Source organism: Xiphophorus maculatus, chromosome 15, assembly GCF_002775205.1.
Source record: "Xiphophorus maculatus strain JP 163 A chromosome 15, X_maculatus-5.0-male, whole genome shotgun sequence".
Classification (NCBI taxonomy): Eukaryota; Metazoa; Chordata; class Actinopteri; order Cyprinodontiformes; family Poeciliidae; genus Xiphophorus; species Xiphophorus maculatus.
The window spans coordinates 13972813-14232690 of record NC_036457.1 but is presented as its reverse complement, the minus strand read 5'-3'; the positions used below and the strand labels follow the sequence as shown (position 1 = coordinate 14232690).

General features: G+C 38.5%; 16 protein-coding genes, 1 non-coding gene and 1 pseudogene across 31 annotated transcripts; 6 read left to right on the top strand and 12 right to left on the bottom strand.

The window, feature by feature from the left end:
- Window positions 1-27897: 27897 nt before the first annotated feature.
- LOC102237490 (putative nucleotidyltransferase FAM46A) lies at window positions 27898-31617 on the bottom strand. Its single transcript, XM_005815067.3, has 2 exons — window positions 30558-31617; window positions 27898-29239 (listed from the first exon to the last, which is right to left on the bottom strand). Exons 1-2 carry the CDS (start codon window positions 30981-30983, stop codon window positions 28424-28426), a joined length of 1242 nt encoding a protein of 413 aa, XP_005815124.1. The 5' UTR covers window positions 30984-31617; the 3' UTR covers window positions 27898-28423.
- Window positions 31618-49547: 17930 nt separating this feature from the next.
- LOC106699896 (leukotriene B4 receptor 1-like) lies at window positions 49548-70511 on the bottom strand. 2 transcript variants are annotated; one of them, XM_023347209.1, is made up of 2 exons: window positions 69822-70511; window positions 49548-49901 (listed from the first exon to the last, which is right to left on the bottom strand). In XM_023347209.1, the coding sequence occupies exons 1-2, from the start codon at window positions 70509-70511 to the stop codon at window positions 49890-49892; spliced, it is 702 nt and encodes a 233-aa protein (XP_023202977.1). In that variant the 3' UTR covers window positions 49548-49889. The 2 variants fall into 2 exon arrangements, with proteins under 2 accessions (XP_023202977.1, XP_005815123.2); XM_005815066.2 differs by lacking the exon at window positions 69822-70511 and adding an exon at window positions 50059-51330.
- On the top strand, window positions 52513-55907 carry LOC102236970 (serine protease 23-like). The gene is made up of 2 exons (XM_014474938.2): window positions 52513-52703; window positions 53393-55907. Exons 1-2 carry the CDS (start codon window positions 52681-52683, stop codon window positions 54807-54809), a joined length of 1440 nt encoding a protein of 479 aa, XP_014330424.1. The 5' UTR covers window positions 52513-52680; the 3' UTR covers window positions 54810-55907.
- On the bottom strand, window positions 57065-58139 carry LOC102236708 (annotated as a pseudogene).
- LOC106700196 (leukotriene B4 receptor 1-like) lies at window positions 63730-65835 on the bottom strand. Its single transcript, XM_014474936.2, has one exon. The coding sequence runs from the start codon at window positions 65238-65240 to the stop codon at window positions 64299-64301; it is 942 nt and encodes a 313-aa protein (XP_014330422.1). The 5' UTR covers window positions 65241-65835; the 3' UTR covers window positions 63730-64298.
- Window positions 65969-67167, bottom strand: LOC102236459 (leukotriene B4 receptor 1-like). Its single transcript, XM_014474935.2, has one exon. It carries the CDS (start codon window positions 67145-67147, stop codon window positions 66191-66193), a length of 957 nt encoding a protein of 318 aa, XP_014330421.1. The 5' UTR covers window positions 67148-67167; the 3' UTR covers window positions 65969-66190.
- A 2492-nt stretch (window positions 70512-73003) lies between the features above and the next one.
- LOC106699895 (C-C chemokine receptor type 8-like) lies at window positions 73004-74002 on the bottom strand. The gene has a single exon (XM_014472224.1). The coding sequence runs from the start codon at window positions 73952-73954 to the stop codon at window positions 73004-73006; it is 951 nt and encodes a 316-aa protein (XP_014327710.1). The 5' UTR covers window positions 73955-74002.
- Window positions 74003-76947: 2945 nt separating this feature from the next.
- Window positions 76948-77853, bottom strand: LOC106699897 (leukotriene B4 receptor 1-like). The gene has a single exon (XM_014472241.1). It carries the CDS (start codon window positions 77851-77853, stop codon window positions 76948-76950), a length of 906 nt encoding a protein of 301 aa, XP_014327727.1.
- Window positions 77854-78523: 670 nt separating this feature from the next.
- LOC102217793 (clathrin coat assembly protein AP180-like) lies at window positions 78524-109699 on the bottom strand. 11 transcript variants are annotated; one of them, XM_014472237.2, is made up of 23 exons: window positions 109217-109698; window positions 108806-109090; window positions 100028-100170; window positions 99220-99295; window positions 97321-97423; window positions 96781-96874; window positions 96585-96696; window positions 96397-96503; window positions 96269-96310; window positions 95698-95771; window positions 95373-95378; window positions 94519-94531; window positions 94295-94419; window positions 93399-93472; window positions 93130-93144; window positions 92425-92595; window positions 89965-90066; window positions 86085-86189; window positions 83732-83818; window positions 81472-81533; window positions 80630-80707; window positions 80442-80552; window positions 78524-79967 (listed from the first exon to the last, which is right to left on the bottom strand). In XM_014472237.2, exons 2-22 carry the CDS (start codon window positions 108933-108935, stop codon window positions 80466-80468), a joined length of 1806 nt encoding a protein of 601 aa, XP_014327723.1. In that variant the 5' UTR covers window positions 108936-109090; window positions 109217-109698; the 3' UTR covers window positions 78524-79967; window positions 80442-80465. The 11 variants fall into 11 exon arrangements, with proteins under 11 accessions (XP_014327723.1, XP_014327725.1, XP_005808399.1 ...); XM_014472239.2 differs by having other exon boundaries at window positions 81502-81533; window positions 109217-109697; XM_005808342.2 differs by having other exon boundaries at window positions 83732-83803; window positions 109217-109697.
- A 771-nt stretch (window positions 109700-110470) lies between these two features.
- pgm3 (phosphoglucomutase 3) lies at window positions 110471-116136 on the top strand. Of its 2 annotated transcripts, none has more exons than XM_023348325.1 (13): window positions 110471-110555; window positions 111055-111271; window positions 111356-111540; window positions 111664-111731; window positions 111816-111949; window positions 112032-112227; window positions 113141-113298; window positions 113388-113471; window positions 113550-113648; window positions 114168-114287; window positions 114374-114496; window positions 115405-115578; window positions 115667-116136. In XM_023348325.1, exons 2-13 carry the CDS (start codon window positions 111065-111067, stop codon window positions 115754-115756), a joined length of 1638 nt encoding a protein of 545 aa, XP_023204093.1. In that variant the 5' UTR covers window positions 110471-110555; window positions 111055-111064; the 3' UTR covers window positions 115757-116136. The 2 variants fall into 2 exon arrangements, with proteins under 2 accessions (XP_023204093.1, XP_014327711.2); XM_014472225.2 differs by having other exon boundaries at window positions 110472-110559.
- LOC102222537 (glial fibrillary acidic protein-like) lies at window positions 115995-120020 on the bottom strand. Its single transcript, XM_005808362.2, has 11 exons — window positions 119747-120020; window positions 119346-119511; window positions 119064-119213; window positions 118818-118937; window positions 118619-118714; window positions 117976-118110; window positions 117753-117863; window positions 117283-117393; window positions 116956-117080; window positions 116581-116838; window positions 115995-116499 (listed from the first exon to the last, which is right to left on the bottom strand). The coding sequence occupies exons 1-11, from the start codon at window positions 119935-119937 to the stop codon at window positions 116406-116408; spliced, it is 1557 nt and encodes a 518-aa protein (XP_005808419.1). The 5' UTR covers window positions 119938-120020; the 3' UTR covers window positions 115995-116405.
- A 640-nt stretch (window positions 120021-120660) lies between these two features.
- Window positions 120661-127821, top strand: ccnc (cyclin C). Its single transcript, XM_005808349.3, has 12 exons — window positions 120661-120799; window positions 121087-121193; window positions 121295-121379; window positions 122236-122305; window positions 122495-122546; window positions 122626-122681; window positions 125491-125526; window positions 125881-125972; window positions 126061-126128; window positions 126236-126315; window positions 126518-126636; window positions 126752-127821. Exons 1-12 carry the CDS (start codon window positions 120702-120704, stop codon window positions 126804-126806), a joined length of 918 nt encoding a protein of 305 aa, XP_005808406.3. The 5' UTR covers window positions 120661-120701; the 3' UTR covers window positions 126807-127821.
- A 1471-nt stretch (window positions 127822-129292) lies between these two features.
- LOC102219415 (failed axon connections homolog) lies at window positions 129293-138659 on the top strand. Its single transcript, XM_005808350.2, has 6 exons — window positions 129293-129804; window positions 133020-133155; window positions 133328-133524; window positions 133759-133976; window positions 134329-134445; window positions 135423-138659. The coding sequence occupies exons 1-6, from the start codon at window positions 129563-129565 to the stop codon at window positions 135752-135754; spliced, it is 1242 nt and encodes a 413-aa protein (XP_005808407.1). The 5' UTR covers window positions 129293-129562; the 3' UTR covers window positions 135755-138659.
- A 6102-nt stretch (window positions 138660-144761) lies between these two features.
- On the bottom strand, window positions 144762-146880 carry LOC102235644 (POU domain, class 3, transcription factor 2-like). Its single transcript, XM_005800258.3, has one exon. It carries the CDS (start codon window positions 146562-146564, stop codon window positions 145392-145394), a length of 1173 nt encoding a protein of 390 aa, XP_005800315.1. The 5' UTR covers window positions 146565-146880; the 3' UTR covers window positions 144762-145391.
- A 43360-nt stretch (window positions 146881-190240) lies between these two features.
- On the top strand, window positions 190241-206696 carry LOC102224154 (CSC1-like protein 1). 3 transcript variants are annotated; one of them, XM_014469195.2, is made up of 23 exons: window positions 190241-190457; window positions 192141-192303; window positions 192531-192610; window positions 192763-192841; window positions 192932-192969; window positions 193070-193212; window positions 194097-194148; window positions 194241-194349; window positions 194440-194510; window positions 194615-194695; window positions 194922-195039; window positions 196478-196608; window positions 198012-198155; window positions 198447-198600; window positions 198695-198801; window positions 198895-198981; window positions 199070-199135; window positions 199344-199506; window positions 200205-200310; window positions 200406-200573; window positions 202762-202877; window positions 202970-203020; window positions 204399-206696. In XM_014469195.2, the coding sequence occupies exons 2-23, from the start codon at window positions 192166-192168 to the stop codon at window positions 204537-204539; spliced, it is 2343 nt and encodes a 780-aa protein (XP_014324681.1). In that variant the 5' UTR covers window positions 190241-190457; window positions 192141-192165; the 3' UTR covers window positions 204540-206696. The 3 variants fall into 3 exon arrangements, with proteins under 3 accessions (XP_014324681.1, XP_023203793.1, XP_023203794.1); XM_023348025.1 differs by lacking the exon at window positions 190241-190457 and adding an exon at window positions 191087-191158; XM_023348026.1 differs by lacking the exons at window positions 190241-190457; window positions 192141-192303; window positions 192531-192610; window positions 192763-192841; window positions 192932-192969 and having other exon boundaries at window positions 193190-193212; window positions 194219-194349.
- An 8290-nt stretch (window positions 206697-214986) lies between these two features.
- On the top strand, window positions 214987-219185 carry rsph9 (radial spoke head 9 homolog). The gene is made up of 5 exons (XM_005800257.3): window positions 214987-215330; window positions 215432-215594; window positions 216358-216487; window positions 216736-216882; window positions 218595-219185. The coding sequence occupies exons 1-5, from the start codon at window positions 215104-215106 to the stop codon at window positions 218753-218755; spliced, it is 828 nt and encodes a 275-aa protein (XP_005800314.1). The 5' UTR covers window positions 214987-215103; the 3' UTR covers window positions 218756-219185.
- Window positions 218893-222535, bottom strand: mrps18a (mitochondrial ribosomal protein S18A). Its single transcript, XM_005800256.3, is given in 6 exon segments — window positions 218893-219352; window positions 219463-219535; window positions 220131-220254; window positions 220347-220451; window positions 221019-221050; window positions 222352-222535. Coding segments are annotated over 6 exon segments (663 nt in total). The 3' UTR covers window positions 218893-219207.
- A 351-nt stretch (window positions 222536-222886) lies between these two features.
- On the bottom strand, window positions 222887-222999 carry LOC111611466. The gene has a single exon (XR_002754063.1). It is a non-coding gene; the product is annotated as a U5 spliceosomal RNA (small nuclear RNA).
- Between the last annotated feature and the right edge of the window lie 36879 nt (window positions 223000-259878).

Here is a 259878-nt window from a genome sequence, read left to right as displayed (position 1 = left end):
CATGTGGTTTTAATTTACCAGTCATATGAATCCAGCTTAGATTTCATTCAGTAGCAGACTCCTCTCTGCACACTAAATTATACCATTATGTCACACTTTGTGCCATTTTGTGGATAAATGTTTTTTTTTTCCTTTTTTTTTTTACAGCTTCCCATAAAAACAGGAACAGAGCGGCACATAGTGACCTACCCTGCACACCTACACACACAAACACGTTTGTTTCTCTATCTTTGCAGGGACTTTCCACTAATCTCTACAGCCTCACCCTAAACCTAACCATTACCTGTTTATAAGTAACATAACCAAAACTCAATTCACCCTTAACATAGTTTCACCTAGTGAGCACAAGGCTTTGGTTCCCACAAGGAGCAGTCGTTCCCCACAATGAAATATATTTTAGGAAAATGGTCCCTGCAAGGTATTAAATACAAAGACATACACACACACACACACACAAGCGCACACAGACACAAGGTTTGTCCTCGATTGGCCTCTGTGTAAAGGGAAACAGTGTGCAGCCATAAGTGCCAGAGCCCTGACACAGAAAGTCCCTCAGTGCTGATCATGGAGCAGCAGTTTTGTTATACCAGTTCCTTTTTTCCCCATTGCTCATTCACAGATAAGTCATCGTATTGTTTTACGCAGTTCTTCAATATTAATCTTCATCTTTTAAAACAGACTATAAAATAGATTATAGGAATCAGTTCCAGAAAGGTTATCTGCTTCAATTCAACTGAGTTCTGTTCAATTCAATTTAGCTAAGTTCAAATTAATTCCATTCAGTTTAGTTTAGCTTATCTTAGTTTAGTTCAGTTCTTTTCATTTCCATTCTATTCATTTTAAGAGTACTTTATTATTGTCATCAGGAAATAGAACATAAAGTTTTCTACTTCAATTTAATTTAGTTAAATTCAACTCCATTCAATTCCGTTCAGCTCTTTTCATTTCAATTCAATTCAATTCAATTACACTTTATTAATCCCAAAAGGAAATAAATAATTCTGATTCTGAATATACTGATATTATCCAAGGTTCTTCAAAGAGTTATTGTATATTCAGTCTATATTACAGCAGGTCTGAAGAATCCTCTGACTTAAGACACTATGTTGATGTATGATAGCTTCATAAAGTGGATGTTCAGGGTTGCCTGTAATGTTTTATATTTTATGAAGAATCACTCTTCCTGCTTGGGCTTAAAACTGGAACTAAATTACGTTTTACTTCCAGACTTTTTTTTTCTCTCTCTCTCTCTTTGGAATCTGTTGCCTTTTGTGCATTCCTGAAGAAGCCAGTATATTATCTAAGATGAAACACCTTTAAAGTAGTAGTAAAAACACCTATAAATTATCAAATGAGTCATTCAGGAAAGCAATGCCAGCCATATCATTTACTGTAGCCAGTCTAGTAATTAACTGCAGCACTGAATCCGAGAGTTAACAGATCTACCTTAAATGTAAAGGTAGAACTGCTTTAACAGCTCTCTTTCACTGAGAGAAGTTCCAGCACTCATATCATCCTTAGAAATCTCACCGGGGATCACATTAAGTTTATGCTAAAAGCTGTGAATGTTACTAACCCTTTGGAAATAGCTCTGCTGCCACACCAGTCGAGAAAAAGTCTAAAACAAACTATAAACTATGTAGAGAATGTGCACAATTGACTCAGCTCTTATCATATTATTGGTATTTTAACAACACGTCTTTGAGTGAGTTGTAAACACAGCACAGTATAACAGTCACTTAAACCTAACCAACGTTTAGCAACCAAAGTTATCTTTAACAAGCAGGACAAAGGCTGGAAAAAACCAGGGCGCATGGTCTACTGTGATATTTTCACTCCCTGTATTTTCAGTTGCAGCTGAATGAGAAGCCACAAGATTCATTCACAATAAAAGAACTCTATTGATGAAGTGCTGCTTGGTATGCTAGCCTAAGTTTTGGTGGGGTTTAGTCTGTATTACTTTTCCATTGCATTGTTACTCTACCACATTAGCTTTCGCAAGCTCCGCAGGCTACACATGGAAAAGTAATGTTAATAGACCGCGGACCTTATTATGCTAATAGGTTTCTGTTCAATAAGTAAACAGTTTTCTCTACATCTGCTAGTTGTTAAATAAACACTTGCTCTCATAAGTTTTTTGTTTTGTTTGACTGTTAAAGGCATACATTCAAAATGTTGTGTGACTATGTACAGTACAGACCAAAAGTTTGGACACACAGTTGTGGCCAAACCTTTGGTCTGTACTGTATGTGGCAGAAAATTAACAATACATGTCCCCCAGATTAGTTCCACAGTGAAACATGGAACTGGTCGTAGTTCATGTGGAAGATGGATACACGCACACATGGGGCAATCTTGGGGTGTCAAGATGTTGCAGCAAGTGTGTCCAAAGTGTGGCCCGTGGACCATTTGTTGCCCTTGGGGTGATTTTTTTTTATGACCTGTGACCACTGTCATATATGCCCTTTGAAAAACTGACACAGTCACAATTTTAAAAAAGGTGCAGATAAATTTAGATCCTCTTAATTTGGTTTCACACTGAATAAAGACATGCACAACAAGTGACTTTTGCTCCAAAGAAGCTTGGAAACAAGTTTTCCTTTCATTAACCTTTTCTAAGGAAAACAAGAGCTTTAATAGAAAGAGGGACATACATCCTTTTATTGTTGCTGAGAGTAGGGGGAAAAAAAAAGATAAATAAAATGCAATTTAAAATAGGTGTTAAAAAATACAAAAATGATCATGTGAAAAGTGCAGAGGAAATAAATGTGACTTTAGAAAGGAGTTGGAGGCAGATAGCACATTCTTATTAGGTTATCAACAAATATATCATCCACAATCTTATCAGTAAAGTGGCGCCAAAACGTTCCATGAACAAACTTTCAAATATCGACCGTAGATAAAAGTACCTGCAGAAAAAGAACATCCTTATGCAACAGCAAAATCACAGAAAAAGCTTCCTCAACCCACTTTATTTACTCTTACAAAGCAACACTTCACAAAGTGCTTCTGCTGTGTAAATACCATTGTGAACAGTCATTTGGTCACAGTATTTTTAGGGTAAATCTTTTTTCTTTCATCCAGTGCTTTTAGGCTAACTGGATGCAATTATATTTTATTCCAATGCCATGCAGTAGGAAATCTATTTTTTTTCTCCCCCTACTGGCACCAAGAGCAGCCGTGTTTTGACTGCACTGAGCAACCGCAGAGTGGATCGTGCGATGTTAACGCTGAAAAACAAACAGAAACACTAAAGGACACAGCTTGTACATTTGGGGTGAGTCTTCAGCACATTTTTAGGAAAAATTGGGTGCAACAGAAACTTCAAAGAAAGTCTGCTTCAAAATTACACAATTATTATAATTCTGGACCTGCTATGAGTATAAACTGACAACAGAGGCACAGTTATTAATAAAATGTATTATGGCTATGAAAGTCCTCATGGTAATATGGTTTAGTTCCTCATTACAGTGTGATGGAATGATTGTTTTTTTTTTAATAGGAACATAATTCTTATCATGTGATGTTCATGTTACTTTCTCTTTGAATGTACTGCTTGTATTTGAGTTTCTTTTTAATCCTAAAGTGTGCATTATGTTCTGGTTTAATGTGATTTAAAAACAGCTTTCTCCACTATCTGTTTTATTATTATTATTATTATTATTATTAATAAATAGAATAAATAGAAGAAGAAGAAAGTTGTGTTTGTGGGGTATGAAAGTTGTTTAGCATATTAATTTTGAAACAGCTGCGAAGATTGTTCTAATAAACCACTGAAAGCTGCAAAGAATACATGGATTTATACTGGATTATGTACATTTAGTGTCTATTTTTGTGTCGTGTTGAAGAAAGGGTTCAAGGCAAGCTTCTAACATCATCAAGGGCATTTTGTAATCTAGATACAGCACAGCTTCCTGAAAAACTAACGGATTAAAAAACGCGTATCTTTGTGCAATAACTAGCCACAGTTCCTGTGGTGCTGAGTTTGTACAAATAAAAAATGAAACAAAAACCTCCTCCAATAGGTCTAATCAACACAAAAAAATCCCTCAAGTTCAAAATGGTAGATAGATGTAAAAACATTGATCATCTACTCTCTAGGTTTTAAGGACTCAATAAAACTTTCAACTATAAACATTTACAGAGCAGATTGTTTACCACAGATTACATTTGAAGAATTTTTCGAGTTTGCCTGAAATCTCATTTCTGAGGCGACTTATACCTAACAAATCTTTGGGATGCCTTCAATAACGTTTCCAAGCTGAACAGATTCCATACATAAAACCTCCTCCTATTAACTTGTAGTACGTAATTGGGACGGCATTAGCTCAAGGTGCTGGAGGCGTTGCGAATATAGCAGTCTGATGTTAATCCTCTGCTCCACTGAGCTCAAAGTCTCTCGGCACTGTCACAATCCGTTAACGTCAATCTGAGTTGGATGCGCTCCTAAGGCCCTGACCCACTGCCTGTAACGCTGCTGAGGTCAGAGCCTGACGTCACTCACGGAGGCACGAGGAACCTTTGACAGCGCGCTGCCATCATTAAGCCAGCGTTTTAATCGCCTGTCACATGGTAGAGTCAAGAAGACGCCGTAAAGATTTCATTGGTGTTAGTAAGCAAAAATCTTTCTAAGAAAGTCTAGGAAGTTCATAGGTGTGTTCACGTGAAACTGCAAGCTAATCATTGCAATGTTTGGAATCTTTGCTCACTTATCTGAAAGATTCTGTGTGAAAACTAACACAAGTGTTAATGCTGTTGGAGGAATGTCTACCAGGTTTTCCTATTTTCTGTGGGTCCTTTAATTTGTTTACACCTCAACAAAACATTTTTTTTAAAAAGCTGTTTTGTTTTTCCAGAAAAAAACAGTGATCTCATCTGTTTGTCTCAGCTAAGAGAGTAGAACTGATTTCACAGATTCTAATGTGGAGGTGAGTAATGGGGGTTTTGTTGCATAAGGTACCATTGACATTCAGATGCTTTGGTTCAGTGTGGGTGGTTGCCCACGTCGCCCATATCAGAAACTATTACTGACTGATGCAATCAAAAAAGCTGCTGACTGAAACTGTAGTGAGGTCATAATTTTCTCAAAATGGTTCGTCAACTGATTACACACTAAAATTGAGGGTTTTTTTTTTTTATCTTTAATTGAAAGCGTTTTAAAAATTTCTCCTCATGAAATACAACAACTATAAGCATGTCAGGAAATATTGGAGAATTGAAGTTTGCGTTAATGTATTTTTATATTCCAAATAGTAAATCAAACTGTGTTATTTAATAATAATAATAATAATTAAAAGATATGGATACAAAAACAAACAACAACAAAAAAACCCACGTCTGACCTTCTGATGTGTGCTTGTCTAAAATCTGCCGTCGACCCATTAACTTTCACCAGAAACTATGCGGCACTATCTGAATGTGTTTTTTGTTCATTCTTTTCAATACATGCCAACCTAACTGAAAACAGAAAAGCTGTCTCTCTCTCCTGAGCATAGCTGGTGTTGCCTCCTAGGCATATGTCATATTCAAGGAATGTAAATCTTTGTTGTCTGTGCTCTTTAATGTACTTTGAGAAACGCTGGTATTTAAGCAGACATCACTGAGTCTGCAGCTAGGTGAAGATGACTTTTATTTACTTCAAAAAGAAAACTTTTTTGCTGTTTTCCCACAAACACGTGAAGTTCGTTTATTTCATGAGTCATCGTATGATGTTGTCGACTAACTTGTGGTAATAAATATGGCAACAAGAAATAACCACGTTGTCTCATGAGTGAAGACCCATCTGAGACGGTCGGATGGAGACAATGAGTGTCTGTGACCTTTTGTTCATATGTGTTTTGCATAGTTTCAAGGCCTGTCACAACTGTTTAACCAGTAAAACCTTGATGTAATAGAAAAAGAAATCTTTTCCATTTAATGAGAGACCAACTACCAAAAAATGTAGCCTCATTTTATTTAATCCAGATATGCCTTTTAGGTCTGACCAGTTCGCTGAAAAAACCAAAGAGCAGCTGTAGCTGATTTTATAATACATGATCAGCATTTGAGAATGAGATCAACATGGCAGAACAAGGAATGCAAAGAGATTCAAAGGTGTAATCCAACAGCTATAAATTTTTATCCTACTTGTTAAGTTTGTTATATTTATTTAGATAATGGAGAAATCATATGAAAATTAAGGATTATACTTACAGTCATCTTAGTGTATTCTACATTTCCTGGAAATTTTGTAAACGTGATTTGAAAAAGCACTTTAAAAGCTGATATGCTTAAGTACATTTAGACTGACAGAACTGCAAGAAAAATAATACTGTGGAAATTTACTGTAAAATTGTGTATTACAATGATCTATTTATAGGAACATCCCTCTATTTAGATGATGTTACCACAAATGGTAACAATGGGAAACTAAGGATCTCTGACATAGACAGACAGCTGGTTTGCATTTGCTTCTTGAAAGTTATGACTTTTGTTCTTTAGAGTTTGTGTTGTAAAAGCAACGCAAACAAAAATTTGATCCATTTTTAGAGTAAGTCACTGTCAGGGTGAGTTCCCATTAGATTTTCCTTCGGATCACAACGCTTTCTACATCAAAACAAGCCTTGCAGTACTTTTCTCCCACACCCACAGACACACATGCAGACCATCCAGACGCCCCCTTGAGCCACTGCTGGAATGACTCATGTGAGGACTGATGTGGCCATCGACGACCAGAGCTTCCTTGTTTGCCTGGATTCTGCCCTCACAACCACATAGGACTCTACTCATCAGATTTCTTTCATGCTAAGATATTTCCATTGGTTGGTGGTTCAATAAAATGCTTACCACAGCTGGAAAAAAAAGTGTCTGTTTTAAAACACAGAAGGCATCCTCGTCTAGATGATACCTCATATCTGATGTTTTGCAACAGCAGAGCTTTGGTGCAGTTAGCTGATACCAAACATATCCGACTTTTAAAGACTTTTGCTAAATTTCTCAGCTGCTATATTCCACACAAAATCTAAAATCTACATTTCCCCGATTTCTCTTGAGATGCTGCTAAACTTTGGCGTTTCTTATGTTTTGTGTGTGTGTGTGTGTGTGTGTGTTCAGGCAGCCTAGTGCAGAGACACCTGTCTTGTTTTCCATCATATCAATGATGGCGCCCCATAAAGGAATAAACCTCTCCTCAGCTGTAAATAAAGTCAATTATAGTGACAGACGACAGAACAGATTGCTACCATGTGCAAAAAAAAGGAGGAAAAGGCTTCAATTTGGAGAGAGGAGACAGTTACATTCATGACTCGTCACATCAGCGTAATTTATTACTCTTTCAGGAATGGGTTATAGGCTGGAGGGGTTGAGGTAGTTTGAAAAGGATGTAAAAATGAACTATGGAAGCTGGAATGGGATGAGCCGCTGTATTTCACCATCAGGAAGAGGCTGGATGGAATGCTGACAGATTTCAAGCACAAGACATACAGTCCTTTGCAAAAGTACTCTGACCCCTTGATCTATTCTGCCACACTACAACCACAAACTTCAACACATTTTATCGAGATTTTATATGATCCACCAAGGTTGTTCACAACTGGAAGTGGAAGGTAAGGATCTATGCCTTTTTTTTAATGCATTAAGATATCAGATATCTGAAAACTTTATTTCATGTACCCCTAAAGAAAATACGGTGCAAACAGTATGGCACGACTGCAAACCAGACAGGACATGACCAAAACAGACGGGATCATTAGTCAGGAAAGACGTTGTTGAAAGAAATGCCGTTAAAATTCCTGCAACGTGCAACGTAGACAACGTGCACAAAATAGATACTGTCACAAAAACAACAACAAAAAAGCACAAATAAGCACCAACATTACACCTCATTCTCATCCAATGTAGTGATGGCAGCATCATGATGTGGGGGTAATTTTCCACTACTTTGAGTTGGTCTCACATGACAGTTCCAATAAAATACACTCATGTGTGTGTTTTTGCTTTTACAAAATGTTCAGACTTTAACAGATAATAGTATTTTACATTAGTACATAGTACATTATCAGCTGTAAATGTTGAATTGTTTTCATGCTTCTGTAACAGATGTGGAAAGGATCACACAGGAATAGTCCTCTGCGTTGGTTTTTATTCCTATAAAACAGTGGGACACACTCAGCACCAGGTATGATACACGCAATCAGCTCAGTTAGGCAGCTTCTGCCTTCTTTTTTATATATATTAACAGCAAATGGACTGAAGAAAAGTAAAATCTTGTACAAATCAACATCAAACCACAAAAAAATCTGTGTATCCATTACATACCTATAAAACAGTGGGACACACTCAGCACCAGGTATGATACACGCAATCACCGTCACAGTTCTGCGGCCCAACAAACACATTTTGGAGGGAAACTTTAAACAAACTTAATAAACGTAACAAATTAACTTTAACCAACACCAAAGTTTGTTTTTTTTTTTTAAAAAAAAAACACTTGCACAGTTAACATTATATTTTTGCAGAACAAAAGCTGTGAAAACTATTTTTAACAACATAAACATTATTAAAAGTGAGAGGTAGCTTTAGCGCGCATCTTACCAGCAGCTCAGTTAGGCAGCTTCGTAGTGACGTAGCTGGCTGCTGCAGTTACGTCACTGAACGTCGCTTTGTGCAACACTAATAACGTTCCCCCCAAAAACAATATTTACATTAGGAACCAAAAATAAAAGCAGTTAAAACAGAAATAGCCATGTCAGCAGACATGTTAATTCGACAAAATAGAAATAAAATGTTTTGAGAAGGTTCATAAAATAATAAATAAATAAAATTCACTCAGCTACACTTCTGTTAGAGTCTCTTGCTTTTTCTTGACTGGTGAGAAAATGTCCATACTGTCATATTTGTATGTCAAAAAGTACTAACGATACCGGATGCTTAGAGTCATTTAATGGCAAGAATAGCAACCGGTTTTGCCCTTTGGCAAAACCAAAAGCTGGAACATCTGCTTAAGCTCTGTTGAAGTCTATAAAGGGAGCTTTACAGTTTTTGCACTCTGGCCAGAAAGTTTCAGGATGTTACTTTTCTGAGCTGATGTTTTAATAGCTGAAAGTGTGTAAGCATGGATGTTCAAGCCTGTGCCTCACAGCATGTGTTTGTTTTCACTGAACCTCTTTTCAAGTCCTGATTTTTGTTGCGATAAACAATGTCATTTCAGGGAGATGAGGTAGACGTGACTCCTCTTTCCCTGGTGCAGTGGGACATTAATCAGCTAAACCCAGAAACACGAGTTCATCTCTTTCTTTCCCTCCCCCCATTGTTTTCAATTCCAAGTTTTTTTTTATGGCAGCAGTGCATGTTGCAACCACAAATCCTCAAACAGATGCTTTCGACGGTGATATAATTTTCTTTCATTGATTGTCTTGTCATTGTCTGAGAATTACTGATGGGAATTTGTACTGCATGTATTTTTATAGATATTTTCATGTATAGCATGGGCATAAATTGAAACATCAGTGTGGGATAAATGCAGTGAGGAAATGAAAAGCGCAGTAAAAACAAGTGGAAAGTAATACCATCCAGAACACGTTAATGTAGGAAGTGAGTAGAATTCCATTTTTTTTAGCTGATTGAATATGAATTAATAAGGTGTAAAACTGCAAATATAAATGTTGGAAATGTTTCAACTGAAGAATTTTTTTCATTGATCTATTTATGACGGTGTTAACTTATTCTGTTTTTGTTGTGAATGTTCTGTAATCCCCGTCTGCCAGTCTTGGCCTGCATCTTTTGCAAAAGAGATTTTTTAAATCTCTGCGGGATTTTCCTGGTGAAATAAAAGGCTAAATAAATAACGATAACAATAAAAAAAAAACATATTAAGCTCAACAACTGGAACCAAACTTCAAAAACACAGCTTTCTCCATTTCCAGATGTGAGGGCTTTACTAGATATTACTAATTCATGATGTTTCTCCATATAAGGTCAGTCGGTCTTACCCCAAATTACCTTTGTTCCTGTAAATCAATCCCCATCTTGGTCTAATTCCCTCTCAGGCTTACTTTTCGCTCGCTGTCTCTCCAGCTATCTGGTCTCCAGCTGTGTTCAGATGGCTGGGAGGAGCAGATGGGATGGTTTTTATAAGGCGTCCATGCTCACAAACACCCACATGGATTCAGAGTCTTGCGGAGTGACCTGCTCCCACAGGGGACTTGGGACTTTTGTCCTAAAGTTTGAATTTTCTTTTTTTTTTTTCTTTTTTTACTGACCATGTCAATAAGAAACAGATGGCCCTCGCTCATAACTTGACTGCAGACACCCATGGATTCTGGTCAGAAAATATTCAGCAATTTGGTCTCTTAACTAGATTAGAATGTTTTTCTTATACTTCTTTCCTAATCCAATAGCTTTAAAAATTGTTTATTTATGATTTTTTTCCATCCAGAAATAATTAGATGTATATTAAAGCCTTAAGAAATTCTTTCTGAGCGGCAAGGGTGTTAGCAAAGGAAATGCAGTGCAGTACTCTGACTAGCAGTATTGTAGATCTAATGAGATCGGACAACGTAAGAGTACTTTACAGTACTCAGAAGTGGTTGGCCCTGACAACATCATAAAAGGCATTTTTTCAGTGTAAAAAGATAAGAAATGCAGGTGCTGATCCTGCCAGGGTAGTGTTAGAAACACATAATTCATTCTGACTTGAAGAGAAAAGCTTATATATTAGAGAACGATCATGTACGTATTTTTAACATACAAAATGCAAATTAGTTATAGCAGGCATTTCTAGATAGATGGATAGATAGATAAATCTTTATTGTCATTGTCACAAGGACAACGAAATTCAAAGGGTGTCATCAGTCGGTGCACATGCCCAAAAACAAAAAATAACTGTCTCACAATTCACACACAACGCAAGAATCAACAAACAACTGGCAAAAAAAAAGAGGCAGATAGAGGCAGATCTATCTGCCTCTTGTAAACAGATAGACCATTTTAAAACACAATTTTACAACCTGTTTCGTAAAAAGAGTCTTTGGCAGCATGCCTTCTCTAAACCCTAATAAGGTTGACGTAGCATATGTGAGCATGACTTCTAAATAGGGGTGCACCGATTTATCAACCAGTCGATTTCTTTAATTTTAGGAGATTTGTGATCACCTGATTCTTACATGTGAAGGTGATCTTATCCACATGTATTGTTTACTTCAGCAAAGGTCTAGAAATCATCCACTGTCCACATTTTGCTGTGCTGTGAGAGCGTTTGATTGACAGCCACCCTACTGCTTCCAACACAGCAACTTTCTTTCTATATTTACTAATATTTCAGACAAAAAAATCGGTACTGGCTAAAATTGTAAACGGCAAGTTGTTTGTTTTTTTTTAAAAAAATCAGTAGTCTGCAACCGGTAAGGAAACCCCTGCTTCTAAATAATCTAGACAGAAAATTGGTCGTATTTTTCACACATAAAAGTCTAATAATGTAATAAATAAATAAATAAATAAATAACCACTCTCTCCAGGTGTTTTGACTGCAAATTTACCTAAAATAACTAGCTACAGGAGCAACTTGATTTTTCTCAGAGTCTGAGCCAAATGTTTTACAGACTACATATCAGTATTTTCACTTTCTCTGATATTAGATCAATGAATCATTGCATAAATACAACAGTTCTTAGAAGCTAATGTGTAGCAATAGATTAAAAAGACTTGTTAAGACCAGAATCTTAAAATGTCAATTGATGTCAGTTGGTAAACGTGTATAATTTGACTGACGTGACAGGGTGTCTTCAGGGTAACGCTGTAAAAGAAACATTAGTGCGATTCAGGTACACTATCACTGATGGAACACAAACTGATCAAATGTAGGAAAGTGAGACTTTCAGCTGCTTCCATTCACTGCCTCTGAGTTTTGCAAAGCCCCTGCAGGACTCATTATTTAAAATAAGCTGGCTTCTAATGAAACACTTGTTGAGATAATAAACTTATTCTGTAAACACATTTGAAACAATTCTGATTAAAACAGGAACAGAAATTACAAGATGTAGTTGTGAAGCTACATGCCTGAACAGTCCAATAGCAAAACTAAAATAAAAAAAGATTCTTCCATAATGCTAGTTCTGCATCATGAAACTGACACTTCAGTTTATTTGTTTAACAACTTCCGTACTTGTGTTAAAAAACATAACTTGAAGAGGAACAACTATAACAAGTCTGAAATTATTCTTCACTGACTAAATCCCAAATTTTATTGCATTTGCTAGACATGCTTTGAAAAATTACAGCTGTGATAGATCTCACATTTAGTATTATACAGATCTGTGTATCCCATCTGGGTTGTTACCATGGAGAGCAGAAAGTATAGCCGTTTCCAGACCTTCTGACCTTAGGTAAGCTGTATGCAGCTTTTCAGCTCAGTTTGTCCCCTGATTGACCTGTGGGTGGTTATGCAACTTCTGGGGTCCTTTAGTTTTCAACCTACATAGGAGGTGTGCGTGTGGGGGTGGAAGTGTGTGTGTGTGTGTGTTTGAAAACTGTGATTTGGGAGAGGGATAGGGGCTAAACACAGTGAAAGGAAGTCACCAATGGGGTCATGGGACAGACAGACTGAACTGAGTTCGGAGGATGTGAAAGATAGAAGGCCTCATGTGTAAACATAGCTGCCCTGTGACATGACAGAGTACTTCTGAAACTTGCAAGTCTGCTTGAAGTTCGTTTTATGAAAAGGAAGGGTTTTCACAATGCAATTATCCCAGAGAGTTTTCCTATTTCTCTATAATTTTTTAATGAACTATATGCAATCAGTTAGTAAATTAAATTGTAGGTTTGGTCAAAATGACCCCATGTGTCTCTCTCATTCACGTCTCCTCTACATTCTCACCTTTACTCTTTGACCTCAGTAGGTGCTGGGCTCACTTGAGACTGTCTGATAGAAGACCATAAATCTGCTGTAAGAAAGACAAGAATCACACTAAGTTTAGCAGACAGACTTTCAGGCCTCCGACATGTTGCTTTTTAAGTTATGAAACATCACCTTCGTCTGATGGTGGAAACCAGACCAAAGCTACTCGATCAGAGGATGATTTAAAATGTGGAGTTCATTTTTGATGGAGTCCAGCTGTAAATTCACAGAGATGGATTTTCTTATTTTCTTTAAACCTTTGCCTCGTGTTCACTATCAGGGTGAATTGAGCCAAGGTAAATGAATACCAGTAAGCTGATTTTCAAAGCTGATTATAGAAATAGTGTTTCTATCTCCAGCTGTGCCAAACCTCTGGGATGTGGTGTGTGAGAAATAGGAGTAGGTGGGAATTTTACCAAGGACGTGATGAATATTTAAAATCAAAAAGCATTCCAACATATTATTTTTTTCTGAAACACAAGGCAAACAGTTGGCTTCAGGAGTTGCCATAAAAAGAAAAAAAGAAGATTTAATTGGGTATTTCATTACCCAATTTAATTAATTAAATCTGTGAATAAATGCAGCTGTTCTGTGAAGGCCTCAGAGGTTTTCTAGAAAACATTAGTGAGCAAAGCGAATCATTAAGATAAAGGACGTCAGATGGATCAGTGACACCGGTCTGGACAAGTTTAAATCAAGGTTGCTTATAAAACAACGGCCAAAGCTTTAAATTTCACAGAGCTGTACAACTCAGTGTTGTATAAAGTACTGAAATCTCAGAGTCAAGTAAAAGTACAAGTACCTCTCCAAAATATGACTTTGGTAAAAGTCGAAGTCACTGACTGAAATGTTACTTGAGTTAAAGTCTTAAAGTATCTGAAACTTCTTGTACTTAAGTATGGAAATTACTGTAAAAATGGATGTACTCAAGTAATGTAATGAAAAGTACAAGTAAAAAGTAAAACAAAGCAAATGCAGTTTGAATGATATTTTTTATATTTTGGTAAACTTGTCAAATACACTTAAAATAATGTACCCAACCAAGTGCAGGCAAAATTAAACCTGCTAATAGATATACCTGCAGGCATCATTTAGTTAAGAAAATTAGGTGCTTTACCTATAGCACAAGGTTAACTTAACCTGCTTTGCAACTGAACCAGCTTCTTAGTAAACCCTCCAGGACAGAAAATACAAAGTTTTTGTAAGCCTTAAGTTTTCCCTTCAAGTAAGGTCAGTGCTGAAAATGAGAAAAATAAATAGTACAGAAAATGCGGCCAACATGAAGAAAAAGAGCTGTTACGATTACTCTACTTCACAAATCAGTGAATCAGTCAATGCTACAGTCAGTAGGTGGTGCACACAACTGGTCATTATGCAAAAGAAAAAATAATTGGGAGGGAAATGCAGCTTATTGGCATCTGTAAACCTGGTTTTGAACTTGCATGCCTTTCCTATATTTGTTAAATTTAGTCTAAATTGCTATCGCTATGGCTTCTGCCCCCCCTTGAACAGAGGAGTCTAGGTAGCCTGCTACAGTCAACATTAGGCCTCAGCTAAATATACCACGTGTGGAACTGAAACAATGCCAAACAAAGTTCATTTATACAGGTAACGTTATGCTCAAGATTTCCCAATAGTGCCTAGTGACCAAGCTATAGTTACTGAAACAGGAGGATTATAACCATTTCATAAGAAGTTACCTTGATGTGTTTCTTCAAGTTGGACGGGGAGTTTTTGTAAGTTAGAATTTCCACATCTTCGGGCAGGAATAACATAAACTGCATGCGGTACGACGAATCTTTAACACCCACGACAGAGTATATTGTGTTTAAATAAGGCCATGGGCTCTCATCACCAGCTGGTGGTTCCCCTGGAGCCGTGTCCGACGTAGTTGCAGTCGTTGTGGTCTCCGTCTCCTCCTCCATGTGGCTGCTGCTGATTGCGAGACTTGCTTTGTGTTTAATGGGAGAAGCGAAACAGGTGTATCCTATTGGAGGTGATGAACAAGCCCAGGCAAGCAGGCTATGGACTTTGTTCGGTAGCCTGCTTGCTACTTGCTAATCAGTAGGTGGGATCAAAACACTTGCGTTTCTCTCTCTCGCTTTTTTGTAACGAGTAACTAAACCACACATTGAAAATGTATCGGAGTAAAAGTACGCAATTAAGTTCGGAAATGTAGTGAAGTAAAAGTGAAAGTCATCAAAAATTTTCATACTCGAGGAAAGTATGAAGTACTCAAAAATATACTTAAGTAAAGTAGTGAAGTATTTTTACTTCGTTACTATATAACACTGGTACAACTAATGCTCCATCTGAAAATGGAAGAGAACCACGTAACTGCAAAGCTACCAAGACATGGTGGTCCAGCTAAATGAGTTGATGTCAGTAGCAAAAGATGGTTCATCTTACAATTTAGGTAAAATATCAAACACAAGAGAACAAAAAAAAACACACAGGGAAGCTTTAAGCTCCAAGGCCAAAATAACAAACAAAAGAAGTTAAATTAAAAGGTACAAATGCTGAGCTCTCTGTCTATCCACAAAACAGGAGGAAAACGGTTTAGAATAATAATGGCATAAAACCCCTACCAGCTTCCACTGTAAATCACTTAATTAGTCATTCACTGAATTCACTTAATTGATATGAATTTCCTAAATGCACTCTTGAATGAGAATGAGTGGGATAATAAATATTGCAAAATACTTACTCAACAAATAAAAATTAAAAGAGCAAAACATATGTAGTTGTTTTTTTTTTTTTTTTGGTACATTGACAAGCCATATGTGTGCAACAACTAAACAAAAGTAGGCAACACCATCCTCACTAGATCCTTTAACCACAACTGATTTGCCACAATCACCCATTAAGGGACGAAGGAGAAAACAAGACAAAGAAGAAAAACAAAACAACAACAAAACAACAACCCTTAGAGGTTCTGGAACCTAAAGGGACAAAAGGAAAGTTTCCCTGTACAACTAAGTTTCCCTTTCAATTATATGAATGTAATAAATTGGTTAACTTGGTGGGGATGCCATGGTTGAAGGGAGATTGCAATAACAGTGCAGTTACACCTTTGATATGGTTTACAAAAATGTGTTTCCAATTAAACTTACATGTTAAATCTGGTTTCTGTTTGGGAGCTCTGGCTTTTTGTTACAAGCTCTCAAAACAACCAAAGGGACCCTGTTTTAGAAAACAGACTAGAAACAGCATGTAAACATCTGATACAACAATTGCGGAGAAAAATGTCAATGTTGTACATTTAGAAATGACTGAACTAGAACCACTGGGTTGTATGACAGATCAGACTGTGAATGTTGACTTGGGTGTCAAACAATTCTAGCTTAAAGCTTCTTGTCTTGGATGATGGTCAGGACCTCATGTATCATTCTTCAGCAAGTTTCCAACTAAAGCCTGACTGAAGAGAATGTTCCAGCACTTTGAACGGTCTATTGCCATGACATCCCAAATCCCAAAAGTCATCTGAAAAGGAGACAAAACTGCCAATCTAGCAAGATTTTACTCTTCCACCTTAACAAACACATATTCAAGGGGAGCTTAAATTAGAGAAGCAGCCGATGGACCTATGGCAACTCCGGAGAAGCTGTGAGATTCAGAGCTCTGGTGAAAGAATTTGCTAATAGAATTATTACTAGTTGTGTATTTCACCAATCTAACCTTTACGGAAGAGTGGCAAGCAGAAGGCCATTGTTGAGGTAAAACCACAGGAAGTCCAGCATTAATTTTGCCACAATCTATGTAGAGGATGATGTTGGATATACATATGAAAGAAGGTGATCTGGTCTGAACGTACATGACTGAAGTTAAACGTTTTTGCCGATATCAAAAGCTTCATACTTAATGGAAAATGATCACCATGGTTACTGTGCCCCGACCTTAGTCGAATTGACAATCTAAGCCAGGCGAGACTGAAAAGTTTACGTTCACTCTTGTTCTCCATTGAAGTTGCAATGAAACAAGCAAATAAAGACTCAAAGCTGGTAGAAACAGGATAAGTATCATTTTCAATTACTTTCATTTTACAATGTTGGTCATTCAAAAAAAGAATCCCAATTAAATGGGAAGTACATTTATGCTTGTTCTTGTGCTTTACCCTTTAACCTTTAAAAGGTGAAATGATTTTGCAAAGCACTGTATTTATAATCGCTTGGATGATGAAAGTAACTATTAAATGTAATTTACACTTGGAAATAATAAAGTAATCTTGGTCTGGACTGAACTGAACTCAAGTGAACTTTCACATAACTTGTTTGCTATGCAAACATCATGGTTATGGAGCCGGAGCTTGTTCAAATATAAAACTAAAGGTCACGCATGCTGCAACCCTGCATGTGTGTCATTGTGTGCCAAAGAACAGGAAATTATAACTTAACCAATGTTCCCAATCATCACTGCATCCCAGCTATGTGGGCTCTGGGTCATGTACTGTCATTTGTTGTGTGACTGAGGAAAATTAGTACAATTATTTTTTGGGGATGGGGGCCTGGCTTGAAATTACAAATTACACTTAGCTTTGATGCTCTTTCAGCTGGCACTTAAAGGGTGCTTTAGTTGAGGCTTCTCAGGCTGGGTGGTCTGTCCTGAACATTGCCAAGAGGTTTCTCTTTATCTTGTTTGATTGATTGTTACTTTTTTGTTTTGAACAAGAGCTACATAAAAGACATTCAGTTCAATATGACTAGGAGTTTTCAAAGTGTTTAACATGTTGCAAGGAACCACAGTTGTTTCCCCAGTTTTACCATGAGGAGATATTCGCCAAACTTAAACCACGTGGGTGGAAACTTCCCCCACAAAAAAGCACGGGACGAATGACTTGCCAAGCCAAACCATCACCATATGGCTGCAGGATTGCAACACATGCATATTTTCCAATAATCATGGGAGATATAAAAAAAAACAAATAAATAAAAAAAGACGTCATCCTTGTTCCTGTGCCATCTATACCAGATGCAGATGTTAAAATTTTGGGTTGGAAGCCAATAACTGATAAATGTATTATGTTACAAATGTTCAACTTGAATTGATTTTTAATTCAGTACATGAAAAATTAAACTACAAAGAACATCTGATCCAACAGTGTGTGTTTCACAGGTGACTCTTTTGTTACCTTTGAGGAGTTACCATAACTGTAGAAACAACAGTTATTATCTAACTTTTTAAGATATCTATTGATCTTATCCATTTATTTATTTATGGAGCAGGCAAAGCAAAAGAAAATTGTTAAGAATTAGATGCAAAAATATTTAAGGTCCATTTATTATGTAGGACATGTTTGAGGTCCAAATTCTGGTACCAGTAGAGGACTTAGATTATTTTATATAAAGGGTTCTTATAATTTGTTTTTTAGCATAGGTGAAGGCTGATTTATATTTTTCTTTCAACATCTTAAGGTAATTTTGTTAAGATCCTGAAATAGCAATAAAACTTTTGGGGAACTTTGTCAGGGATGGCTCCTAGAAGACAAAAACATAACTATCAAAATCAGAATGTATAATAAGAGTCCTGTGCAACTGCACAAAACAAATACCATCAGAAGTATCAAAGATGCTGCAGGAAGCGAGAGTACATAAACTATTGTCATACAGCTGATGATTTATGGTGAATTAAAGTGAGCCCTGAACGTGCCCACATGTCATTTCAAGAGGCTAGCTTTAACTTTCCGTTTCCTCATATAGTGGCAAAGCCATACTTAGCCACATGCAGGTGTGGTTTTGGCAGAAGTTTGGAGCTGACAGGTGTGTTTGCTGCTACAAAGTGATAATGACTATGATTATAGCCCAGGTGAAACAGGCATGCAGGAGGCCTGGGCGGAGACCGAAAGAACGTGGTAATCCTTTAACCAGGACGTGTGCAGGATGGGTTTTCTGCCCCCTGAACAGTTGTGGAGCCATAGACACACCAGCATTCACACATATGAACACACAAAGTGAAAAAGAGAGAGATACACAAATAGAAGCCCACAACATGTATCCTAGTAACCTCAGGTGGTATCTGTGTCGATTGGGATTTCTTAAATTCTTTCTATTTGTTAAATGCTAATGAGAGATATCTTTTAAATATTTCTTTTGTTACTTTTTTCTAGGAAGAGTTTGAAAAAGTCCAAATTATGGTATAATAACATCACAGTTTGAACATTAACCATGTGAGTTCAATTGATCTCAGATCTCTGGATGTATTTTAAGACAATAGTGTGACATGATTGGAAAGTCAGAAAACATCCGCTAATACATCTGGAACAGAACCGTGAAAATCCTCCGTTCTATTTGATTTATGGGTATAATTTGCCCCTCTTTCATACGCTGAGTTTTTGAGAAACAATTGTTTGCTGGAGGTCTGGACTCTGTTGAAGTACTAAATGATTGGATCTGATTTTACCCAATTGTTAATATTTAGCCGTGACGTTTGAAAGGTGACAGTTTGGTCGTGAAGGAATCTACGCTATGAAGCTTACCGAAAATTGTGTGAGCCATTAACAACCATGCTCCACTGCAAAGAGAGAAACTCCGACTTTAGCTGCTCAGTATTTGAGAGCGTGGCCAGCACTGACTGAATGGCTTTGATCACTTCCTTTGATGCTATTGCCAAACTACAACCACAGGCAGACTTCAATTCAAAAACAGCAGAGGTGTACAAGTGGGCTGCTACCAGGCTTGTCTTTGGGTGTCAATAGTTGCTGGATGACAAGGGTGAGGAGACAGACTTTTATTATGGTAAAATCCTACCCTCTCATCAGGCTCCTGCAAAGTGGTTCATTCCTTCCATCCCGTCCTTTATGAAGGAAATTAAGGATTTTTTGGGCAAGCCAGAGTGAGATTACTAGATTACCCCAGCTTGGAAAGAGAAAGCAATGATAATTTGGGGCTTTCTAACCACTAGGTGTTTGCGCTTTCAAAATTCTTGTGACCTCCAGCAGAGGTGCCGCTTCATTCTCGATGCGGCAGGAACAATACTTTGTGAGTAAAACGCAGCACTTCACAGCCTCCAATTACCAAAACGCTTACAGGTCTGTTACTCAATCTGTAAAGAATCTGAACCTTGTGACCCTCCTTTCAGCTTGCTAAGCAGAGCTGCTCCAGGAAACGGGACACCCTTTTGGGTAAAGGTACCTTGAATCCTGGCATCTGGGAATAGATTTGTGTCATTACCGATATCTCCAGAGGTGTGCTCCAAAGCTGTGGCTCACCATTTCAGCATGTGAACAGCTGTTTTGGTAGAAAACATCTCTGCCCTCATGTCTTCTATTATTACATGTGCAGCACATCTACTGTATTAGACAGTGGAAAGCCTTTTTCACCTGTAAAATATGTTCAACTGTAATTTTAGCATGCCATATACGCTTTGGTAAACCACAAATTGGACAACATTCTTTGATAAAGAGATTTATGAAAGACTTGTTGGATGCAGCGAGCAGTAAAGCCCCTTTTCCCTCTATAGGATGTACCTGTGGTGTTAGACGACCTCACTGGAATGCCCTTCAACCCATTGATTTAATTGATAGAGCACGCTCCATGAAAAGTATCCTGCTGCTGGCTCTGGGCTCAGGAAAAAATAAAAATAAAATAAAATGTCATGTTCTGTCTGTGTATGAATCATATTTACAGTTTTCTCAAGGTCACAGAAGAGCAATACTATTCCCTAAATGCCTCTTTTGTAAAAAAGGAACTGTTACAGATGTAGTTCACTTGGCATTTCACCTTCTTCCATCTGCCAATTATGCTGAGAAACAGTTCAGTTTTCTTTGTTCAGTGAAAATTTTTATGTAGATATTTAAAGAAAAATATACATTTAAAAAAATTATCAGAATTTTTGTCTTGAAGTCCTGGTTTGCATATCTCACTGGCTGGTGGAGGATATGTGTGCCATAGACTGCAGTCTCCTATAAGCAAGTGGACTCATTATACCAGAGGTATGTCTACCTCCGTGGCTCTGCAAAATAACTTGTGTGTGGGATGCTCAATTAGCGCTGCTACTAGTGATATCTGGGGATGCCCAACTAGCGCTGCTACTAGTGATATCTGGGGATGCCCAACTAGCGCTGCTATTTGGGCATCCCCAGATATCGACTGTCTGGATTTTAATGCATCTTCATTACTGCACTTAGTAGCCTCGTCTGTTCTTGTGGTGTCAAGCTTCCTGTCCTAGGAAGATATTTTTATAGACTACATTTCCAAAAGTCAGATGTCAAGCTAGCTTTGAAAAAGAGTTTGCTTAACATGATAACCTCGGTTCTTTGAAAAATGGGTGAATTATGCTAAAGTGCTGCTTTATTTGTCACTTGGGAAAAAAATGTGTGAAAATGTCAAGGGTTTTAAAGAGGGATGTTGCCCTCTGCCATCCACATTACTAGTTTGTCACTGATAGAATTAATCATATGCACTACCATGATTGACTAAGCCAGTGGGCGCTTTGCAATGAGACATCTCGCTCAATTTTCAAATAGACAGGGTGACCCTGGTAACCAAATGACATGTTCTGTCCTGATCCCTTTTATTTATTTTCTTATTTTTTTTGCTTCTTTACCATCTGGGAGGAATCCATTACAGATTACAACACCTCCTAGGGTGCTGTAATCAGAAACAGCAGATGTGTCCGCACGTGCGCACAAAAACAAACTTGAATTTTGTAATGCTTGCTCGGGCTGTTTCTAATCTTGCATGATCATTTGACCCATCACCCACAATCTTTTTTTTTTCTGAAATGTTACAACTCAAAAGCACATATATTCTAAATGTTGAAATTTTTATGTAGCTTTGGAAACATTAAGAATGATTTTACATGTTTGGAAACAAAAGTGCACTTAAAGACTCATATGGGGGTAAGTATTTGCTCAAACCTGTTGTTTTAAGCTGCTATGTTTCAGTGGCAAGCACAAATGAGGCCGCATGATAAGCAGAAACCGTACCAGCGATAAGCAATGAAATGTTTTTCCTATCACACATTTGGTAATGATGAAGATTGAAATGATTTGTACATAGACTACATAGATATTTGTCCTTTTTTTCTCTTTTCATTTTAGCAGCCTACTTTTTTGTTGTGTGTTTTTAGTCACTTTGCATTTGAACAAGAGTACATCTGGAGTGACTTTAACCATGCTCTTAGCTTTATTTTGTTTTCAGACAGATCAAAACACTTTCTCGCCCAGACTGACCTTTCTGTGCTTTTATTATTAGTCGTGATATAGCTTATGCTTGCAAACATTACTTTAAGTTGTTTGTGATGCAGTTACACTAGAACAAAACAAAACAGCTTTTTTTTTTTTTTGAATAAGGGATTTGGGTGGAGTGGTGGTGGAAATTGTAGTAAAATCTTTTCTTGTGAGATCTGCAATTGACATTTGGGCCTAAAGGTTGCTTTTCATTTTGCTTATTTCACCTTTGCAACGCAGCTCGAATTGTTTGTAAAACTGTTTTATTTTGCTTTATTTAGGTGCCAAAATTGTCTGGTTAAATATAGGAAAAAGTAAAGTTAGACTAGAATCCTGTGACCAGAAATAAAGTCACAGGATTTAACAAAATTGTCATTTTCTACCTCTGTTTGTGGCGTGAATTTGCTGAGAGTCTTAGAAATGATGAGATAGAGTCGGATTTTCAGCATTTTTTGAACGTGTTATGCTTTTCTACTTAACCTTTTTTAAAAACAAAATAGGTCAACAAGTGTAAACAATATCAAAAACATATAGTGTATATATCTTAATATAGTGTCTTGAGTATTGCATTTCGAGAAGATGACACTCAAAGCAAGAGATATGAATAAAATGTGGTTGATTAACATAGTACAAATCCTAGTATCAGCAAATACTGCAATCTATTCTTAGACACTAAATTCCTTTATTAAGAAATTAATGGAAAGACAAGTAGACAGAAAACACCTACTGAGACTGAAACTGGTGTTTAAAATATTTAGATATGAAGGCATTCCAACACACACTTTTAGACTGACATTTAACGCTAAGGTACAAAAAATAAAAAAAATGTCAAAAAAAATAAAAAATGTGTATCTACATACACATATATTTCCCACACACAAGTATGCGCTCACGAGTATACATGTCAAAGAGTTGCTGTTCATTTTGCATTGTGTAATTCTGTGATGTACAACAGGCTGCACTGCTTTCTATTATTCTCATGTGGCTGTTGGCATGTTTTTATGGTTACTGAATGAGTGAACCTGAACTTCATCTACACAAACAGACTAAGCTGAAACACTGTTGTTCTCATTCTGGCCAGTTAATAGATTTGTACCTCATGTTTTCATCTAAGACAAACAAGGAAACAACAAGCTATAAATTGCTTTGGATGTTGGTCAGGTTGCAATGTTTTTCTCTTGTTAGCGGCTGATATTTTCTTTTTGCATTGGAACAAACGAGTCTGTATTCCAGTGCTGGCCGGGGTCCAACTGGCCAAACAGTTTATACAACCAGACACAAACACTTAACATAATGGATGAATCTGATTTACTGTTCCAGCCAGTCAGTTGTTTGGCACTTGCTGTGATGGAAGATCTCTTGGAGGTGGGTTAGTTCTCCAAGTGTAAATTATTATTATTATTGTCTTGCCTAATAATCAAGAGGATCAAGTTTAGCATACGGCTCAGATTCATGTTTTCTAAAAGCAACATCATCTACGGATGTCTTAGGCCAACAGCTAGACTTAAGCCCCCAAGTAACACAAACACACAGTTGAGGATATCCATCCCACTCTTTATCTCTTGCTCTCAGTTCATGCAGAAGACACACGAATTGAAGTTTCTCACAGTCTCGTCTTGCTGTTGTTTGACTTACTCCATGGCTTCTGACCCCAGCTTGGCTGAGTTGGATGGACTGTTGGCCCCGGCTGCTGCTCCAACTGGTTCATCTCCAGCGTTACCCTGCCAAACCCCCAGTGCGTACATGTGTGTCTGAGTGTCTCGACACATAGAGTCGTTTGTTTCCAGTGTCCTAATAGTTTCACTACAAACATCTAAAATTCCCCTTGTTTTTGAATGTCTTGCTTGTCCCTTTTGGTGGTACTCGTTTCCTGTTTTTTTTTGTTTGTTTGTTTTTCCTGAAAACTGAATAATTAAATTGGCAGCCTGACTCGATTTGAGTTTTATCTGTGAAAACATCCAAACACATTCATGGCGTTTTATTATAACTGAAGTTATATTTATATCAATGAAAATATTTCAAACAGCAATACAGACACTTAAAGATCTGGTCTTGATAGTATTTTGTGTTAGTGGTTTCATAGTATATGCACACTTTTCTGATTTTCATTTGTGCAAATGTTTGATGGCATGGATGGTATTTATTACATTTCACAATTATGGTCTAGTTTGTGTTGGTCTATGAGATCCCAATAAAATACATTAGGTTTGAGATTGCGAAATTACAAGATGTGAGAACTTTTTTTTTTTCCCAAACCCTGCGCAAAGCACTTCCTCGCCAAAGTCCACACGTCAAGACTCAAAAAGTGTTAAAGGTTATGCAGTCTAAGTTAAACTGTGTTAATGAGTTAGCGTTTCTCATTGTGCAACTATCTGAAGGCCTCAGTCCCGCTCTGTCAGTTCCTCCTAAAGTGTTTGATAAGGAAGTAGACAGAGTTTCTTTTTTTGGATCTTTCTGCTGACCTTAGCCTGAAAGACGGCAGAAGGTGGGACAGGTATGCATTATAGCTAGAGCTGTGAGTCCATGCTTGTACGGGGAAGCTAATCAGCTTTTTGTAGATGGGCTAATATCCTGATACTAGCTGAGATGGGTGGGGCTATATTTAGAGACTCACTCCCTCTTAACAGGGATAACACTGGTTCTGTTCTCCTCCCAACTTCTCTGCTTAAACTCATCAAGAAACCTCTGTAAGGAACGATGAAACTGAAGCAAATCCAGAAATTATTTAAAACATTTTTTTGAGGTGAGCTCAGAGAAAGAAAAAAAAAATAGAATTACGGTGTAGGTCTAAAACACTAAGCAGAATTATTATTATTTAGAGATAAAGACAAAAAAAAATAGATCTTGATGATAAAAGAGGCTAAAAGACACATTGGTCTCAACGTCAGCAGGGAAAGTGACAGCTGGCGGTCAAGGCTTGCGAGCATTAGATGATGCAGACCTGGATCCGATCCACTCAGCAGGCCAACATGTGTTCTTGGAGGCCAAGGCTCTGCTGGTAGTAAGGTCTTAGCATAAACGTGCCATCCACCTGCTGTTTGAGATTCAGTCAAAGCCAAGGAAGTTGGCAAATGGCGTTATGACGCCTGCTGACGCTCGTTAATGACGTCTTCTGGAGGGGAAATCCTTCAGCTGTCAGTAGCTGGCAGTGAAAGTGGGGATTTTGTGGGCACCTGAGAGCGTTGACTTAATGTGCCCTTGTCTGTTTTCTATGAGCAACCAAGTCTACAAATAAGAGCAATTCAAAAGGGGGAAGGAAAAAAATACAGAAACCTTTAGATGAAACAAGTCATTTTTGATTTTATTGACCAAGTCAGTCAACTTGACACCTGAACAGCTGTCAGATCATCATTGTTTTGTCTGAACGGCACAAGTCCACAACACCTCAGAGCGCGCACACACGCACACACACCCCGATTCAGAAACACACACACACACACACCCCGATTCAGAAACACACACACACACACACATGAACACAACAAAACATGTACTTTAATTCAATAAAACCTCCATTCAGCTGTGCTGCTCTTCATCATCTGAAGTAAAACTTACACAAAAAAAAACATACATCACACGGCCTGCTACCCCAGCCCCGACACGTTCTGTACAAAAATTGAGATCACAACATATAAAAATAGGAGTTCTGACATGTTTTGGAAAATTTGCTGAGTGCTTTTTAAAATTTTGAATGTCTGCACCTGTGTTTTTTTCATGAGAGTCAGACAAATCCAGCACAGGACCAAAGCCAGTTGTTGCCGTTGAAATATCCTGAGCGTGCTACGCGCTTTTTCCACTCATCGAACGACCTCCTCATCAGCTAAAGCCCTCAAATCCTGACTCTTCTTTGTCTTTATGAGTGCATTCATATGTCATGGGGCCATTTTAATCTTTGTTTTACCTCAGTTCATAAGGTTAAGTCAGTGGAAAAACAAGCCAGGAGGCAAAAATGGTCTAAACATACACTTAAAAGGAAACAGGATTGTTCCTTAAATCGGGAATTTATTTTTATCTCTCTATTTAGCGGTGAAGTTTATGAAGTTGCTAGTTTACATATGCAGACCATTTCTTCAAATCCTGCTCTCGATCTTTTTAAGATCACATATGATCTCTGTCTGTCTGTCTGTCTGTCTATCTGTCTACGATTATGTTGGCAAACCCTATGACCAGGCAGAATCAAAAAGAATGTTACTGTTGCTTTTTGGACAGCTTTGTTCTACATTGGTTCTTTGATATTTAATGGTACCGGTATGCTTCAGTAACTATTGTGTGTTAGCAGCAGTACAACTGCAGCACCTTAATGTAACTACTGCACTGAATTTGCCTTTTTAGTAATGGGCAGGTTTTATTGAGAGAAGCATTTGTGCTTATGAGACTGCCGGTATTTGGTGGTAGCTGTATCTTCAAAAAGAGAGTGATGCATTATGAAATTTGTAACTGATTTTTCAAATATGAATTTGTAGTTGGTCTTTGAGACACCGTCTCAGTGAGATAGTGCCAGTTACAAAACACAATTCAGGTAAAGAATGACTTAAAGCGGGGGTGTCAAACTCCAGTCCTGAAGGGCCGCTATCATGCAGTTTTTAGATGTGCCACAAGTACAAAACACTGAATGAAATGGCTTAATTACCTCCTTCTTGTGTAGATCAGTTCTCCAGAGCCTTGCTAATGACCCAATTACTCTATTCAGGTGTGGTGCAGCAAAGGCACATCTAAAAGTTGCAGGGCGGTTGCCCTCCAGGACTGGAGTTTGACACCTGTGACGTAAAGGAATACATTGCATATGGCTGAATAAATGCAGTTCCTTGCACTTTGCTGTCTAGTGAGAAGCATTTTTGCCTCTGAACTTGTTCCACTGATTGATATGAAAAAAATATATATATATATATTTTGTATTTTCTGTTTGCAGATTGTTCCTGAGGGCCAAATGTATTGAGATGATCAAGTGCAACAAATGTCCCATGGTACAAAATTGTTAAATACTTGTAGTCCTTTACTGCTAAATATTGGGGGAAAAATGTTTTAAATAAGATTATATAAATTCACAATGTTTTCACAACTTTCCAGTGTCATTTTATATGGATCTGCCTCATTTGCTTTATCTCTTGTTAAATCATGAATGGAAAGTGTATTGTATTATTTAGTTTCTGATCTTTTGCTTGACTGCTTTTTATAAACATTTTGGTTACCCAGCTGTACCTTTACATATATGTAAACATTCATTGTTATTTACTTTTTGCATTGTAAAAATACCACCATGTTGACTTATTTAAATTGCATTCTCATTACAGAGCAAAAATAAGAGAAGTGCACTGATGAAACTTACACTAAATGGGCATGTGTTTCTTATTGTACCATTTTATGTCTCTTAGATAGCAATTAAATCATACCCCTTTTGTTTACATGCATTAATCCACTTTCATTTTAATTTAGATACTTATTATGTTGTCTCAATATTTGCTGTTTTGCATCCAAGCCTCTTTCTTTCGGCTATCATTTATTGAGATCTATTTTACTAAGATTTTGATCCAACCCACCCCCCATGCCCCCGTCAAGCGACTTCTGCGGAAAATGAGATCATGATGTTACTTCCTCTTTGGTAATCACAACACAATTGCACTGCAGTAGTGCTGATGAGCAGAGTCTTCAGAAACTCCTTGTTTAAAAAAGGGGGTTGCTCCAAAAGCTCCCTCAGTGTAAGAGACCTTGAGAATTTTTTTCAATTCCATAAATACATTCAGTATCATGTTAAGTTCAAAATACTTTTCTGTAATGATGAATCCTAAAAATGTTTTTTTTTTTATTTTTAATTTTATTTATTTTTTGGCTTGGTATAGGCACTTTAAAACAATTCCTGCACAGAAATAAAACATGCATTGTTTTGTTGGTTCTTTTTTTTTTTTTACTGCGTGATTTTTAGAAAACTTGAGCATTAAAGCAGATCTTTGGATTTGTAAACAGTACCCAGTTCCTCTTTTTTGCATTGCCTGCGTAAAGACTCTTACACACCCAAACAGACACACTCGCATGCACACACACACCAACACATGCACAGAGCAGAAGAAACCATGTGAATGAATCCATATTTTCACCAGGCTGCTCTGGTGCCTTTTGTTTCGATGAGATGAATATTCTGGGTTTTTAATGCTCAGATGTGCATGCAACTTCCTGTAAGCTGTGGAAAATTAACAAAGTTATCGTATCTTGAAGGGCTTCGTGGTTCAGCAGACATTTGATCTACCAAACCCACAAACCAATCAGTTTTAAGTCCTCTCTCTCTGTGCACCCTGACCCAGGGAACAGTTTCGTTTCACACTAAAGACAAGAAGATGCATTCTTGCCATGCAGACACGAGTTCCACAAAACTACATGGGCATCCAGGAAGTTTAGTTACAGGGCATCCAGGTGGCATACCAGGAATGTTGCAAAGGAGTAAAGTACTGCTGGGAAGGTGAAAGTGGACAAGAGTAGATCGGCTGAACCTGCGCTACATAGTAGTTGCTGAAGTTGCCATCTGACACATAAGGAGCCGGCTGGTAGAAGCAGGTTACATTGGCAGCGTTGAGAATGGCGTTCTGCTCAGCCAGGACTCGAAGTGCCAGCGACGAGATGAGGCTGAGCGTCTGGCGCCTCTCGTGTCCCATCAAGCACACCGTACTCTCCCTGACCACGTCATACAGCGTGGCCAAATAGTCATACTTCCTCTCCTCCAGGTCCACAAAGTGGTTCTGCAAGTAGGACTCCAGCTTCCTCCGCTGCTCACCCACATCGGGGAAATCTATGAAGAAGCGGGAGCACATGTACCGCTGCAGCAGTTTCATCTCCGCGTCGGACGCTGCGCGGAAACCTCGCACCAGCAGGTGGCAGTACTTGAGGAGACCGCCACCCCGGATCTCCTCGGGGCTCCGGGTGCAGATGAGCCGCTTCCGCAGGTGATCGAGTGCGGTGGGGAAATCTCCGTAGACGCTCTCGCCGATGATCGTCGGATGGAAGGTGGCGGCCATGGGGTGTTCGGAGCACTCGTAGAAGAGGAGGAGGGAGTCCAGGCGGATCTGGAAGGAGTCCACGCTGAACTCAAACTGCCGGCGGAGAGAGTCAACGAACTTCAGCTCCACGTTTTTGCCGTGGTTGTTGGAGAGCGAGATAAGACTCCAGCGGTCTGAGTCATTGCAAACCTTCACCATCTTCTGAACATAAGCTTCCTAGAAACAAAGAGATTGGGACTAATCAGCCATTGACACAGATGGAAAATATTGATCTGGGCACTTTTATGGGTCATTGAGGTCACAGTGGAAAAAAAGAAGAAGACAATTCAGTGTCTATAATCTTACTTAAATAACAATGAAAGTGTATATTAATGAAAATCCTCTTATGTTGGTAACTTAATATTAGGCTGCTTACCAATATTTTAAAGTTACGAGTTAAGGTTTCAACACACTGATATTATTTAAAGTCATTTTATGATCCTATGCAACATTGCCCCTTCTCCTTGCTGGGCACTGCTGGTCAGGTGACTGAAAAAAGGCTACTACTACTAATACTACACTTGTCTGACACTTAAAAATAAGACAAATTGAGCTGCTTAGAACTACTGTGGATTGTAAAAATCACTCTTTAAAGTAGAAAAATGTTAAAAGATATAATCGTGAAGCTACTGGAGATATAAATGGATTGTCTGACATTTGGCCCTGGATTGACAAAGAGCTTTAATGTTCTGCATGATTATTTGAAAACTACTATTAAATTTATAGCATGTTTTATGATCATGTTTGCTTAAATTTTATATATTACATTTTATTATTAAAACTGTAATAAATAATGCTACTTTTTTGGAGTATCCCTACCAAGTGTTCAAATCAATTCTCACGGTACACATTACAATTTTTTTTTGAAATATTTGAAAACCATCCACCTTCCTTTAATCCATCCCAGACCACTAACCCGTCTCCCTCTCTTGTACTCCCCTTCGCAGCTGCAATGCAGTTTCAGCCATTGCAGTAGTCCAAACGTTTCTCCCCAGCTGCTATTACACCCAATCTGACTCATAGGTTCATATTTATGTTTATGGTTTTATCAATCAGAAGTTTTGTAGGAAGGAGAAGAAATTGATGAACTTTTGGTTGTTGACAGCTGCAGCAACTCCACATTAGTTCTGTTTGTGCAGATAAAAATCTTAGTCATGATGTTTTGACATCACATCTGTTGGTGGGCCATTAGTAGTCAGGGTAGTCCTTGGTATCCAGGTAACTGAGGGCCGAATGATTAATGTAGCGCTGGCTCCAATTGGATTAGACAGAATCCTGTCTGAACTGGAAACCAACCCCGTTTTTAAATGTGCAGGCTTCTAGTTTAGGCCAAACTCAACCCTATACTTTGGTGAGGCCTACTCAAATACAATTTAGGGGTATTACGTTCAAAAGTTTATTATTATTATTATTATTTTCCAGGGTCTTTTTTTGAAAAGCTGAAAAGTTCTGGTTTTCCCCAAGTTCTGCTGGGCAAGAGCTGATGTGTAATTACCTTTAAGGTCAGAGGTGTGATCTTCTCTTTATTTACCCCTTCAGGCAGAAAGTCCAGAAGAGAGTCCAGGACCAATTCTTTTACTAACTGAAACTCCAACTCTCCCTTCAGGTCCGCGCAGAATATTAAGTCCAAATCTTTCCATCCCAGACCGCTATCCTCATGCAAGACGTAGCTGGCCGCGGATCCGTTCAGGCGCACCTCCCGGACGTGTATCCTCTTCTCTTCCATGCGGCTACGGACAACATTAACGATGTCCCGCGGCTTCACCTCCAGAGTGGGGAAGCTCCACCGGCCGTGGATGGGTATTGAGCCCGTCAGGATTGCGTCCAGCCGCTGCACTTGCTCCCAGTTGAGCACGCTGAGGCCGACGCTCTCCGCGTCCGCGCAGCTGTTGCCAGCTAAGTTCTCAACGCTTTCGTCCATGCCGATAGTGATGGTGAGAGGTAGACTGCTGGGTGTAAGCGGTAAAAGGTGACTCCAGACTCCGCTGGAGCTGTGGCATCAGAGAGCCTCAGAGCTGAGGTCGATCATAACAGATGCATGGCAGGAAAAAGTTGTAGAGCGGCGATGTCCTACTTTTTACCTCAAGTCTGCATAGCGGACAGATTCACAGAGCGTGTCCCTTTTAGCAGCTTTAACGCTCCACATCAGAGTAAATAACAACAACAACAATAATAATAATTCCTTCCTTCCTTCTCAGTCTTTCGTATCCATTTCGCTGAAAGAAATAAAAATCCCCCGCCGAAGTTTTACTTCTCTCCTCAGTGTCTCTCACTTTTACGCACAGATTACTGGACGTCCGTGGTGCGCAGCTGCAACTTTACGCATTGTTTCTTTTCTTTCTTTCTTTCTTTTTTAAGGCTTCCAAAGCACACATACTTTAAACAAGCGATGCAAAGCTGCTTAATCCTTCACATTTTTGGCCCTTTTTGTCGTTTGGTGGTCCTGCGTGAAGCCGCAGAGGTCCCACTGCACAGCTGCTGGGGGAGGCTGCGAAACACATAAGCGCTTCCCGTCTGCGGAGCACCTGGGCGGGCCGCGCTGATTGACAGCTCACAGCTACTAATAGCCTTCCACAGCTCGGATGTGTGTCCGAGAATCGGGGCGTGTCTGAGAACAAGGCACCGAGATGTAGGGACACAGAAACAGCAGGCCTCAGCAAAAAAAAAAAACAACAAAAAAACAAGTGAAATAAAATAAAAGTAAAAAATAAATACATAAAACAATATAATAATAAAAAATACAAAAATCAAACTTTAAAACTTTAAATTTTGTGCCACTTCCATCCTCTCACTTAACAAAAATTAATTAATGACAACTCTCACCCACTTGTTCTACATTGTGCGTCATAATTAAGGAAATGATAGTTTTATTTCTCATTTGTTGCATTGAGGACGAGAATGAGTCACGTTTTATGAGTCCAATTGTTCCAGTTGGCATCTTTTTTCATATAATATTCGAGGCGGATGAGTTACAAGCCCCATTAAAAGCAATTATCTTTTACACATTTATTTAAATTAATCTTTGAGTGGCCGAGTCAGCTCATACACGCGCTCTAGTGGTCATCAAAGCAGGGTTCCTCAAACGTTTTAGAAACTATCACCTCACTCAATACTGTACTTTTCAAGTATCTCAATGGTGGCTAAAACAGTAGAACAACAGAACTCGGACTTAAAAAAAAAAAACTGCGATAAGGCATAAACACAAAGGTGTTTCCTATCTATTGGCACTGCGGAATTTGCTTTAGATAAGTAGGACATTTTTACTCAAAAGCTGACACTTTCAAGGTTTAAGCTGCAAAAAGCTCCTCTGATAAACACTTAAGAGATTTCTTGCTCGCCTGGCCTTGAACTCAAAATGTAAAATGGCCACCTTGCATGTAGAATTCATCGATAGTCACAGTAAATAAACAAACAGACACACAAAAAAGGCAAAGAAGACAAATTAATAAATTTCTGCTCTGTGGCGATTCCGGGCTGAAAGGCATTCTGGGAGATTGCTTCTTTTGGCACAGACTCTAATATTTCTTAGTTGTTTGTGCTTTCACAGAGTAAGAATTTTATTGACTGTTTTGATGAATCTCTGTGCAGTGCAGTATGTGTTTGATCACGTATTTTATGGACTAAATATTCCTTTTAGAATGTGATTTTATTTAATCTTTCATGTTTATATGACCACAACTTCATATTGCTTCAGCTAATGCACAAAAGAGAAAAAAAACACCTTATTATTGCTTTGCATTACTAATTGTATTAGCTTGATCACTGAGTTAGCATAGTTCAATAGTTTAGACATCTAAGAAAGCCTTCACAATTAAGCTTTATTTGATGGTGTTCCATCATTTAAAGTTCGAAATGAAACACAAAATAACTAGCTACTAGCACGTGTTCCCGAATCATACCTGTCTGCTTTTTATTATACCAGAAATTTTTAAAAAATAAATAAAACTTAAAGTGCACTTCTTTTTTAGATAAAGCAAAGATGACACATTCAGTTTGCTGGTTTTTCCGATCAGTAGATTCATTTGCGTCTACCTTGCAACTAACTGTGCCATTTTCCCCCAGTGCCATTTAAATCTGCCCACTTGCCACCAAAGGACTTTAGAGTTAAACTGGTTGGTTTTTGGTAACCAGTTGACCAAAAACTTTTCTTTAAAAAAACAAAAACTTGCAGAAAAGCTGCTGTGTGCACGCACTCAAAGCTAACATTCTCCTGATGTAATAAATAAATCTAAATAACACATGAATAAAACGGTACACTTGCAATGAACTTCTCTGATGCTGCCGCTCCAAGCAGCTCATTGATATATAGACGTGTGGGCCAAAGTCTATGCAGGTTAGTTGTCATGCAGAATCCATCAGTGCAAAGCTTGGTGAGTATATTTGCGTCACTGCAGACGAGCCCATTAACCAGCTTATTGCGGATTACCCTCTATGTGCAGTGACACAAAGTTCATGCAGAAACAGATATGCGCAGAGACGCATGCATGCTCACGTTTAAAATTTAATGGGCTGCTGTTTGTGCCAAAACCTTGTTCAAAAATATTAACCAAAAAGTGTTAATATATCCAGACATGCATGTTTGTTAAATTATTAACTGAATGCAAGATCTGACAAAAGTTCACTCACTCAGCATAGAAGCCATAATGCCATGACTAAGATGTATAATCCATGGGTCTTGAAGCATGTAGGTCAGGCTCAATGCAGCTATTTTCTATTTCAGTTGTATTTATTTATTCGCTGAGGTGTATGGCAGCCGTTTTCACTTCTTTGTTGTACCTGTCAGTCTGGTCAGTGAGTTCCAATAAGCAGAAGCCGCATCAAAATAACACACTTTTGCACATCGCAAACTGTGAACATTAAGTTCTATGCATGCTCTGCTTCACTATTTCCAGAAAGCACACACAGTGCATCTCTTGGTCAGCAAAGAACAGCAGGCCAGTCACAAGTAACATGCTCCCCATTCACCTACTGGCTCAGTGTCAGGCTTAGTGCCTGGGTACTTACCATGAAGCAGATTCCTTCCTGACCTTTGACTCTCCAAGTGGATGACACCAGCTTGGTTCTTGATGTCTGACGACATCAGAGGATTGAAGGGGGATTTTCAGGCAGACCCCTTGTCAGGGTGCCAAAACAAGTACAGAGACACAAAGTGATGATATGTAAATGTCTTTGAGTGTGCAGAAAGGCAGACTAGGACTGCTTAGCTCTTGGCTTTCTCAATCTTAGATTTTCCTAGTTTTGCCAAAAAGCCCAGTTTCCTTCCGCCATCCTTTTCCGATGGGATGCTTTTTCATTGTCTGTCTATCCCTGTTTGTACTATCATTACACGTGGAAGTTCATTATAAGATTATAGTGAACTCATTAGACAAACATGCTTCAACTGTTTCCTCCCACCCTCACTCATCTCACTTCCTTAACACCTTCTACTTTTGTCTGGATTTAAATTACTGCGCTGTGCATATGTGCCAACATTTAATCGTGGTCTCCTTAAGTAGTGAAGAAATCTTAATCTCCAACTGAACAAAGTTGCAAACTTCTGACAGCTCTTTTTCTTCACTTCCCCTCAGAATTCTCCTGGTGCTACAAGCACGCAAAAGATGTAAAAATCAATATTGTGAAATTCTGTAGAGTGAAAATGCTGATAAGAACCATCGGCATCTCAGCGTAGCAAGATAACATTCAGAGCTGCAGTGTCTGATGAGCCTATCAGGAGCCAAATAGTTGAGGAAAAGTTTTTTTTTTTTTTTTACTGCTTGTACATCTAGTCTAAAAGAGATCACACATCAGAAGTGAAAACAAATTTGTTTAACTGTCACAGCTCCACACTGATCACAGTTCAGCATTCAGGGGCTTTGTGGTAGTTTATTCACGAAGCCCTCCAAGTCAGGTTTTATGTCTTCTGGCCGTCTCTGTGTGCTTTCTGGAAGAACTGAGGTGGCAATGTGAGTGTTGAAGTCAACACCGATTGTTGCATCTCTGAGTAGAGAAGTGAAGTAATCTTTCCCCTACAATAATTGACTTATAAAAAAGCTATTTTTGCAAGTAAGACGACCCACCACCACTGTGAAATGCACCAAGAGAGATCAGCTCTCTTAAACTTTACGGGTAGTTTGTTGATCAGCAGTGATGCTAGAAACAGACCAAACATTGATGTCATATTGATGTTTTTTACTCGTTGAAGTTTGAGCTGCTTGATCATTGAATTTCATCATTGTGCTTTTAATCAAACCTGTTGAATTTGTTGGAGCTGCACAGTGGCAAATTGGTAGCATTGTTGTCTTGCAGCAAGAATCCCAGTCTGGGGACTCTCTGCATGGAGTTTGACAGTAAATCATGAATGAGCTCTCTAAATTCTCCTTAGGTGTGTGTGTGTGTGTGTGTGTGTGTGTGTGTGTGTGTGTGTGTGTGTGTGTGTGTGTGTGTGTGTGTGTGTGTGTGTGTGTGTGTGTGTGTGTGTGTGTGTGTGTGTGTGTGTGTGTGTGCATAATTGTTTGTCCTATCTGTCTCTGTGTTGCCTTGCGATGGACTGACAACCTGTCCAGGGTGTACCCCGCCTTTGACCCGTTGACCGCTGATGTCTATCTCCCCAGAGGTGTCCACTTAGGGATAACGTGTAAGATAATGGATGGAGTCTTGTGTTTCTAAACCTCCGACTATATTTCTGATCAGTTGACTCATGACTTAAAAATATTTGGAGGCATCTCAGTGACTGAACTGTTTTGTCAAAGCAGGTAGCGGTAGCATCGGTTAGCGTCACATTTGGTAAAAGACATGATAGCATACCAACTAATTTTCATGATCTCTTTTAATATAAAAAGCAGTTTCCACATAAGATAGCGGAAATCCCTAACACTTTATTTGAAGAGGTGTGCATAGGACTGACATGAGACTGTCATAAACATGACATATAACACCTGCCATGAATATGAATGACTCTTTCCATTTGGTAAATAAGGACACCTTTAATGCAAAGTTGCACTAAAATTTAAATTAAACCTTACATTAAAAGTCGGTTGAAAGTGTCAATTTAGCATTATCATTATTTACCAAATGACACTTCATGACAACAGTTCTAAGCGGTCCTGAAGACTCCTTAATATTCATTACAGGTGTTGTCATGTTTATGAGAGTCTCGAGTCAGTCTTATGCATACCACTGCAAATAAAGTGTCACCAAACATTTTGGTGACTCCAGCACCATTACACAAGGACTGCATACTGTGTAATCATATGGAGACCATGCAGAGAGGAGCTAAAATGTAGATTTTTCATGAAGGTGTTGCTGACTTGTACAGGCAGCAAATTTACTCTTTGATTTAACACCATAATGATGTGCAACACAAGCTTGCCAGTTTAAAATAAAAATGTTATAAGATGTACTTATTCAGGATAGTGGATATTATCAGTTGACACATTTATGTCTATAAATAAACGGTGTAACTTGCTACTCTTTAACGCAACAGGCTGCATGTTGCAACAGGTGGTGCAGTGAAGCAAGATTTCCCACGACCGTTTATCAGTGAGCTATAGGGTCGGGGTGTTTGATACTTTCACTGGAAACCAGTCAGAATGACTGAGTTGTTAGAATAAGAAACACTTGGCTGGGAGATACGTTGATTTCATGGTTGAAGTTTTGGTTCCCGGGGCACAACACAGCAAATTTCAGTGCATGACATTGCACAATTTATCAGTTGTGGTGTTAAATGCACAGCTGCACACCCGTCTGGTGTAAGTTAGATCTCATAAGCAGGACCAGCGAAGAGAGAAAGAGGCAGTTTTATTTGAACTGAGAAAGGTTTAAACCACTGGGAAATGCTGTCTTGTTGCTACCCAACACCATGAGTGTCTATTTGGTTGGCTAGATTATTGGGTGTGTTTGCCTTGGCTCGGTGATGGGACAGATGGTTTTCAGGTTAGTCTGAGTGCAGGCCTGGGTTTTCTAGCTGCTGTGTGCAAGCAGCTAGATTTATGCACTCACTCAGAAGCAACGCCTAGCAAGATTTACCTCTTGTCATTTATCCCAAAATAACAATGTCATACCTATTTTTTTCCACTTGTTCCGATATTATCCACAGCACAATTTGCAAAATTCCTAATTGTTTCCTGTCTATATTTTCTTGTTAGCTATTTTTGTCTGTCTCTGATGAGCCACAGAAAGCCTGCTAAGAGGCATAATGAAAGCTGGATTTCAGACGGTTTATGTCAGTTTACTCACCACACTGGAGGAAATCTCTCTCATAAGGCATTTTATAAGAACAGTCTTAATCATTTTCTAAATGCCATCAGTGTTAGTTTATTGCTTATTGGCACATTTTGATGGAGAAAATTTATCTGCGAGAACAAGTGGTTGTTGGGAGCCTTTGAAATAAGTCACATGTATGGGAATATGTTCAAATTTGTCATGTTACACCCACAAATTTCAGGCCCTTGTACAGTATTTAATTTAAGCCAGCTCAAAAAATGTTGTGAAGTCAAAGAAAAGGATACAAGGCTCTCAAAAAAACAGAGTGTGACATGTATCTAAGTTAAGTATTCACAAACATAACGGTGGGATATTTTAAAAGTTAACAACTCATATTTGTCCTGTTAGCCGATTCTCGCACCTTGGCTGAAGGTCTCTACAACTTTTCACAAAGTACCATGGGCTTCCATGATTATTGCTGTCCTTTCCAAAGCTGCCAAATTTGGCCCATATAGATATTTCTTGTTGTGCTATATTGTCAAGCTTTTCATGAAATGCATAGTTTTTCATGCATATTTTTTTTCAATGCATCATTTTTGTGTTACTACACATTTATTCACTCTTTTGTGTTGACCTTTCATCTAAATCCAAATAAATTATACACTGTAGAAAAAAAAGACATCTCTAATTTATGGTAAAATACCAGCAGCTGTGGTTGCCAGAATCTTACCATTTATAGACGGTAACATTCTGGCAACCACAGCTGCTGGTATTTTACCTTAAACTACAAATGTTTACAAAAGTATATAATTTTTACACCAATTTCACAGTTGGAAGCTACAAGTCAGGTAACTTGATGGAGTTTTTTTCACCGTCCACAACTTCAACAAAGCATCTTTCAGTTGGTTTGTCATGTTTGTAAATGTAGCAAGTGCAGACACCGTCTCCAGACAAATATCCAGGTAGAGACAGACCTCAGCAGTATTTCCAATCAGTTTTAACCCGGCCTCAGCGAGTAACCTTTTTTGACCTCAGCCAACCTTGAAGAGCGCGCTCAGTAAGGTAAGCCCCCAATTAAACTCCTTCCATAGCTGCTAATGGGATTCACCAAGATGCACAGCCCTGTAAGCCTTGCTTTAGAGCTCCTGGAAAATGTATAGTACGCTAAAGATGCGATGTTGTAGGTGTAAAGAATTATTTTTGGAAAACAGCACGTACCACAGATGTCAAAATTTACTTATCAAACTGTCAGAATGACAAAGCTAAACTTATGCAAGATGTTGTCTCCAATTTGATCATTATTCAGCATAAGATAAAGGCCTGAACATGTCTTGCTCAAGCAGAGATCTTAACTTTTTAAAATGAACATGAAACATGTATATATGGATAATTTATTGTCACAGTTCATCTGGAGACAGTGTCTGTAAATGCAATAGTAGTTAAATTGAAGCTCCTCAGCTTTCCAACTCAGTATTTTCCCCTATTGTTCATAAACTCTTCTGCGTTCCTGTCTTGTCATGAGTGAGGATGACAAACTAAAGTGACAACATAAGCGATAAGTTCTTCTCTCTATCAGTGGCTAAGCTTCCTGTTTGATACTGTGGTTGGTTAATGTCAATACCACAGTGATGGTTGTCTCTCCCAGGTCAACAGAGTGCACACACAAGCTAAATGTAGGTCTTACAACACAAATAATACACTTCTGACCCTGAGGAGTGTGAGCCATTAATATAGATTCAAAAGCTTACAGATCTGTTTTCAGAGATCTAGGTAATGAGCATGGGTCAACAACAGCATAAAACTAGTAACTATTTTATTATCAGGGCACTGTAAGCCTCAAACAAAATTAGGCTTTTAAGAGGTTGTTCCAGCATTCCTTTAAAATTAATGGGTGTCGTATAAAAATACACAATTTACATCCATTTTAGTTTCTAAATTCAATACAGGAAGTTTTAAAAGTCAATAGTTGTGCAGTTTTTATATGGACAAAGATGATCAGGTGATTATGGTTAAAGCACATGAACCAGCTTTGGGAAGGGAAACCAAAGAGTGAGTGAGCATGGGCATTGGTTGAACTTAGATATGTTAGATATTTGAATAGACAGTTGGACAAGTCAAATTGTAAGCTTTACAGATAATGAATGCCTACAAACCTACATTTTGTAGGCCAAAGTATTTCCTTCTTTTGCAAATGTACTTCCTACCATTTGAAGTTTTTCCACATCTTTCATTGTACGAACACAAATTCCAATGCATTTTATTGGGGGCTGTATTTATTGATAAACCAATACAGCACCAACATGAGGTTCTGCACATAAGAAATGTGGTGCAATTCTATCCATCTTTTTTAGACTCCCCCTAAAAATACATCACAACCAGTTACCTGAGCAAGAAGTCACTAGTCATTAGTTAATACTAATTAGAAACAGGGTGGCAGCACCATCATGCTATGGGAATACTTTTTGACAGAAAGCTTGTCAAAGTTGATCAGAAGAGGGATGGAGCTAAATCCCATAAGAACATCTGTTGGAGTTCTTATGGGATTTTATGGAAGACTGGTTTAGACAAAGCATTTTCATATGTTCAAATGGTCTAGTCAAAGTCTGAGGGAAGACTTGAAAAGTGATATTCGCAGAGGATCTTCTGTTGGCTATTTTGTCTCAATATGAGTAAAAACCTTTTAAAACTATTAACTTACACTTTAAGATAATAGGCTACACTGTCACATGGTTGTAAAAACATGTGGAAAAGTTGGAAGAGTATACATGGATTCCAAATTTGAAAATGAGGGAGATAAAACAGTCATGTCTTTTCTCTTTAAAAAAAAAAGTCTACCCAGAAGTCTTTGCAGATTAATGTGGTCTTTGTACATAGACTCACCATGTTGCACACACTTTGCCATTGCCTGGTCATAGTACAGAGTTCCTCTTTTGTTCTGTTACTGGAACTCCCACAAAATCTGGTGTAGGGTCGCAATACCATCAGGTGCAGGTAGAAGTAATAATAAACTAAATCATGGCCCAATGATGCCTAATTAAGTCTTTCTAAGGAAAGTTTTGTTCCACATCAGTTAAATAGATTAAGGCCTCAGTCTAACAATGTTTTTCTTTTTCACCCAGAAATCCAAGAATCATATTCTGAGGCTGATTGATGGCTATGTCTTGGTTTGCGAGGAGTAAACACAAGTAGACCTAAATGTTGACCTCACAAGTGGAGCAATAATGTTACAGGCTGTGATCATAATCTGACCGCTGATTCATGGGAAGAGAGTTTTTAACCTTTGACCTTGAGTTAAATCAGTCAACGAAACTCGCCATACAAAAAGGATGTCTGTGAAATTCACTGGACAGCAACACCTGACATAGTTTGGTGAGTCAGCGAGATGGTGGGCGAGAAGTGTGACAGGGTGGAGACTTCCTGTGTCACAGTGTTGGTAGTTGAGAACTGAAAAGTTTGCGGTTCTCTTTCTTTTAATAGCAATTTTGGAAAATAAAATTAAACTTCTGCCAAATGGTAGCCTTTACAGAAGAAGAACTTTATTCTTTGAATGAAATCCAGAGGAAAAACAAAAGTTGTCTGAATAACAAAGAGAGAGTACTTCTACCGCAAACTGACTTCCACATTCAACTAAGTGTTCCCGTTTCCAGGGAAGCCCCTTGTAAGTTTCGACACACTCTGTCAGTATGAAGGCCCTATAGTGCCACCTGCTGGATCATTAGATCCAGAACAATCTTCAAAAAAACAGACTGAAAAACTACCAGAAGCTACAGGTGGCGCTCTTCTCCCACGGAGTTAATTTCAGTGAACGCTTCCTTTCCACTCAGTTCCCCTCAGGTCATTATGCACACATAACTGTACAAATGCATGTTAACACCTGTATTTGTACAGCTGCGCTGGGTAAACAGCTTTTTTTTCCTTCAGGGGCCAAGTCAGGTCATTTCATCTGGCGATACATTTTATCATGATTCTGTAGGAAGCTGAGTGAAGACAGAGCGATAATTAAACGCACACAGAGATGACGTGATGTGTCGAATAATGTCGGGTGATTTAGTGTGGGACAGAGCACTTGCTCTGTATAAAGTTATGTTATGCTGGTATCAGGCTATATTAACTATGGGAAAGTTTAACGTGTCATGTGTGAGAGATGGCTTCTTTCCTGCAGCCCGTTCACTCTAGAGAACTGTGTCAGCAACATTATGCTGCAAGAGCTCAAACATTTTCTCCCTGCGTGGCAGATGACTCAGTTGATTGGCTGCAATGAGTGCAAAAGTGGATGCTTAAGCTCAGCCATATTCCGACTCTGCACAAAGATTTATGGCCACAGACGGTGCACAAGCAGAAGCAAATGCCTCACAGACATTTCTCACAGCCGAGAGCCCAGGGTTCCAACATCTGTGCGTTTGGGTGTAAATATTTATTTATTTCTCTTGTTCCTTCAATTTGTTCTATAGGCAAAGTGTAAGCTTTCATTTGCTTTTGAGGTGAAAACGTCTACCCCCTGACTTCAGCCACCTTGAGTTTCCAGAAACGACTGAACATGCAGTCGGGCTGCATCGAGTCTGCTTTGAGCTGTTCACCGGGACGTCGCGCTGCTCACAGGAGACTCGGTCTGCATCCTGGATGCTCGACAGGAGCTTAGCGGTGAGATCTTGAAGGAAATCCACCCACCTTGGTTTAGGGGAGCCCAACGAGAGAAACAGCTGCAGGTGATGTGGCAGTAATTTGGGGGGCCGTGGTCAGTCATTTGGCATTTGCCTCTATCATGAAAGGTTTAGGGTGGAGTCCAACTCCTCTGCTCCTCTGTCTCATGTCTTTATAGTGAGCGGTTATTTGGGGCGAGGAGCAGATCCCTTCCCTTCCAGTCAGACAGTGGTGGGCAGTAGAGGAATTATAATTGACAGATGAAAGGAGGAAGAAAAAACTTCTGGTGGATCCAGGAGGTTTTTTGATGATGGGAAGAGTAAATAAATTCAGCAAAATTATGTTGTTGTTTTTTCCGGGACTTGCTTTCATCATCTGCGTGCCTTTTGGAATGTGTCTCTATCAGCTGTGCAGATAAAATGATTCCTTCTTCTTAGTTAGTTATATGCAGCTCAGACAAAACTCACATTTCAACTCCTTACACAAATTATCAATGAGCTTTGGTCTGGACTTTGACTAGGTCATTACAACACTTAACATGCTTTGATCTAAACCAGGAGTGGCCAACTTCAGTCTTTACAAGCCGGCAGTGACATGGATATTGTTGGATATACAAATATATGTGACACTTTCTCAATCTTTATTTATTAAATAATATAAAATAATTCTATTTCCGTCTTTCAGTTATGCACTGTTGCTCTGTCGAAATCCCAGTGAAAAGTTATTAGCAGCTCTCAATTGGCAATAAAGGAAGAAGTCACGAGACGAGAATACGTCTGGGAAAGTCTGATTTGGATTAAAAAAAGGAGGGGCGGGAAAACAGGAGGAGGGAGAAGCATAAGCAAGACATTAGGAGCAGAGGTGGACAGATAATGAGGAGCTTGAGGTAAAATTGCTGAAGCAGGCCTACATTAGTGGTTCACGTGCATCATCTAGTTAGATTGTTTCATCCAAATCAAACCGAGCTGTGGTTTGATTCTCTCTCTCTGTTGAAGTCAACTCTTCTGTGCACTCAACTTCACACTTTTCTCGTGTTGCAGCACCCATGCCAATTTGTGCACCTCTCAGTCAGGCAGGAAGGTATTTATTGATTCAGTAAAACGTGTCATAAAATGAACAGCAAAACCACCAGAAGGACTGGATTCAAGTTTGATGAACTACATTTCACACAAGGCCTCAATGTGTTGCATGAAGCAACACACTGAGATTTGCAAAAAAACCCAAAAAATAAAAATGCATGCATGATATGAAGTTCTTTAAGATACAGGACACGCTCCAACAGTTTTCCCAAGTACAAGTTATGGAAACAAATGCAAGCGCTAGACGTCCGCGGGTTTATTTAGTGGTGCACCTGTAGAGCATGTGTTCATAAAACATGTGCTGCTGAGACGAAATTCAGAAAGAAAAGTTGTATCTTTGTGCTTTTTTTTTTTTTTTTAAAGAAAATTTGTGCACAACAGAACATATTTTATGACCCTATCACATTTAGGGTTTATTCATTGTCAATATGTCCGGCAATAAAAAGAGATTGAAATAAATCATACCATTGAATTTTGCTTAAATTAAAATGCTTTAAAAGTAAAACAAAAAAAGAAAGAAAAGGAAACTACAAAACCTTATAATAACATTCAGATTGAACCTTTTGTGCATTTTAGAATATACAGCCACTAACCTTAAAATGTTTCATTAGGATTTTCTTTAATACATTGTATTAAAGAAGTAATCAATAATAATTATGAATTGAAGGAAATGATACAGTGCTGTGAGATTCTATTTTACAGATTTCTTACAGATCATGAAACAAATTTTAATGAGATAAACATGTCATTTGTAAATGCAATATGCAGATGTTAAATGATAGGTTTATATGTATTAGAGGAAAAGCAAACAACCTGCTTCTATTTGAAAAAAAAAAAGGATCACTGCACTCTGCTGTTCTGAAATGAAGGTATGTCGAAAAAACTGACTTAACTGTGCAAAAAAAGGAGCTGTAACAGGAAACAAAGTGACCCTAACAACATCTACCAAAGTAATAATGAAAGCAGAACAGCTAAATTGATATGGAAGGCATGAAAAAAAAAAAAATCTAATTTTGACAAGTTTTTTTGGAATGCGGAAATCTCAAAAGAGAAATGAATAAAAAAGATACGAAGAAACTAAGAGTTTCCATTTGAGCCAGTAGATAATTGACTTTTGCAACCTTTCTTACCATCAGCTTTTCTTAACCGCTTTTGTCACACTCAGCTTCACTCAGCTTTAACTATTTATTAGTCCACATTCTTTGCTATTACCTCATAAGTATTCCCAGTGTGTGCCTAATGGGAGGTCTTCCTGCTTGCAGCAGCAATCAAGAGCCACTTAGAGATTCGTTGTGGCCAGAGGGAAGAATTGGTCTGTTTCCTGAAATAAGAAATTCAATGTTTAGTATTACTGTAAAAGCTGTTAGTCACATTAGGCTGATGTTTAGGAACCAGTCTGGGAATGTCCATGAGAGTGTTTATGAAAAAATAGATTTAAATTAATACCATAATATTTTATCTCATTGTTATTCTAAGGGATTGATTATTACTGTTTCCTTCTTTTGTACTAAGTCGGTGGATTTGATCACGCAAGAAATGGAAATAATAAATGGAGTGTGAGAGATAGCAAACAAGTGTCAGCGTGAAATGTAGTTTTACAAAAAAGGTTTTTTATTTTGTTTCCTCTGGCCTAAAAGGTCGAATGTTTTTGCACAATCGGTGATAAATAACACATTTAAACTTTTTGTTTTGCTATTTATTTATTTTTTTTTCCAGAAAATTGTTTAATAAGCAAGAAGGAGACACATACGTTTATTGGTGGTGCTTTGGTTTGAATCTTGACCATGCACATTCAAAACTCTTTCAGTTTTTTCCACCACAATGAATGGGATCAAATGAACGGATGAATGAATGAATACATGAATAAGTCACAGAGAACAATAGAGGAGACGTGAACAAATCCAGCATTAAAACCTGTGATGGCTTCACGATGCTCCCTGGCTCCGTATGAGGAAGAGAAACGGCTAAACTAAACCAAGTGATACCTAACATTATCTCTCCCACGCATCCATTCAGCTGTTCATCATTCAGATGGAACCAGACGGTCAGAATCATGACAACAAAAGAGTAGAAAATCATACAACTGAGAGGCGAATGATTTATTCATGTATGATTATGTATTCCTCAATGAAGCCTTGAATCTCCATACAGTCTGCCAATGTCTTTGGGCTTTTTTTTTTTTACAAGACACTCTTCAATGAAATGGTGACAAGTCTGATTCAGCTCGCATACAGAGTGTAGTTTGACTGTAAGTAGGTCAGTACCAGACCCTGCTGGTCCGTTTAATATCACTATGATACATTTTTTTACTAGTTTTTCTAAGTCTGGCTTGGCTTGTTCTCATCATGTTAGCTTGTGTTTTATTGACAGAGAGCATGCGGTGCCTTGATGATACTGCTTGCCCATTTACAAGTTTCTTTCAATTTTTTGAAAGAATACATTTTAAATGATTATTTCATTAATTGACAAAAAGGTGGGCTGCACAGTGGTGCAGTTGGTAGAGCTGTTGCTTTGCAGCAAGAAGGTCCTGGGTTCGATTCCCAGCCCAGAGTCTTTCTGTACGGAGTTTACATGTTCTCCCTGTGCATGCCTGGGTTCTCTCCAATAGTCCAAAAACATGACTGTTGGGTTAATTGGTCTCTCTAAATTCTCCCTAGGTGTGAGTGTGTGTGTGTGTGTGCATGGTTGTCTGTCCCGTCTGTCTCTTTTTTGCCCACAGACTGGCGACCAGTCCAGGGTGTATCCCTCCTCTCGCCCAGAACGTTAGCTGGAGATCGGCACCAGCACCTCCCACACTTGTCCAGTACGGACAGGGGTGTAAGATGCAAGGGTGCAAGAAAATGGATTAATGACAAAAAGGTATCCAAACTAACATGTTCCAATGTGAAAAAGTAACAAAGTGTTAGTCTAATAACTGCTTGTGCTGTGTGAACTCTGACCATTAGCTGATGAAAGTGAGAGCTGGCGGTGCTCTAGATGTTCTTTTGCTGGGTGAGACATGGATGTGCTCTTAGTAATTTTGGCAGGCCAGCCATTCCTGGGAGGATTCCATGTTTTCTCCTTTTGTGGACTTTTTTAAATTGCGACATTGTGTGCTGCTTTTTTGAGATCTGTTAGCCTAAGCCATCTTGCAAGACAGGTTCTGTTTAGGTGGATTTATAAATGTAGGGTTTGGCCAACAAAATCAGGCATCAGTTTTGTGGTTAATAAGTTAATTCATGATTTAAGAAGTGAGACAATTTTGTTTTCAATCATGCCGGTTTGAGAAGCTTTTGTCTCCTGCTTTAAATGAAATCTTCATTGAAAAACATTGTATTGTTTGTATTATCTAATTCCAAAAACATTTATACCTTTTGTATTTGTACAGATTACAGTTTTGATGATCTGAAACAACAATATTGAATACTTACAATATTGAATACTTACAATTAATTGTGCATCTTTTATTGAACAGACATGAAAACTGAAAGCAGGCAAACCTTATAACTGATGGAAAAATACCAGCTGTCATTCTTTTCCTCTCTAAAAGTTCATCAGCAGACTGCAGGTTCTTAGATCTGTCCAACAGATAAACATATGGTTCTCACATTTCAAATGCGCAAAGCCAAGTGATGGGAATAAACTCAACAACAGAGCAAACAAATGGCCCTTATCATCACAGAGTCCGAGAACACCCATACAAGAACCGCAGTGGTACTGGACTCTGGTGCAACACAAACATCTGCAATCTAGGCCTTTTGTAAAACGTAAGTCACTACTTCTCTTAATCATTTGCTTTGACTGTCATAGACAAATATCACATCTTGCACTTTTATGAATGCAATCAAATCAGTCTGATCCTTATGGTACAAAAATGTGTCCTCTCAGTTTTGAACTGACATGAAAGCAAAACAATAAGAAGAAAAAGCACCATCACAGAATAAAAAAACATGCCTGGCTGTTGAAGTCACACAAACATCCAACTCCAGACACATCTGTTTTAATTTGGAGTAAGAGAGCAAAAAGATGCTCCTCCTTCCATTAGTGTAGTAACAGGAGGCAGCAAACAGACACGTCAGCTTGTTTATAGAAATGTTGCTGCCTTTTGCAGAAATATATGGCTTCTCTGAGGTTTTCGAAGCTTAATGTAGCCTCGTATTGTCACAGGTATTTAGAAAGCAGTTTGAAGAATAGCAACATGGAAATTCAGAGGTTATAGGCACAAATTTAGGATAAAATTGTTTTCAGCTTATGTATTTACATATGATTGGTTGGGAAGTCCTTGAGAAGGTTTTATATTTTTCATTCAGTTTTAAAAATAAGACTCTTGAACCTTTCAAAATTTTGTCATCTTATGCACTACACTTCTCCTTTCACTAGAAAGTAGGGATGTGTCCCTTTCAGTCAGGGCTTCAAAAACCAGCAGGATTTATCGATTGTGTTGATGGTGATAGTGCAAGTGGCGACCGCAAGTCGGGTTGTAGCACGTGACCATAAAGGAAGTGGGTTACCAGTAAACAGATAAATAAAGAGCTGCAAGATGATGTTTTAGTACTGCATTGCATGCGTTTTTGCAATTTGAATGAATCGGGGATCAAACGCATAACAAAACTCAATGCAAATATCAGTTATTTTTGCAGTGTCGCAGTGCACAGCTTCTTTTCAGCAGAAACACAAACCACATTTACTAATACAAGTGTTTTCTACATTTGGACAACTCATTTTTTTCAAAGAAGATTTTTGCACAAGATTATTAAGATTGGGTTACAACACCAAAATACATTTAGCTGTAATTTTTACCCATATTCTTACTCTACAGCAAGATTTTCTTGAGGATTTATGCAAGACTTTCCCTTCTACAACATTTAATAAAGCATATTATTTCAATTATTGTTGCCTTTCAGTCATCACTTCCCCAACCATCATAGATACCGAATATCTTCTTAGAGGTTAAACAATTATAAAGGCCACATTTAGTAACAGAGAAGAAAGAATAAGATTTGTTAATATAAAGACTTCAGTTTAGTCAGGAAGGTTTCATGGTACAACCCCCAAAAAACTAATGTCAAAAAATACTTTTGTGGAAGGACAGTCTTATTATTGTCAGGATAAAAGATACAATTCATGAAAAGCATTGCTTGAATTTTCAGCAACCAGTCCCATCTGAAATGCTTACATTGCAACTGTGTCAGCGCCCGGCTCTTATGTCCTAAAAGAAACAAAGATCCCACACTTTTTCCATCAACTCCTCCTGGATTATTTACAAGCCATGACAACGTGCTGTTTTAGAGATTTCATAACAAAACTCAAGCAGGCAAGCATTTTGTGTTCGGATAGTTCTGTCAATCTGAAGCCACCCAGCAGCATGCATTCACATGAAAAATAATTCAAACCACAAAAGATAACAGCACAGTCTACTCATGGGTTTCTCATCAAATAGGCTTTTAGCGTACTTGTGACCTCAACATTTTTATATTGCGTTTCGTTCATTCGTTACTGGAGACCAGAGACTCCAGCTAAAAATATTCCAACCTAGATTTGGTTGGCCTCCAAGCTAGGAAAATCTAGTCTTGATTATCTAGATTGGATGGGAACTGGAAAAGCTGCAAGACACATAGGTGTGCATTGAGCCTAGTCAAACTCCCTCCTCTTTCACTTCATTCATGTCTCCAGGCTTCTGTGTGAATGTCCCCAGCTGCATACAGTTTATTGTCAGGATAGAAGTCTATATGTTTTTTTTGTTTTGTTTTTTATTTAGTGTAGAAAGACTGTAGAATTTTAGAACGAAATAAAGAAAGAGATAAAGGAGAACATAGGAATGAACAGACATGAAAACGTGGCTGAGACTAAATAAAACCTCAGCTCAGGTCTTGGAGGCCTTCGATTTGTCTGAGCTCTCCTAATAATTTATATTGTAAAATCTGTATCGTCGTGAAGATGATAAATAAATAAGACATATTTCATTGAAACATGGCAACAGATGGTCTGGTAATGTTCTGCTTTTAGTGCCAGGTTAGCAGGAACTGTTTCAGTTTCATATAAAGCTGCTTTTAGCTACACAGACAGAAGTATAACAGCTGTTATAAGGAAGCAAAGGGAACAAAATGGCCATGCATTTAGTTCTGATTTGAGTCAACAGACAAGACGAGTTTAATAAAATTTCTAATTTTAACGAGATACTTCTCCCGAATTTACAGCTCTGTTAGTAAACATAAGTCCTCTCTACTCTGATACTGCTAAATAACAACCAGTAAAACTAACAGCTAAAACTATCTGGTGCATAATACCTGCATAATATGTTGATGTAAAAACTGACAGAGGGTTTTTAATAGTCGCTGTGCAGTACTGCAGTTCCGTTTCTTTCTTTAACTGAAACCACTTATAATTTTGTTTTAATTTCTTAATTATGCCCTGAAAGGAATGACTTAAATTGTCTAACTAAGATACACGTTTTTTGGTGTCTTGATAGAAAATAAAGAAAACTAATTGTTTCCTGAGAACAATTAATAGAAACTGAGTAATAAACACCAACCAGATATTTAAATGACGGACATACTGTAAGCACTGCCACTTTGGATGGACTTACTTTATTAATGGTTATTTAAACAGATTGCATGATGCAAAAAAGTTTAAATTCAACCCAGCTGTTTACAAAGCTTTGCAACTACATTTAATCATCTTCTTTTTGCATTTCATATAGTTAGATAGGTGCTTATTTTTTTAGATTCCCATGAGTTTAGTACACATTTCTGTTCTTCAATTCCAGTTATATATAGGAGGAGAAAAAGCACAAAAATGTCTCTTTATAGAACGATAGAAAGACATTGTTGTTTAGAATAAAAACAATAATGAGAGAGAGATACGGCTCAGTGAAAATCTTCTGAAACTGCAGAGACGGATGCAAGCTCTGGATGATCAAGTCCAGCACAGATGTATTCCTCATCCACTCATCCTTTTGCCTGATAAAATAGAAAATAAATGTATCACGACCAATACAAACACGTTAGCATAAAATCTTTCAGAGACTACACATTCTTATATTTAGTTTTTGATCACCGTTCAGCTTATTTGACAGTTTCACAATTATGTTTTAAACCGACAGAGAAGCAAAGATACCTTTTCTGTTCAAGGCTCAGAAGTTGTACTCATATCTGTTGTTCGGAGATTTCTGGAATTCTGCTGCTCTGGATCCTTTTTTAGGCAAACAGTGCAAACCTTTTCAGAGGTAAAGGCGTAGAGGAGTGGATTGATGCAACTATTTACAAATGATAGCGCTCCAGTAACGTTCCATGCATTTCTACAAAATTTCAACAGGATATTACTCTGGAGACAAATAGCTGCCACGCCCAGCAGATTTATGACCTGATATGGAACCCACAGGACAAAAAAGCAGACGATGATACAGGTAACCAGTCGGGTTGTTTGTCGATTCTTGAAAAAGGTTCCATGACTAACTTTCCTGTGGAGACTAATGTATGTAAATGCCACCAGAGATAAGGAAGCAAACCCCACCGTGGCCTCTGTCAGCAAAAGTGCTACCCTCTGGGCATCGGAAGAATAATCGGGTTTGCAACGTTTCAGTCTCTGTTCTTTTACCTGTCGAACAACAAAAGTAGGGATGGATAGGAGGAGAGCAACCAGCCAGATCACACCCAGCAGCACTGTTTTTTGCACCTGTTTGCAGTCTATACGGCGAACCACCACAAGGTAGCGCTGAACGCTAACTGCAGTCACTGTGAGCTGGCTGCCATAAACACTGCAGTACACAAGACCTGACAGAAGCTTACAGCTCACCACACCAAATGTCCAACTGTGGAGTAAATTGTAAATCCAAGGTGGAAGGGTCAACAAGCAGATGAGGTCAGAAATGGCCAAATTCAGCATCAAGCTCCGGCTCATACTGGACATATTCTTCCAGTTAGGCTTGAGAAGAATCACAGCAATGTTTCCAGGAACTCCCAGCATCAAACAGATGGACAAGACCACCGAGGGGATGACAGCTTTGGAGATCCATAAGGGAGAAGGAAGATGTTCCAGTGAGGAGAAGTTGGAAGGAGCAGCAGTGAAATTAAGCCGATCCATCCTGGGTCTGGTTGTGGAAGTCGTGCTTTGACTAACCAATGCCGGTAAATGGGGTAAAAGCAGAAAAGGAAGTGGGTTGACAAAGATGAGCTCAAAAAAAAAACAAAAAAACTTTTGACGCTTATGCTTGTCTGCATCACTCTGCATCATCGCTTGCAGTAGGTATAGATTTGTATCAGTTGATGTGGTGTTTACTTTTACCTCTGTAACACATTAAAAGATGACTCAGGCTGTCGAAAGTATTTTGCAGTTAAATCAAAGAAAAGGAAGTTGAAATTAAAATAATGACATTATTGTCTGCATTTATACACTTTGACATGCAAATTTGAAAGGAAAGTAAATAAAATGTAAAAAAACAATGCATTTCTTTTCATTAACTTGCTTAGGTTATAGGAAGATAATCAAAGTTCACATCTGTAATTGATATGGTGTATTATGCAAATCAACACATTAAAGTAGTATTGCTTCACAGTCAAGGTTCTGGTGTGAGCCCATTGGTGTCTGGAGGTTTTCACACATACGTTGTTTCCAAGAACACTTACCATGCTGTACAGAAAACCCGCCTTGTTTAGGTTTGTCAGAAACTTGTGTTGTGATGCACAAGTGAAAGAGGAACAACTGTTCAGCAAGTGAATGAAGATTCTCCTCGTGTTTTTGAAAACAGTCATAGAGAAGAACATTTCAGTCATGAGAAACAGTGTTTCTTAGGTGGAAAACTCAGGGCCCAATCTTTGCATCTTTCAGATGCAACCCATAGCAATCAGCGTGCAATGGAGCAATTCACAGAAGCAGTAAAAAAATGATCTTACATCAACTGGTGTGAATTTGATTTAGTTAGAATGAAGTTCTTCTGTTCTTCTCTACTTGTAAGATTTCCCAGAAATCAGCCACTGAACGTGAAAGAAAAACTGTGTTCACACCTCACCGATAAACCGGAAATGTCAAAGACACACACATCAGCTTATTAAAATGTAAAGTACAGAGTTGTGATGCTGCATCATACTCTAATTTGTGTTGCATGCTGCTAACCTGATGGAATATCCTAGGTGATTACAGCAATGCAACATAAGCAAAATGCTGTGTTGACTTTTCCTGAAACCTCTCTGTTGAGCCTCAAACAAACATGATGGATATTTTTGCAGAACGGCTCTTTCCACTTGTGTAAACACCAAATGACACAGCTCTACCAGTCATGTGTTTACAGGATGTGCAATGAGAACATGAGCTCATCACCTTTTCTTTGTTGATGTTTATTTCTGACCCTTTGTAATGGACTATTTATTAGGGATTTTGCATTTAGATTCAATTCAATCACAATTAGATTTTGCAAAATATTTCATCGCATTAAAAAAAATATTTTTGCTTTCTCGGAGGTGACATGGGAGTGTTATGTCTAGGGAGCTATAGCATACCCTAAAACTCCCCACCACTGAATCCTTCGCTCCTCTCTCCGTCACATGATCCTTGATTTCATTCATCCTCCTGGGCTGACACTCCTTCTGAGCAAAACATTTCCCAACATGAGAGTAGGATACAGATCCCTGGGAGAATCCTTGCTACATATTTAATTTCCTGCTCAGGAACTGATTGCACTGGTCATCTTGTAGTCGCCTAAATACAAAGATACGGCTTCAATATTACGAAGCAGAGAACCGGATGGGACAATCGGCTGTTTGCAGGTAGGAATTCTGAACTTTTTATTTATCGCAGTTTGTCGCTATAGCGTCGCTTTTTCTAAGTATTGAGAGGGAAAAACTCTAAAGCTCTTCATTTAATTTCTAGTATAAGCTTCGCAGTTTCCCTTTTGTTATTATGTTTATGTTGACGTTAATTTTAAAAATGTCTATTATATAGTTTAAATGTGGAAACCCTGCCATCTCCCCTCTTAATCCCCTGCCCCCAAAACGATTATTGTTCAGCAAACTAAAAAAAAAAATAATGAATAAATAACTGTTGTGCATTAAATGCGACAAAATTGTTTTGAACGTATCCGCGACCATTCTAAACTTTGCTCTTGATGTACAGCCCTGGTTGTGAACGGCAATTTGGCGCCATCTGCTGGTCAATTGGAATTTTAAAAAATATTATCGTCTCATCATCAACTTTGCTCTTGTTGTACAGTACTGGCTAACAATGGCAATTTGGCACCATCTGCTGGTCAATTAGGATTTTTTTTTTCAAACATTTTACCCACTCCAACATGTTTGGGTTTTCTACACTTGCGTCACAATTAGATAATATATTACTAAGAATCCTGCTGTTTATCACTATTTCATCAAATCTGATGTTGTACATTTAAGAAGCTTATGTTGCTCTCCAGGTCTGGAGGGATAATGACTCTTTATGTTTTTTTGTTGTCTTTTTTCAGTGGGATGAGCCTTAAACTCATCATGTACATGCTGCTCTTTGCAGCCGCCTTCGCAGTTTCTGAGGTTTTTGGCAGCAGCGAAGAGAGCAGTTCACACATATGGACCCGGCAGAGGCTGCCAAGGCTGCTGGTTACACACAGATCCTTTATGAACGCCAGTTTGCTTGGTGGACAGATGGAGGACAAAGACAAATCAACAACTAACACGCTCTGTGGAACAGAGTGTCAGAACAGTCCACCATCATTCAGTCAAACTGAGCAAGAAAGGATTCTGGGATACCAAACCCTGTATGAAAATGGCACGCAAACACATACAGATGTCAGTTTGGAATGGATGAACAAGACCTCGGGAGGAGATAGTGTAAAGCAGATTCATATCCGCAGGAAACGGCAGGTTTTTGGAGCAGATGGACGCTTTGTCATCTCAGATTCAAACTTTATCACTAACTACCCATTCTCCACAGCGGTCCGCCTTTCCACTGGTTGCTCTGGAGTCCTAGTGTCTCCAAAACATGTGTTAACAGCAGCACATTGTATCCACGATGGCAGAGACTACCTGGAGAATGCTGGGAGCCTTAAAGTTGGGTTGTTACAGCTTAAGCATGATGGAAGACTGAGAAGAAAGAGGGGAAGGAGACGAAGGGGTGGAAGGAAACAAGATGAGGTAGACTTGAGGAGAGGAGAAGCAGAGAGTGAAAATAAAAACAGTGTTGGAGCATTGAGAAAGAGAAGGGGAGGTGAAAGGAGAAGTCGTAGGTTAAGGAAAAGAGGCGATGAGGGAGAAGCTACTGCTGGGGAAAAGGAATTTGAGAGAAAAGGCAGAAAGGAACAGCATCTCAGTCGTAACCAGCGTCATGTAGCACCAGGAAAGCAGGCTGTGTTTCGCTGGTCCCAAGTTAAACAAACCCAAATCCCTCAAGGATGGATCTACGCCAGTGCCTCCTCCAACTCTGAGTCTCTTGATTATGATTACGCCCTCTTGGAGCTGAAGCGGCCTGTCAAGCAAAAGCACATGGAGCTTGGGGTGGCGCCGCCTTTACTACCTCTGGCACGGATTCACTTCTCAGGGTACGACGCCGACAAAAGCCTGCTGGAGGGAAGTGGAGATGAGAAGGTCGTTTATCGCTTCTGCTCAGTGATAAAAGAGTCAGATGATTTGATGTATCAGCACTGCGATGCTCAACACGGCGCAGCTGGCGCAGGTGTTTACATCCGTTTGAGGAAGAGACCCAGACGCAAGGGCGGGAGATGGAACTGGCAGAGGAGGGTGATCGGGGTGTTTTCAGGCCATCAGTGGGTGGAAGGGGATCAGGACGGGCAGAGGGACTTCAATGTTGCAGTAAGGATCACACCTCACAAATATGCTCAGATATGCCACTGGATTTATGGAGATTCAGGTTTCTGCAATGAGGTTTGAGCTCACTGATCGACATGAGATGCTTTTACTGTTTCAGAAAAGCGAAGGTCAGGGATAATGTATCAAGTTTTAATTCAACAAAATATAAAGCAATTGAAAAATGCGTGCAGTGTTAAACAGAGAATAACTGTGATCTTGTATTTAAAAGGACAACGATGACCATCCTCATATCAGTCGTTGACACAGTATTTTTTTAAAGTGCACTGTTTACTCATTGTATTTTCAGATTTTTTGCTACAGTTACTACACTAGTGTTTCTTCAGTCTCAACGCCAGAAGGAAGCAATATGAATTTTTATTCATTTAGCATTACAAAGCATGTCTATGTTTTCAAAATGTTTGTGTTCAATAACAAATATAAAATTGTTTCTTCAAGTGCGGTATATATTTTCAATACAGTGGAGCCCCGCCTGTTTGCGGTTCAGTATTTATTGATTTACCTATTCACATAATTTTCTGTGGAATGGAACTCTAAATTATTCGCAGAAAATGTACCTATTCACAGATTTTATATCTAAAATGCTTCAAAGAAAATGCATCTTGGGAAGCTGAAATCCCTAGGCGCAATGCTTCTTGACATGTTTTGGCTGCATTTACAATGTAGCCAATCAAGGAAAGCCATTCATCATCCTTGGCGCTGATTGGCTGCAATCTCAAGCAGAGAGATAAGGAAGATTATGGATGTTACCTTGTGTGGTGGTGCCACTGTGCATATTTATGCATTTTAAGGTATATTTTGTATTTGAACTATTAAAATAGGGAATTATAAGCGTTTTTAGGGGGGTCTCAAATATTCATAGATTTGTTGGTGGTTGTTCCGATAAGCCTTCAAATACCAGTGATCCACTGTAGTTTAGTTCTGGATTACTTGCAGGTGTGACTTGTGGTGAATCTCTCACAAGAAGTAAACATTTCACATCTGTTCAAACTCAGTGAATCTGTTCTCATTTTGACATTGCGTCATGATTGCATTGTCTTTTGGTCTTTGAAAAAGGACTCTCCTGTTCTTTCTTCTGTCCATCTCGAATAATTTTTACATGTAAAATTGTTGTTGATGTCATTGAACTCTGAATTAAAGCAAATATCAGCATTCCTTAAACACTTGTATGTTGTTTGTTTGTTTGTTTGCCCTTAAAGGACAATTTGCTCTATTATCAGAAGTTTAAAGGAGTGACCTTTTAGAGTTTAAATTCCTTTTCCTGTTTTCGAAAACCATCTCCTGTCTAAGACAATTATAGACTCAGCATGTTATAACTTAGACTCAAAAACAAGAGCATGGTGAGGTCAGAGCAAAATTTAGTATTTATAATGTCTTGTCTCCTCTAAGGTAAAGAAAATAAGAGTGAATCGTACAACCTCACATAAAACGAACAAAGATCGGAATTAAAGTCTGAATAAAAAAAGATTTCACCTGTCTACCTTCTTCTTGCTTTTAGATTGTGTTCAGTTAATCTACATGAACATGTTTACACCATCATCACTACTGCGTACAAAATATCCTCTGAGATGCTAAACCCTGCAGAGAAAATCCACAGGCTACATACACAATTGATTTTCTTTTACCTATAAGGACCAAACCAGCTGGACTATGACAAAAAGGCTCCACTATAACTGGAAAGGTATTTTTTTCAGTAAATAGGTTCACAAAGGGAAACACGTTGTATACATTAATTACACACAGGCAGATGTTTTCAAGTGTTTATTTATCTTATTCAATGTATATTTTGGCTTGCATCTAACATTTAAGATTAGAATATTACATCATATCAATAGCACAAAACAAACATTTTTATACTGATGTTGGCTTAATAAAAAAAGTATGTTTAATATTTTTGCTTCAAAGTTGCTATGTTTTGAAAAAGTACTTTGATCTCAAGAAGCAGCCACATTGGAACCTATATTCTTTTTAATAGAATATGACAGCATTTTCACAAGATATATTGACTGCATATTTAACCTCCTTAGTACAAAAGCCTACACAGAAAATAGCTTATTTAAAAAAAAACACACAATGCAAGAGCTAAACTTTTTGGAAACACCTCAGTATTCTACACAAAAACAAATGATTAGATTGTTAGATTAGTTTATATACCATTTGGAGCTACAGAAAAGTACAGTATGTCTTAATCTGTAAACCAGATTCTGTTTTTGCTTACAAATAAAGTCAATTAGGTTGAGTCATTTATACCTCCCAGTTGATCCTAGATATCAGATATTACCATCATGTTCACTGCATCAATTTATCGACTTGCAGTTTTCACTCCTCTTGATGGAGCAAGTAGAGACAATAGAAAATCACTTAAAATGTTTTCTTTGACTTTGCAGCAATACCTGATGATGGTACATGATGACGATGTTTCTAAATGCCTTAATGTTTTAAAACTCTACCTATGTCTGGTGAATGGTTGGTTTGGAGGCTCTGACTTTGCACCTCTTCCCTTTTTTGGCAAACTACACACATTTTGTTAGATGTGAAGGCATACAGAAGAGGATTCAGGCAGCTGTGTACAAAAGTAAGTGTCTTAACAACATACCCCGTGTCCTTGCAAAACTTCAAAAGTCTTTCATTCTTCAAACACATACCAGCCACACCCAGGACATTTATGATATGATATGGAGTCCAGAGGACAAAATAGCTTACAATGATACTTGTAATCAGCCGAGTCGTCTGTGGATTGTTGAAAAAGGCTGCCTGGTTCACCGTCCTGTGAAGTCGAACGTATGAAAAAACTACGAGAGCAAAGGAACAGAAATCAAACAAAGTCTCGGCCAACAGTACAACCACACCCTAAGTCGTTGAAGAATACTGAGATTGACAAACTATCCACTGCTGATTTGTTGACAGCTGTCGAACCACCAGAGCAGGGACGGACAGGATGAAGGCAGCCATCCAGAGTAGAGCCAGCATTGCTCTCTTCTTCACCCGTGAAAATCTTCTCTGATGCACCACTGTAAGGTAGCGCTGGATGCTTAACACAATCACAGTGAGTTTGCTGCCATAAATGCTGCAGTACACAAGGTAGGCTAGGATCTTACAGGCCACCAAGCCAAAGCTCCAGCCATACAGCAGCGGGTAAATCCATGGCAGAAGGGTCAGCAGGCACAGCAGGTCAGAAATGGCCAGATTCAGCATTAGACTCTGGCTCAGACTGGAAAGATGGTGCCAGTTAGGCTTGAGAAGAATCACTGCAATGTTTCCAGAAACTCCCACAATGCAGCAGAAGGACACCACCACCACAGGGACAACACCTTTGGACAGACAGGAGGGATGTTGCAGAAGTCCTGAAGAAGACAAGTTGTAGGTGACCACGGTGGAGTTGAACGGCTCCATGCTGAGTCTTGCCGGAAAGGTCGTACTCTGACTTACTGAGGCTGCTGAACCGAAGAGGAACTAAGAAATAATGAAACTGACGCAAGTCTTCTGATCTATATCACTGACGTGTTTCTTCTGATGAACCAATCACCACAAAATTGTGATAACCATTTATTTAAGATGCACTTATATGGCTCTTTTAAAAACGTTTCATGGGGATTGTCAAGTATTTAGAGATTTCATATATTTGTTGACTGTTCTGGTCCCTAACACCTGCAAATCCCAGGGATCCACTTTAGCTTATTGTTCTGGATTATCTGCATGTACTCAGTCAGTAATGCCTCCATTTATGTGCTGGAGCTCTGAAAAGAACAAGGAGTGAGAACTCCACATCTGTTCAAAATGAGTGAATCTCATTTTGACGCTGCATGATAGCGTTCTTATTCTCTTTGTAAAATGACACTGCACTTGATCCATATATGTGACCTGTCCAGTCAGAACATATTTTATCAATTACAGTTATTGTTGTTATTGGACTTTAAATTAAAGTAAATATCAGCATTCATCAAACACCAGTTTGTTGTTTGTTTGCTCTGAAAGGACAATTATCGGCTGTGTGAAGAATTGACCTTTTAGGGTATTTATTGCTTTTCCTGTTTTCAAAAACGACCTCCCGTCTCAAACAAATATAGACATTACATGTTATAACCCAACCACAAGAACAAGGGCACGAGAAAGTCAGAGCAAAAATATGTGTTCATAGTGTCTTATCTGCACCAAGGTAAAGAAAAGAAGAGTGAGTCATGCAATCTCACAAAAAGCTACACTTCACTTGTCTACAGTCCTGCTGCTCTTATGTCCTATGACCATTTTGGATTTTTTTTTCAGTTCAGTAAATCTATTATTTAATATTTAATAAAACTCTCTAATAATTACTACTAATAATAATATCTAATAATAAAATAGACAATTATTTAAAAAATAATTGTTTAAAAAAATTCATTTATATCTATTTAAAAACAAAACAGACCAATTTTTACTTACATTTTATGGCCTTTAAGTATTACAACAACCAAAAATGATCAAATTTAAAGTTATACTCTTTATCTCAGTTTAATATGCGTCTTTATTTTTCTGGTGGTTATCAGTATTCATTTTCCTAATTTTTAAATTTATATAAAAAATTGTGGAATTCAAAAAAGAACACATTAAAAACAGACATATGGTGTTCATGTTATTTGTAAGATGTGACACTCAATATGAACCCTCTAATTGTTAATCATCTTCATAAATATCTATTTCAAGAATAGATATAGTTTATGACTATTTCATTCTCTGCTATTTAATATGTGCGTTGCCATGGCTCCCTTTGGTTTTGAATGGCTAATCTTATTGCAGGGCAAAAAATAGTTGTTACTGAAATGATATTAAGACAACAGGTGTTTTATTTTAACAACAGTTTATCACACATCACTAAAGGTTTCTGTGGTGGCCCTGCGTGTCAGAATGCTGTCGGGTCATCATGTTGCCATGGCTACAGGTTTAAAGAACTTGTCAAAATGATGTCACAGACTCCTTGGATGTCACAGAGGTTCAGTTCTTTAAATTTCATTGTAAGGTTCCCTTGGCCTGATTTTGAAGGAGATCGCATCGTCTTTGATTACAGAAATTGCTGCAAACCTTTTAGCCTAAAGTAGTTGCTCATCAAACTAAGCAGAAAATGTTTGACCATGAAAAGAGTTCATGGTTCCAGCACACAAATTTTAAGACAAGGCTTACTAACAGTGTGTGCAAACTTTTTGACAAAGTGTGCAAACTTCTCAACACAGTCAGCACTATCCGGGAGGAGAATGAAATTTTGACTAAGGAAGTCAAAAAAATTGCCATGAGAATAGAAAGCACGAAAGGTCTTCAAGATGATTATAAGTACCTGGAAAAACAGCTCAAAGTTGATCGTTTGAAAAACCAGAAGTTAAAACAGCAAGTTCATGATCTGAAAGTAAAACTGGAATCTCAAAAAGTCTTGGAGGAAAAATACAACACAAAACAGGAAGAACTTCAGGAACTGGAGAAAAGCAACAACGAGCTTCAAGAAGACGTTGCTGCATTGAACTTGAAATTGAAGGAATCGATTGGATTGAAAGAAAACTACAAGAGGTTAAAAGACAAGAAGAAAACTCTGACCCAGCAAAACAAATGTTTGCTGAAGGACGTCAAGAAAGTCCAACAAAAACTTGCAGAACAAGACAACACTCAAAGGGATCTGTCAGACAACAGAAGTGAGCAGCTTGAGTCTTCACAGCAAAACAAATGTTTGCTGAAGGACGTCAAGAAAGTCCAACAAAAACTTGCAGAACAAGACAACACACAAAGGGATCTGTCAGACAACAGAAGTGAGCAGCTTGAGTCTTCACACAAACCAAAATCCGAAAACTTAAATGCTACTCCCAAGGGTAAACGTCAGGGTAAGACCTTCTTCTGTTTCTTCAGCAAAGATTGACAAGCAAGGTTTATCAAACATTAGCTCTCAACTGAGATGAATCAATATCTCTGAGATGAACCAAAACTGGTATGAACCAATACCTCTTGCCTCTTAAGAGTAGTTCAAACATAATGAAGAGATGTGACTGCACAATACACAGCCCTGGTGCTTTTCACCAAGGGTTCAAATTCCAACACTTTGTTTCTGCGTGGAGTTTCCATGATATTCCTATGCAGATGTGGGCTACCTCCAAGTGTTTTGGCTTCTCCCACTATCAAAAAAGCAACAAGTTAGTTTCTTTTACGTTCCCTACATTTCCCTTGAAGAAAGGTGTATGGATGTGTATGACTATTTATTCCACCACTGGAAAGCAGTGGTAGTACAAACTTTGTTCCACGGCGATACTCCACGCAGAGTATCACGGAAACGCAGCATGGAGTTTCCAATGTGCAGATGTGGGTTCTCTATCAAGTGATCTGGCTTCTCCCACTATCAAAAAAGCAACGTTTTAGTTTCTTTTAATTTGGCTCTCTTCATTTCCTTTGAAAAAGACTGTGTGCAGGCATGCATGCATGTTTGTTTCACCACTGGATGTTTCTGCATAGAGTTTCTGAGATATTTCTGTGCAGATGTGGGTTCCCTCCAAGTGCTTTGGCTTCTCCCACTCTGAAAAAAAGCTGATTAGTTTCGGTTAACCCTCCTGTTATGTTGCGGGTCAAATTTACCCATTTTAAAGTTTTGTTGTTGTTTTTTTTAAATACTCGGAAGTATTTTTTTTTGCATGAAACTTTTTCTATTTGTCTTAATAGGTACACTCCACATTTAAATTAAAAATGTATTCATTTTACACATTTGCAACCAATCCTCCCTGCATCTACTTTTTACATAGATACTGTTCAGGTCAATTTGACACGGCAGTCAAGTTGAAAGGTAAAAAAGATAAAAAAATGTCCATTTCTATATGTTTTCTTGTAGCTATGAACCATATTTCACCATACACACACACACACAACACACATAGATGTGCATGTGCACCCACACAAACCCACTTTCTCACTATTGTGAGACTAAAACTAAAACTCAGCACACAGGAGCTCATAAACATAATTAGTGGTTTCTTAGTTATTCCACTGTCCATGAGCTGAAATAAAATTCAAACTGCACTGCAGTCACCATTTGTTACTGTCATTAGCTCATGACAAAAAGTGTGGTAGCAATTAATATAAATAATTCAATAAATTATTTCTTTGTGCAAGTTAAGTTTTGCAATAGAAAATTATAAATTATCTGATGGGCTTTTCAAAAATAATCCAATATCTTCTTATCACCAAAGTGAGCTGGAGTCACCTCACAAAACAACAGGAAAAAGTTTTTGTTTGGGATGACAAAAACAATTTTTATAAATAAATAAACAAAACAACTAACTAAAGCATATAAAAAAAATCAACGAAAAGTTGAAATTGACTGGTGGTGAAGCTAGTTAGCACAAGTTTTCAAGATGATCAAATATGTAACAAGCAAGCTAACTAACTAGCATGCCACCATCAATGTGTGACTGTATGGGTGAATGGCTGCATCTAGTGTGAGGCGCTGTGGGGTCCTCTGGACAATAAGCTCCTCTCAGATTGCCAATCACTGCTTGACAAAAAAAACAATAAAAAACAAAACAATTTAGTCAGCTGAGAAAGGACCACTGGCATTTGTTTGGTGTTTGGCGCCGGCTGTGGCTGGCTAAATGAAGTGGTTCTGAGCAGAATTACTCACTGTTTACTCTTCACATTTTTTTGAATCATTGAACCATACCTCTCACACACTATGTACATACATGTAGTACATGCAAACATGTACAGTACATAAGAAGAGTAAAGGCCTCCTGTGCAGATGCAAATATGCTGACTTGTCTCCAGCAGCAGACCACCCTGCCTGTGAGGTACTCAGTGTGTTCAGCAGACAGATGGCCTGCGGACAGAAATGGTCTCTGGATCCAGTTGGCTAGATTTTGCCATTAGCCCTCTGTTTCGCTGACCTGAGGGTAAAAGTCTGAATAGCCCGTTACCGGTGTGTATTGGGTCAACAGATATGTTTGTTGTCCTTAATTGGCCCTCAACCTTTTTGAATCAGATCTCTCTCTCTCTCTCTTTTTGTCTCTTTCTCTTTCTAACTTCCACAAACACTTGCTGCCGTTTGTGGCCTGCACTTCTTCATCTGCTGTATCAATGCATGTCTCACAGTAAGGCGACAATGTGTTGCTGTAGGTCACACTTTTTTTTTCAGCCTTTTATTGCACTTTTCAAAAGTGTTTTTTCAAACAACGTGGCTGTTCATAAGGCACAGTTCTCAGTGACAAAAACTCCACCAACAGGAACGGAGGCACTGCCTGTTCCTGCAGGAAATTAAAATCCTAACTGGGTCTCCACAACCTTCATGCTGCAAAAATACAGTGATAAAAACTGCTTCACTTTGCAGCATTAATACACAGATCAGATATTTGTTCTTCTCAGTAAAACAAAAGTAAATGATGGCCTCAATCCAAATGTAAATATTCAGTCCTCAGCTCAAAGTGAATAAATCCAGTCAGCTTACTATCATCACACATGAGCTGTGTTCTGAAACCAGTCCACCACAACGACGGCAGTGATGTCACAGTCATACACTGGCAATCTGGCTGCAACGGTTGCTAGGCAGTGTTCACAGTCAAGTTGGAGTGTAATTTAAAATATATGTTGTGCATTTGATATTCTTTTAAAATATTACATTTAGCTTCTTCAACAGCCCCGATCTGAGAGTTCCTAAAAGACAACACATTATGTTACTTTCATATGACTTTATCATTCTTTCAGTCTTATTGGAAGAATAAGACTGAAAAGGCTTTCGTTTATTTTTTTTTTTATTGGTTCAAAATTGATCACAAATCCCTCTGAAACTCTCTGACAGGTTATTGAATTTGATGGCTACTTCAAACCACTGGAGATGAGTACCAGCCTAGCTTTTAAATGTGGGGACAAAACAACGCCTCCTCATGTAAGCAGGGCTCGTTGGGAGAACAAAATGAAGAAAGACATGACGAATCAATTCAGATTTTAGTTTTAGTTTTTCACCTCATTTCAACACGTTACATAATTTTTAATATGCACTCAGCCAAAAGCACCAAAACATAGTTGCTCTTCTATTTTTTAGACAAGCGTCACACCAGTGTGGAAAAAAGATTTTACATTACAGATAGAAATACAAAAGACTTGCCACAGAAAAGGTTCTGTCAAGTTTAGACGTCAGAATGGACAACAGTTTTGAACAATGTAAAGATTTTGATGTAGAAATAAACTCAGCACTTTACCTACTTTGATAAATATTAGTCTATAGAAGGCCATGATTTTCACATTTGCACAAGGTTAATTATACATCACAACATATATCTAGTCCAACTCTGTGTAAAAAACAAAACAAAATAGGAAACCCAAATTCAAAATTGGTCAAATATAAACACAAGAATGTTTAACAAAACAATTCCAGCACAAAACTCTCAGTGAAGACTATTTACAATGACACGTTGCAACTGGTATAAAGTCGTCTCCACCTGTAATGTTGCCTAAAATTTAGATTTCAAATTTAAAACCCATTTTGTACAATTTTTAATAGCAGAGGACAAAAGTTTTGATTCAAAGCTTTGCTCTGTTCTGGAGACAAAATTGACATTTTCAGTTAATAATCATAGTTTCTGCAACTGTATCCAGTGTTTGTGAAGGCTGTGTCAATTCTTCTTGGCTTTTGCAGACTCTGCACATTTTATGGAAGTTAAAGGCATACAGCAGTGGGTTAATGCAATTATTTAGAAAAGCAATTGCTTTGACAATGTCCCATATGTTTACACAAGACTCCAACAAACTGTTATTTTTGAAGCAGATAGCTCCCAGGGCCAACACATTTACGGTGTGAAGGGGAGACCACAGAACAAAATTGCTTACAATGATACTGGTCAGCAGCCTGGTCGTCTGTGGATTGTTGAAGAAGGTTGCCTGTCTAATCTTCCTGTGGAGGCGAATGTAGGAATAGGCCACGACAAAAAAGGAAACAAAACCAGATGTGGTCTCTGACAGCAGCACTGCCAATCCCTGAGCCCGAGATGAAAACTGAGGGTAGCAGTACGTCCACTGCCCTTTAGTTTCCACCTGTTCCGTCACCAAAGCCGAGATAGACAGGATCATAGCGCCAAACCAGATTGGAACCAGCAGGTGTCTTTTTTGTACCTGAACGCATCTCCGTTGGTCCACCACCACAATGTACCGCTGGACACCCAATGCTGTCACAGTCAGTAGGCTGCCATAAAGGCAGCAGTACACAAGAAAACCTAAAAGCTTACAGGTTTCAAGACCGAATATCCAGGCGTTGAGCAGAGCGTAAATCCACAGTGGCAGAGTGAGCAGACAGAGCAGGTCAAAAATGGCCAAGTTGAGCATCAAACTCTGGCTCAGGCGGGACATGTTCTGCCAGTTGGGCTTTAAAAGAATCACTGCGATGTTTCCAGGGACTCCTAGGAGAAAGCAGAAGGACAGCAGTACCGCAGGGACCAGTCCGTTAGGGACCCAGGAGCGAGGAGGTAGAGAGAAATCAGAGGTGTTCATGTTGGAGTTATTGTTCATGATGCATTGATCAGTTAACAGTGCTAAATGTGCTGTCACGGAAGTGGTCAGATTAAGAGGAATTGAAATTTAAAAAACCACTAAAAAGGGGCTGGATTTCATTGGTTAGGTATTTATATTTTGTCATGCAGTCAAGAAATGCTTGGTTAGATTGCACTTGTGTGATAAAAGCTGAAAATTTGATCAACCAACTCTAGTCATTTGTTGGTGTTGCTGTTCTTTAACTGAATAAGCAATTGAATCATTGCTTTCTATCAGTGCTTGCTATCAGCGAGTTGTTTCAGGCGTTAACATAGGTATCGTTGAATAACTGGGCTTTGTTCTTTTTTTTTTTCTTTTTGCTGCAAAGGTTATTTTTTGTGACGAGGACGTCCAGAGCAACACGATTTGTGCTACACATAGGCAAAAATATACATGCAAATAAGAATCACTTCTCTAACATAATTGCCAATGTGCTTCCTTGTTGGCATTTTAGTTCACAAAATCCTAAATGTCACAGATCGCCAAAGTAGAAGTTAGCTGCAACAGATTAACATAACCAAATGCATGATCTTCTTTCAACCAACCAGCCTAGTTCCTCGAGTACTTCCACTAAACATTTTAATCTTTCTATCTTGGTCCAAGTCAGATTCAGGTCCATCGACACAGGGAGGAAACTATACACAAAATTATTTTAGTTATAAACAATGTTAATAGAAGTTTTGAAAGAGATTTTGTTCTATGTAAAAAAAAAATAGATAAGACAAAAATCTCTCAGACTAAGTAACATTTTCATAAAGATCTTTTGCGCCATGATTTATTTTCACAAGTGATTAACAAAAGTGCTCTATAACCTGCTCTGAAAAAAGTAATCTGACATTGCACATAAAAGATAAAACAAAAACGCTTTTGCCTGTGAAAGAAACATTTCTGTTTTGCTTAAAAGGTGTCAAAACATATTTTTGTTGTTATCAAGTTTCTGTAATTGTACTTATCTCTGCCTGGGAATTTCTGAACCTCTGCTGCAGGTCTTCTGTTTTTCTGCAAACACTGCACATCTTATGAGAAGTGAATGCATACAGGAGTGGATTTAGACAACTGTTAATAAATGTCACTGCTCCACAAATATTCCAGGTTTCATCGCAAAAGTTGAGCAAATTGTCGTTCTTCAAACATATTGCTGCCACTCCCAGCACATTTGTTGTATGATATGGAGCCCACAGAACAAAAAAACTGACGATGATACTGGTTAATAGTCGGGTTGTCTGTGGGTTGTTAAAAAAGACTGACTGGTTAACCCTTTTTTGAAGACAGACATATGAAAATGCCACGAGAATAAAACAAATGAATCCAAACACAGTCTCTGTCAGCAGAACAGCCACCCACTGGGCATCAGAAGAATACTGTCCTTTGCAAATAATCCATTGCTGATCGGTTTGCAGATTCTGAACCACCAAAGCAGGGATGGCCAGGATACTGGCAACCAACCAGAGCGTGAACAGCAGAACTCTCCTTTTTACCTGATGGCACCTTCTTTGTCGCACCACAACAAGGTAGCGCTGGATGCTTAGTCCAGACACAGTCAGCAGGCTGGCATAAATGCTGCAGTACACGACGTATGCTAAAAGTTTACATGGCACCAGGTCAAATTTCCAGCCAAACAGAAACGCATAAATCCAAAGTGGAAGGGTCAGCAGACTGAGCAGGTCAGAAATGGCCAGATTCAGCATTAAACTCTGGCTCAGACTGGACATGTTCTGCCAGTTGGGCTTGAGTATTAACACTGCGATGTTTCCAGAAACTCCCAGGAAAAAACAGATGGACAACACCACCGCAGTGACGAGATTACTGGTATTCCAAGGGTGCTGCGACAAATGTCCTGCAGTAGAGAAGTTAGCGTTGACCACAGTGGAAGTGAGTTGCTCCATGCCAGACCTTGTTAACAAAGTTGTTCTCTGAACAAGTGATGGGGCTTAACATGAAGCCATAGGTGTAAAATGGCCAGTCAGAGTAGAACTTTGAGGCAAAAAAGGGAAACGTGTGATTATGAACAAATTGTATTTCTCTAAAAAGCAGGTGAGGTACTTTGTTGCCACCCAGCTGCATGAGCAGGTGACTTAAAAACATTCTGCACTGTTTTTGAAACCGATTGTTCTTTGAGTTGGTAGATTGAATGTCAAACATCTTTTCTGACCTTTTCTGAAATTGCTGGAATTTTTCACTTTTACTGAAGGAATCACATCTGCACAATCTTTTTCTATCTCTCTCAACATGAATGAACTGTGAACAGAATGCAGTGGGCAGATGGGCACACAGGGTGAATTCATTGTATTAGTATTGGGCATATTAACAACATATCGGCTGTTTTGCTATGTGGTGGATGCTAGTAAACAGAGGGATCTCTGGTACACAATTTTGTAAAAGAGAAACTAAATACTCCCCCCAAAATCTGAGCTGAGAAACAAACAGGGGAGAATATACATATATATATATATATATATATATATATATATATATATATATTTGGTCCTGTTCTACAGATGTTTTTACTTTTGTAACTTGTTTGAAACCAGTGGAAAGAAAAAGCAGCACAAATCGTCTGGCTGTGGCTTACATGAGTACTTACAAATCAACATATTTGCATATGTTGATTTGTTAAATCTTCTGCTAAATCTTTGCTAAAGATTTAGCAAATCTTTAACAAGAGATTAACCCACGAGGGTGCGAAGTTTCCGCACCTTCATGGTTTGTCACACAAACCTCGTGGTTTGTCACAAATATTGCTTATTTGGTGAGCAATATTTTGCTCACCAAATAAAGACGACTTCCACCAGAAATAAAACCGACAGTTTCAGGGGAACGGCATTCACATTTAACATGTTACCTGTTTCTCAGAAGCACATGCTGAAGAATCTTTATTTTTATGTCAGCAGATACGGCCTCTAAAATGGGAAATGTCTGCTGTCAGTCAAATAGTGAAGATTTGTTTTCAGTTCCCTCCAGTCAGTGCTTGGTAGAACTGCCTTTTAGTGCAATAGCACTAACCTAGGTCAGGTTAGGTTGTCTCTACCACCACTGTAAATCCAGAGATAGAAATTTTTGGACATCCATGCAGATTGTGTGGAGAGCATTTGTAGCCTATGATGAAAAGGACGTGTTTTTTTCTCTTTTTTTTGCCAATTACTTCTCTAAAAGAGACATTTTAACTCAGAAAATTGCCAAATGAAAATGCTGCCTTATCTTAGTCAGGATAATATTCATGTTATTTTAAAAAAGAAAAAGCCTCTTGAAGGCTCTTGAAAATCTCAATCTTTAAACAGGTATTCAACATACTTTACATTGAGCACAAATCTCTATTAAAAATGCTTTTTATTGGTCTGACATAATATCCTAATCTTAACATTAGCAGAAGCCAAAAATTCTCATAATGAAGAGAAATTAAGGCTTATAAAAAACCAGTCTGTATTTGTATAGAAAAAGGTCATTTTTAGGAATATATACACTACAGATACTTTGTAAACATTTTTGTATCAATTTACATTCCATGAATGAACATTGAAAAAAAATGTATATATACTGTATATGTACAGTATATATATAATGCTGGAGAACACATCAGGAACTGAGTTACATTTCATTTTTAATATGCCAGCATTGCAACCAAACAAGAAAGAGTACAGAGTCCTTGTTCTGCTAAACTAGTTTATGAGCAGAGACAGAAACTAGCTCTGGTTACTACATATTGTTGGGCAAGATTATGTAAGAAAACAAATATATTCCTACTTCCGACAAATGTGAATTATTTAATGCATTTCAGATTTGTAATAATTGACAGATTACATAGCATGGGCCTTGTGCTGTCCTCGCCCTGAGATTTCCAGTTTTCAGCATCTAGACAGCCAGACAACGACGCTCCAATAACCAAACTTGTTTATTTTCTACTTGTTTATTGAAGAGTGGCCTCTGACCACTGCCATCACTTTGGCCATCGTAAACTGAAACATACAAGACTGAGTATTAGCCAACGAACATAGCAAATTAGCTATTCTAGCTGCTAGCTAAAAATAAAAGAAACTTTTTCCTAAATGACTTCAGCGTACAATTATTTACAACAGTTACATAAAACAAAGACAATTATTGCTTTTACAATTAACCAATACTTACGAACAAATGTCTGAAACACAACGTATAAGGATAATAAGCAGCTTAAATCATGAACTGTTCGGTGATGCGTTCCACCATCTTGGATCTATATTCTTTTTTAGCGTCACCAAAACATAATAAAATATCCACCAGGGGGCGTTCTAGTGCGGTTTTCAACCTTGCTGGTCCAGCTTAACTTACAAAAGGCAGCACAGTCCTTTTATATAAAAAAAAAACCAAACAAAACACATTGTTTGGGGCATTCTATGTTGTCATAATTGTTCTCGAGTTATAGGCATACAAGAGAGGATTTAAGCACCTAATTACAAATGTGAGAGCTTTGACAAGGACCCATGTGTTTGAGCAAAAATTTAACAAGCCTTCATTTTTGGCACAAATAGCCACCACACCGAGTACGTTTATGACAATAAATGGAGACCAGAGAACAAAATTACTCACAATGATGCTGGTAATCAGCTGAGTTGTTCTTGGATGGTTGAAAAACACGACGCGTTTAATTTTCCTGTTAAGACGAATGTATGAAATCAGCACAAGCAACACAGAAAAAAATCCAAACAGCGTCTCTGTTAGCAACACAACCACCCATTGTGCCTCAGAGGAGTACTGTGGCTGGCAGACAGTCTTCTGCTGGTTTGTGATCACCTGCCAATCCACCAAAACAGGGATGGACAGGATGACGGCAACCAGCCAGAGCAGAACCAGCCGCACGCACTTTTGTCCCTGATGCCACTTCTCCTGATGAACCACTTGTAGGTAACGCTGAATGCCTAACACAGTCACAGTCAACTGGCTGCCATAAATGCTGGTGTACAGAAGATAATTAAGAATCTTACAGGCCACCAAGCCAAATTTCCAGTGAAATAACGAAGCGTATATCTTTGGTGGTAGGGCCAGCAAACCAAGCAGGTCAGAAATGGCCAGATTCAGCATTAAACTCTGGCTCAGACTGGAGATCTTCTTCCATTTAGACTTGAGAAGAATCACGGCGAGGTTTCCAGGTACTCCCAGGACAAAGCAGAAGGAGAGCACCACCGCAGGTATAAGACCATTGTAGTACCAGGAGGAATGTGGTAGATGTCCTGGAAAAGACAAGTTAAAAGTGGCCACCGTCAAATTAAGTTGATCCATTTTTTGTGTCCTTCCAATCCTGTGCTCTAAACAGTTGATGCAGCTGATCCAAGTAAAGTGGGTAGTCAAAGAGGACCAGTGAAAATGTGATGCTGATATGTAATATATAGCAGTCTTATTAACAGCTGCATGAGTGTGAATGAAGTCATTGTAGATTGTGAAGAAACCATGTCTATTTTTACATCGGAGTTAGAAATAAGTACTTTGCAAATAGGCCAAACAAGATACTCAACCACGTATTCGATCAATGGGTGTACCTGTTATATGCCATCTTTGGTAAATGGTCTGAAACAGAATTTTAAGTGGATTTTCAATGCTGTTAAAAAAGTAAAAACAAAAATGCTTCTTTATTACATAGCCAGTATAGATAGTACAGTCATATTGTTTTGTCAAAATGCATTTATTAACTTAATTCACCAAGTGAATCACATTCTAACATGAATCACACACAGATTTACACAGAGCTTAAGTCTTAAATTCTGTTATTTAGCATTTTCTACTTGCATGTGATATAAAATCATTTTGATATTTTGAAATGTGGACTAAAAGAAAAGGATATTTTAAATACCTGCTTAAAGGTTGTTAATATCATAAGGTACTTTTGATCCAACAAGCCATATCAAAGCACAAATTTTAATTTATTGAACATGACCGTGCTTTTTACTCAACACATTTACTTAAAGCTGAGGCTGTAACTGTGGTAACAGAGGGCTATGTCTGTGTAGGTACTTCTCAAACTACAGAAAAATTAGGCAATATAGCTGATTGAAATCTAGTTGCGATTTGGGTGCTTTACTGAAATATCTTGCTTTCCTTTCTCAGTTGTGCCAGGAAATTTAGTGTTGCGACACCTAAATGGTAAAAGGAAATAACACCTACGTAGTTAAAAATTGATTTGACCTCTTTGGTTTTTGCTTTCCTACTGTCTTTTCAGAGCTTAACTTAGTTGTGACATCTTATGTACACAGACGCCACTGAAGGCGTCTTCCTGTCAAAAAGGAGTTTCATTTCCACACATGCTAGGCATGATATATTGCTGCAAAGTTCTGAATGTGATGCTTTTGCTTGGGTTTATGTAGCAAACCTTTTACCTATTGGTATCCTAAAGTAGAACTTGTACTGTTTTATAACAAGTATTTGATTTGACTTGGGGCAATAAATAAACTGTAAGGTCACTCAGTGGGGACCCGGAAATTCAACCACACACCGGAGTTAGCAAAGGAAAAAACAAGTTTTAATTAAATTCTCCGACTCTGGTTGCTGCTCAGGATGAGGTTGTAAAACACAGCGCTGAGAAGAGAAGGCTGGTGAGGCACTGATAAAAGAGGGGTAACTAGAAACATTCAGCTTAACTGACCTTTTGAGCAGTGGACGGGTGGAGCTGGGAAACCAAAGGTCTGACGACAGGAAGGTGCAGGAAACCAGGTAGTACAGGCTACTGTACTGATCTCCACAAGGAGATTCATGAGGCAACACCCAGGGACTTTGACGATAATCAGGCAGAGGTCATACACAGGAGGACAGAGAGAGCAAACTTAGCTTGAGGGGCAGGCAATACTCGGTGGTCGTGAGGCAAAGCTTGGGTCAGGGTCCAGAAATCCAGAACAGAAGGGATCCGTGAAGGGCTTGGCAGGGGGGAAATCAATCTGTGGACAGAAAAGGGTCGTAGAAACACTGATGGTTTGGAAGGAAACGCTGGATCTCTACTGGCTCGTGGCTGTTGATAATCTGGCAAGGAGGCAGAGGATGAGAGGTGTCTAAGTAGGGCGGGGACCAGGTGGTACAGGTAAGCAATCAGGAGTGGCAGGTGAGCTGAATGAGTGTTTACACAGCATGGACAGGACAGAACATGAATCATGACATAAACCAAATCAATACAAATGTATCCATTGTTAATTAATTATTTCTCTGAAAGGAAGAAATATGTCAACAAAAGATTTATTTCAAATTTTCACCATATTTTCTAGACAGAATTTAGTATAAATTCGTTGTGATTGAGAGTAAGAAGAGAACAAATATGAAAGCAGTGTATGAATATGTATGTTTTGAAAAAGCCATGAAAAAACCAAGCAGTAAATATAGATAAAGGTGACATATCTGTATCTATATCTATGTTCACACATATCTATGTTCACACTGTTTACAGTGTTCTATGTTCAGTGTTTACAGTGTGAACATAGAAAAAAGTGTGAACAAGGAAAGAAGTGGCATATAGGGAAAACAAATTAAAATATTGCTTGCAAAGGTCAGTGGGTAAAAACGTCATTGGTAAACAAAATGTAGTGATACAGTGATATAAAGTGTAATTTGATAAATTTTACATAAACCAAGGTCAAAGGGACAAAATCAACATCCTTGGTTCAAGCAATCGCAGAAAAATAAAACAGACAGAAATAGTAGGTGATGTGGTATCAGTTTAAATGAAGAGAAACAAACTTATTTCTGTTTTGTTTGTTTTTTGGGGGGGGAAGTGATGTGTGTCACTATTGTTGTCATAGTTCTGCAATTGTAGCAATGTCAGGTGTTTGAGGAGTTCCCTCATCTGGATGCGGAGAGTCCTTTGGGCAAAGACGACATAATTTAGTAGAAATAAAAGCATACAAGAGTGGATTTAGGGAACTATTTATAAATGTAAAGGACTTGGCTACACTCCAACTGTCTGCACAAAACTTCAGTAGCTTCTTGTTTTTAAGACTTATCGCCAACACGCCCAGCACATTGACCACATGAACTGGAGCAAACAGAATAAAATTGCTTGCAATGATACTAATAACCAGCCTGGTTGTCTGTGGATTGTTGAAAAAGGCTGCCCGGTTAACCTTCTTGTGGAGGCATACATATGAAAATGCGACAAGTGAAAATGTAACAAGTCCATACAGGTTCTCAATTACCAGCACAGCCACCCACTCTGTCTCAGAAGAATAATGAGGTAGGCAACGGATCCATTGGCCATCTTTCGTTAGTTGTACAGTCACCACAGCATGGATGCACAAAGTAACAGCTGCCAGCCAAAGCAGAACCAACAGCGTACCTTTTTGTACATGGCACTGCCGTCCACGCACAACAATAAGGTAGCGCTGGATGCTCAACGCAGTCACAGTCAACTGGCTGCTATAAACTGTACAGTACACAAGGTATGCTAGAGCTTTGCAGGCTACAAGGCCGAATGTCCACCCAAGGACTAAGTTGTAAATCCACAGTGGAAGGGTAAGCAGGCAAATCAGATCAGAAATGGTCAGATATAGCATTAAACTCTGGCTCATACTGGACAGATGTTCCCAGTTAGGCTTGAGTATAATCACAGCAATGTTTCCAGGAACTCCAAGTAGAAAGCAGAAAGATAGCACTACTGCAGGGATCAGACCGCGTTGATTCCAAGAGGGCTGAGGTAATCCAGGGGAAGAGATGTTAGAACTGATCCCAGTGAAGTTTGATTCATCCATCTTGAGTTGTGCTGGGAACGATGTGCTGTGAGCCACGGCTTCTTCTCTCACTGTCCTGAAGTCACAGTAGCAAAGAGAGAACTCAAAGAGGAACTCCTGTGCTGATTCAAATTAGGTGTCAACCTTTCTCTATATAGCTTTTGTTCTATTGGTTCCATTATTTTGCATGCAGAATTCCAAAGAATTATTTCCATAACATGTTTTTCATGCATTTTGTGCATTTGACAAAACAACTAAGTTGACAAAGTATTCTAAAGGTGAGTCCAATATCAAACTTAGAAATGAACACACCATTGTTCCTGAGTAGTAAAATGTCTCAGGAACAAATCTGAAAATAATATTTACTTCAGTTTTCCTTTGAAAACGTGTCTTAGCAGCTTGAAAGTTATGTTTATCAGTTTTGGCTATTCATAAATTTTAAATTTGCATTTCACTACTTAAATGTTATGATCAGTTTTGATGTAATTCCTTAAATCATTTCTTAACTTCTAATAAAGATTTTGTTCAAATTAAACAATAGAAATGTTTAAATGACTGTCAGAAACACAAGCATTTACACATACCAAGTAGCATTTTTATAAAGACATTTTGTTAGAAAAAGCTCAGCTGAGCTACATTTATTTTAAATTTTACAAGTGACAAAACAATTATTGTTATTATTATTATTATTATTATTATTATTATTAAGTTTCTGCCATTGAACGTATATCTGACATTGAACTTCTAAGATTCTGCTGCAACAGTTCTAGTTTTTTGCAAACACTGCACATTTTTCTAGAAGTAAATGCATACAGGAGTGGATTCAGGCAGCTATTAACAAATACTGCTGCTCTAAAAATATTCCAATACTCATCGCGGAACTTTAACAAGTTATCACCCTTTAGACATGCAGCTCCAATTTTCAGCACATTTGTTGTATGGTATGGAGCCCAAAGAGCAAGGGAACTGACAATGATACTGGTTAATAGTCGGGTTGTCTGTGGATTGTTGAAAAAGACTGACTGGTTAACCTTTCTGTGGAGGCAGACATATGAAAATGCCATAAAAATAAAAGAAATAAATCCAACCACAGTTTCTGTCATCAGAACAGCCACCCACTGGGCATGTCATTTACATGTTATGGAATCATTTCCATAATATGGAAATGATTCCATAACACGGAAATGATTCATCAAACTATGAAATGAACTGACAAATGGTGGCTTTTTGAGGTTGGATGCAATGTTTTAACTTGCAATCTTTGTCCAAATTGCAAAAAATAAATAAATTATGAGAAACAAATTAGAAAATAATGTTCAGTTAAGTATTCCTGTCAAGACTTGTATTAGAGGCTTGCAAGCTATGTTTATCTATTTTGGCTATTCATAACTTTTAAATTTGCATTTCACTTCTTCCTCTTTAAATTATTGGCTTTGATGTAATTCTTTAAAGCATTGCTTTTTTAAAGCTTTGCTTATACATTAAAAGTTTAATGTAAAAGTTAAAAGTTTAACTTTTAATGTAATTTTTATTGAATTATTTTTCTCTAAAACCCTCTACTTTTTTGTTGAATAAGTTTTGATGTGCAAATAAACTAACCTGTTCTTTCTCTAGAAGTTTCCATGAGATTTAATTTACATAAAAGTTACAAAAAAAGCACAACCCTTCATCAAGAAACAACTTTTTTGCATTATTTTTCAAAAAGGTTTTATTCTACTATCAGACCTCAGATGAGCTGAATCCTGCACTGTATAAGATTAGTACTCCAGTTGTTTGTGCATCTTTCTGCAGGTTTGTGCATGCTGTATCATCATGACCTCGCTCCAGTTTGAAGCGGTGTACATTTTTTACATGTTTGCAGCTGTGTGCATTGTATTTTTTTTTATTTATACAAGTTACTGAAGCAGAACCATTGGTCCAGGGTGTTCTTTCTAATTCTTTGTTATCTGGCATCTTAAAAAGTTGTGCTGAATTTCAGTAGAGGATCGAAAGCACAGTTGAGTTGAACTTTTTTCTCATGTCCTCACGACTTTCCTTTTGACGGTTTAGACATTTGTCAAAACTTAAAGATATCAGACTTCAATGCAAATTATGGGTATAAAACATGGAGATGTGATCTGATGGGCAGGAAGTGGTCATTGTGGCCTTCCATTGTAAATGACAATAAGCCACCTGCAAGAATAAAAACTGGCCAAACATTTCTGATTGAGTTTTCGCACCCATCCAAAATCAGTTCCTTTCAGATTTTCTTCAGTGTATTTACACAAGACCCCGTAAATACAGTTCATGTGGTGAATGGCTCAGTTGAGCGAAAAGCTTGAAGAAGGAAAAAAATGTGATAGCCATTTGTTTATGTTAAAGCAAATGCAGCATAGTTACTTTAAAAATGCCATACTTTTAAAATTTGCACACAAAATATAATCTAATTAATAAATGTGCACATTATTGAAGGGCTCATTCATTTTAGTAATTGAATTACAAAGTCAAACACAAATCAACTGCTCTCTTCTGTTAATTATGATTTTCCTCGTGCAGCAACTGAAACACAATTAAGCTTAGAATTTTACATCAGATGAATTTTTAAAAAACTGTTTTTCAGAACTTTCATTTATACAAAAAATATTTTAATACAAAAACGTCAGCTTAATCACAAATATGTTTAATACTTTCTTAAAGTTGGTAATTTACAAAAGGTTATTTTAATCTCACAAATGAATTTCATCCAAATGCCTCCTTAATTTTATTGAATTTGACTATAGATTAAAGATCAGTTTCAGTTACGAAAAAAATCGAAACAAATACAGTGGGAATTTGTGGTTAATGAGGAAGAAACCAAAAATACCATAAGGCAAATAATTGTTGTCACTTGTAAGACAAATTGTATTAGAAGCAGATTTGCAATCAAAATATGAAATCAATTAAAGAACCACCCCCATCTGTTCTGTGCGAAAGAAGGACATCTTTAGCTGTCATCATCGAGGTTCTGCTGTTGTTGCCGTGTCTTGACAAATTTCTTAGTTTGGTGCAGTTTGCTTGCAGACGGTGCACATTTTAGGAGAAGAAAAGGCATACAGGAGTGGATTCAGACAACTGTGCAGAAATGTAAGTGAAACAGCAAGTTCCTGTTGGTCCGTGCAAAAGTTTAACAAGTCCACATGTTGTAGACTTATAGCTGCCACAGCCAGCAGGTTTATCGTATGATAGGGAATCCACAGGACAAAGAAGCTCACGATGATGCTGATCACCAGTTGGGTTGTCTGTGGGTGGTTGAAAAGAGCTGTCTGCTTAACCTTCCTGTGCAAGCGAATATATGTACAACACACTAAAGAAAAACAAACAAATCCAAACAGGCTCTCCAGTAGCAACAGAACCACCCACTGTGTCTCAGAGGTGAACTGAGATCGACAGTGTGCTGACTGCTGATTTGTTTTCAGCTGTCGGACCACCAAAACAGGGATGGAAAGGATGAGAGCAACCAGCCAGAGAAGAACCAGCAGCACTCTTTTCTGCACCTGATTGCACTTCTGCCGACGCACCACAGTCAGGTATCGGTGGACGCTTAACGTAGTTATAGTCAGCAGGCTGCCATGAATGCTGCAGTACACAAGATAAGCTAGAAGCTTACAGGCTGCTAGCTGGAATATCCATCCATAGAGAATACTGTATGCCCAAATCGGAAGAGTCACCAGACACAACAGGTCAGACACAGAAAGATTTAGCATCAAAGTCCGGCTCAGACTGGACAGATTCTGCCAGTTAGGCTTGAGAAGAATCACTGCGATGTTTCCAGGAACTCCCAGTAGAAAGCAGAAGATACATATGACCACAGAAACCAGACCACCTGCTTTCCAGGAGGGTAATGTTGGATGTTCTGTAGAAGAAAGGTTAGTGCTGACCACAGTGGCATTGAGTTGCTCCATGGTGTCTCTTGCTGGTAAGCTGTGCTCTCAGCAATTGATGGTTTATAAATATGCTGTCAATGAAACAAAGTGGGTGGTCAATCTGGATGTTAGAAACAAGCCTTATATGGAAGCAAACACAACAAAGCTACATCGTTGCTTCATGAACCGAAACTTTCTGCATGCACATATCTGAAGTTATTACAATGAAGTCATTTACCGGTATTAGATTTAGTATGTATGTGTGGGTGTGGCCCAGTATTTGATGCAACCATTTTGACCATTTTCTTATCAAATACTACATGGGGACTAATTGATATCAGCCCAAAAGCCACATAAAAATAGAATTGTTTTTTTAGGACAAGGGCTCAGGTTTAGGACTATGGCGTAAATTGTGTTTAGGTTAACCTTGGGGTTAGGTATGTACTGGTAATAGTTAGGTTTAGGGTAAGTGTCTTGTCTTAATGCAACAGTGAAATATGTGAGACTTATTTAACTAATTCTATATAAAACAGCATTAGTCCAATCTACAGTAAAAAATGTTTTGTTTTTTTTGCAAAAAAATATGATTGTTTTCTTCTGGAGATTTTTGTATAATTTCTTTCTTAATATATATATATATTTTTGGAAAATGACACTATTATTTTGTTAAAGAAAAAAACAAGCAAGAAGTGACTAACAACAAAGGGTATTTGGATGTGTTATTTGTCTTTTATTGCATCTAATTCGGACTCACATGCAGGCGGGGAGAGTGGACGATACCATTCATTATAACAAAAACCAAAAAGAATGGGCAAACAGCCATCATATACCAAACAAATATTACTTATCCACAATCTTTTTAATGTGTCATACTCGTCGTTTATTTTTCTTTCAACAGTTAATACCACTTAATGCCACAATGGATTAAAATACAGTCACCTTTTCAAAATAAGTAACACAGAGAAACATCCAGTGAACACTTGCGTGTTTTACAGTAAGCCTGTAAGACCCAGAGGCTGCACATGAGCAAATGTACCGACTGCTGCTGCATCAGAAATGACCCAAAGAGAGCTAAACCCCATTGCAATCACACAAGATGTGTCCTTTACTGTAACTTCTACTTGTGTTAAGACCAAGACAAAAAGAAAAGAAACTCACTGAGATTATTAAAATGCATCCCAGATCGGCCTGTTGCATGCTTTAATGCAGTATCACTTCACACCAGCAAGGGGCGCCACAGAACACACTCCATTCAATACCATCTCTTTTTGACAGAGAAGTAAGAACAAAGAAAATGCGGAAATTTATGCGAACTTGCTGTTTTTCTTTAATTTAAAGTAACTAAAAATAAATATATTTATACTTTTTTAACAATAAAGATTACTGAAAATATGTAAAATCTGTCTTTTAAAGTAGTCTAAAATGCATATGTCAATTCGAACAGTTCACAATTGTTTTTTTTTTTTTTTTTTTTTGCATGTTTCACACAATGTCAAAATGAAGGAAACTGAATGTAAAACAGAAAGCAGATGTGCTCAATTATAAGTCCGGATGAACAGTGCAAGTTCAGTTATGGTGCTTTTGTGTCATGAGGTTGACAGGTGGGAGGATGAATCCCAAGCTAATATGGGTACAAGCAAGTTAATAATGACATAAAACATCGCTCAGTACTGGTTTGGACATCAGGGGCAGAGGAGAGTGACTTGGGGATTGGCGAGTGAAGCTACACTGAACACAGTCCACATTTAACTTTAAACACAGTCCTTGTCTGGTTGATGCAAAAAGAAACCAACATATTTCCACCATTCCAAGTCAGCTGATATGCTGAATGATTCTAAATACACATTTATTGATTTTTTTTTTTTTTTTGGTCATTTATTTTTCCATAGTATATTAAGTAAAGGTTAACACTGAAATACACACACACTCACACACATTGAAACATAACTCTGGTTTTCTGTATCTAGGGTTCATATTCACAGTTGTGCTACAACATTAGATAGGAAGGGAGAGTTTGTTACAAGAGTCAAGGCTGGTGGGGGGTTAGAAGGAAAAGACCAAAGAGATGATGGCTGGCTGGCTGAAGAAGGGACTGGAGGGGTGAGGGGGTTGCAGACATCCATATCCACAGATCTCCAGACACAATGACAAACCTACAGTGGGGGTAGAAAAAGGGAGATTAGGACTGTAACATAACAAGAGAACTGGATTTACTCAAGTCTCTGTATGGTAAATTCAAATTATCACTTTAAGAAATAGATTTACTCATCTTTAATTGCTTTGGCCTTTGACCTGGTCTGGAATTCAGATTTATAACTTTATATTTAGAACTTTAACTTCCATCCCATCTATTTCTACACATTAACTTTCTAAAGAATATTAATAAGTAGGGAAGTAAACTCACTCCAAAGTAGCTGATTTAGGTTGTGTTATGATTTCATACAAAACTATTTCACTAACCCCAAGTAACCCTGAGTCCTGGCCTGATCTGCTGCATGAAACATGATCTATTATGTGGTAAATAATGGAGAGTGTTACACTAGTGCATTGCAGATAATATTATTTACAAACGCAAACATGCACACACATTTTTGAAGAGCTGATATACAAATGCTGAGGACACCTACCTTGGGATTAATGGGTCAGGCAGTCTACATAAAGTCCTTGATATTCAGGTCATCCAGAGCATTCCTGGGTGGTGGGGGCTTTCTGGGGCTTTGGGCCATTCCAGGAGACATCTGTAAACACATCTGATTTTAGCATTCACTCTTGCTTTGGAGGTTTGCAATTAGTAACTCAATTAGGACCATATTACCGGTGCCCCCGGGGTTACTCCTGCAGCAGGGAAGCCTGGCCTGGCCATGGGCATCATTGGTGCTCCGGCAACTGGTGCCTTAGATATGGAAAAATGGAGGGATAAACAAACAATTAGATAGAATGTCTGCCATCTGTTGGCGGAGGGAGGGACACCTAGGTAGCTGATTGTCCATCAATAGCCGGTAATTTCCAGATGGAATATTACTGGACTGGACTGGAAGGGCTATCTTACCATGGTGAAGCTGGGGTAAGTCCCCAAATAAGGAGCAGGACCCATGGGAATGGTCTAAAGGTGTGGAGGGAATGGGACGGAGATGAAGGGTTTGGATGTTACTATACTCCATATAACATAAATGAGAGATGCCGCAAAACCACCACATAACAAAAATGGCTACAGAATGTTTTGATGCTTCCCAAAGACACACAAAAGTGAGGCTTAAGACAGACAAAACAGCACAGCACACAAGAAACTAAGACAAGCCCGCAACACAAAACCCTTACTGCGACTCTTTACTGACACGTGTATCATGGAGGGAATCTGTTTGCCAAAAAAGCAAGAGTGTCAATAAAGAGTTGAGCTACACAAAGTGAATTTAGTGACTCAATCAAGCTTTAAGAAGAAGTATTTATTTTAGAGCATGAGAAGTTGTTTCCAGGAAACAGCTTCCTAATTTAGTCATATCATTTGTCTCTTCATCACTCTCCAGCATCCCCCAGGCGTCATCCGCCCTCTGAGCAACGCCTGGATACTGGAGAACAAAATGAAGGCAATGCTTTGAGATTGCTGCTACAGTCTGCCATGCGGGTCCACTCCATGCTATTAGACCAGACAACATTTACCATGGGTGCACCCCAACAAGGGGGAGCTACCTGAGGAGCCGCTGCAGTTCCCATTGTGAGGTCTTAGAGAAGGAGAGAGACAGAGAGAGAGAAGTTCTGCAAAATCACTGCTTTCATTTGCACTTCTGGAGAAATCATACAACCTAGAGTGAATGTCTTCTGGTCTTGTTGCCAATTAATCAGACTTTTCTATTGCCCTCTAAGGCTGAAAGGACGTTTGTTAAAACTATGTCATTCGAGCACATAGAGATTCTTAATGTTGGATGGTTTGTTTTGCATATAACAAAGACAGCTATTTTATTGGCTTTGGTGCCACTTCTGTCTCAAACAGGTCATCACAATCAAAAGGGTTTCAACAGAAAGCAATTAGACTTGTTTTCTTATTTCTTAAATACCTCTTGTATCATCCAATAGGCTTTTTTAGTACTGAACATGGGCTATGAGTATGGATTGTATTTCCAGACAATCACACTGATAGGGCTGTTAAGGTCACTAGGAAAGTTAAGGTTACTTTTACTACTAAGGCTGTTAATGTCATCAACATATCATTGTTCCAGAACTGAAAAAGCCTTTTGGTTGAAACATGAAACATATTTTGAGAAAAAAGAAAGGAACTTGAAGTGCTACTAAAGCACTAGAAGTGTTTTATTAGCAGAATCTATAAAAGCAGCAAAGATATTGCAGTTCAAAGATAAACAAAATAGTAGTATACTACCAACAAGATGGTTCCCAGCTACAACCCATAGCTAAAAAACTTAATTTACAGTTGCATATGAGTTAAAGGACAATTAATATATGCAGTACTATATTAACAATGTTCTGGGTATTTTTTTTTATTTCTGAAAGAATCAAAATTTAGATTATATTTATCTCTTATAGAGATATATTCCCTCTGCATTTTGTTGGTGCAAAAACCATAGTCTCATAGACAAGTGCAAGAAATGTCCAGAAAATTTGTAAAAAAGTCGCTAAGCACATAGACATGAATACAACTAAGCATTACTGAACAACTTTGAAAGGTCATACGAATGCCTGAGTAAATACTGACTGAGATCGAGTTAACAAGAAAGCAATAAAATCTGGCTCTTTGATCAAAATAGGAAGAAACTTAGGTGAACATTTGCTGATCTTTTTTGAACATAATTTTCTTTAAAACAGGAGAGCGCTGCTCATTTTCGCCTCACTATTTCATGCTTTCACAGTCCCAGTCGTTAGCCGAACTTTGACTGTTCAAAAAGAGGCTAGATGCTTCTTACAGTGCTTGCATCAATCCGTAGCGGATGTTTCATATCTAATATTACAATTCAACATCTGAAATAATGATAATCATTTGATAATCTCCTAAATATTTGCCATTAGAAAATTTGCTCTTACCACTCTAATTACTATCTACCCACAGGATGATCCTCACATTACTATGTGAGGGATTATTATTCATAAAAGTTGGTCCAAATTGGGGTGACAACCACATTCACTAGAAATAAGGTGTAATACAAAATCTTCAGTAAATAATATACAACTAAATCAAGTTTAGCAACACATTTGATTGTTTTTATGACTGTTTACAATTCATCAAAAAAAAAGAAAATCTAGCAACAGAAATAAAATACACAATGGTTTAAGAACAAGGAAATGAAATGGCTTGTTTACACATATGAAACCGAAATCGTCAACAAAATGGCAACATGTTGATTAAAAATGGGGATTTAGATTGATTAAGGCTCATATTTATCCAACTGGATTGTGATTAGTTTGGAATAGACATTGGGATTCATGATAAAGAAGTAACTGGTGCAAAAAGTATCTTCAATCTTGCTATGGAGTCAGCTTTATGCTGAGCTTAGTGAGACATAGATAGATAGTGACTTCTCACTAAGAATGTGAAGTCAATTTATTTTGATCCATTGTCCAATTTCTGTTCTTTAAATTATGTATTTTCTCTCATTTTTTCATCATCAAATAAAATGTAAATGACTGCGGTTATATTACTTTGAGCCTCAGTGGTTGTTCTGGGAAAAAATTATAACAGATGCCCAGTGCAAAACTAGTTTCTCTTCCAGCAATGCTTGTCTAACAGTCCTGAAAAAGTGCAAGTATAAAGCCTGTAAAGCACTGTGCAGGATAATCTGTAATTTCATTTTTATTGTGCTGCACATGTTTAACCCCAGAGGGGAATAGCAGCTGCATTCTCTAAATATACACATTTTATCATTACTTTGCATCATCTTTGAGTCTGCACTTATCCTAAATGACTACTTACTACTTGCCATGTTAGCCATGGAGGTGTCAACATCACCCGCTTGAGGGGTCACAGTGGGCTTCATTATGTCGCCTAGCCCATCAAATACTACAGCAGGGAGGGGGCAGAAGAAAGGAAGGGGCAGGATGGGAGATGAAGGCAGACATTAGCATCCTGTGTGAGCTATCCTCACACTCTACCACAACTCTGTAGCACATCTCCTTATAACTGGTGATTACTATGACAACGAAAAGGAGTCTCTATGACAACAGAGCAGTTGGGATGATCGATAAACACCGAGATTATAGTGAATTCAGATGATGACAAAGAATTTCCATATAGTGTGCGTGAAAAAAAAACCCCAGCAAGACACATGAATACATACAAACCTATTTTTAAGTTTTCTTTAAAAATAAAAATTTTAGTAGATAGAGATACATGTAAGTAAATAGGTTTCAGCTGACTTTATTCTAGCATTGTAGCTTGAATTAAGCCAGGTTACATTTTAAACACTATACATATTGCTTTTATTTTACGCAGACAGACAGTCTTTGTCAGCATCCAGCATCTGGTGGTGGAGGGGACAGTGCAGTGGAGCTGCGCCACTGCAATGCAGTGCACTGTGGGAATTTAGCGTGTTAAAGAGCATGGCAACTCACCCAATCAAATTGCAGGAAGCAAGAAATGAGCCAGCCCAAGAGCCAGATGGAGAAAGAGAGCAGGGGAGGCGCAAGGGGAAAAAGAGAGGATAGCAAAAACAAGCAGAGATGCCAAAGTGAGAAAGAAATATTGAGCTTTTTAAATAGCGCGTGATAAAGAGTTCAGTAGAGATTTTTATATAGAAAGAGGAAAAGAGAAAGAGTTAAGCCATAAAGCAGCAGTATAGCAGACATTAGGTAAATGGCACCAAGTAAGATGAACATGGATCAGGGTTTGAGGACGTTTTGAGTGATTACATTAAAGGAACTTACCATTTTTAGACAGGAACAACAAAATCAGTAGTATACAAATATGGTGCCTTGCAAAAGTAACACACTGCCACCCACATCTAATCATTTATTGATATTCCTTCAAAAGTTTCAAAAGTTTATTCCACAGCATCTGTGACATTCTGTCTTCTGTGTGTTGGGGACAACTGTCTCACAAAGCTGTTCTATCTGGATATTGTGTTTCTTGTTTAACAACCAATTTTTGGTCTATGGCATTAAATACATTTGAATTTAATCTCTGATGATATCAAGGAAGTTGTCAGTGTACAACATGTACAACTTCATTGTTTGGCAATTTTGATTCAAAAGGGATGTTTCCATCTATCAGTACAGTGTGAAAATGTAAACATCTTGATATTTATAATTACTCTTTTCTTTTTTAAAAAGTGCAGCATATTACCCACACAGTGATATTATTACCACTATAGAACAGGGAGAATGACAAACTTAGTATATAATACCAATTGAAATGAAGTCTTTGAGTGCCGATGTATGTTTCTAACAGCTTTACATAGTTTGCAGTTATTTTGATGAACCTTAGAATTGTTTTATTTTTAGTTGAAGCTTAGACCATTTTTTAGACCAGGTAGTTTGGTGTAAAACAACAAAGCCAACTCTAATGTTTATAGAAAATATCTGATGTGTCCGTGAATATCTTGCCACAGAATTTAGAAACTGGTCTGGACTTTGACTAGGCCATTATAGCACTTGAATAAGTTTTGATCTAAATCATTCCATTGTATGTCTGGCTGTAAATTTATCATCATTTCACTGCTGGAATGTGAATTTTCACCCCACAATCCCATTAATGTACTCTACAGTTTATGCTTGTGACATGACAAAATGTGAAGAAAGTCCAATCATGGCTTTTACAAGGCACCATATGTGTATGAAAATCATCATTAAATACAAACACACTTTAAAAACTAAATGGAATCTTCACCAAAAAACACGAAGGGATTAATTGAATTATGGTGGACTATTTCTTTAACAGATACCAAAATTAATAGAAACAGTGACAAATACTGTGAAGCATCAGATTTGACAGGTTAAACGCCACTGCATAGCTTCCAGAAAGGATGGCATCAGAATAATGCTCTGGGGTGGTGTGAGGATATTAGATTCAAAATGACAAGGAATCATGCAAAGATGAGACGAATGCTTGCAGGTGAAAAGGGAAATAACACACAAACACACACACAAAAACAGATCTGAGACACATTTTTAAAATTCCTTTAACTCTATGGTAAAAACAAGGCCATTGGTAAAACCGCACATTGAATTAGAGATGTATTTTACTTTGTGCATAAAAACCGGTGAAATGTGTGTAACATCTTGGCCGCAAATCACATATGCAGGTTGGAGCACAACACGTGACGATTTACCTGACATGAGCTCAGAACCTGGAGCCGCAGCAGCAGTTGCAGCAGGAGCAGCAGCAGCAGCAGCTGGTGCAGCAGCAGCAGCTGGGGCATCCCCTCCTGTAGGTTCTGTCGCAGGTCATCCCAAACATGACCACATCATGCCATGCCGGGCCGAAACACGTTCAGCCATTTCCAGCGCAGCATGAGGGCAAACAAGGGTAATAGTCAGCCTTCTGCGTCAGCGCCGCTAATTTCAGACAAAACAGTTAAAAGTTAAAAATGGTGCCACAGTGCAAGTCAAAACACACACTCACCCAATTTAAAACATCTCAACTTCTGTTTCATTTACATAGAACCAAAATGTTCTGTAATCTCATTCAACTAAGTTGAGCATGTGATGCTGGAAGAGGCAGAAATGTGAGGCAGATAAAATTAGGCCACAGATGGAAATTCTGCAGCTATAACCACAGAAGGGAAACTTCCAGATTACACCCTTCTCTTCTTTGATGGTGTTTTCAAGAGCCGTGGAGACAGATTGAGGGCAGACAGTCATTCATGTTACCCACCACCAAACAAGCTCATGATGCCTCCTGTGTCAATTTTGGGTGGTGGTGCAGAGGAGAGGACGGGTGCAGAGGAGCTGAACAAATCGGCTGGAGAAGGCAAGGTGGAGATGATGTTTAGACCCCAACACGCAGTCGCACAAATGCACTTTGAGCAATCACTCTTTTTTATTATAATGCACTATCAGTTGAAGTTGCAGTGCACGCAGTACATGCTGGAATTGGAAAATAAAAAGGTAAGAAACAAAAGTAAGTGCTTCAAACAGCTGAGTAGCCTGTAGCTAACCTGTAAGAGAGCAATATCATGTGTTTGATTTTTTTTCTTCTATTGCCAAAGCTGGAAGCAAAGACAGCACGAGATTTTGGGAGAATAGGAAGGTGCACGCAAGGTTGCAAACCGGGTTGCAGAAGGATACCTGCTGAAAACAAGTCAGTGCTGGGTAATGGGTCCGTTTTGGAGAAGCTTGAGTCTGGCATGGAGTCAAACATATCTATGAAGGCATGCGCACCAAAACAAAACAGAGAAAAGACATTTTAAAAATAATTCTTTAACCTGCTGACGAGACTCTCACACAGAGAAGAGACATACAGAAGCATTGAACAGTTCAAAGACACTCGTAATGGGCTAGATGGTCATATTAATTTTGATCAATTTCTATCATTGTTTTTTTCATAGTGGAATGATCAAACAACACACATTAATATGTTTCCACAACAAGAATTGGGTGCACAAGTTTGAAGTTATGGTAGTTTTCACTGATCCACACAGAATGTTCTCTTTAGGACATTGCACCTTGACTTCACATTTTTTGTCACCACTAGGATTCTTCCCTAATTCTGGCTACCTATTTATCTACTCTTCTTGGTAATATTGTAGACAAGCTGTAAACAAGCTTTTCTCAAAGTTTGGGTTAGATTAAGCCTCTAGACAGGAGAACGAAATTGATTAAGATGTTCAAAGACAAGCTAGCAAACACCTAGGCTCAAACCTGCCATGACTGGAAACGGTTTGAATAACATTTCACAGAAAAGCAACTCTAACATCATCATGGCCCAGGAATGAGGATGAGGAACAACAACAACAGCTTGACCAAAATTTATATCAGCTTTGCCATATGATGTCTGGGAAAAAGTCTTATGTGAAGAAGACTTTTCCCCTATTTCCCCTGACTATTTGGCCACAATGACAGAAGAATACAAGGAGCAGTCCATGCGAGACATTTAAAACTGAGAAAAGTGTACTTATTGTTAACCCTAACTCCTAACCCAATTATGCCAGAAATTTGTAATCTTCAACGGAAAGTATGTTGTTTCTTTGCAACTTGCCATTGAACATTAACTATAGAAGGTTAATGCATAGATTTGTGCTGCTATGTGTAACTTCGATCATTTGTGAATTAGATAAAGTCAACACAGTTTAAATCCCACGTATTGAATTCTTGTTTTTGAATTCAATTGGAGTTGTGTGAACCTTCCACCCTAAAACAACAGTTTAAAGGCAGTCTTAAATATCAAAAAGTGTTATATGACACTCATGTTCCTATCGAGTATATGTAAACTTTTCATAAGCTCTGAATGCAGAAAAACCCATTAAACATAAGGGAAAACGAGACAGGGCAGATTTAACTGAGCAGCATCAGACCAGTCAGAGCAGGAAGATGTAAAACACAAATTCACTTGTATGCCTCATGTTTACCACCAAAAAGGTCCGTCGCTGTGCTGTTGATGTCGGAGCCTGAAATGGTTGCAGTGGTGGTGATGGTGGTGGATGTGGAGGTGAAGAGCGGTGAAGGGGATGGGGAGGGGGAGGGCTGAGTCTCCATAGAGCTAAAACAGACGTCCAGTGAGCTATTGTTCTCCACTGTCATCATCCCAAAAAGATCTAGACCTGAAGATGCAGTGTTGGTTTTGCCATCCGACGGCGCAAAAGGGTCTTTGGGATTAAGGAATTTAACATATGGAGAGGGAGAGGGAATGTGAATTTAATACAAAGCAGATCAAATAAGGATGATGACACTGATTGAAAGTTTAGGGTAATTCATGATTTTTCTTACTATATAACCAATGATGCTTTTATTTTGTAGAACTGTCACATTATTTGCACTGCTCTGCATGTCTCATGAAATGGGAATAAAATAGTGCAGTTCCCAAAAATGCATAGGATAGAAGGACGCATGTGAGGAATGAAAGGGAAAGAAAACCTGCACATATAAAAACACACTCCAGCTGTCAGTGGAAATATTAACAGCTAAAAATAGATTCTCTGATGGAAAAAAAATGCAAACAACTGGAGCAGGCAGTACCTGCTTTCGCAGCACGTAAACCTATTATAAGACAAACGGCAGCAAAAGTGTAAAACCAGGTAAGTGTGATTTTGTGCATCACACAAATAGTGCCGTACACATTCTATGAAAAGACAATTGACATGCCTTATCTTGTCAATCCGCCTTGTCTTAATCAAGTGTTGTCCTTGATTAAGAAATACATAACCCTGTCAAACATTGTTGCCGTCAAGCCAAAACTTTGTCTCTCTATTTTTTTTTTATTTGTCATCTTGTGAAAATCATCTTTGCTGATTACCTTTCACATCTATCTGGAGGTTTACACATTTACGATGAGAGGTAGAAAAAAAAGGCAGTAAAGTTTACCAAACTGTGTGAACATGCATAGAAGCAAGATGTTCTTGTTTCCTTAAAAGATGTTACAGTAGGTTTCTGTATGATAGCTCCAATACATACAACATATGCAGTGAAATCCAGTGCTATCTTTTATTGTCCAGAGAATACAGATGAAGTAATGTTGTCTTCCAGATGCAGAGACCAAAAACCACATATCTCTTGACACCCAAACAGCGTGACATTCTGCAATCTCTCTCCAAGCTGCCTATGTTCAGTCTCTAGTAAAGCCAATAGCTATACTGTCTGATGGATGGCACTACTGGGGCAGGCTTTAGATAAGATATGCACAGCGGCTTTATAATAAAGGTTTTGCGACAAACATATCCCACTACCACCTTTCGTGCGCTGATGTCAGCTGCAACATTACTAATTTCATCCAACTGCATTCAGAAACATTGCTATGGACAGTTTCAAAATGATTCAGATATGACATGGCAAGATGCTTTTTGGCAAGAACCATAAAGCATTAAGCTTTCGGCCTACAGGGAGATAATAAAACATGTCAGGATTATAAAAATACATGACATCCTCAAGAAATATAACTTGTGATTCCGAACAAGACATTAAAAGAAACAGTGTTTGGGTTATCTGTACTTACACCAACTTCAACTCATTCACAACACATGCAGACCAGACACGCTCAGATTTACAGTCACCCACCAGCTCCAGAGTTAGTGGCTGGGGTGGACGAAGCAGCAGCCCCACCCTCTGCTGCTGCAGCAGTGGCCTCAGAGGAAGCAGCAGGTGCAGCAGCAAAGGCGTCTGACGAAGGGCAGAAACGCCAACAGATGGCAAGATGACAGAGGTATAGATGAAGGAAGAAAAGGGGAAAAGTCAATAGATCCTTAGAGGTAAAGAAAGTATTGAGAAAACAAAGATAACACAGAGCATTTGCATGAGAAGGTAAATTACGTCCTGTTTTTTCATTGTAAAAATTGGGCAAAAACAGTAAAAAGAAAAAAAAAAAAGCAGAGGCACAAAACGTCAGTGACCGACAGGTGAATGAATAAATGGATACACAGACAGGAGGCAGTACACAGAGACTAATCTACTGCACAAAGAGCAGAATAAGCCATCTACGCAATGCTGCGGGTGTCATTTATAGCTGTGTCCATCCACATCGGAGAGTTTCACGGCATTGCTTTCCAATGAAATAAAAGAAAAGCATGCCAGCTCATCAAACAAGATGCATGTGACAATGAATTTGAAGGGATGTTTAGAAGCAAGCCAGCTGTAAGTGTGTAAAGTGTTTCTGAAGGAAGATTGCTGCAAGGTAATAATAAAAAGAAACAAAACTGTATTATTTTGTTCAACTGTTTCCACTTACATTTGGGCAACAAATTAATATTTAATAAAAAAATATAAATGTAGAGCCTCTAAATTATAGAAGAAATTAATGAATGACCTTTTGATCAATTTAACTAAGACAGATTACTTAAAGATACATTTAAGCTGCTTTAGGCTTACAGGCTTCTGAATCAAAATTTTACATTGTTGCTTTAATTCTGCACTGCGATTTTAATTGCATTGAAAACCAGGTATCACACTTTCATTGATCTTCGATTTTCACATGCCGCCAAAACAAATTTCGCATGCAGTGGTGGCGTACGACGACAATTTTAAGTATAAGCCTAGCCGTAAAAGATTTTTTTGTCATTCATGCCGAGCATCCACACGGTTTGGGAGACAAGAACTGATCATTTCTGAAACCGAGTGCCGGAGTGGATACAATTCAAAATGCCAGTTTCATGTTTCTGTGTGACCATGCGCACCGCATCATTTTTCAACTATAACGACGTAGATCCATCTCATCTCTTATTCAGTAAAGTTTTTTTCTTCCTTCCTGATTTCTCTGTCTTTAATTGTGTCTTTTTTCTTCACTCTCTCTTTCCATCGTTCCTTCTTTATTTATTTATTACCATTTTCAGAAGCAGTTAAGTAAAATAAATAAGGTGAAACATAAGAAAGCCCCTCAAACAGTACTTATAGTGAAGGAAAGTGCTTCAGTGTGGACAGTAGTGACGGCTTTGGATGGTTTGTTTATATCGTGCAAATATTTTTTCTCAATCTACAGTGCTGTGAAAAAAGTATTTATCCCCTTACAGATTTTTTTTGTTACATTTAAATGTTTCAAATCAAACATCATAATAATAATAATAATAATAATAATAATAATAATAATTACAAGATGCAGTTTTCAAAATATGAGATAATTTATAAAGGAAAATGTTAAATCATATATTCTATGAGAAAACCAATTTTTTGCATTAAATGCCACTGGCTACACCCAAGATTGAATACTGCTACACTTGTAGCATTAAGAATTTGTTAAATAGACCCTGTCTGAGAACAAGTAATAAGCTAAAATATTTAATAAAGCATCTCACCACACCCTGATCAAAGCAAGTTGAAGAGAAGACTGAAAACACATCTACCGGTCTGCAAGAAGTTGCAAAGATATTTCAAAGTCTTTGGGACTCCAGTGAACTACAGCCACTATCACAAAAGGCAGGGAGCATTGAACAGAAGTGATCATTTTCAGGGAGGCCAGACTTATCAAACTGACTCCAAGATATTCAGGAGGTCACTCAGGAACTCATAGCAACATTTAATGCACTACAATTAGGATCAGAGCTCAGGATTCCACAATAAGAGACACAGAGACTCTGGAAAATGCTGTCTTAAAACTAAGAGCATTTAAAAAAAAAAAAAAAAAACAGAAGAAAAACTCATCATACTGACGGACAGCTTCCACCCGCTGACAACAGCTGTTTGATGACGACCAGTTCAGCACAAAGCCAGAATAACTTAGATCGCTTTTTTCCCCTAATAAATGAAATCATAATTTAAGAACAACAATCAAAGTTTTATCAGATTTTTTTTTTTTGTTTAATATTAAAATTAATTTGAGTTCTGTAAACATTTAAAGTTGAACAAAAAAAAAAGTAAAAGAAAAAAAAAACTTAAGAAATCTGAAAGAGGACAAATACTTTCACTGTGCATGCTTAATGTGATTGAGAATGTATCTGTGTTTGTGTGTTTTTGTGCTGTGAGATGGGTTTCGGGGTTGAGCTTCCCAGAGGTATTCCTTTGCAAAGAATGTTCTGGAAGCCCACTGACCTCCCAACAGATCCATATTGGCGGCACCAGGGGAAGTGGCGGCTGCTGTGCTAGTGGGAGGAGCTAGAGAGACGCCAGGTTCTGCCGCTGCAGGAGTGGGCGGCGCTGCTGCAGGGGAGGGGGCGGCCTCTGCGGCGAGTGGGGGTTCAGATAGCAAGGAATCGCCCATTTCTGCCAGTGGGGTAGGTGTGTTTCAAATCCCCCCATCCCCAAAAAAAGGCAGTAAAAGAAACCCAGAGGGAGCAACCAAAATGACCAGAGGAGTCACCAAAGTGACAGAAGAAAGAAAAAAAAACAAACAGTTAAAGCAAAGTTCCAATTAAATTAAACCATTTAATATAATTTAGATTCAATACATAAGTAAAAAAATTAATTGCCAAATAATAAAAGTAGCCCCCATTTTAAACCAAAAACAGACAATGGAGTATGTGGAGGGAGAAGAGAGAAGAGGCAAAGAGAAACAAAGAGAGTACTCAGGCTAAAGAGAACAGGAGACAAACAGGGCGGTAACCATGTGACATTAGCACTAAACTAAAGTCTAGTTTGGTATTAATTTTAAACTCAATCACTATTATTGAGTCAATGTCACTTTGACTCTATATTAGTGCTTGCAAGGAATAAAAGTTGGTAACATTAAAATAGTCTACTACTGCACTATCCTTGCTAAGATACTGGAGGTTAAACACAGAGGGACGTGACACTCACCTGATCCAAGCAGGTCTATGGAGCGCATCATAGGAGAAAACATACATTTTATTAGACTGAAGTTATTGTGAAAGGTTCCTAATTTAGATTTCAAAATTATTTCTTGAAGCTTTCATACATTTCTTTATCGGCAACTGCTGAAAAGTTGACCATTTTTAAGTTTTACCGAAACACACAGATTATTTGTTTCAATTTATGTGTGATGTGTCCAAACAGTAGCACATTCAGCCCAGTTGTAGGGGTCGATTTGAGCAGATGGAGCTTCTTACCTCCCCAAGATGTCGGTGCAGCTGATGCCGCTGTGGGACCAGTGGAGGACAGAGGATCTAAGTCCAACAAAGAACTAAAGAACAGCACAAACATCAGGATCATTGGTTTATATTTGATCTTATTTTTATTCTTTATTAAGACAACATTATGTGACCTTCATTTAAACCTGGAATAAACCAAGAAATAAAAATGTCACGTACAGTAATGAGAGCGTTTTTAGGAAAACCTGTAAGTAGATAAGAGGAATCCTCATGAAACATTTCGTTTCACTGTTCACGTGTCAACAATCAGACCTGCCTGCTGCCGTCCCTGTGTAAGCTCTGCATTTTCTGTCACCCACATTCTTTCTTTGAATTCCCTTCAAGTGAACGTCCTGGCATTAGATGAACTTCCTAAGTGCTCTCCAGCTGTCTTCTCAGCGACTGAATGAGTTCTTAATCATTTATCAAATGATCAAGAACTTCACTGTCAAGTTCTTGATCATTTGAAGTTCTTGATCATTTGAAGTTCTTGATCATTTGAAGTTCTTGATCATTTGATAAATGATTGATTTAAGTTTGGCCCTGTTATCAGCAATGTTCCTCCCGTGAAGAATTTTTAATGCAAAGTGATGATGGTAACCAGGGCTGACAAAGGACAACATGATTTCAGGCACCACAATCTAGAACAACCGTTCTGTTCTTCTAATATCAATCAGATTGACAATGATATCAGCTGCCCTTTTCCTGGATCATCCATAAGATCATTAAACTATGATTTTGTTCATTACCTTTTTAATAACTGCAGTAAGCCGTCTAGGTTGTCTGTCCTAATCATAATTAGGAACAACATCAGCTGATGTCAAATAAAATTGAACTACAGGAGAGCAAATGAGAACGAATAGCAGTGAACTTACTCTTCAGCTGGCTCAGGAGCAGCGGCGGCAGCGGCTCCGTCCCCAGGAGGCGGCTGCAGCGTAGGAACGGCATTTGAAGATTTGGCTGGAGTCGATGTTGGAGACACGTTGTTTGTTGGAGACCCCTGAATAATATGTAGGGAAAGAAAAACCTTCAGGTTGGTGCGTCTGATTGAAAGAGCAAAACAAAAAATATGAAGGATTGATTTCAATGAATTTCTCACCTTTGTTGGAGACCTGAAAGTGAGAAAGAAAGAGCAATTGTGAGAAGTTTGTTTAAACAAAAAAGTTCTACTTGAAACAGAGAAAGGGACAGAGTTTTTTTTTCTCTCAGGAAATCAATAATAATACCCAAAATGTGATCCTATAAAGAGTTTATTTCCAAAGTGAAAAGCTGTGTCTTGAATGCACCTTTAACAACAAACATGGTCAAAGTGTTATTTATTTTTCCCTTTTAGCTAAATTCACTTTGGAAAAACATGCTCTTCACACATCGATTCACATTTCATATGGAAGTACAGGTGGCTTACAACTTATACAACTTATTTAAACATGTGTCTTCCTCAAGACACATGTCTTATTTAAACATATATATAGTTTATATATATAACATATAATATATATATATATATATATATATATATATATATATATATATATATATATATATATATATATATATATATATATATATATATATATATATATAACTTAGTCACAGCACCAGGACACACATTTCCACATGTGAAGTAAGTTGTGGGAATTTAACTATTAAAATTAAAAACTTAAAAGTGAAACAAAAAATCTATCTAATGCCAGAGAATTTTCTAGAAAGCTTTTCAAACACTAAAAACAAACAAAAAAAGACTTGATAGAACACAGCTCATGCTTTTTCTATAAATTACTGATTTTTGTCTTTGTTAATACTTGGGGTTTCCTAGCTAAAGAAGTTTACAAAAAGCTTATGTTGCAGCAGAGACTAATAAAACGCTGTACAGCAACATAATTCACATGTGAACATATACCTCTTTGGTGGGTTGAAAACTGTTAAGCTTCAGACAAAACAACATGTGCTCACCCTTCACTGGTGTTCCCAAATCAACACAAAAGAGAACAAAAAAGAACAGAAGTTAAAGGAAGCAAAATAAATGTTCCTTTTATTACACTTGTGTCATTTCTAGCTTCTTCCATCTTCAATCAACTAGATTGAACTGGCACTGGTCTAACTGCTAAATTATATCCAAATCTCACTATTCCTTCTGGGTTTTCAAATGTTTATCTGCTTTAGTCAGTATTTGAAAAAAGGGAGCCCAGTTATGGCAAAGAAACAAAATGTAGGGGGAAGTTTCAAAGACATGAACCCCAATATCTTTGGTTTTTGCACTTGATAAGTTCTTCCTTACCCTTTCTTTCCACCTTTGACGTCCTCCAGACCGTTCATGTGTGTTTCCAGAGACTCCAGGATACTGCTGGGAGCCTGACAAAAGAATTCAAAACTGGAGTTACTGATGGGTGCCCCTTATAACCTAACTACTGCAGAGCATCCACTAGTGTATGAAACACAAAGAAAGCGGCAGCGTTCCTGCAGAGTCTCACTGCAATACATGCATTTATATGAACGTGTTAAACATTTGCGAAGTCAAATCAAATTAGGATCGACATGCTGACACTTCATCCTGTAGTTAAACAGGCACTCAGCCAGGGCACCCTTTTGTTTCTGTGGTTACCGGGTCCTCAAGGGGTGTAAAGGGGCAGTCTTCGTCATCTGAATCAGCTAGATCCACCACCACCCCTGGGTGGAGACACTGGGTGGGGAGATATCAGGGTGAGGCACAGGCGTCTGGTTGTGTTTGTGTGAGGGTGTAAATCAGGAATGAGGGCATTCATGTGCATAAGGTTCTTGATCATCATCCTTCCAAGCAGTAAAGCAATAAATTACCCAAAAAGCATGACTTTTTATAAAAAATAACTCACATAGTTGATGTCAGGAATGTCATTTTTGTCCACTCCGACTGTCTGTGAAAGCAAAGACATAATAAGATCCAAAAGCCCAAATTAATGTCAGTATGAAAGTGATGATGTAGAGGTTAGTTTGAACTCACCTCAGCCAACTTCATGAACTCCCCAATTTTCGTCACCCTGGTCAGGAACCTCTTATAAATCTCCAAGGCCTCCTTACAATCACTTTTTTTCATTTTGAAGAACTTTTCTGGAACCAAAGGTGAGCGTCACAAATTCATTTAGAAATGTTCTTACTGAACAATGTCTTCATTATTCATTCAATACTGACCTAAGAGGTTGATGATTCCATCGTTATAGGATGCAAACAGCTTCACCAGATCTTTGAAGAGAAGCATGAAGGCAGCATTGATGATCCCATTGTTCAGCTCCTTCGGATGAACCTGAAACGAGGCAAGTCCAGATCAATAAAATGAAAGCTCTGTAGAACTTACAGCAGGTTTGACTATCAAAATATAAATACACACGTCAAACTCCAAGAGTGTGTCGATCTGAGTCTGCAGAACAGGCATGCCTTTCAGCAGCTTCTCGGTGGTCATGGTTCTCATCACTCCCTCGGCACTGAGAAGATACAGCAAACATTATTCCACATAAAGCAGAGTGGTGCTGGAATCTTTTAATAATAAGCACCACTTCAGTAAATAAAAAACTTTCTGAGTACCACTATACTAAAAGAAATGCCAAACAAGTAATATGTGCAACTTTTTATTTCTTTGTAAAGACACATAACAGAAAAAACATGTTTTTATTACTTAACTCTCACTTAGAATCTAAATTCCAAAGTTCCAAGCTGAGCAAATAAACAGCAAGAGGTCTATCCCTAGCACCTACCTCAAAATCCAATATGGCTGCCCTATATTGAGCAACAGCCTAGATAATAAAGTAGAACCTGAGTACTAGATGCTAAGCTGTACCACTGTTGTTTTAACTGAAATGGTTACAGAACTGGGGGATGTCATCTGTTGTGGAGATGACATCCCCCAGTTTGAGGTTTTGCTTCAACATACCCTTTCTTCACCCTGGTGAAGTCAAAAGCCATTTGGCGGTAGGCGAAGGCTTTCTCATTCAGGTATCGTGCATACCGCCTGATGAATGTAGACATGTCATAGCCTACACAGATATGCAAATGAGAAAGAACATTTTTATTTTTGAGAAAATATCTTTTTCGATTCTTTGTAAAAAAAAAAAAAAAAAAAAGAAATTGACCGTCATTAACTTTTCTGCTAAACAAATACACATTCCTTATCCCAAAAGAATCCATCTTAAATAGGATTTAGCTCAAAACCATAAAATTCTATTTCTTAGTTTAAAAAAATATAAACTTAAAAATCATAAGGCTTAGAAAATAATGAAAAAAATTAACCATTTTAATTAAAAGGACGTAAGATTTTATAATGACATAAATGTTTTCAATTGGACTTTTTTTTATGTGATCAGATTGATGATTTGCATACATCCTAAAAAAAAAAATCTGTCCATCTGTAAAACAGAAACAACTAGCTCTCTTGTTGACACCAAAGTTTTTAATGTGATATTTAATATAGCATCCCTGTCTTTTTTTCATATCTTGAGCTTCCTGTTAGCGCTGAATGAAGTTAAGGTATAACTACCGGTTAAGATATCTTACCATCCTTATGCAACTGAAAGACGTAAGTTTTCTGGAGATGCATGCATATTTTTGTGTCAATGGTTTGCAAAACAAATAAGCTGTGAAGATGCGGATTTCTGTGTTAGTAGCCCCCGTGTCTGTCTGTCTTGCTTTTCATCGTTCCCCTGTTTCCTCTTCTTCTTCTTGACATTTATTGGCGTTTGGCAAAACAGGTTAGGTGAGCATTACCGCCACCAACAGGTAAGGAGTGTGTCTCGTTCCCCTGATTAACTCCTCTGGTGTTTATAGTCACCTGTGTGTGTGTTCCCGTCAGGTCCTTATCTTAGCTGTCGTACGTCGTGTTGTTGTCTTGTAAAGTTTTCCAGTTGCTATCAGCGTTTGAGCTCCTTGCCTTTTGCTCATCTGTGCTGCCTGGACATTTGTACTCACTTGAGATATTCATTAAATCATCAAACTCAGTTGCTGCCTCACCTCTCTGCCTTTAGTTCCACACCACAACAACCACAAATCATGACAAAGGGCACATTTTATTATTTTGTTATTATAACAAATCAGAGGTTGCTCTCTCAATCTGCATGATTTCCAACCATTTCTGTGCTTTCACAATGGATAAAAGAATGTGTTGGCTGCCTCCCTTCTTCTGTGTCATGTGAGCTGTGCTCAGGAAGCAATCTGTGTGGGTGAGAGTTGATGTACTAATTACTGTATTTTGCAACACTTAGAGTAAATACTAAGTTACTATTAAATGTGTTTATAAATCAAATTACATGGAAAGCAAACGGGCCTTGCCCTCCAATAAAATGATTCACATGAAAACATTGTCAACAGTTAAAGATGTGAGCTGAATTCCTGAAGAATAGTATCTGCGTGTGTGGAGACAGATCTTCTTAAAGAAAAAAACAAAAAACAGCTATATGCATTTTGATGCATTACCAAAAAATTGAAGTAACTTTTTAAACCTGCTTGTCCTCTTCTTGTAGTACAATATTGAGGACTGTTTTGGCAGAAACTCCAATTAGGACAAACTTTTGAAGAATTTTGGCCCTGAGCCTTGATATCAGCAAGCACTTCGTCTTAAATGACCCAAATTGGCATTGTCGAGAAAATGTCTTGGACATCCCAAATGAATAATAATCTCAGTTACACGCTTCTATTTAAATGTTCCAGCCTTATTTCAGATGCCCTCTTTCCGCTAACCCGAACAAAAATATTCATAAGGGAAAACTGAAAAAATACTCAGCATTTTTTAGAATACGGTTTATGTATGCTTTGTGGTTTTGAAGCTTATTGGTCTTACCATGAGAGCCAGTTTTGTCAATGAAATTACTGAGGTTGAACAAGGAGGTCCTGGAAGCCAAATACTGAATGAACCTCTGAAAAAGACATAGACAGCAAAATACATGTCATATTACAATCGAGCATCCATACATTCATTTCTTAAATGTTCACAAAACTTTACCTTTGCAATACTTTTTTATATATATATATCTCAAAAACTTTGTGTGGCATGAGATTCTGAACTATTAAAATGTCACAATATTTCTTGTGAAATTTATATCATACAGGTCTATTTTATTATTGTCACAGTTTGATTTCTCCTGTTGTTCTAAGTCTCAAATGTGAAAGTAGTGTAGGCCTGGAAACGTTAAGCACGACACCATGTTGTATCTACGTTGGAGACTCTTATTTTGAAGTAAAAAAGGAAACAGTTCATTTGTTTATCTGGAAGTAGTTTTGCAAGCTAAAAGAAATGGTGACGTGGAATACAGATTTGTAAGCATTTTGAAGATAATGCCAACTGATGAGTTATTAACCTCTACAGTTGCTAAAGTTAGCATCTGCTTCAAAGCTTCCTATTGATGCTAAAACAGTCTGGCCTGCCATTCATTATCTGATAGTCTTTAGCTTAGTCAAACTACAATTTGAAATCTATGGAGCCATGTCGGGTAAGGTCTGTTGTTTTCACAAAATATTGCTAACACCTTCTGCTGTTTATGTTCTGTGTCATCTCATCTCATTATCTGGCTGGAATGTTACACCTTCCTATGAGATATAAGTAGCCCACATCCACAGCTCCAGATGTGCTCGAAATGACACCCACTGACCTCGTTGCCATGGACGCATATGTGATGAGTGGTGACTAGAGCCTTGAAGACGACCACCCAGCTGGCGTTGGTGGATCGCTCAAACAGCGTGTCAGCCATCTGAGGGATGTTTACATTGGTGGTGTTGGTGGCCGACACTAGGTCTGCAACAGAACCGCAAGGATAAAAAGATGAGGGTTTTTTTTTTCTTAAAAGACATAATAAAAATGACAAATACAAACTTCCCATTTTCTGCCCTTTAGCCTTTTTTCATGGCATTAAGCATGAGAGTACAGGTATATAGCCTAAAACAAATGTCTACACAACTTATTCTGTGATTAAAGTGCTTTAGTTAAACTTTAATTAATGTTCTTCACTGCCGAGCCTCTCTGGACACTTGAGAGTTTTAAGCCTTGAGGAAGACCTGATGAGCAAAGAGGTAACATGTGGCCAGATTCTCACATGCATACAGAAGCAAAGACAATGACACTGAAGAGGAAAAAAAATAAATGCTGTGTCATGTCCTTTGCCTCTGGTTGTCACATCAGACTCTAGATCAAATAGAGAAGTAGCCAAAGTGAACAGGCTGGATCACTGAATGAATGCTTAATTAGATACAAAATGTCGAGGAGCAACATAAAGTGTAGACTTGTAACTGTGGCTAGAATAAACAAGTCATACAGACCAGAATCCAGAAAAAAATGGATGAAAAAGTTGTAATGCATAAATACCTCTGACATTTATGCATATTAAGTATGAAAAGTTCTCCATGGAAAAATTTGCCGCAATACAAAAATGGATAAATAACTTTTTTAGTAATATTTCTATTTAATCACAGTTGTAATAAATAGATTGAATGTATATTTCTTCATTTTATGATGAAGCTAATTTGTTAATAAATACAAAACCTAAAAGCCTCAAAGCTTATGTTGGTCAGGTTTTCTTTTCTAATGTACATACAATTATTTCAGAATTAATCAATATTAACTTTCCTGGGCTGCATTTGTCCCTATTCATGTACACCACAATGTTAACAGTAACCATGTCTACTTGCTTTGATGTGAAAGGCTCACATCAAATAAATTCCTGATTCGCTTCAAAACTATGATGATATGTAAATGGTTCAGCAATTAATTAAAATAAAATGTTAAAAATCTTAAATATCAAAATAGATATACCAATGCTTGAATTATTGTAGGCTGGACTTCAGTAAAGTCACCATGAAGTAATTCAATACAAAAATTGAAAAATAACACATTGACGTCAGTTTTACATGATGTTATTCAATTATATTTGGTTAAGTAGCATTGATCATTTCATTTATTTATTAATTTTTTTACATGAATTTATTTATTTTAGTATATCATTGTACAGGTCTAAGTAATTTTCTGATTATGCATATTACATTCCTGGTACACATTGTGAACTGTTTCTGTTTTCTGTGTCTGCTGACATGGGGGTCAGTGATTAGTAATAATCTGTTTACGTTCAACCCTTAAAACCTGGCCCACCTTCCTCTACAGCCTGCTGCCACATATTGACCCCAAACACCTTCAATGCTCTCACTCCTCTTAGCCCATTTCTCACACTTGTTGCCTAGCTATTTTTTTTTCTTTTCTCTGCCATATAAGTCCTGTTGTCCTTCACTTATAACCTTGGAGTATTCCTATTCTGGCATACCTTTGAGTGCAGGGTGTTCAAGTATTTCAGACCTAATAAGTGAAACAACCTTCCTCTCCTTCCATTAGTGGTGACGTCTGTCAATATCTGCAGATTTGCTCTCTGTCTGAGTATGCGTAGTGTTAACTTGCCTTTTTAGAGATCAATACAAGAAGAAGTACATTAACAATATCTAGCTTATCTAAAATGTATTATTTCAGATAAGCTTCTGCTTTCATTTGTCTGTTTGATTTTTTTTTCTCTGAATGAAATTGTCTACTATATATAATCTGAAACCTCACCATAACATTTGACAAAATAAAAATAAAGTATTATTTACAGCACCTACCTTCAAAAGTAGATAGTAAATTATCAGTGTGTAACATATTGAGAGAACATTGCATGATCCAAATAGTCTTGATTTCATCTCCAATATTCAGACCAGAATTTACCATAAACAACAAGAAAGTCTGGGTCCTTCCTTCTTTGCATCAACTGTTCAGTTTGCTGGTGGTGTTGTGGTTGGGGAAACATTTTCTTGCTACATTTTATGTCCCTTAGTTCCAATTCTATTTTTGCTGATCCTGCACTTAAGACTGCAGTGTATTCAAGCTGGCAGCCTCAGTACTTTGCATTATTATACTTTGATTATTTATGAGTGTTTATGCTGTACTCTGCCACCATTCTGTGGTCACTTTTACCATAGAGATACTGCCAAACATCAGACAGCAGACAGACTCTCTCTTCTGCATTATTTCTCCATTCACCATCTACTTCAGCTTCACTGAGGTCTTGGTTGGCAGCTCAGTGGCTCTCAAGGGGGATTTACCGGAGATGCAGACGAGGTAAACAGATGGCATCGTCGTAAAGCATCAGCAAAAGGGTTCTCCCCACACCCTTTCCTTCAATATACCTGGCTAGTGTCTGCTCCCTGGCTGACAAGTAGGATGACTTCTGCTTCTTTTTTAACTCTAAAAACTTGGACTTTCAAAACTTGGTGCAGTGTGCGCACCTCAGGCTGCATACTACAGAATCAGTTGCGGGACTTTCAGCTGTCTTGAAAAATAGAGACTGAAGGATTTGCTTTTAAATGAAACTTGTGTACAGATGTCACAGATGACATTACCTGAGGTAATTATTTTATGGACTGCAAACCTTTTAATGTCCTTGTTTGTTCTGATCTGTGTTTACATCCCACTACAAGTCTGCACATCAGAAGCTGAAAAACGGCTTATTCAGGTGATAACAGACGTGAGAAACCACCCCTAAACTCTCTCCTCATTGTTCTTGGGGATCTTAATGGCAAAAGCCTCTCCAATGAATTTTCAAACTACAGAGAACATGTTATTTATTCCACCAGACACTCACGCATATTGTAACAACATTACACAGCTTTAAACAATGCATAAAGGGCTGCCATCAGGGATGTTTTGGGACCTTCTAATCGCTGTTTGCTGCATCTCTTTCCAACATCTAGGCACAAACTTCTTACTGTGGTTCAGAATTTACAAAGAGAATGGAGCAGTCAAACTACATGTTGCAGCAGGCCTTCTTTGACAGCACAGGTCAGAGTGCTTGTTAAGCTCAGCCACTGACCTGAATCAAGTTTCTAAAACAGCCACTTTCTTCATGAGAACTTGTGAGAACATACATGTTTAGTAAATTATTTTGTAGTTCTGTGCTGCATCGAGGAGGCCAGATGTGTGACAACATCATCCGGGTTAAATTTGAAGCAATTTTATTTGTAAAATCATATACATTCATTTAGGTATTTATTTAAATTTTCATGGTTTCTGGGCATCATGAAAATAATAAAACTGTGGTCCATAAAAAACAAAAAATCTTACTCTGAAGTCCACTTCAGATCAGCTATACTGATATTAGCTATGTTAACTATAGTGTTAGCCCCCTCCACTAACTTTGATGGGTAAGGGTGAAAACTAAAATCATAATCTGCACCAGCACATGTTCAGCATGACAATCATTTCAGCATAAAATGGGCCAAACAATACAAGAAGAAACGATTAAAATCAAAAGGGATGTGAATATTTGATCTGGCTTTATTTTGATGCTCACTGATCTTCTTCTGATCTTTGGGGAACTAATTAGACTCCAATACCTCTGAACATTTTGACCAGATGGCAATGCTCCTAATCAAGCATGATGTTTCATGTTGGGATGCAGACAGCAGCAATGTGAGATCTTTTTTTTTTTTTTTTTTTTTGCAAGGTTTCTCTACCAACACTGTTGCATTCTTTAGTAATTCCCTTTTTCCACATCTGATCATTCACATCCTTCAGTGTTTAATTTCTGTCTCTATCCTCTAACCAGTTTTGTGGCTTTTTTCTAATATAAACTCCCAGACATGGTCTACATTGGTGAAATGTTATGCAACATTACATTGTTACTGACACGGTAAAAGTCTGGTATCGCTACAAGCACTGTGAATCCAGCATCACACAGCCATTTTATGTGATATGCAACTCCTCCTCACAGTGACGATGAATCTGCTTTCATATCCGCTAACAGGTGAGAAACGTGTTGCCTGATGGGCAATATCACACACACTAATCCATGCTTGCTGTTGTGGTGTCATCACCTGCAGCAAACACACACTGGCACAAAACAGGTGTGTGTGTGTACACATGCATAATGAGGATTGGCAGTGCTATATAAAGGCTCTTACGGTAATCCACAGCCCACAGAAGGGTTCTAAGAATGAACTGTGAGGCCTCATGCTGGGAAAGTGTGTGTCTGTGTCTGAGACTGGCTGTGATAATTGTGCGACATGTTACACAACAAATCATTCCAGTTGTAGCCAGAAAGTTCCAGAAAATAAATAACACCTAATGTTGATGCTGAGCTGGTCCAAAGTATAAGCAAACTGCAGCTGCTTAGCTTCAGGCAGAGCCAAGAGCACCAGGACAGTCAAAGAAATGATGTTTACAAATGTAAATTCTTTAGGTGTGATAATCAGGTATCAGGTTGTTTTTGTAGCTATGCAAAACAAAACTTTTCATTCTTGATATTCAAAATTGTCCACCTAAGTTCCACACTAAACTGTGGACAGAAGAGCTAACGACTAAACACTATCTGAAAATGAAATAAAATAACAGACTTCCTCTGAAATTATCTACGTAATATTTTGAAAGAGACAAATATAAATCAATTCAAATTGAAAATGTGTTCAATAATTTCACCTTAAACCCAGTCATCATAAACCTATTAGCTCTGTAAGTCTTCAACAGTACTCTTGCAAGGACTCACTAAAGAATATGTAAGCGGTTTGTCATTTATAACCAAATTCACTATTAACATGCACATTTTATGAAGCAAATTTTATCAAATCAACATTTGCTTGTAAAGTTGGTTAATGCAAATAATGGTGTAGCTAATACTCTACAGCAGTTGTAGAACATAATAAGGTTTATGTTTTAGATGTGTAATAAGTAAACTTTTGAACATGGATGATATAAAAGGAATATTAGTTGAATCATGGTAACAGTCTCTTCCACACATATTCTGTTAAAGTTTTGTCATCTGTTGGACTAGAGCTGTTAAGTTTAGCCTATAGGACAAGCTAATTTATTTCCATTCCAAATGAAAATGCCAGGATAACAAGCCACTGCAGGTAATATTTTAACAGCTTACAGTCTTTAACGGCACCTCACTGAAAAAGAAAACATTAAACAAAATTAACTTTTGAGTTACATTAGTAGCTTCACACATGTAAACGATCTCTTCAAATGAGATTATAAATTAAAAAGGATTTCAACAGTTATAACTAGTTTGTGAATCTACATGGGAAATACACATAAGATGTACTGTAAGTTTCTACATAAAAAACTGATATTGTAACCAATCTGGTATTTAAGAAAAATTTTATTAAGTTAAATCTTACTGATAAATGCGTCACGTTAAGCATTTTAAAATTTCAATGATTACATATTTATTGTTGCCGCATGGAAACAAGTCATTTTTTTGGTTTCTTCAACAGACTTAAAGGCACGTTTAGCAAACATATAAAATGGCAAATAAAAACTCAACTGAGTCTAACATGACAGCGGGGGGGTTGAAATAAATGTTTTCACTAGAATTTATTTTGTCTTTGGGCCACATCTAATCCCAGGAAAACACTCGGCTCTGGACAAACTTTCAACAAGCTAAATATCATGTTACGTTATTACTTTACATTGATTTCCATTCAGCATTTAAACCGTTAGCAGTCCAACATTAGTCTCCTTCAACAAAGCAAGTGGGCTGAAATTTAATGCATTGTGTCATACTGGTCAATTTAGACTATTGAGTGTGCACCACAACTTTGGAAGAAGTCAGATTTGTTGACATTAGTGCTGAATGATGAGTTTTATGTTTATAGTCTGGTTTGTGGAGGCATCGTTTCTGGAATTTCTAAGAAATATAAACCCTCCCTTTATAAATCCCCAATACCTTGGTGTGACAAAATAGATGATTTGTGTAATTAAATGCAGTGTCTCTCAGATCTTAATATAGCTTTGTAATGAAGTCATTATTTAAAACATAGAAAAAGAGATTTGATTTTCTTTCCACTAAACCCTATAGCTCTTCTGCTCCCTTGATATCTTTAAACCACAGATCTGAATGTACCTGCCCAATGTGAAACTCCTTAATCACTGTACAATACTACTTTGATTATTATATTTTTGTGATGTTTAAATCACTTGTTTTTGTTCTGAATATTCTGTCATACTTACATTAAAGCAGATTTGCATGTGTGTGTGTGTGTGTTTGGATCAAAGCCCAATACCATCTGTGAGAGAGTTCTGCCTTTGTCATCATCATGACACACCCTGAAACTCTCAATCAGTTGCCATGGTAGCCACAGTCTCTAGCATGTCCACTCCAAGGGCTGAAGAGCATATCAGAAAGCAATAACGCTATTTGACTTCATTCTGCACTGGAAATAGAGTACAATGAATGAGGATCAGCTAAAGTGGTTTGAGTCTGTATGAGTTATGTCAAGGCAGTTTTCTGCTTCTTTGAAGCTCCCTTTGTTCCCACTGGACCCTTTTTTTTCTGTTCTGTGTTACCCTGGTCAAAAATTGCAATGAAGAGCACAGTGACCTACATTCGAGATTGCTCAGCTGCACTAAAGTAGATTTAAAATAAACTAAATGCTTGAAAATACAACAAAAAACATAACATTTGTGCTTGGGATGGAGTTAAATCAGACATCGTATGCAAGAGATGGAGAGTAAAACAGATGTGTAACACAGACAGCTCAGTAAACTGCTAAAATGACAAAGTCTGCACTGGAGAACAGATATAGAAAGAGAAGAAAATGTAAGAGCACACACAGTGACAGAACAAGGAAGGAGGAAGCGCTGGTCTCTGGTGCCTTCTAGATTTTTGCCTCGCCACCTTTGGCTCTGTAAATAATGCAGAGCAGTCATTGGCTCATTATTAAATTATTCAGCAGGAGAGCGGCTCAGAGGATATAAGGCCCCAGAATGAGGCGAAAAACCAGGGGCTGTCTGGCGTTGGCAAGGTACCGAGAAAAACGTAGAGGGACACGAAGATAAGAAGATCATAAGTCATCTGTTCTGAGTGCCACACCACAGCTTTAGTTTGAGTCACGATGGTGGTTAATGATGACTTGTCTAAAGATGGTCCCTGTTCTCAAACCTACATGTGTCAATAAAACCGTGACTGTGATTTTTTGTTTTTTATTAATTGTCAGATATATTTCTATGTTGACCAAACTAATGGAGAAACTAACAGGTGAATTGTTTGGACAGCCTCTAACCAGCAGTGGCGGACCAAGTTTTTAATTGTTGGTTTCTAAACTCCGAGTTTCCTTTGCTGTGTGGCACATCGAATCATACAACATTCCCCTGCCCTAGTCAGCTGACTAAATGATGCTACTACACTTTCCCCAGACAAATATACATTTGGCTATTTGGAAACAGGTTGAGAAAGCCATAATGTAGAAACAAAAGGAGCACCACCAATAACTTTGATTGAGATAAACTAAAGTTGACAAGCTAGAATCAATATGAAGGTTTGGCCAGCTGATATAGCTCGATCAACATAGTATAAAAGAAAAAGAAAAAAATGTATTCATTAGAAAAGCTTTATTGAAAGATTTTGTTTCTTGATAGGTTCTGTTTCCATAATCTAAAAATTTTAAAGTTGTAGTTAAAAAAATTATAGATGGGGCAGATGGAGGTTTTCCTCCAACCCCATCCTCAAAACGCAATATGCCTCACTCAGTATGCTAGCTACAGTAGAAAAAAAAGTGTATCTGCTCCTCAGATAACTTTTAGTTCGTGTGATTATTCACTTACACAGAAATATAAAGATGTATCTAAAGAACATATTGCAATAGTATTTGAAAGAACACAACATGTAGAAAAGCATTGATATTTGCTGGTATTGCCAACAAACATTAGCCTGGTCACTATTGATAAGAAAAACCCTCTGGGTTTTTATCTTAGATCTGGGACATGGTTAAACTGGGTCGAGTGTCATTCCCAGATCCAAGTTCTAACTTCAGAGGTAAATGGAGCACAGCATGAGCGTCTACCAACACTTGTTCCTGCTTCACTGTCGTCTGCTTCAGTTTATTCTGGGACTCTTGAAATTTGTTCCACTTCTATTTCTTTTATTTTAACAATATGGATAATTGTTACTTTTCCTTTTTTTTAAAAAAAATAAAAAATAAACCTGTTAATTCATGGAACATAAAAAACAAAAATCGTGATTTCTTCTCTAAGTATTATGACACTGCGTTCTACAAGTCTGTTTTAAAAGTGTGAATTGCTTTGAATTATTGCACCCAAAAAAGAGTGAATTTCATTGAACTTGTCAGTCTATCTTAAAATAGAACCTGCTCCCACCACATTAGATCTTGGATGTCCATCATTCTCACTTCAGACAGGCACAAAGGGTCACCAAGGGGGTCATTACCATGGCTACATCATTTTCTTATGGCACCACACCCAATTAAGATGAAGGAACCAGAAAATAACTGTTCATAATGGCGGTGATGGCATGTGGTCTGGGACTGTGTGAAAGGCGGCGTGGAGCCTGTTGGCTGAAAGGAAATGTGAGAAATAGAAAAGGGGGCTTGAGGAAAGAAAACAAAAGGACTGCACTTACATTCCAGGTGCTTCTTCTTGGGCGCCATCACTTCGTGAGTGGTGGCTTTGCAGACAGCCCGGGCCATATCCGATCCCGTTAGCTGGTACTGCGCAGCGGCAATGCGATCCGTGAGCGTCTGCCCCGACATTTTCCCTCTCCGCTCAATCAACCACCGCAGAAACTAATTTCTCCCCGAGGGATGGCGTGGAGTAAAAAGAAATGTGAGCAATATAACCAATCTTCACCAGTTTTCCACTTCTGTTCTCCGAGGTGGGATCCAGTGCTTTCCGGGCCTTTGACCTTCTGTGTGGGCGGAAAAAAAAACACACACACACACACACCCAAATAAAACAGCAGATGAACTATATCTTTGCGCTAAAAATCAGTAGGTCGCGTCGATAAAAACGTGCGCTATGACATTAGACTCACACAAGGTTGTGTATTCCCCACGGCTCGTCCCCCCGTTTTGAGGTTCGACCGCTCAGTTCAGCACCTTGGACAGCTAAAGCCACTCGGTTATGTAACACTCAGCGGGGACTGAAAGCTCGTTTCTCAGCCTGCAGCAGTTATTTAAAAAAAAAAAAAAAAAAAACAGAGCTGCAGAAAGATGCCGTGTAAGCGAGGCCTCCCGGATCGTGCAAAAACACATCCGAGTTTGTAAAAATGCAAAACGCAAATCAGCACCCCACGAGTCGCAGCTCCTCCCGCATCGGTGCATCAGGATAAAAACGCTTTCATATTAGACGGGGAAGCCCGCACTGCCCGTCGATCTGCTCAGAAACCTCCGCCTCCGGTGCTCCTTACACGGATAGAAAATATGCGCACAGCTCCGGGTGGTGTCGCTAACGCTGCGCAGCGCAAGATGCCAAGAACAGGAAAAGAGCGAAGAGGAATTTCCTATATTCCCCTCCCCTCCCTTGTCTCGTTTGTTTATTTAATCGGCCAGTCTACCTCTCCATCAAGTCGCTCCTCCCTCAGCGAGATCCTTGATGCGATTTTGGGGCAGACGTCGCATCCCATAGATATTGCATAGATATTTTAAAGGGATTTACGAATCAGCTCTACTTTAAAACCGTGATACGTTTTGTATCACGCAAGTTCTTCACATAAATGAAGTACAAATCTTGCTACAAAAATTCTAATGAATGAATATCCTAGTAAAAGTTTTGTAAAGCCTCTTTAAAAATGGCGACATTTTAGTGACGCTTCTATTTGATTAATTATAGCATAGTGTGAATATGTTTTATCTATTATGGTTAGACGTGTTAGGTTTGTCAATTTCTTTTGGCAAGAATTCTTTTCTTTTCTTTTCTTTTCTTTTCTTTATTTTATTTTTATTTTATTTTATTTTATTTTATTTTATTTTATTGAGAACAAGATTAGAATCAAAGTTGAATAACATAAATAGTAACGTTTGTTTGTTCTATGTATGTATCTTTGTCTGAAGTAAACAGAAGTAAACTAATTGAAATTAAACAAAAACAGTTAATTCATTGGAAATTGGTAGTAAAAACAACTTGTAAAAAACTGTTTACAAACTAACGGTCTGTCTGTCTGCCTGTCTATCTGTTTGTTTGTCTATCTATCTATTCCACTTGCCCTGACAAATATGGCAGCCTTCTAAGCGGAAGCGCTGAAGGCGGGATTTCCGGAGAAGAACCGTGAACTGCGGCCACGTTGTCGCGCTGAGAAGGCGGAACCAGAGGAACCAGGAAGTTCTCCATTGACTACTAACACGGTTGTAATGCAGCTCTGAAGACCACAGACAGTGAGTAAGTGAATAAATAACAACTTACTGCGGATCCCGTCTGGGAACTGTATTTTTTTTAACTTACGTTAAGAGTTTATCTAAAAACATTACGTTAGTTTACTAGCGAGAAGCTCCTAGTGTAGCATCTGGGTGTGTGTATACTTTGCCCTGCCATATAGCTTGAGGGGAGAAGTCACTGTGCTGCTTTCAGGGCTGTTTTAAGTCATTTCTTTTCCTCTCAGTATGCTACGTTCCCATTTCAAATCTTTACTTGCAATATTTAATTTGTTAGATTCCATTTTCATCTCAAATACAGCTGATTGAATTAAACCCAGCAGAAAACACTAGTGTTTTTTTTAAATTGTGAATTCATATTTTAATCATTATTCGCTTTAAAAAATAGTTTACGTTCTGTAAGTGGCCAGATAATTTGGTTTTAGTTTTATTAGACACATCCAAATTAAATAGTTTTCTCTGTAAGTTACTAAACTAACTTCTTTAATCTGTTTGTTTGCAGCTTTTAAGAGATGGCCCATTTTGAAGAAGTCAGCAAGCAGTCTGATCTGCACCCTAAACCAGCAGGGTTGGTTTTGCAGTATGGCACCGCTGGCTTTAGAACCAGTGCCAATAAGTTGGACCACATCATGTTCAGGATGGGTTTGCTGGCCACCCTCCGCTCCAAGAAGACCAAAGCCACCATTGGAGTCATGGTGACGGCGTCGCACAACCCAGAGGTCAGCCGTTGAATCAGAAATGCTGACACAAGAGTTCCTAATGTTCTTCTTTACACTACCTTTACAGTTGCATTGTGTTTGTAGGAGGACAATGGTGTGAAGCTTATTGACCCGATGGGAGAGATGTTGACGTCGTCATGGGAAGACTATGCCACCCAGTTGGCCAACACAGAGCAGGACGAGTTACTCACGACTCTGAAGGATATCATAAAGAAGGAGGCCATCGATATGAGCCGCGAAGCCAACGTATTTGTGGGAAAAGATACCAGGTATGATCAAATGAATCATACCCGGATGATTCATTTCCAGGTATGAATCATCCATTCATAGATGGAAAAAATGTAATCAATCCAGCACATGCATGTCTATGTGAATGTTTTCTCTGACTGTAGGAGCAGCAGTGCTAGCCTTTCCCAGGCAGTGCTGGATGGAGTCAAAGCCCTTGGTGGTCACAGCAATGGTATCAGTCAGATATCTGTTTCTGCTGTTTTCACATCTTCTTTCTGTTTATTTGCCTTCTCACGCTGTCTGTCTGTCCTGTCAGACTACGGTTTGGTGACCACCCCGCAGCTGCATTACATGGTTTGCTGTCAGAACACGCAGGGGAAATACGGAGAGGCAACAGTGGAGGGATACTACCGCAAACTCAGCCAAGCTTTCTCTCAACTCGCCAAGAATGTAAGGATTTTAGGCGTGTTCTGGGTGTGTTTCCTACCTCCAATGTTGTTTGTAAAACATTTTTATTTTCATTTTCTGCCAGGCGTCTAATCGTACGGATGACCAGAAGCACCTTAGTGTTGATGGCGCTAATGGCATTGGAGCCATAAAGGTACGAGAGATGGAGAGTCACTTGAAAAAACACATGCAGCTTTCCGTCTTTAATGATGGCAGCAGAGGAAAGCTGAACCACCAATGCGGAGCCGACTTTGTCAAAGTGCAGCAGGAACTTCCAACAGGTACAGCCTCAGGATACACATCTTAGAGCAACAGTTAATCTGCACCTTTTCATTGCTCTCTGCACACATATTAAACCTGTTTAACATTTGCACATTTTATTATCAGCAACCATTAACTTAAATGTATTTTTTTTCTAGATTATAGACCTACAAGGATAAACACATAATTGTGTAGTGAAATGTAAAGGATTAAGGATTCTCAAAACTTTTTAAGATAAAAGTGTAGGCATCCCTCATTACTTTGATGCCACTAAATAAAATCTTATGCAACCAGTTCAAATTGTGATGAACTTCATTATCCCCAAAGATCAATCTGTTTGTAGCCAACAGATTAATCAATGTAAAAGAAAAAAAATAGAAATATAATTGACACCAGTACAAACATAGGCTTCCACCGTTTTTATTGGAAGCCATTGTTTGACTTCAGAAACCACTTCATTAGTAAGCAGAGGGTAGATTAGTTTCTATAAATATTGTAATCAATAGTTTGGCACTACACAAATCTGGCTCTTATGAAAGAGTGCCAGAAAGAAAAGTGTTATTGAAACAACTGGACATGAAGTTCTGTTTATATTGGGATTAAAACAAAGATGTGAAAGACAATCCTCTGGTCAGGTGGGACCAAAAATGTACTTTGAGGCCTTCATGTGTTGAAACTGACATTTCACATCGTCCTTAGCAACTTGTTATATTAAACCAAATTATATTGTAGTTGCGAATCCAAAAATTTAGAGACACTCCACATACTTGCACTTCAGCTACTTTGTATGGGTCAGTCATGTACAATTACAAAAACGCATAAGGGTTTATTTTTGTGAGGCACGTGCAATTGCAACACAACAAATACCACATCTCATATGACTGATTTCCTTGTTTTTTTGTTTTATTTCCTTGTTTTTTTTTTGTTTTTTAGGCATCAAGATCAACCCTGGAGATCGCTGCTGTTCCTTCGATGGCGATGCTGACCGTATAGTTTATTATTACACCGACTCTCAGGGTGACTTCCACCTCCTTGATGGAGACAAGATAGCTACTCTCATCAGCACCTTTCTGAAAGAGCTCCTTAATGAGGTATGTTCTCAAATTTGTTTGTGTGAAAAAAAAATAAAAAAAACAACAAGAAATTCAAACTCTTTCTAAATACCTCTTTGCACACACAGGCTGGTCTTGACCTGAAGATAGCAGTGGTGCAAACTGCTTATGCAAATGGCAGCTCAACTCACTACCTGGAGAAAACCATGAAGGTGACAAAATGACATTATTCACAAAGTATTCAAAGAATTCACAAAGAAAATGTTACTAGATTTTTTAATATCATTTAGGTAATCGTAAAGTGTACTAAGACTGGAGTGAAGCATCTACACCACGCTGCTCAAGAATTTGATATTGGTGTCTACTTTGAGGCAAACGGTCATGGGACAGTAAGTAGTCAAAGGTTAAACTGTTTTTTTCTCATGGCTCTGCAGTTACAGTCTTGTTAGAAAGAATTTGTCCTTTATGAATTAATTTTATGTTGTCAGAATTTTATTTTTTTAAGTAGTTGGTATCTTGTGTATAAAACAAATGTCCTGGTCAAGATTGGCAAGACAGCTGCTATCACGTTGGTTTTGGATGGATGCTTTTTTAAATTTATTTTTAATTACACCCTGACACTTTTGAATGAAAATATAATTTACCTTTTTTTAAAAACCTATTAGTACTCTTATTATTGCTCATATTATTTTAACAATATATATAGAGAGAGATTTATTTTTCCTGTATTATTTCTCTTTTTCTTTTCATCAACTTATTTTATTATTGTTTTTGTGCAACACTTTGCAGCAGTTTTAAACCTGTTCTTAAAGTGCTATATAAATACATTTGATATACCTTTTCTCACAGAACTTTAAAATGTATTTTCTTTGGAGTTTGGACCTGAAATGTGTTTTTATTGTGATCAGGTGTTGTTCAGTGATGGAGCTGAAGAGAAAATCCAGCAACTCGCCAATGACGCCAACATCAACGATGAGAGGAAGAAAGTTGCTTTCCTGCTGCAGAATACCATCAACATCATCAACCAGGTACACCTACACCACTATACTGAATTGTGATCAAAAAGTATAGCAAAGACAGAGGGTGTCATTTGTAATGTGAGTGTTTTCTTTAGACTGTTGGAGATGCCATTTCTGACATGCTGCTGATTGAAGCCATACTGGCCATTAAAGGGATGACTGTTCAGCAGTGGGACGCCATCTACAGTGACCTGCCGAACAGGCAGCTTAAAGTTAAGGTACGCAAACAGAGCATCATATACTGTTATTATACAGTCCCTTAATTATGCTCCTCAATCATTTTCACAGTTTGACTCACAAGTATGGCAGCCTGTAATGTATTTCATGTGGGTTTATCGTGGTAGATCAGCGTAAAGTAGCACATAAATCTTTCATACATCTTAAAAGAAGTTTTATTATTAAATATAACCTGCGTAAAAACAAAAAAAGTAATTTTTCAACATGAAGTAGGCTGACTCATATGTCTGAAAATGGCTACGAAGCTATTTCTAATGATTTTGGACTACTATAAATCACAGCAAGAGTCTTTATCCACAAATGGAGAAAACATGGAACAGACCTACAAAAGCTTTACTCCAGAAGGTTGCAGAAGAGTGTAATGGTGCCAACCTGGATGGAACCATGAGTTCTGCTCTCTGCCAGAAAGTACTGAAGCAAAATGTTTGTTAATAAGATTGCGACCTTCCACTTATGCTCACAGCTCTGATAAGAAAACTAAATGTGTCTTTTGGATTGGCCTTGTCAAAGTCCAGACTTAAATTCAGTTGATACCAACCTTGAAAAGGCAATCCATCCTCAGGTTACCTTTATCTGATATAAAGATATACGTTTGATACATTTGTGACAAAGAAAAACAAAGACACATGGAAGAAGGCAAATATTTTTTGAACAAAATCAGAGTCTTGGTGTCTTGCTCTTCTTTTCTTTGATGATTTCATAGGAGCAGATTAAACAAAGTTCTGCAGGTAAACTGGTTTGATCTGTGATCTGTTTAGGTCATACTCTGAATAGCAAATACTCCATTGAGCATTGTTGATCACTTTCTCTCACTGATAACTTTCCACACTTTCCATCATCCTGTGTTTTACTCTTTTTTTTTTTTTTTTTCATTTTTATTTTCTGTAAGGTCTCCGACCGCAGAGTGATAGACACCACCGATGCAGAGAGGCGGGCCGTGACCCCAGCAGGGCTGCAGGAGGCCATCGACGACTTGGTGAAGAAGTATCAAAAGGCCCGCTCCTTTGTGAGGCCCTCTGGCACCGAGGATGTGGTGAGAGTTTATGCAGAGGCAGACACCCAGGTTAGAAACTCCCTCTTATGTATGTTTTTTTTTTTTCTTTGTGTCATTGGAGCATTCTGAATAATCTGGTGATGTTTTTCTGCTTTAGGAGAGCGCGGATACTCTGGCTCATGAAGTCAGCCTTGCAGTGTATGGCCTGGCAGGGGGAGTCGGCGATGAACCCAAACCTTTGCATTAGAGGCAAACTCACACACTGTCGCCAAATCAACATTTTGAAGGAAATCCCGGTTGATTATCATTTTCTAAATCAGTTAAATATATCTCTTTCCCAGGGTGGTGCTATTATGTCGAACTGTTTAACTGCACTTTCTACTCTTTCTTCATAACTGTTAAAAAAAATATGCACTGCATGGAAAGTATCATGTACTGAGGTAGATTTCTGTGTGATGGCAAGGTTGCACTACATTGTATATATGAACAGCATGGTTAACCAATCATTTGTTTCAACTTATTTCTAAGGCTTAAGCATGTTTGAATCAGGTGTCAAAACAAATAGAAAGTTTACATGTTACTTGAAATTCCACAATTTTCCATAATAAATTAGAAATAATAAGGAAATGCTTTTGCTTGCTGTTTATTTTGTTATCTTCAAAAACAGGTCAAGGAATCATTAGAAGACTAAATAAGCAGAGAAGTGAGGCATAGTTCTAAGCAGACATTAAAGCACCTTGAGTCAGTATGTTATTAAAAAGGTCAGATTTCATACAAAAGTATGGTTTCCTCCTTGTGAAGGAGAGCAGAGATTTCCAGGATTTTCAAAGTGTAATAAAAGCGTGGGGAACATAATTTTGCAGCTTGTGATCAGAACACATCACACATCAAGACGTTTATTCTTCATCTGTGTCCTCTGCAGCTCCAGAAATAGAGATGGTGCACTGCTGTGTGTCGCTCACATAGGCGTCCTCGTCTGTTTTAACTGTTCTGGGTAAAAAGTAGAAATGTGAATGGGACTTTTTTTCTATGAATTGTCTATACTCACCTAGAGCCAAAGTCACAGTCTACCTGATGAGGAGAGTCTTCCTCTCAGACTTCTCAGTTGCCTGTGGGTTCCCATCACCCGGGTTGTCTATAGAAACAGCAGCTGGAGGTGTTTCTGCGTTGACTGTGCATTTGGGGCCTTCAAGTTTCAAAGACCCTATAACGGGGGTGAGTGATGATAAACGGTCAGAGGGGCTGCTGTTTGTGAGATGCAGGTGATCAGTCAGAGGCAGCTTCCCAGTAATGGTGCTCAGACGGTTGTCTTCTCCCTCAATCAGCTTTCTGTTAAACAAACAGTGCAATCCTGTTAGGAATAGTGATACACTACTGACGTGATGGCTGTCCAGTTTATACAGTGTTCCCTTCTGAGACTGAGCTGTCTGGTAAAGCTTTGTTCACCTGTAGGTGGCGATCTCAATCTCCATTGTCATTTTGGCATTTAGAAGGTCCTGATATTCCCTCATCAGCAGAGCAGTCTTCTGCTTGGAGAGCTTCAGGTCCTGTTTAACTGCCTCAATGCGCTCCTGTTGACAGAGAGATCTGGTCTGGTGCCTTCATATGAACGTGATATTTTACCCCAAACATCTCATCTTCAATGTCTGACAAGTTTTTGTTATTTAACAATATATTTTGTTCAGTAATAATTTAATTAAAACTCAGAAATGGTTTAATTTCTAATCAGTTGTGCAATTGTATTTGAGTTCCAACACTTCATTAGTCATTTACCTCCAACTGTTGCTCTAGCTTCTTCTGGTTCTCCTTGGCGTCACAGATGTGCGTCTCCAAATATTCATTCCTTGCCCTTAGTGACTCCAAGTCTCGCTCCTTGCTCAGAATCTTAACATGCACAGAGATAAGCATGCAGCATTTAAGTTCATCCAATGTTTACAAATCAGTCACACTTCAAAATCATTACAAGAATTCAAGGCCTGACACTGTCAAGGATTATTTTTAAAGCTACAAGTCGTGATAATTTTTCAGCATCTTTGATATAAACAGAGGGTACAACAATAACATTCCTCGTGTTTTTGAGATTTCCTGGCACCACCTGTCGGAATAAGAGGTTAATTTTACTAAGCAGATGTTCTGGAAAGAGTCGTGCATACGAACTTGGAGAAAAGGCTGTTCTTGTTTGTGAAAGATCAAATTTGAGGTGTTTATGAGCACTGTAATATAAACAAAGTAATCATACTCACATCCTTTCTGTAAGCAGCAATTTCCTCTCTCAGACTCCGAACGCTTTGAGCGTGCTTGGATGACGCATCGCTCATGTCCTGAAACATTGATCTATACCAAGCATCCATTTCCTGGTTGAAAACAACCAGTGCTTGGATTAAACTTGCATTGTTGTTTTTGTCCATACACATGTATATTGACGACTGTAAGGCACAATAAAAGGATTTTGCTGTTGCATACTACCTGCAGATTTTTAGCAGCAATACTGTTGTATTCAGACTGAATTTGTGTGAGAGCAGAGGAAAGATCTGGGAGGTCGAAGTTTAAGTCCATCTTTGAGGCCGTTGAACAGATCTGCTGCATCAGCTCATCGACTTCCTTTCAATCGATCAGAAACACAAAATAAATTACGGTTTAATCCAGATTCCTTTCATAACAATGGTTTAGTTAAGGGGTCTTCTCCTAAAAACTGAAGACTTGAACAATGATGCAAAATGTAGAAATAATTACAAAATTGTGTCTTCAGCAGGTTTTCATAAGTGTTTACATGCAAAATGTGCATAACATTTCCACATAGAATGAATATAATACTTATAAGGAAAAATTATTTTGGTGAAGGTTTTTTTTTGTGAAAAAGTTGGCAAAAAAAACTTGTTCTTGCCTATTTACTATGAAAGTTATGAAAAATGTTATGTACCATTGCAGAAAATGTATCGAACTTAACTTTAATCAAAGTTAATGACTGTGTTTATAGCCATACTCACTGTATCAATCAAAAAAGTCTTAATTTATGTATACCCATAATCTTCAGTGACCCATTACACCATGAATAACAATATAAAGGGTATGCTAAACACTTCTCACTCCTACATGCAGTGTTTGTTACCTCTTTCTGAACTCTCTGCAGGAAGGTCAGCTCAGCCTCCAGGTTCTCCAGCTGCTTTTCCAGTTTAATTCTAGCTGAAGTGGCTTTGTCCACATCCTGGGATGAACAGACGTGTGGTTTGGAAGGTTGGGTGAAACTAAGCAAATTTCTATTCTAAGAACATAATTAAACAGTTAATAATCTTTTCTTTGTTTATTACCGGACGCAGAGTCTCAATGTGACGCTCTGTCTGCTTCCTGGCTTCCAGAGCCTCATCATATTTAGACTTCAGCACTTCCAGCTGGCAGGACATTGCCTCCTTCGATGTCAAAGATGAGTCCTGGAAAGGTTTGTTTGTGGAAGTAATGTTTAAGCTAAATTTGTGACAAGCAGATGATTTAAAACAATGAAACAAAGCTGGGATGTAAAAATACAGTAATAAGTTTAGATGCACCCTTTTTCTTACCCTCTTCTCCTTCAGTTGCTCAGCTTCCCTGTACAGTTCCTTTAGCTGTGATGCATATAGCTGCCTGAGACCGGCTGTTCTCTCAAAGGCACTTTTCAAGGCCTCAATCTCGGCTTCCAGCAGTTTGTTCTTGGACTCCAGTGTTCTAGCCTAAAGCAGAAGATAAACAACTACTTAGAAATGTTTTTCTCATTTAAATCAAAATGCATAACTAAGACATGTGATACAAAGCAAGAGAACATATGAATACAATTTTTCCCAGTATGGATGGATTCCTCTTGCCTTTTCAATGTAAGATGCCAGGCGGTCATTGAGCACCACCATCTCTTGCCTCTCATTGGTGCGAGTCAGCTTGAATGCCTGGTTCTGTGCTGCAGTCGCATCCAGATCCAAATTCGCTCCATGGCCAATAGTCACATCCAAGCACAGCGTGCCCATGCTAGCACTGCTGAAAGTGGAAACGCTAAATGGGTTAGAGTTCCTGCCCAGGCACTTGATTTACTATGTATATGTCTAACAAACTGCTTTACTGTATGTGTTTCTCATGTGACCATTCGTCAGGAGAGTTTCTCTTCATCTGTCTGTCTGGTATCCTACTTTAGCCAAATCTGATGTTAATATTGTCTTTGTATATGGGGTATACATGCCTTAAAAGTGGCAACAAATTATAAGGGATGACCCACCTGGTCAGACGAGGCTTGTTGGTGAGGACTCTGCAGCCTGATCCCTTCCACCCTACATTCCTGTTGAAGCTGGCTGACCTGTGGCGGGTCTCCTTTCGGGCGGGAGACGGGCTGGACACCCGAATTTGGCTTTCAGATGTGCTCTCAAAGCAACGACGGTACGAGGACATCCTCTCTGGGCTGTGGCTCATGATGATGGATGAAACTTTAACTGAAGACTGAAAAATGGTCACACACTCCTCCTCTGAGTCTGAAGTGAAGGGCTCTTTATATTCTTCATGGTCCTTACCTCACCGCTACAGAAGAATGTTGAACCCCTCCCAACACATGGTTGAATCTTCTTACAAATATCTATCAAGTTCACGTCAAATAATTCATTCAGCCTATAGCCTGTTGACAGAAAAGAACTGTCATGAGGATGCATTAACTTGCTGGCCGCCCTGTAAAAGTTAAAGTATTTTATGCTGAAATTTTAATAAAAAGGATGTCTACTGTATGAAATTTAAGTTAAAGGATAAAACATCAGCTTTTAGCTTTTATATATGACTTGTTAAAGACAGTCATAGCTTGTTTGAATTTGACTTCAAGTGTTCACAGGGAGACTAAGGCACATGTTGTGTGTTTCTACACAATGAAGTTACTTTTAAATAGTTTCACAACATATCTTACTTGCTTTTAAATAACCCAATAATCAAAAAAGGAGTTTATTTTCTTTATTTCACTCATGACTAGATAACATAGACACACACACTTACTTTATTGCAAATGTATGCATATTTATTTGTCAATGTGAGTTTTATTTCTCATATTTATTCAATTTAAACGATGAGACACGCTTGAGTTTAAGAATTTTAAAGTTACACTGAAAGAGACGGAACCAAATAATACTAAGCGGTACCCGGAAGGTATTTGATGTTACTCCCGTTGTAGCTAGCAGATCTACTTTCGTTGCTGTATGCGTTCCTTTGTGGGGGAATATTATCGATACAAAAATATTTTCCTTTACATAAACGTCTTGGACATGGCGGGAAACTTCTGGCAGAGTTCTCATTAGTGAGTTTTCAGAAACTTTCGACATGTTACTTCTTTATTTTGTTTTTGTGTCTTTGTTGTGAGGCCTAGCTGTCTTCGCGGCTAATCGGGGCTAGTTTCTCAAAACTATTGATGCTCACTGAAAAATATCTTCTTTAAATAAAAACAGAAAGAGAAGACATTCAAGCTTCAAATGAAGCGGGAATCTCTATTTTTGTTATAGAAGTTTGCACTTCTTTTATTGTGCAGCGTGTGAGCTTGGTTTGTGTGCGTTTATTAAAATGTTATTTTTTTCCCCCCCTCAAAAGTCTGCAGTGGGTTCTGGATAAACAGGATCTGATGAAAGAGCGACAGAAGGACCTGAAGTTCCTCACAGAAGAGGAGTATTGGAAGCTGCAGATCTTTTTCGCAAACGGTATTTTGAACTAAATTAAACTGTAACCTTACATGTGTCAATAGTAGCACCAAATGCTTTGGTTTCTGTTTGACATGCATTTCGTATCCTGTGTGTTTCAGTGATCCAGGCTCTGGGTGAGCACCTGAAGCTCAGACAGCAGGTCATTGCTACTGCCACAGTGTACTTTAAACGCTTCTATGCCAGGTAAGCTGCTTATAGTTTACTGCTGTAGAGTCCGGTAAGATTTTATTTCTGCTAACTTCTGATCGTGGGAAAGAAAGTTAGTTTAGAAGACATTCAAGAAAGATTCTTAGGTTCATTTGAAAATGCTGTGATGGGACAATGAGACTTAACTTTTTTTTTTCCCTAATTCATTATTTTTATTTTGCGCATCATGAATTAAGATGTTTTGCTGCTGTTGCATGTTTTCCCCTCATGATCTGTGCAGCATACCCTTAAGTTTCAAATGTAGGGTTTGCAACATAAAGGTCAATGTTAGAATGTTAGTCTTTTTCTCATTTGTCATCTGGATGGTTCAATTAATCTCTGGGAGTGTTGGCATCTAGTGTCAGTTTTGGGAATCCATTGCAGTAAGTCTGTATAGGCTAGATCAGTGCTGCCCAAAGGCGCTCCTCGAGGGCCGGCATCCTGCGTGTTTTAGTTCTCTCCCTGGTTTAACGCACTTGGATCAAATGATGGCTCATTAGGGGCCTAAGAAGAGCACTGACATGCTGAAATGGTTGTTACTACCACCATGGAGAGAACTAAAACATGCAGGATGCCGGCCCTCGAGGACCCACTTTGGGCACCCCTGGGCTAGATGATGATCATGTTAGCCTTAAGTAAAATAACATATTTATTTAGATAAAACAACACGATGTAATCAATTTCAAGTCCACCATATCAGGATGTAAACTGTACTTAATTTTGCAGAACTTTTATGCGCTCTGTTGTATTTTACATTTCAGCTCTAGTCTAAGCTCAGTCTTTGCTCCATGTGCTCTCCATCTCTTTGCTGTTTGTCAGAAACATGTTTTACCTGCTGCTGTTGTATTTCCAGGTATTCTCTTAAAAGCATCGATCCTGTGCTCATGGCTCCTACCTGTGTTTTCCTGGCCTCTAAAGTTGAAGTAAGGACATTTCAAGGCAAAAGTGTTTGCACCCTAATTTTACCACCTCAGGTTGTTGGATAAAACTTCTCGTTTTGCTTTTTGTTCGTTTTATGCATTGTTCTATTTGCCTTCTTCTTCTTTATTGTTGCAATTTAAGTTGCGTTGTGTGTTTGCCTGAACGTAATATTCATATTTACCTTCCTCCAGGAATTTGGAGTTGTGTCCAACACCAGGCTGATTTCTGCGGCGACGTCTGTGTGTACGTGAACACATTCAATGAAAATTGAAAGTACATTTTCACAGTGTTCTTCACTTAATATTCACTTTTCCTTAAACAGTGAAAACGAGATTTTCCTACGCCTTTCCAAAGGAGTTTCCCTACAGAATGAATCATGTAAGTAAATTTTTTACTTTTTTAATTTGATCTTACAACTTTGAGATATTGAGAGTCAATGGTAGCTTGTAAGTGTTTTTAAGCTCATAATTACATTTCTACCTAAACGTTGAAAGTAGACATAAACGACAACGTTTTCTTCTGGCAACCTAGTCATAACCAAAATCTCCAAAATCAACCCCATAACTAACTAAATGCCAGACGATGACCCAAACTATTCATACTGCTGCTTCCTGTGCAGTTATTTATGTACTGCCTTTTCAGCTTACCAGGAATTCCTTACACTGTATCACGCTGTCGCTACAGTATTGTCCGTCAGTATGTGAGATTCCACAGCTAATGTTGGCACTCTTGTGATAAAAACTCATTAGGTTTACTGCTCGTGCATAGGTCCACTCGCCTCTCTTTAGCCAGCATTAAGCTACCAGAACGTCATCAGCACCGTTTTAACAAACTGCTGCCTCAGCTACAAATTACAGCGGGCCACGGTGAAGCAACAAAAAGAGGGAGTGGTTCACACAATGCAGAATGAGTTAACAAAGACCTGTGACATGTAAACATATTTTTTCTTGTCTACATTGCAGACATAGTAAAAGAGATTGATGGTGTCTAGGGCTTGTTTGGAGGTTAAGACCAACAGTCCTCGTGTCTACAAGGTCACCGTCCCTGGAAATAATGTAATGGAATTCTTAAAGAAGATAAGAATACTAAAATCTGTAAAAGCACATCAAAGTAGTGAACTTTAATGCAACATATACAGAGTCCAAACAAAGCTACAGATACACCGTGTTCCAAATTATTATGCAAATTGGATTTAAGTGTCATAAAGATTAAATTTTTTGTTGTGCTATTAAATTGATAGATGGTATAGTGTGTCAGGGCTCTTTGAATCACTATAATTAATTTCAGAGAGCTGGTTGATTAGTTTGTCTGCTGCGCTCAATTAAAGGAAATCTACTTAAGAAGGATGTTCCACATTATTAAACAGGCCACAGGTTTTAAGCAATATGGGAAAGAGAAAGGGTCTCTGCTGATGAAAATCATCAGATAGTGTAGTGCCATATGACAAGGTATGAAAACATTAGATATTTAATGAAAACTGAAGCGTTATCTTACTGTGAAGAGATTTGTGGCTCATTCAGAACAAAGATGGGTTTGTACAGTAAAGGCATAATGAGGAAGGTTTCTGTTAGACAAATTGATCGGATTAAGAGAGCAGCTGTTCAAATGCCCTTACAAAGCAGCAGTTATTTGAAGCTGCTGGTGCCTCTGGAACCTCAAGGTGGAGGATCCTCCAGAGGCTTCCGGTGCATGAACCTGCTATTGGGCCCCCTAATCAGAGCTCACAAGCAGAAATGGTCGCAGTGGGCCCAGCCGTACATGAAGATTAATTTTCAAACAGACTTGTTCACTGATGACTGCTGTGCAACCCTGGATGGTCCGGATGGATGCAGTAGTGGATTGGTGGTGGATGACCACCACGTCCCAACACGGCTGTGACGTCACCAAGGAGGTGGTGGAGTCATGCTTTGGGCTGAAATCATGGGGAGAGAATCATTGGTCGGCCCCTTCAGAGTCCCTGAAGGTGTGAAAATGACCTCAGCAAAGTATATGGACTTTCTGACTGATCACTTTCTTTCATGGTTAAAAAATAAGAGCCGTACCTTCAGTAGCAAAATCATCCTCATGCATGACAATGCACCATCTCATGCTGCAAGGAATACCACTGTGTCATTGGCTGCTAAAGGCATAAAAGGGGAGAAACTCATGGTGTGGTCACCATCCTCCTCTGACCTCAACCCTATTGAGAACCTTTGGAGTTTCCTCAAGCAGAAGATCTGAGGGTGGAATGCAGTTCATATCAAAACAGCAGCTCTGGGAAGGTTTTCTGACATCCTGCAAAGAAATTCAAGCAGAAACTTTCCACAAACTCAGAAGTTCAATGGATACAAGAATTGTGCAGGTGATATCAAAGAAGGGCTCCTATGTTAACATGTAACTCGGTCTGTTAAGATGTTTTTGATAGAAATAGCTTTTGATTTTAGTACATGTGACCACTTATTGCTGCACATTCAAAGAACGACCGTTTGAAATTCTTTATTATCCATAAAATGTTTAGAAAATCTGCTGTGCATAATAATTTGGAACAGTGCATTTTGAGTTTTTTATTTTTGAAAAAAATACTGTTCTCATGGGGAGCTTTGTTCAGTAAAATTAGATTTATACTGTAATAGTTCATGACTTGAAAATTATACTGACCATCATTTGCATTGACCATTTAAGAAAATCGGCATAATTGTTTGTAACACGGTGTATATCTGAAAGGTTCGTAGCTAATTTGGTCCAAATTTTTCAGACATGTGTTAGCCTTTGGTAATAACCAATCCATAGATTAATTGCATAATAAATTAAAATAAACTAATTAATTTCCATTCTGATATTTTTTGAAGGACAATGTTGTTTAGAGAGACATAATCCATTTCATTTATGGTATCAGATGTGTGTGTTTTATTTCAATTTTATTCATTGTTTCTCGTTATGTTTTGTTTTGGATATTTGAAAAATCTTCCAGTTTCAGTGCTAAGAGCTTTTTACAAAATTCAAATGTACTGGCCTTTGAAAGGGTGAACTCGATTTATTATGCCATTACCAATAGACCATTTGAAAATGGTCTCAAAACAGCAATATTAACATCTGTCACAATTGTTACATTGACAATTTATTGTCCAGTAAGATTTGTTATTTGTAGCTCTGGACATGTTGGATGTTGTCCCTTTAAACCATTCAAACCTGGTTTGTGTCTTTTCAGATATTGGAGTGTGAGTTCTACCTTTTGGAGTTAATGGCAAGTAAATTATTTAACTGTCTGTTCTTGATGAGATTACAATAACTCTTTAAACACTTTCTATCACGTTACTACCGTCACAATAACACGTCTCAACCAGTTTTGCACATTCAGAGACCGCAGTTTATAAAATTCACTTTTTTGAGTAAATCAGCTGCTTCCACATTTTCCTTACTGTTCCCTACATAACATACGGTGTATTCATCGACTTTGGGTGGCTAAATGCAACTAAATGTTACAAAAAAGTGCATAGTACTATTAAATTAGTGGTTGTAATGTGACAAAAATGTAAAGGTTAAATGAATGCTTTTGCAGGGCACTTTAAGTGATCATCTGAATGTTTCTGTGTTTCAGGACTGCTGCCTGATTGTGTACCACCCCTACAGACCTTTGTTGCAGTACGTGCAGGACATGGGACAGGAGGACATGCTGCTGCCTCTGGCCTGGTATGATTCCGTGCCGTTTGTCCTTCACCTCTTAAATCACGTTGCTTTGGGCGTCGTCACTCAGTGTCTTCTGTCGTGTCTTTCCCAGGCGAATAGTGAATGATACTTACAGGACAGATCTGTGCCTGCTCTACCCTCCCTTCATGATCGCCCTGGGTAACAGTCGCTCCCTCTCGCCTTTTCTTAGTCCACCTCCGTAATCTGGTTACAGACTTGAAATAAGTTTTATCGGATCTGACTTAATCAGTTTTTTCCCCCTGCAGCCTGTCTTCATGTTGCCTGCGTTGTGCAGCAAAAAGATGCCAGGCAGTGGTTTGCTGAGCTCTCAGTGGACATGGACAAAGTAAGACTGATATTAGTGGGAGTGGGCATTTATGTTGTAAATGGAATGTGTACCTCAAATGAAATACAGATTTAGTTGAGATTTAGCAAGAAATAAAAGGTTAAACAATCCTTCAATTGAGGATATGGAATGATTGGTAAAATAGTGCCACTATGTTTTTGTTTTTTTTTAAAAAGGAAGTTAATTTGTGTTTTTATTTAAGATCCTGGAAATCATCCGTGTCATCCTGAAGCTCTATGACCAGTGGAAAAATTTTGATGATCGTAAAGAGATAGCTGCCGTTCTAAACAAGATGCCCAAACCCAAACCACCTCCAAACAGGTATGAATGGTTTTGTTTTGATTGTTGGATAAAATGCATTGTTTTTCTATGAAAAAAATAAATAACATATAAACAATATTTTAATTGGCTGTTTCTTACTGTTTGCTTTGTGCAGTGAAAGTGATCAGAGCTCCAATGGGAACCAAAGCAACTCCTACAGCCAGTCTTAGCGTCCTGTCTGCGTTTCCATGTGAATCCGTGATGTTAAACTTTGGGAGGGGTTGAACGTTTCCAAACAAACACTGCACAATCATATAGAGACTGATCATCATAAATGGAGGTGTGTCTCAGCCTCTTCTTCTCTGATTATTACGGACTCATGGACTGAACAGGCAGTGATTGAGAAGTCTCCAGTGAGCAGCCAACCTTCTCCATTAGGCCAACCACTCTGATATGAATAAAGCAGAAAAGTGGAGCAGGAAGCTGACCAGGGGAACAGATGTGATCGCTCAGTAAAAATCCATCATTGTGATGATCCTGACATCCTTGAACCACCCTGAGGAGTCATTCCACGCGGAGCTCCGTGGGATTGGAGTAAAACTTGATCACAAGTGCTGCAGTTTATCTGTGTGGATAGCAGGATGGGTGGGGTTTCATTCCTCAGGGACCTCTGCTCTCTGAATGCATTTATATTGAGGTATTCCGCTCTGGAGACACGAGACTCTTAATTTCTGAAAAGTCTTCAGCCTAATCGAACTGTATGGAAAGTGAAAAGCTCACCTTTAAAGTGGAAATTAGTTCTGTGAAAGCAAATTACTGTTTTACTGTGTCCCCATCCCTTCTCTTTTGTAAATAGCTTTATAATTTTGAATTTTTTTTGCTTTCTTAAAGAAAGTTCTGACTTTGTTTAGCTTCATGCTTGTGCTAAAGCTCAGCTGTTTTATTGGATAGATCAGTTGGAATTTTCATTGGTGTTTGGCTTCTGTTATGAAACTTTAAAATCATTCTTTGACAACTGTTTGGAGTAAATGCTAACCTAAACTAGCTTTATCAGTCATTTACTTTCTATCTGCCCTCTGCCGGCTTATAAAACACCAAACTGCTCTGACATCTCTGTGCATTTACCTGCAGATGTCTGTCAATGTGATTCAGTGAAAGGTGTGTTTGAGTGGGCATTATTAAAAGCACACACATTCAGGTAACATGTGAAATATGTCTATAGTATTAATAAATTACTTGCTCTCATCTTTGTTTTGCTTTCTCTGGCAAAATTGGAAAATGTAATTCTCAAAACAAAATAACGTTATTTTGTCTGAGGCCACGCCCACTGCCATTTTAAACAGTGAAATTAAATATATTTTTAAAATAATACATGTGCCCCTCAATAGATTAAAACAGAGGTATCCGAACCTTTTCTCTCAAAGGGCCAAAAATATACTTTTTTTTATAACTTTTTACGTTCTGCTCAAGATAATAACATTTTTCAGAACTGCATCAATAAAAGTGGTACAAGGAGCCCGTTCAATGTCAACCCCTCGTGGTGAAGCTGGGGGATACGCAACACTCATTGTCAAACAGTTCAACTTTTTTTAAAATGCGAGCAAAGTTATAACAGTCATGCGTTAAGTTTTAAGTTAAAAGTCTAATTATTTCCGTATTGTCATGTATTACTTGACCTTTTGGTACAGTCGATTCTAGTGACATAACTCGGAGCCCAAAGCCTGCAGAAGAAAGCGGAAGTAGTGGGACAAAGTACATCATGTCTCCTTCAAAATTAGAGTCGAAACTCGTTCTTAGGATTTTTGCAATGCTTGACACAAAGTCTCCAAAGGTCGTTTGGATTTTATACAAGTGTGTTTTTGAAAAAAATAAATTGAGCGAATTGAAACAAATCTGAGGAAGACTTAAAACTAAAGTGAATAGTTTTCACAGAATATGCAGGTACATAGAGAGAGCGTCACCGTTCAGTTTTTTACTCGTTCTCCTTTACTTTTGTGCTTTATTAAAATCAGTATTTTGCTTTTGTTGTAACAGAATCCACGTTTTCATGAACATATGTTTTTTCTCCGTTTTTACTGGTAAAAGTACTTTATTCACTGCTGTTTTAGCTGCCGCATTTTATTTTATTTGCCGTAGTGTCATTAAGGAGAATTTGGTCCTCCCCTATAACAATTACTATGAATAAAATAATAATAATAATAATAGAACATTTTATAACATTTTTCTATTGCTGCTCAGCTTGTACGTTTAGTCGTCCTTCTGTTGGAAGACAAGTCTCCATCTCAGTCTCAAACCTTTTGCAGCCTTTAAAGAGTTTTCTTCCAGGATTACTAAGTTTGTTCTTTCTTCTATCTTCCTGTCAACTCATTCCAACTTTAGCATAGTGCTGCTGCCACTATGTTTTATTGCAGGCATGATGTGTGTATGGTAATATATGGTGCAAGTCTTTTTCCACACTATGTAATCTTGCATTGTGGGGCAAAAAGGCAATCTTCTCTGAAAATGTTTTACAACATTTCAGGTTTACTTCACTATTACCAGGCCCATTTGTCTTGCGTTTAACAGTTACCCCATCCCTGCTAAAGAAAGGGGTGTCATAGCATGATGCTGGCACTTCTTTATGAGTATGACTTTGGAAAATGTGAAAACATGCGTCAGGAAAGTTGCAAGGTTATATGGAACTCAGTATTTTGAGAAAAAAACAACACAACTTTTATTTTGAAAAAATACAACCGGAAATCGCCTGTCAGCTGGTCCGCCTTGACAGAATGTAGAGAAGAAGACGGGGGGGTCAAATCAGAAAGCTCAGGACGGGCTTCAGAGTATGTCCTCCCCGGTAGCTGGAGGATAAACCCCGAACGGGATGCTTGTGTCCCCCCGGCTCTTCCCGCTGTTCTGCCCCCGCCTCGGTCGGGACCCATGAAGCCCCCGCCGATGCAGACCCGACCTGCCAAAGCGAGGCGGAAAGCTGCGGGGGACACCGAGCATGTACTGGCGCGTCGTCGGCTTCGCCTGGACGGGGTCGTGTGTGGTTGATCTCGGCCGGAACCGGAGCTTCGATGAGCAGCTGTCGCTCTACGGGTACATCGTCGCCCACCCTCTGCAGGACCACGGCGGGATGATGTCGGCGCTGGGCTCGGACTCGTGGTGGAGGAAGACTCTGTATGTGACCGGAGGCGCCCTGCTGGCTGCCGCTGCCTATCTGCTGCACGAACTGCTGACCATCAGGTAGAAAAACAACACGGAGGCAGTCAGAGGAGAAGCGCTCCTCCTCAGCCCTCCGCAGGCCTCTGTTGGATAAAAGCAAGCACTGTGTGAATTGCGATCATCTTAGATATCTGATTTCTGCTGCATCTTCCCTTTAGGGTTTGATGTTACTTAATCTGGTCTGATTGGGCGGAGTGAGGAAGCAGACTGGCAGAAAATAAGGAATCGTGAGGGGTGGGTTGTGATGTAACGGAACCCCCACCTCCTCCAGCTCCATCCTCACAAACACATTAGGTTTCCACCAATGCATATGCTCGACTGGCTCCACTATGGCATCAATTCACATAAAGAAGAGCAGCAGTATGAGTTGTCCGCATCTCAATGACAAAACGCCTCACTTATGATATAATAAAGTGAAATCAATTTCAGCTTCCTCCCACTTTTGCACAACATTCGAAATTACAGCAAATGTCAGACATTTGAGATTTGTTTAATCTAGTGTGATCCAAAAGTATCCACGGCACTTTTGCTTTTTCACATTCTGCTATTTTTTTTTCTTTTACCATCCATTATAATGTATTTTATTGGTATTTTACACGAGATACCAACACACACCAAAGCTGAGAAGCTGAAGCAAAGATTTACATATTTTTCAAATCTTAAACGCTCTAACCTCCATTTGTGTTGAGCCCCCTCCACACTGAAACCACTAAATAAAATGTAGTGCAACCATTTGTAGAAAACTGTCAAAAAGAACATTCTGTTTAAAGCTACAGCTGCAAGAATTGTACGTAAAAGAACATTTGCGAGAATAGAGCGAGGGCTGTGGTGGAATGGTTCACACAAAAACAGGTTATTGTTTAATCCATCTATATTTGCAGTTTATTGGAAGATGCTGCTACAAAGTATTGACTTAAGGGGGATGAATGAATATATGCAAGCCACATTTTTTTTCAGATTTCTGGTTGTAAAATTAAAACCTGGGTGCTTTTTTTTCACTCCATTTTACAAGTAAACCCCTCTCCATTGGCTTACTGTACAAAAAAATTACTATTTATCTTAAAGTCAGGGGAGAATCAAGAATTTTACTATTTAGATTAAAAGATTTATTGCGTATTTGTAACCCAAGACGGCCAGGTTGGGGGTTGGTTAGCAGCATAAGATCAAGCTGTTTGTTCGGCTGTGACAGTAAATAGTGCAGCTCTCCGCCTCTCCGTGTGCTCTGCATCGTATTACCATCTCACAGATATTTGAATCCAATAACAACAGCTAATGTCTTTGATATTGTTAGAAAAAAATAATCTGGTTTGTTTGGGTGGGAGAACCTTTCAGCTCCACACTGAAACAGACGGCTCCTCAGATACTAGTTGGTGTCTTAAAACATTTCAGCACCTGAACTTAGTGGACAGCTCCCTGCAGCATGACCAATTGTAGGCGTGTTTCTGTCCAATAAGTGGCTTCATATCAACAGGCTCTATTTTCTGTGATGGTCAGTTTTTAGAATACTGGTTCAAATATGCAGTGCTTGAGTGAACTGATAAAGACGTTGGATAGCCTGTCTTTGAATTTACACTTTTGTGAAAGACATTTAACTGAGGCACAATGTGCCAATTTACTGTCCATTTTAGAGGTCCAAGATGTTTTATCTAGATAATGTTCAGTTCCCACAGAAGCTAAACATAAATTATTATTTAGTCTTAATCTTTTGTCTTCATTAGAGACCGACCAATTTTTCTAGCCTTACCCATCCCTGTGATGTAACATGGTGATGACATCATTCTGCCGTGGGGTTGCTTAACAGGGGATCCTGGTCAGAGTATAAAGGAAGATGGATGGAGATAATTAGAGAGCGATCCTAGAAGAAAAGCTGTTAGAGACCGCAAAGAAACTTGAGCCTGGAGCAAACTTTCCCCTGCCTGCAGGACAGAGTGAGACTAAACACACAGTTGCTAAATGGTTCAGATCAAAGCATAGTCATGTGTTAAAAAGGGCCAGTCAAAGTATGGTCATAATCAAGCCAACAATCTGTGGCAGAACTTGACAACTGTTGTGTGTCGGTTTTTGCTGTTCATTATAATGCAAACCTGCTCAATAAAGAGCTGTGATGTTTGTTTACAACATAGCAAGATGTAAAAGAGTCCAAGGAGTATAAATACAGTGGAAGGCATTTGCACATTTCTAACCCAAACTAACAAAGATCTGTCAGTTGCAGAGAGAGCAGGAATCAAATCAATTATAACAATCTTTCCTTCAACTCCAGATTAAATGCAGCAGAGCTGAAACCTTAAGGCTCCTTAATAAGTGGGGGTTGATTCTGTGCCAGTATACCATATAGTTAAAGGTGTAAATTAAAATATTTTAAAATTGCTGAATATGGAAATGTTTGTATTGGACTGTGTGTCACAGCACACACTACAGCCCCCACAAACACAAATATAACTCCATTATCAAATAAGCTACTTCAATAGAAGCAGTAACATTGTACTGCTGAATGACTCACTGTAATTGCATTTAATTAGTTTCAAATACATTGATATTTATTATTGCGCTCATAAAAATGACACTGTGAAAAAAAAACAAGAAAACAAGGTCACAGTCATTTTTATTAGAGCATCTATAAATGTCAATTGATTTAACTTTGGGGTGCAACTATCAGCAATTTATTTCTATCAGAATAAATCATGATACTTAATAAAATGTTTTTTTGGTTGTTGTTTTTTTAACCCAACAACAAACAATACAGTAATTGACCCATTCCTAGTTTCCAAAATATATAAGTGTTGTGAAATAAGAAGAAATTCTATTTTTTTATTTTGTAAATAAAGTAGGCATTTTTGTCATTTTCACTGTGTTTTTAACTTTTATTCTTTAGAGACTTTTTAAATTATTTCCAACATTACTGGACTTATTTCAGAAATATTTGGTTTTATTTAGTTTGTAAACAGATAGCCCTAGTTTCTACTGACACGTAACAGAAAACCTGACTTTTTGATCTGTAGATACTTTGGTGCCTATGCACACTTTTTTCTCATGGTGGTTAAACACCTTTGCAAAGTACTGGACATTTCCTACTAGTTAGTTAACCAGTCCTTAAGTTTAACTTTACTCGTTTAAAGTCCAGCCTTACAAACCCTGAGATTAAACTTTAGAGTTCGCTGATACATATTGAGAGGATGCAATTTATCCCCTCAGCTCACACTATGACATTCAGCTCTGTCCCTGTTTGCTCTACATAGAAAAGAAGAGGAGCTGGACTCTAAAGATGCCATCATCCTCCACCAGTTCTCCCGGCCCAAATCCGGGGCCCCTTCCCTCTCCCCCTTCTGCCTTAAACTGGAGACCTACCTCCGTATGGCCGACCTGCCCTACCAGGTGTGATCAGTAAAAATAATAATCATAAAACAAGAACGATGTTAAAAAAATCAGAGCTCTCCTTCTTGAACTAGGGCTAACTATTTCTGCTTTGACTGTTACCACCTGCCCTCCACCCTTGTCTGCTCTGTCAACTTTCTAATCTCCCTGAATCGCGTCGGATCTCCTCCAGAACTACTTTGACGGGAGGCTGTCGCCGCAGGGAAAGATGCCGTGGATCGAGTACAACCAGGAGCAGGTCTACGGCACCGAGTTCATCGTCGAGTTTCTGGAGGAGAGGCTGGGCGTGAGCCTGAACAAGAGCCTGACGCCGCACGAGAGGGCCTTGTCTCGCGCCATCACCAAAATGGTGGAAGAACACTTTTACTGGTGAGAATGGATCTCAACAGTAGTCATTCCAGTAGAAGTTTTCATGTTTTGACACTTTACTGCTCCGAGGGGCATTGCTTGGCACATGAAGTCTTAATGAAATGCCACGACGTTTCTGGTCAGAAAGTGGTAAAATGTCCAAAGAACTAGATGCTCGTTTAGTCTTTGCCCCAAAGACAGAATGACCTTAAATGTTTTCTCGTTGCTGAACAAAGGCGCCTGTTTGTGTCCCAGGACTATGGCTTACTGCCAGTGGGTGGACAACCTGGAGGAGACTCAGAAGATGCTGTCGGTGAGCGGACCATTGAGCGACCTGCTCAAGTGGATCCTGAGTCACCTGACTGGCGGGATCGTTAAGAGGGAAATGTACGGCCACGGGATTGGACGGTTCTCTAAGGAGGAGGTCTACAGCCTCATGGAGAAGGACATGCGAACCTTGGCCACCTTGCTAGGTAACATTTTGATTATCAGATGGTTTCTATTAACAGACTTTACATCTCAGATCTAACTTATTTTAAAAGCATTCGGTTCATTGTGCAACAAGGTAATTGAGATGGTAACTCAAACAGCTCAACACTGACCTCTAGTGGCATTTTCTTTTTTTTGTTTGTCTTGTTTGTGGTCTGATGTTCAATCAGTGTGTTTGTTTGGATGTGATTTGGAGTCCCTGTCAGATATAACATCTGCTGAGCATCACCACAGCTGCTTATCCACATATAAACCCAAATGGCAATGATCTAAAGCCTCTCTGCATTTTATTGTTAATTTGGTGGTGACATATTTTCTTATGTTTGACCCACTTAGGTGATAAGAAGTACATCATGGGCTCCAAGCTTTCAGCAATAGATGCTACAGTGTTTGGCCACCTGGCTCCGGCCATGTGGACTCTACCAGGATCCCGACCGGAGCAGCTCATCAAAGGTGAGGTTGCAAGAAGAAGAAATGCATATGTTTCTTACTAAATGCAAAAAAAAATCTTCTCTTGAGTAAACTAATGACTAAATGTGACTAACACTGCACAATTGGACAACAAAATTAGAAGTGCAGTCACAACAATAAAAAGAAAAACGGCACATTTCAGATCTTAAAACCGTATAAGCAGTGATAATAAATAAATGCTCCTTAAATAGCACAATAAGTGGTAATAAAGTGGCATAAAGTGCTTCAGTAAGAAGTTGCTTGTGCATTTGCGTTACTGTTCAGTGGTTTCACAGCCCATAGAAGAAGGATGTTATCAGTGTGTTTGTTCTGCTTCTTGTTTTGTAACGGCAGCATCGAGAGGGCAAACAGCATGTCCTCAACAAACATCGTATCAGAGTTACCAGCTGCTGCATCTGCGCGTATCGCCAACAACAAAATCCAATGTAATGCAGGGCAAAAATGTAAATGGAAGTGGTGAAACAATCTAGTTGCTGGAGTAATTTCCTCCGAAATGAAAAGACAAGACAGAAACCGGTGACAGCAAAGTCAGAGGTGCAGCAGGTACTTATGGCAAACTGCTGTTTGTTTTCTACACGTCACAGCAGCCTTTTAAATTCTCCACTCATATAGACTGAGCGCTAAGATTGCGAAACTGAAGTTTTTTTCTTCTGAAGAGAGCACGCAGGCTAAAATCTAAAATCTCTTAAAACTTGATAGTAGAATCTTTTACAGTCTGATTAAATCAAACTTGAGCAGAGTGAAACATTGCGGTAGCTGTGTGAGATTTGTTTCAATATGATTTGCCTTAAAAGATAAAAATGTCTTGAAATAATTTCTCTGCATTATGCTCTTTAAAGCCTTACAACGCTTGTAAGACCGGTCAAACAAATGCAGTTTTCCCTCAAGCTGTTCCGGAGGAAAAGCTGTAAATCAGTGATTGATTTTTCTCGTCTCACTGAGCTCTTTGTCCCTCGCAGGCGAGCTCATCAACCTGGCCATGTACTGTGAGCGCATCCGCCGGCGCTTCTGGCCCGAGTGGTTCGTGGACCTGGAGGACTTCCGCTACGACCTGGCCACTGAGCTCAGTGACACGCCATCCAAGCTCCCAGACCTGGGCCTCTACTCTCGCACAGACACTTCCCAGGAGACGATTTACTCGCACACTTCTCCGCTTTCCCACCTCTCCCACCTTTCGCACACTCCCACTCCACAGGAGCCCCCATCGCCCGTCAGCGACCCCACGGGCCACTCTCTCTACGACTCCGACATGGACACCGAGTGCTCTGAAATAGACCAGCTCAAGTGTTGACAAAACACGACACACACCCATAGATACGCACACCCACAGGGGGGAGCTAGAGCTCACCTACCTCTTTGAACATTTAATAGCTGAAGATTCCTTGTGTTGGTACAGATATACAGAGCAGAAAGAGGTGTCCCTGCAAATCTCCAGTGGAGGAAGAAAGTAGCCAACAAAAAAAGCAACAGGTTGCAAAGTTAAAAGGAGTAAATGACGCGGCTGCTGCTGATAGACTCCTCCAGGTTCTCCACGTCGTCGGCAGGCAAAACCCTTTTACATACTTGGCATCTTGGTGATCATGGCAGCTACATGTGCGCGCGCCCACTGTTTTTCCTCGTAGCAACGTGCGCCACCATTCAGCCGCGTGCGGATTTTCCACTGACTGGTCCTTGAACGCCTCTCGGTGAAGTTACGTCAACACCTGCAGCTACGCCAGACTGAATCCAAGCCGTTCAGTGTAAATATTTCTAGGAATCAAAGTAAATTAATGGATAGGATACGGAATTATATTATGCATATAAAGTGTGTAGATAATCTGAAAACCGAAACTTATGTCCTTTGTTATATAATGTAAATATTGTTAGTGTTTCTCCTTTAAAGTCCAGTTTATGGTGGTCCTCGATCAGCAAGAAGACCCCTGAAAACTTCTGTCCTGTGTCCCATCTGCTTTCGCTACATGGATCGAAGTAATACCTGCAGTCACATCTAGAAGTGTAGAATGTATCCAACATAGGAATTTAAAATCTGTGCAAATGCCATCTATCGCTTCTGTACATCTTGTTTCCAAAGAGCCAGACTGACTTATTATTTTTCAAAGTGGTTTCGATCAATGCCTGACAAATCAGTTTCCTTTCAAAGGTTGCTAAGCCACTTAACTTTGTGCTATGCTTCATTAAGGCATAAAACAAACAATGTTCAGGATTTACACACAGGCTTAAAATTTATTAAACTTATTTTTACTTATTTTAGGACTTTTGCTGCATGTCTTTGCCTTTCTCAGTCTGCCCACTTGTTGTCTGGTGACTGTCAATAAAGGCCTCTGGTGCCAAAGAAAATCTTAAAAACAACAACAACAAAAAACATACAGTTTGTTCCAATTTTCTCACCCGAATCTTTGAAAACCAGAGAAAAGCTGCATAAATCTAAAGCACATTTTAAAAGTCTTTCATTATTTCTTCATCATTTGAAGAAATAATGATGGAGACCACGTTGAAAGATGACAGAAAAAAGTCTGGCTCTTTATTGCTGACAAATCATTAGCAAAATGATGAACAGTTTTATACTTTTACACATTGTGTTTTTACTTTGGCCACAGCTTTGGCTAAAAGAAATATCTAAGATGCATTCAAGCATTAAGAGCACGTTACACAATCTCTTTAAAAAAAGACTAAATTCTCACATATTGAATTAAAGCGCATGGCTGGTACGTGCCCACAAAACTATGCCTTTAGGCTTCCTTTCATTTAGTCATAGATTGCCTGGTTAAGTCTGATGTTGTGTTGATTTATTATTTTTTTAGCTACAGAGAGACAAAAGCCCCAGCTGGTTTGTGGTGTTGTTTTGGATCTGCAGCAGGAAGGTGTAGGGTTTATGTGTGTTTGTCACTCAACAAATGCTCACAGTGCAGCAGCAGGGGCGTCTGAAAAGCTGCTTGAGGTGGAAAGTATTCACGTTTCTATCCAAAATTAGGTTCACTTTGTTTTATTGCTATGCGCGTTTGAATGGTGATACGTTGCTTCAGCTTCAGCAGATGTGCACTTTATTCATTGTCCCTGGGGCAAAAGAAAAAAGAAAAACTTTGCAGAAACAGCTTTTGCTGCCATCGAAGCTGCCAGTCTTTCTCCATCAGCTTGGCACATCTAAAGATTGGAGATTTCTGACCATTGCTCTTTGCAAAATAGCTCAAGCTCTTATTGCATGGCTAATTGTATCTACAGATTCTCCCACCTGAGATTTGAAAATCTGAGCCTCCTCCAGAGTTATCTCTCTTGGCTACTGGTCTTGGTGGATTTGAAGTTGCGTCACGATGTTTTCATTCTGTGAGATGTTGAAAGCTCGGGATACTGTTTTCTAACCTAACCCCGCTTTAGACATCTCTGCGACTTCCTCCATGACTTGCCTTGCCGTGTTCCTTGGTCTTCATCGTGCCGTTTGTTCACTAATGCTCTGGCTAAACCTCTGAGGCCTTTGTAGAACAGCTGGATTTGGTTAAATGACACACAAATATTTCTGCTGTTAGATGCACTGTTTTTTTTTTCAAGGCTATCCACACCACACATTGCAGATATTGACTTGTTAAAGTTAAAGCACTACTTTTTGTTGTTCTGTCACTTAAATCCCAACAGCATGCACTGAGGTCTGTAGACAAACACGACAAAATGTGAAAAGGTTCTTGCTGCATTTTGCAAGGCAGGAAAAAACTACAGAATTGCTGGACTAATATCAAAGAAGACAGGAATGCCTTCACGAGTTACTGTATGGGAGAGACCTTGAAGTAGGAGTTTAGTGATGTAACTAACTAATGAAAAATGCAAACTTTTTGTTTTGTTTTCATGCTTCATCTTAATATTTTTCTCCTGCATGATATTGCCTTTTGGCTCTACAAAGTTCAGGTTTGCTCTATTGTTTACAACAGGGCCAATATATGCTTTAAATATTTTTATATTAGTTCTTTTTATATTTGTTGAATATATTTAGATTATTTTACCAATGCTGGTTTATTTAATGTAATTGTTTTGTTCTTGTTTTTATGTGCTCATATTTTGACAGTGTTTCCTATGTTTACATGTTGCTCTCAGAATAATACGTTGAGCTGTGTATCTGTGCAATAATGTACATTCTCCTTTGACCTGCAGACATAAAAAAAAAAAAAACTGGGCAAACATTTTCATGCTTCCCACGTTTTGCCATGACTGCATGTTCGACCAAGTTTTCGGGTGATTCTCTGTAAGTGCTGCATGAAGTTCAAACTTTCTCCTTCCTTTCAGGACGACGGGAGGTTTCCCTCGCCACACGACCAAACTGCAGAAACGCCGGCTTAACTCTCGTGTATGGTCGCTCCTCCGCCTACCCCCCCCCCGACATTTTCGGCTTGTAGACTCTAGGTGCTGCCTCACATTGTCTCTCTGTGTTTGTGCAACAAACTTGTGAAATATCATCTGGCTGTAAATAAGAGAGAGTTAAAAAAATAAAAAATCTAATTAAAACGCCGACATGGCCTACGAGAAAATGCTGTGTAAGATTTTCAGAATGTACCACAACTGGAGATAAACGGCTGTATGGAAATTGATTCATTTCAATATTTCATTAAAAATAGCTGTGATTTTTTTTTTTTTTTTGCCTTTGGTGTGTCCTTGTTATTTACTGGCTTGGTGTTGATTAATATTCCAGAGAAGCGTCACCTGCAGTAAAAAAAAAAAAAAAAAAAAGGAATGTATGCATCACTTTTAGCCAAGGTTTTGAGGTGTTTCTCTCTGGTACAGCCCTGAAAACACTATTTACACCCTCAAAGAAATTTCAGGTTTTTTTTTTCTTCTTTGTGTTGAAAATGTTTCACATCATATTTGTGAATTATCTCCTATGCGTTTTGGTTATGCAGCAGGATAACGATCCAAAGCAAACCAGCAACTCCCCCCTCTAAATGACTAAAAAAATAAATAAAATTGCAAGATTTTGGAGTGGCCTAGTTAAAGTTAAAGGCTAAACTTCAGTCTTATTAAAATGCTGTGGTGAACAGATACTCAAGTGATCTTACAGTGGGCCAATATCCCTCTATTGCCAGTTTTCACAGATGCTTTTTGACATCTGACACCAGCAGTTATCAGTTGTAGGGGTTGATTATTTTTCACATGGTTCCAGATTGTTGTGGATACATATAACCTCTATTAATTAAACTTCACATTTACTCAGGTTGTTATTTTCTAATATAAACTTTTTTGGATGATCTGAAACATTTAGATTTGACCAAAAAACCTGAATAAACCTGTAAGAGGGCAAACACTTTTCATGTCACCTTATACTTCTGTCCGTTAATCTTGCCCAACTGTGTTTGCCCTGTGACGGTGCTAAGCCTGTCCAATGTTGCTGACGGATTAACTCTTTGCCCTTATATTTGTCCAGGAGCTCCAGAGAAACAGACAAAAAGGAGCACAGAATGTGAAAAAAGCAAGTTGTGGAGGCACAGCAAGGAGCAAGAGAAAAACGGCAGCAAACAAATGAGCGATGTTTGATGGCTCTGGCCCATCATGCAGGTATTGTGCAAAAAGAAAAAACAAACAAACTGGAATCCCAGCAAAGTCTGCTTTACAGAGGCAGGAGAAAACAAACGAGGACTGACAACAATACTGAAGCATCTCCGTTCAGACGGGATACATAGTGTGAGAGGTGGCAGCTGTGTGTGCGTGTGTGTGTCGGGGTGTGTGTGCAGTATGAATAATGCAGGAGATGCCTGTAGGAGCGTGAGGGCCGGGAGGAGGGCAGATGGCCGTCGGATGATAAGGCAGGATTCAGGCAGCGGGGTCCTCCAGAGAGCTGGATTCAGACCTGCCTCGGAATATACACACACCCTTACACAAAGAAACAACTAACACAACCCCACAAGTATTCACATCCTTCTTTTTTTTATTCCTGAAATGTACTTTCTTTTGCCATGTGATCAAAATATTGTTCAAAGTTTTTAATGAAAGGCTTAGCATTCATTTTCTAGCTGAGAAAACTACCAAAATCTGGATTTTTGGAGAAGGGCAGCTAAATGAACCCAGTTTTAGATTTCAACCTGCTTATTAGTTTAAACTGAGTAAAATAAAATGACCAAAGTTTTATTTGAACTGCAAACTTCACTAAATCAGAACATAATCTGAGAACATGAAGCAATACAATTAATTTATGATAACTGACATAGCTGGCACTATTATATTACATTAAAAAACCCTTAGTTTAATGGAACCAGTATATGTAAATATGTTAAGTAACTAACAATGTATTTCAGGGTTCTCTTTAGGTACTATAGTAAACAATTTACTAGTTCAGGTTCAATTTTACACAAATGTAATTTTAAAACATAAACTTATGCATGACAGGGTACCAGTTGAAGAATGAAAACCTAAAATTCAGTTTCTCAGAACAATTGAATGTTACAGAAGCCCAATAAATAACACTTTTATTACATTAATGTGTAGTAATGATAAGAAAGTCTGCTGACAGTCGTCCAGCAGACTCTCACTGACAAATCAGAGCTACGGAAGGTGGATGTTCGCAGAATGCTGCATCCAACATATTAATGGAAAGTTGAGTGGAAGGAAAAGTGGGATAGAACAATACGCACAAGCAGCAGAAATAACCACAGCATTGAAAGGGTTGTGAAGAAAGTCCAATTCCGGTTTTCTAAGAGATTCTAAGAGGTGTGGAGTGCAGCTGATGTATTCAGGACATTGGATACAACTGTTGTATTCTCATGTGTTAAGCCACAGGGCAATACAACATTGGAATCCCTGTGGGCAGTAAAATGCTCCTTCTCAAGTCAAGTCTCATTCTATGACTGAGTGTCTGATTCGGTTCTGGCCAAGGTGGATGTGTCTCCATTGAGACTGTATTCCTCACTATGTGGGCGTGAACACAGGCGGGGTCGAGGGCGGGATGTGAGCGCTCACATGTTGTAATCGACACAGAGATGATTTTACTGCGTGTGCACCCTTGGGCAGCCAGTTTCTCCAAAATCTCTCTGTATGTTTGTTGGTTACGGACTGCAATCTCCGGTTAACGCTACACGGACTTGCCTACCGCAATTGATACAAAGGTTTGGACAACATCTCCATCTCCCCAACTACCGCAGTCTCATCCCGGATTCCTTGGGCCAATCAACCTTCGTTGATTGGCCAAACAATTTGAGTATAGGTCTGGTTTGTATCATCCCTGAGGTGATTTCAGAAAAAATGTGAAGGAATCCCATAGGATCTGCAAAAGCAGACAAATTGGTGGAAACTGACAGAACCAGATAAAGCCACACCTGTGGCTAGAGAAAAAGTACTGGGCTGTTTTTCAGTGACCCAAAGTCCTTGTTTCAGAAGATAAATGTATCATCTCATTTGAAAATGAAGGTCTCAAGAGTCTGGAGGAAGAGAGGATAGGCATAAAAACCAAGAAGCTTGAAGTTCAGCATAAAGTCACAGATGATTTTAGAAGCCATGTTATTGGCTGCTGTTGAACAACTGTGTTTTATCAAGTCCAAAGTCACTGAAGCCATCTAGCAGGGAATTTCAGAGCACTCCATGCTTCCCTCTCCTGACAAGCTTTATGGAGATGCTGATTTCATTTCCCCAGCAGGACTTGACACCCGTCCACTCTGAAAAAGTACCACCCCCTACCTCAGTGACCTTGGTGTCATTGTGCTTGATTGGCCATCACACTTGTCTCATCTAAACCCCGTAGAGAATCTATGGGACATTATGAAGAGTCAGATGAGAAACACCAGACCAAGCAGTGCAGATAAGCTGATAAGGAACCAGGTCTTCTTGAACACCTTAACAGAACCACTGGCTGAACAAGGGATCCAGTTTTTTCTTCCAAAGAAGCTACAACCAAGTATGAAGTACATGTCTGCTTACTTTATATTGTGCCTGCATTTCTGTGTTAATTAGTATTTCTAATTGCCTTACATAATATAGTTTTCTGAGTAACGCAGCTTTGGATTTAAATCAGCAATGAGTCGTAATAAAGAAAAAGAAATAACCTTTATTTGACTTATAAAAATAAATGAACCCTTTGATTATATATATTACCTTAATATATACCTTTAGGACTATGCTGCTGCATTTATGTTGACCTTAAAACTGTCATTGAAGCTTGATGACCCTGAAATTTCTGTCTTTGCTGCACTTCCCCAGTAAGAAATCTTCGGGAGTTTTGAAAACCTCACCACCTTTCTCACTGAGTTGTGGTGAGGAAGACATGGGTCTTTATCTGGAATATTTATCAACATTATTCTGTGTTCTCGTTTCTTTCTCCTTTTTGACTAATAAATAAATAAAATCCAAGCAGCCATTAACCTCACATTGAACTCTGAGAGACTCTGTATCTCGTTCATGATGATTGATAGAGTCTTAGCTGTGTTTGACCACCAGGTGACAGCAGCGAGCTGCAATAAAGTCAGTCTTTGCCCAGCCACGTTATAAAACCCTCTGTTAGGTTGACAAAACGTAACTAAAGGACGAGATCTAAATGAATCCCAAATGTAAATCACAGTCAGCTGTATTTTCATTATTATAATTATTCATTTAGTTTTGAACGCTCCAAAAATGCTGAAGCCAGATAAGGCGCAGAGTGACGGAAAAATAATCCAAGATGTAATAATAATAATAATAATAATAATAATAATAATAATAATAATAATAATAATAATAATAATAATAATAATAATAATAATAATAATAATAAAGAAAAACATTTTCGGGATATTTCAACAATAAATTGCGTCATCGTAAAAACAAGTTTGCACCTGTTTTGTGTTTTCATCTCACATTTATGTGCATCAGTAGGATAAAACGTGCAGCTTGCTTTAGGACTGCCAATAAAGGGATATTTAATTGTTAAGATGTTAAACAAATAAATACACTTTGCACCATCTCATGCTCCAACTGCTCACCTGTGACTATCTTAATGACATCCCGGTCTGAGCATTATTATGAATTACTAGTAAAAACATTTTACTCCCAGAAACTGTAAAAAAATAATCTCGCCGTCACTATCGAATAATTTCCCAATTATTCTGACCATTGGTGTATATTTCAGATGCAGGTGATTGAGTGTGGCTATCTCTCCGCACAGCAGTATCAGTGCCCACATCTGCAAAGCAGCTGAAGGACACTTCCAAGCAACCGAGACGAAGCGATAAAGTCCGTAATTAAAATGCAAAGGCCAGAATAGATAAAAAAAAAAAAGAAGAAGAAGAAAAAGAAAAGAAGCAGCTTTTTGCATGTGTTTCCCCCTCCTTTTCCTGCCTTGGAGCTCAATAAATATGGAGCAAGACTGCAGGGTTGTAGAAAACCAGTACGATTTAATGACAAAAAAGCAGATAGAAATTGTGCAATTGTTGATTTCATTTCCCTCTTTGCTGGATCACAGATTTCAGGTCGATAAATTTTTATTTTGGTTTTATTGATTTTTTTCTCCCCTCCCTCTCTTTTACACGAGAAACTCAAATTCATCTGAAGGATTATAACTGTTATCTAAAAATAAAAAAAAAAGCCTGTTATTGTTTGTTTGACAATAAGCAACATATATATATATTTTAATCTGTGCGTATTGCAGATTAATATTTCACATATTGTTATTTTCCCCTTTGACTGACAAGAAAAAAAAGGACTTAGAAATTGACATTACAATTATTTATGATAACCAAATAATAATTTCTCTGCAGCCGTCATCGTTCCTTCATTGTATTTGAGTTTCTGATGTTCAAGATTTGAATCAAAATATGTCAGAGATTTGATCTCCGACTTCTGCAGGATTTCCCCACAGAAACGTCTTACATATCAGATCATAATCACAGGATTAAGGTGGCACAAGAACACGTGTCTGTGTTTGTGCTTTGGCACAGCTTGACATGGAAAACAAACCCAAAACAAAAACACAGTTAACAAATAAAGTAAAGCCATACATATGTTTTTTTTTTTTTAATAATAATAATTTAAAAAAAAAACACAGTCTTCTCATCTGACGGGATCAGGGTCACTTTAAATATGTCCACCGTTCTTTTTACTTAAAGGAAGCAAGGCCAAAGTAAACTGGATCCCTCTGAAGGCTCCAGTCGGACAGTCTCGGTCTGTTTCGTCACAGCGTTTTGGGGAAACGTACAGAAATAACCAACAGCAAAAACACAGTGTAAACGGACGCACAGAAAGGAAATCACGAGTCAACCAATACATTTATTATTATTATTATTATTATTATTATTATTATTATTATTATTATTATTATTATTATTATTATTATTATTATATCAACAATATTTTTTCTACATTTTCAACATTTATAAATTGACATATTATTTTAACGAGACATTATAAATAAGAACATAAATGAAATAATAATAATAATAATAATAATAATAATAATAATAATAATAATAATAATAATAAACGGTTGGCTGGTATTGTGGGCTACAGCATTTGTCTGCCATTTCAGCCCTGTCTTTTACCACAAGCTGCAGGATCCCTGTCGCTTTTGTTATGATGGAAAGATGGCGTTTATTTACCCACACCGACTGCAGCCTGCTCCTATAGTTTTCCTCCTCCTGCCTTTCTTTAAGACAGATGCAGAAAATGTCGCTGCTTTCTCCCCCCATCTTTTATTTTTTTTCTTCCTCTCTTCTCCCCTATTTTGGTTAGCACACCCCAGCTCAATGTGCCTGGCATGAAGCCATTCTACACATCTCTGCTCTGAGTGTTTTTTTTTTTAGCACCGGGGTGCCACTCTGCATCCCTGCGTCCGTCCAACACTTAAAACTGGCTGAGGTCCAGTTCCAGCATTGGGAATTTTAACAAATAAGAAGCTTCCTCCTGCAGAGGTTCGTATTTTTCCCCCGAAAAAAAAAATAATAATAATGATAGTAAAAAAAAAAAAAAAAAGAGAAGAAAGTACTGGACAGGGGTCACTGCACAGGAGTCTGTCCTCCGTGGTGAGGAGGGGTGTCCCCGTACATGTCCTCCCCTCCTGATATCTGTCCCCCAGCGGGGGTCATCCTCTTCTCCTTCTGCCGCCGGTTACAGAACCAGACCCTCACCACCTCCTTCTCCAGCTGCAGGCTGTCCGCCAGGGAGTTGATCTCCGCCGCTCCCGGCTTGGGGCATTTCAGAAAATGGCTCTCCAGAGCGCCCTTGACGCCCACCTCGATGGAGGTCCGCTTTTTCCTTTTCCTCCCCTGCGCCGCGATCTTATCTAGGCTTGTGGGACTCCCCGACGTGGAGTCCGCCTCCTCCAGCCACTTGTTCAGCAGCGGCTTGAGTTTGCACATGTTCTTGAAGCTGAGCTGCAGCGCCTCGAACCTGCAGATGGTGGTCTGAGAGAACACGTTCCCGTAGAGCGTCCCCAGGGCCAGCCCCACGTCCGCCTGCGTGAAGCCCAGCTTGATACGCCGCTGCTTGAACTGCTTGGCGAACTGCTCCAGCTCATCCGAGGTCGGCGTGTCCTCGTCCGACTGGTCCTGGTGGCCCCCGTGCTGCTGGTGGTGGTGGTGGGCCCCGGGGCCGCCCCCGTGCTCACTGAGGTGCGGGCTGTGGCTGTGGTGGTCTTCGTCCCGCAGAGGGTGGTGGTGCATCCCCCCCTGCTCTCCCCCTGGCATCAGAGCGAAGCCGGACTGGGTGTACACCAGGCTCTGTCCCTCAGATGTCGCCATGCCGGTGATGTGCGTCGTGGCCGTGCTGGTTCGCCATGCTCTGGCGTCGTGATGCGCCTGCTGGTGCGCTAGGTGAGGGTGTCGCTGTTGCTGTTGCTGCTGCTGTTGCTGCTGCTGCAGGCTGCTGGAGTTCTGCAGCTCCTCTCGGTCACTGTCATGCAGTATGGGCTTCACGTCCTGTTCTCGGAGGGGACTGGACGGCCACGGCGTCCCGCTGTCACCGTGAGAGAGCGCCGTTATCCACTGGTGCGCGTGGCTGAGCGGATGCCCACCGCCCGGTAGCGTGCCGTAGTCGTTCTGGAGCAGGGTGTGCGCGTCCCTGTACGCTGCCGCCTGCTGCATGCTCCCGGACTCCGAGTGCGGCGGCGGCGGCGGCGCGCTGCTGGGGGTGCTGAGGACGCTGTAGTGGTTTGACGCTGCGGTCGCCATAAACTCTCTCGGAGCCAGAGTGGTAGCCGGAGTTAAAGAGGGAGGCTGCCTCTGACAGGAACTCTCTTTGCGCCACGGGGCAGCTATAGGCGTCTCTCTCCAGCATCTCCCGGGCGCTGTGCCAAGGGGACGCAGAGGCGCGCACCTGTGGTCCGCCTCGCTCCGCTCTTTATTGGCCGAGAACGCCTGACAGATGTGGTTACCCCTGACAGCACCCCGCTCATTGGTCACGGGAGATTGTGCTGAAACCCCAATCAGTCTGGCCAACAATGCGAGCAGTCCTGCAGCATGTTGGCGAACAAAGTGGAAGGAGAGATGTGGCAGCTGAGTTCAAACACGGAAAATACAGAACATGTTCAGACTTAAGACAATTTAAAAAAGAATAAAAGAGAAAACGTCTTGTTACAGTTAATGTCTCTTGATCTGGGTCAGTGGGTCACATTTATTGGTTTCATGCGCAAAAATGACGCGTAAAAGTTGTAAACCTTCCAATTATGCACATGTGTGTTCAAAACCAAATCAGGGAGGGAGTGGAAACCAAATTCTTCTTAGATATATTGCAGAGATCATTTGGAGGAACTCCCAGCTGCCTCTCTGCCCTCAGGACGCCGTCCAAGGAGAGCGAGAGCGAGAGAGGGAGAGAGAGTGTGTGAGAGGGACCGCGTGCTTCCAGCTTCTGCCCCGTTGCCATGGCGAACGCGGTGAATGGAACAACGACGCCCACGTCACAGCTGCAATTCGCAGCTTCTTTTGCGCTTCGCCCGGCCCGTCGGGGACAAATAATCCAGGGGAGGGGGCGAGCAGAGAGGGCAGCTGAGGGGCCAAACAGAGAGGAGGCTGCAAGAATGGATCCCTCAGTGCGCCGTGCCCCCTTCCACCTGCTTGTTGGGTAAACTTTGGAGATGGATGCGCCCACAGTAGCACGAGGAGGGCGGGGGGGAGAGGAGGGTTTGTTTTCCTCCCAAAAAAATTCTGAGGGGCTTGAATTGACCGAGCAAATGAACTAAATACCCCAGATCTTTTTGAAATTAGTGAAGCATGTTTCGGGAAACTGATTTATTCTGCCTGTTCTTAGTTTAGTATATTTGTAGAAGTAGCATTCTGTGCTGCACTGTCGATTTTAGAAGGAAAAAACAAACTTTATTTTATACAAAATTTGACTTTTCTACTTCCATTATTTGACATAATGCAATGCTTTCCTTACAGTTGGAGTGACATATTTTGAACCTCTTCTCATCAAGTGATGGTGGTGATGTGATGTATTCTTGATAGACAAAGAGTCAGTTTAATGACATTTTTCTTTGAAACAGTGAAAATTTAACCATAATTTTTTTTTTTTAAATAAATAAATAAAAATTAAAGATTGGGGACAAAATTCTTCCAGATCAGCAATGCCAGCTTTGCGAGTAAATCTGACAAATCGCTATGCAAGTCTTGTACGAAAACAACAACATTTACCTCAGTGTATGTCCAATCCAATTGATGAGGAGAATTGTGGCACACTACTTCTAGTTTTTGAAACTCAATCATAGAGTTTCCTTTTGTGTTGCATAAATAAGAGCAACACATTGTCAGACCAGCCATGTGTAATGAGTGTGTTTCAGATTTTAAATGATCTTTCTTAAAACCAGCTCCAAGCTGCAGCAGAAGTATTGAAAATGATTGAAATATCTCCAGTCTGGCAAGAGTGAGTAGCCATAATTTGTCCAAAGCTTTGATACATAATATGTACTGATAAACAGCTGAAGCCAACGACACGGTCTATAATAAAATAATCTTGGGTCATGTCTTCTTCATTTGATTTTTTCCCCCATGTTTAGCATTAATAACATCAATATGTACAGAATGTTGTACGTTTTGAAGAATTCAAAAGGTTGACATTCTCTGTTCTGCATATTTGAAGCTTACATCATTCTATATTAATTCAACTAAAGATGTTTCTGTAAGATATTTTGCGACATTTCACTATTATTGGCAGGTTTGATTTTGCTGCATCCCGTCTGTAAGTTAGTTGAGTGATATTAAAAAAAAATTACAAAAAAAATCTTATTCTGCTGAGTCCCCCTGAAATCCACCCAAAGCCCCCAGGGTATGTCTAGACCTACTTGCAACTAGTTTTAGGGATATGTGATTTTATTGGCTCAATGTGGGGCAAACACAGCAAAAATAGATAACTTGAAAAAAAAAAAGAGAAACTTCAAGAGCCCAACAGATACACATCTGCAGTCAGATTATTGGGGGGGGGAAAGCACATTGTGAGAGAAAACTATCACCCTTAACATTTGTTCATATGTGTCACATTACAACAACAAATTTTATTGCATGTTATTGGGATTTTATGCGATAGACCTACAAAATGGATAGTGCAATTGTGAAACTGAAGGAAAATGATAAATGCTTTTTAAATTGACACAAGAAATACAATCTAGAGTCTTTGACGCATTTTTACATATCCCCCTTTACTCCGATACCCCTGGTTAAAATCCATTGCAACAATTTGCTTTCAAAGGTGATCAAGGAAGTAAAAGGCAGTGTATTTACAATTTCATCAGTAGGAATACAGCTGTTTATGAAGGTCTCAGATGTGACATAAAGAACCTAAACTTTTAGTATAGATAGAACATTAATCATTTTAATTAAATATCAACCAGTGCATTCTACTGCCTATGCTGTTAGTGTGTAATTCTCAGGAGGAGCTGCAGAGATCCAAAACTCTGGTGGAGAATTTGTTGACATGACAACAAATTCTTAGTTGTGTACTTCCACAAATTTAGCCTTTTGGGCAATTTAGTGGAGCAAGGTGCAAAATGTAGCCTTTTGACCTTCTTAAAATGCATGTTAAACATTATGCAATTTTGGATAATGAACACTTCCCATCACCTTGAAGACAGCATTATAATAATAATAATATAATAATTAAGCACAGTGGTGGCAGCTTTATGCCGGATGCTTTTCTTCAAAAGAGCAAAGTTGGTTAGAGCTCACAGATGGATGGAGCAAAACACAGTTGAAAACTTGATACTGAGCACAATAAACTGAAGCTAGAAGTTCACATTCCAGCTGCAGAGCCAGGAAAACCGTCAGATCCTCAACAGAAGGGTTTGGATAAGAAAATATAATTGTCAGAATGGCCCAGTCAAAGTCTGAACCTAAGTCACACTGAAAACTGCTGTTCACAGACACTCTCCATTAAATCTGACTGAGCTTGAGTTCTTTTACCAAGAAGAAGGGGAAAGCATTTTAATCTCTATAACTGAGAAGCTTGGAGAGTCACGGCCCAAAAACCTTACTGCATGAAACGGAGCTAAAGCTGGTACAAAGTACCAAGGAGGGCTGCGTGGATTTACACACAATTTACAGCTTGTGCTTTCTAAAAGTTTAGAAAACCATCCATCATTTTCCTTCCCTTTCACAATCACACCCTACCGTGTGTTGATGTATCACATAAAAACCCAATAAAATACACTGGAATTAATGGCTGTAGCCTGAAGATGTGTAAAAAAGTTCAAGGACTATAAATACTTTTGCAAGGTGCTGTATAATGATGGGTTAATTAGCAAACACAGTGAATGAACAAGCTGGGCATGCATTGGCTTAAACTGACGTAAATTTACTGGGATCGAAAGAACAGCAGCTTATGATCGGGGGCACAATTCAGAGAATTACTAAATGTGTCACCAGGGGTTTTGGCAAGCCGTGTGTTGAGACAGGCAAAACATATTACTCTAATAGACTAATATGCAAACTACTGGCTGCCCAATTACAGAACTTAATAATGCATAAATGATGCGAGGCCAGTTCTTACAAGTCGAAGGGGTCGCTGTTAATTCAGTCAAAGGCTGCTGGGTATGGCTGCTAACCGACTCAGCAGGTTCGCACACATGCTGCCTCAGTTTGCCTGCATGTATTCAAGAGTGAGGGTTAATGATGAAGATTCTGAGCGTTAAATTAACAGTAATTATGTGGCCCCATAGCTGTAAAGATTCAATTTGTTTCCAAACCTAATGGGTCTAAGTGTCCCAATGTGGAGGCTAAACTCTGTATGAGATATTTATGATTTAAAAAGCACATAGTATCAAGGAAGCATCCATGGATGGGTGCATCTGGGGTGTATCTAGGGGGAAATAAAGGTGGTTGAAAGAATTGAGTCTGATGTCGAAGAGTGGATTGTACAGAATCTAAATTAATCCAGATGTGAAAATCCATTTCTGTTTGTTGTTCCTGTGTAAGTAGTGCCACCTGCTCGTTTTTGCCACTTTGAGGAAAAAAAAAAGAAAGAAAAAAAGCATGATTCAAGTGTGAGATGAAGCAATTTCTCTGAGTGAACCGACAAATTATCCGGACCAATATGTGACCCTCTCATGTCCCTCCCCCTGTGGGAACCCTAACACCAGGGGTAACTGGGGCAGGAGGGAGGCGGGGGCTTCTTTATGCTGCCGGACACAGGGAGATAATGGCCATTCCTCCACAGCTGGCCCTCACAATCAAAGGAAGAGGGAGCTTGGAGGATTCCAGCTTTAACCAGGCCTTTGTCTGGGCTAATTACATCTGAATGCGAGACCCCAAGAACCCTCCTCCCTCCCGGAGCAAAACCTGCACAGAATACCCCAAACAACCCTTCAGCGAGGAGGCACAGTGCACAGACATGGGTGCACATGCACAGAAATATAGAAACCTGCAGACTAATTCACCATCCTTAAATGTTAACTGGCGTACACACACACCCACACACCCCGACTCTGAACTCGTTCATTACCCAGAAACACATCCCCATCCCCAGCAGGCTCTCATCAAAGTGCTGTGCCTCGCTCGCACACACTCACTTGTGGCACTTGGCATTAGATCAGATCTCAGTTTGCTGCTCTCAGAAGAGATAAGGAGGTCTTAGAGGACTTAGGTTGAATAGAAAACACAGTGAAGAGCCTTTCCCTCATGCACCCCCATAATCCCAATCTATACCGTCCCTCTGGAGCCCCCCTGCCCCCAACCTCCAGTGCTCTACTCCATCTGTGCTCTGAACTATTCAGCTTATAAAATTGCTCTGTGATATTTGGTCTTAGAGAGAGAATCTTACAGAGTCGGCTCAAATCAGCTGTTTATTTGTAAAAAGTAATGCACAACTTTCAAATTGCACATCAAATATTAGTTGCAGGTCTTGGCAGAATGCATTAATTCTCTGGTGGTTTCCCAGATGTAAACTGTGTTTTAAACAATCTATAATCAGATGAGAATAATTCAATCCAGGTTGGACACAGCATCACGTTTTTATTCTTTTTTTGTTTATGTCTAACTCTTACTCATGTCCATCATGAATTTCAAACTGATTTAAAAACAATGTTTGGTGTGGAATAGTTAAAGTCTGAGCCTAGATTTTTTTTTTTAATGATTTTGAACTAGAGATGGTCAAATATTGTCCAGATTTGTTAAAAGTAAAGATAAAAAAAACCATTAGCCATTAAGTTAATGCCAATTAGAAATTCTGATTCAAAAACAAACTTCAGCCAATATTTTTGTAATCCTCCAAACATGCACAAAACAAGAGTGAAGGTGCTGGCAATACAGAAAACTTGTTTGAGTTGTACTTGACAGATAATAGCTTATGTGGCGCCACTTGATACACCATGACACTGGGCAATGTTGTCTAATTCAAGTATTGGTACCTAGAAGAATTTGTATATACTAATGTAAACATATTTTTGAAAAATTGTTTTTAAAATAGATTATATGTGTTAATTCACTGGCTATCTAACTGCTTTTACAACAGCAGGGAACAAGTTTCACAATGTCAAATCATTGTGTGGGTGAAAAGGACAAGAGTCCCATCGTGATGAATTGCAATTTTTTTTTCTGGATGATGATAAATGTCCCTCAGTAGTCAAGAACTCTACTTCAAATTTGAGAGCAGAAGCAGAGAACCTCTACTCAGCAACATTGTTGGGCCCCACTAAATCCATGGTAAATTGTGATGATGACTTTTGAAACTCCAACTTTTAGCTTGACCAAATATGTGACCCTAAAGAGTTGCCAGACAAATTGTGGAAGTGTTTTACTATAAATATATCCAGCAAATCTGAACAGAATTTATCCCCCCAAAAAACTTCAGAAAGAAGGTAGAGTACACAGAAAATAATCAATACATGTAAGATCTTTAGCAAAAACGTTAAGAGGAATTTTAAGAGCAACTTTTCATTCTGAATTTACATAAACTGTATTTTGGATTAGCAGTCATCTTGCCCATTCAGGTTAGATCCTTACATTTAAATGTTGGGTCTTCCTGTTGAAGAGATTGTTGAGACAGAATTAATGCTTTAAAATATCAATTTTTAAGCTCTACATCTGCTAGAAGCTGTGCTGCAACAAGCGATGAGGCTGTAGCTCCCCCTTGTGGTGACTGAAGGACACAACACACAGCAGCACACAAGTGTGTAGCTGAAACTCTGGAGGACTTGCAGAGATCTAAAGCTCAGGTGGGAGAATCCATTAACATAACAGTGATTAGTTGTGCACTCCACAGCTACATCTTTTATTTTAAAGGAAGCCATTGGACAAGCTGGTTAGAGTTGATGTTAAGACTGGAGGAGAGGGATGGAGGAAGAAATTGGGGAAGAGTTTCACCTTCCAGGAGGGCAATAACTCTGAACACACATGAAGAACTACAGAGAGATGATTTGGATCAAAGCACATCTATTTGGTGCAGTCAAAGTCAGAACCTCCAGATGAGCCTGAGCTGTTTTGGAAAGATGAAAATAAATTTCCCAAAACAATCTTTAGTGTCATTAGGCACACACACATACACACCAGAAGCCTTGCAGGTGCAGCAAGAAGTGGTTCAACAACCACATTTTTAATACTTTTCTGAATGTGTTGGTGTCATGATTTCCCTGTTTCCTATGTTTTCTGCCATGTTCCATGCTGCTCCTCTGCTCACTACCTCTCCCTTATATGTTAGTTAATTCATTGCTCTCACCTGCTGTCTTGCTCCTGCTGGCTGCTGATTGCTGATTGTTTTCACCTGCTGCTGCTACCTTTATAAACTCCTGAGCCACACTCAAGGTAAGATGGTCTGCCATCAATTCTTGTCACAGTCTGTTGAGGCCTCTATAAATTTATTCAGGACTATTGCCTTTGTCTGCTCTGTGAGATTCTCTGCCTCTGGTTATGAACCTAGTCTCATGTACATGGACACTGATTACTGCTCCACTGATTTTTGGCTCTGTTCTGCTTGCCCTGTTGCTGACCTTTACGAAGGCTCTTCTACTGCAGGCCTTGAGGGTCAGTGTCCAGCAACTTATGTATTCCTAGTCCAACACATCTGAATCAAATAGCTGAATCACATCCGTAGTGTCCAGCCAATTCTCCAGGGTTTTGATTCATTATTAGAATCAGGTGTGTTGAATCAGACGCATGTATAAAAGTTGCAGGACACAACCCTCAATGTCTGGAATTGAAGACCCCTGACCTAGACACTCTGAGTACTGAGCTCAAGGTCTGAGTCTCGAGCGGTTTCCAGGGAAACCACTTCTCCTGATTACGCAGTTCCTCCTGCTCACTCTGTCTGTTTCTCACTGGTCTGGTCACTGGCCCCCAGAAACTGAAGGCCCAGTTGCTGACCAACTTCCACATTTTCTTTAATAAATAAAAAAAAAAACTCTTAATATTCACAAGGTTATTTCTTGCACTCTGTCCAAATTGTACAATACTCCTTACAATTTGATCAACTGGAGAGTATCCTTTCTTGCTTTTGCTGTTGTTTTTGCATAGTACAAGCCACCATTCGTTCACCAAAGATTTAGTTGCTGCCTGAGTTCAAAGGAAGGCAGACATCTTTTACAGAAGGTAAAACATGTCTGTTTTACTGACTTTATGATTGGACTCAATGACATAAAAATGGAGCTGATTGTGAATTATGAAAGTAGTTGCCTTATCTTCTACATTACCCAGTAGTAGTTCACTATAAGTGCAGGCCAGATTGCAGGGGAAAGAATAGTTCACATATTTAAATATTATTAAGGCTGCTTGCTGGCTGTCAGATTGTACTTGCAAGTTGAATCTTTATAGCTGGTTGTGTAAACAATCAGAGGTTTCATACATAAAAGCAGTTAACACATCACTATTATGTGATATTTACAAGTGGTTGCAGACTCATAGATGGTAATATCTGCGAGTTTTAAGCTCAGAAGCTGTGACGTGATCCAGAACAATGAATAAGCCAGTCTCTTCTCTGTCGTATATGAACTGTGCGTGGGGGTTGTGGAGAGAAAAGGGAGTATACAGTACTTCACTTACCCTGGACGCATTTCACATTTTGTGTTGTTGGTGAGTGACAGCATGAGGGTTAGGAGGTCTCAATGGTGCTCAGTTTAGCATTGATTTATTCTCTTTCTCCAATTTATTTCCCCTTCGCCTGATCTGCCTCTGGGAGGACAAATGGAGGAGAAACGCCAAGCAGAGTAACTATCCCTCCCTCTCTTTCCCCTACACACACGCACACACACGCACGCACACACACACACACACACACACCCCTGCACGCACGCACACCCCTGAATGCATACGCACATTGTCAGTGTTTCCACAAGCAGAAATGCTCTTAAATCCATTTTTCTTCATGCACACAGTTTTAAAACCATCTCAAACTGAGGTCTCCATTTCGTTGATCATTGTGTAGAACTGTAAATTCGCCACTCTTCCCAAGTCCCAGGGCACCAAGGCTCCTATAAGACTTCCCATGTTGTCCCATATAACTGTCTTCAGAGAACCCATAAAGACATAAAGGGTCTCTCACACCCCCAGCTGAGTGGTCATAACTCACTGTTGGGTATTTTTACAATGACAGTGCTGTCGAGAAAGCCGCGATTCATCTTGTCCTCTGTTTTACAATGTCCTACATAAGCTGCAGATGTAGGAGAAGCATGAGTGGAGTCATATTTTACCATCTACTCATAGGCAGGTGCTTCTTTAGGTGTTTAGAAGAAGGCTCTGCTTCCTTTCTATGGGCTGTGATAATGACTATCATCTTTTCACTTTCAAGCTGAATAAAAAAATAAAAAATCACACCAGGAAAGTAGGTGTGGGGAAAGAGGGCAGGTAGGTCGTTAAACCCACTTGAAAGCCTGACGCCCTGATCGATTGTCTCGAGCCAAGCAAGGATTAAAATCAGGCTAAGTCTGTACTAATCAATACTGATGGCTAACCCCGGGGTTAAAACAAGCGTAAATCCCCATTCATGCCCATACACAAGCCCGCGCCACGGCATACAGTACAGATAAATCCGAAACTATCCATGCAAATGGAAAGACAATTGGTTACTGTAAGAGTGCGATCAATGTGAATGAGTGCTTTATAGGCAGCAATATACGCGGTTGTATCCATGTGGAGTGACATTCAGTCTGGTTAGAAGGTAACAAGTAGGACTGAGTGAAGCTCTCATGAAAGAGTTTGAGGAACAGGGCCAGAGAGAAAACTAATATTTGCTGCCGGGTTGGCATCTCTGCAAACAGCCAGGCGGTAATAGAAGCAAGAGCGGCATATAGACAAAGAGCTCACATGCCTGATTGACTGACTGTTTCACACCCTAATAGAAGGTGAACATCACAGCTTTGATTGATCTTCTTATCAGTAACCGGCCTCCTTATCAGGAACCAATATGGATCAGAGTATCTACAGGAAGACAAAGCTGCTGCACATCTAAATTCCATCAGTGTTTTTTTTTCCCAGTGTGACAATGCATATGTTTTTTGCCTTATGCTTTTTCTTAAATGATAAGTTTTGTGTTAAATGAGTTTAAACAAGCATAGAGAATTATGCAAATATTGGACACTCAAAATCCCCAATTACGTGAAGCCTTGACTCTTGGAAAGCCTTGACTAGAAAATACAACTTCATCTACATGCTCAGCTTTTACTCAAAAGGAACTTTATTTAAGATGTTTTAGTAGCATATGAATTGTAATGTTACCCAGCTCATTTGGTCTTATCGAACTATTTAAATAAAATGCTTCATAGACAGAGGGAACCTGTCAGTATTTGCAATTAAAAAAAAAAGACAGGGGACAAATAGAAGGGACCATTAGAGTAAATGTAATTACAACTATAAGATGTGTTTGAATTTTACATTTTTTTAAGAGCTTGGTTTCATTTGTATTTCTGTCATCACCACCTCCTCGTTGTTTATTTGTGTCCGATTATGTCTTACCACATTTCATTCAGCTCCTGTATTCATTATTGCAGGAATGGTCTCGCGTTCGAGTTTATTTCTTTGTGCTCAGTTTCTGCCTCTATGGCAGTGTTTTGTTTTTTATGCTTGTTTCTTATTGTTCTGCTGCTTGTGTTTTGTTGTTTCTTTAAGACTCCGCTCAGCTCCCAGTATTAATTATTTATTTTCCCCTCAGTCAACCTGTTTCCAGCTGCAACCACCATCCCCTTCTCTACAATCACACTCTTCTGTGTTTAAACCTCACGGTTTAAATAAACGGTTTGCGCCACTCAGTACTGGATCTTATTGTTGTAATGCCCGATATCATGTGTGGTACTTTGACGGTTTCTCTGCTCGTGTTCCTATTCTCCCTCATGGTGCTTACAGCGTGGAATGATAATAAAAGACAAAAATAATTAAAAAATGAGATTGACGACACAAACAGTCATACATATGAAGCAAAGGGATTAAAACTACAATCAAATATAAAATAATAAAACTGCTCTCTTTGCCAACTCCCCATGCGGGCTTTTTGTCATGGGTCAGCTCTGCTGTAGATCAAAGCCTTTCTTAGTCAAATGTGAGGGCATGCTTCCAATAGCTGCAGCTTTGAAGAGCACCGTGAAGGACAGCGAAATGATGACCCCAAGCAGCAAAACTCAAACAAAACTGCAAAACCAGAGGAGAGTGAAGGTTGTTCAAAGGCCAAGTTAAAGCATCAGTTTCATGAAGATTCTGTAGAAAGGCCTTATCAGAGCCAAATTACCCAAAAACCACAACAGCGGTCATCCAAGTTCTCAGCAATAACAGAGTGTAAGGTCAAATTGAAGGTGAAGTTGTCAAGTTTTTAAGGCTAAGCTGTTATATATATATATATATCTATATATATATATCTATATATATATAAATATATATATATATATATATATATATATATATATATATATATATATATATATATATATATATATATATAATGATAATTTGCAGTAGAAGGTACTTCTTTCTGCTTTGCAGTACAAAAAATACTTATATTAGGTTTTTCCAGTTTCATGAATAAGCATCAGCTGTATATGTTGCATATTTACAACACATTTCATGGAAACCTTACTGTCACACATCTTTGTTTCTTGTGTTTTTCAGACTAGTCCATCTAAACTTGACACATGAAAGCAAAAACCAGACAGCGCTGTGCCAAGCACTTAAAGCCAGAGCAGCCCCCCCCCCCCCTCCTCCTCCTCCAACCCACCCAAATAAAACATCACACATTTGTGTTTCACCAAGCACAATTGACCACCTGTTGGTACATTTTTATAACTCTCGTGCACATGTGGTGAGTATTGTTTTCTCAAAATACTGAGGTGTGATTAGTTGGCCTCTCTGACTAATTACAGGAGCAAACAATAAAGTTACCAAACTGGCCCATTAAAATCCATAGTTGAAGGGAGAGGAGGGAAAACAGGAGAAGAAATAGGGAAATTACATGAAGTAAAAGGAACCGAGGTATATATTTTAAAAGTTGTTAGATTCAATGATTATCAGGTTTGGTAAGATAAGTTTTACAGCCTTTGTCAATAAAATTTTACACCGCAAAAATATATTTATGAGTGATAGAAATCTGAAAGTAATAGACATGATCAGCAATGATTGTGTGTAACAAGTAACGTTAACAAGTAAGGCAAATTTTATATATTTTATTGATGTTGCACTCTTTAGTTTTCTACTTCTAGTGAAGTTAGTTATTTTACTATGCAGAAAAGCAAAAAAGAAAGGTACGTTTTAGGTTGAGACGCATAACAGGTATTTTAAAACATGATTGTTTATGACATTTTTCTAGGAAGACATAACCTTTCTTTCCTGTGTTTTTAGAAGATCCATAGTTATCCATTGATACATTTCTCTTGTATTGCCCATATCCTCCCTTACTGCTTCAACCCAAGTGGGGTAGGAGCAAGACAGGCCTGTTCAGCTCACTCCATCTTATATGATGCCACCTCAGCCAGTTAGGTAAGAACTTTTTCAAGAAAAATATAACTCATTTTCAAGAAATGAATCAAAGCAATATTCCTGTTTGTCCTCAGCTTATTATCCTGTTTTAAAATCACTTTAAATCCCAATACAAACATGTCTTTGTGCATTTACACAGCTAATATTTATGTTTCAATCAAAGCCTGGCACAAAAAACGTAAATCATGATTACATTTATAGGTTTCCTACTGAAGCCCGGCCAAGGCATTCCAGAATGAAACAGGAATGGATGGCAGAGAGACCTCTGGGATCTATAAAGTGTGCGCTCATGGTGGTAATCAAACCAATCCCTGCATTGTTCTCCTACTTATTTTTCTGTCCCGGACACAAAATTACAAACCATCAGCTCTAATTCCAATTAGTGTTTCTCCGATGTATTAGCATATATTTTATCTGTGATAATAAGTTCTCTTGGTATCAAACCACCAAAGAAATAGTCCCCCAACATTTCCAGTCTCTAGTTACCATGGTCTACGAATGTGCTCCGGTTTAACAGAGGGTCGCTTAGCAAGTGGAATTTGTGCCACTCTTAATGAACAAAATCCTATTCAGCTAAAACGCAAAGCAATATGTGCAAAACAGAAACACTCTATATCTGAATTAGATTTAGAGGTCGTATGCATATTGAGACAATGAGTCATACGCCGTTTCCGTTATTTGAGAAGCAGATGCCCAAAACCGAAGGAATCACTGCAAATGTTGCTTTTGTGCACGCATGCGGCTTTACACGCTCATTTCTCCTCCATGCATATCAAATGTGTTTCAGCAATTGAAAAGCAAAAATCCAGGGTGAAGGAAACACAGAGGAGCCACTCTTGGAGGCAACCTCGCCAATTAATTTGCTGCTCAGATCTCAAAGCCTCACTGGAGAGGTGCTAGGCTACATACCACTGGGCTAATTTGTGCAGCAAGTCTGTATTAAATATATGCATGAGTCTAATTCGGTTAGAGTCGTATCCCTGTAGCTGTGTGGTGAGCTTGGCACTGGCTCCCATTAGCGATGTTTCTGCCTCCAGTGGAAATCAACACAAGTCATGGTCGATGCCGAGCTTTTTTGCATAAAGCAAACAAAATTAAATTTGCTTCTCTGAATCAAAGTGCCAAATGTGGGACTCTCTCTGTATTTGTGTCTGTGTCTCTTGCCAGGTCTCTGAGGGATAAATTACTCCAAAATAAAAAAAAAATAAAAAAAGGAGCAAAACAGAGTTACACGGAAAGTGGAAAAGAGAGGTTTTGGTCCGGTGGGATTCCCATTCCCAATCAATCGCTGCTTGCTTTTGCTTACTGAGATGTTGGCTCATATTCTTTCAGCATGTGGTAAGAGCTGCTCTGATTTTATCTACTTTTTCCTGCATGTTTCCCTCTGTGTCTGTTTGCATGATTCATGTATTTACCTTGTTAGTGAGCTTGATCTCAGTGGAAAAGTCAGACAGAGCAGTTCAAAAATCTATGAGTAAAAGGAATGAACTGTGTTGGCCCGAGCAGCTCTGTTATTTGCAAAGCATGTGATCAAAACCTTATGGGAACATGATGATTTTCTTATATAATATTTAACAAACTTGAATCAGCAAATTTTACGCAAAAGCATGGACAAAAAAACCCAACAGAATTATCATATAGATCATGGAAGACTAAAAAACCCAGACCAGAAAAACTTTGTTTCACTTCACAAGACAAACACATCCAATTCATATGGGCAAAGATGAATTATTCTGGAACAAATAATCTTATTTGGTCCAGTTTTAGTTAATATCAGTGTTTTGTTTTTGTTTTTCACCAACAAACGAAAAGCTAGAATCAAATCCAAGAACAGATAATCCACTTAAATACAAATTAAACAAATAAAGACAATCATAACTAACATTAAGACAAATTGTAATATGTAAATAAGTATATGTTAGTCACTAGTATATTGAAATGTGATTTAGCAATTGAGTAATACATCAAATTGAGTTATGCACACAGTGTATTATGTGGTAGGAGAAATATTAAAATACAATTGAAATTATTTATTTTTATTTCATTATTTAATGATTTCCATAGTGCCAAATAATCTCAAGTGTCACTGTGGCTCCTCAGGTAGACTCTACCATCTGATTGGTTAGCCTGTATGCCTACTTTGGTTCAAACTAACCATGTCAATTTGAGCAGCTTCACTTCAAAGATTTGTTTTCGAATTTCAACGACGGGAAGTATGAAACATCAACCACTGAATTATTCAAAAGAACTTCAAGATTAGTTACTAGATCAAATATAGATTATTTAAAAACTAAGGTTTCTCAATTAGAATTAATTTAAAATATCTATCAATTTCAATCTGTGATTAACATCGGTTTTACAACGATGAACTTCCAATGAATGTTATCTTCTTTCCAAAAAGAAGATTATGTATGTAGAATGTAGTATGTTATGTAGAATGTAGCTGTTAGTTTTAGATGTAATTCAATGAGGACAGTGCTAAAACAGAAGACAGAATGTTGTCAGAAAAAAGACAGAAAGAATTTTGTGACTGATTTCTGGTGACTGTTTTTGGTAGTGATTGGTCAGCTCTCCCATGCTGATAATTGTGGACATCTCATGCTCAGACTGTATGTCCTTCACTCTATGATCTTTGCTCCAATAATATTAACCAAGCTTACTTAAAAAAAAAAAAAAAATTAATTGCCTTCTGGTCATGCAAATATAGTTTTTGAGGTCCGATGATAAAAAAAGATCCTGCAAAGAAATTGTAAAAGCTGGAGGTACAACTTTGTTTTTGTACGTTAATTTGTGCTGTTTTGTTGTCAGATTCGGGCGCATTCATGTATGCATGAGCAGGAAAAACAGAGCCTCAGAGTCTGAGCTAGCATTTGTGAGAGAGCAAGGTAGATAAAGAGAGAGCTCCTTGCAACACACAGCATAGCCTGTCATTAAAAAACGGGGAAAAAAATGGCTGCTTGGCTGTTCCTATTGAACTTGACCTGCGGGCTGGATCAATGTACGTGTGTGTGTGTTTATGGGTGGAAAAGACAATCCTGGTGTGTTTGTGAGTGTGTGTGCGGATGCGTGATTCACGAACATGAGTGCGCATGGCCTGATCAATGTGTCTCAGTGTGCCACAGAATGAGAGAGCACACTGATTACCCAGGGGTGGCGCGAAGGAGAAAGAGGAGGAGGAGGAAGAGGAGGGAGGGTGGGTTTGAAGGGATAGAGGGGTGAGAGGATGGAGGATGATGATACAGAGGGGAGGTGGTGTGTGTAGCTGTGTGTATGTGTGGTGAGGACGGAGCGGAGACCAGGATCAGCAGAGATGCTCGGCTCATTTCATTTTCATTTTCCCTTCATTTCACAGAGAGGCGAGCCGTGTGTCGGGGCATTCCACCCGGACCGGGTGCCAAAATTTAGATCTAGAGCTAGATGGCGCAGATCAGTCGGGATATGGCAACACAATCTGAATGGAATAGGTTTGGTGTGGAGGGTTCAGTGATCCTTGTTCTTCTTAAACCCCCACGTTTAATTGCCCCCCTCCCCAACCAACCACCCAGTGAAACACCTTCATATTCATAAACCGCAAACTGACATTTCCAGAGAGGAATGCTTCTAGTTTACAAGACGGCCATAAAACCCACCAGCCTCAAGGCCACTGATGGTATTTTTTTTTTTATGTATATATCAAGATGGTTTCAGTCTCTGTCCTTGCCTGTGTACCTTGTCCTGTTCTCTAAAGATTGTGTCTTTTGTGAGAGATTCAGTCCCAGTCCTCAGCACTGAGGAGCCTCCTTTCATCTCAGCAGGTGTACTGTAGTTCCCATTAGCAACACCTCTGTTTGGAAACCAGTAGAACCAATGTGGAAGGTATCAGATTTTAAGTTTACATACATTTATCAAAATTCGGAGCTTTAGTCTATTGTTTTAAGCTATGATGGCCACACCACGGTGACCCTCCTGAATCTCTGAATGTTTGTGCTGTTTGGAGATGTTTTTCCATGGAAAGTAATCTGCAAATTTATGAATTTTTTTTCTCATAGAGCTGATCTAAAATATTTGAGAGGGAACATAGTTGCAAAACTATTTGACATGCTATTGTCTGGCATTTGCAAAGTAGTCGTTGCATGAATAAATATGAAGTATGAGGAAAAATTTGAAGTAAAAAGAAAAGTTGTTTTCCTTCATGCATATTCTGATGTATTAACAAAAATAACTGTACTGTTTATTTTGTTTGTTTTGTTACCTGGATGGTCTAATCATTCATGTTATATTCTCTAGTGTCATTTGGTGAGCTTTGTTTTGTTTGCTCAGTTAGTTTAAGTTCAAATTTTGTTATGTCTGAGTTCAGTTTGTTCCTTAGACATCTTTTATGAACTTTTCCTTCATTTTTTTTAGAAAATATATTTTTTTAATAATTTCTGTGAAGTGTTTTTTTTCTTTATAGTAAAAATAATAAGACAACTTCAAAGGGTTTTCAAAACTAGAACTGAGAGCACAACTTTGAGTTTATTACGGATTTTCTTTCATCTAATCTGAACAGGGTCAACTTTTTACATAAAGGTAAGTATCGAATTCAAAACCATTTCGAAACCGTCAAAGTTATGACATTTTGTTTTTCTTTCTTTTTCTTTTAACCAAGTTATTAGCTTGGTGCTCCAGATCTGGCTCTTTTCCAGCACATTTGAAGTCCTAGCTTAATGTTGGCTTGCTTTATCCATCCCAACACCAGTTTGGATGTGCGTTTGAGATCGTTGAACAGGTAGCTTCTTGAAAAACGTACAGCTCAGCTTCATGTTTGCACGATAAACATAAAATCCAAGTCATGAAGGTGGAACTTGCAATTAACAATGTAATCACATATTGTACAAAATTAAGCCTGCATGTATTGTATCACTGTGTGGATATGAAGAAAAAAAAGTCTCCAGCTTTTAGTCATGTGCACCCAGCTATCTTTAAAACTCAATGAAAGTCCAGAACAGTATTATGTTCACAGCAAAATGTGTGTGAGAGGTGAAGTCTGAATTATTTTTGAAAGATTATTGGGTTTTAATTGAAACTTTCAACAAATTTTGATTTGATAGTCCTGAATAAAATCTTCTATTATCTCAATAAGTCACCTTAATTGTAAAAAGAATCCACTTGTGTTCGATTTAATGTCTGTAAAAACTCTTTGTTTCCAAGGAATGAGGACAAATTCAAGGAGCCTCACTAGATTAATTATTTTCTCTCTTCTTGCATCAACTTTAAGTAAAAAAAACAAACAAAAAAAACCCTTGTTTTTCCTTCCATATGGCCTACAAAGGCCCTTTTGTGCAAACTTCTTTAGATTTTTCAGTAGAGAGGCTGTCAATGACAGAGAAGGTCTCGTGTTGCCTACTGCACAGTTATATCCAAAGATGAGACGTGATAATCGGTTATAGAGGGAGAGACAGGACCTGACAGTTTGTCTGAGAACAACATCACACTTTTGTAAAGAGTTGCTCTGCAACTGTATTGCCGACATCATTTCATGGTCTCGTTTTTATTCAAAAGCCCGTTTTAATTCTAATGTTGACAAAAATGGCTGTGATGTATTCACAGAAGAGTCCTGAAAATCAAACAAAAAAAAAAGAGAAGTCTATTTTTTCAGGGGAGATGAGTCACATGATCACTGACTGGTCAATAGTATCACCTTTATGCTAGAATGAATTGCTCAGTTAATACGATTATGATGGTAATTTAGAGTTCAAACTATTTTTAAAACAAATTCTTACTATATGCAATGAAGTTTAGGATTTTTACCTTAGGATATCACAAACGCCGATATCTAAGTCACATTCAGCCACACTCCCTCTAACACTGTCCGAGTAGCTTTACCCCAGTAGGAAATTAAATTGGAGAGTTGACCCAGCTTGACACAAGGCAAGCACCATTGATTTTTATTGAAAAGTGTGCCATCGATACTGAAATTGCTTTAGATTCACAGCCTCTGTGTGCCTTTTTCCTCACCGGATGGGAAGAGCTACATCTTATTGTCCTTGGAAGCAGCAAGTCACTTTGACTTCATGTCACAAGTGCACCTGAGAAACTTTAATAATAAATTAAAAGACAGAGTTTTCATGTAAAAAGAGGTATATATGCTGAAAGATAAAACTAAATGATTTGAAATCCTCACTCAGGCCTTGAGAGTTGATGTGAATTTTTAATCTCTCATACCTACAGAATATATCGACTCTCTATTCCTGGGTTTATAGGAGGCTTTTCTCTATGAGAGTAAGATTTATTCAGCAGGAGAAAAACTGAAGGTTTCTCCAATTCTAGTTCACAGAGAAGACTTACATGCAAATACAGTGAAAAAGGATTCAACTCAGGCAAATGTATTGAGACTTCTGAGACAGACAAAGCAAAGTAGTGGATAATTGTGGAAGGGGAGAAAAAGGACTAATATATTCAAAGGTCCTTTTGTGCATTAATTGAAAATAAATATGTTGTGCATTTGTGTTCAGTCTCCTTTTGATACCCTTAAATAAAAACCAGTGCAGCCAACTGGCTTCAGAACTCACAATTTTCACTTGGGCAAACCGATTCACTTCCACGTCATCTTGAAGCTTTTTAATCCCAGTTTGATTCTTTGCGCAACATGATTTAGTCATTTAAAGTTAAAGGCCAGGAACATGTCTAAAAATAAAACAGTTCCTGCTAATTGGGGAGTCAAAGCCAAGTCTACACCCTGCAACATTATGATGTTCCACACAATTTTCCACCCTTTCCCATCAAGTTCAACTGTTGCCCTTTCTTTTATTCGGGCACATATCTGAGGACATTTTATTAGACCTCCAATTATGTGTTAATCTCTACTTGAAATATTGTTTAATTTATTAAACAAAATGTTAATGGAAATTGTATCTCCTCAGGACCTTCAACTTGGCCATTTTAGCCATGGTGCAAAATGTTTGAACACCAATAACACAGGCATGGAAGAATGATTGCAGTGAAAGCGAGTTTCACGTGGAATTGACTCAGACCCAGACTTATTTATTTTTAATCAAAACCATGTATGACCTTTCCATTTCAAATTCTGCACTACTTTGCAGCGAGAGTATCATGGTTGTGATGTGGGAAAACTAAGCAAAAACAGTTGAAAGATAATATTGTTATTATTTTTACAAGATGCTATCCACAGCAAGATTAAAAAATAGAAAAAAAATAAAACTATGTGACAGCAGCTTGAGAACGAAAATAGGCTTTGACCAGAATTTTAATTTGTAAGTTATATATATATATGTATATATATATATACAGTACAGACCAAAAGTTTGGACACACCTTTCTAATTCAATGGGTTTTCTTTATTTTCATGACTATTTATAAGGCAAGAAATCCCATTTATTAACCTGACAGGGCACACCTATGAAGTGAAAACCATTTCAGGTGACGACCTCTTGAAGCTCATCAAGAAAATGCAGAGTGTGTGCAAAGCAGTAATCACAGCAAAAGGTTGCTACTTTGAAGAAACTACAATATAAGGGGTATTTTCAGTTGTTTTACACTTTTTTGTTTAGTGCATATTTCCACATGTGTTATTCATAGTTTTGATGTCTTCAGTGTGAATCTACAACGTCAATAGTCATGAAAATAAAGGAAACTCATTGAATTAAAAGGTGTGTCCAAACTTTTGGTCTAAAAATCCTAATTGGTGCATCTCTAATTTCAGCAGTTATTGTAATTTTAGCTAAACCCCCCCCCCAAAAAAAACAAACAAAAAGAAAGCTTAGTTAATGAGCTTTTTGAATTAATTTTTAGATTTATAGAATAGGAGCCTTTCGAATAAAATACTTGCAGACACAAAGTAAGTTCTCAGCTTCCCTCCAACACACAGAGCAACACTTTGCTGACGAAAGCAGTGGTACCGAGGCTGTTTGCTGCATATTGATGCCTTGCTGAGAGCTTCCTCCTGGGCTTTACTTGATCCCTGTGTGGCCCTGATGGCATTCCATCTCAGAACAGTAAACTTGCAACTTATGTACATACACACACATCATACTGACTCTGACTTCCAAAACACCCTACAAGGCTTCGATTCTGGTTTGCTTTATGAGCCTGAATTTGTATTTGAGCACACAGCCTCAATTTACTGTCACCAGAAAACAAAACACACCAGAGTCTCTGAATACGTGCGTGCGTATTCAGAGATGTGTGTGTGAGAGAGAGAGAGCATGCTGGATGTGTGTGAAATGGTCGTGCAGTGCCAAGCTGGGACTCTCACTCTTTTCCTCCCCAACACATGCTGATAGACACTCATATTTCCTGTGGCAACAAGCGTGAAAATGGCCTCATAAATCCAAAAGAGGTTTTACAGGGACCACATCGGCGGCATAAAGGAGATGTATTATGTAAATAAAACAACACGCCATCAGTAATGCTGGCTTATAATGACTCAGTGGGAGACTTTCGGTTAAACGCAGCAACGGCTCGATTAGGTGTGTTGTAGCACAAATGCAGGCGTGTTGGTGTGTGCGGGCGAGCCCCCTCACACAGACACACTCCGGCACCACATAATTTGATGTTTCATCATAAGTCTCTATCCCAGCGTGGTGTGGGTCTCTGCAGCTCGCCATGGTCCAACAATCTGTCAGCAAAGCATAAGGTGCAGGGCCAAACCACTTCCTCTGTGTCACTTACACACACACACACAACAACACACGCAGACGCGCGCCTACACCAGTCAGGCTGTTCATTAGAGGTGAAAGAGCGAGGAAAGGTGTGTGTATGGGCTTACGGCCCGGTGTGCAGAGCTCGCATGCAAACATGAAGCAGAGCCGTGCCTTTTTTTTGTTTGTTTTGTCGTTATACTTTGAAACACAAACTCTCTCTCACATATTCAAGTCGTTCACGCACACACGCACACTCTGACGGGTCGCACAGCTCTGACCCGTGATGGATTGGCTGCACTCCCACTGTGACAGACGAGCGATGGATGGAGAGCTGAGAAGATGAAGGGGAGAAAGCTAGGAAAAAAGCAAAGCGTGTGTGTGTGTGAGTTGGAGGAGAAAAAAGAGCTGAGTGAAGTGTTCTTGGTGCCAGGGAGGATCTTACATGGGGCCAAACAGATCATTTCCTCCTCGGCAGCACGTGTCATTTCCTCTAAACAAACAGCCCTTCTGTGGACAGGCGAGAGGCTAAAGGCCTGCCCTGTCAATCTTTCTCTCCTCTCCTGCCTCCTCGTGTCCTCCGTTGTCTCCTCTGTGAGCCTGTGAGGAGGTGTGTGCATGATTTATGTACCGTATGACAAAGCAGGTACTGAATTAACAATGTAGTGTTATAATTAAAAGGAGGTCTTACCAAGCACTGAAACTGTACACTGTTTTAACTATCTCTGTCCTCTTGCAGGTACACGCAATGCCATGAGACAGTATTCATACTTCTTCTTAACTTTGTCACCGTAAAACCACACAATGAAACATATTTCTTAAGGATTTCAAAAGACAGATCAAGACAATGTAGTGTGTTTTTGCAACGGGGGCTGAAAATTATTGGGGTCTTTTAAGGCAAAACTTTGAACAAGTGTGGTCTGCCTTTGCATTCATCCCAATGGGTAAATCCTATGAAGTACTTTGCACAGCCTCTACAGCAGTAAGATAAAATGGAGAGCATCTGTGAACAAAAAATGTATTTTTGCTACAGGTTCCTGGATGGAATTAAGTCTAGTCTTTGACTGAAAGACCACTAAGCCTTTAAACCAGTTTGTTGTATCTCTATTCATAAGTTTAGAGTCATTGTCCATCTGGAAAGTTAACTTGAGACCCTGCCTAAGGTTTTTTGAAGGACCAGGTCTTCCTCTATTGCCTCACCTGTCTTTCTCTTTAGCTCAGACCAGCTTCCCTAGTTTAAACTACATTCAAACTGCACCAGCCTACTTCAACTGGACAGAGATGAAGGTTTGCTTGTTTGGTCCTCATCAGAGTTTCATTTCACATTCACGCTTCCACAAACAAACCGAACTTTCTAGGTAAACAAGCTAGAGTTTGATTAAAGTGGACTAAACATTTAGGACTGCACCATTTGTTCACCACTGATGAACAAATGGTGCCGTTTGTTCATCAATGTGCTTCAGCAAACTTCTGAGACCTACACACAACAGCTTTACCTACACTGTGATTAAATTACACACAACTGAACAGTTTTTTTTCTAGTAATTAGATGACTTCAGTAGGCAATTGTAAGCACTGTTTTTGTCTTTGTTTATGAGTATCAAAATGGGCAAATACAAATATGTGCCTTTTTCAGAGTTTCATTTGTGAAACTACATCGAATGTTGTGGTGATCTTGTGACAAAATACAAGAATGCTCCAGGAGTGTGAATACTTTTGCAGAGCACTATAAGAAAAAAAAAGAAAAGAAAAAAAAAACATTAACTACATTGTTAGCTAGGAGTTTTTTTTTTTCCTTTTTTGCAGTTTCTGCAGCGGTGGGAGACATGACTTGTATTTTCACATTCAAAGTGTGCTGTTTGTGCAAACCAGCAATTTAACTTGCTGCTAATTACACACTTAAAGATGTAATTAGGCCGCCTTGTTCCACTGCTACACAAGGATATCACGCAGTAACCAAGCAAGGCACTCAGTAAAGAGAAAGGAGGCTCACACGTGGCACACATACACACACAAACAGCTTGGACTCAGCATATATAAAAAGAGGTTTGGAAATAAATGTTAATGGTCAGTTTCTCATTATATGTTTCGGGTGTTTAAGTGTAAGAGCTCAGTGTAAGCAAGCCCACTTTTTTGACAATCCTTCTGAAAATTTACAACATGTATAATTATGTTCTGTTTAGTATTTGCTTGGTTGATCCGTTGGCAGTGTCAGCAAATTTTTACAACTTTAATTTTGGGTGAGGTCATAGATATTCAATCATTTAACCAGGCACACACTAACGTGTTTTTTTTTTTTCTGATGTTGTTTCTATAAAATCTCAATAACTGTGTGGCATCATTTATTTTTTTTTAGGCACATAATCACTTGCAGCTTTCTTCTTCCTAACTTTCCTAGCCATTGTTTAATTTTTCATTGCAGTAGAGAAATGTGGAGAAACACAACATGTCATCTATTATGTTGCAGGGTATAATACTCATTTGCTCTTGTTAATATTAGATCTAATTGTTTTGATTATTTGTATTAATTTAGTTTGGTTTGTGGTGTGCAAGGAATGTACGTAGTTGGGTCCTTTGTCTGAAACAGGGATGTGTTGGCGCCATAATCAAAAGAGTCCACTAGGGGCACCAGAGCGCTCTTCTCTACACTCAATGCAAGAGTAAGTGAAAGCGCACTGATTTCATCTTGTGATCATTTATTCGCTTACACTTTTCCTTTTATAAGGTAAGAAATGGGATTTAACTCTCAGGAGAATGGCATGTGGATGAATGCTAGCCCTGTATGTGCGAATTTGTATGTATTTGGTTTATATTGCTTTAATGTTATGTGCGAAGAGTGTTTGGCTAACTAGCTTAGCTCTGTTGCTAACGGCAGTAGGCCTCATGTTCCGTTCGGCATCCGGCAGTTTGATTTGTTTAAATTGAAATAATAACTTGTGATTTTTGTGAAGTAGTACAAGCAATGTACTGTTTCTCATCATTTTGGTTGGAAATATTTCTATTTTTTAGTTATTAATTTAGTTCTGACTGTACCATAAAAAACATTACTTAAATAAGTCAGAGTGAAATGTTTAAATATTGTTAAATAAGTGTATTGTGAAATACTTGATTTTGTCTAAAAATAATTAGTATAAATGACTTGCAGTTAGAAAGGTTGAGAATTGTAAGAAAAGAGATTTTTGTTCTGCATCTCTACACTCAATACAAGAGTAAGCGAAAGCGCACTGACTTCATCTTGTGATCATTTCTTCTCTTACATTTTTCCTTTTATAAGGGCTGTCAATTAGTATTCAAAATTCATTAATATCTGTTGCGATAGCTTTGTATCCCAAACACTTTGTTTGATTTATTTTAAATTGCTGGAATTAACTAAGGTAGGGGATTCATAAGATCCACTAGTATCCTTCAACTTTCCTGAGGATCTCTTTACTTTACTCCAAACTCACGGCAGTGTAGCATCTATTGTACCAATGATTTATCATCTCCCTTCAAAACATCCAAGCTATCCCTGCAAGTATATTGGAGACCTTCAACTTCCACGTGAGATTTTAACTTTTTTCCCTCTAACTTCATGAGAGAGACTAAACATTTTCAGTTGTGAGAAGTGGGCAAAGAACAGCTTTGCAATATCTAGTTTCAAGGTTTCAAGGAATACAACAACATAGCTAGTGGTGCAAGAACAACTGGCTAAAGAAATACAATCTCCATTAATCTGTATGCAATATGGGATTTTTTTCTGTTTGATTTTCAAATATCTGTTTCTGTTTCTATGCTAAGATGAGTCAGTTGGCATTGTCCTGTTTTTATGTTTCTCCTTGTATATTCTTGTGATTTTAGTCAAGTTTTCCTGTGTTTTTCTTTTACTGTGTGATAGATTGACAACTGCTCCAGGGTGTGCCTTTCCTCTAACCCCATGACTGCTGGAGATCGCAACCAGTCCCCCTTGTGACCCAGCAAGGAAAAGCAGGTATGGATGATGGATGGAAGGTCTTTTACTTCCCTCCTAGCAAGCACTTTAGACAGTTCTTTTCGAGTGGCTGACGTCATTGTAGTGAATCAGTTGACTTTTAATTGTTCTTATTAAAGTCAGTCATCATTGCTGTTGCCTCGCTGCTTTCAGAGTCCTGTGTTTCCCACCAACCCAAGGGAGAGTCATTCAGATATACATAAACTTGGTAATTGGTAATTGAATGCGTCAACAGCAACGTTAGGGGGACATTTGGGGCTGTGATTCTCTCTGGTTTGTGTTGGAACAAAAAGTTTCTGTTTCATTAAATCACGCTGATGGGAGCTGGAAGGCATGAGTGGTCAATTAAACTTTGTTAAACCAAAAGAAATTAAGCAATCATTTGAAAGGATGCAAAGAATACTGAAATAGCTTTAACCCTATGATTCAGCCACACCTTGCCGTCATATGTTGTAAAGTTATGTGTGATCACTGTATACAGTGCTTCTTTAAACTATTAGCAGTCCTCCTTCATCTCTTTTCCCCTGTGTCTAAACTACAGTGTCTAATAAAACTCTCCCTCCCTTAAGAGCAGCACACAAAAAAAAACATCAATAAATGTGATCTAAACATTGATGTAAGACCCTGAAAAACCACTGACGGAGCTGCACTGACGCACCTGATCGTTACCTCAACGAGCACGGAGGGGCTCTGAAGGCACAGAGCTTCAAGAGGAATGAAGCACCAGCCTTCATCTGAGCCTTGAGATATAAGCAGTGTGCGTGGGCGTGTGTGTGTGTTTAGTTGCCCTCACTCTCTGGCTGGCTGCTTAAGAATTCAGTCACATCTCTTGCTAGCAGGCAGGCAGTAAGGCGCTTTCACGCTCACAGGTTTGCTTCAGTTGGGTCTAATACCCCTTTCTCCCTCCGTGTGTAAGCGTGCGTGTGCGTGCACGCGAGCATATGCCAAAATCTGAATACGTGTGTGTCTCACGCTCTCCCGTTCTTTGTTTCTTTACTTTGTGTCCGTGTGTGACAGTTGTGCGCTTTCGACTTTATGACGTGTGTGTCTGTTGGCTCTCAGCGCTGCTGATAAACCCACTTAGACTCTCCCCTGATCTGTTCGCTCTGGGCTGGCAACCCCCTGCCTTGGCTGACACAAGCACACACACACACACACACACACACACAGAGCCCTCTGCTTTAGCTGCTAGCTGATCTGTGACGGCCTGCCACTCAAACGAAGCTCTGCTGAGACACTGCACAAAGGAGGAGAGGAGGTTGGGAGGGTGAGGAAGGAAAGGGATGAGGGGGGTGGAGGTGAAAGACGGAAAAGGAGAGAGAGAGAGGGTATCAGTGTCTTTCTTTCGGGGGCCTGCTAGCTCCCCACTCTCTGGCTGACTCCTTATCTCCCCGCTCCTCACTCTCCTCCAACTGACTGGCTTTGGCAGCTGCTCCTCACTCTTTGACTCGCCTCTCTCTTTTTTTTTCTCCATTCAGTCTTTTTCTATGTCCATGTTTCCGTTTTCTTACGCTTGTAATTTCCCACCTGACCGAATGTCAGTTCATCTTCGCTCTCATTTACAAGTGTGGACTTAGCAAAGGGTGGAGAAAAAAAAGGCAAAGAGAGCGAAAGGAATTAGAAGTGTATCGGGGAGAGTTGTGTGGCAGCTATATGGGACAATGCAGTTTTCTGAGGAAACACTTGTTTGCAGAGAGGAACAGTGAAGATGTTGTATATAGGAAATGTAAGCATCCTGAGGCAAGTCTCTCAGGCCCCTGGTCAAAAAAAAAATCCTGTCTGGACAGCATCCATCATCCATTTATAGTAAACAATCCAAAACTGACAAAACATGTTATTGTTCTGCAATTCCAACTCTTAAATATCGTTACAGGAGCTTTAAATATTCTTCAACTTCCTGCTACTTATCTATTTACAGATATCATGTCATTAACATCATTTCATTGCAGAAAAGTAAACTATGTATGTAAAGATTGCAAGATGACTTTTTTAGGACTAACAACATAAACGTACTGCCCCATTTCTGAAAATGACAGAGCAGTCATTGCTCCTTTTGCTCCTCTGTCCATGCACCAAAGGTCACACACCTCAATCTGACAGACTAGAAAAAAAGTTAAACTGCCCCAGGAGAGTCTTTCTGACATATACTAATTTGGCTCCTTGTTTGTAGAAAGGTGCAGGGTTGCAGAGAGGAGAAGTTTGCATGGAGATCAACAGCATTGGGACAAGAAAGAGAGACTTGAGTAATTTGCAAAAGTATGGAACTGCGCTTTTACAGAAGCTGACATCTTTTTAACTGTTTACATTTAGTGTGTCAAAAGAAAACCCATCCCTAAGCTTTTTACACAGACTCTTTCACTGCTCTTGGGGAATCCCTTACAGCTTTACTTCCTTTACCAACTTTAGGTCAGGAAACAAGCATATAGTTGGTGAATCTCATCATACCGACTGTTTTCTTATTCACAGGTTGGACATGAATCAGATCATCAAGCATAACATTTAATGTGCAAGAATATAACTACACAATATGTCTTAATATTTAGTTTGTGACTGACTACATAATGAGCAGAATTGGTATTAATATGCAGACAAGGAAGAGAACTGTCATTTTTCTTTTTCCACAATCCACATGTTCCAAGGAGAACGATGGTCTGTTTGCAATAACAAACATGCCAAACATGTTTGGTATGTTGTATTTAAGGATCAGGACCGTTGGCACTTCAGTCACACCAGAGGGACAATCAAAGCTGAAATTTCAGAGCCAGCCTCTTGGAGGAATTCTAAGCCCAACAAAAGTAAACCAAACGAAGAAGATGAAACATTTCTTCAGTCTTTAGGTCCTTTTTGCTGTTTTAGTTTTCTCTAGTCAAGAAGCCAGGTTTCTAGGGGACATTATTATTGGAGGATTGTTTCCAATACATGAAAGTGTTGACGATGCAGGACAGTGTGTGAAAGGTATGTCTCTATCTCTCACAGTGCTACACTGCTAGTATAGGCAAGAAATTTGCCTCAATGTTACAATGATGCAAAACTATTTAACTTTTCTATGCTAATTTACCTCATTTCCTGGATGATCTTTAGTCCAGTTTATAAAAATGTGAACAATCACTACCACCCAGCAGTTGAAGTGGTTGTCATTGCCATCTCAGCCTGTGGCATCCTAATTTTTCAGTTTCTAATAAAATGCTATGTCATCCAAGAACAGAGGCTGTATTTTGGAGTAATGTAAGAGATTTTGTCCACCAGGATGTGTAGGGAAACCAGTCTGGTGGATTACGAAAACTTTGACCTGTCTTCAAGCAAGGTGTCGTAAGCCAACTGAATAGCTTTTGTTTATGATAATAAAAAAAAACCTCGGTTAAAAAAAAAAAATCCAATGCACTATAGATCTTTCATCATAGAGTTGCAGTCAAGCCCAGTATCACTTCAACCAATGCCTGATCAGATAAGGTGCACAAACACCATTATGGGACCTTTCTCTTCCACTCCAGTCTCAGATACTCAACCTTCCTTCCCAACCATTGTACTCAACCTCAGAAAGCAACCTGTGAGGAAATATTTAAGCTTGCCAACATGAGCGCAGAGGTGACTGGGAAAATTCTGGGAGGTATTTTTTCTGCAAACGTTTTTGGCGTTTGGAGAACCAATAGGAAGTAAATTCACACAGGGCTAGTGCGAGTAAAAGTCGGGCCTTATCAACTAACAACTCTGACTAATGATTTACAATGAGGTGCTGTACAAAAACACTGAGGACTGAATGGCTTTTAATTAAAAAAAAACCCTTGATAAAAAAATCCAATGCATCACAGATCTTTCTTTCTCTCTCACTGTGTACCAAGTAGTCTTGAAATCCCTGTTTTTTTTTTTTTTTTTTAAATATTTATTTATGATTTTCAAGAATAAACAGGCAAATTAGAGGACAAAACAACAAGGATAAAAAAAACAAAAAAAAACTAACCAGAATCATCAAAACAAAAATCCACAGAACAGAACAAAACACTGTCAGCTAACAAAGGGTCTGATAAGAGGATAAAATGCACATCAGATTGTAGAGTGTTATCGAGCATGAGACAGAGTCCAAGCGAGTAAGAGACATTTCTGAGGACATTGAAACAAACAGCCCACCATGGAATATGGAATAACAAGAAAAGATGAACACAAGTTATAATCACAATAAACATGACGAAACGGTAAATGAGTAAAATAAATTATTAGAAAATACAGGTCCAGATGTAAACGACAGTTATTTTAGCCTATTATTTTGTATGTATCTATTGAAAGGACCCCACACATCCAGGAACTTCTGATGATTGTCAGACAAAGAGTATCGAATCTCCTCAAGATAGATACAGGACACCATATCATTAAGCCATTTCTTAAAACAAGGCGGGGTAGAGGATTTCCATTCCCGTAGAATAACCCGCTTTGCTACCACTAAACCAAACATTAGAGACTGTTGTAGGGACATGGGAAGAGCAAGAGAGGATTTAGAGCAACCCAAAATGATCAAATGCCTATCCGGACACAGAGGCTTGCCATAAGCATTGCTATAAAATTCAAAAATCTTGCACCAGAAGTCCATTAGTTTAGGACAGGAGCAAAACATGTGACCCAGAGTCCCATCATCTAATTTACATTTGTCGCATTCTGGTGAGACGCAGGGGAATAGCCTATTGAGTTTAGTTTTAGAAAAGTGCAGCCGATGGATAACTTTGAATTGAATAAGTTGCAGTCTAGAGTTAATGGAGCAGGTCTTGATTCTTGAAAGAGACAAATCCCATTGCTCATCCGAAATCTCACCAAGTAGATCAGAAGCCCAGGCCTCTTTTATATGCCTAGTAGATGGGGATGAACTGAAAAGATTAACAAACTGAGAAATTAGGTTTTTAGAGGTAGAGGGCTTTCTTATAAGCTCGTAGAAGAAATCACTGTTTTTTATATAAACCTTTTGTGATGTTGTGCTGGCTAATTTTATGAGAGTCTGACAATGTGTAAAATCTTTATGTAAGCTTTTATACTTTTAAAAGTGTGTTAATATTGTAATAATCATATTGTAGTCATTTAACATTTTTATTTTATCCAGACAGTTAAAAAGTATTTCATGTACAGTTGTTGAGGAAAACCTAGAATTTCTATGTCTACCTTTTAAGTTTTCCCATAAATTGTTTTTACTATGTTAGACATTCATAAAGTCTCTGAGGCATCTCTGTAGTTTTAATTTAGCCTAATTACAAAGTTGTCTTTCTTTGCCATCACACAGGTTCACCAAAAGCACCACAGGAGGGTAAGCCTGTTTGCTGTTCTGTATGCTGCCCCCAAGTGGCCAAAGTAAATAAAGAAAATGCAGGTCTTGAAAACAGTTAGTATTTAACACCTTACTGGGAAACACCTTCCGCCATCGAGTATTATTAAGGTGACAAAAGTGGGGAAAAAGGAAAATAGAGTAAGACAAAAACCGTTTCCACAGTTAATAGGATATGTGCTGGACCAGAGGGGAAAAACACAAGAGGATGTAAATTAGGCTGGGGATCTCCAACAAAGCTCAGAAGAATGACAGCAGCAAAGTTGCTTGTGGAGGAAGTGGAGAGAAGAGACAAAGAGAGGAGTTTGTTGTGGAAAGAAAAGAGCCTGCTCAGCAATATGGATCTATAGCCGTGGGTTAGAGAAGACAGAGAACTCCTCATCAGCACCTCGACCGCTGTCGATATCGCTGACTCATCATTGCCCCGATGCACAACTGCAGGATGAAAAACCCAGACTCTTGTCACTATCACCTTCTTTATCACACATCAGCCTTGTCATCATCGCTAAAGCATCAAGTGTGCATTTCAATATGAAAGAGAAGAAGGGGGGGAAAAGTAGCTTCAGTTCATGTTCTGAATGACTTAAACTGTTAATGGAGTTCATTTCTTTATATATTCTTCTCAAAGCCTTGTGGGAGAAGCCAGAAGCTGCTGGGCATCTGTCCTGCTGCCAACACTGCACCTGCCTCTGGCAAAAAAAAAAAAAAAAAACACTGAAACATTACATGCAAAACTCTACTTTGCTTTTCTCTTTTCTTGCTTCCTCTTTTGGATTTTAATTAAACTGAAGAAGAGAGCTGCAAAAACCTGCTTCTAATTACACAGTCACTGCCTCCCTCTTCCTCGTTTTTCTTTCCCTCTCTCTTCGCCTCACTTCTCTGTCTCTGAGCTGGGCTGGCTCTCTGCCAACAGCCTGTGGAATCACTTACCAGCCACCTCGATGGGTGAGAGAAGGCATTGTTGGTGCATGTGCGCTGAAAATCGCAGGGAGTCGTGCAGAATGCGTGAACGCATGATGATGAGAGCCGTTCACAAGGAAACGTGCAGAAACATTTGCTTAAAAACACACTCGGTGGTTACATCAGACACCCTGATGTGCTCCCGCTTTCACCCACTTAGCAGGTTTGTCTGCCCGCTGCAAATGTGTGTGAGGGAGGGAGTGGGTGATCAACTCCCTAATGAGAGACAACACTAATCATATTTCACAGCAAGACAAACACCGTCACAACATTTGTAATTTCCTCCCTTGGTCGTCCAGTGAGCCTCCCTTCTTGTAACCCAGCTCGTTCATTGCACCTCCGCTTTCTCTTCCTGTGCTTCTGGTTGACGTCCTTTTTAGTTCTTTCCGAAGTGCTCAGACTGAAGTTTTGCTCTAGCAAATTTCACTTTTTACCCGTCCTTTCATTGTTACCCAGAGCCCACAGGTCCCTGTAACACTTCAAGACGTGTTAATGAGATTTCCTATTGATCAAATCCATACAGTGCTTTGCAAAATAATTAAATCCCTTTAAACTCTTGCCCTTTCTGGCCTGTTACATCCATAAACGACAGTGTATTTTGTAGGGATTTTATGTGATAGGCCAACACAAGTTGAACAGGGTAATTTAACCGTTAGCCGTTTCTTTTTTTTTTTATTACCTTCTTTAACTTGATAAGACTTAAAGAAAAAACTGACTGTCTTTGAAAGTCCTCTTTCTCAGTAAAAATTCAGCTGTTCTGTAAGAGGTTTGTTTATGTTCACAAAGCAGGTTAATTTCACTATGTGAACCATTTCCAGATTTTTTGTAGCAGTCTAGATTACCAAATTTCAGTCTTTTCATCCCACCAAAAAAGGTGTAGGTTTCACAGCCTCTGCGGCCTCATGTCACATCTTATCCAACTTTGACGTCCCATGATGTGAAAGTTGCCTCATAATTCTACACTAGAAGAGGCCAGGTGAGGTAAATCTGGACATAAATGAGCGCATCACATCACAATCTCATTATTCCTTGTTCCAACTACACATCCCCAAACAGCTTTCTCTACCGATTTGCAGTCAGTGGTTCAAAAAAGGTCTCTATTGATTTGTGAATGATTGGACACAAGTGCACTCCACACATTTCAGAATTTCATCTTTAAAAAATATTGGAAAACCATGAATCATTCTCCTTCTACTTTACAACTACGCACTACTTTATGTTAGTCTCTCCATGGAAAATGAAAATGTTAAAAGAGGATGAATTCTTCTGCAGGGCACCGTAACGTACACAAAGCACTGCTGGTTCATGTGAATATATGCTTGTGGCTTCACATATTTAAGCAAGAAACACATGGAAAAAAACCCCAAAAAACATGAAACTCACCAAAATAGCTGCGTGCAGATTTGGACCGAGCAAAGAGTTATAAAACAGCAGCTTGGTGCTAATGGGAAGAAGTAGTTGAGGGGCAGACGCAGATACAGATAAAGTAGCTGGACAGCAGGAGTGGGTGGAACTCTGAAGCCCCATCTACTGCAATCAAGCCTCTGTCACCATCTGCACGCCATTTTAAAACCATCAGCTTTGGCTCCCCCCGTAAACACGGGCGTGACCCCAGACATGCTCCCCGTGCTAAATGAGCTTGTTCTGGCATCTGCACACCCCAAAATGGCTGAATAGGCGGAATCAGATCCAGAATGGCTGACAAGCTGCTGCATAGTGGAGGGTGCACTGATCTTCATATTTGCAGCATTTTTGATTGAGATGAATAAATGACAGTACCTGTTCTCAATGCTATGCTGGCAAAAAGCTGGATGATACCTTCCTTTCTCACTTTGATCCAGTGTTAGGAGACAAGGATCAATATTCTGGACATTTTTAATGGAGGACCATAACAGATTTTTTTATCTGTATCAATGGCAATTACAATCACACCACATCTTCTTAATCTTAAGATGTTGAAGCCCACTTCAACTTAAGAGATAAATATTAGGATTGCAAAAAGTTCTTATTTCACTGTCAAATAGGTTTTTCTGTAATCAAAAACCTGAATGACTGGATTCCTCTTTTATGAACCAAACAATCACAACTCTATTTTGACAAGTTATAGACTTTATAGTAGATCTCAAGACTGTGAAACAGTGTTTTTTTCTTCTTTTGTTAAAAAAGATAAAAACATTTGGAAGACTCATTCACTCTTTATTACATCTCCATTCAGCCTCACCCGCAAGTTTACACCTGAAAACATTCATACATAACCTGATTGACCTTCATCTGTCCTACGAGAATTTCTCTGCCAATTCCTCATTTGCATCCTTTGCCTAAAACCTAAAACTTGCAGCGGGTTTACAAAGAAATCTGAAATGGCTCATTTTGCAAAGTCATCATTTTGCATTTCCACAACATTTTATACCTACAGCATGGCACAGTCAGGGCAGTCATTAATAACTATGAACCAATATGGAGTAAATATGGAGCCGTGACTGAAGTAAAAAAATTTATGTTTCTCCGAAACTGAAAAGAAAACAAGAAACAAGATTTTTAATTTTGAGAGATGGTGTTATGGTCTGAGTTAAACATGAAGATGACATCATCATGATATAAGGAACAGTTCCATACACCTTTCTTGACCCAAAACATTCCTTTGGTAATATCAAATTTGTATTTACTAAAGCCCTTTGCCAACTTAAAGATAAAACCTACAGTTAAAATAACAATGTTTTCTCTTTAAAGCTGAGTGTTTTTGTCCAGACATGCAAATCAAGAAAAAAGTTGAAAAGTATGTTATTATCTTCAGCAGACTGAAAAATCTAAGAAGAAAATTACATTGTGGTTAGTAGATTAGGAGAACTTTGCCAAAGCAGAGGGCAAATATTGCCAAATTAAAGATTAGGGATGGTGTTAGAACTTTCTAGTATTTTGGGGTCTTGCATTTAGGTTTGTTGAGGTGTTATTTAGTTTTTCTTTTGGTCAAAATATGGCTGGAGAAGGTTTCAAAATAACTAATCATGTTCTCACTTTGTATCACAAAAAGCTGTACACAACAGTGTGTTTATTTTTGAGAGACACTGTTTATGTTACCTTTGATTCTTTATATTTAGCAGCTTACTGATCATCTTTCATTACTCATCAGTTTAATAATTTAGCGAATTTTGCTAATTTAGTCAAAATCGCCCAGGCAAATGTATTTAATGCAGATTAACCTCAACAAACGCGCTCACAAGCATTTTGGCTGGGAAGTGACTCGGAATGATGATGTGCTGGTGGTAGATGGACGGATAGATTGAAAGATCTGACAGTGACAAACAGCAGGATCATGCCTGAGAGATGTGTGTATTCCTACAGGAGTTGCGCGCAAGCGTGTGTGAGTGTGCGTTTTATCATGTATGTTTGTGGACCTCAGAGAGGAATCCAGTAAAAGCTTGGATGCGAAGTTCAGAGCCATGCACACACATGCAGGCACATCAGGCAAGCAGGATGATAAAAACATGGAAATGATATGGTAATGATATGGTAATCTGGCAACATTATTCTGCCCACCAGAGACCGGGGAGGGAGACGAACCTGCCACAAACTGCATGCGCTCACGCTGGATACGGAGAAATCTATGGACTGACACAGCTGAGGAGAGTCAGACCACGGGGAAGGGGGAGGTTTGTGATGTGGTTAGGTCAGGTTTACAGAGCCTGTTACTTTGCTACAGGCAAGATACACAGAGGTAAACTTTGGCACATTTACAGCATTGGCTTTAAGGGTAATGAGAGCCATCAAACTGTACTGTGTAAAGCAGAAACTGTACAGTTTGACAAAATGTCCTAGAATCACTTAATAAATAAATACGTGCATACATTTGTACCAGTTTATTTATTTTAATACACTTGTTATTTTTAATTATTTCTAGTGATGAAATCTTTTTCTACAAATATCTTTAGAAGTTGTTTTTTTTTTTTCAGTTTTTTGATTGGATTTGTTTATCAAAAAATGTTTATTGAGAATAAGGCATCATATTTCATTCTTGCAACACACTGCATTTTTATTTAAAGGTAAAGGTTTTTTAGTTGTTGAAAACAATCGGTTATCTACAGCGAGAACAACACTGCCACCTCCTGTCAAGGTGTTCATTCTACAACTTTTTCACAACATTTACTGAATACAACAGTGATTCTTTAGTGATGCATGTTTAAATTGAACTGGTCATCATAAGCTAGCCTACGCAGAGCTACATTAGTCAAATTAGTTCTGCATAGTAGTGAGGAGTTAGCGCAAACATTTTGTATCACCTGTACTGGGAAAATGTAACAAAGCATTCAGAGCAGAGGCCACACTACTACAAAATACGATCTTACAGAAAACATAGCAAAAGAAGAGTTTCAAATGTAAAAAATGTGGTCACACTTGAAACCTGCGCTGGTATAAGCAAAACGTGAAAAAAAAATTCCAGTTACAGTCTAAAATAAAATGTTAAAATATTTCATATGGGTCAAAAATGCACTTTATGAAAATATCGATTTGGGTTTCACATTGAATAAAGATATATTTAAGCACTTAGCAGACAATCAATCACATCATTTAACAAACTGTCTGATCAAATGTATTAAATCATGCAAGTAAAAAACCCCATAAAATTAAAATTGTTTTTGTATGTAATATATTTATGATCTCCAACTTGACCTGAAATGTGCAGTCGGAACAGATTTTGCTTCTGGTTACTTGAATCTTGCGTCTTCTGTTCCAACAAAATTTTACAGTTCTTGTTTTGCATTGATACAAAGAAGCTCTTTAAAATCTCTTTTAGGTCCACAGCAGGCCTAAAAGTTTAAACATTATTGTGTGAGAATAATTTTATGCCTTTAGTAATAGTTATTAGATCCACTCTACATATTTGTAGCTATGTTGATGATACGTTTTGGTTGCTGTACATGTGACATGTATTTTAGTGACAGTTATGCTTAAAGAAACATATTTGTAAATAACATCTATCTACAGATTAAGCATTAGCTGGCAGACATGAGCATAATGCAGGCTGGTTCCTAATTGGGTCATAAAATATCATAAAAACAATTATCCAATTATAAATATAAAAATTCTAGCAAAAATATATTTTGTTTTCTACAAATGCACCTCACAAAGACAATTAAGATTTTTTTTTTGTCTCAAAGTATTTTGTCTTTACACGGGAATATGGACTTGGATTGCTCTTAGCATTTTTCAAGTCAGGATAATTAGGGAAAAAAATTATGAAAATATGTTTCTTAGATGTTTAAAAATGAAAAATAAGAATTTCTGAAAATAATTACATTTTTATATTAATTAATATAAAATAAATTATTTTATGTTTAATTTTCCACATCAAAATGCATAAGTTCAACTCATAGGCTGGATATAAGTGCACATTCAAAACAAAATGGCAACAAAGTAGCATTTTTTAGTCTTTTTGGTCACAAGAACCTCCATGAATCAGGGTGTCAAACTGAACCTGTCATTCTCAAACTTGACCTGGTTTAGATGTCAGAGAAAGCACCACTACTCCAATTTTCACATACAAAGGTATCAAAGCTGTGCTTTAAATAATCTTTATTTTGTGCAGAATAAACAATCCATTGTTTACTTGCCTATGATGGATTGTAAAATGCAGCCAAATGAAATTTGTCCAGATGCCAATAAAATCAGTTGAAGTAAACTTCAACATTGTTTTTCTTATTTACCGATGTAAAAAAAAAAAAAAAAACTACCTCACTGTTTTCTACTTCAACATTCAAATGAATAGTTGAATTTACTGGATGCTGAGAAAAGAGTTCACAAAATTTTGAATGTGAAAAATTAAACATTGCGAGAAAGGAAAAATTGGAGTCCAAGCTACTTGTTCTACCATCCCTTTCCCCTCCTTCCCTTCTGGTTGTCACTGTTTTGCTAGTTGCTCTTTTTTTAAGTGACTGTGATTGACAGCTTGGCTATATCCATGCAATATCACCCAGCGCACGTTCCTATTCCCTCCTGGAGCCTTCATCCGCCGGTCAAATTAACCTTCCGTGCCAACGGGAGGGGGGCCCCGCGTGGGCCAATCAGCAGGTGATTAGGCCGGGGGTGGGAGGGGTGAGGGGTCACAGCCATGGGGCCATCGCAAGCCTGATTGGTTTCAATCAGCGGCCGGCCGCAAGGACAGCTGGGAGCTGAGCCGCTGTGAGCGCTAATCAACGCATCCCACAGTGAGACATGAACAGCCACCACACACACGCGCGCACACACACACACACACACACAAACAAATACACAGCAGAAGCAGATTGATGTTTGTATACACACACCCTGAAATCACTTACCGCTCTGCATGCACACACTCTGAAACAAGACATACACAAATCTGCACAGCGGGACACTGGAAATAGAAATGAACAGCACAACTGATAAACAGAAAATCCCATAATGAAAGCAAGAGGAAGACAGTGAGAGACAGACACACTAAGAGGAAGCACAGAATCTCACAGTAAATTGGCAGCCTAATTGCATTGGATTCGTTAATTCGAACAGTGGTGAATCTGGCTCTGGTCCGTGACATTGGTCTGGAACGCTCTGTATTGCAAACTGCAACAACGCATCTCATGTGATGTCTCAAATGTTGAACAATCCAGATTTGCTACGCTTGATGTTCTGCAAATTATTGTTGAAATGCCACTGAAATAAAGCAAAGACTAAACTAAGAGCAGAGAGAATGGGACATTCAGAAAGTTTATGTGTTGGCCCAAAGTTTAGGTTTGTGTTTTTACACGTGGTATTTTCACACATGGTAACATGGTATTTTTACTCCATAGGCAACATAAGTCACACTTCATGTTTACATGCAATTGCATTACTTTGGGTTTTCTCCATGTGAATATTAACCACTTTTTATTAAAAATCGAAACAACTGATCAATAAATAGATCAATCAATACAAGAAAAATAGGAAAAATAATTCTGATGAATTTTGATATTGTAATCATGCACAGCAATGTTCAGTGACAGCTTTTATTAAATAGAGCAACCAAACACATTACACTTGAATCCCCTCTGTATCGGTTATTGGGAATATATAGGAACATATGAATTAAATATTAAACATCTACTAACATTTATAGAATTTCACAAAAAGTTGATTGTCTTGTTACTAATAGTAATACTATTAAATAACTTTATTAGGTATTGAGTCTTGAAAATAATTTTATTACATCTTACCATATCGTATCTGGTAATAAAGTGTGTTTCTACATAATGTAATAAATATACTGCTAATAATAACAGCATGTATAAGTTATTATTTTATCCAATTTGTTCAAAATATCATTCTGGTGCATGAGGTTTTGTAAATGATTAAAAGGTTTGGTGCTTTTCTGTGCTCATACATTCCTAATGATCTGGTGTAGAAAACTGGTTGAAAATGGATCTAATACCTGGGTGTCCATGTGTGTTTGTATATTTTCTAGTGGACCAATAACTAATAGCAGGAGATGGGACTTCACATGACAACAAAAATAAAATGATAACCGGTCAGACTACTAACTCAACCAAAAATGTCAGCAGTTGGTGGTGTAGAAGTGTAAGTGTAGAAGAAACTTGTAGTCCAAATAGTTCTTTCTTTCAGAAGCTGGCTGTTCACCAGCGTTCCAGCTCCAAACCAAATCCCCACCCAGTGGGACTTGCTAATTGCTTTGCTCACATCCAATGCTTAACACCCAGTGGCCCAGTGTCTTTTGTGCCACTCTGTCAGGGGGAAACACAAGAGGCTATCTTTCAGTTGAAGCTGAACTGTTTTTTATTGCTTTGTTATTATTTTTGACTGAAATTGAAAAGGCAAACATCACCACTAGGACCCCAATGCGCTTCACACTACATTTAGTCATTCACCCACTCATGAACGCCCCCACACGCGGTAATGCTAATAAAGGTTTTTCAGCTGATTATTGAGGCAGGTATGAATCATTTTCAACAAGCTATTTTTAATGGCATACCAAAGGGTACAAATTATTTTCATATTTCCTTTCAGAAACAAAGTTGTGCTGTGAGTAAGCTGTAAGTGTTAATGAGCAATGATGAGTGCTTTTAAGTGAAAAAAAGGAGACTTTTAGCTGGTTCCTTTCACAGCCATCGTGTTTTATGCAACATCGGAATGATCCAGTGATAAAAAGAAGGATGCACCGGTGAAAGTATTTTACAGAAAAGAGTGTAAACTCATACATGCTCACATAAGAGTAGCAATGCGGGTCAAAGCTGTCTAAATGCACAGTGTTTTACAATGTTTGTTTATTTTATATTATTTTCTTTAGATATGTCTCGATTTCTAGATGTAAACCCACACACAAACAAAATGAAAAGGTTCTTATCAAGGTACTGGCAGTCCTGTCAGTAACCACCTCTGACAGGACTGCTATTTGTCTTCTGAATTTGCATTAAATAGGTAAACATGCATTTAAGCTTCCTGTAGATCTGAATCTGACGTTTTATTTCTTCACCTATAATTCAAAATTTGCATATATATGCTCTAAAGGACATTAAAAAAGATCTGCTTTTCAGTAAAGTGAAAGACATTGGTTTGTTCCAGTATAACTAATGTACGGTGGCCCTTACACGGCTTGTGTAAATAAGAAACATATTACCATGTTTTGTTAGCTATTTCAAATCAGACACATTCTATTGAAAGTATACTATTAGAAAATTCTAGAAAAAACCCCCTGAAAAACCAGAATTTTAAGTGAAGTTAAAATTTTTGTCTTTATTAGAACCATAAATTAAAGGAGGAGCAGAAACTGCTCACAGTTTATTTCCATGGTGCTCTAGGTGTTTTTTTTTCAATGCAGTGGTTACATCACTACAAGTCCACAATATGATCCCCAACTCCCCGATGTGATTATTATCCTCCATGCACCATCACCTGAGACTGGGCCAGCTGAGCAACAATGAACATGGGTCAGACGTTTGCACAAAATAAATGCAAGCATACTGAGCTTTAACACATCCAAATGTAAGTGGAGTTAAATTGTAAATAACATGCCTTTGCATGATTTTTTATTTATTCATTAAATTTGATTATTTAGTTAAATATATCATAAATGCATGAATTAAGTTTTTTTTCCCATTTTTATCATACCTCGGATTTTCTCCAAGTTGAGTTGTCTTGTGACTGCTACATATATTTCTGAATAGTAATCTCCTATGACAGCCATCGCTGGTGGGGTGAGCTGCTGTTTGCGATCTGTGTTGTGATTGTAGAAAGTATACGAACAGAAGATGAGTTTCAACTGCGAGAAAGGGAGTTCATGTATCTTGTCATAATGTTAGTGAATGAACAGACTAATTAGATCCTCCTCTGCTGTAACGCAGTTACTGTTCTGGGCTGTTGTGGTCAAGAAAGAGCTGAGCCAAAAAGCAAAGCTCTTTATTTTCTGACCTGTCCACATTCCAAACTCCAGCTGTGGTCTAGTCTAGAGATATGAATCTTAACCGTAAGAATGAGGTAGCAGATAAAACCGACTGACATATGGCTGGTGGGTGCAGGCTTTGGATTTTCAGGGCACATTCCACCGGGAGAAGACCCTGGGAGAGACCCAGATCTTGCTGGAGGGACTAAACATTTTCCTTGCTATCCACAGAATATGCTGTCACTGGAAAGAGGTTGTCTGGGTTTTGTTCCTGCATCTGTTACCTCTCGGATAAGCGGAAGGTCATCGACAAATGCAATATATAAATACAGGCACCATATCTCTAGTATTCTATCAATATTAGAAACACAGATTGTTTTTATAGGAATTATGTTCAGTCTGGTCTTGAGAGTGCTCACCATTTATTTTCATGAAGTGCTTCTCAACGCTGTGGTAATATCACCACAGGAGTCCACTATGTGATATCCCAGAGTGAACTGTTACCAAGTTCTCCACTCTGGTTTATCTCCTCCATCATCAGAGACTGGGCCAGCCGAGCAACACTGAACCTGATAAATAAATTAAAACACGTTATTAATACATGCCAAATGCCAACCACATTGCTTTAGAGAAATAAAGAAATATCTGTTACAGAGTCCTTTATCATCAACACTTTCGTGTACTGGGAACAATCCTCCAATTACAATGTCCCCTGGAGACTTGGCCTCTGGTAAGGCTTCACTACAAAAAACTTGTGATGAAAAAATTGTTAAAAAGAACCAAAAACTGAAAAATTGCTTCATCGTATCTGTTTGGTGAAGTTTTTCCTCCTTAAAACATTTCTTAAACCCCAATGCAAGATCCGAAGTTTCAGGTTTGTGCGTCTCGCTAGTGTGACTGCAAAAGAGTGAGGCTTCAAACTTCCTGAAAGGTAAATACAATCTTAAAACTATTTTTAGCCTTTCTGTCATCAGAGGTGTTGTTATGACTCTGTGAAGGATGTGGAGTGAAATAGAAATGCTAGTTCTCTTCCTTGTTACTGTCAGAGCATTCTTTACATTTTTAATTTTTGTTTGTTGGTAAGATAAATCTAACTAGAACAAACAGATTAGAAAGATGTGTACTATTTTATTTTATTCTTCTAATCTACTTCATGAAGCATAAACTACATGGACTGTATCACTTGCTAGACTAAGGGATTGTCCAAAATGTTTAAACAAAATTTCATATAAACCTAAAGGATAAAGCTATTTTTTCCTTTACCACTAGTGTTATTTTTAAGTTTAAGGTGTTGGCTTTATTTGTTTCTGACGTGTTGGAGAGTTGGCACTTCTAATGAATGGAGAACAACCAGGGGTGAAAGTAGGCGGGTACGGTCGGGTACTGCTTACCCCAAAAGATTTAGCCGGGGTATGCAGTACCTGCAAGAGAGGGGAGCGGCAGTCTGCTGTCAAAGAATCAATGGGTGCACTGAGCAGCCGTGAGTGCACTCACTAATCAGCTGTGACTGATTGGTTTTTCAAGAACAATCTAAAACACGACTTAATCAGTTAATAAATTTCTGAATTGTTTGTGCTTTGTTAGAGCAGGGTTGCTCAATACGTCAATCGCAGAAGGTTTTGCGTTAATCTCGGCACTGGGTGACAAACTTTAAAAATATATATATATTTTATTTATTTAACCAGGTAAACCCCATTGAGATCTGGATCTCATTTTCAAGAGGGACCTGGGCAGAAGTCTGCAATACATAGCAACCTGGTTACAAAATAAAAATAATAAATGTAAAAAAATAATAAAACTGAACGCCTCCAGGACGCTGAGACCAGCACGTCCTCCTCTGACTCGCTTATCAAAATGTTCGTAACTTTATTAAAGAACATCAACAAAACGTGTTCAAATTAATGACCCAGCAAAAATAATAATCTCAGTAATTGTCTTACCCTAACCCTGTCCTGGACAACCTACCTTAAGGAGAGATATTGCCAGTATTTCCTGTAATTATATATATATATATATATATATATATATATATATATATATATATATATATATATATATATAGGACATATAAAAGCTTTTCTTGGGTAGCATATGAGATTCAAGTGAATAATTTTTCCAGAATTTTTAACAGCTAGCAGCAGAAAAAAATTGTAACGAATTGAACCACTTAAAGGAACAATCAATATGCACCAAAGGTATAGCCTGATAAGATATTGTTATAATGTTTAAACTTACTGACTTGGCTTGTTGAATTGTAATACATAGCCTAACTTTAAATAATCTCTTTGGACGTTTATTTAGGCTATAGTGATGTTTAGATGTGGTTTTTAATATGACTAAAATACCTTTATCGGATACATGGCCCAAACAGAACCAAGCCTTTTTCTACTGCTTATTTGCACTGCCGATTCAACAAACACACAACACACTCTGTGCATTGCAAGTAGAAACCTCCATTCAATGGTGGCAAATAGTGTTTAATGGGGCGATATGATTTCCTGGCATATAATGCCATTTTATAGCAGAATCGAGTGACTATGTTACCTTCAGTTGCTAAAAAAGGCTTTATATATAAAGAAATTTGACTTTGTAATTTTGTCTGGAGACTGCCACTCCAAGGATATCTTGATATCTATATCTATATATATAAACATTCATAACAGAATCAAAACAACAAACACTCCAGAAATGGTTTTAAGGAGGAAGGACCAACATTATAACAAGATATAAAGGTAAATAAATTTTACATCATACCCCTTAAGTTACCTTCTGAATTTCAAGCTTACATTCAGCTCTAAACTGTTTCAATGTTTTCTTAAGATATTTGGACAATATTTAACAATTCTCAGTTCGTAATCATTCATATTCAAACTGTGCTGACCCTAAATGGATTTTTCAACAATAAAAAAGACTCCTCAAAATACAATTTTAGTTTTATCAGTTATAAACAATGTAACATGACTAACTCAAATGTTTGTCATGAAACAGTGATGTTTGAATATCACTGTGCTCCATACTATATTAGTCTTCCGCATAAAAATATCAACACACACCTACATGCTCCTGTGTTTAGCTGCTTTTATTGTTTGTTCGGTTCGATATCGTCCTTTAAAAACTTTCTAAATTGCCGTTGTCGCAATGAAAAGTGTAATTTGCGCAACCAGCGTTTTCACATGCAATATAAGTTTTCCACCTGAAGGGAGCGGCTCGAGGACTGGCGATCCACTGAGCACGAGACTTGCGTTAGGAAGTTCTTGCTTCTGCGCATGTGCGGAGAAGCGACGGAGAAGTCCCGCATACTTTGGTTATTTACAGAACGAGGAAATATACTTACTTATAGAGTTTGTAAGGGACAAGATTGTTGATTTCTCTGTCACTCACTCAGCCACATACAGATAAGGAAATCTCGTTACATCAGCGGCTGCGGTCCTAAATCAACTTCAGACGGTTCGTGAAGGTAAGCGCATTGTTTTATACCGCAAAGTTTTTGGGTAACTTCCGTAACTGTTTCTCCAAATTAATTTATTAAAGCGCTTAATGTTTTAAGCGGTTATTAGTCTAGTTAGTGTCGCTAAATTACAACTTAACACATGTGTTCAGCTGTGTTTGGTCAAGGTGTCAAAAAACAAACAAACTACCAAACAGCTGCTGACTTGCACTGTTGCTGTTTATGCTGAGACAGTTTGAGACACGTCGCTCAGCCATATGAAGATTTTTAAATTGATTATTTAAGGTAGACTAGAACAGTTAGCTTTGTCATGCTTCTCAAGTTCTGTTTGTTTCTTCATAAGTTCGTCTGTTGTAGCAGGAAAGGGCGTGTGTCTGTGGCTTGATTACTTGGAGAACCAGTGTAATTAAACTGGCTTTGAGTTCACAGAACTACTCTGTCACTGACAATATGTCATCTCTTTCTTCATACAAAAGCACCTTTGATCCGTACTCTCTTATAAACCGCGGTCTTAAATTGATGTTGCACATCAGGTGTGTAAAAAGTAAACAGACACCTCCCACAAACCAGACATCAAATGTATCTGATATCTGCCATGTGTCTATGTTTTAGATGTTTCCCTGCTTCTGCACACCTGACTTCAGTTGATGGATGATTTGCAGTCTTCTGAATGAGGTGTTTTAAAGCAGGGAAGCATCTCAAACATGCAGGTCAGTGCACCTTGAGGACCAGGGTTGGGGGGAAAAACAAAAAAACCCCGGATGTAACAAAATGCAAAGCAAACAAAAATGTACACCATGGCCACTGCTTAGAAAAGACAATATGGATCTGGACTGTTATCATGTTATGTATTCCCCATATTGACTATTTTATGGGAGAGCATTTTGAAGGCCTGCTAAAATTGCTTTCTGTTTTCAAAATCATTATTCTACTATTTTTGCAATTCCTCCCCTTATGGATTGACACTGAGTAACACGTTGGTCTTAGCCAAGTGTTTCTATTTGCTCTTCTAGAGCCTGTAGTTAGTTGCTTACACAGAGACGTAGCTTACCAACTAATTGCAAAATGGGTGGTGCTCCTTTAGTTTCAACACCATGATAGGGTTTTTTCACTAAGTATTTCCAAACCGTTTTATTTGTCTTTGCTATGAAGCAAGGGGAACTGAGCCTAGTTTCAGCCAGCTTAACCACAGCCAGAGAAAACGCCAGTCACTTCAGCTCTTACTTTAAAGCATAAGAATATTATGATTTGGAGATTTAGAGATGAATTTGTGATTATTCTTTTTTGTGAAACACAATGATAATGACTGGCCAAAATGAAATAACCAAAAATGAGAATATCTAGGGGTGGTACCTTGGAAGGTAGCTTTCATTGCAAGCAAAAGACTTGTTAAAAGATGCACTGCTATGAAACATGCCAAGCAGTGGCAAACAGAAAACAATTTATCAAGTTGCTCAATATTGTCAAACATTTATTAACTATTGTTTGTGCACTAAGTTGATTGTTGCACTGACAGCAAGGTATTAATTAGTTAGTAATTTCCTAATAATGCACCACATTATTAAAATATTCTAAGTTTTTTTAGTTAATTTGGGTGGTACACCAAGTATATTATTACAGTTTTCCTTATTCTCTGCCTTATTGGAAATGGTCCTGTTATGTTTGAAAGTGCGTTTCTGTGATTCTCTACAGATCGACAGCTGGCCTCCCTGCAGTGATGTCTGCTTTGTGGCCTATGATCTCTAATGCTACAACTCCTATAAGCTGCTTCAGTTCCAACCAGAGCACTGTTCTCTCAGGACTCGACTTTGGAGGAGTGCCAGTTGTCCTGCTGCTTAACTTCTGCGTTTTCATTGTATGTTTCTGTCGACCTTCCTCTTATGTAACTGAAATTGATTAGCATTGAAAAGCTTATGACAAAAAATGTTCTTTCATCAGGACTTGCTCTGTATAACACCATTCCGTAAACTCAGTACATATTTCTTTTTTTTTGTTCTTACAAATGAGTGGATGTCTCTTTGTCTTGTTTTCTACAAGGAAGTCATACTCACCCCAAATTTGCTATTGTTTTGATACCACCAGGTCCTGCTGCTGCTCTTCTCAATTATCAGAAAGAAGTTCTGGGACTACGGTCGTTTAGCTCTGGTGGCAGATAATCAAGGGTTGGTTATTACCTTGGCATGCATTTTTTTTCAGCTGTTAAAATGAGATGGTTTGGCAAATGTACTGACAAGCATCTAAAAGTCTAGATTAAAATAAATTGTGGTTTTAGGATAAAAAAAAGCATTTTTACCAGGAAACCTTTGTGTGACAGGTTTAATGAATCAAAACATTGTCGTTATGGACGAATGTCGTCCACTACGTCCAACTCGGAGGACCCTGATTACGAGTTGGTATGCAACATCATCGTAAAGAAAAATTCTATCTCAAAATGCTGCCACTTTTAGTATTCTTTGTAATACAGGATTTCTGTTCCTGTACAGGGATTCTGCTCTTGGCTACCATACATCGTCAGAATGGAGTGAGTGTTATTGAGCTTTGTTCATTTTTTTTTCTGTGTTTTTATTTAACTTAAACGTGTTTTATCGCATGTTGCTGATTATCTTGTGTTTGTGTTTCAGTGAGGAAAAAATTAAAGAGAAATGTGGCATGGATGCCGTTCACTACCTCTCCTTCCAGCGACATTTGATAATCCTGCTAGTGGTCATCACTGTCACCTCCCTGGCAATCATTCTGCCTGTGAATATGTCTGGAAATCTTTTCAGTAGGTTTAACGCCAAGTATTGCACCCCATCTGACAAAGACTAAAGTTCAACATCTTCTCACTAGCAGACTTACTACAACTAAGCAGAACAGAAAAACAGGAAGCAAAAAACACAGTCACATGTACAGAAGTAATCATGTTCCTTTTTACCTTTTTATAAGCATGAAAATTAGCCGTCGGTTATTCTTCAGTTCATAACAATAAATGATTTAAGACAATTTTCAATAGCTTATTTTTGCTCTGTATATTAAAGAAAATGGGCTTTTGTATCCAAGACGTAATAACCACCTGCAGAATACTGCTTTTAGCATTTTTGGTTTGATCAGTGATCATAATCTGTCAAAATTTCATAAAAGTCCGCTGACTTACTTGGTTTGATAACAACATGTAAATGTAATATGAGCTACAGAAAGTAATATACAGTTTTATAATATATACAATATTATAATATACAGTTTATTATAAGTAAGGTTCAAATAGTTTCATGATTATATATCCAAATCTTCTCTTGTAAGTTCAGAAAATGTTTAAACACAAAGAGAAATAAACTTTTTTTAAGTTTGACTGGGTACAAAATGGAACAAGGTTTGCTTTAAAGCCCAAGGGCAAAAGCATAAAATAAAGGAAGCCACAACATCCGCAACACAACATCAGACCTAAAAGCGAACAGAATATAAACAGTGGCCGAGAACACGTCCACAGCAATATGAGCAATTTTTCAACATTTCCAGCAAAACAAAATAGTTAGCAACACAAAATAACATCAGGAAATAAATAAAATGCACAGCGAAAGGGAAAAATCTAAAAATATATTTGTATATTAATTATACAAATATATCAATTAACTATAAAATAGAATTAATAATATGACTTTATTCTTCTAGGAAATGATCCCCAGAGTTTTGGAAGGACAACTATTGGAAATCTTTCCATTCAGTAAGTATGATATAAAAGTTAATGTGCTCCGGTAACTAGCATGCAGTGCTGCTGTCATAACTCTTAATAGCCTCTACCATTTGTTACACTAGAAACAACTTCTTATGGCTTCATACTGTGTTTGCGGTTGTCTACCTGTGCCTGACGGTAGTGATGCTGCGATTACACACGTCAAAAATGAAAGGCATGCGCAGAGAAAGAGTGAGTCTATTATTTAATAGTTAATACACGAAACAATGTATGTGATTTTTTTTGTAATATATTATTCACCTTTCATCTCCTTTTCTGTAGGCCAGAAACACCCTGTTTGTGTGTTCGATACCTAAAGGAGCAACAGATGAGCAAGTAAAAACTCACTTCATGTACGTAAAATGACTTTGACTTGACTTTTTGTTTTGAAGCAACCATATCACTAGTTAGGATCTACAGTACTGCGTTGCTCATCTGCTGTTGTATTTGTCCTTAGGGAGGCATATCCTTCTTGCCAGGTGTGTGCAGTGACATTGGGTTACGACGTGGCCAAACTCATGTACCTTGATAAGGAAAGGTAAGATCTTAGAGATAGCTGATTTTCTTTTCTGTACTTTTAATACTCTAGCTCTGTGGCTAGAGTATTTCTATGTTGTTTTTAGAGGCAGTTAGAAAAAAGTATATGAAACCAAACATATTTCAAACAGAGTCTTCGTGCAAAGTAGTTAAGCATGAATGTTAGTTTAGCTTTACTTTTAAGTGAGCACCCTTTGTCTGTGTTTGTTTTTCTTATTACAACTCAGGGTTCGAGCTGGGAAAAACCTGCGGTATTACGAGCGTATCCTGGACAAAACGGGAGTGCGAGAGTTGATCACCCCTCGTGTATGTGGCCACTTCTGCTGCTGCTCCAGCTGTGAAAGGGTGAGATGAATCCTTTTATCAAGGCGTTCTCTATGTCACAGGGCTTTTTTCATCCACAGTAGCGATCAAACTGGGTTAAGATCAGGCAGTTTCCCAAGACCTAAATCTCAATCCAGGCATGCTTCTTTAAAAACAATGCAGTTTTAAATTACAGTTAAATAACACATTATACTTCATCAGTAAGGAAGTATAGTGAAAAGGAAAGTAGAAAAATATAGTTAGAGTTTTTTTCTGCATTTATCCAGACCCTGGGCATTTTCAAAATGTTTTACTTCCAACACATTTGAAAATGTGTTGAAGTAACCCTATTCTTACTTGAGTACATTTCTGACCACTAGGTATTGAATTGCCTATGTTCAATTCTTTACCGTTTAATTGATGCCAGGAATGAACCCAATCCTCTTTCTGTGCAGAAGTTGTGCTCACTGTTGCGTTCTACATATTTAGAAGAAATCTTCATTGTCACAATAGAAAAAGCAAAGTCAGGGAGGAGACATTAGACCAGAGGCCAGCAGCAGGGATGATGATACAGGGACTTCTCAGGTAAGGAGAGATTACAACTTGCTGAGAAAAAGATATCTGTTTCAGGGAGAAAGCAGGCAGGTGTTAGGACAAGTTTTTTTTACAGATATTTCACTCTCATTCACACTTTAAAATAGTTTTTTGCCTGTATATCTGTCATAGACAGGTTACTATTTTCCTCACAGACAGTTTACGTCTCACACATTGTCTGATTTTGCATTTAAAGAAGTAGATTTCAGAGATTGGGGACATTAGTTTCTAAGATTTCAGCAATGTATAAGCTATAGTACAGTGTAGTACAGTGCAGTGTAGTAGCTATGTAGTACAAAAATATGTGACTTTTGCATTCCTTGTTCATGTGAGTGATTTTATACTTGTATCATGTTTGAAATAAATAAAATATAATCAATTTTTACGCTAATCTGAGCATGATTACTCAGCATTTTCTGGTGAATCATGCACAGTTGTATCCTTTTAAGCCATTTTTGTTTATTTTATATTAATAAACAACATAGTTATTTCATTTTACATGAGTGTTCATTTACATATTTATATCAAATAAAAAGCCTGTATCACGAATATATTTATAAAGGGTGAAAACTACTTTGATTGTTAAGGGAAAGCCAGATATATACAAACCAAAAAGTTGCAAATCTTTTGGCAACACTGGGAAGTGTAACTTATGATGAATCAAAATGTGACATTTCATCAGAGACTCTCATAGTGATAATTTTAAAATGCATTGATCGGGATACTACTCTGACACCTGGGATTAAAAGGTAATTTGTATTTTAAGAGCTCTATAGAAGGAAAATTGGTTAAAAAAAAGCAACACCTAAATATTGTGGCTAAAAGGGAAAAAGTTAAATAAAAGGAAAAATTGTTTTGCTTGAACTTTGTGTCTATTTTCTCTCAGGTTGATGCCATAGAATATTACAGACATAAAGAAAAGCTGCTGCTGGAGGAAATGAGACAACGTGCAGAAGTGCCACGGAACCCTCTGGGTGTCGCTTTTGTCACATTGCAGAACGAGGCTATGGCAAAGCAGTGAGTATCCGTTCTTCATTCAATGTTTGCAATATCTAACTTGTTCATACAAGTTAGTATAAAAAAGTTTTGTGATCTGCTACAACCACAAACTTCAAATCAGTTTGAGAGTTAGAAGCTGAAGGCAAATTATGCATGGTTTATACAGTATGAAAAACATGATGTACATTTGTATTTATCAATACTTTGAATAGACCAACCTTTCAATACAATTAAGCTGCAAGCCTTTTAGAGCATGTTTCTACCAGCGTTGCACATCTGCCAACAGAAAATGTTTAATCTGTACATCCGTAAACAGCAACTTTTCAAGTTTTTCCAGATATTCTCAAATATATTAAGAGCCATACTTTGACTGAGCCATTGTAAGATGTGAATATGGTTTAAAATGAACATATTCATATCATTGTACACCATTGTAGCTCTGACTGTATGTTTAAGTACATTATACTACTAGTGAACTTCCATCTCATCTGAACTTCTTTCAGCTGTTTTCTTCCAGGATTGCCTTGGTTTTAGCTCTACTTCTCGTTTCAACTCTGACCAGCTTCCTTTTCACTGCTGTAGAAATACATCCTGCAGCATGATGTTTGATCTCATCCAATCATCCTTCTTCCACAGGTTCTTTATGTCCCCTACAGGACTTGTGGCTAAATTAAAATGGGAGAAGCGGGAGCTGTAATAGTTCTCTTTCAACATTTGATTTTTTTCCCCTTGGAGTTTATAACTATGACATGTCCTAGCAACAGATTCTCTGTACTTGCCAGCTTAGGTGGACCATGATTTCTTATTAGTTTTACTCTGTTGCCATACGTAATATTTTCAGTGGATGAACAGCGCTTTGTGAGATGTTCAGAGCTCAAGACATTATTTTATAAACTAACCCTTCTTTAATATTGTCCATCAATGACTCGTCTGGTGTTTTTCCCAACCTTCATCCTTGAGGCACACTACCCTGCATGTTTTAGATGTTTGCCTGCTTCAGCACACCTGACTTCAATTGATGACTGATTAACAGGCTTTTGCTAAACTGCAGTCATCCGAATCAGTTGTGTTAAAGCAGGAAAATATCTAAAACATACAGGGTAAAGAACCTCAAGGATCAGAGTTGGGTAAACACTGCAGGCCTTCACAGAATGACTGATCAGAGTTAAAAGCCTTTACAGAACTATACTGCATTTGTGGAGCATTCAATGGAAATATTTCTGTCAAGATTTGTCTATGAAATAATGGTACAATGGTTCATTTCATATGCAGAAATGTCCCTAATTACAATAGTATTTAGTAGCAGTCTTTTGTGTTGCAAATCTCAGATATATGGTCACTGGATGAGTTTGTAAGATACAACTGTGCCACCAGCAGGGTCAGGTACTGTCTATCACTAACTGCTGTGTAATTCACTGTAGCATCCTAAAAGACTTCAATGCCATCAAGTGTGGATGGCCAGACTGCTGCTGTGGGAGGGAGCCTCAGCCTTCGTCTGTCAGCAGAGATCTGAATGTGAACAAGTGGCGGGTCAGCTTTGCTCCACATCCCAAAAGTGTTTACTGGTAAGATGAGAAACATCAACACTGCACACTGCGTGCTCCCTGTACATCCTAACAGTGTTAAAACTATTTTAAACTATTTTTATATTGCCTTTAAATTGTGTTTATTTACTAATTTATTCATTGTTAAAAAATAAGAAAGCAACACGGTGGGGTTTAATAAATGCATGTTGTTTTGAAAATTTTCAATTTTCTCTCTTTTAACCTTGCTCATATCTTGCTTACACACAACAACCTCTGATGGTTTTTATTTTCTTAGAGTAACTTCTCTGTTTTGCTTTCCATGAACACCAGGGAGAACCTTTCAGTGCATGGTTTCTGCTGGGTCATCCGCTGGCTGGGAATAAACCTCTTACTGTTTATCCTGCTCACCTTCCTGACGACTCCCACCATCATCATTAACGTCATAGATAAGTTCAACGTGACCAATCCAATATACAATCTTAATGTGAGTTCTGGTGACTCAAAGAACATTAAGCTGTCATGGTTTTGTTTTGGAAGGGGCTTTTAATCTTTATGTTGCTTTTTATTTCTCCATCTAGAGCCCCATCATCAGCCAGTTCTTCCCGACTCTTCTGCTTTGGTCTTTTTCTGCATTGTTGCCTACAATAGTGTACTACTCTACTCTGGGAGAGGCACACTGGAGCATGTATTATAAACACATTACACTGTGGTAGTGAGTGCATAGGATAGGTTTTTATGGCAAGTACATATTTTTATTTTTCTGTCATCTGGGTCTCAGGTCCAGTGAGCAGTTGAGCATGATGCGGAAGTTGTACTTCTTCCTGCTCTTCATGGTATTAATTCTTCCCTCGCTAGGACTCACCAGGTAATTCTGATCAGGCAGAATATCACCTACTAAGTGAAGTTTTTTTATTGCTTCAAGTAACTTAGTTTGTTTGTTTTTGTCCTTGTAGTCTTGCGTGGTTTTTCCGTTGGCTGTTTGATAAAACGTTTCTAAATGATGGGAAAACAAGATTTGAGTGAGTATTGTTTTTCATTGGTTCTCTAAATTTAATTCAGTTATATTCTTTAATTAGGATTGAGAAACGTGGAATTATTTGTTTATCTGACTCAAGCAATCATTGTCTGGATAAATGTTTCCAGTTTTGTTCCGCTGTCCCACAAGATGGTATTCATCATATCTTCCTAGGCGTTCATGACCATTTTTTTTTTTAAATAATCCTCCAGGTGTGTGTTTTTACCGGATCAAGGTGCGTTTTTCGTGAACTACGTGATCGCGGCCGGCCTGGTGGGCTCTGGGATGGAGTTATTGCGGTTGCCAGGGTTACTGCTTTACACCATACGTTTGATGCTTGCTCGCTCTGCTGCAGAAAGAAAATACGTCCAACAGGTAATGACATTTTATGCTTTTCCTCATATTTTATTAGCTATTCTTTTACATATGCGTATATACAGTAAATCAGCATATTGTATATGTATAGGTACCCCCATGTATTGTAATACAAGTATAGTTTATTTTATTTATATCATAACATATTGCATATCTTACATGTTGTATGTAACTCATTTTAGTTCTGTAGAATGTAGGCAAATTCTACAGAACTAGAAATTAACAACTTAAATCTCAGATTACAGTGACAACCACATGGTTTATGTATGAATAAGGAGTAGGAGTAAATAAGTTAATCTTTTCCCCTCTCATTTTCAGGCTAAATTGTTTTCTTGCTTATGTGTAAATACAGTAATATTTTATAAAAATGAACTGGATAACTTAGACAGTTTCTTGTCCATAATGTGAACATATATTTTAGTATATTTGTGTATATGTGTATGTACATGTATTTCCTTTCATTCCTTTTTTACCCAGTAAGGAATATAATATGATTTTTTCCTCTGTTTGTCTCAAAATAAATAAAACAATAAATATCTTTAATTGCAGCAAAACTTTGACAAAAGTGTCTTTAATAAGGGCTATTATTTCACATTCTAAGGTTTTTGTTGTACTAGAAATGTTGCCATCTATTTTTATATGAATATACTTACTGCTTCATTTAGAAGTCAAGTTTTATGTTTTTCCTTTCTTCACAGCACCAAGCGTATGAGTTTGAATACGGAGCCATGTACGGCTGGACTCTGTGTGTGTTTACGGTCATTATGGCTTACAGCATCATTTGCCCTGTCATTGTGCCATTTGGTAAATAATCAGAATCCCATTTCATGCTTAATCTGATTGATGCCAAGTAACAAGAACGTTTTGGTAATATGTGACTTTATGTTTGATTTGATTAGGTCTCCTTTACATGCTGCTCAAGCACCTAGTAGACAGACACAACTTGTTCTTTGCATACCTTCCTACTCGCCTCGACCGCAGTGTCCACCTCGGAGCTGTTGATCAAGCTTTGGCAGCACCAATCATCTGTCTCATATGGCTTTACTTCTTCTCTGTCCTGAGAGCAGGTTAGAAATAAGTGGTTTAACATTTAATGTACCCACAAAATTCAATGTATTTTATTAGGATTTTATTTACAGACCAACACAAAGTTGAAGGAAAAGTTGTATTTTTGTTTTTTTTTCTGCTGTTCTAAACCTGGAAAGTGAGACATACATTTGTATTGGTAATGAGCACTACCAAAACAGTAGAACAAAATTTTGCTCTAATTACAGCTGAGATATGTCTCCACCTACTTTGCACATCTACAGACTGAAATGTTGCCCGTTGTTCTTATCAAATAACTTAGGCTCAGTCAGATTGGATGGAGAGCATCTGTTGACATACATTTTCAAGTCTTTCCACAAATTCATTGTAGGTTTTCGGCCTAGTCTTTGACTGGGCTAAGTTAACAAATGAATACTCTTTGGTCTAAACCATTAAATTGTAGCTCATGCTATATTAAGTATATTAAGTGTCATTGTTCAGCTGGAAGATCAACTTCCCTCTCAGTTAAGTAATGCATCTTTTAAAAGATTTTCTTCCAGTTTTTAAGCTACATCCACAGTTCCATCATCCTTAACAGATTTTTCAGCCCCAGGGAAGTTTTCCCACAGTATAATACTACCACCACAATGTTTCACACTAGGGATTGTCTGTTGAGACTTGAACTTAGTTTTCCTGCAACACAACATTTTGCATGTTGTGCAAAAAGTTCCGTTTTGGTCAAATTTGACATCTAAAACACCTTCCTACCCTTCAATTACTTTTGGCAATCTGCAATTGAGACTTCTTCAGATTTGCTTTCAACATTACCATCTTTCTTTTTTAACCAAATTTATTGAGTTCATGACCAATTGTTTAATTCTCCCACCTAAGCTGTGTAACTCAGCAGGTCACCAGAGTTACAATGGGTCTCTTGGCTGCTTCTTTTATAAATGCTCTACTTTTAGGTGGACAGCCATGTTTAGATGGGTTCATTTACTGTACTCTACCCAACCTTTAGAGTCCATTTACTAAGAAATTGGGGTTCTGATATGGTTAGATTTTTATTTTGATGTCTTGGAGTTAAGAGACTTAAAATACAAATGCAAGTCAGTTTTCAGATTTAAAAAGAAGAGTCTCATTTGAGATTTCTGTGAATATTTTTGCAAGGCACTCTGCGCTTAAAAAAAGATTTAGAAGTCGGACATGTTAACATTCATTTTGAGTAGTCGGTACGTTTTGTGATTTAGTGTCCTTTAAACCTTAAAAGGCGTCTGTTTTTACACTGAAGTCATGTCGATAATTCTGCTGAAGCGCTGATATTTTAAGGTGAAATCCTAAAATGAGAAAAACGAAGCTCCGATAACATGTCCCCATGCAGTCAAAGTTCACAATAAGGAATCCTCCCTGCGAAATGTAAGCAATGTTAAAGATATGTAAACAATACATAATCTGCTTGTTCCCTTACAGATCAAACATTGTGTTCCAGAACTGCACGTCTCTTAAGTGTGAAAAGCTGGTTCAGTGTCGCGGCAGTGTGAGTGTGTTTGAGGTTTTCAGTTTGTTGGATAACAATCAGGTGTGAACAGCCTCTGTTAAAAGCCCCTAAGGCGCCAACTGAACCTCAAACCTCGAAGTTCAAGGTCGTAAAAATCTCAAATTATTGAAGGTTTATATTTTAACTTCTTCATAAAAATAATGCCTTTAACGTGCCTTGGAGAGGAGAGCATACTTCTTATTTTGAAGATCAGGGAATTCCAATTACTACAATAAAGGAAAAATGTCCAGACAGTTGAAATGAGTTTTCATGCATACCTCTGTGTTGTGCAACATATCATTTAACTTTATTAAAAATGCCTCGTTTTGACAGGTCACCTGTCTTGCTGGAAGAAAAATTGCACTCTAATTTATTGTGATATCCTCCTCTTTTGCTGAGAAGAACTATCTGCAGTAATTAATGAATGATTTACTGCCAGTGTCACATGTGATTGCAGGCAGATATTTTGCTATAATAAAAGTTATTGTTAAGATTAATCAAAGGATTGTCTGTTTCAAGCAGCTATTAGCAACAAACACACCTGTCTGAAGCAAATAACTCAGTACTACGTCATGATTTACCCGTTGTTGTTGGTTTTTTGTTTTGTTTTTTTGCTTTTTACCCTGCCTGTTGTTTTGTGTTCTTGGGAGTCGACATTAGTATTGTGTTTAAAATTATTCTGTACTGTCTTTCAGGTTTCAAAACGGCTACATCCGTGTTCACCTTAGTTGTCCTGTCTTTCACTGTCTTCATCTGTTTGGGCTTCACCTGCTTCGGCCACTTTAAGTACCTCAGTCCTCATAACTATACGGTGAGTCTTTCCCCACCTTTGCGTGTGAGCGCACTGTTGCTGTGACGTCATCCTTCACGCTGAGCATTCAACTTGTTTGTTTTCTTTTTCAGGTCAAAGAGGAGGACCAGAATACAGTAGAGGGAGTGGAAGAAAATACTAAGGTGGTGTACTTGTGACTGTTCTTTCAAAATAACAAATTGCAGTGTGAACAAAGATCATACATGTCGAGAACATGTTTCATGTTGCCCTGAAGTTAACCTCGCTGTTTGTTTGCTGAACCTATTGGTTATGTTTCTGGTGTTTGTTATTAACTAAGAAATCATTACCATCATGTCTGAAATATTTCTGTCTGGAGACAGTACAACAAACAAGGAGACTTAAGGTAGAATGCACACATAGAAGACTGTACTAAAGTTCAAATTAGCAGATTTGCCACATATTTGGCTAGAATGTATGGAAACCTTACACGCAAAACATTTTGCAGTTCTTTAACAGTGAGCTTTAAAGTTTATGTCCTCGTTTTGCATGGCAGCAAGAAAAAACTCTTAAGTTTTCTAATTATGACTGACTGTTCATATGGGCAACTTTAGGGAGATAACTATTGTTTGTAGTGATTTCTGGACCTAAATAGTACGACATCTTGTCTTTCCTATTTTGAAGACTGACTAAAGATAATGGCCTTATGTGTCAAGTTATATTTATACCAAAGCCTGGCAGGAAGTTATGGATTAGTGCTGATAAGATTATCAACTTTCTGATCATTTTAAATGTGTGAAGTTTCAACTTTGAAAAAAATAATAATAATAACTGACTTTTGGTTATAAACGTTTTATTGGAATTTTTAGGGTTATGAAAAAATTGTAGTTATTGTAATTTGGTTAAAACAATTATTAGCATAATTTTTTTCCAACTGAATAACTGTAAGTTGTAGTCACCATTTACCAGCACACCCTAAACAAGAACTAGTTCTACATTCTGTTCATACCTTTAAAACTGAATTAAACCCGAATATAAGTTTAGAGTCTCAAAATGAACTAACTCTTGTTCATTTACGCTCAGGCTCATTTAATTTATTCATAATTTATGATTAAATTTGATGCATGGTTTCAAAATTTACAATTACCATGTTTTGTTTTGTTTTTTATTTTAGTGACCGTCACTGTCTTTACCAGTTTATCTGTTTAATTCTCTGCTGTTTTTTTTCTCACCTAAACTTAGTTTTTATTTCCAAACTCTTAATAAAACAGCTTTCATGTATTTATTTTCAAACTTTAGTTGTCAGAAAGCGAAACAAGTGTGACATTTTTATCAAGATTTAATATTATATATTTAATTGCAGCCATTTTTAAAACATTTTGAGGTTGGTTTCTGTTATAAACACGGACGAAATTGTCAATCATGTAAGTTAAAGACGGCATCTGTACTCTCATTTGGACTATTTTTTTCTTCTATGGAGATCAAAGTTTGTTTACTCAATGTTTTCAGATTATGGAAGATGCCATAAATGCTAACCCTCTGTCCTTTTCTGCACATCTGCAGGTTTACCTGCCAAGAGTTCTTGATACGCAATCACCAGCCACCACCACAAAGGAACCTAGACCTCAACAGTCATATGGCTCCTTAGACAACACTCTATCTGAGAGCTGTAGTCCAGTGGAGAGCGCCATGGAACATTCATAACTCCATGGGTTCTTTTGAGGTCCACTTTAGAAACAAAGATGCCTGTAGTTACCCAAAGTGATTCTACTTGGTTTTCAGATCTGACTATAAACTATCCCAGGGAGTCCCACTAACACGTCCCCTGTTCAAACATCAATCCAACATCCTTACTGCCTTCTGCGATTAAATCGCATCTAATGTTAGTTTTCAGAGGCTTGTTTATAAGAAACAAAATTCTCAGGAAATTATTTTTATATTTGACTTATCGTTTGCACTCGAGCGACACAGACAGAACACATCCTGTTTGAGTACGCTTTCAAAAGGACCAAGTAATATTTGTAACAAACACTGCCATTCAGAACAAGCCAAAAACTAAGGAACTCTGTGTTGGCTACTTGCACATTTTAAACCTACAACTTACAAAAGAGCTGGATGAGCACAAGTAAATATTTTCACCCTACAAGGGAAAGATTTTATATTGCACCTTCTGTATCTTTTATGTTTATTGAAATGACTAGTGTTTTTGCTTTGTTAATGAGACAAAGAAACCAAGTCTTTTACATTTAGAAATATGTCAGAGGATCCGCATCTGGAAGTTAACTTTCTGTTGTAGTTATGCATTACTTTTGTATCCACAGCTAAACAGCCATATTTTACATTTTAAAGATCAAATGAATCTTTGACCTTTTTTTGTTGAATGTAATCAATTTGTATGTTATTTTTTGAAGGAGTTCTTCATACATTTTTTTGTCAAAATGGTGAAGGAGTTCAGTGTTAATATTATTATTATTTCATTCATTTTAAACTCGAGGGAGAATTTGAGTTATATGTGCTTATCTTGTCACCGGGGGGCGCTGTTGAGCTGCAGTAAAGATGCGGGTCCCCTGAAATATTCATAAAGCTGTAACAAAAAGGTCAAAGCCACAATGCTGCATTGAGCATTTCTAACTTATTCTGACACTGGTCTGGACCAGTTTACTGAGCTACAACCCTGCCAGCTCCACCTCCTCACCTGATCCTTTACTATTGTTTCCTTTTCTTTTCCTTGCCCTCTCTTTCTCCTGGCCTTTCCCCTTTCTCACCACAGTACCTGCCTCAGCAGGGAAACACCACTGTTGTTAAATAAAGGGCTGTCTAGAAGGGGACCGCAGTGATTAGCACAGTTGTTTGAGACGGGTGATGAAGTGCTACACTATCACGTTGAGGTTGGTCGCCGTGGTGAAAGGAAAGGTTTGGACGAGGCTCGCTGTAATCTAATGGAGCCTTGCAGTGGCTCTAGCAGAACAAAAGCCAGTTCAGAAGCAGTAAGAGTTGAAGAGGTTTTCAGTTGCTTCGAGAAAAACGACTTTGCTTATTCATTCACTTTGCAGTGTTAATGTTCACACATTCTTTTACCGACCTTTCAGGCTACGGAATGGTAAAACACAAGTCTTGAGGAATACATTTATCGTTTTATCATTACAATGCACACTTATAGTATTTGGATAAAAGCTTAAAAGATTTTTATGTAAATTCTGTAAAATCTGAAAGCACCCATTTGTGTTTTTTTTTTTTTTTTTGGATGGGGGTGATTATGGCTCACCACCCAGGTTGTCATATAATCTGAGGGCAACACAAGAGTGCCAAAGAAAAGGAAATTGCCAACTGTACCCATGTAAGTTGTCTCTTATTGCTTACATGTCCAGTAAAATCCAGCATCTGATTTATGGATTTTGATCCTGTGTTGAATTACTCTTTTTGCACTATTTAGAACCTCTTGTTCAAAATCTAAAAAACATAGAGCTGTAAATCCTTCAGATAATTATTTTTGATCACAGTTTTAGGTTTAACAAACAGCTAATCTGTTTGTGAAAAGACAAAAAGAAGTTAATGCTTTTTGTTTTTACATAAAAACCACTTTAAACAAAAACGAAACAAACTGCTCTATATACACAATCCAAATCTGGAGTCAATTATTTTAAGGTGATTGTAGATTTTAAAGAAAACTGTTTTTTTTTTTTTTTCTTTTACTTTGTGAAAAATAAGAAAAAATATTAAATGAAGAAGGAAGAGCTGGTCAAGGATGCCATTCGTGCAAAAGTAACCTCTGCTCTGTCATGAAGTTGAAGTTTACATATGTTTAAGCAATAAATACAGTTTTTACTGTTATGTTTTTCATTAAAGTACAAAATATGACTATGCAACTCCATATGTCTCATTTTGTTGAAGCTGTAATAATCAAACAGAATCTCATGGCTACAATACAAAAACGCAACAAAGCCTCATGACAAAGCTGTGCAGAGTCGGGATTTGGGGCCACTAATGGACAGAAATTCTCATGCAGCAAGAATGGGGAGTTTGATGTTGGACACCTGATATACTATCTGTGTTTTGTGTATACAACGCCCAGCCGCTGCTGGAGAAACTTCCTCTGTGGAGCAGAAGTTATAAAGATGTTACGACTGTGAGCCTCGAGAAGCACTGGCGTCCAATGGCTAGCGCAACACCAAGCAGCTTTCCAAATCCTCACATCAAATTAAACTCTGACCCAGAGTTAGACACGCCACAATTCACTGGCTCAGCTCTTGGCCACAGGGTTCTCGACTTGTTCTCGTGGGCGTGTGAAAGTTTTGATCCAGCTGCGTATAAACCGGGCGTGGCGTGCAGCATCTTGTGTTCAGATACACATGTATTATGTAGTTTTACACAAAACAGGCTATTCATTTGGTGTTAACCACATTTCTGCAGATGGGAATCCAGCAACAGTTTGCAAATAATTTAAAACCTCAAGTAAAAAAATATTTTTGTAATGTTTAAAGTATGTTCATACTTTCAAAAGTATTGGAACTCCTTCAACTTTTTCACATTTTCTCAAAATGTCTGACAGCCCCCTCCATTTCCATTGTGGCTCTGTATGTTATTCTTCTTATTCTGCTAACCCAGTCATAAATCTTCTCTACTCTCTGGCTTATATTTAGCTTCCTCTATAAGCCTATTCCCTCTGACCAGCTTCCTCACAACGTGATGGACCATGTTCTTCTGTCATGGTCATGTTCAGTGACTTATTTTTTATTAATCTGTAGGATGTTTCAAGCTGTAACCCTGCTCAAAGCTTCTCCACAACGTAATCACTAACCTGTTCAGCCAGAACCTTCCGGCTGATTACAAATGCTTGCCACACTTTTCAGATTTTTGTTTGTAAAACCTTTTTGCTTAATTTTCAGACATTTTTTGTTTATGACATATGCACTACTTTGGGGATAGGGTTTTCTAATTTTTAAACACTAGATATTCCAAAGCCCAGAGTCTGTTTTGAAAAAAAAAAAAAGGCAAATGTATATTACAATTCATTTGATACTAGGTCTATGCAATAAAATACAGTTTTTATGTGAAAATGTACCTTATTAGTGACATTGTTATGGAGGGCACCATTTGGAAATAGTGCAGAGAAATTGTCAGATTCAGTACAAGATGGATGTCAACATCAGAAAAGGGAGGTTCAGGCTTTCAGGGAAAAATGCGTTCAATTATCTAGCTGTGTTATTTTTCTTCTCTAAATTGAGCAAAATTAGAAAATTCCATCCTCCTTAATTTATCCTGTCTTGATTATTTGGATAACAACTCTGTCTGCAAGAGTTTAAATTAATAGCAGACATGACTGTGTTGTGGTTATCACTGCAGGGGGGTTCAACAGCTCTTCTGAAAAACAGTGTCGGTGAACAAAGTTTGCCTTCCCCTCGACACATATAATTAAAACGCCACCTTACAAAAGCTGAGAAAAAAAAATAATAAAATGACACATGAAAGATCCACAAATGCCACCAGCCTGTCTGGGCCTGAGTTTAATTAAGATGGACCTGGTTGAAGTCGAGTTGAAGTGTTTGACGTGGCTGTGTTGTGGAAATCACTGCAGGGGCTCTGGAGCACTTCTGAAAACTGTGGTCGCTGAACACGATTTGTCTGTGCTCCTGCGAGAGCAATTAAAACGCCACCGTAGAGAGAGAGAGAGAGAGCGGCAAAACACAAATCCATGAATTCCGTCAGCCTGTCTGGGCCTGAGTCTGATTCAACTCGTCTGAGCTGAAGAAGAAATCTTTAGCCAGCACTGTGGTCTAATGAATCAATTTTAAATGTACATAATATTGTTTCAAAACTGCTGACATGGAGATGAACTGAGGACCAGATGGAGCTGTCATCCTATCAGAAAGCTGTTTAAAATGGCATGGAGGTGCAGGGCAAATCCAGAGGCCACAGACACTCAACCATTCAAACCAGCTTTAGGCCAACAAATGCCTTTATTCAATTTTAGTCTTTTTTAATAATGTCATTTGGCGTTCTGCACTAATTACATCAGTTTGGCTTCTTAGAGTTCACATGCGCAAAACTTTGCAGCCTAATGTTCAGAACATTTGCCCACTGAACAGGACCTTAGAAAATGTTGCAAAAGAAGAAGGAAATTTACACAATTCAATTCAAGTTCATGTAACCAAGGTCAGATTTTTGAAAAAAAAAAAAAAAAAATCAATTTCCACAAAATATTTTCATAAGTCACCTAATTTGTAAATGGAGTTCACCTGTTTGTAAAGTAATCTGAGTATAAAACCAGATGTTTGACAGAAACGTAAGACTGCACGTCAACCTGAACGCTAAAACATGGAAGTGGCAGCATTGTGGTGTTTCAGCAGGATCAGGGACTAGGAGGATAAAGATAGTTTATGGGAAGATGGATGGAGCTATATACATGATAATCTCTAACATGTAACTATAAATAATCAAAAATGTATGTCTTTTTTCTGATTTGAGGTTATGACAGTAAAAGTATATAGGGAGTTAGTGGAAAGGAAGTCTGAAATGATTAACTTCATTTGGTTTCAAATGGTGGATTACTCTGGTTAGGTCAAATAAAATCACTAAGACTTAGCTGTTTGAGTATTATGAGTATACACAGAACACATCCTTCTACTGGAGCTGTTTATCCAGCATTAATCCAAAACCACTGTGTGGAGTGGAGGTGTGACAACCGCTGAACTCTGTGCCCTAACTGCATTTGTTATTGTTCTGATCTGGGCCTTTGTATACCAAATACACTATTATTTAGTCACCTTCCTCCCTCATTCTCAGTATTCACTTAATTCCACACTCCCAGGCCAGCAAAGTTGAGAGAGAACCACTGTTTGTGTGCGTGTGTGTATCAAGTAAGGATTAAACCCCATTTAGAGTTCGGAGGTTTTAGGGTCAGATTTCCTTCTTGTCACCGCTAAGATCGATGGATGTGACCTCTGACCAATCTGCTCCGATCTGTTTATAAACATGGCGGCGGCCAATCACGGTATCGCGTGGGCTTGTGCCAACCAATGAGCAGGCCTCCGGCGATATCGTGCTCTGTGGCACTCCCATCTTTTGTCCGTCAGGATTAGTGCCATGGCAACGCTGGCCGCCTGGGAGCTGAGTTTCCCAGAGCAGCGGGACGAGGACAGAAACAGACTGCTTCAGTCCAAGTCTAACTTCCTTCCCGGGCCAATGAGGGAACAGAATTAAGGTGGTGTGTGTGTGTGTGGGAGGGAGGGTGAAGGAGGGTGGGGGCATGTGTGTGTGTGTGTTAGTCTGTAAGTCCAAAACTTCCACAAAGAGTGCCAACTCTAATGAGGTGCCATCCTGAGCCACAAGCTCAAAGTTTGTTTGTCTGTGTGGGTGAGTAGGTGGGTGTATGAGGGGCCGTTCTTCTGTGTTCTGTTCTGTATGGAGTAAAGTCACACCACTCTCCCTCTCTTTTTTTCTCAATGGACTACATTAACCAGAAGGGCAGAGGGCCAGGCAGCTGAAATCACCGCTGCTGACGAGGCATGTGACTTCAGACCGAGGCCTCTTTGTTTGGACAATTACAGCCAACACACAGAGCCCTGGAAATGTCGCGTGACATGGGAAGAGAAAAGGATGAGCATGAATGAAGCTCGGGAATAAATGAAACCAGAATGTGCGTACTGCTGCATGGTCTTAATGATTGGAAAGTTTAAAACCTAATCGGTTTAAAACCTAAGAGGTTTTAAACCGATTAATGCGCCATTGGTTATGTTTTTGCGTTTTGGCATTTATCGACTATAAAACGAAGGATTTGCACGGATTCAAAAGCAGGAAATGCTGCAATTCAATACAGCTCTTAATTGGCTTAATGCAAATAAGCAGCGAACAAAGAAACTGATATCAAATTGCAAACTTCACACATGCAGCACATGGCACTTTTTCCTCAGTGTCTGTCGGGCATGCAAAGTGAGTAGACCAAATGATGTACCTTCGTAGAAATAGAGTAAAAAAAAATTTGTTATGAAATTATTAACAAATACAGATACAATGAGGCCAATTTAGTAATAACATTGATAGGGAATTTCTTGAAGAAGACTCCTATTGGCCATTTGTGGCATTGCAGTTTAAAGTATCTGCACTAAAGTTGGCAGTAAGTGATAACTTAAGCTTAGCCCCTCAAAGCACTTGTTCGTTACAGTGATCACACAGTAATATATATATATATATATATATATATATATATATATATATATATATATATATATATATATATATATATATATATGATTTTACTGTAAGTATCAAGCCTTAAACTAATAGTAAGGCTTTATACTGCCAACCTTACTATTGGCAGACAAGACTCACAGCTTCCAAAATCCCAAATGTACCAGCAAATTTATTATTCAACAAGGCAGACATGTTTTACTACTGAACATAAAAAGGTTAGCTCTGTGAAAGTCTATGATATTGGTGAATACTGCACCTTTGCAGTTTTTTTCAACTTTAGAGGACCAATGTATGGAATAATAACCAAAATTGTGGAACGGCATCAGCATATCTGGGTCCTCTCTGGTGCTTGGACAAGTCTAAGCACTGTGACCTGGCACCCCTGTGTGGATTGGTCATCAGAGAAGTAGTCATGTCACCCTGATGGCATGGCGACAGCTTAATCTTGCCCATATATTTTGGCAGCATTCAAAGTAATTTCATGCAACACTCTTGGCAGCGTTGCTGCTATGCACCTCGTGTCTTTCCTCTGCCCTGGCTGCAGGCAGGAGGATCTCACGTATCCATTCAAATGAAAAATCACAAGCCATGCCAACACCTACAGGACCAACATTAGGCCCCTCATACACAAAGATCAGTGTGTGCTGAGTTTGTGGTGAAACAGGACTCTCAGCTGTGGTGAAACGCATACACCTCCAAGGTGGACAAAGGCTGGCTGACAGATGAAAGTGTTAGTCTCTCAGGCTGCAGTACAAACTGCAAGATGTGCATTTTATGTTGTCCACGAAAAAGTACACGTTTCAATGACTAAACGTCTTGATAATCATGAGCAAGTCAAATATCTCTACTCAAAAATGTGAAGGCTGATATCAAATTCTGAAAAATGTACTTTTAAAACTGGCTTTTAGGGGAGAATAGGTCATATGGCACAAATTAAAAAAGATGAAACGCTCCACTTGACAGGCATGGTATAATAGGATCATCATGTACAAGATCATTCCAAGTAGACAGTCCCAAAAATTTTGTGGGATAGTAACCAGTCATATTTTTTGAGTGTAACTAAAGCCAATTTCATGCTGCTTCTCCTGGAAGAGACACCTGGACTGGAGCCATGATAAACTCCACAACTGTTGTTCATTCACTGTCTCCTTAACGTGATTAGCCCCATAAATGGTTTAGAGGAACAAGCAATTGAATTAAGGGTTTTGCAACACTGCTAAGCTTCACCATGAAGAAATCAACAGGTAACGAAAAAAGGATGACATTTAAAACTAAGATTTAAGACATGAGTGATTCGAGAAAGTTGAGGGAGCAAAGACTAACTAGGTATGAATGTATTTTATGATGTAAAAGACAAAATTATTAACGACCTGCTGGAAATTTTCTAAAAGGTGGGCGGACATGTTTTCCTTTTAAAAATTAGGAGAGAAAACATCATGAAGTGACGACGTGACCACTGGAAATTTCCAGAGAGCGTTCATCCTAGTATGAAACCTTATATTATTCTAACCCTTACTAATTCTTACTCACTCATTGGTTAATATGAAGTCATTTTGCTAAAGCAAGAGCAAAACCGATTCATTTGCAGCACCATTTCAGTAACGACAGAATTCATTGCAGATTTAGGTGAAAACTTGATCTTTGTTTTTAGATTTATCATAAACAAATATTTGGTAGGCATATCTCTAACTTAACAAAAGTTAAGTGCACAACAGCCCAGTATAACAGGAAACACACACAAAGCAGATTTATAAGCCCCGTTCACCGATGTACCATTCAGTCATGTCCCAGGAATTCTGCCATATGTTCCTTGAGCTTAAACAATTTCATCTCCCTGAAAGTTGGTTGAGAGAGCCAGGAACCGAACTGTCTTTGGCCTCCTGTTTTTTTATCCTTAAGCCTCTGTTCTATATGAGGCTCGTGGGAGAAAGAGCATCTGAGAACCTTCCAGGAATTACAGTCTGGACTCAAGTTTAGAATCAAACTACACACTTTTTCTAGTTATTATAAGGGAGACAATTTGTAAAAGAATCCTCTATTCTACACCAGATTAATGTATGCACAAGGACACATAAATAAAATGTGTAAATGTGTCAGCTGTTTTACTATTATAGAGACAAGCGGCAGTAAGTCAGTGGAGGTCAGGGATCTCTAAATGTTACATTGCTCTTGGTCCAAAAAAGCACCTCAAGATTTTTTTTTTTTAGGAAATACACACAAGATCTAAAGTAGTGTCTTGTGTCAGGAGGTTTTCCTACATTGCTTTGGGTCTTTTAAGTTACAGAATGAGGCCTCCGTGGATCAAGTCTGTTCCAACCCCGCAGATGCAAGATCAGTTTAGGATTTGCAGCGATTGCACTTTAAGCTCTTGGTCATGTTCCCTGAGGAGTTCTAGAGAAGTTTTTGAAGTGTGTTCCACTCTATTGTTCTGAAGTTGGAGGCCTACTCAAATCCGTCAGGGACAGGCTGTGCTAGGTCTGGAGGGATATTTATGGGGGTGGAAAATGTCAAAAGATATTAGCATGTAAAAGTCATTACAAAGTTTTACAGCTTTCTTGTTGTTTTTCACAAAAGTTGTGTCTGTCAGTCTGTTTGTGCCCATTTGTTTCTAGCCGTATCAGCTACTTCCTTTTGGTTTTAGCAGTAAAGCAGTTCAGACTGCATCATTGTCACAACTGGGTATGTCCAGTTTATTAAGCTAGAAAATATAAGACACACCACCACAGCAGTAATGGTTAAAAAAGAGAAAACTTATCGATTTTAAAATGCATAATACCATGCCTTTAACTAACTTCATGCGGTTTTTCTCCTGAAACACAATGCCTTTTTTTAAAAAAATACACATTGAACATTTTTGCATTTTGGAAGTTCAAACTACAATTAATTTGACCGTGATTTTATTTGTTAGATTAGCTCTAAGTATCACATAACTTGGCAGGACTGCAATGCATTTGGTCCCTGTCCATGTGTGGGTTCTCTCTAGGTACCACTGTCCAAAAAGATGACTGTTAGTTTTCTCTCTCTAAATTGTCCTTAGGGATGGGGGGTGCGTCCGTGTGTGTGTGATTGCATGGTAGTTTGTACTGTGTGTTGCGATGTGATGAACATGAGGACCTGTACATGAGGTATTTCCCACCTCAAGGATAAACGGGTATAAATAGATGGATGGATCACATAACTACAATATGGAAGTTAAATATCCAACTAAGCATTGTTGTGTTGATCATCTGAATATTCAAAGAGTGTGGCACAATTGCTAACACACCAGGATGTGGCAATCCACCTACCTGACCCAGGTAACACATGGAAGACAGTGAGGAGCTGTAGAGAGTCATGGCTCAGAGGCGACTGTGTCCCAGCTAACTCCACAAACCTACAGTGAGGAAGAGTACAGCCTTTAAACATGTTGAAGGTACTCTTGTCAGATGAGAGATCTGTTCGGCCTGCAAGCATAACTATATGGTAGAAATGTGGCCTAAGAGGATGCAGCTGAACTGAAATCAGAGTAAATGTGATCAATTCCATATTTGCTCCCTTGCCAAAAGAGTAAAAGTGTCTGAAGTCACGTTCCAGTGAGCTAAGTGTCCTGGGAAAGGATTAGCCTGAGTTATATTTTACTCCAACGCTGTCACCGGATCTTCCCTCCTGGACTAAGTGCGCTCAGTCATGTTGTTGTCATGCACTCTCACCGTCTGAAAAGGACCATCCGGTGGGCATGACGTCATACGCTGAGCTTGCTGTGATCTTTAAACCATTTTTTCAATCCCACCACAGCCCCAGGATTCTTTTTTCGCTACACAATGTATCTAATGCACGTAGCCAGAGCTAATTTAAATACTTCAATTGGAAATTAAGTGAACTAATACGCACACACACACACAAAAACGATTAACAAAAGCAGTTCAGTAGGTCGCCATAGCAACGAGGTTTTGTTGTCAATGACAACCAAAGTAACGTTCGAACCTGACCGTTTCAGTTTTGGCTCGACCGTGAGTTAGCTTGGTTCATTTAGTTCAGTAGTTAAACAACTTTTAGACAAATAAAACATAGACGTGTCGTGGTGTGAAGTAGTGAAACAATGGACTCAAATTTGCTGTCGTATTCTCTGGACTTCGTTGCCAGCAGCGGACGTATTTTAAGTATTGAGCAGAGAACCGCACTTCAGACGTCCATGTTGATCCTGAAGAAAAACTACAATTTCCAACGGGTCATGTTCTGGGGGAAAATACTGGGCATAAAGCAGGACTACTTCATTGCTCAAGGGAGAGGTGAAGATGAAATAAAAAATAGAACATATCTATATAGGTAAGGTAAACATGTTAATGATACAAATCCTGTTGGTTATTTTCTATTATTTCTCCTATTATTATTATTATTATAAGTGTTTTTTGGTCTGTGTCGTTCAGCTTCAACTGCATGGACTGGCTCCTTCTTCCGGCTGTCACTGAGAGCATGATTGAGGAAGTGACCAAAACTGCTAAGGGTCATTTCATAGGAGACCCCTCTTTCGTGTATGAACAAAATCTGTACTTTCAGATCGAAACAGAGGAAGAAGCAGAGTCTAACGTGGTAAGCTTGGCAATGGCTGTGAATAAAATCCCAATAGTCCAATGGCTGTTTTTGATGTAATTTGGCTCAATGCCCAGGCCGCCATTATGAAAGAGGGTGGCTAAACCTTTACAGAAAAGGTCAAAATTATGGAGATTGGAGACTGAACATGGCTGTACAAAATAGCCGACTGCTTAAGCTAAAGTTAGTCATTTGTTTCAGAGTTGTATTTGTTGCTAAATTTATTTTACATGACAAACTCCAGATTTAAGAAATCTTTTCTGTGTTTGATCACTTATTCAAAACAGAAACAACTACAAATCTGATGCTAAGGTTTGAGATTAAATAATTGTTAAGATTAGATATTGTTTTTGAAACTTCATGAAAATTTTATTCAAGTTCAGGGAGATGAATATAGATTAAGTACAGAAATCTTAATCTGTAAGTACAGACCCCCCTTTGGGTTACCATAGGTGGTCACCAGGGGAGCTCTGAGGAAATTCAGCCATGAGACTCTTTCCAACAGGCTAAATATTACATTAGCATAAAATATGCATGTTTATGGTACTTGGAATTGATTAGCCAACAATAATTGCACTCCAAGCTGTATTTTCTGACATGGATATTGCATTTACCAATATTGTAATGAAGTTTCTTGTTTTTTAAACTCCATACCAGGTTATCAACAACAAGGGTTACTTTTTAAGTCTTCTTTTAAACACATCTGTGTTTTCTGTGATGTCATTGCATCCTTTCTGAGTTACATTCTCCCTCTTGATTACAGAACAAAGTAAGTGAAGAGAACAGACTGTCAGTGACTATTCAACAGATCGATGAAGACGTGTCTGTGGTGCCCCGAGGTGCCTTCATCAGGACTCCACTTGGCCCTGTCCATGTCAACCGCAGTTTTGCGGGTAACTTTGTTGTAAATCTTGTGGTGCAGATTCCTCTGGTTTACTGTGCATCATGCAAAGAATACAAATGACTCAGACATCCTCTGTTAAAGAACCTCAGTCATTTTTGATTGAAGTGGCTAGACAGGATAGAAATTTCAAGGAGGCATCATCTTTGTTTACAATATCTTTGGCTACTTTGTGTATTTAGACACATTCTTGTTTTGTTCCAGTTGTATCTCAACGTGAATTTTCTGTTGTCTTCTTAGGTCTTTCTGAATCAGAAGCAAGGCAGCTTGACAATTTTCTACACTTCCGTGAACCGAAGAGAGCAAACATTTTATATCTCGAAAGGATGGGGGACTGGTGTCCAGCCATCGACTTCCTGGATGTCCTTATTGACGACATTCCTAAAGGTAAAGCTGCAGTGCTCTCATCACCTATTGTTCTCCTTACCCAACCTGTCAGTTGACAGTCAAGTCTTGGTATGTTCCAGTTGTGCCATAGAATATTGTTTTATAACCAAACCCTGCTTTAAACTTCTCAACAACTTCACCTCATAAGTGTGAGGTGACACTTATAGTGAGTCTCCTAGAAGCAAATGATTGCACTGGATTTGAAAAAAAAAGGGCCGTCAGAGTTGAGGAATAATGTGAATTCATGCCATGCTTTTCAGATTTCTATGTGTAAAAAAGTATAAACATAATTTTCCCAAAATAATAATGCATTACTTTAAATTGGTCTATCAGCTTAATTTCCAATAAAATACACTGAAGTTGGTTGGATTAGTATTACAAGGCACTACAACAGAAGAAAAATGACATATTAGTTTGGGCCTGTGAATTTTTGATAAATTACAATTTTTAGTACCATTAAGATTGTTGCATAAGAGGACTATACTGATAAACTCCAAAATGCCAAGTGTTACATTGCTGTCAAATTGGATAGACCTTCTGGAATTATTTTTTTTTATAAGAATTTCTCTTTTACAAAATATATAACATTTTATTTATGCAGTCCAATGAAAAGACTATTTGTTTTGAACTAAATTGTCAGGATGTTGGATTGCAAAAGTGAGAGAAAAGTAAATCAGAAATATTCCACTGAATGTGCAAAATGTAGATGGAATGAGATAATTAGCTTTCTCACTGCTGTGTTTTAGTGCCGCCAGCCTAAAGCGTTCCATGTAATGGAAAAAAAAAAGAAAAAGGAAAGCCAAATTCAGGAGGCAAACATTAAACCACAAATACTGTATAACCAGTCGTGCGAATTTAGATATGCACAGTCATGTCAACACGACACTGAGGTTTGTCGCTGGATCCCGTCCAGGCCAGAGAGAACATGCTCAGTGAGGTCCTGGGTGTAAAGCTATGTGCATGTCTGAGGACTGGAAGAAATGTTTAGCACCCACAAGCAAACACTTAACAGATGTCTGCCTCAGGAGAACTTCCACATGTGCATTTGTTTACGCGAGCGGTGTCGTCACTACAGCAGACAGCACGCAGCTGCTTCAGCACGACGCTCGCTCCAGCCTTCGCTGAAACAGGTTGAGAGTTCTCACTGAAAACGATAAGGAGGGCATATTTAGAAATGATCCCTCAGACGGGGGAGGAAAACAAACATATTTGCGCCAAAATACAGGGGCTTTCTCTGACCTTGGCTCCCTCCTCGTTCACAGCTTTATTTACTGTGCTTTTGTTTTTCCCCACAAGTTATGAGTTGCGTCTTGCATAATAAAGCATCCATGGCAGTTTTTACTTCGACTTTCATCATATTCGTAAGATTTGTCCAAAACAAACAGCGTTGGGAAAAGCTGGCTTATCTATCAGAATTGCCTCTCTTCAGTGTAATCGAATGTTTTCATACTGGCCAATCCAGTTCTCGTTTAACTCCCATGTCCCTCGTGTTGATGGTCCCACCCAAACATGTTGAGAAACGAGCTCAGCGGCAGACATCAAAACGCACAAAGGGATGATTTATTAGTGTATCCCTTGGCAGTTTTCTACATGTGAACGAGATGGTGTTCCCAAAGATTACTGCGGGATTTACTTCAGTGCAGAAAGCAGGATGTAGCAACTTCCCGTGGTTTAATGCCAACTGTTTACAGGTTTGCCGTGTTTGTGTTTAGGATCGTGGAGTCTTCAGTTTGAGTGTGCCAGCAGAGTGTGTTTGCTGCGCAGCCTCCTGTGGTTTGGACTCACTTTCTACCATGTGCCAAATACGCCACAACATGGATACATCTACATCGGCAACGGGCTGAAAAACCAGGACCTTCCTTTCATGTTGTAATATAAACATGCTGTTCTTTTATCTCAGAGTTCTTAATTTTGTTTTTTTTTTGGTCTTAAGAGAGTAGCTAAGTTAACAATGAGCCTTTCGGTTCTCTTCTACAAAAGCTATTGTTACACAGTAAACACATGGTGAGAGAGAGAGCAAACATTGTCATTTTATTTAAACATCTGTTTTGCGTTCTGTTGACACAATCAACATACCACCTACTTTGAAAGTGTAACACTGAGCCCGGTTGTTGGTGGCATGAAGTTGTTGGAGAATGTTTTGAAAGTCAGGAAAGATGGTTCTGGGTGGGGCTGATAATGACTCATAATAGGTCTGAAGCAGATTAATAAACAAAAGTTATGCTTCAGACGGCTGTCTCCCACGCCTTTATGACATAAATCCAGATTACATCAAATAAAAACCGAAGACCCCGCCTCCTCCAGCTGATATGTCCTTTCTGTCCTTCAGTGCTTTATGTACAGCGGCTTCACACCGTACCGCACGTTGTTCTTCAGTGCCGGGTGACCTACATCCATGCGCTTCTTGCACCACTTCAGTCCACTCTTATAGATGGGTTTCACCGAATCAATGGACCAGCGAGTCAAGTATCTGTTAACCAAACACAGATGTGAAAAGAATGTTTTGCAGCATTAAACCAGACAAGAATGCATGTAGATAATGGAGGAAAAACACAAGCTGCCACAGACGCAAAGCAGCACCTGTTCAGTTGGGGTTTGGGTCTCTTTGGGACGTGACCCTCTGGAAGTTTGGGTTTGTGGTCAGGCAGCAGACCTTGAATACAGACAAAAAAAAAAAAAGATGCATTAGTTTCAGTGTTTCTATACAAAATGAAATTCTCACAAATTAAGATTCCCTGTTCAAGTGAGTCCTTGAACCCACCCATAGTCAAAATATGTCAAATTTATTTTTTATTTTGGAATTAGTCAGATTATAGTGTTGGCGCTAGAGTGCAGAAGTAGAATTAAGTTCACTATATATATACATATATATATATATATATATACACATATATATATATATATAAACACTTTGGTCTTGTTTGTCTAAAAAAACCATTTTTCTATGTTAGATAATTCAAATGCAACTTGACAAATTTCCACACCTATTCCCAGTTCCATTTTTTTTTTCCCCGTTTTGTTGTGCAACTTAAGTGGCTAGGAAAAAGAGGCTTTTTTGCTATGAAGGAGAATGTTCTTGTTTTTTTGTTTTTTTACCCAACCAGCAGATGCAGCTTTACTTCTACTAATCTGCATATAAACCCACAATAAGTTTTCATGATTGCAACATATTCCCAGCAAAACAGAACCTAAAAACACAGAAACACCTCAGTAAATCCAAGCCTCGCTTTATCCGGCTAGTCGCTCACCTGCTCTGTGCGCCATCTGCACACAGATGGCAATCTTGCGATGCTCCTCCAAACAAAGACCGGTGATTCGTCTGGGCAGCATCCCTCCATCTGACCTGATGAACTGACTGAGCAATAAGACGTCCTGGGGAATTAGAACGGAGACAATGAAGTATCTCTAACAAGGGATGCAGCTATAATGATAGGATTATTCTAGAAGCATTTCTAGAGCATTACAGTGTAGTTGTATTTGTGTTGCAGGTTCCATCTATAGATAGGACACTTGGCTGTGGGATTTGGAGGTGGTGGTCCTGCTGGTACTTCTATGATTTGTCCCTCAATCTAGAAACAGAAAAGAAATGATAAAACATGAATTGTGATAGTTGATAATTATTAATGTGAATGAAAAAACATTTAGAGATGCACCAATTTGGTATATATATCAGAAAAAAAGAACTAATTTTGGTCTGATTTTTTTCAATCAGACTAAAACTTAGAATATTAAAAAATAGGTTTTATGATACCGGTAGTAGGTTTAAATACAGAGAATTAAGTACATTTTTGCATCGAAGCATATATTCCTAATCTCTCATCTTTTTTTATTCAGCTCAAAAATGTGTCACCAAGTACAAGATGTTAGTTGAAGATTTTCTAGAGAGAGAAAATGATGGAAATTCTTAGTTTTGATTTAATAAATGCAAAAGAATATGCTGATTTTTCTCAATGTATCTGCCGGTCACAAATCAGATTCTATCAGGAGAATACTCTATCTGGCCCGCCTGACTGGTGAATTATATAAAAAGAACACATATCAAAATACTTCTCAATTATACTACACTAACAACACTCAAGACAAACAAAGAGAAAATAAAATCTAATTGTTTGAGGTTAAAGACAAAGTTTACTTACCGTTGTTGTTTTGCCATCTTTTTTCTCCACCACTGCGAAGCAGAGATTAAACAATATCAGGCTTTAATCATGAATGACCTCAACAATATTTTTAAATTACATTTTACTTTACGTAGTAACCCAAATAGGACCAGCCAAAGGGACAGTAAAACAAGTACAGATTAAAGCAACTCTCATAAAACACATTTAATGAACACACCAATTAAAAATCCAACTTTTGTCTCAAAGAAACTTTAAAAAATAAATAAACTGGCAAAGAAGACAGAGGTCAAGTTCAAAGTCTGTTTCTTCAATGATTTTTATCCATCATTTGTAAGTACAGCTCAAAACATTTGAGGAACTGTTTAAACAAAGTCCAATATTTATTACTCAATTCAGAAGCTCACAGATGTATTACACACAGAATTAAATATTTTAAGACTTTGTCTCTTGCTTTTTTCATTTTGTAAATTTATGATTTACAAATAATGAAAAAAATTGAAACGCAAAATCAGTGAAACGGAACTGATAAAGTTTTGATTTTATTTAGAAATCTACATAGCGTTGTCAAGAGGAAGATGAGAGACACCAGACCCAATAATGCAGATGACCTGATGCCCACTATCATAGGAACCTGAGGTTCTTTGATAATGTTTCGGCAGAACCACAGGCTGACCACCCCCATGTCATTCTGCATTGATGGAGTAATTCTTGCGAAAGGAGCCCCAACTAAGTACAAAATGCATAGAATTGAACATACTTTTCAAGAGCCTGCTAATTATGTTTATAATATCACTTTTTATCGATCTTGTGTAACATTAATTTACACAAGACACTGAGTGCTGAATGGTTATCATCTTATGTAGCCTTAATTACCAAATTTCTAGGAATTAAGGACTTTAAATATTTCACTTTACGAGAAATTAATCTACTGCATACCATACATGAGTTTCTCTGTTTGGAACGATTCTTAAAGTGACATCCTTCATTTACAGCTCGAAGCTGTAATGAAGTGAAAGCCTCTGCAAGACAACTCATTTATAATCTCAGACAGTAGAATGCTGAACGTCAGATTTAATTGTAACAAGGTAAATAGTAATTTAATAAAATATCTTGTTGGCATGACATATATTAGTTTTACAGGCTACGATTATGCGTCTTCTTAGCTTTAGATAATATCGAAACCTTCTTTCCAAACGTGTTTAAGCTCCTAATTATCTTCTCTATGGTCTCTATCTAGAGATAGAAGGTGAGTATTTGACAACAATGAGAGGAAAAATCATTTCAATATAGGCTAACTGTATGCTAACACGACCGGGTGGCTAAAGCAGCACCATTTCTGACGAAGCCTGACCTTGACGAATTCCCCTGGTCTGCACGGCCACAGCAGATATCTGGGGAACATTAACCCTGCGGAGGGAATTAACGCTGGTCCCCGTGAAACTCTGTTTTAAACCTTCAAATGACGTCCAAATAGACCTTAGCGTACTGCGGGCCGCCATGTTTAATTCTTGACCTTCCCCTCCTCTTCTTCACATGCTAGAATGTATATTAAAAACAGCGACACCATCGGCAAAGAATCGCAATTGCAACCCTAATGTTATACCGATTTCACTTTAAATCGCTTTACTAGCCGCAAACTTTAGATTGGCATGCAGGGTTTTTTTAAGTGTTTTCCACCAGAATGGACAAGGCTTTATTTTGACTCTAGTCAATGAAATAAAGCCTGTTTATTGTTATCACATTTTCTTTTTGTTAATTTTCGAATGATACAGATCTCCGTAGCAACGTATGTCACGTGTGATCAGCACCAACTCTGGACAAAGTCGATTCAACGAGTTTTTCTTAATGAATGACTCAATATCTTCATTTAGTTTAACATGTAAAGGAACCCTGTTACAATCAGGGTATCAAAAATTAAATAAATCTCATGTTGTTCCTCTCCACGGAAATCTTTAGTAAAAGGCGAAAGATTTATACGATCTGAAAAGAAACATGAGTATGTTGTAACATTGTTTCCAGAGGTCTTTACACTCAGACATACAATTCACACTGACGGTAACGGTAAAAATTTGAATTAAAACTTCAACAAACTACAAGAGAGTTAAAAATAATATTAACAGATACCAATATTACCACACAACTCTCTAGTAAATCCTTCTACGAACTTAAATATTACAGTGAATAAATCGTAAACCCCATCGCGCAGTGCATTGTGGGTATTGCTCTATTTTTATCATGGTGCATAAACAGTTTGAGCATTTAAGCTTAGTGAAATGGTAATAAAGATGTTATCCATTACGGAAGAACATTGGATTTACAATAGACTTATGTAGACAATCTAAAGCCGTGTTTTTAAAAAATTTTGATTCGAAGTGTTAAATTGACAGTGGACATTTATGTAAATCATAGGTTGTACCTTCTGATATGCATAAGTAAAACCTAGCTTATTTGATTGGAGAAAATCTGCAGTTTTTCCCCATTTATTTATATGAAATATATGATTTATTACTGAAAAACTGCGCATCTACAGAATCGGTTAACACAATTAGAACAGGTGAGCTGATTTCTTTACAAACAGAAATAGAAGCTCACCTGGAGTGAGCTCAAAATAGGTAATTAGAGTATCTTTTTTAAAATTAGACCATTAAAACATGATAAAAGATTATTTTCTGAGGCCTTTTAACTGAAGCTTTTTGTCTTTCATTAGATCCATATATACATATCGCAGTTTGTGTCCAGTGGCATTTTTAATATCTGTTCTTTTCAGAAATTTACCATGTGTTTATTTTTTTTTTCTCTGCACCATTTCAGCATATTTTTCAGGAATTAAATTCTATATGGTTCTATTACATTCCTATAAGTATTTATTTTCAGAATTAAGTGATTTGGTTTTGCAAGTATAGAATTGATCAAAAACATTTTATGCTAAACAAATTTTGAAAGTTTTCTGCTCATATTACACCAAAATTATCTTTATGTGAAAACACTACCATATGGATATCCAGTTTATGACAAAGTGAAGACGATGGGAAGTCAAGATATAGAAAACATTGTGTTATATATAATGTAAAAAAAAAAATCTTTATTTCTGAAACTGAAATAAAGTTTCAGAAACAGAAACTTTATTTCTGGACTGAAAAAGCCCCCCAAAAAACTATCTTTTTTCTCGAAAAGTATTTATTGTTACTGTAAACATTTTAAAATTTACATTTTTTCAATTATACAGAAATTTTTAAAACTTACAATTTCATCAGTTTAGACTAAAAGAAGCTAAGAACAAGAATATAAAATACAAAATCTCTGTGTTAAAAGTTGAGCAGGACCGGGGTGACTCCTTCCCAAGTCCAAAAAACTATCACTCATATATTTATTTGAAGGGGTTTGTGGCACTAGTTGCCTCTTTTCACAGTAAACAGACAGAAAATGGGCAGAGCGGGAAGAAGAGTATCAAATGGTCCCAAAGGGGGGAATCAAGTTAAAATAAAACATTAAAACACTTTAGATTCCTATATTTTTTATGATTTATGATGAATGCAATTTGTCTTAGAAAATAGAACTCACGATGCATTCAATGTAAAAATTCTGTCTCAGAAAGTTGAACGTCTGCTAACAGCCGCGAGCTAAGGATCCAATAAGACTCCAGTGAAAATGAATCATACATTTTTTGGCACTTTTGATGATTTATACCTCATTAAACCAATAGCACACAGAGTACGGTGACTGAACATGTTCCATTAGAAATTAAGGAGACAAAATAGTGAAACATATTTTATTTTCTTGTGCATATTGTGGTATCTAGCACCCAAATACCGTCTGGTTTTCCAACGAGCAACCAGAATGCTTTCAGTGAACTGAGCTAACGTCCAGGTCAAACTGAACAGAAGCAACATTGTTGTGCGGAGTGACCAGGCTAACTGAATCTAGTAACACACACTAAAGGCATGAAGACACACCCTCACATATAGAGATTGTACAGTTCTATTTGCATGATTGGTTTAATATTAAACAACATATCAGGCAATTTACTTATGCAACTTTCCTAATTTTGCCAATAAAAATACAAATTGATTTAAATGCCCATTGGAATATTACATTTGTACTGGGAAGTTTGACTTTCCAAGTTATAAACTGGGAAAAAATAAAATTTACATCTGAAAGTAAGTGCTAGCCAGCCAATCCCGAGTTCAGCGTGAGGCAACGCAGCCATATTGAATTTAGGACTTGGAAAGTCAAATTTCCCAGCACAAACAGAACATTCTAGTGGGTAGTTAATTCATATAAACATTTTAATTGGCAAAATTTGACACAGAATAAAAAAGGAAGAAGGAGCTACATGAAATCTATCATGGCGTAAACAAGTGAAGGTAGCATCTAGAGTCAGATATCTCTTGTGCAAATTATTTCAGGCAAAACATTTTTTTTTCAGTTTCACTCTACTTAGCAGTGTGCTCCTCATCTTTGTGTTGCTTTTCCTCAGAAGCAGAGCGATAGGCTCAATGTCCATTCTTCTTTTCGTAGCCTGCTCATCAGATGAAAGCATTTAGGTGAACCTACAGGACTATTGTCAGAACATGCCAGGCCTTCAATGCAGAAACTTCAAGATACAGGTAAACTCTCAAAGCACAGATAAAGTGGCAGATAAGGTGTCTGATGTTTGGTAGCGTTATCATGAGAACACTATGCCATTATCCAGTTGCAATGCTTTTGTTTGCTATGTTTCTGAGTCTATCTCATGTCTTTATCTTTATGCATAACGGAGGGCTTTAAGGAATCCGAAGCTGGCCTGCAGCTGCACATCTGCGTGCAAGTAAAGGGCTTTCTTGAAATAAATGACAGTGCTTTCAGAACATGGTTGAAGCCCTTTTGAAACTAAGGTACCCTGTGGAGGTTTGACCACTGGAAGTGCCAAGCAGCAATAATTTAATGTGAAGTCTGGTTCAGCTGGTGTTATTACAAAAACTGATGAATGCCGGCTAGCACACAACGTTGTCGGAGCAATGCACACTGTGGGAAACTTTTCGCTTTATGAAATGTTGGTGACTGTTACTTGTGACAAACAAACGGAGCAGGAAGGAAACGTAGTATGGATGTAAACAACCCACAGTTTGAGATGTTTCTAAATAGAACTTTTAAAACCTCAGCCAACTAAAGCATTATCGTACATCTTTGATGGTGTCTAGAACTGGGTGCAGATGTGAATGCAGCCTGGACACATTTGGGATGGTTAAACATAAGATTGCAGAAACCACTGCAAAAAAAGAATGATCCACATACTGTATGTCCGCACTGTTCAGACAAAATGAATATGAATCTACTGTAGGCCAGAGCTCTAACTCAATTAGCCTACATGCAGCCATTAAATAATAAAAGAGAATCAAGGAAAGTGATTTTTACTTTGATGTGTTTTACAAGTTGAAAGATGGCAGTGCATGAATTTTTTTAAAAGCTAAATAGGAAGTTTTTCCTCTATGGGTCATCTCTATTGCAAATGGATTTGTAAAATCTTTTACATTGCCACTTCTATAGTCATCAGAGCACTGTTTGTGGAAAAAAGTGCTATCATCTTGATTTTCAATTTCTGCAATCATGAAAAGAACCGTTTTTGTACCAGTTTCCAAGGATTTATTGCTGATAACCTTATATTTTTGCTATTTCGGATAGTTGTTACATTATGCAACTATGTATCTAGCTAGCATAGTTCTGTCATTATTACACAAATGGACACTACTACTTTTTAAAATGACTCTGGGAATTTTTGTTCCCAGGGAAGTGCAAAACTAAAAGTCTTCGTTTTGTAAAAATACATTATTTTAAATGTAATGGACTAGAGATAAAGAACAAAACGTCTGTTTCTGTGAAAGTCAGTAGATTGAAATCAGTTTCCAACAGAGAGTCATATTATCTTTCTTAGAGGTCATCAAGATTAACAGATGAACTCCTGCTACTACTAATGTTTTGGTTGTAATTTACCCTAAACCACGATCAAAAATGCTATTGAGCTGTTTTAATTATTATTCAAAGGCTTAGACATAATCCAAACTCCAGATTGCAAAAATCAACAGGAACACATTCTTAAAATAGAAATATGACTCGGAAGGTTGGAGACGTCTCACCAATCACCGTTTTCAAATGCAATATTGCCGTCATGCACATCAAATCCACAGCTGCAGAAAAAAAAATGCTTGATGTCTCTGATTACTTTCACTTTGACTAAAATTGTTACAACAATGTTTAAATCCATAAAATTGATCAAAAATACACCCGGACTTCACTGAGCTTCTAAATTTCAGATTGATCCCTGAATACAGCAACCAGGAAATCCCACTAGCTCCCTAATTGGCAGCTGTCAAGTTGGGTGTGATGTATTTCCAGATCAAAGATCCACCTTTCCACGTAAATAGCTAGAAGGATTAGTTTTTAAAGTTTATCTAAGCCTGAGATGAGTGAGTCAGCTCCCTCAGAGGGCAGATCCTTACCGCAAGAAAAATGTGTAATCTATTTTTTCATAAGTAGACCAACCTTTAGATCATTCTTGTCAAGTATATTTGAATGCAGTCTTATCAGGAATAAATTGTACACAATTTAGTTTTCAATTTTAACATATTTAATTGGTTTGAATATTTTAGTTTCAGTGAAATGTCCAATTCCTTTGTATCTCTTGAGCTCTTGGGAACCAGAATAACTCATTGTTTCTCACTAAAACCTCTAAAAGCTTTGTGGCATTTTGCTCATTCGTCTGCTAAGCCCCTGTTCACGCTGGACAAACAAACCACTAACGCCCACAAAAGTCTTATCTTTTGTCTTCACTGGGAATGGTGCAATCAGCATTCATTCCTAGGTCAAATGACTCTTCCGTTGTCACAGCTGTTTGTCTGTTCACCTTTGATTTTCAGTAGATGTACAAACAAGTTTTGATCCTTTATAGGGTTAATGCTGTTGGCTTGTAAAGACTTGCGGCTATTATCTCTAACCTAATGCACTAACTGCGCCTGTTTTCACTCAAGCATCCACGAGACATTATTATTCATTTAGTTTTGTATTTCAAGAGAATAAAGAAAAAGATAAAAGAGTTGGCTGCTGGGAGTTGGGCTCATTTTTTTCAGTTAGGATAAAATTGAAAGGAATTTAACAGTAATTTAGGCATGTATGTGCAAAAATCTGAAAATGATGGTTTATTTTAATATTTACTTGCTTCACCCAAGTGTTTATTATCTTTGGAGCTTTTCCAATTGTTTTTTGTCAAATTACAACCACAGCAATTAAAGATTTTTGGAGCTAATTCAACATAAACGAGTGTTTAGAAAGGATTAATGGTTTCAGTACATTTCAATATTTATAAAAAAGCAAAAATCTGAAAGGGACGCTGGTCAGAGGTGATGTTGTGATAGACAGAGCTAAATAAAGGGCAATACTGGAAGAAAACCTGTTGGAGTCTGCAAAAGACTTTAAGCTGGGGCAGATTTTCACTTTTCAGTGAGACAGTGATGAAAGTCGCCAGGTTTTGATCTAAATCCAATTGAGAATCTGTCGCGATTTAAAAATGAATGTTTACTAGAGCTCTCCATCTGACTGGGCTTAAAATATTTTGTGAAGAATTATGGACAACAGATTCTGGTCTCCAGATCTGCAAAGCAATAAATTACTCCAACAGACTTCCAGCTTTCATTCTACCAAAAAATATGTTTTACAAAGTGTTGATACAAGAATGACTCAATATAAATCCACCCATGCCACACTTTTGAAATGTTCCTTCAGCTGACAGTTCTGTACATTTGTGTCAATCTTCCACATTAAGACTGGTATTGGGTTGTAATATGGGGATATGTGCAAAAGATGAACATCTTTTAACAAGGCATTCTGCAAATATAGATGTTTCTTTCCTGTTGCATTTATTGTAATGCTTCCTACTACTTTAGGAGTGACACTTTACTGTTTTGCAATCTTTTGGCAAAGCTTTCACTTGGCTTGGTCCTTGCGTTAATGCTTTTGATTCAGGACACGTTTAGAGATAAATAGGTTTTGAAATTGCTTCCTTTTTTGTTGCTTTTACAGGGTGCAGTTTTGAGCATTTGCCAACTTGCGTGGTGAAACACTCTGGCGTCTCTTATGAGAAGCCAAATTTATTTAACTTCTTTGTTTGCTGAATTTTTGTGAAAAACACATTCCATTAGGAGTACAAAGCTTTGATTTGCTAAAAAAAAAAAAAATAATAACTGTGTTGAGCAGATTTTAAACCAGATACTGCTCTAACAGATGAATCACATGCTTCTGATCTGCCTGTCGCTGTGTGCTGAGAAGTACGTTGGAAACATGTTCACCATCAGGGTTCATTGGTTTCAGATGCAAAAATGTGAGCAATTTTTTTGAAGTGCCATAGAGGCTGTGAAGCTTAAAAAGTTGCACCTTGGGATGCAAATGGACATCTGTGTTCATTTCACCCATGGAACAGAAAATGGGTAAATAGAGATCATGGTCTCCTTGGTACCACAAAGACTGCTTTTGTAGGACTGATCAGACTCCTGATCAGTCCGGGACGCTAAGCAGTCACATTCCTCCAGAGAACCCCCCACAAAAAAAAAAAAAAAATGTCATTTAAAGTGTCTGGCCACCTCCTTACTGGCTTTGATATTCAAATGAAACACGGTCCTGTACAAACAGGCGCCTTGGCCGAGGAAGAGGGAGTAGAGTAAATCAGATAGGATTTCTCCCAGATGAAAAGAGCATGTCTGACATTTTCACAGAGAGCGCTGAGGGACCCCGAAGCAATGTTGGTTCGATGTCATGGTGTGGAGTTATAGCTGTGCGGAAAAGGTTAGTGTTTTCACCCCTGCTCTCCTGGATAAACGGCTACGGCCCAGCATGGAGCGAGCAGGCGAGATTAGAGTATGTGGAAGATGAGTGGGTACGACGGTCACATAGCCTAAAAAAAAAAAAAAGAAAAAAAAAGTCCAGTCCACCCGGTAGCATTACCCCTTTCATTGTGACACTGATCCCTGTGCTATCCTTTTAGTTTTGGATGAGACACAACACCAGTTCTGTTTAATTAAAATGACACCTTAAACTAACAGCTTTGTCTTCCCTTGGCAAGCTAATGGAACCTATGTTTCTAAGAAGCGTTTAAAATGTTGAGGAAAGAAAGATTTCCTTTGTGGTCAAATCACACATATGCAGACGAAGCGGAATTAGACTTTGCATTTACTGAGTTTCATTTGAAACTTCTGAGCGTCCATTTTTGAGTTTGGTTTTGTTCAAAATCGGTCAGTTCTAAAACAGAGCGCAGGAAAATATTTATTACGAGAGTATATGATTGTCTCAGGATACTGAAGCTTCTGCATAAACAAAACGAATTATCAACCTAATCACTGTAAATTGGATCTAATTAAAAACTCCACGCAGACTGTTACTTCAATTTTGTGTGTTCTTGTTGTCTACTACCAAAAAGTTTTCGACTCAAACTTTTATTCTCATGCAGATGGAATCTGGATGTGGTGCATCCAGATTGATGTGCACAGTCTGGTATGCAATTAAGGCATAGCTGTCACTAAGAGGCTTTCCTGGGTGATTAACTCGTAAGGCCTTGTTGCATCCAAGGAAGTCAACTGAACACAATTAGCCTATTTCGAGGGGAATGAGTCCGGTCAAAGGCCCCAGATGCTGTAAAATGAGACAAGAAGAAAGAAACTTGTCAAAGCAAGACAAGTGGAAACAGGAATCCAGGGACGGCAGAGTGGGGATCAAGGTCCGGATGGACACTTTTGTCTAATGTTAGGTAAAGCCCTTTTTTTTTCTAGGAGAGAAGCATGTTTTTCTGACCGAGTTTCAACAAGATCACCGCCCTCCATCCACCCTAAGTCGCTCCCAGTCTTCTCACACATAACCTTCCTCTTACCTATTCTGGTTGACTTGCTAAAAAACACTGGCTTCTTAAACAAATTCATTACTCTTTGAAGAGGCTCTTATCCCTGTTTTTCCTCTTCTTAGCCCACTGAGAATGCTGGCTTCAATCCTCTTTCTCTCACACACATACCAGGCCTACTCAAAAGGACACAAAAACAAGATCACATGCATCCTTGCAACTGTCTGCCTCATGTTTTAGCAGGTTAATCATACATTTTGACTCATTACACATTAAAAAAATCAATCCAAAAGCAAAGCTTTCAGCCATTCAAATGCTCTTTCCATTATCACATTGCATTTTGGCAATTTCTGAGTTCAGAACACCTCATAAAGTTTAGTGAGTTGTGTTTTCCTCACTTTTAATTATAACATGTCACCCCTTAATGTTCACCAACGCTGAAGTTAAAGCAAAGGCGGCACAGTAAGAGCAGAAAGGTGAGAGGACCAACTGGATTTCCATCATGATCAGTGTCAAGTGCAAAGAGTGGGGAAAAAAAAACACAAGCTCTGACCTAAAATCCGTGTCTCCATCTGTTTAAAATTTGAGAATCTGCTTCACCTGTAGAAGCAAGAACCTGGCAGCACGCAAACAAAGACAGACACACAACATAAACTAGTGATTCATTTGGGCTTTGAAGGATCTTTTTAATTGGAAGCAGGAGTCCTTCATGCTGTGATGATTAGTCCTGTGCTGCCCAGATCGGTTTCCCACCATGGCTCTTTACTTCTTCCTTGTGCGTGTTGCTATGGCACCTGTAATGGCATTCTGACCAGATGGTTTCCAGTTGTCTACAGTTGTTTTTACTAAAAAAGACTGTCGACAGGTGGTCATCTGATTTATGAGCTTGCTACTGTCATTACAGGAGCTACTGCTTTCTTCTAGGTTATGCTGGAATAAGAACATTTTCCTCCTGCTCAGTGTCAATGTTTCTCATTCCCAGACACACCCTACAGTCCTAAAACATGAGTGGATTTACTTTACTCTAACTGTTTAGACCTGTTCTGAATCATGCCATCTGGAAACAGTATCTAACTTTATAAAATCTCTCTAACCAGCAAAGAAGACAGCAAAAGCTCTGGAAAGCATGTTACAGAAGTGAAACCCTATTAGGACATTGTCCTTAACCTACACTGTCAAGTTAGGCAGACTAACATTGAACAAACAATCCTACAATCAACATGGTAAAACATGGTTGTGAGGGAATGCCAGTTAGAATAAATGGGATTCTTGAAGGTGTAACATACCTAAAACTCACAAGACGAGATGAGACACAATGCTGGGTTTACGAGAACAAGACGAGAACAAGGGTGATAGAAAATTCATCCTTTTTCTATCACCTTTGTCCCTAGTGGGGTTGGGAGGGGTGCTGGTGCCTATCTCCATCTAACGTTCCGGGTGAGAGGCGGGATGCACCCTGGACAGGTCGCCAGTCTGTCGCAGTTTTGATATTATATTCAAGAAAACTTTAATGATCAGAAAAAGGTTGACTGCTTCAACATTTCCCATTTCCCAGTTGCTATTGATAAAGTGTGCTGTGATTGTGATGTAGATCAATGTAATCCTAGAACTGGTTTCCATCTTTCCATCTTTCTGCCTCTTTCAGCATCTAAGCAACTTGCAAATGCTTAAAGACTGTTTGGATCTTTTTTTGTCACTTTGTTACCATTTATTGTTCCTACAGGGAACCCAAAATTTGTCAAACAATTGATCTAAAAGTAGCAGGGGTATCTTCTATTGCAACTTCATCATCCAAAGCCATGCTGACCTCAACTGGCTAGAACAAGATCTTGCTACACCTCTACAGGGCAATGACATGCAGCAAATACAATGGTTTTGATCAAAGCATATTCATAAATGGTCCAGTCAAACCTCAAACCTGAATCTAATTACTAATGTCTACAAGACATAAGATGTCCATTCAACACAACTGAGCTAGGGCTATTAATCAAACACAGGGATCCTGTGAGGCAGGGGCAAAGCACAAGCCACATATGGAGGCCTTAGTCCTTGTGGTGGTAGTCGCAGGTTCGATTCCCGGCCTGGCGACATTTGCCGCATGTCTTCCCCCTTCTCTCATTACCTTCTTTCCTGTCGGACTACTTTCAAGTAAAGGTCGCTAAAGCCAACAAAACCTTAAAAAAATAAATAAATCAAACAAGGATATACATTTCTGTCTCAGCTGTGAAGACGCGCTTCAAAGACTTGCATCAGAAAATGGGGGAAAGTGTTTCTTTTAAACTCAGGAGAGCCGAATACAAACCTATCAGACCTTTTTGCTTTTATTTGTAAAAGCCATGCGTTACTTTGTGTTGATCCATCGAATAAAATCTCAATAAAACACATTTTATAACATTTGAAAAAGTTCAAATGGTATGAATACATTTGCTCAATGCATATCGAACTAACAAGAAAATAAATTTGACACTCTCCAACAGATGGAAAGCATTAGCTTTATTCATTCTGTCTAAGCATTGAATAACTGATGCATTTTATGGTCATGTTCCCAACCCATCATTCATCATTGCTTCAGGCTACCTCTGCATGAGGTCTTGACACACTAGGTATCCTTCTGGATCATCTTTCAATGGGAAGAATTAGCATTGTGAAATAGTGTGTTTTACACAAGCAGCAAGCTGTCAAACCAGAAAAAACAAAACAAAAAAGAACAATACTATGTGCCAAAAACTGTAGGATCTGATAACAAAATTATCCCCTTGCAAATATTCAAATGCTATCTTGGTGTAGAAATAAATCGTTTCACAATGCAGCAAAAAGAAACAGCTCTGGTTTTATTATTTATGTTGATTAAAAAATAGATTTGAAACTATGTGCACAGCAGCTTTCACTTTCCCTTCCAGATATATGAACTGAAAATTGTGGATGAAATCCTGCAGCTCATTGATTATTCCTTCTACTTTGCACTTTTGAAGTTGCATAAAAACAGGAAACCTTCACACTGTGCTATCTCTGCTAGCAGAATATCATGGCACTGACAACAGAGGGCTGCTTGTGCCAAGGGATGCCCGCCTCCTTAAAAAAAAGACAGCATTTGAATGAGTCATCAGCTGGAATGGTTTGCTAGCTATATCTGGAGGCTGAACTGATCAGAGCTGTGGGAGCGATCCAATTTTTTATGTTGCTTGGAAGGACTTCAGTCGAAATGTGTCAGCAGTGCCTTGCAATAATATTCACAACTATTGCACCTTTCCACATTTTGCCGTGTTACAACCATAACACTGTGTGTATTTTATTGGGATTTTACATGATAGACCAACACAAAAATGGCATCTGACAGTGATGTAGGAGGAGAATTGTACATGGTTAATGTAATACCTCCAAAGACAATCCTGTTCAATAAACCAGCTTCAGATATCTTTTCAAATAACTAATAGAGTCCACCTGTATTTAACTAAGTCCCAGTATAAGTCTAACTAGTCAATAAAGGACTCAGACGTTCATTAGAGAAAATTAGAGAAGAAACAGAATTATGAAGATTAAGGAACACAGCAGACAGGCCGGGAATAAAGTTGTGGTGAGCTTTAAATAAGGGTTGGGTTAAAAAACAATATTTTACACTTTGGACATGGTCATCTAAAATTAGAAAGTGTTTAATTCAATTTCAAATGTACTAACACAATGTAAACTGGCAGCTTGGGTTAAGAGAGCATTAATCAGACACACCCAAGAGGTTCATGGCAACTCTGGATGAACTGTAGAGATTTACAACTCGGATGCAAGAACCTGCACAAATCAGGCCTTCATAGTGTAGTGACAAGTTTAAACAAAACTATAGAATTCCTCTTTTTCGGTTTCCTAGTGACTACCAAGGGGACGCTGCATCGCAAAGAGAAAAATGTGCTGTGGTCAGATGAAACCAAAACTAAACTTTCTGGCCGACTGGCAGAACTAAATATAGTACAACACAGTTATTTTTTCTTCCATTGACTGGGAGAATAACTTAAAGTCATATAGCTACAACTGCTAGTGAAAGAATTTGCCCAAAGTCCAGACCTAAATTTAACCAAGAATCTGTCACAAGACTTGAAAACTAATATTTACAGATTCTCAATACAATCTGCATGATATTGTGCTATTTTGAAAAGAGCAATTGGCAAAAAAAAATTAAATAAAAAAGTCTGTTTCTAGACATGCAAAACAGAAACACGCCTCCAAAGAGCTAGCACACTTAGCTTTGTCTCTTATTATGGGCTGCATTTTGTTAGTCAATCAATATACTACATCAAAGTTTTTGGCTGTAGTTTGACATTTTTTAGTTTTTGTTTTACAAAGTCAAGGTGTGTGAAAGTAGAGTAACACAGTTCACATATTGGCTCTTAATCCTGCGGTCTTTCAAAGAAACCTTGAAGCTCAAGGCTGATTGCAACCCTTCCAAAGTCTCTCTCTATACTTTGTCAACCAGTCCACAAATGAACTATTGACAATTCCTTGTCAGAGTTTACAGAACATTACTAAGCAAAGTCTGGTCTGGAAAGTTTCCTAGCTATTTCGCCCCGTCTCATTTCATCACACCCATTCCTATCTCGGTCTGGTGTCAGCATTTGCCAAATTTTCATTCTTTGCAAAGGGGGAGAAATTCAGGTCAAACTCAGTTGAGAAATCAGACAGCTTAATGTGTTGTTGTCGTTCTTATCAGCAAACATGCCTGCGTCACACAACCTAGCAACGCAATGTGTTTCTATGAGAAGTCAGAAGGTATATGCACTGTTGCTCAAAGTCTTTATAAACCTCCAAACGCAAACAGAACGGCAGCATTTTTAAAAGCTGGATTTTTTTTGGCATTACTGACACTTGTACTCCTTATATGTGAACGGTCAGCTAACTTTGACTTTGTCACCCAGCGCCCTTTACTTCACCCTCATTAGTCTCTCTGTTTTTCCACGAGCATGCAAATGGGATCCACTGTATAGCATGTTTGTTTTTTGGGGATTTTTGTAAACAGGTGGAGCCCAGCAGGGGGCAGTGGTGATCATCAGGTGAGGGTTTGATCTGCTCACATGGTTTCACCGCCACCCCACCTCCAATGTGATCCAGCTTCCAGTCAGACTCCAAGACCTTGAAGATAAAATAATAAAACAGTCACAGTTATCTGTCGGGTTCAGGGACACTTTATTCTCAGCCTATAGGTCGACCTTGCTCCAATATTAAGCTAACTAACATCTCACATAATTAACCTGAAAGAATTTGCTGAATGCACTTTTTCAATGTAATTATAAAAAAAGGACATTGAATATTTTTTTTTGTTGTTTTTTTTTTTCTCCAGTCTGAGAAATCTCTCTACATTTACGTAGAGTCCATGCTGGGTAGCATAACCTTCGTCTCCAAGAGCTCTTTGTCCAAGGGTCATTCATGAAGACAACTTGAATCTGGCTTTTTTCTCTTATCTGTACCCCTTTTTGTTGTATTTTTAACACTGTGTCCAATACATCTTATCTTGTGAATGAGATTGTAAAACCTCAGTGTGTGGGTGTGCGTGTCTGTGGGCGTGTGTATGTGTGTCTTTAGTTTGCCTTGCCCTGGTAAAAAGTCATACAGTGAGCCGCGTTCAGTCAAGAGCTTCCCCAGTCTTTATGCATCAAACTTAATGAGCAGACATTCAGTCAAGCAGAGGAACATAATGCAACAAAAGATTGGATGGTGAAAAGAGGCAAATTTGAAGTCCTTCCACCTTCCATTCACTCGTACGCTCTAAGTACCGGGCAGTCAAACACAAGGCCAACTCTCCAGTCAAATTCCAGAACTGGCAAACACAGGACCAAGAGGAGTCAGGGAAGAGAGCCTGCTTTTTCCCCTCCAAGTGCTGCTTTGTCATCAAGTGGAAGCAAACATATATGTTGAATTCTTTCCGTTGCTTTTAAATAATGACATTTAAAAGAGAACGCCACAGAAATATGTTACCAGATGCCATGGTTTGGGTTCGGCTTTGTTTTTACAGTCACTTTACCTGTAAAACTGTGTCTGAACCTTGAATTCAATGAAAACTTTGGTAGGTCTTTAAGCAACAGGTGGTAGTTCAAGGACCTCGCATTTCCCTTCAATGTCCCAAATTCATATTTATAGATTACTGGAGTAAAGGCATCACTGATTGAGATTACAGAACCCAACACACACTTTCAATCCATCGCTTTATTTCCCACTTTGACATTTTTGCACATTCTGCACTCCATGTTTTTGGAAATGTGATAATTTCCCTCAAACTATGATAAAAACGGGGTGTTTGTGTCTTTATTTGGTCTCTGACAATACAGCTGATATTGTTTCGGATGAAATGGGGTGATAAGCATTGCCCTGTAGAGTCTGCAGTGTTTTACTTTTTTAAGTCAAGTGATAAACTTATATATTTATCTGTTCAGTGCTAAAGTGTGGGGAAGACTCATTGAGGTCAATCCTATTAGATATCTGACTACAGTTTGTCAACTTTGACTAACAATAGCCATAATAAGTAAATAAGGCTGCAGTGGGGGTGGATGTGTGTGTGTGCTTACTTAATTTTGTAGCCTATTTAGGACAGCTTCAGTTCTAATAACTTTCCTTGTTAGGACTGGGTTGGCCTTCTTGGAGTCTAAACCTGGTCTTAGAATGGTAGAATATCATTTTTGGTGTGTTAGAAAATGGGCAAAATGAAATGTTGGCTTCAGAAGGACTTTAAGACAACAAAACACAGCAAAACACAGGCATGCTTCTCTGGGATCTTCTATGACAAGGCCCAAAGTTCAGATGAGCAACCCAGAGGAGCAGAAGGCCAGATCTAAAGGCCGTAGGAACTAAGGTTGAAGCTCAGGAAGCCGATGTTGAGGTGGCAGAAACCAAATGACAGAGCTTCAGAAGCCATTGGAGTGCATGACGGAGCTTTGGAGGATGACGTAGAGCCAGCTGGGGCTAGTGACGGAGCTTCCCAAGGCAACAGTGGCCAGCAAAGAGTCTCCGGAGGCTGACCAGATGGGACGGAGGGTGTGAAAGTGTTTGGGCATGCAGATAGACCTTGATCCGCTCAAAGAGCGCAGGAATATTTACCAGAGAGTGACAAGGTCCCCATTCTTCTGTCAAGTCTGTTGAGCAGACTTGACAGGTGATTCCCCTCGCCAAGTGTTGTTTGATTTGCTACAATTACTACGTACTATGATATAATCCAGACTAGAGAAACATAATTTAGTACCAATGCATATGAAATAAGAAATAAACTGTTTCTCAAAACATTAAAATGGCAATGCAGGCAGAGGAACTCATGACTTTTAGACCACAGGGTGAAACATAGAGCTCTTGGAAATGTTTAGCAACTGATCATCACAAGTCATCTTTATCAGATGTTAAATATGACGCAAGATAAAATTTTTATTTGGCATAACCAGAAATGCTCATAACCAATATCCCAAAGCATGTTTTAAATCCATTAGATAATCCCTCGGAAACCCAAAGTAAACAACATCATCTGTTATATTTGACTTTTTTTAACACAAAGAACTTTTTCATCTGTAAAATGCAGGCTATTTTTTACTGCACACAAGTCATATCTGTTGAATGTAAAGTCTGAGAAATATTGAGAAAATTCAGGGAGAGGAAAAACATGTCCCAGTAGTACTTTATGTTACCAGATTGTCTGCGGGAAAAATACTAGCTCACGTATTAGTGGTGGAGCAAACGCACTTGGTGGAACATCAGATAAATCGAAGGCAGGGCGAGAGGATTAATGTAAGAGAAAAGAAGAAAAATCCTGTTTTCAGTGCCCAACTCTGCTTTTCGTTTTTATTTTGTTCTCTAATCTTTGTTTTTCTGGAACACATTAAGACATTTGAACATTTCTTCACATGAAACTACTTGATTAGTTCAGAGGGGAAGTCAATAAGTGGTGCAGCTGCTGACAACTTATAGACGTCTGATTTATGGCTCCAGCTATACATTCTGCCTTTTGAAAGAATTCAGACGCCTAAGACACAACAGGGAGCATGTTGGATTGTCGAACAGAGCCTCAACAGCTCCTGTGCAAGATCCCAATTCTAACCGTAACAAGTAGGAAACTGTTGTGGAGAGAATCCACAACAAGTTTGCAGTAAAAAATATGGTGCCTGCAGAAATATGTGCATGAAGGGCTTGCTTTGATCTTTGTTGAGGGCACAGCATGGCAATGTAACACAGATAGAGTGAGAAAAAAACAACCACAAGATATATTTTCATGTAATTCTATATATGTTGGTCAATAGATCATTCTAAATGTCAACCAAATGTTATTATGTCCTGCAGATACATCCATCAAACGCTCAGCGCTCAATATCTGGGAAAAAGTTTGGGGGTTATTTCCATGTCTCGGTAGAGTATTTCTGTTTTGTTTTTGTGTCAAGAGATTGAGAAGTGTACTGGATGAGCTTCAACTCTACAGATGAGATGTTTTCAAGCAGCAGATAGCTTAAAAGTATCTGGTTACATTGCATCACATACATTTATCAAGGACAATAACAGCATATTACTTTTACGGGTTCAAACATATATTTAAACCAATTTTTTATTTTTTATTTTCCCAGTGCAATGATGATCCAAAAAAAAAAAAAGAAATAGACTTGATTTTTAAAAACAGTAACTGGATGCAAAAGTTAAATCTAATAAAAAATAATCCACACAGAGTCGAAATTATACAGGATGAAATTTATGCATACACCTCCACCAATTTTTTTAATCAAGAAACTACATCACCATGTTATCTCTGCTGTGCAATGCAGCAAAACCACTGACAGCAAAAGAGCATGAGAGTCTAATGCAACCCGCACCACCATACTTGATAGTTGGTAGCGTGTTCTTATGGTTGAAAGTCTTATCTTTAAATCTTCTAACATTTCTTTGTTTTGTTTTTGTGGCAAGATACTTCAGTCTTTTTCTCATCTGATCATGAAGTTTTCTCCAACCGTCATTTAGCTCGTCTGTGTAGGCAGCAATAACATTAAGTCAAACTTAGACACAACTGGGTCCTCCAGCAGGACAAATATCCTGAAGCTCTCACCAAACCTGGTGTGTGAATGGATAAAGTGAAAGGAATATTCTTAAAATAATGGCCCGTTTCAGGAATCTGACAAATTTCAATGCTTTATTTAAGTGACGATTCAAGTGGTTGACCCAAGCATACTTCACTTGCTCTGATCCGCAGAACCCAAGCTGATTGTCGATCCAAATGATGGCCTTTAAATACTGAGCCACCACTACTACACAGCTGTCAGAGAAGGGTGGAAAGAATAGAAAAAGTCTTTGAAACTCACTGAGAGACGTACAAAAGTTTTATTTTCTGAAGTGAAAAAGTTCACTTCAGAAAATAAGTGAACAATCCGAGGCAATTCCCATGAAATGACGAAGAGATCCCACTGGAAATGTGTGCTAGGAGGCCCCATGACGATCTGGGAGGTTTTCTTTCAGTAGAGAAGTGGAGCTTTGAGTTGTGCAGGGACGGAGCAAACCCCAGCTGGTTACATGAAGATCTTGCAACGGGAATCCCTCTTGACTGAGTGTGCTTGTCTGGTCAGTGACACAGAGGTCTTACCCTTCCCTCTGCGCTTTAATTATGCTACTCCTTCCACAAACAACATCAAACTACGCTAACCCTATGGCTCTTTACTGGTTACCAAGTCCAGGATTAAAAAGGTGCCAAAAAATTGTTCTATCACTCACAAATGTTTTCCAATGCCTGTTTTATATGGTAATGATTCATTGCATGTATATTTATTGATGGCAAGGAATAGACCAAAGCCAAAGTAAACAGATTATTATTATTTTTTTATTCTTTTCAAGGTCTGAATGATTCAGTCTCACGACAAAGCTCCATCTCAACCATCTGTTTGATTTTGAAAGAAACAAACATGCTGATTCTCATAACACAAAATCTCAGGGAAGTATTTGGAAAAGAACGCAAGCCGATGTTTTGATAAATCAACCAATACGTGCCAAAAAAAAAAAGAAAACATTTTATGCAGTTTTGCAATTAAGATGTAAATGACTCACATAAGAGTTGAAAGTAGGGGGTGGGTGGAAAAATGGATAAAACAGTTTGAAAATCCACAAAGATTGTTGTGAATCCCAATTTTTTTTTTCTCTCTTATGTCAATTTTGGCTGCAGGGGATTTAAAGGAGCCAACATGCTCTCCCCTGCCGCAGCGTTTGTTTGAGGAAACCTGTCCAACTGGCAGGAGCCCATTTACAAACGTGGGATGTTTTCTCTTTGTTGTGGTCAGTGCAACGATCCTGAGCAACCGGAGCTCGCTGGGGATCTTCATGGGCTGTGGCTGTGAAAGAAAAGGATTCAAGATGAGAGCGAAGAGCAAGAAAAACACTGAAACACAGTAAAGTACCAGGAGAGCATACAGAACGTCCTCTCAGCTGATCTGAGCCTTCTTTATGTTCGATAAACACCCTGCCGTCTGAGACTCTATGTTTGCTTTTACAGAAGAAAAAACAAAAAAATAACACAAAAGCATCAAAGAACCAGGACCCTCATGTACTCTATCCCATGTGTTTTATGTGCTCTTTTATAGTTTTGACCCCACAGCTGTTGGAAAGATGGGACGCAATCGCTCTCCCCTGGTTTTTTAAGCGATTTCTTTTCGCTCAAGAAACTAAATGTTTAATGTGTAAAACTGCACTGATGTAAGTGGTTCGGAAACAAGAATTGGATAATGCCCGAAGTAGTTTGTAGTGCTCACTGCTCACAGCAAGCACATTAAAACCAGATGCAAACTGTTTTCTTTTGCTGAAATGGTATATAGGTCCCTAGAATCACTTATCCTCTTTACAGATTTCTTTTCTTTTTTGTTTGTTTGTTTTTGATCACCAATTTTTATTTATTTATTTTTTTTTTTTGCAGCATTTGTCACATGAGTAGATAGAAAAAGCATTTTTCAAACGATGATTTGATTTAAAGCAACCCAAACCAATCAAGTCTCACATGAACAAGTAATTGCCTCATAAATCTAATAACTGGATGTGCCATTTATTACGATAACTGGCAATGAAAATGATCGGATTAGATAAGTAATCACAGTGTCTTTCTCTTAATGGGGCCACTCTGTGTTCAATTTGTCCCTTTTCTTATTATTTTGTACTTCATCTATTACATTCTAAATTACACGAGTTGAATAAACAAAGGAGAAACATCACCTTAAAAAAGCAATCTGTCAATCTTTCAAATGATTTCCCTTGAGACTGACACACAGCTATGCATTGTTTATTAAAGCCCTGCTTATTACTACATTTATCTGGATTTGTCTGCTTTGCTATGACATTATTATCGCTACCTGAACCTCGTACGTCTCTGTCGGACATCCCTAAAACCTCCCTCTCTGCAGCCGAAATGTGGCTCTGATTATTGGACCTCTATCTCAAATGCGAGAAACCATTGGGAGGAGTAGTATAATGCGAAACAGATTTACTTCAAATCGAACTGGAAAGGACCAAAATTTTAATGAAGACATTCTGTTTGTCATGATCTAGAAAATCACCTTAAACTCTCACGCTGCAGGCTGTGAAGGCTGCTGTTTAAACCCCCCCGACTGCAGACGGTAGTCTCTGGAGACGGAGGCTGTATTAGCCACATGTTGAAGGTCTCCCTTACTCTCTTTGTTTTTTTCCCTGAAGTAATATCTGCGTAGCCTGAGGCATCACAATTTTTACACACAGGATGTATAGAGCTTGCATGCCACTGCGTAATGGGATAGTCCAGCTTCATTAAACTTGTGCATTGTCAAAATATTTGCGACTCTTTTGTTAGTGGGTTGGACGCTCTAAAGTCTCCTCGGTGGGATTTGATATTTTTAAGTGCAAACATTTTTGGGAGTTTCCCAACTAAGCCTAATGCTGTTGGGAGGGAGGTTCTACTGTAAAATCTCTAACACAGCAGTAGAGAAACAATTTTAAAGCATAGAACACAAAACATATATCACAGCAAACTGCGCCTAGGAAAAATTTGGCAAATGGATGATTAGAACTAATCGGCCGTAGCATTCTGTCCTTATTTTAGCTAATAAGGACAGAAACATAAAGTCTTTTTCCAAAATTTAAAATCAAGAAGAGACAATATGTGACACTGAGACCCGGGTCTTGGCTAGACTTTACAATATTTTAGAGAAACTAATGGCCAACACATATAGTGTCTAAGGAGCATCAGTCAGTTCATAAGCATCAAAAAAATGACTCTTAATTTGAATTAAAGGGTTCAATAACAGTGGTTTCTGACATTGTTTTTGGATGTACGATGCAGATGCTAACGTCTGGTTTGCATGCTAACCCCCAGTGTACTACCACACTTTCTTATAGTGGTCACAAATCATTTGTACACTGTAAGTTTTTTTATTTTATTTTTTATTTTTCTGTCAGGTATCTGAAAATCTGTCACACATGAACAATTTGAGCTGATTCTGTAGCCAAGTATTATCAAGTTTAAGATTACTCTATGGTTCAGGGAAATTATTTTATCTAAGCAACATAAAAAAAGCAACAATAAAAACAATACAAATATAAATAGAGTGAAAAACATAAGTAAAAGTTAATACCAGACAGACATGCAACAGACAGCACAATACAATCATCCAAGTTTCAGAAGGTACCAGTAAGTGACAAAAAAACCCACCTGGATAGTTCCAGTAACCTACATGTTACGTTTCTGGAAAACCTTCATAAGTTCAGTGAAAGACTCTGGTAAATTCTACCAAAGTTCAAGAAAGCACCTGGTAGAGAATGCTTCCGCTACTGATGGATAGATCCTTTCTAAAGTTGCACCAAGATGCCGCCTTCTGTTTGTTCAAGACTAAGAGTTTGCATCGGAAAATGTCACATTGAGAACTTAACAACGTACTAGAGGCTAGTTTGAAAACCAGCAAAATGTGTTCGGTGTCTTCATTACCTCGTTGAAACTCAGCAAAATATTACAAGCTAAAAATGACATCTTCACTATGTGGAACAAACATACTGAAATAGAAACGAGCTAAAAGTTTCAGTCTGCTGCTAGGTGTCCATGTTGGATACAGATGTTATGACTGACCAATAAGCTTCCTCCTTCCACCCCCTACAGGTCCTGACTTGTGACTTTAAGTCGAATGCCCCCAAATAGGTACTCAATCCCAAAAGAAACACCAACTAAATAATACAATACATTTAAAAAACGAAATAAAGTCATTTTCCCAAGTTGGAAAAATAATTACAAGTTCTGTCTGGACACAAACCAGTAGATTCATTTTTTGTATGTATCTGTTTGTAAATAAGCATCTGTATTTGCAAAATCATTCCTTAGACACAAAAACGCTCCTGAGAACCATTTTCAGTAAACACTCTTGGATGTGCAGCCTCAAGAGCAACTCTGTGATAAAAGAAAAACCCAGACTAACCTAAGGCAGAAGAAACCTTTTGCGTCATCTAAGCTCTACTTCATTTAATACAGGCCAAACTGAGAGCTGGTTCTCTGTTTTAAAACGTACATTTCTTACAAGAAACTAAGAACAGCTGCCTGTTTGGGTTGCAGGGTAGAAGGACCATCTGGCTTTTCTTCAGTGCACTGTCCCAAAACCAGCATCATCTGTACCTTTTATTAGGCACCTTTCAGCTTATTCCAGAGTCCCACCTAAAAGCAATTGATACTTTACAAAGTTTGTTTCATGCACCAATTGCCTGACTAGGTGCAGGATTTAGGGTTTGAACGAGTCGACGTCGGTTCTGTCCCCTGCGATGACTTTTTGCGTTTTATGTAACTATTTGCAATGACATGACAAACAGATTTTCCCAAGGAGCTGAAAGATGACGAATTGGGTGGGGAATGCCAGAGAGTTGGAATTGCATAAGCCATGTGTAATTAATTTACCGATTCGCTACTGGCTACCAGAATAATGTGACGCATGTTGCATGCCACAGCCTCGTTTACATCTGTCCAAGTGATCAGCGTCGCCCTGCATGTTGAAGCTTCTGACCTGGCAGCTTTTTGCTCTCATAAAAACTCTGTCTGACAACGTCTGGAAACATAGTCCAAGCTGCATTCTGAAGACCTGACAGAGTCTACCTCTTACCCCTGTCATCACTGGCTTGTCGGTTCATCAGGCAAAGCCAGAGACGCTGCCAGGAGTCTGTGGAGCAGCCAGTTGCACATGGAGGGAGATGTGCAACAGGTTGCAGGTTGGTGCGATGAATTTAACTGCACCCTGAAGTAAAGGTCAGCAGTACATAATACATTTAATTTAGAATGTTTCTAAATGCACAATTGTGGTCAATGCAGTAATTTGACACTTAGGTGAGGTTGTCCAAAAAATTATGATATATCCAATTATCATTCAGTACCAGAGCACTCCTCCCCTGCACCTCCTCCACACAGCTCCCCCAGACTAGTGGCAGCAGCAGTTAGCAAACAACGAATGGGACTTTACATATGTTGAGCTTATCGTGCATATTACTTCTCTGAGAGTCTAAGGAGAGTCAGAATCTCCTAAGAAGAGTTGCACACAGCATCATAGAGAAATACTGTTGTGAAGGCAGAACAGAGCTTCTTAAAGAGACAGAGGACAAATTCAAGGCATCAAACTGTGCAGTCAAATTTAATTTGCTATGGTTGATATATGCAGCACTTTTATAACAACTGACGGTAACATGGTTACTTGATTGATTCAGAATCAGATTCAGATTTATTCATATCCCAAATGGGCAATTGATGTTGCAGCAAGTGTAAAAACTAAAAGACAAAGAATCAAAGATTATAAAAAACAAAAAACAACATAAAACATATTAAAAGGGACATGAAATACAAATCAATACATAATGAAAAGAGCACAGCAGTGTAATTCATTATTGACTGACAGTTGCTACAAACACTAAATCAGGTGCAAGTCCCCCTACCTTGTCCTGCATTAAAAATAGATATTGCTGTGGGAACAAAGGAGAGTTTCTGCCTGTTAATTTTTACACTAAGAAATTTGAGCCTGATTCCAGAAGGCAGAAACTGGAACTCAGCATGTAAAGGATGAGAAGTATGAAAAATAATGGCTTTAGTTTTCCTAATGATTTGTTTTTTACACAGTTCTGTAAGTGAGCATTGTTCAACTCCTATATGTATTACTCTGCTAAGGGCATTTTTGACCTAATACTAAGATTTCCAAACCAACAGAGGAGAGAAAAAGTCAACACAGATTCAATATATAATCTTTGCTATAATCGTAAAATGGTATTTGGCACATATACACTATACCGCCCCTTTTCAAAAATGATCTGACATGTCCTCCTGAGTGGTAGTTGTGCAAATGAGCCAAGATTGAAAACATCTGTATTGTTTGGTAACTCTCAGCCCCGCCATGTTATCTAACTGACTGACATTGCAACAAACATCCATCCTTTTTAAGATATTAACGTGAGCTGGAGCGTTACATAAAAGTGGTCTCTGATCAGTTCGCTCAGATATGTGCCAGTAATAAGTAAACTCCCTCTCCGCCTGTCAAGCCAGAGACCCCTGCAGCTGTCTGTTACAGGACGAGCGTTTGTTCCTGTAATGTTTGTGCTTTGAAAAAGATTTTGTCCAGACACACCGAGCCAGGAAAGCTTATTTTATCAAGCTGATGTTTTACTTCATTGAAAAGCCACATGTTTATATAGTTTATATAACAGCTCGGTAGAAGCTGCACAATGCTTTGTCCCACATGGGTGTAATTTTCTTACCTCATTTGCAACACATGGTGGAATCCCATCAGTGAATTGAGGAATAATGAAAATGACAATAACCTAAAGCATATCCCCATTGACTTATTAAGGCATACATCCAAGGATGTTTGTGTTGCAAAAACACTGCTTTATTAAATCAGTTTGAGACGAAGCAAAAGTTTAAAGGGTCCTCGGGGCACATGTCTGGGAGACCCAGGTTTCACAATTAGCTTTTAAGGACGTCAAAAAGGCTGCTTAGGTCTGCAATCTTTTCATCCTGAGATGAGATCCCGGTGAATCCCCCTTCCAGCAGAGTGGACTCTGTGGACCGGGGCTCTGCTGGAAATTAAATTACCTTTCTTTTTGTTCTGTTTTTGTTTTTTCAAGAAAAATGGCAGTCGTGTAAAAGGCAAAGTAAGAATAACAGTACTTGTTAAGATTGTTAAAGATAATGTTAATTAAGAGGCACATGCTCTCTTAAGGTTTTTTGTCAAACACCAGTTTGTATTACATTCATTCCAACACGCCGAGGGAATAGTTTGCCCGCATGGTATGGAAAGGAAAATATAGTTTTCACGGATGTTACTCTAACTTCATGCCTGTCGCACAGGGGCGACTGTTTGACCTCAGCAAACCTCAGAGACCCCGAAACACATGTACTTTATAATAAATGTGCAGTCATGCATTATGTTCGCATTGTTCCTGTAATTGAATTGTCGAAACTGATTTGAGAGTTTTTATCTGAAATTAACAGCTGCTGGGGAACTGGAAGAAATGCTTTTGTTGCGGTTCCAGCGTTTTTAGAGGTCAGGGAGCAAAGCGGATCTGTTGCCTTCAAATTTGGCTCAGACCTCCAGAGTGCCCAGATGGTGTTTGAGCTTAGACTGAAAGTTTAACATGAAACTTGTGTAATCAGAGTTTTCTGGGATTAATTTTGAAATGTGCAAAAAAAAAAAAAATCTCATGTTCATAAAAAAAAAAAAGAAAAAAAAAAATTCTGACTCGTCCATACGGCAAATTCAAAAATTCACATTTTAATGATAAGACAATTGAAGCATTTCCTTTAATTTGAGATAAAACAAGTAAGAAATAAAAGAAAAAAGGGTAAACTAGTGAGCCTAGTGAGTACACATACTCAGCAGTGGTAATATTGTGTGTTTTGCACATTCTTATCGCTAAACATTTATGGAAATATCTGAAAATGTTGTTGAAACTATGCATTTCTTGTGATTTAAGACCAAAATATTGTGCTGAGAAAAACGTGAAAAAAATACTTTGCTATAATTATTTTGGCAATATTGAACTCTGCTGGACGGACTCTATTATTCAATCAGGTGGTTTCCAAAAGCCATTCGTTACACTCCATATTTTCAAACCAAAAAGGATTAAATAGTTTGTATTATTTACACTTTACTACAATTTTATCCAGAGACAATAATGAAGAAAATCTCTACTTTAAAATCCAATGATACTTTGTGTCACATAAAATAAAATAAGTGAAATACAAGAAAGTTTGTGGCAACATGTGAGCAGGTCCAGGGAGTATGAACACACCTGGAGTGTAGGTGTAAGAGTCAGTTTTGTCCAGTTTATCTCCCAGTCTCACATTATGGACTGAAGATTTGTCAAGTGTGTACCCGCTTCTCCAACCCTGTCACCCCTCCTCAATTGACATTAGTCTGATAGATATTAAACTTTTGCAGTCCACAGTTGGAAGTGGCCTCTGTAAACATGTCAGACCACACATCACCCTATAAATTGTTTGACATTAGTTTCCATTTTGAGCCACTATTTGTAAGAGTTTTGATATATACTTTATAGCTGCTGTTTATGTTCTGTTGTTTTGGGTGGTGATAAACATCCCGAATTATGTAACGTACCACACGTATGGTCCCCATCAACATGTGAAGAGCAGCAGTGTGGCGTCTTTGTGCAGGTTTAGGTCTATTTTGCATCAACAAAACTAAAGAAGGTGTTTTTACTGCAATGTTACGTAATCCTAACGTAATAATAATGAAACGAGGAAAGTCAAAGTGTGTGGTTACATTCATAAAAGTAAAAGAGAAAGACTACATTACAATGAAGCTAGCTTTGCAAATCTTCTGCTACTGCTTCTCCTAATTACTTAGATTTTCTATGAAGCAACAGTGACTGAAGCAGGGGTACAAATGATCATTTCACTTTGATGAAATTCCAATTTATCAATTTACCCTGCTAATTAAGGTCACAAGGCAGAGCTAATGTACACCTCTGAGTGTGCACCACTTCAATCAACTTCCAATCTTCTCACAAGATTGGACGATTGGCAATGCAGGGTCTCAAGATGGTGAGACCTTGCATTGCCCAGAGTGAAAACACCAAATACGAGTTCCGTTTTAGACTCTACCGGCCTCTGTTAGCACTTTAATTATTTTTAATTTCATGATAGTGGAGTCAGGACAAATATGAGCAAGTACAGTGAATGCTTCAACACAATCTTTTTAACATGAATGCTGCAGTTGAGTCATCCTCACACATTTAGTGCAAAGTTATTTTCTCCATCCTTATTGATCTTATCTGCATCAGATTTTGCACATTTCTCAGATCAGACAGATTCTGCTTTGTTTGCACCGTGGACTCCTGCTGCTGCTGTTATTTTGCTTTGTTTATTATCACTGTAACACACTTATTCTGCAATTTTGCATTAGCCTTGCAGTTATAATTTGTCATGGGGTTTGCGACTACCTCCCGAGGTGGATCAGGGGAGTAATACTGTTGGGTTGACTTTAACCCCTTTGACTTTCCATTGACTGTGAGGCATAAAGAACATGTGTAGACCACAAAATTAAACAATAATCTTAAAGGCAATATAGGAACAGGGTATATTTGAGCAACTGAATCAACACTGAACTCCTCTTACTACCAAAGTGGGGTAGAGTTAAATGTTTGTCAAATCTTTCTAAAGCTTGGTTGTACCTGATTCAGGCAACAGGACGAAGATCCAAAACACAGCAGAAGATCTACAGCAGAATGGCTAAGAAGAAAAGAATCAAGGTGTTGCGATGGCCTAGTCAAAGTTGGGACTGATGAACATTTCTTTATATTGTAATGAAGCCAACACTGCAGACATAGACCTGTTGAGCAGAGTTTATTCGAATGAGTATGAGCTGCTATTTCCGAGGCTGCAGCTCACGCCTCTAACAATCACAATCTTTTGTCTCCCATTTGCTTGATTACCGTAAAACACTGAGGTATAACTTGGCTAACCCTAGTTACTTATATTATTATAAACAATGTTACATTGACAAGTGAGACCAGCCATAGTTCTTAACCTGCCTTAGAGAGTAAATGCATTAATCCAAATAAAACACAGAAAAAAGTAAAGGCAAATATTTGACATTCATTCAAACTGTTTTTTTATTAAAAGCAGTCCAGTTATTTGGTTTCCAATTTCTTGTGACATGAACCCAGCATATGTTACGTTTGAGTCAAGTTGTTTTTAAATCAAATCAAGAGAAGAAGAAGAAGAACTAAGTTCATGAGTTGCTTCTATTAATCTATTTAGCAATGAGTGATTCAAGCTGTACATAACTTTAAAAAAAACCCAAACGAAAACAAATGAAGATTTCTTTTGTGTGTGTCATAGTCTTCTGCTTGTGTTCAGAAGTCAGGAAGAATTACAAACTGAATGAGTGATACCTTCAACTTCTGACCAGGAACCATTATCGCTCTGGCCATAATGACTCTTCCCATAATGAGTCATTATGGGATGCTGTAACCACATCAAGGCAGTATTTCTGTTTAAACAGATTTCAGTTTTTATGTCCAGATAAATGCAATTGGATAGTATTTAAGCTTTCGTGTCTGAGGCCAATTTGCAGTTTCTCTCTGTATTTAGTCTCTTTTTTTCTTTTATTCTATTACCGTCTGTTACAGTAATTACAGGAAAGTAAGTCAACAGTGCCTGTAAGTCACTGCAAGGAGAAGGAAATACCAAATAAGAGTCTCGGGCAAAATGAGTCTGTTCTTCTCAGGCATCCTTCACACACGGTGGCCAAAATGTCCTAACAATGGAATGCAGGGAAAAAACCCCTCAAGATTTCAGATCCACATATTTCTCTTTTGCACTTTCTAACATCTCTGATGTAACAAAAAAGGTAAGAAGTACTGTATCTGGTGAAACCTCTAATGTATCCAGACGTTTTCTTCCCACATTTGTTGATCAGCACTTCCAAGAGATGACAACATGGAAATTTGAGCATTCTCTATTTAACGCCACATTTCCACCGAAGTGTACAGAATGGGTCGGTCCAGTTCTGTACACTGTTTTGTCAGTTTCCATTGTAAAAGAGCCCCACAAAACCAACCTCTATCCATACTTGTAACTCTGTAGGACAATGATATGGTGGGGTTGTGTCAGAGAACAGAGTCTATTGATCACTGTTCTGGTAAAGTATGACTAAATAAAAAACAAGTTGCCTTGGACGTGAGAAAAATTGTACATGCCTTTTGAAAAAAAGGATAAAACATTCATTGAGCAGCAAAATCCAGAAATGTTCCAGCCTGGCCTTCTGTGAGAAGTTTTCTTAACCCATAAACACCACAATTTACTCCAGCCCTCAACAATGTCTGGCTGGCTGCCTTGTGGCCATTCTTACCATTGCTGTATTTATTTCCTGTGAGATCCTTGTCGTAATAATTCTGTCATCCCCGGGGGTCTGCACCACCCAGAGAGCAGCCACTTCTGTGTTTTTTCACCCCTGATCCCCCATGCTTTACCACCTGGAGACAGTGACAGCCCTCTCTCTGTTGCTGACTCACCTCGCCATATATCTGGTCTCCTACTGCTTTATTCTTTTTTTTTTTTTTTCCACTTCTACTTTCCCAATTTGTTGCAGCACTTTTCTCGCTCACTCTTTTTCCTTTACTGATTTTCATATGTGAAATTTCATTAGTTTATTTTTAGCAGGCAACAGACAACATTTAATATTTAAGTGGTGTAATAGCGTAAGGGGCATTTGACAGTATTTGCTACAAAGTGCAGATTCAACACATTCGTTAGAGTACACTTTAATTCGCAGGTAATTAAAAGTGAAGTCTGGGATCCAATGACTAAGACGCCACATGCAACAAGGAGCAGATCCAAAGATTTTAAAATGATACTTCACATTTTTTAAATGTATTTCTCAGGTGTCTATAAATTACCTAACAGTGGAAAAAGCTCCATTTGGCGTATTGGGATAAGAACACACCTGCTACAGTAAGTAAAGAGCCTACCTGTGACACCATTTTCTCCATAGTCACCAGCTGGTATTGCCCTAACTACTGTCCACCCATTTTTCTACCCTTTGCTTAATCTAGTTTAAGGTTACTTCATTCAGTCAGTGGGTGGGTGAGAATTACGTCTGGAACATGTCACCAGTCCAGTTCGGGACAGAGACAAGAAACCAAGCACGCAGACGCTCACGCAATTTAGAGTCAAGAAGGTCAGTTAATGTCAGCTACATGTTGTTTTTTTTGGAAGACACACAGCAAAGGGAGGGCAGACTGACTCCCTAAAAGGCAGTCTACCCAGCAAGTTTCTTACACTGAATTGCTTTCATTACGTCTTCAAGAAACCAACCATTTGAAGTACAAAACAGCAAAGTAGCTTTTTAGTTTTAAGTGATGTGCTATTATACACCTTCATTGATGTCTTCCTGATCTCTTCAAACAAAACCCTCTTCTCAGAAAGGAAAAGTTAATAAGATATTTTGTAGAATAAGCTTTATGACCTAATTTTTGTAGGCGTTTGGTTTCACTGTGAAACCAAACACCTACATTATTAAACGTTATTAAAAAAGGAGGATGAAATCAGGTGAGGATAATGGGAAAGGAAAGTTAAGGGGAATTATAAGGAATGGAAAGGACGACGCTCCGAAGGAATCTTACCTGGCTCAAAACAGAGGACCACCTCGCTGTAAATGAACACCTCTATCCCGAGGCTGCTGAGCACATCTGGTTGGGGTTCTGTTAAAAAAAAGAGGACCTGTTAAATCCATTGTCGCTGGAGAGTAGTAGCATAAATTATAGCTACAGAAAGCAGGAAAAAAAAACCGCGACAGTGATAACTTGCGAGAAAAATGGCACTTTCGCTCACTGACACAGTATGGCAGGTTCACAGGGTGAGATTGACTACCACTATCAGTGAGACAAAGCTGCAGTGTGATTCAGAACGTAACGTGATCCTAATGTTACGAGGCATAAGGGGAAAGCGGGCAGAGATCCTACGAGGCCAGACCTTGTAGAAGGAAAATGTTCAATGTGAGACTGTATTAACATCAGTAAGATCCACACACCGAACTTCTCTCCATCCAAGAAAACAAATCTAGGTGTGTTTTGTTAGCCTAGAATTAAATTAGAGGAGGGAAAGTGTGTATTCACTTAAAGTATTCACTTATTCACTTGGCCTCCTTGGGGATGTGCTCTTCAGAAGAGAAATTGTGGGGCCTTGGGAGAGGCCAGCACAGAGGCCGCACTCTTGAGGGGGCCCTTTGGTATTTGAAGGATGGAGTGATGACAGCGGGACGTTGTTTGTGTATAAAATGGAGACAAAAACGAAACAGCTCTGAACATGTCGGCCCCTCTGCTCGTTGTCACTTCTAAAAGAAACGTGCTCTGACCCGGTAACAGCAACTGCAACGGCACAAAGGTTCTGGGGTCGCTGAAAGCCGTGTGCAAAAAAAGTAATATCCTGTGTTCAGCCTATTGTTTATTTTCTTAAATATGTTCACTTTCCTTCCGTAATGACGGAATTACATGTTGTACCTCTTGGAGCCCAATTTAAACATTTCTATACCTAAACTTTCCAGTTCTTTGTCATTACTTTAATGTGATATGTCTGCTTTTCACATTCTTTAAAGTCCTAGCAATAGGAATCATGCTTTGTCAATGTTTTATATTACACCTCAAATTATTTTAAGAGTACCGTAAGGCATACAGGAAACACCACGACCAGAGACATCCAGAACTTCAATGTACTGGTTTAATCAATGCACTTCCATGTGCTAGAATGGCCTGATCTATATCACGTGGTGTTTACTGATAGAGTCTAGCTGATATTTAACTATTTTGCAAAGACGAATGGGAAAACATTTTTCCATAGGTGGAAACTGTAGGTTGTGCCAGTTGTACAAGTACTGATTCATGGGAAATGAATAGAAAGTCATAGCAAACTTTTAAGATTTTTTTTTTTACCTTATCAAAATCCATTTGAAATATACTGAAGTTGTTGGTTGTAATATGATGAGACATAGAGATCTAAGGAGTAGAAATATGTTTGCAAAACACTGCGTTTTTTTTGTTTTTTACTCGTTTTCAATTTTGTCGTATTTTTTTCTGCCTCTCTATCCCCAAGTTGTGTTTTCATTCGGATTTTATCCAGATAGAAGGAGACCACAGTAGAGTGCTCATATTCTAGACGCTGAGTTCTGTTATGGCAGAATGCGGTGCAGCTTTGTACGAGTGGGTCAACCAGACTTGGATAATCAAAACACATGCAAAAGTTATTGTAATCAGGAGAAAAATGGAAACAGATTTTCACTCTGTTAGGCTTGGACGTCTAAGAGTAACGGTGTTACATGTTAGTGAGAATTGGTGAAAGTTATTAAATCTCGTCTCGCTGTTTTTTTTTCTTCTCTTTTTCTGGGCGTTGGATTCCTTTGCATCTGACTTGGCGACACAAAGGAAGCAGTGGGACGTCATGTCCTCAGGTTTTTATTTGAATTGGGTACATTTCTATTAGTATCCACAACAGAAGAAAAGAAGACATTGTGACAACACTGGCTGACGCAGATATAAAAAAAAAATTAATTAATTAATTTTAAAAAAGTGCCTCCACAACTAAAATGAGTCATGCACCGTCATGGGCTAAAAAGCTACTCTGTGAGGAAGAAATATTCTTCCAGGAGCAACATATAAAGCTAGATTACAGTTTGCAAAGATTTGACTAATTTGTTTTATTTTTTAAGTCCTGTTAAGTGTTCGGCAATAGTGACCATTATTTCACTTGGAATCTTGATCCCAGTTTCTAGTAAATGCAGATTTCCTTGCAACTATTGGGAGATCTTTAACCGTGACTCATATCATTAGGTTATTTTCTCACTAAATGATGAAGATTCCATTGATTACTTATTAGTTTCCTTGTAGCTGAGCAAATGTTGTGTCTCTTCTGGTAAACTGTCACCAGACCAGTACTGAGGACGCCACCCACGCTGGATCCCAGAGCCATAAATACATTAACACTTAGTCCAGTTGGCACCTGTTAAATCATCTTGTCAACCTTGCAGTGTCAGCCCCGTGACACACCGTCTGACCACACATCCACACCATTTGTTGACATGATTTTTGTCACAGCGCTGTATCTGTCATGCTCTGACAAGGTTGGAATTGTGTGACCCAGAGGCTTTTGGCAGAAAGGTTGGGGAGGCACAGTGCAATGAAAAGTCACAGAACCTAAAGGACTTTATTAATGAAAAGCACTTGAGGCATCTATCAGTCATCCATTTCATGCTTCCTGGGGTCACACAACCAGCAACACTTTTCGGCCTCGGCCCTTAGTAACAGTTTGTGTTGCCGTGTTGACAGCAGGGTCACCTGTGCGCTGGGGGTGTTGACCAGGTTCGAGAGACAGCTGCAGGGCTCTATTTTAGCTTGATATTAAATAGGATGACCTAACATAGTCATGGGAACACAGGCTGCCTCTGCAGTTGAATGTTCTTCCCTGTCTGCAACATGATGTCAGATAAAGTGCCTTGGTAACACACTCTCATAGGTGTGTAGAGTACCCAAAGATTTGACTCAAGTAAGAGTTGGACTACTGCTTTTATTAGCCAAGTAAAAGTAATAAGTATTCATGCAAAAAAAATGACTCAAAATAAGAGTAAAAATGCATTCGGCTAAAATGCTGCTCAACTCCTGTTTAACTAACTAGAACATCTAACTTAATATTCAAATCAATGGAAGTTAGACAAAAACTTTAAAGTTACATGCAAATTTAGGTATTTTAAAGACAAAATAAATAAATAAATAAATAGCATAATAACAAAATAACAAATTAAGGTAGAAGAACCGCTTTTCCCCAAAACATTTTTAAACAAAACTTAAACTAATACACTATGTGTATTTTAGAACAGGGTAAAAGCACTTAAAGTGACAACATATAGTGTTTACTGTATTTGAACTTCTCAGCAGATTCAGTAAATAGAAACTAACATCAGAGGAACGAAGCTTGTGTTAAAACAAGAATGATCACTATAACATAAACTAGCTGTGTGTCTGTAAAGTTACTCACAGTGGGTAGAGGTTGAAGAAATTCTGTTCAAGTAAGAGTAGCAAAATGCATTTTGATAAATATGATAAATCAGCACAAAGAAGTACATAATTATAAAGTGCAAGAACAAACTTTAGCCAAAAGAAATCTATAAATAAAGTGTGGAGGGGAAAAAAGGGAATTTGTTTGATAAATACAGATAATAGATGAAAGTATGAGAAGCTCATAGAGCCTGTTTAATTTAATCTCGTTTTCTAATCCAGGTGTTAAGGCAAATTTCAGAGTCTAATAGTACAAAGCTGAAAGGGGTTGCAAGTGCTGTCGCAATGAAAGGTAGTCAGCATAAGATAGCTAAAAAAAAATGAATAGCAAGGTTTTGCAACAAAGCTTTTGGGGTGCAAACACTTCTGCAAGTATGTATGGCTCACATTTAAAGCCCGATATTACAGCAGCTATTAAGTGAACGACGAGGCAGACACCCGGCCAGCATAAAGTTCCCCAGGGCGTGCCAGCTTGCTTCCAGAGTTTTTCCTCCGGGGCCAATCTTATGACTGACTGACCAATGGTCCATGATGTTCCCCACCAATTGCTTGATGACAGCTGGGAAACGCTCCAGCCTTCACCCCTTGTAGTCTCGGGACAAACCAGGCTTGCAAAATGAAGGTTTAAGTGTTTCAGATTAACTTGTGGCCAACGCATTCATTAACTCGGTTGCAAATAGGGAACAGCACATGCAGAGACCTTTACATGGTGTTCACAATCTAGCTGTTATAGCTCCCAAATAGGTCATCACATCCTAAATCCTACTGAGACAAAGGATGTGACACACTGGCCTGTTTAGGCATCGAAAAGGTTTTAAGGTGAAAGGGACAACATAACACTTCCCACAGCGCTTTCCAAAATTCTTTACAGGATGTTTTTCAAAACAGGTGTCGCTTATCCTCCTTGTCCTTGTAAGCTGCCCACCTGTGATGGGAGGCTGCCCCCCCCGATTCCCCCGGCTCGTTTGTGGGAGTCAGCGTAGTCAAGTCAGAGGCTGCATTTGTTTCGCACTAATCCCCCTCATGAGAGGGAGAAAGTTCTTATATGAGAAGCAGGCTTTGATCCCCATCAGATGAAGACAAAAAAGAAAAACACTTAAGCTACTTATACAGCCTACGTTTTCTTCCACCACCTTCTTCGTCTCTGGGATTGTCTCTGACCTCGCTCGCTGGTCAGAGACGTGCAGTGATGCGCGGTGTTAGAGGAAGGGGTCAGTGAGGTTGTTGCGGGCCAGTAGCTCAGACGGTTAGCGTGCAGCAGATGTCAAAATAGCTCGATTTACCAACCCTGAGTGGTGCAGATATTAGCGGGTTGAATGTTTACATATGGAAACAAAAACAAAACAAAAAAAAAAATCTCTTCCAAAAACTGCAAAAAACTGGTTTGTGTGCAAATGAGTCACACACCAAATAAAAACACAGCTGTGGCTAAACTAGGATTCAATCTTCCACGGTCTGGATTAAACAGGTGTTTTCATTCCTGTTTGCAGAGATAAGCATCACACAAGTGCTCTGTTTATGACTATAAATGTGCAACCAAGACGACACAGTGGCAGTGCAGAGTCCATGTCATCATTCACCTTGTTTGCGTCTACAGCAGAGCACGGTAATTATAACTAACGCGGCCACGTGACCAGATCCAGACGCCCGCTGACAAGGAAACGATTGTGAGTCTGTTGATGTGTTTGTTTTCAAACTGAGATGACAAGAGGGACCTTTGCAGTGACCCTGCGATGAGAAAGTAGTCGACACAGACAGGCCTGAACACTTTAGTCAGACTCCAGGTGTCCAGATCCCGCTGCACACAGAAGTGTGTACACGCAACAATGCACTTCCTCTGAGGGCTGTAATTAGGCCTGCTCTTTATTTGTGTTTTGAAATCATTTAGAATTCACAGAAAAGTGTCACTCTGGTACCAAATGTCTTTTGCAATCTCACTTTTTCACAGAGATGCGTGCACGCCGACTCACACTGGAAGGTTAAGGAGTACAGCTGCAGCCAGATCCCCCTCCTCTGTCACTCTTGGTAATCAGTCTGTCAGGATGGTAATTAACCTTCAGAGTAAAGTAAGCAAGACTACTGAACTGCCCCGCTCCATCTAGCATTCCTCCCCTTCACTGTTTGATTCCTCCTACTCCCCCTTCCTTCAGTGGCTCGTCCAGATTGCGCGTTTGTTCAATGTTAGAGGCTCTAGCGTTCAGAGGGAGCAGTCGTAAAAAGCTCCACACCTGGAAGAAAAGAGTGTAACACGAGGCGCTGGCTCAGGTAGCTCTGGTCACTGCTGGCTTCACAAAAAGTCTCATTCTGTGGCAATTAGCGCTTCAGCTGAGCTAGCATCGAAGTAATGACATTACGGACGCTGACGTCTGAGAGCAGAGCAGCACAACAAAACAAATCCTGTAAGAGGTGTCAGGAGAAAGTTATTCAATGCAGTGTACCTCATAACCAGTGTTTTGCAAAAGTCTTCAAACCACTTGAACTTTTTCAAAGACTTTGAAAAATGATGATTCAGCTACTGTTACTCTAGTACCCCTAAATAAAAATCAGAGCAGTCAGCTCCCTTCATTTGAAATAACAAAAATGGAGGAAAACTAACTCTGCTTACCATTGTAAACTACGTATAAACACACTATGGCCATAGGGAAACATGGTAGAGGTGGAAACATCCTGATGCTGGTCAGAGTTGATGGGATGGAGCTATGAAGAAGAAACACAATTAGAGGCAGTTTAGAGATTTCAGACTGGGGTAGAGGTCAAGGGTCACCTTTCAGTAGGGCAATGACCCTGAGCAACAGCAGGACGTAGGTAAAAAATGTTGTGTTAGGATGTTCCAGACCTCAATCCAATTGAGAATTGGTGTCAATATATATATAAAAAAAATGTTTTCACAGATGCTCTCCATGTAATCTGATTGTGTTCTGCAAAGCTGGCAGAGGTCAAATCAATCAATCAATCAATCAATCAATCAATCAATCAATCAATCAATCAATCAATCAATCAATCAATCAATCAATCAATCAATCAATCAATCAATCACGTTTATTTTTCAGCAAGCAGGCAAACACCATACAATCAACAATTGAGAAAACCAGTAGCAAACATCAGCTCAGTGTTCCAGCTGTTTTGCAGTTGGTTAAAGTTATAGTCCCTTTCAATCGTTCACAATCGTAAAGACTAAGAAAACTTTTTTTTTGACTGAGACTAAGCTGATGTATAAAAATTTTAATATGGAGAATTTCATCGGTCAACAGGATAGCTACCCTGAGTCGGTTCCCCTATTATTGTTTTGAAGAAGAAGAAGAATTACTTAATTCATCCCAGCAGGGAAATTATTTCGCAGTTACAGCAAGAATTTTTTATACACAGATTAACACACACACGACGGGAGCTGCGTCTGCAGGCAGCCAGCTGAGCCGGCGCCATTTTTGAAGGAGGACATGCGGCAAAGGTCGTCGGGACCGGGAGTCGAACCCGCGACGTCCGCGGGTCTAAGGCCTCCAAATGTGGGGCGTGCTAACCCCCCTGTGCCACCACAGCACGCCCCGAAATTAAAGGCATGAAGAGCCTTAAGACAGATTTTATGAGTAGTGCTTAAATTGTTGCCCCTCTTGCCTTCCCTGCCCTCCGTATCGTTTGTAAACTCACAGCTGAGCAGGATATCACTATCTAAACTTGTAATTTATGTACAACCAGACGCAACTCGGAGGCAGCTCAGGTTAAACTGATAAAATGTGGAAAAGTTTATGTTTATAAAAGCTTTTGCAAAGCACTGTATGCAACTTGAGGTATAGGGTTACATGTAAATAAAATTTTTTGAAGAAATATATGTTTAATACTAGAGTGGTAAAGGTTCAAAAAAGGAACAAAAATGCAAAAACAACTAAGAAAGTATTATCTATATTTCCTTGCAACATTTTACTTGATGGTATATAATGGTATGTAACTGAAATTCCTACTCTGGAACTGATTCCCATTTTACCTCCCAAAATTACA

Excerpts from the sequence above, each read along its gene's own strand:
- LOC102237490 (XM_005815067.3), bottom strand. The coding sequence starts at position 30,983 with ATGGACGAAAGCGTTGAGAACTTAGCTGGCAACAGCTGCGCGGACGCG. Across the intron at positions 29,240-30,557 it reads TCACACCTCTGACCTTAAAG|GAAGCTTATGTTCAGAAGAT; the intron begins GTAATTACACAT and ends CTTTGTTTCTAG.
- LOC106699896 (XM_005815066.2), bottom strand. The coding sequence starts at position 51,174 with ATGATGCAGAGTGATGCAGACAAGCATAAGCGTCAAAAGTTTTTTTGT.
- LOC102236970 (XM_014474938.2), top strand. The coding sequence starts at position 52,681 with ATGGGACAATCGGCTGTTTGCAG. Across the intron at positions 52,704-53,392 it reads GGACAATCGGCTGTTTGCAG|TGGGATGAGCCTTAAACTCA; the intron begins GTAGGAATTCTG and ends GTCTTTTTTCAG.
- LOC106700196 (XM_014474936.2), bottom strand. The coding sequence starts at position 65,240 with ATGAACAATAACTCCAACATGAACACCTCTGATTTCTCTCTACCTCCT.
- LOC102236459 (XM_014474935.2), bottom strand. The coding sequence starts at position 67,147 with ATGGAGCAACTCACTTCCACTGTGGTCAACGCTAACTTCTCTACTGCA.
- LOC106699895 (XM_014472224.1), bottom strand. The coding sequence starts at position 73,954 with ATGGATGAATCAAACTTCACTGGGATCAGTTCTAACATCTCTTCCCCT.
- LOC106699897 (XM_014472241.1), bottom strand. The coding sequence starts at position 77,853 with ATGGAGCAACTCAATGCCACTGTGGTCAGCACTAACCTTTCTTCTACA.
- LOC102217793 (XM_014472237.2), bottom strand. The coding sequence starts at position 108,935 with ATGTCGGGGCAGACGCTCACGGATCGCATTGCCGCTGCGCAGTACCAG. Across the intron at positions 100,171-108,805 it reads CAAGAAGAAGCACCTGGAAT|ACCTAGTGTCGGCCACCAAC; the intron begins GTAAGTGCAGTC and ends GTTCTGTTGCAG. Across the intron at positions 83,819-86,084 it reads AGGTTCTGAGCTCATGTCAG|TATTTGATGGGCTAGGCGAC; the intron begins GTAAATCGTCAC and ends TCCCTGCTGTAG.
- pgm3 (XM_023348325.1), top strand. The coding sequence starts at position 111,065 with ATGGCCCATTTTGAAGAAGTCAGCAAGCAGTCTGATCTGCACCCTAAA. Across the intron at positions 114,288-114,373 it reads CCATCAACATCATCAACCAG|ACTGTTGGAGATGCCATTTC; the intron begins GTACACCTACAC and ends TGTTTTCTTTAG. Across the intron at positions 115,579-115,666 it reads ATGCAGAGGCAGACACCCAG|GAGAGCGCGGATACTCTGGC; the intron begins GTTAGAAACTCC and ends TTTCTGCTTTAG.
- LOC102222537 (XM_005808362.2), bottom strand. The coding sequence starts at position 119,937 with ATGAGCCACAGCCCAGAGAGGATGTCCTCGTACCGTCGTTGCTTTGAG. Across the intron at positions 118,111-118,618 it reads TGCAGAGAGTTCAGAAAGAG|GAAGTCGATGAGCTGATGCA; the intron begins GTAACAAACACT and ends ATCGATTGAAAG. Across the intron at positions 116,839-116,955 it reads ATTGAGATCGCCACCTACAG|AAAGCTGATTGAGGGAGAAG; the intron begins GTGAACAAAGCT and ends TTTGTTTAACAG.
- ccnc (XM_005808349.3), top strand. The coding sequence starts at position 120,702 with ATGCGTTCCTTTGTGGGGGAATATTATCGATACAAAAATATTTTCCTT. Across the intron at positions 120,800-121,086 it reads TTCTGGCAGAGTTCTCATTA|TCTGCAGTGGGTTCTGGATA; the intron begins GTGAGTTTTCAG and ends CCCCCTCAAAAG. Across the intron at positions 126,316-126,517 it reads TCTCAGTGGACATGGACAAA|ATCCTGGAAATCATCCGTGT; the intron begins GTAAGACTGATA and ends TTTTTATTTAAG.
- LOC102219415 (XM_005808350.2), top strand. The coding sequence starts at position 129,563 with ATGTACTGGCGCGTCGTCGGCTTCGCCTGGACGGGGTCGTGTGTGGTT. Across the intron at positions 133,977-134,328 it reads AACCTTGGCCACCTTGCTAG|GTGATAAGAAGTACATCATG; the intron begins GTAACATTTTGA and ends TGACCCACTTAG. Across the intron at positions 134,446-135,422 it reads ACCGGAGCAGCTCATCAAAG|GCGAGCTCATCAACCTGGCC; the intron begins GTGAGGTTGCAA and ends TGTCCCTCGCAG.
- LOC102235644 (XM_005800258.3), bottom strand. The coding sequence starts at position 146,564 with ATGGCGACCGCAGCGTCAAACCACTACAGCGTCCTCAGCACCCCCAGC.
- LOC102224154 (XM_014469195.2), top strand. The coding sequence starts at position 192,166 with ATGTCTGCTTTGTGGCCTATGATCTCTAATGCTACAACTCCTATAAGC. Across the intron at positions 196,609-198,011 it reads AACGAGGCTATGGCAAAGCA|CATCCTAAAAGACTTCAATG; the intron begins GTGAGTATCCGT and ends AATTCACTGTAG. Across the intron at positions 198,156-198,446 it reads CATCCCAAAAGTGTTTACTG|GGAGAACCTTTCAGTGCATG; the intron begins GTAAGATGAGAA and ends CATGAACACCAG.
- rsph9 (XM_005800257.3), top strand. The coding sequence starts at position 215,104 with ATGGACTCAAATTTGCTGTCGTATTCTCTGGACTTCGTTGCCAGCAGC. Across the intron at positions 215,595-216,357 it reads AAGAAGCAGAGTCTAACGTG|AACAAAGTAAGTGAAGAGAA; the intron begins GTAAGCTTGGCA and ends TCTTGATTACAG. Across the intron at positions 216,883-218,594 it reads TATTGACGACATTCCTAAAG|GATCGTGGAGTCTTCAGTTT; the intron begins GTAAAGCTGCAG and ends GTTTGTGTTTAG.